The following is a 228027-nucleotide window of genomic DNA, read 5'->3' as shown; positions in this document are numbered from 1 at the left end:
TGCCCCGGGCAGGGGGGCTTGAAAACCACAGAAAGTCACTCCCCGCAGCTCCCGAGGCTGCAGCTCGAGACGGGGGAGCCCATCAGAGGGGGTCTGGTGAGGCCCCTCCCAGGGGCTGCAGTCCGCTCCCTGCTCATTGTGCCCATCGCCCCGGCTGGCAGGGGGTCAGGGGGCTTTCTGGGGTCTCTCGTAGAAGGGTGCTCAGCCCCCCATGACGGCTCACCCTCGTGACCTGGTCACCTCCCCGAGGGCCTCCTCCAAACGGCGTCCCCGGGGGCTTAGGGTCCAACCTAGGAATGTGAGAGGGAACCAGCATCCAGGCCCTAACACCTACGACATGTCTATTTTAAATTTGGCTCCGGCCTGATGTCGCTTGGAGCTTTTGTGAGGCCGCAGGTCCAAGACGCCGGCCTTATGTTCTCTAACAGGTAAACGTAGGCGCACAGGTGCGTGCATGCGCGTACCGAGTACGCGTACACGGGTGTGCCAAGTGTATATGCAAGCACACACACGGGTATTGCGGCAGAGGCTTGTCCGCGAGTCCCCCACGACCCTCTGAGGGGTGCAAGCTGCACGTTGGAACCCGCTTCCTCTCATTCGCATCAGCCCGCAGGGTCCGCGGCAGCAGGCTCCCCACCCCGCCGGCTAGTCCGTACCCTTCCTAGCTCCGGGGCTGCCAAGGGGTCGGCTCACGCCCGCCGCCTCCTGATCCCCATTCCCTCCTGCACACTAGAGCCTGACCTGGCATTTCCACGCAGCACATGCCTTGCTCCCCAAATACTCACCCCCAACTTAGAGACCCTCAAGCCTCCCCCAGGTCCCTCAGCTCTTTCATCCCCTCCTCCTCGGGACATTCTTCTTATAAATATGTTCCTGTGATCACACTCGGTGCCCCCAGTAGATCTGAGCAGGGGGACTGTTCGTGGGGGACCCTCTTCCTAGGGGCCAGGCCCTGTGCTAAGTGTTTCGCACATGATCTCGTTGAGCCCTTGAAGCAACCCTGACAGACACGCACTCTTATCTCCTACTTTACAGAAAAAGGAAGAAGCTTAGACATGGGTCCATGGTTACACGATTGGGAGCAACAAAAGCAGGACTCGAACCCAGATATTGAAGTAACCACTATGTTTTATCCTCTCCAATGTAGGTATTATGCTTCTAGTAAGATGACCAAATACAGCATCCCCATTTTAAAAAATCCATATCCCACGGTTGTCTCATTTAACTTGTGGCCAGCTGAGTCAATGGTGTTGAAGTCAAGTTGCCCATGGGATTGGTAGAGAAATCTTGTTAAGAATTTGGATTCCAAAAAAGAAAAGAAAAGAAAAGAATTTGGATTCCCAGGGGCACCCGGGTGGCTCAGTGGTTGAGCATCTGCCTTCGGCTCAGAGCGTGACCACAGGGTCCTGGGATCGAGTCCCACATCAGGCTCCCTACATGGAGCCTGCTTCTCCCTCTGCCTCTGTCTCTGCCTCTCTCTGTGTCTCTCATGGATAAATAAATAAAATCTTAAAAAAAAAAAAAAAGAATTTGGATTCCCACATCCTATCCCAATCCTAGTAGTTTAGAGGTGGATCCTGGGGATCTATATTCTAAAGCTAAACTGATTTCCAGGCCTCGGAGTTTCTGGTGCAGCAGGTGTGGGGTAGGGCTTGAACATTCATATTTTTTAAAACCTCTTTGGGTGAACCTGCAGCACATCCAGGACCTGGGATGGAGGCCCCGGGGATAACCAAGTCCGGTCTAGACCGGTCTTGAGCCATTGTAGCTCCCAGTTGCACCAGCCACCACTAGATGGCAAGAACCTACACCCCTTGGCCGCCCAATCCAGCTCCACGCGGGAAGGAGCTGAGCAGCCCAGATCATCCAGGGACCCCCACCCAGCAGGCACAGCTTCCATGGGCAGCTTCCCCTTATGGTCTGTGTCCCTCCCTGCACCCCAGAGAGGGTGGCTCTTGATGGAGAAGTGTCTTTTGTCTTTGTTTCCCCCACGGAAGGCGAAAACACCTCTTCAGTGGGACAGACAAAATCTGGAAGCTGGGTTTAGGACAAATCAGAATACCTGTCGAGCCTCTGTGTGATCCCCCCAGCCTGGGAGCCACAGCCCTCACAGGGCCCCGCTTCTCATCCTGAAACGAAAGCATCTGGGCAATGCAGCCCCTCCGGCCCCGACAGATTGGGGATTCTAGAAAAGACGGTGACGTTCCCATTAGAACCTCTGCTGGACTGACCCTGAGCTTGGTGCTTCAGCTGGACTGCATTCACCAGGGGGCGGGGAGGGAGGGTGTCCGCCCCAGGAACAACCCCCACCACCCCCGCCCCACCCCGCAGCGCTGCCTTTGCCCAGAGGTGTCTACTCTTCAGAGGCCCATCCCACTGCCCTCCTGGCTCCTCTTAAGAAGTGGGGCCCCAGTAATTAGTGCTTATACCACGTGGGACATGGGGCCGCTGAGCTACGTATGGACAGCAGTGACCCGTGCCTGACTGTTCCCCAGGGCTCAGCTAAGGGGGTCCAGTTGGGGGCATGGACTGCAGGCTCAATTATGTATGTCAACCACGGGCATTGTCGTTATCGGGACTGCCCCTCCCCACTGCCACCTGACAAATGTGTTTTATCACACACCACCCGTTTGCTGTACTGATATTATTCAAGAAATAATATAGACTTGGAAGACAGAAATGTCCTACAAACCCAAAACATACAGCTTAAGAGGGAGATGTAAATATTTTTCTAACGATACGAACGAAATGATACGAAGTCTCTTAACTCTGGAACCAGTTTTTGTTTTTTCCATCTATAATCTTAGGTAAGTAATATACATGCAAAGTTATTCATATAGTTCAACAATTCTTCATACAAGTTGAACAGATACCTGCTGGCTAGCTTGGAAAACCACCTGGGCTTTAATAACATTGGTGCTAAAAGAAAACAGATTTGAGGGGCGCCTGGGTGGCTCAGATGGTTAAGCATCTGCCTTCGGCTCAGGTCATGATCTCCAGGTTGTGGGATCGAGTCCCACATCAGGCTTCCTGCTCAGTGGGGAGTCTGTGTCTCCCTCTCCCTTTGCCTCTGCCCCTGCTTGTGCTCTCCCTGTCTCTCTCTCTCTCTCTCTCTCTCTCTCAAATGAATAAAAAATCTTGAAAGAAAGCAAGAAAGCAAGCAAGCAAGCAGATTTGATTTCCAGTTTACACACCTATGAAGGCACCTCTGGAATATAACGGGCTGTCCAGTTCTCATAAAGCCTTCTTGAATATTCCACCCAGGAGCATTCAGTGTGCAATGGTCACTGGCGATGCCATTGGATAAATAAGGATGGAATACCTTTCCCTCCCCCAAGCAGCCATCCTGTGGAAGAAGCTCCAGATCTGTAGAACTCCACACCTGAAAGGGGAGAAATAACTCTTAAGTCAATGTAGGGGGCAAGATCTAATTTAAAACCTTCGGGGTGAGGGTGCCTGGGTGGCTCAGCAGTTGAGCGTCTGCCTTTGGCTCAGGGTGAGATCCCGGGGTCCCGGGATTGAGTCCCACATCGAGGTCCCCACAGGGAGCCTGCTTCTCCCTCTGCCTGTGTCTCTGTCTCTCTCTGTGTGTCTCTCATGAATAAATAAATAAAATCTTTTTTTAATGAATTTTAAAAAATAAAACCTTCCAGTGAAGAAAGGCACCACTCATTTCACAGGAAAATGAGACTACCAAAAATTTAAACCGGAGTCCTTCTAAAGGGGCTGGAGCAATTTGAAAAGATTCGTAGATTCATAAAATAGACTTTGGATTAAGTCCCCACTGCTAAGTGGCGGAAGGGTCCTGAGAGATTCATCCCTTCAGCCTTTAGGAGGCCAGCAGGTGCACCCGGACCAGTCAACTCTACCCAAGAGCAGTCTTACCTGTTGACCTCAGGGTACCAAGCTGTGATGGAAAGCAGGGCCCTGGTTCAGGGATCCCCGAGCATAGGAAACACCTGAATGGATGTTTAAAATACGGAGGCTCCTGAAACACACTGAGCTAACTAAATGGCAAAACACAGTAAAAACACCCGGAGTGTCCTTTACACCCAAATATTAGGGCCCCACTCCCAGAGATTAGTATTCGGTTGGTCTGAGGTGGGGCTCATAGTTATTCTCTAAAAGGTGTTCCTAACATGCAGCCACGATGAACCACTGATTTTTTTAACCCAACTCCCTACCCAATATAAGAGTTTCCCAAGACAACTTGACAGGTGCATCTAGCCCAGATGCCAAACATTTCCCCCCACCCTGCGTCCTTCTTGCTGCTGAGACCCGAACAAGTGCCGTGTAAATGCTGCCTGCCTTTTTACTACTATCATTTGCATTTGGTCGCAGCTGCAAGTTCAGGCCACCTGTCCCCGTATCCCCGTGCCAGTTACCCTGGGGTTTGGGAAGAGCATGGGAGCTATAGGCTAAGCCAGTAAGAGTCCTGCTTCATCCCCCTACCTGCCCCCTCCCCTAGTGATTGATTCAACAGTGACCATGTGACCAGTCACACGCCTGACGATCCCATCCTAAGACTCATATTGAAATTGTTGGCCAAGAGAATCACCCACTTTCCCCTTTATGCCTGGAAGGGTGCCAGCCTTAAAGCAGCCGGAACCACCAAGATGAGAGAGAAGCTGCTTGAGAATAAGGCAGCACAGGAAAAAGTAAAACCAAAAGATAGAGACCTTGTCTAGCTGACACCATTTTACTTCACTCAGCTCCAGCCACATGGGAAGCTCTTATAGTCCTGGACTTGGCATATTCCCTTTTCTGCTTAAGTCAATGGGCGTTTTGTTTTGCTTTTTGACTTGCAAATGGCAAAGACATCCTATCACATTACTTAACACCCACGCTTCACCATGGACCATACTCAAGCTGGGCTCCTGCCCCGGAGCCCCTGACCGGTGACTAGGGCATTGTTAGCTGATTACAAGTTTCCCAGATGCCAACTGCCTTCCCGGCTATACTTCTTCTCCATAGCTGTGAACTGCTCACATGCCAGGACACCTCTAGGTCACCTTGGATTAGGGTGACCAACCCTCCCAATCTGCCCAGCACTGAGGGGCCTTCTAGAATGTGGGACTTTGAGGGCTAAGACTAGGAGAGTGCCCCGCAAACCAGAGCAGCTTGGTCACCCTGTTTTGGATCGTGTATGAATTAGAACCAGAAACCGCTGAATGCTGAACACTGGGCTCCAACAGCAGAGACACAGCTGGGGTTGACCCCCCATGGACTGACCTGCTCCAGCAGAGGCCTGGAAACAGGCCCAGGCCTTCCTTCCTTGCTGCCAGCCCTGAGCAGCCAATGCCTGCTGAAGCCTCGAATGGCTGCCTCCAGAGAAGCAAGCAGGGCACAAATAGTCCATGAATGCATCCTCTCCACCGAGGGGAGCCTCACTTCCCCACCAGGTGACCCACTTCTCAGGTGGAAGATTTAAGGCATAAGAAATAACCACATCATGTGTATACGGATTTTAGCACAGTACCTGGTAAACCTTAGATAAAGATGGTAGCTGCCACCCCTGTCCCAAACAAGGGTTGATTGTCTGGTTTATCAATAAGCACTAATTTTACAGGCTTCCTGTATGCTGGCCCTTGGTGTGAGTACTTCAACGAGGCTAACTCATTTCATCTTTACAGTAACCTCCAGAGACACGTAACATCATCCCACTTCTCAGGAGAGAGACCCCCAAAACCGCCTCATGAGACTGAATTATTAGCCATTATTCTGGATTAATAGAAGGCAGCCTCTCCTCCAGCCTGACTGTTGTCTATTCACTGAATAAGCATTTAACTGAGCACGTGCTAGGTGCCAGACACTGTTTTAGGCACAGGGGGCTATTGCATTGAGCCAGTCTCCGCTGTCCTGGAGTTTACATTTTAACGGAAAGGAACACCAATAAAGAAGGAAGTCCGTAGCTGAAACCAGCTCTTGCCTGGCTTTTGCAAAACGGAATTTACTGGAAGCTGCTCTCAGCGCATCGTTGAACTGATGGACCTGTCCCTAATGCAGATCCAGGGGAGGAGCATCCGGTTGGCGAGGCCTGGGTCATATGCCAGCACCGTGACTGCTGGAGGCCAGAGTTCCCAATTACCTCCCTTTCCTCTCCGCCAGACTGGGTGCAGAGAGGAGTAATTCCCCCCAAAAGACATCAGAGGCGTGGGGATACAGGGGGGAGGGACGCCGGGCAGCCGGAGCAAACATCCGTGACCCCAGCCCTTCCAATACTTAAAGACACAGGCTTCCCCCTCCCTCGGAGCTGAGACCCTGTTCCCCAACCTAATCCTGGAACTGGGTGACTTCAGAGCTGGAAGCTGAAGTAACCCAGCCACACGGTGACCAAGCCTCCGCCTCGTGTCGGAGAAGCGGATCGGATGCCTTAGGGTCCGGCCCGAGAAGCAGAACCCACAGATATTCGGGAATTTATACAAGGAGTTTGGCGGGCTGGAGAGGTGAGCCTGAGCTCAGGGGGCGGGGCCACGGAGGGGCGGGGCCACGGAGGGGCGGGGCCCGGGGATGGGAGGAGCCATGGGCGGGGGGCACGAGGGAGGGGCGGGGCTCGGGGAGGGGCGGGGCCTGGGGGAGGGGCTGTCCATGGGGGAGGGGAGGGGCCTAGAGAGGGGCGGGCCCGGGAGGGGCGGGGCCTGGGAGGGGCTGTCCATGGGGGAGGGAGGGGCCCAGGGAGGGGCGGGCCCCAGGGAAGGCAGGCACGGGGAGGGGCGGGGCTTGGGGAGGGGCGGGGCTTGGGGAGGGCGGGGCCCGGGGAGGGGCGGGGCCCGGGGAGGGGCGGGGCCCGGGAGGGGCGGGGCCCGGGGAGGGGCGGGGCCCGGGGAGGGGCGGGGCCCGGGGAGGGGCGGGGCCCGGGGAGGGGCGGGGCCCGGGGAGGGGCGGGGCCCGGGGAGGGGCGGGGCCCGGGGAGGGGCGGGGCCCGGGGAGGGGCGGGGCCCGGGGAGGGGCGGGGCGGGGCCCGGGGAGGGGCGGGGCCCGGGGAGGGGCAGACCAGCACTGAGGCAGGGGCGAGGCCGGGTCTATGGGATCCACAGGTAGGATTCATCCTGCATCAGGGAAACCTCAGTCCTGCTCTCACGGCCTTTCAACTGACTAGCCCTGCCCAGATTATCTGGGATAACCTGCTTCACTTAAAGTCAGTCCTTCCGGACTTTGATCACATCCGCACAATACTTTTGCAGCAACACCCATATTAGCATCTGACCGTGTAACTGAGGGCAGAACCTGGCCACGTTGGTGCATCGGTGTCCCTCATACAGAGGTGACCTCACTGAGCCGCCAAGATTAGGGTCCAAGATCTAATGTCCTGTTCAGTTGGAATTTTAGACAATGAATAATTTTTTAGGAAAAAAATAGGAAAGAGAGCACCAGGAAGGAAGGGCAAGGGGTGGGGGGAGGCAGAAAATACCCTCTCAAAGCCCTTGTGCGTATAAAGACCTGAGCTCTGAAGCAAGCCCGGGAAGGATGGTGGCCTGCAAGGGCCCCCGGCCCCTCTCACTTGCTGACCAGCCATGCATTTGGAGAATATTTATTGAGCATCTATTATGTGCCAAGTAAAAAAGCTACAGCTGACATTCCCATAGCGAGTGTGTGCAGGTTCTAGCTGCATTTATGCTTGCTAATTCATGTAATATGCACAAGACAATGGGGTAGGTATAATTCCTATTTTATAATGAAGCAACCAAGGCAAAAAGATTAAGAAATGGTCCACAGCCCCAGAGCACGTAAATGGTAGGCCTGGGATTTGAACCCCCAGGTAATTTGGCTTCAGAGCACATAATCCTTGATGGCCTGTGTATCGGTCAGGGTTCAAAGCAGCAGAGCCAGTAGGAAATTTTATATGTATCTAAATGGAGGGAGGGAGAGAGGGGGGAGAAAAGGAAAGATGGAAGGAAGAAAGGAAGGAGGGCGGGAGGAATTAGCCTCTAAAAAGCCTTTGTGTATGATGAGTACGTATGTATGTGACGGAAGGCACACACTGTCACCTCCCCATCACCGTGCACTCTATCCTATAGGGCCAGCCCTATTGGGTGTGGGAAGGGATGCTCAAGGTGTGGTACCAGGAGGTGGGGGGCACCCAGACCATCTCAGAGGCTCTGTCAACTTCCTCACAAATCTGTCCCTCGAGGTACTGAGCTTTGTCCTTGGGGAATTGACGGTCAACAGGACCAGCTTGTTCCCTGCCCTTCCAATGCCTGACAGCACGAGAGATGAGGAACCATCAATAAGAAAACAAATAAATAAATCATTGCCGACTGCAGTGTTGCAAAGAAAGCAGAGAGCAGCAGGGGTGACTCACTTCCAGCAGGGAGGGCGGGGAAGGCCTCTCCGAGGAGGTGACATTTGAGCTAAGACTTGAAAGGTGAGGAAGGAGGTGCCACTGAGGGCAGGTTCCAACAGCAAGTTCAAAGGCCCAGAGGAGGCAAAGGCCCTGGGGCCGCAAGGAGAAAGGTCAGTGAAGGCTGCAGCCTATTCAAGGAGCCTACATGAGGCTCGATGGCGCAGGTGCTCGGAGGCCTGCCGAGGGGTCACAGCTTCCGCAACACGCTTCCCGGAGAACAGAGAAATTGGGAGAGCAGGTAAAGGACAGGCAGAGAAGCATCGACGTGGCCTCCCCTGCCCCAGATACACACACACACACACACACACACACACACATCTCCACACTGGCACATTTACTTGGTTGAAGGGTTCGGTCCCAGGTTGGGGGAGGACACAGTGAGGCCTTTCCCTGGCTGAGTCTGGGAACGGGAACCTGAAGGAAGGATCTAGAAGAAGACCTTGTACCTGAAACTCATGGCCCTCTTTGCAAAGTGCATCTGCTCCGCATTGAAGGTGGTCTTGTACTGGGGCCAGGAAGTCCTACTGGTGCTCCTTCTGCACGTTACATCCAGGGCACCATCCCCATCTGCTTGGACAAGCCCCATCAGCTGTCACTGGATTACTACCACCGCCTCCTCCCTGGTCTCCCTGCTTCTGTCCTCGCCCCCCCCCCCCCCCCCCCCCCCCGCTATTCTCCGCATAGCAGCCGGCTCCCCTTCGAAATGTTAAGTCACATCTTATCACTCCTCTGGGGAAACTCTGAAGGCCCTGCCTCTCACCGAGGTTAAAGTCAAAGCCCTAGTCACCTAGATGGCCCCTCTGCCTCTCACCTCTCCAACCTCACTCCCACACCCGTCTTACTTGCTCAGCTTATTCCCGCCAAACAATTCTCAATGTTCCTGGATACCCCAGGATCCTACCTCGAGGCCTTTGTACTTGCTGTTCCCCACCAACCCAGAACACTCTCCCCATCCCACAGCGGCCACCTCACCCCACAGCATCCCTCACCTCCTCCGGGGCTTCTGAATGTCACCTGCTTTGACCACTCTGTTCAACACTCGGACCCTCCCGGTCCCCTAAGCCTCCAGCACTTCCCCTGCCCCTTCCTGCTCCGTCTTACTTAGAGCACGATCTACACCCAACTCCTTGCACTTTATGTACTTATTTGCGAGTGTATGGTCTTCTCCCCTGTGAGAATGCAACGTTGTATGAGGGCAGGAAGCTGGTCTGTTCCTCCCCTGCTGTAGGCCCAGAGACTAAAACAGGACCTGGCACACGGCAGGTGACCCATAGAGGAAATCGACCCTCTGACAGCCACTAGCCATGGACTCTACACTTTGGGAACAAGACTCTACAGACTTGTAGACTCAGAGGACTCTACACTTTGGGAACAAGAGTCCCAGTTCAGCCAGCTAGCACTGGGAAAAACCAATGAATATGATCCACCCTCCCAGTTCACAGAGGAGGCCACTAGGCCTCGTAGTGTCCCTGGTCCTGTCCTTCAAACCAGCAGTGAGGCTTTAAGCAAGTCGCTTCCCTGGGTATCAGTTTTCCCATCTGTAAAATGGGGAACACACACATTCTATCATCTCTGAGCTCCTACTTGGCATCCAAGCCTTTGACAGGCACCATGGGCAAGAGGCAGGGCTTTCTCCCAAGTTGCAGGATATCGCTCCGTGCACTGCCCCCAGAAGGTCAGATGACATTTTTTGAAAGGGGAAATGCTGTTGATGAGTGGCCAATGTACTTTTATATCTTGTTCTGAATGTGGCTGCCGTCGAGCAGTGCCCTCTGGCTCCTTTCCGCCTCTCAGACTCTCACGCCTGCAATCCCCAGGCGGCTGTGCAGGGGGAGGGCAGAGGAGGGGCGGGAAACACATTAGTTCTCCTTTCCCTGATCTTGGAGCGTTTTCAAGCAGAGTGTCTAAAAGGCCTGAAACCACTCCGGGGTGCGTGCCTGGCGGAAACGAGGGCTTCTGTGCACCCCAAGCCAGGCGCAGAAATGTGCACAGCTGCTTTTTTCCTAATAGTCCCATGCTAGGAAGGAACTGGATGAAAACACAAATTGGGGGAGAGTCATACGGTGGAATATTACACATCAGTGAAGAAGAACGGAGGACTGATGTACAAAACCCAGACAGAACGTGGGATGGAAGAAGTCAGCCACAAAAGACTACATCCTGGGTGGTTCTTTTTATTTGAACTTGAAACACAGGCAACACTAGTTGGAGGGGATAAAGGTTAGAATTGAGGACTCTGGGGAGTCTTGGACAGGGAAAGGGGATGAGGTAGCCTTCTTGGGTCCTGGGAACACTCTAGATTTTGGTGCGGGCGCTGACCGCACCGTCTGCACGTTGGTAGAAACCCATTGAGCCGTCCACTTAAGCATTTTGCACTTCGCTAAATGTATATTGTGACTCAATAAGAATAAATAAATATAAATCAGTCGAAGGCTGGAGGGAGCGGGAGGAGGCTTCCTGCACAGGGAGATGCCCTGCTGCCCACCGACAGGGGATTTCCACGGGACTGGGTGGCGGCTCCCACCTCCCCCGGCAGCCCGCAAAGTCATTAACTCAGAGCTCAGCATGTCTGGCCGAGACTTCCGCCTTCTGAGCAGCCGGGTCCCCAGAAGCAGAGAGGACCCGGGGCACAGCTGCTTCTGGTCCCAGGTGCCTGGGCTCCTCCACTGCCCCACTGCCTCCACTCCACTGCTCCTCCTCCCGCCTGCCACCCCTTTCCTGAGAGCCCTCTGAGTGGGCCCCATTTCTCCATCCTTTGCCCTCCTGCCCCAACAGCGTTCCATATAACCCAGGATGGGCTGGACAGGAAACCGCCGCCTGGCACCTTCCTCCAGGCCTCGGCGGCTCGCTGGGTCAGTCCCGCTGCTGGCTCTCCGGCGGCGGCCGAGGCCCTGGAGAGTTCAACTGGCAGGACTATGTCCTTGACACTGCAATCATAGGTCTGCGGAGTGACCCCCGCCTGATGGGCAGCCACCCTGTCACCCTAGCCTCCCTTGGCCTAGAACAGCTTCATTTGTGTTGGGAGTTTCTCTTCAATAGTCAGAGCTTCCTTTTACAGAGCGGCTTATGGCAAGGCAGGCACTGCTTGCTGCGCTTCACAGACATGGACTTGGTTGGGACTCCTACCGACCCCATTTTACAGATGAAGAAGCTGAGGCCCCACGAGGTTAAATGCCTCCCCAAGGAGCTGTAGTCAGTGACTGCAGAGCCAGGATTTGAACCCATGCAGCCCAGCTGCAGGGCCATGTGCCCAAGCCCTGAGCTAAACTTCCTCCTATAGGAACGACTCTAAATACAAGGGCCAGCATTTCGAAGGCGCCCGGTGTTAGCTAGAAAAGCAACGTAGGTCAAAGAAAGGGTTACATTTCTGGCGGGAAAATATCTCAGTCTCAATTAATACACATTTTTTTTTAACATTGAATTACACTGAACTAAAAATAAAACAAAACCCTTCCCTTTTTCTGGCCAAATAGAGGGCCAGTTAGCCCGATGGTGCCGTCCAAACCTGGTCCAGGCGCTGTGCGGGCAGATGCCACCTGGGAGAAAACCCAAGGGCCCGGGGCGGGTCTGTCTTTTCTGGGGGCTGCTCCGGCTCCTTGTTCCCAGGTGCTTGGCTGCAGAGACCCGGAGCAGAGCCCTGGGGGTGCAGGGCCCATGCACCCAAGTGCTTGGAGGGAGCAGGAGCAGCTCTCCCAGTGGCCCCGTGACTGGCAAGCTCGTGGACTGCTAGCCAGGCCCTTGGACCAGAGACAGCCAAGGGACAGCCAAGGGACAGCCAAGGCGGGGAGGAAGGTCTGCAGGGAGCTGAGCAGAAAACCCAGAGTGGCTCTCTAGGCTCTGTCTTATAATTAGATTTTCGGAGAAAAAAGCTTTTTCCACTTTGCAAAGCGGGCTGCTGATTTCCAAAGTGATAGCAGCCAGCATCTCCCCTTTCCCGTAACTAGATTTGCCAACTTTCTGACTCAACCTCTTGTCTGTCCTTCCATTTTTATCACTGTTCTTCTCCAGGGAGTCGTCGATCTGTCTGTCCCGGCCGTCTGGACTCTTGCTGTGGCTAAAGTGACATGCGATGGGGGTGGGGTGGGGGGGAGGTCACTGTACGTCGCCGTGCAGGGATCGGCCACCTGTCAATCACGGCCGCCCTGCCAATCATCTGGGGGTGGGCGGGCCTTAGTGCAAGTTCGACCAATGGCCTTTCAGTTTCCCCCAGGTGAGGGTTCTGAGTACCTGCGCCGGAAGGTGGGACCTGGGAGCTCAGGAAGCCGACAGGTGGAGGTGCGATGAAGCCACACCTTTGGGGGGAGCGGGGCGGCTCCGATGAGCTCCGGGTCCCAGTCCCAGCTGTGCCCCTTCGAGGGCTGTTGACTCAGGACAAACCCTTCATCTCCAGCCTCCTTTCCAAACTGAGGCTGAAATGAGGTAAGGCTCGTAAGGAGCTTAGCCCAGCCCCTGCTTGCAGAGAGATGATGAAGGCTGACATCTGAAATTAGCTGATGTGTTTTGCATTCCCAGTTTTTGTTGCTGCTTCAAGATCCTCTCCACCCCACCCTCCCCCACCCCCCAAAATTGAGGCAGCTGTTATCAAACGTCTCCGGGAGTTAATGACACAGCGAGAAAGACAGAACCAAACAGTCCTGGCTTTGGATCTTGAAAGTCTAGGAAATCACGGGGAAACAGAAAGGACTAGTGTGTATAGACAATAGGATGGGGGGGCAGGGCGGGGAGAGACACAGATGCTGGACTCAAGAAGCTTCCTGCCTCTTGACTGGACAAAGTTCCCAGATCAGGAGGAGGGAGTGTCTGAAAGGAAGCCAGGGAAACAGAGAACGAGGGCCCTGGGCTGTGTCCCATTGTGTCCCTTTCCCATGTGGAGCCAGCAAGGGCCTCAGGACCCGGGGCTGAATGGCCATTGGATTGATGGATGGAGGCAGATGGGTCTGAGACAGCTCCACAATGTTTTTCTGCACCCCAGCAAGGAGCAGGAGAAAAATGCACCCGGGGAACCCAAAAGGAACACAGAAATAGGAAAGAGCGAGGTTGCCAACTCAGACATCCATGTAGGCCAGGCAGGTTTTGCAAATGAGTGAACCAGGCCCGGTGTTAATAGGGAATGGTGGGGACTGTGGCGAGCCCACAGAAGGCATGCCTGGTGTCTAGGGGCAGCCACCATGCAGAAGGGGCCTGCAGATTGCCGCCTGTTGGGATGTGTGCCTGGAGTGATCTCCAGATTTTCTAGATTTTTTTTTTCTTTACAAGATGTGAAAATCATTATTATTTTTTACAAAACAAGAAAATATTATTTTTTTACGAGACATGAAAATCCTCTTTTTCTTTCAACTATCTAATTCTTAGATATTAAGAATTCCAAATATTGGCAACTGATCCTTTAAAAACACCATATGGGTCAAATGAAATGGATCTGTGGACTACATGTGAGTCAGAGGATACCGGGTGGTGACCTGTTGTCCTGCTAGGTTTCCCTCAGGCTCAGCATGGACTTGCCAGGACCAACAGCCCGGCAGCCAGCCTGGGAACAGGGATCGATGGCATCTGCACCAGATGTGCCCTTAGGAAGCTTTGGCATGAAACAAAAGCTTCAGAATTGAGATGCAACCCTTGCAGAAGGGGGCAGGGGGCAGGAAAGCATCTCTGCCACCTGGCTGAATAGGGGCTCCTAAGATAAATAAGGCTGAGTCATGGAAAAATAGGTCCATTTCCTGCCAGCTTGAGTTTGTGGTCTGAGTCTCACACCTCTTCTAGTGACCGGGGGAATTTAACTATTTTTATACTGCACGTGTTTTGGGCAATTCTTTCTGCCCTTTTGTCCCTGTGTATTTATTTCATTCAGGTTCAAATCTTTATTTTGAAATAATAACAGATTCACAGGAAATGGACAAAAAAAAAAAATCACAAGGAGGTCTCGTGGGTCCTTCGCCCAGTCCTTCTCCATGGTAGTTTCTTGCACGACTTCAGTACAACATCGCAGCGGGGAGATTGACGTTGAAATGACGTTGGTACAACTCCCAGAGCTTATTTGGATTCCATGTTCCCTTATATTCATTTGCGTCTCTATCTGTGTGTGTAGGTTCAGGTAACCAGCGCCTCCCTCAGTATCCAGAACTGTTTAGTCCCCACCAGAATGTGTGTGTGTGGGGGGGTGCTCCATGGAAGCCACACCTATGCTGGCACAACCACACCTCCTGGCAATGTTCTTCATCTCTGCAACTTGGTAGTTTCAAGAATACTATGAATGGAATCGTACAGTATGGGACCTTTTGAGATTTGATTTTTTTTTTTTTTTTTTTTTTTTTGGTCAGTATGATTCCCTTGAAAACCATCCAGATTACTGCTATACCTCAAGAGCTCACCTGTTCCTTTGTATTGCTGCCTAGTACTCCACGGTGTGGCTATACCACAGTTTACCCCCTCACCCACTGAAAGGCATTTAAGTTGTTTCCAGTATTTGGCTATCATGAATCCTTTTCTTTTTTTTTTTTAATAAAATTAATTCAGAAAATGCCAGCCAGTGGCATCTGTGTTCTGAGTTTGGACAGGGTACAATATTTTCTGTGATCCCTCAGTTGTGGAAATTTGCACAGACTTTTTCTTTTTTTTTTTGCATAGACTTTTTCATTTGAACTCTACAGAAGCCCTGGGAGGAAGGCAGGGCAGGGCAGAGATTCAGGGGGTCAGTAAGTCAACACATTTTTTTGAGCACTTATTATATACTATGCACTATTCTACATATTGGGGAGATAGTGGTGAAAAAATAGACTAAAACCCCCTTCCTCGTTGATTATCCCCAATACTCATCAGAGAAAGCTGAAGCTCAGAGAGGCTATATAAATAACTTGCTCAAGGCCACACAGGTAGGAAGTGAGACTTGACCCCACATCTTCCAACCTCCAGGCCACTACTTTTCTGGTTAGATTTCGCCACCTATCCTCCACAGATATCAACTCCAGAGCAAAAGCACATGCCGGGGATCCTGTATGCAGTATTTTAAGCAGTGGATCTTAGTTGGGGGTGATTCCCTCCTCCCCCCAGGGACATTTGACAATGTCTGGAGTCAAAGCTTGAGGGAGGCGTTGCTATTGGCATCTAGCAGGGAGAGGTTCAGGGCAGCTGCCAGCAGCCCTACGGTGCACAGGGCAGCCCCCACGACAAAGACTTATTCCGTGCAGATGTCAATAGTGCTAAGGTTGCAAAACTCTGGTCTAAAGAGCCCTAAGAATCACGGACAAAGATAGCGACCACCTAGACAGCACAGTGTAATATTGAACCTCCACCCCCCGCTCCCGGGACAGAATTATTTGCATGGCAGGTATGGTGAAGGCAGCACACCGCTGGTTGGGGGCCGATGCGGGTCCCTATGAAGCAGGCACAACACACCGTCACCTCCACTGCATCAATACTGGGATGAGGGCACAGGGTAGACGCCGGCGCCTGGTGGGCTGCCTGAAAGAGGACGCAGAACGTGCAGGGGACTGGCACCTCTGCCCCATGCTCTCTTCCTCCGTTTCCCTTGAAGAACCTCACTTACCTCCTTTGGGCAGAAATGCACAAGAGAGCAGAGCTGAACAAGCAAGGCCTTTTTAGGAACAGCAGGGAAGTGAGCAGGATGCTCGGTCCGCATCGTGGAGCGTGTGAGAAACGTAACTTCAGTTTTCAGAACTAGGCTCAATTTCTACTTCAAATCCCCGTTCTGCTGGTGGGAGAAACTTAATCACAGCTACTCAGTCTTGCTCTGGGCTACGTCTGTGTTTCTCTTTTTGGTGAAAGGAGCTCACAAAGTGCCAAGACCTGGGCAGGAGCCAGCAGCAATCTGGTCTTCTCTGGCACCTGCTGACACGGCCTCATTTCTATATTCCGGATGGCAGACGCGCCCTTCTCGCCTCCTGGAAGCCCTCTCTTTGCCCAGCTTCTCCCTCTTTTCTTCTCTCAGCTTCTGCTCTCCTCTCGGGCACATGGGAGACACTGGCAGGGCCTGGCAAACTGCGGCAGGGCGGTCTCACTGGCCTCCGCCGGCCACCCCATGTGACCCTCCCCCCCGGAACCACAGTGGGTGATGACAGACATTCTCCTGGGCTCCCCCCAGCCCACACCCACTCTCAGAGTGGGCAAAGGGCCAACGCTTTGGCCACCACTCACCTCTCTGGAGACCCACATCATCCCTCTGCCCGTCTGCGTGGACCCCCAGCCCAGAGACACCTGATCTGACCTGGCTCTGGGCAAATGGTTATCAGATCTTGCTAAGTCCCCAAACCTTTTGTTAATGACACAAACTTTACGCCCAGGGCTCCCACTTTTGAAACTCAAAGCTCAGATTCTTCTAATCCCAAAGTCTTGAATCTTAAAACTCAAAAATGTTATCTCTGCTTTCCTGCTGCATCTGGTTTACCCTGAAATAAGAGCTGCTGGCTGAAAAAACAAAAGGGGAGAGAAAAAAAAAAAAAAGAAACAAGAACAAAACCTTTCATCACTAAGTGTTAGCCCACTCCAGCAGTGTGTTGGAATGGGGGGAAGACACTGTCGGGCTCCTTCTTTGGGCCCTTCTCTGCCAGGGGAAGCTGAATCTCAGTCTCCAGGCTCATCTCCCATCCTCCAAGCCTGGATCAGACGTCCCTAAGAGCACTGCAAGCCGCACTAGCAGGAGAGCCAGGGCAGAGAAGCCTGTGGGTGCATGGACCGCAGGCTGCCCGGGGTCACAGCCAGACACCAACACCTGCCAGCTGGGTGAGCTTCATCAAGTCACTTAACCTCTCTGGGTCTCAGTTTCCTCGTCTGTAAAAGGGGGAAATATAACACCTCATCTTCCTGAGCTTGTGAGGATGATTAATGAGACAGTGCGTGTATACGTGTAAAGTGTGTAGAACAGTGCCCGGCACGTAGTGAGCACTGTAGGAGTGCAGCCTGCTATTGTTGTCACTTACTTATCCTAGAAGTGAATGGGTTTCCCGGAATCCAGAATCCGAATCCCATGCTCACGCCCCCACCCCCTCCTGCCCTGTGCCGGGTGCTGGTGACTACAGTCACTCATCCCGGAGACGATCGGGGCATCTGTGCCCAGCCTCTGGCGCTGCCTTCAGCTGCTTGCAAGAGCTTCAAATGGATCCTCTTAGGATCTTTTCCTTGCAAGAAACAGAAACTCATCAGACTAGTTTAAGTAAAAAAAGGAAACTCGTTGGAAAAACAGGACTGCAGCTCAGCATCAGGAAGGAAGGACGGTGGCCTGCAATCCAGGGAGCTTCCGTCTCGTGCTGTCTGCAGCCGGCTCCCAACCTGGTGGCTTCCCTGCACCTGTGGGGCCCTGCTCTAGGTGCCTGCTGGGTGGGTGCATTGGCTTCTCCTTCCTGCTGGCAGAGCCTCCGTGTGATTCGGGTGTCTGCGCCAACCCCAGTGACCCCAGGTGAATCCTGAGAGTCTACACCAGGCTCGAGGGCCCTTGCTGGTCATAGGTTGCAGAATGAGCATGTGACCCAGTTCTGGCAAGGGAGGTATAAAGGAAGTTTATGGGGAGCTTCTGGGAAAGGTTTCATCACTGATGGAAAAGGGACCACAGAGGAGTGACAGGGCCTGGGGCCTGAGGGTGCGATGAGTAGCAGGGCTGAGCAAGTCAGAGGGCCCACCTGGTCACGAAGCCCTTGTGTCCTGGGCAAGAAGTCTGAACTCGGTGCTGAGGGCCCCCGGGGAACCCTGGCTCAGGTCTGGGTCACACTGCTGACCGTGAGACATGCAGAACGCATTCCAGGGGGATAGCCCGGACACAGGACACCAGGTAGGAAGGAGCTGGGTGAATTGTACTGAAGATGGGACACAGAGGAAGGTTCTAGGGGATGGGGCACCAAGGAATATGGGTGATAAAGAGAAAGAATCTCTGGCTGTCCGTGCTCAGGGGTCTCAAGAACCAGGATCCTAATGCCACGAGGTCCTCACTAGCTCCATTCTGGGCTGATTCATCTACACAGGCCCTGTTACAATGGTAACTGAGGCAGAGACATATTTTTCGAAGCATTTTTCAGAAAGTGGGATGAAAAGGATTTCATTTTTTTTAATTTTATTTTTTTAAGATTTTATTTTATTATTTATTCATGAGAGACAGAGAGAGAGAGAGGCAGAGACACAGGCAGAGGCAGAGACACAGCAGGCTCCACGCAAGGAGGCTGATGTGGGACTTGATCCTGGGACCCCAGGATTATGCCCTGGGCCGAAGGCAGGCGCTAAACTGCTGAGCCACTCAGGGATCCCCAAAGGATTTCATTTTAAACCAATAGTCCAACTACACGATTCCACCTTGCACTGTATGAGCAAGGTCTCTCGGCCACCCAGACCTGACTCAACCCTCCGAGAGGCTGGGCCAGTATGTCACGGTGATACCTGCGTGTAAGACACATCCCTTCCCGGTGACTAATGTGGACCGCTCCAGGTGAAGTACACGTACATGTGTGATTTACTGCTGATTGCACGCAAGAGTCACACAGTGGAGACATTGCTCAGCTCCTCAAGGGTTGAGAAATGAGCCCTCATCACAAGCCACCTGCTCAGAAAGGAGCGGAAGACTGGCAGCCGAGGGCAGACACAGGGGCAGCAGAGGGGGTGCTCCTGGGGGGCGATACACAGGGCTCCTGGCGCCTCCTTCTTGTGTTTTCTTAGCACACGCACTCACTGCTTTTCAATTTCTAAGGGTAACCACAGTTTGGTTTCATCCCTCCCATAATACACGTTATATATATTTTTTCTTCGAGAGAGAGAGAGAGAGTGAGCATGAACAGGAGGAGGAGCAGAGGGAGAGAGAGAGAGGGAGAACTCCAAGCTGACTCCACGCTGAGCATGTGAGCCCGACACGGGGCTCAATCCCACGACCCCACGATCATGACCTGAGCTGAAATCAAGAGTCGGACATTCAACTGACTGAGCCTCCAGGCGCCGCCCCCCCCCCCCCCGCAGCATACTTTCTATGCATAAGCAAATATATGTGTGTCTATATCTTAAAAAACAATAACAACGACAACATTTGTGTGGCCTCATAATGCTCAGTCTCCTGCCTCTCTCAATTCATGATCCAGCTCGGATATTCTTCCCAGGCAGCCCTAGCTCCTCCTTTCTCATGACCACATGGCATTCCGGCCCGAGCCCACGCCTCGGCTCGGCTCCCCTCTGCTGCTGGCAGTCACCCGTGGGAGCTCTATGTGGCGATCTGTCCCTCTAAGCAGGTTCTCAGCCTCACCTCCTGACAGACCGAGGTCAGGTCACCAAGCGGCGACAGTCTAATACTTTAAATTAGCTACTTGCCCGCTCACCGCTCAGCCAGAGGAAATAGAAATGTTCGCCAGCAGAAGGCTCAGAGCAGCATCCTCTCCTCTTAGATTTCAGTGTTTTGGAAACAGACAGGCTGATGCGCCAAGCGACTCGTGTTCCAAGGATCCCAGGCCGTTGGCGGGACACTGGGCCACATCCTGTCTCCCCTGACCCTCATCTTGGTGCCGCAAAGTAGGTATTATTAGCATCACTGTTTTTGCAGAGGATTTTGAACCTGAGGCTCAGAGAGGAGACGTCGTCTATCCAGGGTCACACGGCTCGTAAGCGGCAGGGGGACCCAGAAACGAGAGACAGATCTGATGAAATCCTGCGTTCCTCCTGAGTCCATGGTGCACAGTGTCACCGGCCTCTTGGGTGGACGCTTCGCTGAAAAGGTGGGTGACGTAAACAGCCGCCTGCACAGCTCAGCTTGCCAGACCTGCTGGCTTCCTCTAGTGCCTGTGACAAACTACCACAAGCGCCAGGCCTAGAAGAACACAGATTCATGAGCTCACCATCCTAGAGGTCGGAAGCCCAGACTCGGCCTCAGGAGGCTAGAAGGAAGGCGTCAGCAAGGCCGCGCTCCTGCTGGAGGCCTAGGGGAGAACCCGTCCCAGGCCGATTCCAGCTTCTAGGGGCTGCTCGCCTGGCTCGGCTCAGGGCCCTTCCAGGAACCACATCACTCTGCACTGCTTCCGCACCTCTGCCTCTGTCTTAGAAGAACACCTGAGTCTATACTGGACCCGCCAGGACGATTCAGGATAATCGCCCCACCTCAAGGGGCATCTGCAAAGTCCCTTTTACCATGTCAGGTAACACCTTCCAGGTCCGGGGGATTAGAACACGAACATGGTTCAGCAGCCGTTATCCTGTCTATCCCGGGGGGCTCCTAGCATAGTGGTTAAGAGCAAGCATATACATCAGTTGGAATCCTGGCTCATCTGCTTGTTAGCGGATGGAGGTGTGTAATGTCTCTGAGTCCCAGTTAGCCTGACCCGAAACACTGGAATCATAGAATGTCCCTTCCAAGGCTGTTGAGAAGATCAACAGCAGTTAAATTAAGTCGGGTGCTTCCATGGGACCTAGAGAACCAGGGAAGAATTGAGGGAAAGGGCCATGAAGGGGTATGATGACAAGGAGAAACACGCTTCCCTTGAGTTTCTAGTTTCGTCTGTGGCTCCACTTTGGAGGAGATTTTCTCCAGCCTCTCCCCAGATTAGGCAGGATGAGCCTGCCTGAAAGGAACACTCCGAAGACGAGTTGCTGAGATGGGCCAGACCTGCCCAGTTAGGTTTGTGGTGGAGCAGGGCGGGTCTGGAATTGGACCCTGGCACAGAAATGTCCTGGGGCTCTTTGCCTCCTGCCTGAAATGATCATCCCCAGTCCCGGCCTCTCCAAAGTTGGTCTTGCAGAGTGAAATGAAAGCCAGATTCTGGGTCTTATCGGAGAGCTACATGACTGTTTCTCATCAACCATTTGGAGCCTGGAAGGTTCCCAAATTCATTGTCTAAACGTTGTGAGGGAATACACAGCTCTCCAACGTGAGCTTGTTGTCACAGGTACCTGCCTACACAAACAGTTCTCGCCATTCAATAAACTAATGTTACTATTTGGGGCTTTCATTTGGCCAACACATATTTATCAAGCGCCTGCAGGCGGCGAGGGGAGAGGGCAGGAGAAATGGGCAGGACACAGGGGTCCCTATCCCCAAGGAGAGCGGGAGGCAGACTTGCCTAAAGGATTAGGTCACCGTGCAGAGTGAGACAAAAGTGACTTCTCTTCCTGAAAGACAGGAGAAGCAGGGAACCTTGTCTCAGGGGAGGGAGTGTGTGCAGAGTGACAAGGAATTCTTCCAAAGATGGGAGAGCACGGGCTCCGGAGCTGACCAACTGGGGTCTAACTCCTGATGCTTCCCAGCTGTGTGGCCTTGGGCACATGATGACCTCAATTCCCGAAGCCTCAGCTTTCTCTTCTTTAAAGTGGGTGTGACCCAAAAGCACCACTGGGGTTGTTGTAGGATTAAACGGGCGGGGAAGTGAGCGGCAGCCTGGCGATGGATTCAGGGTAAGGACGTGAGGAATACGCTCTTATTGTTATATTCATGGAGACTCATCACTGTTGCCCTAAATGCTTTCCTCATCCCCCAGATCACAAGTCAGCCCCAGATTTGCCTATTTGTGGACACCAGGGACCTGTTGAGCTGTTACTGTTCAAGTTAAAAAGCAACAGTGGGATGAAATTCCAACACGGGCCGATATAGGTATACGCAGGGTTGGATGCTGTGTACCCTTGAACTTGGCAGTAGGGCAGTGAACTTGATTGCAGTTCCACAGCGACTGCGGGGTCTGATTTCTGCCCTGGACACAGCAGATTCCCAGTAGGAGGCGCCTTCTGTCCTCTGCTGGGTTCTCTGACACCCAGCCAACCGCCTATTGGCCTTCCTCAGGGTTTGAACTTCAAAGGCCTTGACAGTCACAGGAGAAGGGGGCCCCCCACCTGGCTTCTCTTGGAATTCAAAACAATCTAAGATTGGGAGAGGCAGCGGGCTGTCTCCTCGCTCTGTGTTTAGAATCCAGGTTTTTTTTGTTTTTTTTTTTTTTTTGGTCTGGCTGTGATCTCAGGTTTGGGTGCCCGGGAGGTTCCAGGGGGGACCTCCAGGTGGGGGGCAGAGGCAGGGCGGACCTAAGAGGCACCCTCACCAGTGCGGGTTTACTCTCCCCAGAGCCAGGCTTCAGGCAGCAGTTCTGGGGCTCTAAGCAGAGGGGGCCACCGCTTGCAACCTGGTGGTCAGAGTGACCCCCCCCAAACCGTGTTTCATTGGGAAGGTTCTCCGGAAAGCTGGGAACGAAAGCAGCCAGCAGGGGAGATTCTCTGGGCCTAGGGGCCGCGGGCGCGGGCACCCTAATGGGCTCCCCCCGGGGGCCGTGCGACCTGGAACACGCAGGGGGCGCGCAGGGGATGGGAGACGGGGTGGGGGGCCGGGGCCGAGGGCAGGAACTGACTCGCTTTTTAAAAACCTGCTTCCTCCTTTGCTACCTCCACCCATCAGTCACCTCGCAAACCACCAGCCCTGGGCGGTGCAGGCGGGTCCCAGCGCCCCGAACACGCCCAAGGGTGAAGAGCAAGGCGGCGGCCTCCCCAGGAAGCAGGGGGGAGCGGGCGTGGAGAGGCGGGCGCAGCCTGCGCCAGGTGAGCGCCCGGCCAGGTGAAGGCGCGGCAGTGCTGCACCTGCGTACTCGCGCCGGAGTTGGGGGGCGGGGCAGGGGGGTCTCCCCAGGTCTAAACACTTAACTAACCTGGAGTCCCGAGTCGCCGGCCCCGGCCCCCATCCCTGGGGATGTCTGGGCTCCGGGCCCGTCCCCCATCCCTGCTTGGCCGACCCCGAGCGGCGGGGGGCGGGGGCGCTTGGCGCAGCGCCCCCCTCCCCGCACCCCTGCCCCGCGCGGGCGCGAGACCCGGGGCGCCTGGGCTCTGCGGGCCCCGGGGTGGGGGGGTCGGCCGGTGGGCGGCGCCTCCCGGGGCCCGAGGCCGCTCCCGCCGGCGCCGCCCTCCGCCTCCCGCCGTCCCTCCCCCCTGCGCGCCGGCGCTCCGAGGCCGCGCTTCCTGCGTCCCCATCCCCGGCCGGGCGGGCGCTGCGCGCTGTCCGCCGCCGCCTCCCTCGGCCGAGACCCGCGCCCGCACCGCCGGCCCCGGGGCACAGCGCCCCGGAGGAGGCAGCCCGGGGCACGGGGTCGAGGAGCCCCGGTGCCCGCCCGCCCGCCCGTGACCCAGCGGGACCCGCAGCCGCCCCGGTGAGTCTGCGCCGCCGCGCCTTCCGCCCGGGAGGGAGCCGAGGGCCGTCGGGGTCGATGTGTCCGTCCGTCCGTCCGCCCGGGAGCTGCCCGTCCCGCGTGGGCCGCCGGGAGGCCTGCGGACCCGCACCCCTGCAGCCGCGCCCCGCCCCGCCGGTGCGGGACACCCCGCCTCCCCGCAGCGCGCCGACCTCGGCCGGGCAGGCTGCGCGCCTCCGGGGCCCCCTGCTGGCGAGGACAGGTGCCAGCGCGGGGCGGGATTCGAACCCTCGGCCTGGCCCGCGAGGCACCTTCCCAGGAAGTCCCTGGAAACCACCCTGGCCTGGCGCTGCCCCATCGCTGCCCCTTCCCCCCTCCCTAACTCTTTTCTGGAAACCGAGGCTTTGGGGGGGATTTAGGTTCGCGGGGGTGTCCCGGCAGCAAAAAACGGTGAGAAACCGGGCGTGAGCGAAGTGAGGTCAGACTCAGCTTCCTCACTGTGAAATGGGCGTGATGACCTCCCGGGATGAGGCGTGCGGCCTGCAAGTGCCAGGTCTAATGGGAAGGGAAGGGATGGGAATGGGATGGTCACTTAGAGAAAGTTAGCTTCCCCAGCCTGCGGGCGGGGACAGCCCAGCCCCGCCTGGCCCTCCCTGGCCGGCAGCAGCCGTGGGGCACCTGCGCACCCTTGTCGGGCGAGCTTGTGCGGCCCAGGCCAGATCCCTCCTCGCGTCGTGGGTGGTCCAGGCCCCGGAATCCCTGCGGGGCCGTGTGGGCGGGGCCGGGACCAGCCCAGGTGGGAGAGCGCCGGGAGGGGTTACCCTCTAGAGCTGGCTTCTCCAGTAGAAGGAGGAAGGTGGGCTCTGGGACCTGTGAACGGCTCTCACCCCAAGGAGACTTGTCACACAAAGATCTTGACCTCGGTTGATAGAAACAAATGGAATTGGGGAGGATCCCCGTTCCCTCCAGATGCTTCCCTCCGCCGCTTGCCAGAGGTCCTGCCCAGACTAGGAGAAAAGGCCGAAGAGAGGAAGGGGAAGAGGCTGGCGGTGCATCTGTTCCTCGCGATGCTCTGTCCGGTGGTTGGATGATGAAGGCCTCCTGGGCATCAAGCAGGGCCAGGCCTGTCCCTCGCGATGCAGAGCCTCGGGACCTCGAGAGATCCCGGCCTAGTAAATGACAAGTGTCGCTCAGAGGTGGTGATGCAGTCAGGCCCCAGCACCCCAGGCTGGTTGTGTGACCTGCTTCCCTGAGCCTGAGTGACAGCCTCCTAGGTGGGACCTTCGTGCCTAGCACACAGCAAGTGCTCTGTAGGAAGGAGAGAGAAAATACCCCAGGCTGAGGTGTGCCACGAGGTCCTGCTAGGAAAAGAATGTTGGAATAGTCGACAGTGTACTGGAGTCCCTCGGGGAAGGGGGCGAGGGGTGTCTGGGCAGATGGAGCAGCACGAGCAAAGGCCCAGAGGTGCGAAGGCACATGGGGCTTGGTGGGCCTGGGGGAGTGTGCTCAGGCCGTGGCAGATGGGTTTGTGGAAAGGTGGGGAAAGTAAAGGGAATGGAGGGTCTGGAATGAGCTAGACTAGATAGGCAGGGGGCCGGGCATTGCCCGTGGGACTTTTTCACGTGGATGCCTGGGAGCCATTGAACGAACGTGTGTTGACTGAGCACCTTCAGTGGGCCAGGCACCTTCTGGGTGCTCAGGACAGATCACTGAACAAGAACGACAAAGACAGACACAAATTCCATTCACGTTCTTTAAGCAGGGGAGTCATTTGATCCTGTTGATATGTGAGGAAGATAATTCTGGCTGCGTGGAAGTCTGTGGAGAGTCCGGGGAAGGCTGCGGGGAGAGGGGAGGCTGGCCTGCGGGGTGGGGGCGGTGGGGATGAAATGGGGGGCTGGCGTGGAGCCCCGCCCAGGAGCCAGAGATGAACAGGTGGTCTTCACACGTGACCACTGCTCAAGGGCGAGGTTTGTGGATTTGGTGTGAGGCCCAAACTGCCAGCCTGTCTCCTGCCAGAGAGCGCGGATGGGTGCCCGGGACCTTGGCAGGGCCCAAGCCCCTCCAGCCGTGAGGCCTCTCCTGCTCCCTGAGCTCCAGAAGGCACAAGGCCCTCTACGTGAGGGATGGCAAGCTGGAGGCAGAGCCAGCGGCCCACCTCCTGGGCAACCTGCCTCTCAGGGCTCCTGTTTTACTGGGCCTTGGTTCTGGTAAACGTTCTCTCCCTCTCTGGGGCTGGCGGTAAACCCCTCAGGACCCTCGGGCTGGAAGAGGGGCTTTGGCTCTGGGCTTCTCTCCCCCCCACCCCCCCAGTTCCAAAGTAAAGTGAATTCGAGGGACTGAGCAGAGTTTTCTCCCTAAGTGCTGGGGACGTTCCAGAAGCTCAGATGTCTTCTGTTGGGAATGTGGCGGGCGAGGGGTCTTGCATCTGGCTTCCGGCTTCTGGTCATGTCTGTTCTGAAGCTTGGTCAGCTCATTTCTTGCCATTGACAGCTGTAAGGGTGTCTCCCATGTTGGAGGTCTCCCTCTGCTGGGAGGGGGAACCACGCTGTTTCACCAGCCGCAGGAGGACCCCAGAATGTCTTGGGTGGAGGGGACCACTCTCATTTGACCAATAAAACTCAGAGCGGGGAAGGCCATAGAGCAAGTCAGCAGGGACTGCCACCCACCTCCTGAGCACTCCGGGGTCCCCTGCGTCCTCCCAGGAGACCTGGCCTGGACTCCAGCTTAGTACAGGTTTGGTGGTTTCTCAGGCTCTCCTTCTTGCCGGCCACTTCATAGAGTCTTGCCCCTCCCCGGCCTGGACAGGTGGCCTGGCGTTTTGGTTCTCTTCCTCTTGGACTGAGCCCCTGGTACACCGGCTGCCCCTCCTGGGAGCTCTGGGCCCCCAAAGAAACAGGCCGCTTGTTTGGTTTTCCCCGCCTCTGCCCCAAGACACCAGCCAGAGGCAGCCCTCCGAGGGTCCCTGCTGAGCTCTCCCACTAGCTGTGGCCTCAACCTGATTCTTGACTCCTCCCTCCCCTCAGCCCCAACCCTTATCTCGGGAGGCTGGTTGGCCCTGCCTTCTATCCAGTGTTGTTTACTTGGGCTAAGCTGCCAACAGTCTCTTATTCTCTCTTGCCCTAGATTTATCAGACTTAGCAGCCTTTAAACCTGAATGCCGATCCCTTTAGCTCTTAGGCTTCTGAAGCCAGAGGGGACCAGAGCCATCAGAAAGTCTAATCTGCTTATTTTATAAATGGGGAAACTGAGGCCCAGGGAAAGGAAGGCACTGGCCTGAGTTCAGAGGTAGGACTAGACCCCGTTTCCTGATTTCTTTTTTTTTTTTTTATTTTTATTTTTATTTTTTTTTATTGGTGCTCAATTTACTAACATACAGAATAACACCCAGTGCCCGTCACCCATTCACTCCCACCCCCCGCCCTCCTCCCCTTCTACCACCCCTAGTTCGTTTCCCAGAGTTAGCAGTCTTTACGTTCTGTCTCCCTTTCTGATATTTCCCACACATTCCTGTTTCCTGATTTCAAGGATGGTTCTTGAAAATAAACCAAAGCAGTGAAATCAGAGGAGCCTCTTTCTCTCTACTCTCCACACTGGATGTTTTGGAGACATCCACAGTGACGTATCCAGGAGGGGTAAATGCTGAGGGACCTGGAAGACGGGTGCACATTGAGGAGTATATATCTTGGGGCACCTGGGGGGCTCAGTGGTGGAGCGTCTGCCTTTGGCTCAGGCCGTGACCCCGGGGTCCTGGGATTGAGTCCCACATCGGGTTCCCTGCAGGGAGCCTGCTTCTCCCTCTGCATCTGTCTTTGCCTCTCTCTGTGTCTCTCATGAATAAATAAATAAAATCTTTTAAAAAAATGAAAGAAGAAGTATATATCTTGACATTTTCAAGTTCTATCTGCTCAAACTGGCATTAAGGCCAGAGAATAAGCTAGTGATTAACCGACATTATTTGCTGCTCCTCTAAGCATACAGGCATTTAAGGTTGTTTTCTCCCCAAAATTACAAAGGAAGGACACGCTCATCATAGAAAACTTGGATGGAAAACATCACGATATGCTGGCAACCACTGTTGATGGGTGTTTACACAGATTTTTTTTGTTCGCTTGCTTGCTCTGCTACTTCATACCCTGGTTTTTCAGTCCGTCGTCATAACGTGCATTTCCCCGTGTGACAGCACGCCCAGCTCCTACCTGTCAGTCTCACGCACTTCTACCATCCGATGGCTGGAGATGACTCAGGAGGCCAGCTTTCTGTGGCTCTGTCAGAACCCTCCAGCAACCAAAATCCTCGCACGCCATGCAAATTATTCACCTCCGTGGGACTTCAGGGGGCCATTTGTCCGCACTGCCGTGGTGTGGGGAAGGGCATGTTTACAAAATGTAAAGCAAAAATCAATTCTTAGGGAGCCTCTTAGAAACGGAGGAAGTTAGGCATCCAGGTGGCATGGGTGTGATCCAAAGATTACAGAAGGGAAGAAGATGTCTTTGTTTCCTCTCATTTTTTGCTGTGTTGGTTTTAACCCAGCCAAGTGCTCCCACCCCACTGCTACCACCCTTGCCCTGAATCTCCCCAGGGTTCGGCACTGGGGTGGCAAGTGTGGGTTCCTAGGAAAATCAGTACTGTATTGGCTTGCTTGTCTCCAAGCCCTGCCTCTTGGACAGCAAGTGTTTCAGTGGCAGACAATTGAGTTGCCTACTCAGGTGATCCAGGCTGGGTCACCTTTGGGACAGGGTCTCCTGGCAACTCTCAGACTCTAATGGGGTCACAGCTTTGGTAATGCCATATAAATTGTCAATGCTAGAAGTGACCTCAGAGGATCCCTTAGGCCAGTGCCTGCAGACTGTGGGCAGCAACTTAGTGGGTTTGAAAATCAGTTACGTAGTTTTCCACTGGCTTTTAAAAGTGAAATAGAAGAAAGCCGACTAGAAAACAGCGTGTATCTCACGACAGGAGATGCATTCTTCAAGGAAACGTTCATCTCAATTTTCTGGGTGCGGGTATGCACTGAGTCACCAGATAAATATATTTCCATCTGCCTGGTAAGAACCTTGGGTAGCCCTGCTCCTGTCCGTTGGTTTGGTTTTTGTTGTGTTTTTTTTTATTTTTTTATTTTTATTTTTTTTAAAGATTTTATTTATTCATGAGAGACAGAGAGAGAGACAGAGACACAGAGACACAGAGACACAGGCAGAGGGAGAAGCAGGCTCCATGCAGGGAGCCCGACGTGGGACTCGATCCCGGGTCTCCAGGATCACGCCCTGGGCTGAAGGCGGCGCTAAACCGCTGAGCCACCTGGGCTGCCCTGTTGTTTTTTTTAAAATTGGGGTACAGCTAACATGCCATATTATGTGTTTCAAGTATACAACATATGTATCCATTGCAAAATGATCCACACAGCAAATCCAGTTGCCATCTGCCACCTGACAAAGTTAACAAGATGTTACTGACTGTGTTCCCCATGCTATACATTATATCCCCCTGACTTCTTTGTTTGATTACTGGAAGTCTGTCCTTCTTTATCCCCTTCACCCATTTTGCCCCCACCGAGCCCCCTTCCCTCTCTCAACCACCAGTCTGGTCTCTGTATCCATGAGCCTGGAGTTTGTTTTCTTTCTTAGATTCCACATATTTGTGAAATCCTGTGGTGTTTGTCTTTCTCTGCCTGATTTATTTCACTCTGCCTAATACCCTCTAGATCTGTTGCTGCAAATGGTAAGATTTCATTCTTTTTTATGGCTAGGTAGTACTTTTTTGTGTATATAGATATTTATGTCGAGTCTTCTCTATCTGCTCATCCAATGATGTGCACTTGGGTTGTTTCCATGTCGTGGATTTTGTTTGTAGTGTTTTTTGTTTTCTTTGTATCGGTATCCAGTAATGAAATTGCTGGATCATAGGGTAGTTCTATTTTCAGTGTTTTGAGGAACCTCCGTACTTTTTCCCACAGTAGCCATACCAATTTACATTCCCACCCACAGTACGCAAGGGTTCCCTTTCTTCCACATCCTTGCCAGCGCATGTTATTTCTTATCTTTTTGATGACAGCCATTCTGACAGGTGGAGGTGATAGCTCATTGTGGTTCTGATGTGCATTTTCTGAGGCTGAGTGATGTTGAGCATCTTTTCGTGTGCCTGTTGGCCATCTGGATGTCTTCTTTGGAAAAATGTCTACTTAGATCATCTGTTTATTTTTTTAATCAGATCCTTTGTGGGCTTCTTCTGTTGTTGAGCTGTGTGAGTTCTTTATATATTTTGTGTATTAACCCCTTATCAGACATATCATTTGCAAATGTCTTCTCTCATTCTGTAGGTTTTCTTTTCATTTTGTTTTCTTTAGGTTTCTTTAGGTCCCATTCTGTAGGTTTTCTTTGTGGTATGGAAGCTTTTTAGTTTGACATAGTCCTAGTTGTTTATTTTTGCTTTTGTTTTCCTTGCCTTTGGAGTCAGATCCAAAAAAACATCGCTAAGACCAATGTCAGGGAGCTTAGGGCTCCTGTCTTCTATCAGGAGTTTTGTGGCTTCAAGTCCTACATTCGAGTCTTTAATCCATTGTGAGTTAATTTTTGTGTATGGCGTAACGGTCCACTGCTTTTTATATTGGGATCCTGGGAAACTTGGAATTTTTTGGACGGGTCCCAGAAGCAGTCAGACGTTTGCAGGGACAGAGTGGTGGGAGGCAGGGCCAGCTGGAAGGAAGCTCTGTTTACAAGTGTTCCAGATGTCGGGGTGTGAAAGATTCCTTTAAAAAAGTTCTGTGGCTTTAAAAACAAAATGAAACAACAGGCTAGAAACCAGTGCTCATCTAGCCACCTCAATTCTTAGAAAAGAAACAGAGGCCAGAAAACAGAGAGTCAGTAGGGGAAGGTGGGCTCTCCGGCCACACGCTCAAGGACCTCTAAAAGTAGCCCCCTGACAGCTCTCCAGATGAGGTGCCAAAGTCAGTGTCAGAGCTGTTGGCCTGAAGCCCACACTCACCGTGAGCCCACGTCCCCCACAGGCCACATTGTTAATGTACACTAGGAATTCATGTTTATCATAAAACCCATTAACTGTCATGCTAATGGCTCAGTTTATATTGCTACGGTGCACAAAATATTAGTTTGTTCAATGCCAGCATCTAAAACCCATCACAGGATTGGTAAGTCCATTTTGGCATTTCTTCTTTTTTTAATGTCCCCAGAGCTTCACTAATGGAAGCATCCAAGAGGTGATGGGCCCAAGGTCACCCGGCAAATCCTGGCAGATCCAGGGTGAGGACTCACCGTGGTAGGTGAGTTCCTTTCTTAAAGACTGTGGCCTCACAGGATGTACAGTTCTGGTTGTCTCCAGAAGGTTCTGCTGTTTCTTTGACTCAGGGTGTAGAACCAGGTGGCTCTAATTCTTGGTGAATTTTATGTCTTTGCCACTTTGTCCTCTCCATATCTGGTCCGGGAGAGAGAGGAGAGAGAGAGAGAGAGAGAGAGAGAGAGAGAGAAAGAGAATTTACCTACCTTAACCTTGTTCTACATTTTCCCCACGCCTACTGGCTGGGCTTGCAGAGGGATACCTCATTTCATTATGTTTTGTAGAAACTGTGTCTATTACAAATTGAAGATTTGTGGCAACCTAGTGTCCAGCAAGTCTGTTGGTGCCATTTTTCTAACAGTATTTGCTCACTACCGGGTCCCTGTCACATTTTGGTAGTTCTTGCAATATTTCAGATTTTTTCCTTATTACTTTGTATGGTGACCTGTGATCAGTGATCTTGCCGAAAGCTCAGATGATGGTTAGCATTTTTTAGCAATAAAGGACTTCTCAATTAAGGCATGTACATTGTTTTTTTTAGACACAATGCTGTTGTACATTTACTAGACTCCAGTATGTTGTAAACATAACTTTGTATACACTGGGAAACCAAAACATTCATTTGACTTGTTTTATTGCCATATCCACTCTCTTCCAGCGGTCTAGAACTGAACCTGATCTCTGAGGTATGCCCATACTGGCTAGGGTATAGGCATTGTTCATTGACACGTGGTAGAGGAGGATCTGATTTAAAAACATGCTTTCAAAAAAATAATAAATAAAACACGCTTTCAAATATTATGTCTTAATTAACTGCAGTTTGGATGATAGCAATTATGTATCAGAGTTGTCCTTGGGTCATTGGTTTCAAATAGTGACAGGTGCAAATTCTTCTATGGTGGTGGGGGAACATTATCTTTGGCTCATCACAAGCTGTGACTTTTAACTAACGTACCGGTATGTTCTGTGTGCCAGGGTGAGCTAGAGGGCCAGCTCCCGCCCCCCAGATGGGGCTGATCAGCCTGGGGGGCGGGGGTGGGGAGCTGGCTGTAAAGGCACCATCGCAGTTCTGCCGACAGTGATGAGGTAGCCCAGGAGCCAGAAGAGGAAATTTCACCCAGACCTAGAGTGTCAAGGACGGGCTTTCAGAAAGCTGAATCTAAGCTGAAATCTGAAGAGGGGCAGAAGGTCAGCAGCAGAAAAGGGGGCACCTGGAAGAAGCAACAGCCTGAGTAAAGGCCCCAAGATAGAGAAGAGCTTAATTCACATGGGCAGATACTAGATGTGAAGGATGGGATGGGAGAAACCTTTTGTACAATTTCTTCTTAAAAGTCATTTTGGAAGTAAGACTCATTCATTCAGCCAGTATTTATTGAGTTTTTTCTACAGGCCAGGTGTTCTGGGTTTGGGAGACATCAAGGAGACATGGTCCCTGCTCTCGTGGAGCTGACATTTCATTGGGGTGGAGCAAGGAATTAGTAAATTAGGACACAAATAAGTGAAATCAAGAATCTAATAAAGAAGTAAAATCTTTACCACTCCCTCAACTGCCTACAGGATCAAGGCTAAACTAAGACACTCAGCCTTCAAAGTTCTAAAGACTGGAGTCTCCTAAATACTGGACTCCTTAGAGTTCAGGCTCAGTTTCCCCTTCCAGACCCATTGCTTCTGCCCCAGCTCCTCCCCCCAAACAATGGAGGAGTTGTAAAGAACCAGAACCACTGCCCACCTCCACCTGCCTCCTACACCCCCACCCACAGCCATGAACTATGATGGTTTTCTCTTCTATTCCTTCTACTTTTCTGCCTAGACCATTCTCTGTCCTAAACAAAACTCTTTTTTTTTTTAATATGTTATTTATTCATGAGAGACACAGGGAGAGAGAGAGAGAGAGAGAGAGAGAGGCAGAGACACAGGCAGAGGGAGAAGCAGGCTCCATGCAGGGAGCTCGACGTGGAACTCGATCCCGGACTTCCAGGATCACGCCCCGAGCTTAAAGCTGCGCTATACCGCTGAGCCACCCGGGCTGCCCCAAAACTCTTAAAAAAAAACACACACACACACACCCAAACTCTATTTTGGAATAATGTTATAATTTATAGAAAAGTTGCAGAAATCATACAGCTTTCCTATATCCTTCACTCAGCTTACCTTACCTAACATGTACATAACAAAACTGAGGAATTCGAATTACCGCTCACAAAATGGTGGACTTTATTTGGATTTCACCAGGTTATTTTGTTGTTGTTTCTGCTCTGGGATCCATTTCAAGACACCACACTGCATTCAGTTGTCCTGTCTCCTTTGTCTCTCATGGCCTATCACAGTTTCTAGGGGTATTCTTGAATTTTGTGACCTTGAAAGCTTTGAGGAGTACTGGTCAGTATTCTGTAGAATGTCCCTAACTTCAGGTTTGTCTGATGTCTCATAATTAGACTGGGATTTGGGGTTTGGGGAAAGAATACGACAGTGGTGAAGTATCCTTATCATTGCATCATGTTGGGATTTACCTCATATATAGCAACATGACTCAACCTGTGGTGCTGACCTTGGTCATTTGGTTAAAAGTGGTGTCTGTAAGACTTCCCCACTGTAGAATTACTAGAGCCCCTTTTGGGAGGGGGCTTTTAAAGGATGATAGTCAAAAGTAAAATCATAAAATAAATGACTGAAAATGGTTGATAGATTAGGCTCCTAAAATTAAAAAGCTTAAAAAAATTTTAAAAAATTAAATTAAATTAAAAAGCTTCAGTACAGCAGATGATACACTGGAGCAACATTTGCAACAGGGGGTGGACAAGGGGCTGTTTTCTAAACACAGACCGAGTTTTTCCACTTAGTATGAAAAGCCAAAGTCCCTCAAGAAATGGAAAAACAAAAAACAAACAAAAGAAATGGAATAAGGAAAAGATGCTGTTGGCCAAAAAGCATGTAGGGGTGGGGGGAAGAGAAAAAAAAAACCAATCAAGAAATGTAACCATGATACACCAATGTTTTCTAATTAATTGTCTGTATTCAAGAGTCCCCATAATATCAGGATCAACCACTGATTTTATTTTTATTAAGTTTGTATTCAAATTTCGGGTAGTTAACCTAGAGTGTAATAATAGTTTCAGGTGTACAATATAGTGATGCGGACTTCTGTACAACACCCCGTGCTCATCGCAACAGGTGACTGATAGTCTCCTTTATTCCAAGATAGTCCCCAAAGTGTGTTTGGTCTCCCGTGGCACTGATACATTTGAAGAGATGAAGCTGATGTCTTCATTGTTTGCTTTTCACCTCATGGCTGGTTGAGTTTTAAACTTTTATGGCAAGAAATTTTCACATATGCTGTGGTATAGTTGTCATTGCATCACATCAAGAAGCATTGGAGGTCAGAGCTCAAGAAAGAAGATGAAAGAGAAGAAAGAGAAGGAGAAGGCGGGGGAGGCAGAGAAGGAGAAATGTCCTTAGCCAGTAAGCACATGGGGGAAAAAACCCCAACATTCACCCTCATCATATTAAAGAAAATGCTGCTTAATACCATCAGGGTGCCTGGGTGGATCAGTGGTTGAGAGTCTGCCTTTGGCTTATGTCATGATCCTGGGGTCCTGGGATCGAGTTCCGCATTGGGCTCCCCATGGGGAACCTGCTTCTCCCTCTGCTTGTGTCTCTGTCTCTCCCTGTGTCTCTTATGAATGAATAAATAAATAAAATCTTTTTGAAAAACCCAATACCATCATTCATATATGAAATTTTAAATGTTTTAAATGTTTCAAAATTTTAAGTTAAAGAGTGCTCATCTTTCATGAGCTCATGGTGGGGACGAGGACAGTCTGAAATGCATCTCAAAGCTTAAAAAAACACAGCAGTTTCAATACCAAGAGTTTATCCAGAGGAAACACGATTGTGTAAGGGGTTGGTTTCAATACTGTTATTTTTAAAAATAGCAATAAAATTAGAAGCCAACCATGTGTCTGGCCATAAACGACTGGTTAGTTATGTAAATGATGAGTCCTTCACATACCAGAATATTCCTCAACCATTAGAAGTTATGGTTTCAGTGAATTCTGATGATGTGCAAAATTGTTCGTTATATAGCAACATTTTAAAAGTTAGGTCACCAAGCCGTGTTACAGTAAGATCTCATTTTTGTAAGAAAGAAAGAAAGAGAAGAAGAAAAAAGAAAGAAAAGAAGAGGAAAGAAAAGAAAAGAGGAAGGGGAAGGGGAGGAAAGGAAAAGAAAAAAGTATGTTTGCTTACAAAACACAAGAAAGTCTGAACACCATGGATGTTATCAGTAGTCACAGATGGCGAGCTTATCGGTGATTTTCATATCCTTTCTGTTAATCTAGATTTATTAATGTTTGTTTAATAAAGAAGCATTGGTTTTATAATAAGAGGAAAATGTTTTCTTTTTTAAAAAATCCCCTGGGGTTGTAGTGGCTCCCCCAAGGGTGACTGGGAGGTAGGGTATTTGTGAGCTCTGGAGGGCTTGCATAGGTTGGCCCCTGGTCCAGGTGGTCCTTTGATGATTTTAACTTTGAGCATCTGATTCTCCCTTCCCAGGCTGAAAAAGCTGAGAGGTGAACATGGTGAAAACACAGCAGCTCACTGGTCTGCACCTGTGAAAGCCACTTGTTACGGGCTGTGTTTTTGTCCCCACCCAAATTCATTCTCCCAGGGTGATGGTATTAGGAGGCGGGGCCTTGGGAGGAATTTAGCTTAGGTGAGGTCTCGAGGGAGTCTATCATGATGGGATTAGTGCCCTTAGGAGGAGAGGAGAGAGAGAGAGCACCCAGGACACAGCCTGAAGGCCACCTGCCATCCACAGCCAGGAGGCAGGCCCTCACCCTGACCCGAGACTTGCAGCCTCCGGAGCGGGGAGGAGCCTATGTCTGTTGGTAGAGCCGCGCGGTGCGTGGTGCTTGTTACAGCAGCCCGAGCTAAGACGCCACCCTCCCAGCGCTGTGTCATCTATGTCATCATGTCATGTACATCCTTCTAAATTTACAAACGGGAAAACTCACCCTTTCTCATGTATAGTTCTCCAGTGCTGATAAACGCATACAGGTGTGTAACTGCCACCACAATCAAGATATGGGAAAGTTTCATTAGAGATGTCTGGGGGGCTCAGCGGTTGAGCATCTGCCTTTGGCTCAGGGTATGATCCCGGGGTCCCGGGACTGAGTCCCCCATCGGGCTCCCTGCAGGGCGCCTGCTTCTCCCTCTGCCTGTGTCTCTGCCTCTCTCTGTGTGTCTCTCATGAATAAATAAATAAAAATCTTTCTTAAAAAGTTTCATTACACCCCAAATTCCCTGGTGCTGCCCCCCTGGTCCTCGGCAGCCACCGGTGTTGGGCATCCTTAGAGTTTTGCCTTTGCCAGGACGTCACACAAATAGAATCCCACAGTAGGAAGCCTTTGGAGTCCGGCTGCTTTCACCCAGCATCACGCTTTGGGATTGTCCATTGCTCGGATGTAACAAATGTAGATCCATTTGACCCTTCACCTGTTGAAGAATATTTGGATTGTTTCTGGTTTGGGGTGATCGCTGCCATAAACATTCACGCGCAGGTTTTAATATGAACGTAAACGTTTTCCGTCTCTCTTGAGCAGATCCCTTGGAGTGGGACTGCCTGGTGTGTCTGGTGAGCGGATCTTCCTACCAAGTGGCCAAAGTTTCGGGCTGCAGATCCGGGGAGGGGAGCAGGAGACTCTTGCTGAGCACCTGCTGTGTGCACTGACTCTTGCTGAGCACCTGCTGTGTGCACTCCCAGCGCCGGGAGCTTTCCGTGCACAGCCTCAGTGGTGCTCAGCTCAGCCAAGGAAATACCGGGCTCCGGCCGCCCCTTTGCCCACAGAAAAGGCAATTACACGCTCTTCGACCTGATAAATGCCGAGCCACTCTCCTTGAACTTGGACAGGGTTGTGGTGGGAGGCTGTTTATCCTCCTCTGCGTGTCCTCCCTCTACATTCCAGCTTTGTTCTAGCATTTACTGTCTTCATCACCCCCGGCCGGGCTCAGAGCAGACTGGGTTGAGCGCACACCCCTGAACTGCCCAACTCCTCCTGTGTAGGGACCTGGTAGATTATGAATAACCCCCTCCCTCAACTTGGCACTTTAATGTTGGATGTTGGACGCCCAGGAGAAACAGCGTCACGCCACCCCTACCCCTTGGAAAGAGTTTGGCAATGAAAGTATGTTCTGAGAACTGTGGTTTAAAAGAAATGTTTGAACTTGAATCTGAATAAAATGATAGGATTTTCTCCATTTTTTTTTTCCTAGAGAGTTGAAACTATAAAATCTGATTTTGAAATATTTCAAGATAATCTTAGGAACTGTGTGTTCAATTCCACCAGCTAATATTTTTAAATTTATTTTCTCAAAGTTGTGATTAACGTTCACTGACCATAACTAATTCAAATATCAAAATTATAAAGCAGTGAGACTGATTTCTTTTTAAAAGAACACCAGAACTTATATCTTCAGATGGTCACCTTAGGAAGCAATATGTTCATTAAAACTACCTTTGCATTTGTGCTCAAAACTAGGAACATATTTTTATATCATTCTCAGCCTTTGAGAGTAAATCATATGTAACTGGTGAATAAAGCTGGATGATAATCTCTAAAAAAAAAAAAAAAGGGCCCCACTGCTCTGGGAGGAGGTAAGCGGACCTTTTTAGCATTGGTGACCTGTCCCTTCCCCATGTTGCAGGAATGACAGTCGCAGTGGGTTGTGTCTAGGTCTTAACCTAAATAACTTTTTTCTTGACTCTTGATTTAATTAGAAAAAAAATTTTACACATGGTAAAAATTTTTTTTTAATTTCACACACTGTAAAGGGCTCCCCAATGAAAACAGATAAATCTCCCTCTCATCTCAGAAGCCCAGTCTCGTTTCTCAGAGAGAGCCCGGCTCAGGGTTTCTGGCATAGGCTTCCAGACATTTTCTGGGTGTCTAAGATGCTTTTAAATGCTGCTTTTTGATATTCAAGTGTTGTCAGCATCGTTCTGAAATTGTTGGGTACTTTTAAACTAGTAATTGCTCATGTCAGGGTCCTCAGATTGCCTTTGAAGACCCACGAACCCCCTAAAATTTTACGGGAAACTTCCATCTCTGCATTTTTCTGTGGAGGGTCAGTTTTCATTAAGGGCCTGTGTACACACACACACACACACACACACACGAAGAAACACACAAAAAGGCATAGCAGAGGGTATGAGAGAAGCAACCTTTTACTGATTAAAAAGTAGTTAAATGTGTAATTAGCTGGGGAGGGGGGACCAGTTCTGAATTTACGGATCATCAGTCCCTAGTTTTATGGTTGGAAGCCGACGGAGCTGTTGATTGAGTAGTGTTGTCCCGGAGGGACAAGGGGGACAAGGGGACAAGGGGAGCTGCGCCTGGCCGAGCCAGCGGCCGTGAACTTCACCGAGCTCTTCCCTCCGCATTTCACTGACTCATTGCCTGTGGGGAAGTGTGTTGGCAGCTTTAGAACACATGCACGCTCTTGCCCGGGACGGAGTTACCCATTTACCCATTTACTGGGAACTTCTCACAGGAAGGAGGAGAAAAACTTGCTTCCGAAAAGAGGATTTCAGGCAGAAAAACATTTTAAAAGATTTTAGGGAAATTCCTGGGAGCTAGAAGAGCCATAACTGGTCGGTGTCGTAAGTCATGAAGGTTTGGGGGAAATGACCCTTTATGGGGTCAATATTCTTGATGGAGTTGGGGGTGCAGAACCAACAGCCCCCCCCACACCCTTGTTTTGGGGTGGCCCTGGGAGGCAGATCCTGGCTGGCAAGCTGGAGAGGGGGTCTGACCTCACGAGGTATTTCCAATGTCAGTTTAAATGCACACAGCAAAAAAAAAATAAAAAAATAAAAAGATAAATGCACACAGCAGTGTGCCAGGAGCTATTCTAAGCATTTTGAGTATATTAACTCATAATCCATTGATCTTCATAACAGTCTAGTGACATGGGGAAACTGAGGCAGGAGTAGGCTAGCTACTGTGCACACAGCCTCACATCTCAAGGACTCAGGACAGGTCACAACGTAACCTGCTGGGTGGGTTATTCAGGGACCCAGGCTTCGTCCATCTCCAGCACTTGGTTTCCAAGGCCTTGGCGAGCTAATGACACTACCCCCTAGCTGTAGAGACGGGTTTTAAGCCCAGGTAGGCCGGTTCCAGAGTCTGTATTCTTAATCACTACATCATGGTGAGGAATGAGAGCACTGGCTTTTAGCTAGATTGACCTGGTGTGTCACCTCAGAACCAGAAGTAGGGAGATAACAGGGCGTTCTGGAGAACATTGGGGCCTCATTGCCAAGGGATCAAGCTCCTCTGGCTAAGGAGCAAGCTGGGTAAATCTCAGAGACGTTTTTACCTCGTCTTCTGCACATATAAGTAAAAGCCCTTTCCCCCAAAAGTGTGCACCTGAAATAAATGTATGTCAACTGTGTTGATGCCTGACGCTTGGATCTTTCTGCCACAGATGTCATCTGTGCAGAGCTGATTGCCCCATGTTGCCGCTTGTTTTGCTAAATTTCAGCACCCTGGTTACAACGTTTCTCCCGAGTTGAAGTGTCTTCTTATGGAAACAACCCAAATGTCCAACATAAAGACCTGGACAATAGACTATGGTACATCCACCCATGGGAATGCCACATGGCTGTTAAACATGGTGGTGATGGAGACCTTGAGAGACATAGACCGTTCTAATCTAGTAATGCAAAAAAAGCAGATTACAAAGCCAGTCCATTTTTTTTTAATTTTAAAAAAGATACTAAGAGTGTAAAAATGTGAATATTGACCATTTCTAAATTTCCTATAGAGAAACATGTATTAAAGTTACAGATTTAAATTCAAGTGCTGGCCCTCATGACTGCAGTGAGTTGGCCAATTGCTGAACATCCCCTAATGGGAGGAGAGTTTTAGGATTTTATGAGGAGTAAATGAGCTATGTGTAGAAAGTACTTGGCACACAGTAGATGCTCAATACAGTTTTAGATGCTGTTATTGTCCTAATTGCTTTTTAAAAGTCTTCCCCCCCCAAAAAAAAAAAATCTTCCCATTCTGATGAGCCCACTCCATATCCAGATGAACCATTTCCAGTGGCCAGAGGTGGGGGCTTTATGGCAGCGGGCCTGGGGTCGTGGACCTGTGAGCAGGCCAGTGTGCTGGGGAGGTCCGGCCTCCCCCTGGCCTCTGCTGCAGGACAGGGCACTGCCAAGTGTCTGAGACACTGCTTTTAAGTGTCGGCCCAGGGGCGCTCCGGCTGATGTCTGGCTTCTGTCTGCTGCACAGAAATAACGGCAGGGTTCTGGGCATAATGGCATATTGGGAAACATGTGGAGTCTGAGTCAGACTATTTGGATTCCACCTCGATTAAATAGAAATAATTTAATGTCATCTCTGTCGGGTGGGGGTGAGGATGAAGTGGTGCTAAGCTTGCGAAGCCTTAGCACGATGTCTCAGTAAAGGCCAGCGCTCACAGACAGGCCTCAGAAATTCATATAATAAAATTATATCAAGAATACAACATATTTTCCATAGATGTATTTCCAGGACCTTTTCGTCATCCTCGACAGGAAATGGAGGAAGGCTTGTTAAATGCCAACAGGAGAGATCCTTAAACTTCAGCACGTGTCGGAAGCTCCCCCGGAATTTCTCCTTCAGTCGGTCTGGAGGGTTGGGGTCTGACAACTTGCATTTCTAACAGGCTCCCGTGGTGCTAATGCTGTCGGTCCAGGACCACATTCGGAGAACCACTGTCTAAGATTGAAAGGTCTGCAGGAAAGGGCAGATGATGAGCTCATCCAGCCTGAACTCAGGAAGCTGGGCCACTATGACCAATGGAATTTGGGATTTATTATAAGAATTAGATCTTGCCCAGTTATGGGAGGGTGGGGGATACCGGGAGGAGGGGTAGAAGTGAAGGTGAAATGGGACCCAAGAGACCAGGATGTCCAGCCATCAAAGTGAGACCACATAGAAGCCCGTGGGCAGCTATTGCCTGGTGGGTGCCTAGCTAGGTGCCTGGTGGCAGCCTGGGGACACTGTCGGTCAGCAGGACCAGCAGTCAGAGGGAGGAGCTGGACACAGACCAGATAGCAGGATGGGCTCAAACCTGCCTGACCCCCATGGTGCCTGTCCATAACTGCATCTACCTCAAGAGCATGATGGCTGGCTACTTCTTCACTTCCACTTTCCAGATTTCCCACAAACTTCCAGATTTCCCACAAACTCCTAACCTAGAGCTGATAGGAAGGCAGATTCTGGGAAGCAATTCCAGCTTTATCAAGTTGGCACAACATAAGTTATCATAACAGATGAATCAGTCCCTGCCATGGAGCTACCTCCCTGAACTCATGGGTGCTTGGGGAGGGGGAGGCCCTTGGCTGTGGGTTTCCCAGCTCTCCCAGCAGGACCTTCTGGCTGGCACAGATGTGGCCCACCCCATCGATCCTCTGCTCAGAGCATCAATCAGCTGGATTAGAACTGTTAGGAAACTTACAGAAACAGAGGTTCCCAGGCCCCAGCTCAGGCCTCTGATGGGAACCCAGGAATCTAGATTTTTAACTTGCCCTGTAGTTGATTCAGACATCCAGCCAAGTTTGGAACTCCTGACATATGAAGCAGAAAGTACACTCTGGGGCCAGACAGATGTGAGTTAAATTCTGGTTAGTAGCTTTGTGATCGTGGGCAAGTGGCTTATCCTTCCTGATCTGATACTGTTGACTCATCTGTAAAATGGGCATAATGCCTGCCTTCCTCACGGAAGGGCCTGGGGACTGAATGACCTAATGTATCATAAACTTCTGGCGTGCATAACATATGGCACTTAATACAGTTAATAACTGGCATAGACATGTCTGGGGGTATGTCAGATAAGCCCAGAGTCCTCTCTTTCTTCTTAGGAATCTGGGCCTGAACCTGGCCATATTTTTACATATGTTGTTTTCCCACATCATGAAAACCAGACTTGCTTTTCTTGTGTCTCCATTCATACTCCAAGCATTATTTCATATAAAGATCAGTTGCTTGGGGTGCCTGGGTGGCTCAGCAATTAAGCGCGTCTGCCTTCGGCTCAGGGCGTGATCCTGGGGTCCTGAGATTGAGTCCCACATCGGGCTGCCTGCAGGCAGCCTGCTTCTCCATCTACCTATGTCTCTGCTTCTCTGTGTCTCTCATGAATAAATAAATGAAATTTAAAAAATAAATAAAGATCAGTTGCTCAATCTTGAAAAAGAACAAAATTGTAGGTATCAGACTCGCAGATATCAAGATGTACTACCAAACGGTATGGTACTGGCACAAAAATGGGCACATTAGATCAGTGGAACAGAATAGAGAGCTGAGAAATACACCCACACTTTTATTTTCAATTGATGACAAAGGTGGCAAGAATGTACAGTGGGAAAAAGACCATCTCATCAACAAATGGTGTTGAGTAAACTGGATGGCTCCATGCAAAAGAATGAAACTTCTTACGCCATACACAAAAACAAACTCAAAACAGGTTAAGGACCTAAATGTGAGACCTGAAACCCTACAAATCCTAGAAGAGAGCAAAGCAGAAATGTCTGAGAAATTGGCTGTAGCAACATTTTTCTGGATGTGTCCCCTGAGGCAAGGGAAATAAAAGCAAAAACAAACTACTGGAACTACACCAAAAAAAAAAAAAAAAAAAAAAAGCAGCTTCTGGATAGCAAAGAAAACCATCAACAAAAAGACAACAAAAAACAACCTACTGGATGAGAGAAGATATTTGCAAATGGCATATCTGATAAAGGGTTAGTATCCAAAATATATAAAGAACTGATACAACTCAACACCCCCAATAAACCAAACAACCCAATTTAAAAACGGGCAGGAGACATACATGAACAGACATTTATCCAAAAAAGACCAATAGATACATGAAGAGATGCTCAACATCACTCATCGTCAGGGAGATGCAAATCAAAGCCACAATGAGATATCACCTCACACCTGTCAGAGTGGCTAAAATCAAAAACACAAGAAACAACAGATGTTGGCGGGGATGAGGGGGAAAAAAGGAGCCCTCCTGCACTGTTGGTGGGAATGCAAACTGGTGCAGCCACTGTGGAAGACAGTATAGAGTTCCTAAAAAAAAAAAAGAAAGAAAGAAAGAAAGAAAGAAAAAACAAAAACTAAAACAAAAAAACAAAGAAAGGTAGACTTACCATATGATTCAGTAATTCCACTCCTGGTTATTTACCCAAAGAAAATGAAAATGCTAATTCAAAAAGATGTGTGCCCCCCAATGTTTATAGCAGCATGATCACCAATAGCCAAATTATGGAAAGAGCCCAAGTGTCCATCGATGGGTGAATGGATACAGAAGATGTGTCTGTGGGCAATGGAACATTACTCAGCCGTATGAAAGAATGAAATCTTGCCATTTGCAACAACATAGATGGAGCTAGACACTATAATAAGTGAAATTACGTCAGTCAGAGAAAGCCAAATACTATATGACTTCAATTATATGTGGAATTTAAGAAATAAAACAAAGAAAAAAAGAAACAAACAAACAAACAAACAAACAAAACCCAGACTCAACCATAGAGGACAAACTGGTGGTTTGTCCAGAGGGAAATAGGTGAAGGGGATTAAGGGGTGCGCCTGTTGTGATGTGTCCTGAGTGGTGTATACAATTGCTGAATCACTACGTTGTACACCTGAAACTAATATAACACTATGTTAATTATACTTGGATTTTTTTTTTTTTAAAGAGGTTCTTCAACAGCAACAAAAAAGTATCAGTAGCCTATTTCTTCTTTAGGCGCATTTCACAAATTCCACCTTTAACTACCAATGATTCCGTCAAGACCATTCTAACCTCCAGCCCTGTTGCATCCCAAAACGTTTTCTTGCATCTGGAATCTTTGTTGTTTTCTTGGAACATTTCCATCTTTCCGCTCATGCCTGTCATTTTGACACTCAGTGAATTGCTGTGGTCTGCGTGACAGAACCAACCGCTTTTCCAAGAAAGCAAGCTGGAAGATTTCACAATGTCTGCTCCTCCGAGGATGAAAGCAGCCCTCCTGGGCCAGGCTGGTTGATAAAAGGAACTTTGGCTTTGAAGTGTGCTTTTAAAGAAGCTGTTATTCCCAAACCAAGCAAAAGCAGCAATAAGGAAAACAGGGTTTTGCGTTTCAGCTGCTGGAAGGGTGAGAAAGGAAATGATGATTTTTAATGGTCAGAAATCAGGGAAGGCTGGCGGGGGGCCTTTGGAGAATAGCTTTCAACATTCGGCAGAGGTGCCAGGGCACACGGGGCGTCTCGGAGCGAAAGCAGCATTCCACACCTTAGACACACCTCTCTTGGCTTCAGTGACGTGATCTCACTATTTTGCTATCTCAGTCTCAGCTCAGATTTTTCATCCTAGAGACAGATGGAATCATTCATTGTTTGCGGAGTTTTCCCCATCTCCGTAAAGGATCTGTATTAGCTCAGGCTGCTGTAACAAATACCATAGACTGGGTGGCTTAATAACAGAGACTTATTTTCTTACAGCGCTGGGAGGTCCAAGATCAAGGTCTCGCGTGGTCAGGTCCTCACGAGGGCTCTCTTCCTGGCCTGCAGACAGATGCCTTCTTGCTGTCTCATCACATGGCCTCTCCTTGGTTCATGTGTGTGGACAGAGAGAGAGAGAGCAAGCTCTCTCGAGTCTCTTCGTGTAAGGGCACTAATCCCATCGGATCAGGGCCCCGCCTTCATGACCTCTTCTAACCCCGATTACCTCCCAAATGCCCCATCTCCAAATACCATGACATTGGGGGTCAGGGCTTCAACACGTGGATTTAAATTCGGTTCTTTTTTTTTTTTTTTTTTTTTTTTTAATTCGGTTCTTAACAGCGCCCTAGCTTCCTCTTGATTGCTCGGGTTAAAATCAAATCTGTAATAAGTTCATCTCCATTTGTCACCTTTGCCCTGGGCTAGGGCGGTACCGTCCTAACTGGCTCCCTGCTGCCCCCGTGCCTTGCCCGTCTTCCAAGGTTATTCCTGCCTGGGGCCTTTGCACTGACTGCTGTCTCCATCTGAGACTCCTCCCACCTTCCCATCCTGCTGTGCTGCTACCTTGTGGGTCCCAACTGAAATGTTTCCTTCTCTGAGAGGCTTTCCTCAATCACCTTCACCTTTACGCTTACATTCTGTTTCCTTTTCTGAACCATTCTTGGTCCATCCCTTACATTGCATCTCCCAGGCCTTGTGTTGCTCATCACTGTGTTCATTCCTCCACCTGGCGCCCAGTATTGCTCAGTGAACATTAGTTGAGTGAATGAAGTCAGGGAGACTCGTTGAGACACTTGTGATATAGCTCCGTGCCCAGTGTTAGGCAAGTCCCAGGGAGATGTAAAAATGCAGAGGCAGTGATAAGAAGAACACAGGTATTAAGCCCTGCCTGCCTAACTTCAAACATAGTTAGAGAACGTGGCATGAAAATCACCCCCTCCAGACCCCTCCAAATGGCCAGGATCGAGTGGCTCATACAAACAACCGGCATTCGCACAGCTCAAGAGCAGGCGAGCTGTTTCTCACTGGCCCTGGGAGGAGGCTTCAAGAGGAAGGGGCATGGGAGCTGGGTGTGGAAGGTTAGGCCTTCAGGGTCAGCTGGGGGAGGGGAGAAAGCAAAAGCAGGGAGACCGGACAGTGTGCAGGGGACAGAAGGCAGACCCATGTGACTGGAGTTGTGACAGCAGGACTGTTTCCCGTCCTTGGACACGTCCCTCACATCACACTGATCTTTCTCCTGGGAGAAAGCACATTTCTCTCCACCCTGTACCGATGGTGCCTGGTACTGGGTTCTGCACAAAGCAGGTGCTCCAAGAACACTGGTGTAGAGGTAAGCTTGAATGGGGGGGAGGGGGGCGGTCAGGACACTCGGGGAAAAGCTGGACCACATCCCATAGGTGGTGAGGGACTCCCCTGAAGCTTTGGTAGACACTGTGGCCGGAGGGTTGGCATGGCTGGACCGAGCCTTGGGGGCTGAGAAAGCCTTAGAGAAGTGTGTTATAATAATTATCACAATCAACCAGGGCTGAGAAGCAGGAAGGAGGTGGATGGGGTCCAAAGAAAGACTTTGGGAAGGGAGAAGAAATGAATTTGGGACCAACCGAATGTGGAAGGGGACAGGGGTTGCAATCGCAGGTATCTGAGAGGCAGCAGGGCGTGTTAAGGAGAGTCAGGCCGGGTGTGAGGCATCAGGGAGCGGTGGGGATCATGGCAAAGTGGAAGGCAGGCCCCTTCCATGGGACACGGCTCTGACTCAGCACCAGCTGCTTGTAATATGTGAGAATTGGGGCCCGGCTTACCAGATTTTCAAGTTTTATATATGAGATCACCGATGCTCTCGATAATGGCTACCGTTCCACATTACATAATATAAATAACCCTCCACAGTCCAAATAAGATGCTTCTGCAGGGTCGGAGACAACCCTCAGCTGCCAGTTGAGACCTGGAGGGGTGTGTGTGTGTGTGTGTGTGTGTGTGCGCATGCATGCACACGCGCGTGTTGGGGGATGGAGTGAGAAGCAGAGAGAATGCCCAGGGGTGCAGGAGATTTCAAGACCAAGTCACCAGGACAATAGTGAGCCTCGCACTATAATTAGGAAGTAGGAAGGAGAGGGGTGGGTGGAGCGGAGGCTGCCGGGGTGATGTGCATGGTCTTATGACAGAGGACACGGCCTGGCAGGACAGCTCATCCTGGGAAGCTGCTGAACTGCAAGGGCAGTGGGTTTGAGACTGGAGGGAGGGCCCGTGTGCGCTCAACCGGTGACGAGTATGGAAGGGGTCTCCCTGGGGCCCCTGTGCTTCTGTAAGGGGTTTGTCCTGATTTTGGAATTTTTGTTTTTGTGTTTTATCTCCGCCCCCCACCTTAAGATAGCCTGATATGGCCCCCGGCAGGAGGCAAATGTAAGAACTCGGGTGTTAGAGCCGTAGGGACACGGCTTGAGTCCTGGTGCAGCCCCTTGCCGTCAGGGACGTTGGACAAGTCCCTCTGGGCCGCACTTTCCTGGGTCTCTGTCCCTCGTGGATGAGAATGCCCGCCCTGATGGGTTGGGGGGAGGCATCCACAGCCTCTCCCTAGGGCTCGTGTCCCACCCACGATGGTTAAAACCATTGCCTCTGGCTCCCCTCCCTCCTGCATGGCTCCTACCTTCTCTTCTGAAATGAGGGACACAGACGGGCTGAACCCGTGTCCTTCGTGGCTCCACTCACCCATCCTGGGCCTTGGGAATGCCCCCGCGGACGTCCCCTTGAAATCTGAACCCACTTCGGCCGGAGGTGGAAGGCAGAGGAGGAAACTTCCAGCTGCTGCCATCTGTTCTCCCCCAGCCACTTAACGCCACAGCACACCCCAAACAGCCCGAAAGAACCTCCTGTCACCATCGAGGGACTTCCAGCCGTGTGGGAAGGGGGCCTGAACAGCCACGGGCCCCCTCCCTGGTCAGGGATGCCGCGGAGCATCCTGAGGCCTCTGCATGCCTGTTTGGATGTCGTTTTGTCCGACAAGGGTCCTGTGGTCTTGGGGGCTCACAGTCCCTGGCAGGAGAGAGAGCGACACAGGCTACTCGGGAGGTAATAGTTACCCACGAAGTCTGTGACGACATTTGTTAAGTACTTACTATGAGCGAGGCACCGGGCGCACCTGGTTTAAGTGTTTGACGTAAGCCCCCACGGCAATGCGCTACGGCAGGGTTCCAGTATCACGTCCACCTTACAGGCGAGAAAACTGAGACCCAGTGCAGAGAAGGAGCCTGCACGCCACCCCCACTCAGGTGGCAGAGCTGGGCCGCCCTGGCAGCCGGAGACCCCGTTGCTTACCTGCGCGGAGCTCAGCAAGTGGATACGACTGGAGCATCTTGGGGGAGCCACGTGGTAGCTGAGGCAGAAAGAGGTAAACACGGCCCGAGGGAAACAGGCTCCCCGGCCGGACGCCCCAGAGAGCCGTGTCCTCCCTCCCCCGGCCGTTCGGGTTGAGGAACGTGTCTCACTTGTCAGGAAATGCATCCCCAGACCTAAAGTGGAAGCAACGTGAAGTCCGAGCGCCTTCCGCACTAACCGTGTGACGGCCACCCGGCGTGTGTCACATCCCCTACCCACGCGAGCTCGTGACCCCCTCCTGGCAGCTGCGTTAGCGAAGCCAGACGTTTTATGAGACCCATTTTTACGGCTCAACTGCAATAACTTGCTCAAGTTCATCGAGCCGGGAAGTGGTGTAGCTGGGAGTTGAACCTACCCTGGCCCAGTAACACCAGTCTTGCTAAGGTGATAGCGCTTGGCTGAGTTGACCCACAGGCCACGTGAGGCGCGCGTGGCTGCAGCTCCCGGGCAGAGCCAGCAGGCAGTCTTGGTGGAGGAATAAATCCATCTCTGGCCGCCCCGGGCCTCCTTCCACCTGCCCTTGCTTCCACCCCCACCTGTCGCTACATCCTCCAGTCCAGCTGACTTCCTGGGCTCTGCCTTGGTCCACACTCGGGATGCGCCTCGGGACCCGAGGCTTTTGTGAGCATCAGGACATCTCGGGGAGCTTGCTAAAACAGATCCGGGGCCCCACCCCAGATCCTGACTCTGGGAGTCCATAATGGAGCCGCGGAACCTGCTTATTTAGCCAACCCTGCCCTACCTGCCCTGCCTGTGCAAGGTCGGGGATGCGGAAGTCCTCAGCTAGCAGTGGGTCTCACGTTACAGTCCCTCCGCCTCTTGGTCCCCGTCTGCTGCTCAGCCGACCTCGGCCACCTCCTGTTCTAGGCCTCGGCCTATTGAATCCTCACTCCTGTTACTGCTAAGCATCGCCGTTTTACACGTGAGGGGAATGAGGCTCAGAGGACCTGGATTTGATCACCCCTGGCTCTGACCACCTCACTTTACTACCTCTGCTGAGCTGGTATGGGGGGGGGGGTCCCTTGGGGCCCCTGGTGGGGTTTAGAGGAAGGGCTGCAGAGGATGCATTTTCATCAGTGCATTCAATCCAGAGACTATTGGGGAAGGAGCCACAAAACTCCGTCAAAGCCTTGGTACCCAGGGGCGCCTGGGTGGCTCAGTCCGTGAAGGAGCTAACTCTCGATTTCGGCTCAGGTCACCATCTCAGGGTCGTGGGGTCCAGCCCTGTGTGTGTTGGGGGGGTCCCCGCTCAGCGGAGAGTCTGCTTCTCTCCTTCTCCCTCTGCCCCTCCCCACCGTTCGTGCACACTGGTGCACGCTCTCTCTCTCATATAAATAAATAAATCTTAAAAAAAAAAAAAAAAAAGCCTTGGCACCCGGAGTACTCCTCGCACTATCTCTATGGGCTTTTAAGTCCTGGTATGAACAGCTGACATCATTAGTCAGAACAAACCATCCAGATGCAGCTCAGCTTTCAAAGCTAAACGTGAATCAAAATGTGGAATGATGCTCGGTTAGGAAAACGGATTCCTCTGTGATCCGGAGCAGGTCCTGTGAGCTCGGGGGCCTCCCCACCCCACCCCGGACGGAGGCCTGAGGAGAGAGGACCCTAGGGAACCCTAGCCCCCCACCCCCCCAGACTGCTGTAGCACCTGGAGAGAGGGTTAGAATAAATTCTCGTCCCCCTGGCCCGTGGCAACACGTGTAGCCAAAGCCTCTTTGAACCGTGTGCAGGGAATCTGAAGGTCTGCGACTGAAGCCTCTCGGGTGCTCCCCCTCCAGGCCTTCATCCCAGGCTGCTCGCGACCATCACGGTGACGCCCTCGGGAGACACTCCTGCACGCCTGCTGCGACCTTGACCGCAGGACCGAGCTCCAGGCCCATCAACCACCTTTTTGTTTGTTGGTTCTGTGTGATTGATTGATGATTGATTGATTGCCTGCCTCTCGGGAATCACAGCGCGGGTTCTTGTCGCAGACAAAAGTGAAGCCGACGCCCCCCTGCCTACGTGAGACGTCCGCGCAGGGCTGCTTTACAAGTGACACATGTGCAACTGCAGTAGGCTGAAAGCGGCGTGGTGCCACGGCACAGCACAGCGCTTCTGGATTCCGACCCCTCCTCCCTTCTTGGCCGTGTGACCTCAGGGACGCGTCCACCTGCCTCTCTGAGCCTCGGTTTCATCATCTGTACGATGGGTACAGTCGCCCGCCCTCCTTGCAGGGCTGTCGTGGGCCCTTGGCACCGTGCCTGGCATCAGCTAACACGATGATCCGTATGCCAGGCCCCTTCTGAGTTGACTTTCAGATTCTGGGTCCCTCGGTGACTGGCTCTGTGACCTCGGGCAAATTACTTCCCCTCTCTGCGCTTTAGGTTGTTCCATTTGCAAAATTAAGACCCTGCGTTCCTCATTGTACAAGATTGTCCTGAGGGTTAAATGGAGACATGACCTCCAAACTCAGCCCAGCACAGGGCTTGGGACCTGCAAGTGCTCGAGACATGGGAGCGGTTGTGCCAGTGATACGGCAATGGGCACGCACGGCCCTCACTCTCAGGGAGGGCGAGCAGGGCCATAAGTCCCCGCTCCCCAGAGGACTCCAGAGTCGCGGTGCTGGGAGTACCTGGTAGGGCCCTGAGTGACGGGGGACATGGCTGATGCTCCTTGGAGAGCAGATGGGACAGGTCGTAGCAGGGAAGTGCTGGATCTCCCAAGATGAACAGTGACTTACGCGGTGGCCTTGAGGGGGAAAGGTGACCCAGCTGGCCAGAGGACACAGAAATATCGACGGTTCCTTCACTTGGCTGGCCCTGTGTCTTCCCTGGTGGCTTTGTTTCTGGACCCAGGTCTGGAGGTACAATGGTTTATAGCAACTGGCTTTGGGAACTTAGGGACAGACAGACCGGCTTAAACAGATTCCGAATACAAAGATGCCTTTGACCCCAAAAAACACGTGGGGGGGTTAATGATTCCCCAACCAGCAGAAGTCTTTATTTTAGAGAAGTGTTCGCCAGGAAATTCGTTTCCATGTCGAGCCCCGTGCGTGTGTAAAATGCTATTTGAATCGGCATAAGAGGGCGAGATTGTGCAGTGGTGACGGGGGCAGTCATGGGGCCAGATCTCGCCCACCCCCGCTCCGGGTGGCAGCTCTACTCTGCCTGCCGCCGCCTGTAAGACCCTGTGTCATGGGCCCCTCGTTCCTCATCTGTAAAACGGGGGTTATCGTAACCATTACCTATGTCGCCTCGTAGGTTTTGTGAAAAATAAACAAAATAGTCCGGGTCAAAACCCTATCACCACGTAGTGAGGGTGCGATACCTGTGGCCGTTCTGGGCTCCAACAATATTTGCACGATACCTTCTGTGTGTCTGGTTCCGTCGGCCCCGTACCTGACCGTGTAGAGCTTCCCCTGGGGTGTGGGGTCCGGGGACGGGGACGGACAAAACACCGTGTTAAGCAACGAGGTGCTTGTGAGCCGCACGCATCGCCGCGTCCCAAACCAGCAGGTGCTAACACACGTGGTCACACGAGAGGCTACTGTGCGCCAACGTCCGGCGGCGAACATCCCCCCACGGGAGTGACATTTGAGTGACGGGTGAGCAGGAGCCAGTGGCGAGGGGCAGTGTGGTGGGAGCGGGGGCGGGGGGGGTACGGCAGACTGAAGCAGCTCCTCACAGACTCGACGACGATGCTTGTCGCTGTGACAACGCAGGTCCTGATGCAGCAGGTCCCGGGGCAGACCTGAGCCTCTGCTTTTCTGCTAACGGGGCCCGGGGCTGCCGGGGACCCCGCTCTGAGCCACCAGAAGGAGGCTGAGGGGGTCAGGGGGGTGGGGGGCCAGCCGACAGAGCAACAGAGCTCCGGAAGGAGCTTGGATCGTGCGCTCAGGGCAGTAGGAGCCCGGCAGGAGAGCGACGGAACTGAGGGGGCCCAGGCAGGAGGCGCGTGTGCCATCCAGGTGATGGTGGCAGCCGGGGAAGCAGATGTAGGGGTGCTTGGGAGTAGGTGCATGTGACCCCTTTGGGCGAGGGGAACTGACACCACTTGCCAAGGGGCTGAATAGAGAGATCCTTAATGCTCTCCATAAAAATTATTGCGCATGCTTCTTTAAAAAAAAAAAATCCTAAACCAGTAATGACGTAGAGCAGCGGTTCTTGGCTGGGGCATCTCCCCGCTGCTGCCGCCGCCGCCACCACCACCGGGGAACATGTGGCCATGTCTGCAGACATTCGTGTTGCCCCAGCGGGGATTGAGATGCCTCCGGCCTCTAGAGGGTAGGGACCAGAGACGCCGCTAAATACCCTGCGATGCACAGCACAGCCCCCTCGACAAAGAGCGGTCAGCCTGACCTGCAGTGATGCAGGTGGAGAAACCCTGGTGGAGAAATGCAGAAAGTATGTCGCCCCCTTTTGTCACCCCGTCTGCGGGGTGCCCCAATGACCACGTTTCTCTGTGCATATGCGCACATTCCGGTTCCCTTTCCAGTAAACCACCTCGCCAGGCATGGGATGTGCGGCAGTTGCTCCCAACTTGGGAGCAGGGTCGGGAGGAGGGTATCTGGTTCGCTGAATCTGCTCTGCTCTCACCGCACGATGATGGTCGCGGCCCAGCCACAGGAGCCGGGAGGTAGCAAGTGGCCTAAAACCTCTTTGCTCTAAAAGTCGTGAAATTCTTCCTTTTTTCCAAAGGGCTGTCTACAAACTGCCTATCACTGTGATCCGGCAGCCTCTGTGACAGGGCTAACTTCCAGAACCTGAGAATTTCAATGTCGGAAGAAACTTCGGGATCATCTAGTGTCTCAGCCGACCTATTTCTCAGATGGGAAAACCGAGGCCAGAGACTTTTTTTGCAAATGGGGAAATCCTTTTATAATAGTCTCTTCTTAATATTTTGGGATTTTGATCTCAGGTTTTTAATGTAATGTGTGGTGACAGCTTATGTTTCTGATTTTTTTTCCCCTTGGGCGTCTCCGCATGTGCAGTTGGTTACAGTGGCTGATAGAGGAGATGTGATTTAGCCCTGTCGCTCCTCGACGCTGCGTGTAGACTCTACGCTCAGAGCGCTACCGGCCGCCCTCCGGTCCTCACGCTCCCGTCCTGTGGGGGAGACCCCATAGGGCCCCCCGTAAGTGGAGAGAACGATGCCCTGCCGCTGTAGGACCCCAAGCAAGGACCCCGCAGGCCAGAGAGGTCGACTCCGGCAGCAGTGAGGACCCCAGCAGGCCAGGGGCGGCAGGGGAGACGTCTGGCGAGGGACAGGGGGGTGCATCGGTGTGGCTCCCTGGCTGTTTCCCAGACCCCTCAGGCTGGGCAGAAGGGCCTCAACACCAAGCTCAGGGCTTTGGCCTTTGATTCTGTGGCCCTGGGAAGCCACCGAGGGTTTGTTTCTGAGCAGGAGAGTGATGGTAAAAAAAAGGGGGGGGGGCTGTTTCTGGAGGATCAGAGTGGCAGCAGCATGCCGGGTGAGTTGGATAGAAGGGAAAGACCGGGGGCAGGAAGCCAGGTCAGGCGCAGCGAGGGGGAGGGCTGTCCCCTGGTGCAGTGGAAACAGAAGAGGAGGAAGAGATGGGCCTTCGGGATGGCTGGGGCCGATGGGAAGGACGGGGGAGCCCGCAGCCACAGATGAGCCAGGCTTTCCAGTTCAGATGGGGACGGGACTCTACGATGTGGGAAACTGGCACCGGTCCCTCGCCTCTCCCAGCCTCAGTTGTCTGTAGGACGGGGTGAGACCAGCGCTGGTGGTGAGGAGGAAACAAGATTGTGCATGGAAGTGCGTGGAAATCAGCCCGGGCCTGAGGGGAGCGGCAGGCGGGGGCTGGGGGCCAGGAGGTGCTGGGGAGCCATGGAGGGATCTTGACTGAGGGTGACATGATGACATTTGCCTTTTGGAAAGACACCCCACCCCCACCCCACCCCGTCCTCCCTGAAAGCAGCATAGAAAGGACAGGCTGGGAGGCAGGGCCCACCGAGGAGGCCTTCATGGTCCACATCCAGGTGAGGTTGGCCTTTACGGAGTGGGACGTGGGGGCCATCGTGGGCTGTGGACTCTCCCCAGGGGCCCACCTGCTTGCTGGGTCCCCTTTGTGCTTGGCAACCCCTGCCCGATGATGGTCAGGAGGCAGATATTTGCCCTGCAGCCCAGCTCGGGGGTTCTTTGTGCCCGCTGGCCCCTGTGTGCACGGTGCTACGCCAGGCAGGCCCCACGGCAGCTGCCCACGTGGGAGCCCAGCAGCACCGGATTCACCCTCCCGCCCAAAACCTTAGCCCTCACGCCAGCCCCGGATCCGTGCCCCACCGCCAGGGCCTCCCTGTTGGGGACCAGGGGCTCCTTGCTCCTGCTCTCTACTAGCATCTCTTCCTCCTCCTGTGCTCTCACCCAGGGCCCCTCCATCCTGCATCTTGGCTCACTTTTCTCTCCTTTGGGTCGCTTGTGCCTCACTGTCTCCTTGCGCCCCGCGCCCCCACCCTGTGTCATCTCTCCTCCCCCTTCCAGTGCCTTCCTCTCCTCCTCTCTTCCTGCACGTGTCCGTTGGCTAGACGTGCGTTATAACCTTGGCAGTAACGTTTTCAAGGGCAGGCCTGGTGCTTCTTCCTGCCCTGTGACTCCTGCCAACAGCCTAGAGGCACGCCCAGCCCCGTGACTTACGGCAGTGTCTGTGGGGTGGCGTGTGGGAGGGCAGCGGCCCAGGGAGAGATTTGCCGGCTTTCAGCCCGAGGACCGCATCCTTCCTCGGTCACTGCCACGGCCACAGGCCTCTGTTAGTCAGCGGCCCTGAGAGTCATCCTCAAAGCATCCCGACCAAGGAAGGAGATCCAGTAACCTGGCAATCAGGCCTGGACTCCTGACCCTGCATTCCAGAACGCCTACCTGTCCAGGTGCTCGTGGCCAGACGGCGCAGAGAGGACTGTGAGGAGGTGCCCTAGGGGGAGGTGGTGGTCACTGCTCACTTGGTCAGCACCAGGCTTGCCTCAGAAAGGAGACGGTTGGGGGCAACTAGCCAGTTTGGTTTTGCTTTGGGTTTTTTTTTTTGTCATTATTAATTAAAAAATAATAATTTTAAATTAGACAAGAGGGTTTATATTGGTTCATGCAGCTGACACATTGGGAAGTCCAGCTGGATTCTTGAGTTCAAGTGGTGTCTCCTGGCATGGGGCTCGCCGTCCACCTCCGCTCTCATTTCCTCCAGTGCTGGCTCCCTCCTGGGGCAGCCTCTTCCCCGGGAGAACCAGATGGCCACCAGCTGCCACCAGCTATCTCCTGTCCCTTCCAGCAAACCCTGGGGTGGAGGGGATGGTGGGGGGCGGGGAGGTTAGGGACCCAGCAGGGGTTCCCCTCCCAGGCATTTCTGTGGCCAGGCCCCATCCTCTGAGTGATAGGAAGCTCTGATTGGCCAGGCCTGGTGGCGCCCAGATTTAGGGCCAGGAGAAGGGGGCTGGGATGTCGAGCACCAGCCTGGCCACAGGGCACCTGCGTCCTGGTCCAGGGCAGCCTGGCTCTCGGAGCCCAGTGTAGCCCGGCCCCCCAGGCCTCCAGGGACCATCCTTGAGAGTGACATGTGCCACCGGCTCTGGACGACGTGGCACTGTGATGGGCACAGTAGTGCCTCCTTCTGAGGGTCCCTGCAGAGGCATTTGTGATAATAATAGATTACCCTCGGATTCCCTCTTTGGGATTTTCCAATTTTTTTAAAAGATTTTTTATTTATTTCCTTTTTTTTTAAGATTTTATTTATTTATTCATGAGAAACCAGAGAGAGAGAGAGAGAGAGAGAGAGAGAGGCAGAGACACAGGCAGAGGGAGAAGCAGGCTCCATGCAGGGGAACCCAATGCAGGACTCGATCCCAGGACCCTGGGGTCATGCCCTGAGCCAAAGGCAGGTGCCCAACCACTGAGTCACCCAGGCACCCCAGGATTTTCCAGTTTGATACCGGATCTTTGCAAAGAGAGGGCCTATGTGTGGGGCTGGCTGCCTCAGTCCCCCAGCACCTGGACTTCCGCGTGGCGTGCCGTGGGTGCCCAGTTCATGTGTATGGGGGGTGGGGACAGACTGCCAGGAGACAGCTGGCAAGCCAGAGGACAAGAGCCTTGGCCTGCCCCCAGGCCCCACCCTCACCGGGCAGCCTCCTCCATCTGCCTCCAGCTGGTTGGGGGTACTCAGGAAATAGGGGCTATTTTATCACCATCTGTGTCATCATTATTTATCGTCCCTGTTGTAGTTACTCTTGTGACTACATGGCCATTGTTATTGTTCAGCCTGGAAGTTTCTTCTGGTTCAGGGAGCAACCTTGACCCTTGCTGGACCTCACCCCCCACCCGCCCCTTTGCTTCAGTAATTGCATCCGATGCCCAGATGTGTGGTTACCATCCCCTTGGCTGATGGGTGCATCAGGGTCACAGCTCACAGATATTTAATAAAGCCCTACACTGCCTCGGCCCCCTGTAGGGTAGAGACCATCTGGCATAGCTCCTGGCCTGAGGGGACAGGGACACGACTGGGATGCCCACAGATGCACCGCAGACTGGGACACCGCGCTGTGGGGCTTCCAGGGGGATAATCCCAGCCCAGATGCAAACAGCGCTGCTTTGGACGTGTGGTGCCTGGGTGCTCACCGGCCTCAGCCCCCTTCCTTCCTCTGCAGTGGGGACGGCGGAGCAGCCGGAGAGTGTGTTGATGGTTACAAAAATGACGTGCAGAAGTGTCCAGCTCAGTGCCAGGAAGGAATTGCAACCCCCGGGCTGTGCTGCGGCGCCTGAGAGGGGGCAGAGTCCTGGGACGTGTGACTAGCCACCTGAAGCCTCGGGTCACAGGGGCTGAGCCCGGGTGGCCGAGAAGCATGAGGTCAGCACTCAGCCCTGACCCTAGGCTCCCAAGCAGATTACTTAAGACACTGGTGTTTGTCTTTGTCACTGAGCGGCCTGGGACAAACCCCGGTCCCCTCCATCTCGGTGCCAACAGCAAACCCTGGCTGCCGACGGCACACAAAGCAGTGCCTTGTTCACGGAAGCCCCGTGTAGTGACATCTGAAAGACTCATTCTTTTAAAGCCCGGTTTGGGGGAGCAGATGAGAGGCAGGATCTTAGAGGGACTCTAGACTCAGACCATCTGGTTCCCAGCCTCATCCTGCTACTTATTAACATGAGACTTTGGGCAAGTTCCGTAACCTCTCCGGGCCTCAGTGTGCGCATCCGTAACATGGGGGTGATGGTAGCGGCTTCTCCGTGTGAAGATTAAGTGAGATAATCCGGGCTCAGAGTAAGCATTCACTGCATTTAGTTAAGCAGATGTTAGCAGGTAAGTTAGCAGGTAGGAACAGTTACCTGTTCTTATATTGATGTAAAGACACACGCTTTTGAAAACAAAAGGCCCTTTTGTAAGACGCGTCAGGCCCCAGTGCGTGTCTGACGGGCGTTGTCTATATCCAGGGTCACCTGAAGCTCCGAGCGCCATGCGGGTAGATTCCAGGCTGGGGTTTCTTATCCTGGGGGACCGTCCCCGAAAGGCCAGTGACCCCAAGATTGTGCAGGGCTGAGCCCAAGGCCCTTACCGTAGGCCGGATGACAAGTTTATTACGGGATAACGGCACCGCCACCCCCAGACGCCCACCTGATCCCGGAGCCTGTGTGATGATGTCACCTTACGTGATCAAAGGCCTTTGCAGATTCACATTATCCGGGTGGGTGTGTCATGGTCTCAAGAGTCCTTAAAAAGGCGGGGGGCATGAGGGTGTCAGAGAAGGAGGTGTGCTGATGGCCACAGAGCTGGGAATGACGTCCTGGGAGACGGGGGGGGGGGGGGGGGGGGGGGGGGGGCGGTGGCGGGCCGGAAGCTCGGGAGCACAGGCTGCTCTAGAAGCTGAAGAAGAAGACAAGGAAAGAGATGCTCTCCGGAATCCTCCAGGGGGAATGCGGCCCGGCCGACACCTCCTGCCCTCCAGGACTGTGAGAAGATGAATGGGAGTTGCTTTAAGCCACTCAGTGTGGGGTGATTTGTCACAACAGCAACAGGAAACCAACACAACCTTCCTCGGGAGAGGGTGTGCGGTGGTTTTTCAGATTTCCACCTGCGCTGACAGGCAGATGATGAACAGTCGCAGGTGCAGAGCATCCCGCTGGGCATCCCACCTGGGCATCCATCCCGCAGGTGTTAGGACGCCACCTTCCCCCCTCCTTGGTGGCGCCCCCTGCCTCTGCATAGCACATCTGAGATGAAGGCATGTCTTCCCCCAGGCATTTCTTCTCTGGAACAGACTCAGAGAGGCCCCACAGAACAGCGTGTTGCATGGCTCTGGGGGTTTCTAAATCCCGACCAGGTACAGGTGTCCGCGGAGTGTGCCTCCCCCGGTCCTTACTCAGTGCCGCTGGGGCCTGTCTGCATGGGGAATGCGCTGCGGCTCCCTCCGTGGGATCAGTAGAGATACCCCTGCGTGGGCACAAACACCCTAGCAGCTGCTGGGGGCCACAGCCTGGCACCCAACCTGGGTTTATCATTCACACAACCCCAAACAGCCGCAGCTTCCCGGCAGCGCCCTCGGGCTCGCACGCGCGGCTGCAGCTGCCAGACCTGGCGTCCGTCACGTCCCTGGACCCTCAGGAGCAGCAGCTTCCTTACACAGAGGAGGAAGCCGAGGCTCACAGAGGTGAAGTGCATGGCTGTGGGCGTGCGGGGTTAAACCAAGGTCGGACAGACTCTAAAACCCGTGTATTTTCCGCGATAGCGCTACGCCACGCCATTCATTCATCCAGCATTTATGAGGCTCCTCCTGCACGTGCCGGGCCTGCTGCAGGACAGAGGGAAAGCAGCAAGCAACGCAGAGCAAAGCCCCCTGCCCTGGAGCGCTCACATTCCAGGGCAGCGCTGTCCCTTAGAGATAGAATGCACGCCCCGTGTGTCATTTCCAGTGGCCGGTAACCGCGTTATTTTTTTTTAAAGTACAAAGAAACAGGCAGAGATGATCATTGTTATTTAACTCGCTATATCGGAAATATATCATCCCAACACAAAATTGATCAAAAACGCTAACGAGATAGTCTTGGCGGAGGGGTCTTGTACTTTTATAGGACATCTCAGTGCCGACTGGCCACATTTCCTCTTTTTTTAAGATTTTATCTCTTCATTCGTGAGAGACACACAGAGAGAGGCAGAGACACAGGCAGAGGGAGAAGCAGGCTCCCAGTGGGAGCCCGATGCGGGACTCGATCCCAGGACCCTGGGATCACGCCCTGAGCTGAAGGCAGCCGCTCAACCCCTGAGCCCCCCAGGTACCCCCAGACTGGCCACGTCTCAAGAGCTCACCAGCCACATGTGGCCAGCGATGGTCGTAGCGGTCAGAGCAGCTCTGGCACACAGCCGATGCCCATGGAGACAGTGACCTGGGTGCAGCTGGTGTGGTGCCACCCACGGGGCTCAGCAGCCACCAGCCCATCCCTGCTCACGTCCAGCTCGGGCTCATATTGGCCACACGCGGCTCCGCAGCTTCTTGTGGCTGGGTTGTCGTGGAATCGGGACGAGCACTTGTTTGTGGGGTGGTGGGCGGAGGTGCTGGGCCTCAGCTTGGAGGTTGGGTTAATCCAGCCCTTAACTTGTGCCACATCCTCTTCAGTGGCCACATCAGGGCCTCTCTCTCTCGTTTTATTACTGTTGCTATTATTTTATCCCCCTGCCCCCCTTGCCCCAGCTCCACTTTCCTCTCCCAGCACCCATCCCCGCTGCGGGGAGTGCCCTCATTAGCCCTCGTGACGGGCAGGTGCTGGCCCTGGAGCCGGGGTTAGGGTCATGCGCTTGGCCTGAGAGCAGGGAGGTCCCGGCAAAAGAAAATCCAGGCACTGATCCACAAGGAATGGGGACAGCTGTGGCCTCAGGCCATCTCCGGGCACCTGGAACCTCTGGACCCTGTGTTCCCGACCCCCGGCCTCTCTGCCTAAAGAGCCCTTCTCAGCCTCTTTGTCCACACTGTCCTTTCTCCCAGTTCAGGCCCGGGCTCTCGGAGAACCAGCACCGAGTCTCCCGTGCCCCTCATTCCCGCAAAGACTGCTTCTTGGCCAGCGCTGCACCGACAAGCACTTGGTCTGCGCATTCTCTCTTCGGGAAGGTGTAGTTATGGCCATCTTACAGATGCGGAAACTGAGGCTCGGGGGTATCAGGAACAGCTAGTTGAGCAGAGGAGCCACGGCCCGGACGGAAGCCTGCACACAAGGCCCTAGTCCTCCCCGTCCTGATCTGCACGCGGCCTAGTTGCCAAGGCCTGGAACGGGGCATCCTCACCCCACACAGCTACATCTGCCCACGGCCAGCCTCCAGGCTCGGCTCCCACGCTGTAAGCCTCTCGGCCTGACTTTCAGACTTTCCCACCCTTTCCAGTCCTCACCCCTAGTTCTGTGGGGAGAGAAGGGGTCCTCCGCCGACCTCTCCTAATCTCCCCGGAGCCCAGGACAAGCTGTTCCCCTCTTCCTAAAGTTCCCCTCGTGCTTCATACCCAATCACCATAAATTTAGTAGCATGAAATAGCTCATGTGTATTATGTCGCAGTTCTTGTGGGTCAGGAGTGCAGCCAGGTTCCTCTGTGAGGCCAGGTCGGGGTGTAGGCCCGGGATGGCGTCTCCTCTGCAGGGTGGCTGTCAGGGCTTACAGCAAAATTGGTGCCTGCGCTTGTAGGACCAGGGGCCTCGTTTACTGCCGGCCGTCGTTGGGAGCCGACCCCAGGTCCTTACCGAGTGGGTCTCTCTCCAAAGTGTCCACCCGCTTTATTAAACTCTCCAAGCAAGAGAACGTCTCCCTGCAAGGTGGACATCACGGTCGCAGGTGATAGAGTCTCGCACAATAACCTGCATCCCATCACTCTTGCTGTATTTTATCGGCCAGAAGCAAACTACGGGTTCCTCCCACGCTCAAGCGGAGAGGCCACACGAGGGCGCAAACACCAGGAGATAGGGACTGTGGGGTCACTTTGTGAGTCCGCCTGCCGGCTTTCCCTCTAATTCTCCTTCCTTAATGGCAGGATGGGACCGTGGAGTCGGAGAGATCTGCTGTATGGCTTTAGGCAAGACCTCAGTGTCCTCATCTGTAAAAAGTGGGGCAATACCATCTGACTCTTGGCATTCATGGGATGCATTCATGGGATGGTTAAATAAACTCCCTAAGTAGAGCTTTTAGCACTATCCTTGGCAGAGCTGTTAGGCTCATAAATAATAACACATTCCCTGTTACTATTCACCCGGCCTGAGCTGGTTTAGGTGACAAAAAAAGCCCTACGTAACAATAGATTCAATAAAATAAATGTTTGTTTTTCTTCCATGCAGAGTCCGGAGTTCAGCCGGCTAGGGCTGGGAAGATGGCTCAGCAAGCACCAGGGTCCCAGACTCCTTTTCTTTCAACTGCTCTGCCATCTTCTTCATGCTCCATATGGCTGCTGAGCTCCAGCCATCACATCTACACCACAGTGAATAGGAAGAAGGGGAAGAAAGAGAGAGAGAGAGAGAGGCATGTCCCTTCTACTTAAGAACCCTTCCTGAGAGGCACCCGGGTGACTCAGTCAGCTAAGCACCCAACTCCCACTTTCAGCTCAGGTCATGATCTCAGGGTTGTGAGATCAATCCCCACATCAGGCTCTGCACTGGGTGTGGAGCCTGCTTAAGATTCTCTCTCTCTCTCTCTCTCTCCCCCTCTCGGTCTGCCCCTCCTCCTTCTAAAAAAAAAGGAGGGGGACCCTTCCTGCAGGTCCCCTTCCCCAACACACAGTTCTGCTCATGTCCCATTGGGTGGGACACAGTCGCGCAGCACAGCTGGCTGCTCGAGAGGCTGGTAATGTCCTTTATTCTGGGAAGGCCTGGGAAACGGAAGCGTCGGGAGTTTTCTTCCGATGGAGGAAGGGCAGAGTGCGTATGCGGAGCCGCGAGCTAGCAGAACGGAACCACCCCACTGGGACTGTCAGGCTGGTGAGTCAGCATTACCTGCTCCTCCTGCCCTCGCTCCAGCACAGGTGGGAGAAGGAAAGACCAGGTGAGCTGTGCGGGGAGGTGAGCCAAGCCGTCCAGGTGCTGTCTCCCTGCAGCCTGCTGGCCCTGGCACATCCCGAGGAGGCCATCGCCCTTTCTAGCACTTAGCTGGGGCCCGACTGCCATTTACAGGCCCACATGGCCCAAGGAAAGGCAGCCAAGGTGTTGCCCCCCCAGGGCCCTGAGAAATCCTTGTGCGCCCCAGAGGTTTCATCTGGGGGCTCATCTGTGGACGATGGGACCACTTCAGTGTCATGCGGAGGCCGCAAAGGAGGCACAGTGAGCCTTTCTCAGGTCTTCAGAGACTGGGGGGTGGGGGTGGGGGTGAGTATAGAATCCAGATGTCACCCAGGCCTCAACGCGTCCCTCCTCAACCCCATGCGGTGGAGTGGACACTGCCCTAAGTGCCACCGGACAGACGGGCACACCCACCATGCAGGGCTGTGCCCGGCCCTCCGTGCGCTGCTGGCGGGGGGCGTTACAGTAGCACTTTGTTCCCAGCCACTGGGAGTCACACAGAGAGGAGGCTGGGGAGCTCGGGCTGCGGACAGCACCCAGTCCTCCCCTCGGGTCCCAAGTGGAGGAGGTGCTGCCGCCAACAAGCTCCTCCATGGGCTGCCAGTCTGTCTGTCCCTGTGTCCTGCCCGCCCCGCCCTAACCTCCACTCCAGCTTTATGATTAAACATCCCAGCGTCAATTATTTACACTATGTCCTGATGACTATCGGGGTTGCAGGGGGCCCGGTGACTCACGCGGGAAAGTTGGTTTATTAAGGAGGGGAAATAACGCGGAGGGAAACTACCACCTGGCCCCAGAGCCTGAGGTCAGCCTAGGAGGGGCTGGAGGCACCTGGGGTGCCGGGAGGGGGCTTTCTGGGGGGTTGCGGGTGCCAGGAGGGGGATCCCCGTGGGGGTGCGGGTGCCGGGAGGGGGATCCCCGTGGGGGGTGTGGGTGCCAGGAGGGGGTTCCCCGCAGGGGTGCAGGGTGCAGACAGGGGGCCTTCCGCCGGGGTGCGGGGTATGGGCAGGGGTCTCCCCGCAGGGTGCGGGGCGCTGCATGTGGGGTGCTGGAACGCACTAGGTCTGCGCTCAGACATAGCCAGCACGACTCTCTGCTGTGCCGTTCGCTGGGTGACTTCGAGCAGGTGCCTTAACTTCTCTGAACATCTGTTTCCTCATCTGTGAAGTGGGGATGACTCTAGAAACTTTCTCATCAGGGGTCTTGGGCATGTTAACTGTGTTAGTAAATAATACATATTGGGGCGCCTGGGTGGCTTCAGTCCCTGAAGCCTCTGCCTTTGGCTCATGTCATGACCCCAGGGTCCCCGGATGGAGCCCCACGTTGGGCTCCCTGCTCAGCGGGGAGCCTGCTTCTTCCTCTCCCTCTGCCACTCCCCCCAGCTCATGCTCCTTCTCTTGCTCTGCTGTCTCTGTCCCTCTCAAATAAAATCTTTAAAATTAAATAAAATATATTAAATAAATCATAGAAATAAGTCTTTGATATTTACATAAAATAAATAAGATAGACTAAATTATCTAAATACCATTAATAACCGGAATGCCTCGGTGGCTCAGTAATTGAGCATCTGCCTTTGGCTCAGGCCATGACCCTGGGGTCCTGGGATCGAGTCCCACATCGGGCTTCCTGCAGGGAGCCTGCTTCTCCCTCTGCCTGTGTGTGTGTCTCTCTCTCTCTCTCTCATGAATAAATAAAATCTTTTTAAAAAATACCATTAATAGCAATCATAAAAATGCATGAAAGCAGCCAGCACAGTGCCCGGCGCTTGGTTAACGCTCAGGAGACTGTCCACTGTTGTTGCCACGATCCCAGAACATGACAGATGGGAAAGGAATTGGGGGTGTCTTTCAGAGAAGTGACTTTCTGAAAACCAGAAGCAGGAGGAGACGAGGGCTCGAGAAGGCAGGAGCTTCACGCGGAGCCACAGGTAGCCAGGGAAGAGGGGGCAGGGAGAGGAATGGGCAAGCTTGAGCGGATTCCAGGAGGACGCTTGGCAGAAGGTTTGGGAACCACTTCTGTGGAAGCCGCATCACTGTGGCTAAAAAAGAAAATGTCCAGATATGGGCAGGATAACCGCGCTGGGACTGTGTCCTCCCCTCCACAGTCAAGGGCAGCCCCGACGAAGGCCTGGGAGCGGGGAGGGCTCTGTCGGGCCGCAGGGGATCCCCCACTTCCCTGCACACCTCCGGTCGTGGTTAGGAACCCCCCAGGGAACGACCCCAGAACAGCCGTCTGCCTAGCTCTGTGCCGAGGGCTTAGAGCCACCAGGAGAGGGTGAGAATGCACCCCTTTGTTCCAGTCTGACCCCAGCCGACTTGGAACAAGTGCAGGCTTGCCTCCGGAGAAACCTCGGGTTAAAATGTAAACCGGGTGCAGGAGGGCCGGCACCGAGGAAGCGGCGAATTCACCCCGGGATCCATTCTAGCAGGATCAGGGAACCGGCCCGGGGAGGGGAGCTGTCGGGGCGGGCGAGCGGAGGTCCGCGTGCCCGCAGGCCCCGGGGAAGGTGTGCGGCCCGCCTGTGGCTGCTGCGACAAAGGAGCCCCGACGTGGTGGCCGCTTACTCTCTTGCAGTTCCTAAGGCAGGAGCCCGCGGTCAGGTTGTTTGCGGGGCTCGTTCCTTCTGGAGGCTGAGGGGCAAAGTCCCCTCCTCACCCGCCTCTGGGGCCCAGACGGCTGCACCCCGTGGCTCACGGCCCCTCCCCGCCGCCGCAGCCCCTGGCTTCTGCCCTTACAGCTCCTGCTTCCTCCTCTGACCTTTCTTGCCTCCCTCTTCTGAGGACACTTGTAATTAAATTGGACTCACCTGGATAATCCCGGCTAATCTCCCCATCTCAGGATCCTTAACTTAATCACATCTGAAAAGTCCCTTTCGCCCTATCAAGTTAACAGTCACAAATTCCAGGAATTAGGATCTGGATATTGGTGTGTCTGTAGGTGGGGGGGTGGGGTCATTGCTTAGCCTCCCTCACGCCCTCTCTCAAATTCTGAAAAACACGGAGTGATGGCAAACAGCCCCCAGCTGAACCCAATTCCTCTCTGTGCCCAATTTCAAGGGCCTTGAATCAGCCTCTCCCTCGCCCCCCTGCTCGGGGCCAGCTAGCCCATCAGGAGCGTTACTCTGGTCTCGGTGCAGCCCCGCATTGATTTTTCCAGCTCCGCTGGCCCTAGAAACAGCCGGGCAGGCTCCTGCCTCAGGACCTTGGCTCTGCGGTTCCCTGTGCCTGGAAGGTCCTTCGCCCAAATACCCTCGGGGTTCCCTCCCGGGCCTCCTTCAAACCCCTGCTCAAGTATCCCCTTCTCAGTGACTGTGCTCCCTGAGCAGCACACTTAGAGTCCCCACCCCGGTGCTCCCTACCACCCGGCCGGGGGCAGCATCATCACTCCCAGCTCGTCCGCCCCACCCAGCGTTCTATAGTTTTCTCCCAACAGGTGGTTGTCCATTTTGGCCATTCCTCTCTCCCCGGCACTCACAGCAGGCCCCGGCACATGACAGATACTCTGTTAATGTTTCATTGAGTGAATCCCTACATACCCGAACCCCCAAACTTTGAGCCCATAATGCATAACAACCCATGAGGTCATCGGAGTCCAGCTCCCCGAACAGTGGAAGCAGACGGAGGTGAGAGGTGGACTCTAGGCCAGTGTGAAGTAGCTGGGCTGAGACGGGAGCACAGCCGCTGGCCCAGAGCCCACCCTGGGGACCCCACCGTGTGCCAGGAGGAGTCGATACTCACAAACACATCTCAGCTCCCTCATATGAGCTCTCCCCTCTGCCCGCCTCTCCTTGTTGCTGCAAAATGCCTCCTGGGGAGGAAGAACAAATGAATCAGGTCAATGTCCAAATTGACCTTCTGCACAAGGACACAGGCTTTGTGCACAAAGTGCCCAGGTTCACACAAGCCTGGGCAGCAGCCAGCGCACGGACCCGAGCAGCCAAGTTGCATACGCTCCCTGTCCGGGGCTGTGACATCTCACCAGCTTCAGAGCAGGGGTGGGTGGGGAGGGCATAACAGGTGCCACTGCCCTGCCTTGGTGATTTTGGCTGAACGGCTGGTTTCCCCTACTGCCTCGTGGATGAGGGAGGTCTGAACGAGAAGACCCTGCACAGGTGCTCCCACTTACACACTGTGGGTGAGACCTGGGGCAAGTTTCTCAACCTCTCTGGGCCTCGTGTATTCGGTGATACTGTGGACGGAAGTGGGGATAAGAGCACCGCCTTCATGTGATGCTTGGGTGGAATAAATGAGCCAACCCATGCAAGCGCGGAGTGTGAGCCCGGCACACACACTGGTGTCCAGGAAATGCCAGCAGATCTACCTGTTGCCGGCTGCACGCTGGGGCCAGGTGGGGTGGTGGTGCCTCTGCTCAGCCCGGCTTCTCAGCGTGGGAGGCCACTGGTGGCCCATCCCCGGAGCCCGGAGAGGGATCAAGATGTCAGACTCACTTTGAGTTGATGGTGACAGGAGCTCTGGTTGCTGCCCTGCATCTCATATGGGCACCAGACTCTGTCCTGGCAGGGGAACACGCAGTGATGTCATATTTCCCAAGAAATATGGAATGTGGCTGGAGCCCTTGAGACTGGTTCCCCAGTGCCAGCCTCGTAAATCGGGTCACACGCCAGCCACTTGCTTAGAGAAAGACACTGCGTCAGGCACCAGGAGCCTAGATACCTGGCTTGTTAACTCGCCTCCTCTGTTCCTGGCTCCTGGAGTCTTCAGAATGAACTGGACTTCCTTAATGTCACCAACATTTAAATGAATTAGCAAGGAGCCTGGAAATGCCAGGTCTTAGAAAATTTATGGACATCTGCAGGGAAGGGGGAGGCTGCCTTTCTTTTCTCCGCAACAAGTGGTGGGCTCCCGGGAACCGTCCTGTCTCCCAGCTCTGTGCAGTGTCTCAGGATGGACCCGTCCCACAGATCTCCTTCCTCGCCTCCCACCCCCAGACTCCATCCAACGTAGATTTATATACACCTCAAGGCTTTGCAAAGCTGCTGCTTTTTTTCTTTTTTAAGATTTTATTTATTTATTTGAGAGCAAGACAGGGAGCACGAAAGAGAGAGAGAGAACATAAACAGGGGGCTGGGGGGGGAGGAGCTGAGGCAGAGGGAGAAGCAGGCTTCCCACTGAGCAGGGAGCCCAACTCGGGGCTCGATCCCAGGACCCTGGAAGCATGACCTGAGCCAAAGGCAGACGCTTAACCAACTGAGCCCCCAGCCGCCCCAAACTGCTTTATCTTCCTTCCCCCACCTCCTTCAAAGCTAATCTGTTGCTCTTTCTGTAGCCTCCTGTTAAGCCCCATTTTAGCAATACCGCCTGGTGGTTAAACGCATGGGTCTTAGAATCAGACACACCTTATCCCTGCCTTGCACCAGCTGTGGAACTTAGGACATGTTACCTTACCTCTCTGAGCCCCAGAGGCCTTCTCTGTAAAACAGAAATCGTAGCTATCAAGTGATTGTGCATTCACACAACCACGTGAAGGAGCCCAACACAGGGCCTGGCACAGAGTCCGCATCCAATCCAGGAATTGCTGGACTCAAGTTCTCTACAAAGCCATTTTAGGGGGCGCCTAGGTGGCTCAGCGGTTGAGCATCTGCCTTTGGCTCTGGTCGTGAACCTGGGGTTCTGGGATCGAGTCCCCCATCAGGCTTCCCCGCAGGGAGCCTGCTTGTCCCTCTGCCTGTGTCTCTGCCTCTCTCTCTGTGTCTCTCATGAATAAATAAATAAAATCCTTTTTAAAAAGCCATTTGGAAGAAAGGCACACCTGTTCCCCCGGTGCTTTCATGATGACATACCTCCGAGGATAAAGTACGGCGCTCACCGCGGCCTGGCTGCCCTGCCCAGGGAGTGGTGGGGGCGAGGGGAGGAGGTGCACTGCAAAGCCAGCTGGATTTGATGGGGCACCTCGCCTGCTGCTCGGAGCTGTGTCCCCGAGGGCAGGTGGCGTAACCTCTCGAGGCTCACGGGTGGCGGGGCTAATCATTCCTGAGGGGTGGCTGCGGCTGGTGCTTGCCTGACCCTTCCCATAGCGACTGCCCTGCCTAGCAGATTCCTGAGCATCCCTTCTTGTCCTCTACCCCCGTCCACTCTCTCTAGCCCAGCAGCCCTCTTCCCTCCCCTCTGCCTTTATGACTCATTTGCACATTGATCTTCGTTTTTCCTGAATGCTCAGTCCACAAGAACGCGTTCTAAGAGAATGGGAACCTGACACCTTTGACCTTGGTTGGTGGGAAGGTGGCCTGAAACTCCCGGGCAGGACTGGGACGGCAGCAGTGGTGGCACCCAGAGCCTTTCTCCCCCTGCATGGGACCGGAACTTAGTGACCAGAGTGACTGGGGCCTGGGCCCCACTGAGTTCTTCCTTTGTGATGGGCATGTGGCCTGGTTCCCTGGGAATGCAGCTGGGGATCCCTTTTATGGGATGCCCGGTGCCCAATTATGCCTCTTGGCAGGAAGCGGCTGGGGTGCAGGGAGAATGGTCAAGGAGCTCCTTTGTGCTGGGGACCCATCATGCGGCCAGGCACCTCCGACCGCCGAGGTCCCTCCCGGGCCAGGCAGCAGGGCCGGGCTCCCCTGGGACTGCTCCTTCCCTGGGCCGGGTGACGGGCTCGGTGGCCACACGGGGTCCTGGTTCCTAAATCCTCATAGAATTTCTGGGATTCAGCGGGGACGGGGCACGGGAAGCCTTTGCCATCACTTGGGACCCTTTGCTCTGCCTCAGCTCCGACAGCCCCGTTTGGTTGTTTTCTTTCTTTCTTTTGTTCAATTTTATTCAAAGCGTTGTCTCTGTATTAGATCCACAGAGACTCCAAGGCGGGTGCAGGATGGGCGCGCTGGGGTCTCAGCCAGGTGGAGGGCTCTCGTGTCCAGGGCTGTGACCGTCCACCCCCACCCCAGAAATCCCTGCTGGCTCTGGTCAGCCAAGGGTGCAGGTGGGGGGGAGGAGAGCTGCTGCCCAGAAGGGGGCAGTTTGGGGGCTCTCACCCCTGCCGACCTCTGCCTAGGAACGCCAGGGAACCCTGAAGGCTCAGACTCCACCGGAGAATGTTGGTAGAGTCGCCTCTCGGTCACAATCACGTTTAACCTGGGCGCCTCTCCCACCTTGCTGGCAAATGGTTTGCGTTACGGATACTCCGGAAAGTTGCTCCAACCCATCCTCTCTCCCTCGGGGCCAACCGTGGCTAGGAATTTCCCCAACTCGATATGGGACACGGGTCAAACTTTTTACCTTGCCAGATATTCATTCTACCAATAGTCACTAAGCACCTGCTAGGTTCCCTAACAAGAACTTTCATTCAGGAAGTTTAAACTCCAATGGGAGCAAACAGGAAAGCAAAACAAGACTATTACAGATTGTAAGGTAATGTCATCCAGCCATGGGAAGACACCAGGCCTGGGGTGTAAGGATAGCGGGTGAGGGAGGGGCACCCTATATAGAGTGGTTAAGGAAATCCTCATTGAGGGGGCGGCGTTTGAACTGAGAAACAGAAGTAGTAAAGAACTAGCCAGACCAAAGAGACAGATGGAAGAGAGTTTCGGGCATTGGGAACAGCAAGTACAAAGGCCCTGTGGCAGAAAGTGCTTGGTGTGGGGGAGAAACAGAACAGAAGCCACCGAGAGTTGGTGAGCCAAGAGAGAAGGTATGAGAGAGGCAGGAGCCAGGCCAATCTGGTGGGACTGGAGGCCACAGCAAAAGAATTTGGAATTTATGCCAAGAGTGGTGGAAAGATGTTGACGGGTGTTGGAAATTCCTGTTACAAAGTAATTCAGCCAATGAAGACAGTGTCTATAAGATATCTGTGCAGTTTAAGGACTAATGTGTTGAATAAACACCCACATGTCGTTCGGTGTTACCTGGCTGGGAGCTTCGGGTAAATGGAAATGTGCTACGTGTGCTTTTCTGCTCAGCATCACGTTCGTCAGAGTGGGCCGCGCTGGCGCACGTAGCTATGGGGGACCCATGTTCAGGGTACACGTGGCTATGTGGTATGCCCCTGGATAACCCTGTCATGGCTTATCCTTTCTCCTGGTTCTGTATGGCCTTATTGATTTTCTTTTTATTTTATTTTATTTTTCTAATTTTATTTTTATTTTTTATTTGATTTTCTAATGGTGAACCAATCCTACATTCTTGGAATAAACCCAACCAACATGATTGTGATGTATTATGTAGTCATCTTTTTAAATTTACTTTAAATTTATTTATTTACATTCAATTAACATATAGTGTATTCTTAGCTTCAGAGATAGAGTTCGGTGATACATCAGTTGCATAGAACACCGAGTGCTCATCACATCACATGCCCTCTTTCATGCCCGTCCCCCATCCCCCCACCCCCCGTCCCCTCCAGCGACCCTCACTTTGTCTCCTGTGATTAAGAGTCTCTTACGGTTTGTCTCCCTCTCTGATTTCATCTTGTACTCTTTTCCCCTCCCTTCTCCTATGCTCCTCTGTTTTGTTTCTTAAATTCCACGAGTGAGATCGTATGATAATTATCTTTCTCTGATCGATTTACTTCCCTTAGCATAATACCCTCTGGTTCCATCCATGTCATTCCAAATGGTAAGATTTCATTTTTTAATGGCTGAGTCATATTCCATGGTATGTATAAATCACACCTTCTTTATCCATTCATCTCACGACGGACATGTGGGCCCTTTCCATAGTTCGGCTATTGTGGACATTGCTGCTGTGAACACTGGGGTGCAGGTGCCCCTTCAGATCACGACATTTGTATCCTTTGGGGTAAATCCCAGTAGTGCAGTTGCTGGGTTGTAGGGTGGCTCTATTTTTAACTTTTTGAGGAACCTCTACACAGTTGCCAGAGTGGCTGCACCAGCTTGCATTCCCACCCACGGTGCACGAGGCTTCCCCTTTCTCCGCATCCTCGCCACATCTGTTGTTTCCTGACTTGTTCATTTTAGCCCTTCTCACTGGTGTGAGGTGGGATCTCACTGTGGTTTTCGCTCGTATTTTCCTGGTGCCGAGTGATGTGGAGCATTCTTTCATGTGTCTGTTGGCCATTTTTCACGTCTCCTTTGCAGAAAAGTCTGTTCATGTCTTCTTTCCCTATCTTGATTGGACTATTTGTTCTTTGGGTGTTGAGTTTGATAAGTTATTTATAGATTTTGGATTCTAGGCCTTTACCTGATAAGATGTCTGCAAATATCTCCTCCCATTCTGTGGGTTGTTTAATTTTGCTGTTTCCTTCGCTGTGCAAAAGCTTTTTATCTTGATGAAGTCCCAATAGTTCACTTTTGCCTTTATTTCCTTTGCCTTTGGAGGCGTGTCTAGCAAGAAGTTGCTGCTACAAGAAGTGGCAAGAGGTGGCTGCCTGTGTTCTCCTCTAGGATTTTGATGGATCCCTGTCTCACATTGGGATTCCATTTGCTTATATTTTCTTGAGGATTTTTGTTTGTGTGCAGACAGATCAGATTGGCCTGTCATTTTCTTTCTTGCCTTGTCCTTGTTTGGTTTTGGTATCAAGGTTCTACATTCCTCATAAAATGACTTAGGGGAGTGTTTCCTCTCCTTTTAGCCTCCGGAGCACTTGTAGAAGATGGATAAAATCTCAGAAAGATCTGGTGAATGCAGCTATCAGACTGTCATCCTTCTGCGGCCCGACTTTTTTGGTACAGCATCTTGGCTTCTTCGGGCACAACTTCCCTTACATGTGCCCCAACCCCAACCCGATGCCGTCCACCTCCACCAAGAAAAACAGAGAAAACACATTCCTTCCCTATGAGCACCCCAAATTGAAATGCTCACAGCTAACTGAGAAAACTGTGTTTCTGGTTTTTTGCAGAGGGATCCTTAACTCAAGACTGTAACATGAAGAGTTGTTTTCAGGCCTGCCCCGAGTGCCCCCAGGTAACAACAGGTAGGTGCTTCTCCTAACTGGTTAACCACTTTACATGAAAACCCAGGTATAGGATCCCTCACTTATTCCTTGGGCCCGACTGGAACATGAGCCATGACGGGTCCAGCCAGAGGTGAGTCTGGCTGAGCTGGGACCCCAGTCTGCCCGCCAAGGCTGCTCTCTTTTAGGGATGTGTTGGAAAGTATGTGGTCCAAATCCTCTAAGCACAAAATTAGCTTCTTTCCATATTTTTGAAAGGGAAAGAACACCTTACTAAATATAACATGGGTCAACAAGCCAGAAACAAGATAAATAGCCACCAGCTGTAGCTCGGGAGCTGGGTTCCACACGCCTGGTGAACCCACCAGGCTCCTGGTCTCCTCCAGAGGGAGGGCGGAATTGATGGGCAATTTTAAGCGACCATTGGACGCCCAACCCTGCCACGAACCCAAAACACAAAAACTTTTATTTCATTTTTTGATTCTAAAAGCAACACATACATGTTTCTGTGTTTCCAGTTGTTACTCTCCCAGCAAGAGAAAATAAAAATCATTCTAACCGCACCGCACAGAAGACAACTGAAAACACCACGGTATGCATAATTTGAGAGTTTTGAAATTTAATATACACTAAATAGTGTTTCCCAACCTTTTTTCTCCAATGTTGTCCCACAAAGAGTCTTTTTAGATATTGTTTTTATTATGCGCCTACTTCACCCCCCACCCCATGAAATTTTAATGCTGCAGATAGGCTCTGTGTCTGTTTATGTATTGCAGCGGGCCACAAACCATTGTAATATCTAAGACTATTTTACACCACCCCCAAGAACGAATTTTTGCCCCCATTAAAGGTTGTCTCGCCCCTTTGGGAATGCAAGCTTTAAATACTATTAAACAACAGACTTTTCTATAAGAACTTTCTTTTTTTTTTTTTTTTTTATATAAGAACTTTCTATGTGCTTAGTCACATATCATTGTAGGTGCTTTATGCACATTTACACTTATCATAACTCTCCTATGAGGTGAATACTTAGAAAGCTTTTATCTCCATTTTATAGTTGTGGAAGCTGAAGCACAGAGAGGTTAAGTAACTTCCCCAAGGGCACACAGCTGGGAAAATTCAGAGTGAAGATCTGAGCCCAGGGAGCCTGGTTCCAACGTTGATGTTGAACCACCAAGCTATGTTGCCTTGGGCCAATACGTTCTGATTAAAACTAGTTCAAGAAACAGAAATAGAGTAACAGGTACACTTCCCAAGCACTCTCTATTCTCAGAAGCAATCATGCTAAATTTGGAATGTGCCATTTGTCTGAGATTTTTACATACATGTTTGCCAGATGGAAATCTTTTGTCTCTTGTTTATTTTGACATAAGGAGGATCATCCAGTCTTCCTATATATTCACGTATCTAGATCTGTATATAGAATTTTTTTTTAAAAATTAGAATCACACTGAACATACTGGGTTGTTGTTTTTCTTAACCTTGTTTGAATTTAAAATGCATCATTAGCTGGCTTGAAACTATAATTGAACAAGCACAGGTACTGTATTTTATTTAACCAGATACAGATTATTGGCTTTTTAAATACTTTCTAGTTTCTTGCTACTATAAAGCTACAATGAATATCCTTGCCTGGTACATAATTCTTAGAAGTCAGAATTATAGAGCCCAAGGGTATAAGCATTTTTGTAACTTTTGATCCATAAATGCCAAAATTTGCCATCTGGAAAAATTGTTATAGAATTGCTTATCCCAACACCATTACTCACACCGGCTATTATTGCCTGTTTTCAATCACTGACAATTTAACAGGCCCAAATGTCTGAATCCTGACATTTTCATCTGTCAGTGACTCTTACCAGGGGCCTGTTTTACTCATGTGAAGGGTAAGGCAAAGCTTGAGTCCAGAGAGCAAGGTGGAAGGTAAAAGGGGCACCGATCAGTGGTCTAGAAAACTGGCAGCCTAGGGACAAGGCCTACCTGTTGGGCCCCTAGCAGGTGGTCAGTGATGGGCTTTCTCATCCCGTGCTTCCCACACCAGCCTCGAGATGCACCTCTGCACCAGTGAGCCCTTCCCCTCCTCTGGCCTGGTCTCAGATCCATTTGGCAGAACTGTTAAACCCCTTGTCCTTTCCCTTGCTGGCTGTGAGTGATATTTGAGAAACAAATACCCTTGTGTGTATGGTGGGCTTTTCAGCTGACCCAGTGCAACTGTCTGCAGCGGGATGGGACCCCTGGGCAGTGCCCTGCGTGCTTACACATACACGTCCCCACACCAGGATGCACGCATATGTGCATAGGCACAAATGCACCCAGCACAGCACAGTCAGGGTGCAGACCCTATTATATGAAATGGGACCTCTCTCTCACACCGACTTTCCATACGCCCTCCAGCCTGAGTTAGGACACCCACCTACCAAATTCGTTTCTAGACTTTCTTCCCACTCTCTTATTATTCCTTGTAGACTTTTTCCTGCTGGCCTGGAGGCACCACTAACCCTTAATTTGCTCACTGGTGGCCCATCCATTGCCCAACGCTGCTTAGCAGATGCACAGGAAATATTTGTTGAATGAAAAAGAGAAGGAACAGACCTCAAGCCAATGAAGGATATTATCCCAAATATTTTTAGAATATTTTTTTTAACAAAGTGGCCACATTCAGATCGAGCCCGTTGTTTGATGAGAAAATATCTCTGCAGTATTAGATTTCAAGTGGCCTGGTTAGCCGTCCTTCTGGAAAGATCGGAAAGAATGCAGAATTGAAAATAGGACCTTGCCCATCCAAACATCTGTCAGGCTCTACTGTTCTGCAAAGGTCGCTGTCCTGGGAATAATGTATTGAGGAGCAGTCGGCCAGGAAGGGTGCTGCTCGCTGGTCCTCCTGGCCCCTGAAAGTATTCTGAGCTCAACCTTCAGGTGACCTGCTTCTCTGGCCCACTCTCCCGGCCAACAGATGGCCGTGGAATCCCAGGACCGTGGGCTGCTCCCTTTAGCACAAGGTCTCTGAGCTGCTTCATGGGAAGAGTTTCTTGGCCAGCAGCTAAGGTGAGGAATAGCCATGATTTTGCCCCTTTAAGAAAAGCAAAACTCTGTGTAGCTGAAGGGAGGCGAGCCCTATTCTGGTCTATCCTGCATCTGATGCTGCAGATGTGTTTGGAGCCCTGCTATATCCCTGGCACAGGGATGGAGGAGATGTGTCACGGGAAGAGAGAGACTGGCCACAGTCGTCACTGGGGGCCTGTGGGAACCCACAGAAGGGGCGGCTGAGAGTGTGGCTTGGGGTCGGGGGGAGGGACCAGAGAACTGCAGAAGTGCTGGAAGGGCGAGGTGAGAGATGGAGGCCGAGGGGCAGTCACAGGTGTGACTATAGGGGACCGGATTTCCCACCGCGGGAACCGGGGAGCCGCAGAGGGTGGGGAGCAGCCCGCAGGCCATGCGGAGTGGGACGGATCACCGCCGATGCCCGTCGCCCTGGCGATGTGGGCCCCGTCGTCCTTCGCTCTGAGCTGGACTTTACTGCACTTCCCTAAATTCCACAAAATGTTTTCAGGACCCGACCTTTCTGGCCTCCTGCATGGAAAGGTCTGGCTTTTCCTTTTCGGGTGGGGTAGGCGGGTCTGACATCGGGCCACGGGCTCCCGGAGGAGCCGGCGCAGCGTGAGACATCTGGAACGCATCGACGGCGAGGCCCCGCCGAGCCCGTGGCCCGGCCCGCTCCGAAGCTCCACCAGGAGTTAGGGAGACAGCCGCTGTGTTCCTGGAAGCGGCCTGAATCCCCACTGATCTCCCTCTCCTTCCTGCTTTCCTTCCAGAACTCTCGGCCGTAGCTGTCCACGCGGGGCTGCCCCGCATCGGCTCGACGGCGGCCCTCGAGAGCGCGGCTGCTGGGTCTCTAACGTGGCACTAGGGATTTTGTTGTTCTCGTTGCTGCTGCTGCTGCTGCTGCTGCTGCTACTCTCGTTTATTTATTTTCTTTCTCTGAACCGGGCCTTGCCCTGCTCCCAGTGGCATGATGGCCCAGTCGAAGGCCAACGGCTCCCACTATGCGCTCACCGCCATCGGCCTGGGGATGCTGGTTCTCGGAGTCATCATGGCCATGTGGAACCTGGTGCCCGGCTTCAGCGCCTCCGAAAAGCCGACGGCCCAGGGGAACAAGACAGAGATAGGCAGTGGCATTCTCAAGAGCAAGACCTTCTCCGTGGCCTATGTGCTGGTCGGGGCCGGGGTGATGCTCCTGCTGCTCTCCATCTGCCTCAGCATCCGGGACAAGAGGAAGCAGCGGCAAGGCGAGGAGATGGCCCACATCCAGCACCCGCCGGGGGTCGAGCCGCGCACCCCAGAGGAAGACAGGTGAGGCCCGGCTGACTACCCCCTATACATGCTCACACACCTGACCGGGGGGCGGGGGGTGGACACACTCATAGGGTTCACCAACGAGGCTATTTTAGTCTGGGAAACTCTGCCTTTCTAATTCTCCCCCCTCCTAAGACTCTGTAAAGCAGGGTACAAGTTGCCAAGTAACTTCATACTTCTATCTCAGAGTTTCCCAGATAATGTCGTATGAATGGATTAGGGGCGTATCGAGATTTTGACACCTGCAGGGGAGCTGCATGAGGCCCCGGGGCAGCCAGAGCCTCCAGACGGGGCCGCTTGTCCATTCACTCCGGCATGCTGTGCTGCTGTACATGCTTTGTGCTGGAAGGGTTGGGAAGTAGAGTTCTATTTGACCAGAAATGCCAGGAACACATGTAAGAGGCAAACGATAAATTGGGGAACACATGATGAAGGCTGACATCCCTATTATAAAAAGAGCCCCGACGAATGAGTATGACAGGTGAACGCACCAGTAGGGAAATGGACAAAGGATACAAGCAAGCCTCTCATAGATGCTCAGACAATACATGTTCAACCTCATTAGTCACCGAAATGCAAAAAAGGAAGGTGTCATTAGTCTTTGCCTATCTCAGTGGCCAAAACGGACAGCCCCCGGCGTTGGGAGAGCTGTGGGGAACTGGGTCACCGATGGGGGTGTTGACTGACACCACCTTTCTGAAGACCTGTTTCACAGTGAGAGGAGGTATTGAAGATGCGTGTCCCTATCTGTTCTGTTCCTAAGAGTTTACCCTTGGGAGGAAAAATCACACAAGTGCAAAGGGGTTTGTGCCTTGGGCTTATCAGAGCATTGCTTAGAATAGCAAAAATGGAGAAACAGCCTAAATAGCCATCATTCAAGCTACAATCTGGCAGGCCCATCAATGGCTGTGGCACAGCCTTAGTTCTATAGTTGTTAACTTGGGACCACACACACCACGGTGAGAAAGGGAGGTTATAACACAGCATCTCTGGTTCTAAACGCATCAAATATTGCAGCTGTGGGATTAAAGGGAGGTTGGGAAAGGTGTCCAACAGAAGGTTAATAGTGGTTGTCTCCAGGTGGAAGGAGTTGGGGTGGTTTTATTGTTTTTCTGGGCTGTTTAGATTCTCTATGACTTTGTCATCTTTCTAGTAGGAAGGGAGGGGAGTTGTTTTTAGTTTGGAAAAACTAAATCCGTTTTCTGATCATAAAGATCGTGCATGCACAGTCGAGAAAACTTAGGAAATACAGAAAAGAACAAAGAAGGAAAATCAAGTCACCCTTAACTACCCACCCTGGCCATGAGCACACACATGCCCAAGGGCAATGCATGCAGGGTCTGGACCAACCTGGTAGGGGGACGGTGATGTTGGCTATGATCACCCCACAGGGTCAAGTGTAGAGTCCTAGAAAATGGCTAATGGCATGACTCCCTATATGTGTGTAAAGAAACAAAAACAAAAACACCCTGGCTTTCTGGTTTTTTTCTTTCAATGGTCAAATGAGAATAAGCCTGACGATAAGACCTTTGAGCCTTATAGTGAACTTGGAAGACAATATTATAGAATAACTTGAAATACATAAAATTTTATAACGGAAGTTCCTTCTCTACCTGGGGACAAGCATTTTGCCTCAAATCAGCAGCTGTTTCATGCATGTTTATGTGGCCTTTGGCCAACGGACACAGCTGGGCACCAGAACAGCCCATCCGGCATATGGTTAAGTGTGAGCCTGAAAAGCAAAGGGGGTTTAGTACTTCCTTGTATTACAGCTTCCAGATAATCCAGGGTAGTCCCTGTGGTAACTGGTCTCCAGTTCCTGCTCTCCCCCTTCCTAAATACACGACCAAGTCAAATACATAACCTTGATGTATCAGTTTCCCCTTCTGTCAAATGGGTGTAAAAATAGTACCTAACTCATAGCCTTGTTAGGAAGATGAAAGTGGTTGATACGTGTTACTTAGTACTTCCTGAAAGTACTTAGAACAGTACCTGACTCATAGCACACAGTTGAAGTGTTAGCTTTCCTTACTTCTGGGACCCACTGGTTGTTCACAAGGCTGGTGTATGAGGACCCAGTGCTGACACAGGATCCGGAGTTCGTCTCCTTGTGACTTTAAATGCGGCCTGGGCGCATGCTAACGCTCTCCGTGTCGGTGTTGTTGTCTTGCAGCCAGGAGGAGGAGGAGGAGGAGGCCTCCTCCAGGTACTATGTCCCCAGTTACGAGGAAGTGATGAACACAAACTACTCGGAAGCGAGGGAGCGGGACCAGAACCCAAGGATGAGCATCTCTCTCCCCTCCTACGAGTCCTTGACGGGGCTTGACGAGACCAGCCCCACGGGCGCCAGGGCCAGCGCGGACGCCAGCCCGGGGAACCCACCCGACAGACAGAACTCCAAGTTGGCCAAACGCCTGAAGCCGCTGAAAGTTCGAAGGATTAAATCCGAAAAGCTGCACCTCAAAGACTTCAGGATCAACCTCCCCGACAAAAACGTCCCTCCTCCCTCCATCGAGCCTTTGACGCCCCCGCCGCAGTACGATGAGGTCCAGGAGAAGGCTTCCGACGCCCGGCCACCTGACTGACGGGCTTGCAGGTGTGTCCGTCCGGGCGCTCACCCTCCACACCACGGACCCCCAGGAAGCCACTTCAGCTGCAGTTGAGAAGCGGAGGGGCCGGACGTGTACAGATTGACGGGGATGGGGACGGGGGGTGGGGGTCCTCTGACAAGGGACTGACGACGTCCGCCGAGCCACACGTGGCAGGTGCATCAGAAAGAGCTGCCTCCGCGGAGCTGGGGACGTGGACCCCGTGGGGGGCGCAGGGCACCCCCTCCCCCCGCCCTTCTTCCCCAACTCTTGAGTTGTTGGCGACAACACTTCTCTTTCCAATCAGGACAGGACACCTAGCAGCTGGTTTAGGTTGTGATTTTGTTTTGCTTCCACTAGGACTGTTTTGTTTCAAAAAGAGAACAAGACAGGCCTTTTGCTTTCTTCACCGGAGTCCTGAGCCTCGGGATGGAGATGTGACTTGGCTTTCTGGAAAGGATGTGGGGCTGTTTCATGAATGAAGCGAAACAGGAGGCTGATGGACGAGGTGGGGCTCTCTCGGAGCTCCTGAAGCTGTTGGTTCTCCGAGGGCCCAAGGCCCGGGGGTGCATGAGATCAGAGCCTCTACCGGTACGCTTTCCTGGTGACTCCTGCGTAAGGGCGAGAAAGGAAAGCTGTAGGAGATGTTTTATTCCTTCTAAAATGCTGTGCAACTGAGCTTTTTATAATAAAATATTTTATATGTAGTACATTTGGGCACTGAATTCCCATGGATGGCAGCTCTTCATAGGGAGAAACATCACTGATGATAATAATTGCTAATCTGCACAAAACAGATCATATCACCAGGTGCTGTGCTAAGTATTTCACGTACGTTACCCCATTTCATCTGCATCCTGGTATCACTGCCATTCGGTAGGTTAGCCCACAGAGGCTCAGGTTAGGTAAAGTGCCCCATGTCACATCGCTAGTGAGTAGCAGAGCTGGAGTCTGAACCCAGGCCGTCTGGCTCCAGGGCCTGAGTTCTTTCAACGCTCTACTGTGTGACTCAGCGTAAAGGGCTTTTTCCGACTTGGAAGGAGGATCTGTGCTTCCCAAGAGCTGGGGCTGCACCATCAAACTGAATGCTCAAGAGAACATTGTGGCTGTTTAGACAGTAGCTCCTACCTCCCTAAACAACCTCCCAACATCCCCCTCCTGAAACCCGGCCCAGAGGGGCTGTATGCTCATGCAGGCCAGGTCAGCATGTCCTCACGGACAGGGCAAAGTGCCTGCCCTCTGGAGCCCAGGAAAGCAGTTCAGCTAATGAGAATGCCCAGGGGCCTGCTGGCTGCTGAGACGTCTGGGGTCTTGCCCATGGAGTGGGAGTCTGGGAAGATACACCTGAGTCCAAGGCTGCCTTCCCGGTGTTGCTGAGCATGAAGTGGAGCCTGCATGGCTAGGAGTAGAGTAAATTCTGAGGCCCTGAAAGCTTAGTAGGGAAGGGGGAGCAGGTAAGGAGTGAATCACCTCCTTATCTCAGATAGTCAACAGGGTCTAAATTCCAACCTTTCTTTCACTTTACTTATGCAAATCCATCTATGACAAAGGAGCTGCAAGGACCTGCCTGGTGGCTAAGACACCAGAGGCCTGGTCTGGTCCCAGCCCACTACCTGCCAGCCTATGGCTCTCCATGTATCTGTGGGCTGGGCCTGTTCTTTGCTTATTCTTTATGCTTCCTCCTGATGGGAAGACAAACAGAAGGAAAAAGAAAAGGAGACTAGCAGGGCACCTGGGTAGTTCAGTTGGTTAAGCCTCCAACTCTTTTTTTTTTAATTTTTTAAAAATTTATTTATTTATGAGAGACACACAGAGAGAGGCAGAGACACAGGCAGAGGGAGAAGCAGGCTCTGTGCAGGGAGCCGGATGCGGGACTCGATCCCAGAACCCCAGGGTCATGCCCTGAGCCAGAGGCAGATGCTCAATGCTGAGCCACCCAGGCGTCCCTAAGCCTCCAACTCTTGACTTGGGCTCAGGTTATGATCTCAGGGTCGTGAGATCAAGCCCCGGCTAGATAGAGCTGTGTTAGAGCCCTACATTGAGCTCCATGCCCAGTAAGAAATCAGCTGGAGATTCTCTCTCCCTCCCTCTGCCCCTTTTAAATACATATTTAAAAAGGAGAACAGCAAGGTTCCAAATGATAGAAATGTCCCTCAATGTGGGCTGTAGTAGATCATCCTGTGGGGCATCTGCCCAGCCTAGACCTTCCTTGAGGGAGAAAGGTTGGGGGCCTGTAGTGGGCTGGATGGTAACCCCAAATGATAATCAGGACCTAATTCCTATGATCTGAGAATGTTACCTTACAAGGTAAAGGTTTTGCAGGTGTGATTAAGTTAAAGGTTTTGAGATGAGGGTATCCTGGAATATCCAGGTGAACTCTATATGCCACCCACAAGTGCACTTACAAATGAGAGATGGGGGACACCGCACAACATGGGATGAAACATCCTCAGCTCCCAGTGACACTGTTAAACAATCACACAAATGCCAGAACTGGACATCTTCACCTTAGATGAGCAGTTCTCCCCCAGGATTAACTTTGCTGCCCAGGGGCCATTTGGAATGTTACAGTGGCAGTAAGGGGGCTGCTTCGGGCATCTGGTGGGGCCAGGATGCTACTAAACATCCTACAGTGATGTCAACCGCCCAGGTTGACAAATCCTGCCCTAGACATAGGAAGATCCATTCTCTTGGGCAGTGAGGACTCTGAGGGTAGAGCCTGGCCACCCAGAGTCAGCTCCATCAAAAACCAAGAAACACTATCCTTGAAGATCAGCCTGAGTATGATATTTATGATTTTACTTTAAGGGGAAAAAAGAAAAAACTGTCACTTTTACAAAGTGTCCCCAATCCAGAACTGTAAATCTCATTCTCTACAGCATGATATAAATAGGTCTCTCCTCTTTTTCTCCATCCCCAGTCCCTGCTCTGGGCATTAAAACTCTCCACTGAAATTTATTAACTATCATTTAAAGGATGTGGGAAAGAGAATAGTCAGTAGTATTTACAAACCCAAATACATTTTTAAGAAAGTTTAGGATAGTTAAAAGGCTAATGAAGGCTATATTTCAAAATAAAACAACTAGGATATAATTTGAGAAGCAAAAATTACAGCATGATCTTTTCTGGAATGTAATTCTTCTCAAAAAAAAAAAAAAAAAGATGTCAGTAATACAGTATGCTTCTCAGGGATGAGCTGGGCTCAGTACCGTATAAACTTTGAGAGGTGCCTGGAAACTTCAAACCCAAAAATGTTCTCACTATTTATCCTCAAGATGTCTTATTTTAGAAAGCATCTTGGCAGTTGTGTCCAGTCAAGAGAAATTATTAGCATCTACTTTAACAAAACACAAAAGAGGGAAAGATAATGTAACAACGTGGTAGCAACTAGACACACTGTAAGCAGGTGTTTATAAGAGAAAGTGTGTGAAACTTGATATAAGCAAGTGAATAAGTGCACCTGCCTCACCTAAAACTGAAACACTGTGGGACCCCGGGGTGGCTCGGTGGTTGAGCATCTGCCTTTGACTCAGGGCGTGACCCCAGGGTCCTGGGATGGAGTCCCTACTTCTGGATGGAGTCCCTACGTCTCCCTCTGCCTACATCTCTGCCTCTCTCTCGTGTCTCTCATGCATAAATAAATAAAATCTTTAAAAAAAATAAAATACAGTTGAAAAATTGAGCCAGTTAAATAAAAAGCTGCATTTATTGTTTCTGATGAATTAGCTCTCTTTTTAAAAATCGCATTCATGTACTAGTCCACCACCGAGTGGGTTGTTTTAATTCAGTACAAATGCAGCAGAAAAAGAGATATGGGGGAAAAGCCATGAGCCATAACTTTAATGAATTTTAAAGGTAATGCAAGGTTTATTGAAAACATCCAGTTGATCAAAATGGCAAAGAAATGCGACCCCAAAAAAGCTGACTACTATAAGGGATAAAACTTGATTGTGATGTTTATTTTCCAAGGTCAGAGGGAAAAAAAAAATGAATGCGTTAAGTTTTCCCATTGGCCTGAAAGCAATAAAAATTGTCCATTAATCTTCCTTTAGGCCAATAATAGAACAGTCTCAAGGGGCAGAGTAGGAGCCAGAAATAAGACCGGAGGGGAAACGTAGGAGAATGTATCTATGGACATGTTAGGAACAGGCTGTCCTATCATTGTGATTCGTGTATCCTTGAATTCTCAGATGTGTACATTTTTATACATCCTTTCATTGAATAAACATTGGGTTAGAAAGGAATATGCAAGTCAGGGTTTTTTCGACTCTGGCACTATTGACCCTTGGAGCTGGATGACATCGATGTGGGGTGGGGAGCGTGCTGTCCTACGCACCATTGGATGTTTAGCGGCAACCCCGGCCTCTCCCAGCTAGGTGCCAGTAGCCTCTCCCATGTGTGACAATCAAAAAGGTCTCCAGACATTGTCACAAGTCCCCTGGGATGCAAAATATCCCCGACTGAGAACCAGAGCTTGAAGTCTAGTGGGAAGAATGTGGGATGGGAAATTGGAAAAAATGTTATCGCTCAGGTGGTAATTTCCATGTTTGTCAAGTGAAGATGTTGACAGTTGCCTCGGGTGACAAGACTCGGGAGAGCCCAATGAGCAAACTATATGTGGAAATGCTACAAAAAGTAGAGTTTTGGGCAGCCTCGGTGGTGCAGCAGTTTGGCACCGCCTGCAGCCTGGGGTGTGATCCTGGAGACCCGGGATCGAGTCCCGCATCGGGCTCCCTGCAGGGAGCCTGCTTCTCCCTCTGCCTGTGTCTCTGCCTCTCTCTGTGTGTCTATGAATAAATAAATTAAAAAAAAAAGAAAAAGAAAAAGAAAGAAAGAAACCCATTTCCATTTAAAAAAAAAAAGTAGAGTTTTGGGCAGGAAGGCTCTAGAGCTCATCTAGGGATGAGCTTCCTCTTACAGAGAAGGAAAACTAAGACGAAGATGTTTACCTAAAGACTACCCCAATGGGGTACAAACGTGGAGGGCTGTAAATAACGATTGCGTGGTTTCCACGGGGAAAAACAAAGGACACAGAGCCCATTTCAGCAGACCCCTGAGATGGCATAGTGTGACACTCAATCCAAATAATGGCTTCAATGGGCTGGGACACATCTACAACTTTTTAAAAGATTAATACATTGGTTTTGAGAGAGAGAGAGAGAGAGCATGGGGCAGGGGCAGAGAGCGAGAATCTCAAGTAGACTCCGCACTGAGCACAGAGCCCCACGCAGGGCTCAATCCCATGACCCCGAGATCATGACCTGAGCCGAAATCAAAAGTGGGAAGCCCAACTGACTGAGACACCCAGGCACCCCTGCAGATCTTTGAATCAAAGATTCCTAATGAAATTTTTTTAAAAAGTCATCAGTCGCCTTGGCAGTTGCTTCTCACTTTGAATATTGACACATAAAAAGAAAGAACCGATCCTTCGTTCTGCCTTTCCTGAACAAGTCGTATTTTATGATAAATAGTGAAGGAAAACCCTTCTTTCTCAAAGAATTCTAGCTAATAATTACCAAATGAATAGCAATCAGAAAAGTCACAACTTAGCAACCCCAAAGGAAATAGTGGATCTAGAGAATGATATTCAAAAAAAGCTAAAATTGGGGCAGTCCCAGTGGCTCAGTGGTTTAGTGCCTGCCTTCAGCCCGGGGCGTGACCCTGGAGACCAGGGATCGAGTCCCATGTCGGGCTCCCCACAAGGAGCCTGCTTCTCCCTCTGCCTGTGTCTCTCTCTCTGTGTGTCTCTCATGAATAAATAAATAAATAAATAAATAAATAAATAAATAAATAATCTTAAAAAAAAAAAAAACTAAAACTATTAGTTAAAAAGTTGATGAGTCCCAGTGTCCATCAATGAATGAATGGGTAAACAAAATGTGGTACCTACATACAATGGAATATTATTCAGGAATATTATTAAAAAGGAAGACAATTCTGACACCTGCTGCAACCCAGATGGACCTTCAGGGCATGATGCTCAGTGAAATAAACCTGTGTGCTCAGGACATACAGATACTGTATGATTCCACTTATGCGAGGCACTTAGTCAAATTCACAGAAACAGAAAATAGATGGGTGGTTGTCAGGGGAATGGGGAGCTGTGGTTTAATGGGCGTGAAGTGGGGCACCTGAGTGGCTCAGGGGTTGAGCATCTGCCTTCAGCTCAGGGTGTGACCCCAGGGTCCTGGGATCAAGTCCCACATTGGGCTCCCACTGGGAGCCTGCTTCTCCCTCTGCCTGTGTCTCTGCTGCTTCCTCTGTGCCTCTCATGAATAAATAAATAAATATTAAAAAAAAAAAAAGAACAAGTCAATGGAAATCATGAGGAAGCCATCAGCCACATCCAGGATGCGAATATGCTACAGGACAAGGGACTTAGTTTCTCCAATAAATCAGTGGCTGAAAAATGGGGGGGAGGGGGGTGGCGCACAGGTGGGAAGAATGGTTGCCTTTACAGAATAAAAGGGATTTCAGAGACAAAAACCACATGTAATGTGTGGATCTTGTCTGCATCTTGTTCTAACAAACCTACTGTGAAAAAATATCTTTGAGAGAATCAGGGAGATGTGAGCATGGACTGATGTTAGACGATATTCAGAAATTATAAGTATTGTTCAGTGTGACAATGTGTGGGGGTGAGGGGTGGCAGGTACTGTAAAGGGGTGGGATCTTCCTTTCGGTTAGGAAGTATCCGTGGGTGAAATGACACAATCTGCTTTAAATGCTTATGTGGATCCAGAAAAAAAAAATCAAAAAGGAAGAAAAAATGAAATGAAAGAAGATTGGGAAACTATTGAAGTGAGATGATGGGTCCTTGAAGTTCATTGAATTATACCCTTTCTCTACTCTCAGGTATATTTCAAAAGTCCCATGAAATAAATAAATAAATAAATAAATAAATAAATAAATAAACAAACAAACAAACAAACAAAATAAATAAAAACAGGTTTTTAATGTAAGCAGTCTCAAAGGAACATGCGAGCATACAGCACAGGTCAAGTGAGCTACAACCACAGTGTAAATAGATAAATAAACGCCTCTACCAATGTGGGAAGCTAACAGGTGCCAGAAATGGGAGGTTAGGACTAGGACCTTTGCCCAGCGGGCTAGCCAAGGCTCAGGTGCCCAGATGGAACCAGCATCCTCAAAGGTGCTGTACATCCCGGCAAAGGGAGGGCTTGAAAAGTTTTTTTTTTCCTCGGCTGCTAGAAAAGGGAGCCTAGGAGGCAGTCTGTCTGTTTTCAGTGTGGGCCTGGAGGGGAAAAATTAATTACGGCCACAATAATAATAAAGATGCCTGTCACCTGGAAGACCTGTAACCATGTGGGTCTGGGGTGCAAATTGTCCAGCGGGGAAACTCCAAGCGAAGGGAGTCAGTGTAAGTGGTCACAGGTTATCAGCATCCCTGGCATCCCGCTGAACCCAACAAAAAGCTTTCCTAAGAGGAAGGCAGCCTGGGATCAGCGCCCTCAGGAGTCCCACAGGTCACGTTCAGGCACAAATGAGATGAAAATCAAATCGCTATATGTCTGAGAAACAAGTCAGTATGAGCCAGAGCGGGCTGAAGCAGACAAGGGATCGAGACCCCACCACCACGCGCCACCTCCCCCCCACCCCGGGGACTCCAGACACTGAAATTCTCAGATGCAGCTTCTAAAATCACCACATATTAGATCCTTTCTAAAGAGGGATTTACACATGAGCAGGGAATGAGGCTGTCAAAAATGGTAGGCATGTGCCCTCAGGACTTTAAGGGAGCACAAGAATTGCTATGTGACCCCCGTACTTTGGGCACTGCCTTTCTGGTGGGAGCAACAGATTTATTTATAGAATCAAATTACGCTGGGGATGAAAACCAAAGTGCTCCCAGGGGCCAGAGAGGAAATAGGAGTGGTGCGGCGGCCAGGGAAACACAGACCGTATTGCAGGAGGGCAGCCCCTGCTCTGCCCTCACAGGCTGCTGACCCACCTGCGAGAATGCAGCCCGGGTCCCCATTTTCCAAGAAAAGGCATGAATCCAGATTTTAATGTAAATTAAAATGGTCTGGACACGTTGGCCACCATGAAATTTTTGTCACCCGGTACCCGTCTTCTACAAATACTATGGTGTTATGATCCCCCTTGGGGACCACGTCTCAGCCCATCTCTCAGAGGCTGTGTGGACACCATCTCTGGCCACAGGAAGAGGCATGTGCCTCAAGCCCAGCCAGTCAGAGCAGAGCAGCCTATTGGCCTCGATTATCAGCTCAGGAATGGGCCTGTTCCCCAATCAGAGGAAATGAGAAGCAGTGAGGCCTTTGGGGGAACTTGGGGGAAAAGACCCTCACTCTTCCCCATGGGATTCAAGGCTGAGAAGCTGTAAGGGCAAGAGCTATGGCAGCCCTTTTGTGACCATGATACAGAGATTCTATCTAAACTCAGATCCCCGTGGCTAAAAAGCATCACTGAGAGCTGAAGAGAGGCCAGGGACTGATGACATCCCTTGGGCCTGAGCCCACCTGTTCTCTCTAGACTTGTCATTTATGCTAACCAGTGACTTTGCTTTCATGCTGACACCAGGTGGAATTGGTTTCTCCATCACTCCACAGAAAGAGGCCAAACCCTTCAGCAACTACTTAAAAAGTCTTTAACATGCTATGAAGGCCAAACACACATGTCTGAGGGCTGACGTGGGCCTTCGGTTTCCAGTCTCAGCTCCTGGCCTCCCCTCCTACCCGATGGGCCCACGCTATTCCCGGTCTCTTGGCCTCTCTTCCTTTCTTCTGTATAATCTCTCCCTGCTCAACCACCTAGAATCTTTTTTTTCCTGTCACCTAGAATCCTACCCATCTTTCAAGACTAAGCTAAAAAGCCTCCTTTTTTCTTAGAAGAGCCTTTCCCGGGGGCCTCCCCCCAAGTCCCACCCCACAGCAGGAGAACCTCCCTCCCTCCCCTGCCCCACGTCCCTCTGATGCCCCCTTGAGCCCTCAGCCCTTCTGCCCAGGAGTCTGACCACCCAGCAGCATTCCTGTCCCCTGTGCTTCTTGACCGGGATCCAAATTCAGACCCAGATCAGAAGGGATGATCTTTGAGACTTGAATTTCAAAAAACAATCGGTTCTCAGGAGAAGTCAGAAAAACATGGTGAAAGACGAGGACCGAAGTGAGGGATTGGAAAGAAAGAGCGGTTGTTCTGGGGAAAAGAGAGGGTCTATGTTGAGTGCGGTGAGGAAGGAGGAAGAGCTGCCGTATCTGGACTGAACGAAATGATTCAGGGGAAACCTGAGAAGAACCGTCTAGAGGGGCACGAGGTTGATCTGCTCGGGAAGGAAGATAAAGAGCATGTGACGGGAATGACCCGAAGCAGAAAATAGGAGCACTGTTCGCAGGATAAAAGAATGCAGACAGCAGCACGGTGCTGGGAAACCTCCAGAAAACAAGGCCGAGGGTGACACACGATGAGGTCATCCCAAACTGGATAAACCGAGAGGCTTTTTGAAGAGGTGGGGCTCACATCCGCTTCCGCGGGAGGAAACTGAGGCCCCTGGACCTGACACCGGGAGGGTTCTGAGGCCGGGCAGCCGCTAGGCCAGCTGTAGCCCAGGTCGCGTGGGTCTGACATCCTTGCTGCTCCTGGCGCCAAGGACACATCAGGGAAGAAGACAAGGATCCCCGCCGCACCGAGCGTACCTTTCCGTTTATATTCTAGCCCCCAGATCATCAACAGCTACACGCTGTCCTTCCCCACCACCAACTGTGACAACCAGGCCAGGCTGGATCCAGTCGCAGCAGCGCTTAGCCTTTGCTGAGAAGGATCTGGGGAAGGCTCTGGGCCCTCTTCCCAGAAAAATGCACAGGGCTCAGATACGTCAAAGTTTCCTCCCGATTTCAGGAGCTCGTGCCCCCTCTGAGGCCTATTTTGTGAACAACGGTGCCCGAACTCATTCAGTTAATTTAAAAAAAAAAATGTAGGGGCGTCTGGGTGGCTCAGCTGGTCGAGCATCTGACTCTGGGTTTCTCAGGGTCGCGAGATCAAGCCAGATTGTGTGCTCAGCAGGGAGCCTGCTTGAGAGTCTCTCCCTCTCCCTCTGCCTCCCCCCTGCCCCTCCGCTTTCATTCTCTCTCTCTTTCTAAAATAAATAAATAAATAAAATCTTAAAAAAATAAAAGGTTACTGAGTGCCAACTACCTGCCAGGTGCTGCTCCTGGCACCAAGGATGCATCAGGGAAGAAGACAAGGATCCCCGCCGCATGGAGTGTACCTTTCAGTTTATATTGTAGCCCCCAGATCATCAGCAAGTCTGAAGATGTGACCCCGAAATCTGGTGATTCTGACATAGGACCAGATTTAGGACCTCCTGTCCAGAGGAACCCCAGGTCAAGGGCCCTCAGTAAGGAGAGAGGGGAGGATGGTATTGGAAAGCAGGTGCTCTGGCTGGAATGCTCACACACCTACCTGCTCCAGGGTTGTAGATGGTGCCTGCACTTTGGAAAAATGTTTGGAGGGATCGTCTACAGTTGGACGTCTGGGTGCTCCGAGGCCCAGCCATTCAACTCCTCGGTGTATACCCAGGAGGTACTTGCACGTAGGCATACCCCAAAGACATATGCAATGGCCCCCAGTTGTCTCCAGTGTTCACACCTCTGAGTAATCCCCTCCCCTTGAGTGTAGGTGGGACCCGTACCTTATCTCTAACCAGCACAATGCTGCAAAGGGGATGGGATGTGTCATTTCTGTGATCACGTTACAGGAAAGGGTAACTTGCATCTCACCAGGAGCCTCCGTCCATTGACTCCCAGAAGCAGGCCACCTTAGGGAGAGGCCCACACGGCAAACAAAGAGTGGGGAGCTCCCGCTAACAGGCAGCGAGGAGGTGAGGCCCTCAGTCCAACAATCCTCAAGGAACTGAATCTTTCCAACAACCCCATGAGCTTGAAAGTGGATCCTTCCCCATCTAAGTCTCAGAGGAGACTGCTGGCCTTGGCCAACCCCTTGGTGCAGCCCGAGAGAGCCCCTGAGCAAAAATGCCCGCTCAGCAGTGGCAAGATTCCTGACCCACGGACGGAAACTGTGACATAAGGGTGTGTTGTTCTGAGCCACTATGTTTGTCATAATTTGTTATGAACACGAACAGATAACTACTACCCTGGAATGCAGGAGGGCAGTGAGAATGAACGAGCCAGTGACATGACACCACAAGGCTGAAGCCCACAAACATCACGTCGAGTGAAAAAGCCAGGCAGAGACGGGAATCTGTATACTTCCGTTCAAATGAAGCTCAAAATCAAGCAGAACTAATCTACGATATTGGAGATCGGGGTGGTGGGTGGGTAATGAGCAGAAGGGAGCACGGGGAGTCTTCTGGGGGGGTGGCAGTCTGCTCCTGGATCTGGGTTCTGGTTAGGCGAATGCATGCGCTTTGTGGAAATTCTTCAAGTGCCCACTTATGACTGGTGCACTTTTCAATATTTCAAAATGTGTTCTTTTTCGATCAACAGTTTACCAAAAATGTGGCATTCTGGAGTAGGATCCCAGCCTGACCTCTTGCGAGATCTGTAAGCCGGCAAGTCACCTGACTCTTCTGTGCCCCCTTCTGCAAAATGGGTTTGGGCTAAGAGTTGGATGAAACCGTGCATGGCACAGTGGCGGGCACTCAACACGACTAGATACACATCAGCTGGTTTTGCTAACCACGTCCATAAAGGTTCATTGTTACTCGCAAAAAAATAGCAGAGGTCTGTTTGTCCAGATGCCTGAAAGTAGAATTTATGGAGTTGCCCAGCAGGTACCACCCCAGAGAGAGCAGGTGGGTCCTCAGGAATCCCTCCGGGGGACATGAGGGCAGCGAGCCCAGCCCTTCGCCAACATGCACACCTAGAAAGGTCCCAGGGCAGAGGGCAAAAAGGTGGTCAGAGGTCAGGTTTGCTCTGGGTTGGGACTCTGAGTCTTGATGCAAATCAAGCCTCCCCCCAGGGTGTCTGTGACCTTGGGCTGTCCTCCCACACCAGCCAGAAAACAAAACAAACACACCAACCCCAACACTCAGCTGTTGCAAACACTCACACAGCGAGTCCGTGGTGCCGGGGCACGGTTTGCGCTTAACTGACCCTGAACCCTCTCGATCGGGTCCAGACAGGCGGATGGGCAGCAGAAGTGAGGCGCGGACCATACGCGTGTGTCAGAAGGACACACCCGCTGCGGGATCAGCACACCTAGGTTGCAAACAGAACACGCACACTCACTCCCGCGGCAAAGCCCGGGGAGCCAAGGGGCCTTGACTCTGGGGACAGATTCGCAAGAGAAACAGAGGCCACGAACCAGCACAAGAGTCCAGGCGGGAAAACCTCCCAGGCTGCGTGTTTTCTCACGTTCCGTCCAGGGAAGGGGACATGATGGTGGCGCAAGGTCCCCGTTCTTTGATTTGAATGTACCTTTGTGCCCGTGTGTAGGTGTGGGTCAGTAAATAAAACCCCACGTCCCCCAACCGAAGGGCCGGGTTGTTGGTGGCTCGGGAGCCTCCAGGCAGTCTGTGCTCCCCTCTGTCATCCTGCTCGGCAGCTTCCTGCTGGTCGCGCTCCTTTTCCCTCGTGCTCTCCCTTGCTCCTGCTCTCTCTCTCTCTCTCCGACTCTCCCTTACCCCCGTAGAGGCCGTAGAGGCCTGTAGAGGCCAGGCCAGCCTCCCTGCCTTCATTTCCATTTGGAATGCAAAGGCACCAGAAGTACAGGCAGGTCCGGGGACAGGGGGGCCATGGCTGTGGCCTCCCCAGCCAAGGACAGCCCAGGGAAGGTGGCTGACACCGAACGAGGTTCTACAGCTCCTCCCAGTGTCTGGGCCACCAAGGTTGGCAGCAGGCCCCTTGCCCGGCTGGCCCCTTTCTCTCCCTGCTTCGGGCACTGCCAGGCGGGGCCGGGAGGGGCCTTCAGGGCAGACAGGAGCCCGGCCAGGTCAGAGATGACGGGAGCAAGGACCGTCTTGTGGTTGGGTCACCTGTGGTCCCTGGGACGTGCCCCTCTGCAGTCATGCTCACCTACCTTCTAATCAGCCAGATTGTTTCGCTGTACGACCTTGGGCACATTGCTCCATGTTCCTGAGCCCTGTTTTCCTGCCAACATGGGAATGCTTTGTTAGAAACAATGATCGGCAGCAATGGGTTGGTTTGGTATTTGGGGTTTTTTTTTTTTTTTTTTTTTTTTTAGGTCTTCTCTGCAGCAGCCCTGTTCTGGGTGTTTGATCGTGAGATTCAAATGAGGTGACCCCCAGGAAGGACTGAGATAGCGCCCACCCAACGGGCGGAAAACCCACAGATCCCAGCATTCAGGCCCACCGGTGTGAGGCCACCTGGGAGCGGCCGAGCTGGGACTCGACACCCGGCCCTTCAACGCCAGCACTTCCGACACGAGTCACGATGCCATCCGGCCTTGGTAGCCACGCACAGCAGAATAAAACTGATGGATTATAAGCATCACCAAGGAGCCCATATAATCTAGAAACCTCTACTTTCTCCTTCAGGAGCAGTATTTTTAAGACCCCATCATGGCTCAATTGCAAGTTACGACTGTCTCAGTCCAAGCAATCAGCGCAAGTTATTGGGGTGGTTTCTGTTTTTTTAAGTTAAAGTGGATTGCTTGTTACTGTGTTTCAAGGATTTTACACAGCCTTTGAGATAACTGGCATTTTGTGGGGAGGGGAGTCCAGTCAAGATTTAGCAGTCTCTGCTCCCGTTGGACGGAACGTCAGCTTTGTTCTCAGTTTAGTGTTCAGAGGAGTGGGCCACTGGCGACATATGACCTCTCAAAGACTCTCTGAGGCCAGGGGCTGCTCCCACTCAAGGCCAGCCTTGCTTCCATTAGGGTCCGCCTGGCAGGAAGCAAGTTTGCATCCTCCACTCATGTTGAGGACAAGAATTGAACTAGAGACGCGCGTGGAGGTGGAGGTACAGGTGAGGGGGGGTGCTCAGGCCTCCCGAGAGCCCAGCGCCTGGGCAGCTGCCTAGACCAGCCAGTCTCCTGAGATAGGACAGATCAGCTCTGCAGCCCAAGAAGGGGGAAGCCAGGCTGTGGGCGGGTGTCAAGGGCTGCCCCCCACTCACTCGCTCACTCAGGCACTGTTCAAGGGACCGTGATACAGCAGTAACCGAAACAGAAGAAAAAAAAAATCCCTGCCCTCATGGAGCTTAGTTTCATGGAGGGTAGGGCCCGGAGACAGAAATAAAGTGAAATGAATAACGTAGGATGTTAGATGATAAGCGGTCAGACGAGAAGAGGGATAGAGTGTGGAGGTTTTTATTTTGTTTGGCTGTTCTTGTTGCTCTTTCTTGTTTATTGGGCTTGTTTTGTTCTGTTTTGTTTTGCTGTGGGCAGATGGCCGGGGCTTCATTACGTGGAATGGGTTGCCAGCCACCTGCCCCCTCGTTGTTGTTGTTGTTGTTTTTTAAGAACTTTAAGTAGGGCAGTGTTTGAGTAAACATCTAAAGGAGGTGAAGGAGACCCTGGTGGAAGTGCTTTCTAGGGAGAGGGACAGTAAGTGAAAAGGCCCTGAACCAAAAAGGCCCCGGAGTGTTGAGGCTGACGGTCCCTGTTCCTGTGACGCTGTTATCCCTCAGGCCCGGGTTTCCGTGCTCAAACCTCAAACTTCAAGCCTAGGGTGTTTCTGGTTGTGGGGGACTAACCCAGGCGGAAGCTTCTAGGCTGTGTGAGGCCCTGGAAGAGATTTCTAGAGCTAGGCTCTGAGGAAGGTCACTGCATTCAACTTCACAAAACAGGGTTTGGGCCGAGTTTGTAGCAAATGCAGCTTCCTGGGTCAGGCTCCACATCCCAGAATCTGTGACCACGGTCTGTGCCTGGGAGTCTGCATTTCTGGAAGCCTCTCCGGGTGTTTGAGCATCTTCACTCTGGCCATTTCCATGCGTTCTCCCTTAGCTCTTGTTCTAACCCACTAGGGTAGAGGCCTCCATGTTTCATCTTTCTTGAACGTTCTTGAGTCTTTCTGGAGGCACCTTGCCGGCCATTTCCTGCCAGGGACGGAGCATCCCCTGGGGAGGTGGAGTCGGCTGGGCTGCTCGGCTCCCGGGCAGAGGATGAGTGGGGGTGACGGGCCCGGTGGGGCTTGCGGTGCATCCTCCACGCACCCCCCACCCTGCCCTGGGCCCACGTGGGGGTTTCAAGGACAGTGATGATGCAGGTCAACTCTGGGGACTCAGGATAAAAAACAAACGACCGAATGTCAGTTTTGACAAGAACAGAATCGTATTGGGGTTGGCGGCTCGGAAACATCCCTTCCCTGGCGCATGAAAAAAATGCCCTCATTCTTTCAGAAGTGTTCCTTCCCCATCCCTCGCCATCCCCCCTGCCACCCCCAGAAGGGGTGGTTACCCCCACCCCCCACCCCCCCCACCCGCCTTGCTCTATTTTCTCATCTGCAACGGACAGGACCAGGCATTCAGGTGGGGCAGGGGTCCCTAAGCTTCTAGTGTCTAAGCTTCTCCTGGTTCAGCTCCGCGACCCTCGACCCCCGCCCCCCGCCCAGGAGACTGTCCCATCAGCTCGGGCCTCGCTGGAAAACCGCGCGCCGACTATTTCTGCGACCTCTGAGCCTCCGTTTCCCCATCTGTAAAATGGGCCGCCAGATGCTTCAGGGCTCCGTGATCTACGAGGGCGCCCAGCCCCACCCCTCCCCCGCTCTCCCCACGCCCGGACCTGGGTTATCCCACCCCGGCGCCTCCCACTCTCCCCCCCCGCCCCCCACCCCGCGATCCTCCGACCCCCCCAGCTCACCCACCCCCCCTGCTCTCCCCGCCCCCCCCGCTGTCCCCGCCCCTTCCCCCCTCACGCTCTCCCCTCTCACCCCGCCCCTTGCTCACCACCACCCCCAGCTCACCCCGTCCCCCCGCTGTCCCCGCTGTCCCCCTCCCCCCCCCCCGCTGTCCCCGCTGTCCCCGCCCCTTCCCCCCCCCCGCTCTCCCCTCTCACCCCGCCCCTCTGCTCACCCGGTCCCCCCGCCCCGCTCTCCCCGCTCTCCCCGCCCCTCCCCTCCCCCGCTGTCCCCGCCCCTTCCCACCGCCCCGCTCTCCCCGCTCTCCCCGCCCCTCTGCTCACCCGGACTCCCCAACGCTCTCCCCGCTCGCCCCGCCCCCTCCCCGCTCGCCCCGCCCCCTGCCGCGCAGGCCACGCCCCTCGCCGGCCCGCGCCGTCGCCATGGCGACGCGCGTACACAGGCCGGGCGGGCGCGCGGGGGGCCGGCCCGGCTGGAGACTCCGCGGGAGCGCGGCCAGGCGGCCTGGCCCGGGTCGGGGCCGGGCGTCTCCCTCCGACCAGGTGAGCGCGGCTGGCGGGGAGGCGGCGGGCGGACACCCGGGCCCGGACCCCAAGGGCCCTGCGCGGTCAAGAGCTTGGAGGGGAGGCTCGGGACCGGCCCCAGCCGATCCGGGCTCGGGACCCAGGAGCACCCCGAGGAGGTGTCCCAACACCAGCCCGTCCTCCCTAAAATGCAGGCCCCACCCCCGCCTCCAGAGGTAGCCTGCGCGGGACCTTCAGGACCCTCCTTGCACCACGCGTGCGGCTCCTAGGTAGCCAGTGGGGTACAGCTGGGATTAGGAGGGGTGCCCGCTGGTTCCTCTGCTTCAGGGACGACGCCCACGCAGAGGTCAGAGATGCCCTTACCTGACCTTCCCTTCCTAGACGAACTTCTGCAGCTCCCAGGCCCCCCAAGACCGGTAGCCCTGAAAAGACTACCGCTTCCCTAGCCCAATTCCGAGCCGTCCAGGTGGTCGGAGGGTACGCAGGTGATTGAAGGTCTTTTGCTCCTCACTATGCCCGGTGCTTCCGGCCACTGAGAGCGAATTTATAGAGTTTAACACGTTCACATTACTCCCTACAGTGTTTTCAGGCAGGGGAGTGACTGCACAGGGCAAGATTGAGATGGAGAGATATTGTCCAACCCAAAAGCAACAGGTAGAATTTAGGGTTTTCAAAAAGGAACTCATAGGGCAGACACTGAATGGGAAGATTCCTAGCCAGCTGGCTGCGCAGATTTGCTTTGATGTGTCATCTGCATTTTCATTTATTCAGCAGATGTTTGCTGAGCATCTACTATGCGGCAGACACTGCTCCAGGTGCTGCAGACAGAGCAATGGATAAAACTGTCAGGAACTGCAAAGGGGCTGAGCTTTTACCTTGCTCGTAAACTAATAAGTTAGCCTGGCAAACGACACAGGACAAAATCTGTCAATGCCTCTGCTCCATAATGGGCACAGGCATAAGGTACCCAGGACGAATTTATGAGCTTGGCCAAGCTAACTTATTAGTTTGCAAGCAAGGTAAAAGCTCAGGCCCTTTGCAATACAGTTCTGGCTCTCCCGGAACATATATTTCCTTGAACGGGAAACAAACAGCAAACACAACTAAATAAAGGAGCAAGAAAATGTCAGGGAATGAGAAGTATAAGGCAGGAAACACAGCAGGGGAATATATGCCAGGAGTGATGAAGGGCGGCCTTCAGCTAGGGCAGTCGAGGAGATGCCCCAAGGGGGGGCCTCTGAGCAGAGAGAAGGCTCCAGCCTTGGGAACATCTGGGGGTGGAGCTAAAATTCAAATCTGCACGTGATCCAAGTTCTGGGGCTTTAGTGGCATTTCCTGTGGTTTTCCTGAAGAAGAGACCTTTCTCCCAAGTTTGCATTTCAGTTTCATTAGGCTTGAGTGTGTTGCTTCCTAATGTGGTCCTCTGCCATCAAAGTGAATAACTGCAGTGATTTGATGGCCCCAGAGCAGGGTTCTTCTGGACGAGGAAGTGTCCCTTTCTGTGAAGGACACTGAGCTTAGTAAAATGTGTTTCTCATTACAGGTAGGCGTCACTATGTGTGAGGTATCCACTGCTCTCAGTATTTACAAATGTAGAATCATCTGGCTTATTATGATTTCTCTTACCCCTGGGTTGGGTTTTTTCTTCCTTTGAGAGGATGGAATCCTGGTGTCAAGGGCTTCCTGACATGTCCCAAGTGTCAAGAGATAGTGCAACCCCCCCCCACACACGCACCCCACTCTGCCCCACCCAGCAACAGTGGACACGGGGGAGGTTGAGCTGCTGGCCGATTGCACAGTAGTTACATGCAAAGGCTGAGTTGCCTCCCAGACACTTGCTCTTATGTGACCTTAACCTCTCTGAGTCTCAGTTTCCCCATTTGTAACGTGGGACAGGACAAATACCTACCTCACAGGGTTGCGAGGATGAAAAGAGGCAGGGTGTATAGGAGGATAACACAGTGCTTGGCACCTAGGAGGGATTCAATAGTTGATAATGAGGATGTGGATGAAACGTAGAACCAGACCCAGGACCCTCTATGAGCATAACTTGATGGTCTTTGTTTTTTTCCACAGTCCAATGGCTTCACATTTCAGTGACCTTTCAGTTGAAAAGAAAAGTGAGGGACTTTGGTTCTTGGACATGGCATTGAGATAGAGGATGCCACACTGTGTAACTGGACATATCTTAAATCAGAATTCAAGCATTGTGTGAATTATCAACATTTTGGAACCTCCTGAAGTCACTGACATTTTTATACTTGAAACAACAGGGATAGAACTTACTTTGAAATGCATCAAACTATAAAATGAGTGGATGCATGAATAGGCGGATGGGTGTGTGATACAACAAATAGAGCAAAATGTCAATTGTAGGATCTTGGTGGTGGGTAAAAGGAGTTCACCATTCACTTCTTTCAACTTTCCTGCACATTTGACATTTTCATAATAAAATGTGGGGGGGGGGGGAGATGTGCAGGGTCCTAATCGCATGTCCAAACTAGAGTTTTGATACTTTGCCTTTCAAAGTTGACCCTTTCAAAAAAAAAAAAACAAAAACAAAAACAAAAAAAACAAAGTTGACCCTTTCCCCCTAATTATATGGAAAGTGGAGTGATTTGCAAAAAAGTGGCCTTTAAATCCTCAGTGACTGACTCAGCAGCTTCAGCTCTACAGAAGGCTTAGAATTCCTTGGATCTGAGTTCGATAAGCCCAAGATTTGTAATGATAATACTATTAATAATAATAATAATAATAATAGGAAAAACGTGTGGTTAGAACATAGCGGTCATCACCCTAATTGCCTCATACATATGATTGCATTTCATCCTCCTCCGGAGTACAGAGTATTATTAACTCCATCTTACAAGTGAGAAAGCTGAGACATACAGAGAGAAGTAACTGGCTCAAAGTCAGAGGGTCAGGAATATGGAGCAGAATACTTGCCGAGCCGGATACCCAACCTGGTACTAAGCTTCATGGGAGGTAGACAGTGATTATCCGAGGAATTCAGGTTTGTCATTGGGCTGTTCTAGCTCTCGGTGGTTTGTGCTCAGAGTTATGTAAAAAATGTCTTCTGTCCGATGATCAGAACCAAGCTCCTCTTTGCTAGATGTCACTGTTTAAAAAAAATTAGTCTTGGGGCACCTGGGTGGTTCAGTGGTTGAGCATCTGCCTTGGGCCCAGGGCGTGACCCCAGGGTCCTGGGATCGAGTCCTGCATCGGGCCCTCCGCAGGGAGCCTGCTTCTCCCTCTGCCTGTGTCTCTGCCTCTCTCTGTGTCTCTTATGAATAAATAAATAAAATATTTTTAAAAAATAGTCTTAAGGGGCATTTAAGCAAGAGTCAGGTAAGCATCTGACTCTTGATTTTGCCTCAGGTCATGATCTCAGGGTCCTGGGATTGAGTCCCACATCGGGCTCTTTACTCAGCACGGAGTCTGCTTGCTGCTTCTCCCTCTCCCTCTGCCTCTCCCCTACTTGTACGCACCCTCTCTCTCTTGCTCGCTCTGTCTCTCTCAAATAAATAAATAAACTCGTTTAAAAACTAGTCTTAAAAATATGCAGGAATTGTGAACACTGTAAAGTCCATCTATCCACTCCTGCCTCTGCTGATTTCTCCTTTAAACATTGGAGTGTGGGCAGCCCCGGTGGCTTAGCAGTTTAGCACCGCCTTCAGCCCAGGGCATGATCCTGGAGACCTGGGATCAAGTCCCAAGTCATGCTCCCTGCCTGGAGCCTTCTTCTCCCTCTGCCTCTCTCTCTCTCTCTCTTTCATAAATAAATAAATAAAATCTTTAAAAATAAATAAATAAAAATAAACAAACATTGGGGTGTGTTTCATCCATTCTAAAGGTGATGTTGTTGAGTAATCAGAGGATTGCCTTTTCCTAACAAAAGTGTTTTCTGCAAACTTTATATAGGGAAAGCAGAGAGTATGAAAGCCTACCTAAAGAGCGCAGAAGGCTTTTTTGTCCTGAATAAAAGTACTACGGTTGGAAGGCATGAAGACTCAGACCTTGTTTTAGAGGTAAGGACTGTTCCTGCCCACTCCCAGCCCCTTACTCCCCTCACACACCCCTACTGTTCTGCAGACTCCTGTCTCTTTTAAAGCACACCCCCTCTGGCTGACAGCCACATCTTCCCTCCATGTGTGACCAGTAACCACCGACGGAATGTACTGGTTTTCACAGCATGTATGGGGAACATGAGTATGAAGCAGAGTGATGTGCCCTCTGTCCTTTGCTGACCATGTGCACATATGTTCCACCCATTGTCCTCTCCCTCCAGCCAAATAGGGCTGTTTGGAGGGGGTGTGTAGCTGGCACTTTGACCTTCTCCTGCTCTGGGCCTGACAGCGAGGGCCACCTGGAGTATCCAGCTTAAGCCATGGGCTCCCCGCCTCTTCCAGAGCTTTTGGAGACTGTTGTGATGTGTATAACATTTTCAGAATGTCATATAAATAGAATTATACCGTGTGTCCTTTTGAGATTGTTTTCTTTCTCACTCAGCATAATATCCTTGCACTCCATTTTGGAGATTCTCCTGTTCCTTTTTATTGGGGAGTAATATTCCGTGGTGTAGATGTACCATCATTTGTTTGACTATTCACATATTGAGGGACATTTTGATTGTTTCTAATCTGGGGTTGTTACGGATACATCTACTCATGAATGCTTGCGCGCAGATTTTTGTGTGAATGCAAGTTTTTATTTTTCTGGGATAAATGCTCAAGAGTGTGACTGCTGGACTATATGGGAAGTGTATGGTTTCTAAAGTAGCTGCCAGACTGGTGTCCCGGGTGGCTATACCATCTTACATTCCCACCAGCGATGTATGATTTTTCTGCATCTTCACCAGCAACTGGTGTTATCCCTGGTTTTTTATTTTAGCTGTTCTGCTGAATGTTCAGTGATGCCTCACCATGATCTTCATTTGCATTTGATGTTGGACATCTTTGGACATCTTTTCATGTGCTTACTGGCCTTGTGCAAATCCTCTTTGGTGAAATGTCTCTTCATGTCTTTTGCCCATTTTCTAATCACAGTGTTTGGTTCTTTTTTTTAACTATTGAGTTTTGAGAGTTCTTTAAATATTTTAGAGACATGTCCCTTGTCAGATATAAGTTTGAAGATAATTTATCCTTGTCGATAGCTTGTCTTTTCACTCTTAACAGAATATTTCACAGGACAGAAGTTTTAAATTGTGATGATATTTACTTTATCATTTGTTTCTTTCACAAATCATGATTTTTCATGTTCTGTCTAAGAACATGTCACCAAGTCCTTGATACTGAGGATTTCTTGCATATTTTCTTCTAGGTTGTGTGTTTACATCTATGAACCACTTTGAGTTCATTTTTATATATAACATGAGATTTAGATCAAGGTTCTTTTTATTACATGCAGATAATGCAGTTGCTCCAGCACCATTTGTTGAAAAGACTGTTCTTACTCTGTTGAAATGCTTTCAGAACTTTGTCAAAAACCATTTAGTCATACTCGTACGGGAGCTACTTCTGAGTTTCCTGTATGTTTCATAGGTCCATGTGTCTGTCCCTCTACCAAAACAACATAGCTGTAGTTACATAAGTCTTGAATCAGGTAGAGTGGTTCCTCCTATTTTATCCTTCTTTAAAAAAAAAAAAAAAACTTACTTTTTACCTATTTTAGTTCTTTTGCCTTCCCACACAGATTTCAGCGTAAGCCTGTTTATATATACAAAATATCTTCCTGGAATTTTGATAGGGGTTGTGTGTAAGCCTACATATCGGTGCGAGAAGAATTGATATCTTTACTATGTCGTCTTCCAATCCACGAACATGGTATATCTCTCCTTTTACTTAGGGGGTCTTTGATTTCTTTCCTGAATGTTCTGTAGTGTTTAGCATACCAGCCTTGTACATGTTTTGTTAGATATACACTTAAGTATTTATCTTTTTTTAATTATTGTAAACGGCATTATGTTTTTAATTTGGTGTCTACATGTTCATTAGCCGCATATAGAAATAGAATTGTTTTTCATATGCTTAAATGGAATCTTGCAACTGTAACTAAACTTTCTAGAAAGTTTTTTTGTTTTTCTTTTCGCTTTAAAGATTTTATTCACCTGTTTGACAGACAGAGAGAGAGAGGGAGAGGGAGAGCTCAAGCACACAAGCAGGGGAAGGAGCAGAAGGAGAGGGAGAAACAGATTCCCTGCTGGGCAGGGAGCCCAATGAGGGGCTCCATCCCAGAACCCTGGGATCATGACCTGAATCAAAGGCAGATGCTTAACCAACTGCATCACCCAGGTGCCCCTAGAAAGTTTTTATAGATTTATTGAGATTTTACACATAACCAATCATGGCATCCACAAAGAAAAAGTTTTATTTCCCCTTTCAGAAAAGGAGATAATAATATGCTTAATTTCCTTTTTCTTGCTTTAATGCACTGGCTAGAACTTCCAGTATTCTGCTAAATAACAGTATAAATCTTCATATTTGCTTATTCCTAGTTTTCTGAGAGTGTTTGTCATAAATTCTCCAGTTTAAAAATAACTTAATAAACCTCCCCTTGAGATTCTCATCCATGATGTGGTCTCCCTACAAGGACACAGAAAATCTGCTCAGTTGCACAAAGTGGAGGAAAAGAAAAAAGATTGTAGATTCTTCTTTATCACCCAAGGGACAGGTTTCGGTAGTTTTATTTCTGGTCTGGCCAAAGTAGCAACAGAGATCTGTGTTCTGAACCTGAGTATGGTATTAGCAAACTAGTATCATAGGCTTTGGAGATTGACAGACCTGGGATTGAATCTCATTAGGCCACTTACTGGCTGTGTGACTCCAAGCAAATTACTTGTTCTCTCTGAGCTCATTTTCTGTCTATAAGCCACTTACCTCAATGGGTTGTGAGAATTAAATGAGAAATGCACATAAAGCGCCTGGCATGTAGGGCACCTGGGTGGCTCAGTGGTTGAGCATCTGCCTTCGGCTCAGGGCTTGACTCTGGGATCCTGAGATCAAGTCCCATGTCAGGACTCCCCTGCAGGGAGCCTGCTTCTCCCTCTGCCTATGTCTCTGCCTCTCTTTCTGTGTCTCTCATGAATGGATAGGTGGGATTTTTTTTTTTAAAGCCCCTAACATATGACTCTAAGTAAATGACACCATGATCATTAATATGGCCTCATAAACTGGAGATTGAGAAGAAGCCTTAAGATGCACAGGATTAAGATAAGGACCACTGATATTAACAAGTTGTACAGAAAAGGGGACTAATGAGGATAATTTTTATGTAGACAGAAATCGAGTTGCATGCACTGTATAAAAATAATTGACTACCTCCTGCTCCTCAGACTTAGTTTAAGGAGTAAGTCACCACCAGCAGCCATAGTCACATTGATTTATGAAGCAATCAGCTGCATTTCCAGAAGCACAAGCCCATATTGGCTCCCTAGAGAACAGATGACACATGAATTGCCAAATGTTTTGTGAACAGATTTTTGATGGGAGCTTCTATCTTCTCTTTGACAAATCCTCTTCCCCAAGCCTAAATGGATTTGGGAGAGAAAATGTGCTCTAAACAGAGTTGTGGGGGCACAGGTCCATTTTGAAGAATTGAAACCTGCAGGCACATCAACAATTCCTCATTTTATAAAACAAGACAGGGTGAAAATTGCTTCTCTGCTGACTTTCTAGGGCCTTTCTGATGGGAAGAATCACCCTTGATTAGCTGTGGGCCACCCTGAGGAATAATTCAACAGTCAATGTATAGTTTATGTTATTTGTACCATCACAGGTCATTTCATTAAGTAAAGTTCAGAAATACATATTAATAAAAAGTCGTCTTCAAAATTACCCAGAGGTTACATCTAGCAAGTAAAAAGGATGTTTTATTTACCTGAGTAAATCCTAAACAATGGGCAGTCTCATACGTCTAGAGATTTACACTCACTGGCAAGGCTGACATATTATTCTGGTTGTCGATGTCACCATATTCTGACACCATTTACTTTTTTCCAATAATGGAAGGTAATTACATGTTTATTGTTTTTTTAAAAAGATGGGAGAAAGCAAAGTATAAGGAAGAAAATACAAGTCATTTGTAATCATTTGGCTCAGGGAAAAAATCAATATTCATATTTGCAGGGTTTTGCCCTGCAGGCCTCTTTCTATATCCTGTCAGGAGCTTTGGTTCTCTAGCGGCAAAGGAAGCCTGTTTCAGCCAGGCTAGCTTTTACTGTTGTTATCAGTCATTCCTTCCACAAATATTTACCTGGAGCCTCAGTGCCGAGGCAAGCCTGGGGATAAAGCGGATCAGAAAGCTGCTAGGAGAGAGACATGTAAGTCAAAGGATCCCACAAAGACATGTACGGTTCTGTTCATGTAAAGAAAAGGAATATGGAGGATACGGGAGATTTAACTAGACAAGGGGAAAGGGGAATGGCATGTGCAAAGGCCCTGGGGTGGAAGAGCATATTATGAGCCCAAGGTACTGAAAGAAAATTGGTGTGTCCAGAAGTGAGAGTGGAAGGGAGAGAGCTTAAGAGAGGAGTCAGCCTTCCTTCAGCCACCGGATCTGAACAGCATGGGGGAAAAACCTGAGGAATTTTAAGCAAAGGCAGAGACCTGCATTTTGAAACAACCATCCCGGCTGCCACGTGCAGACTCGCAATCAGAATCTCCCCTCTGCCACTTCACCCAGCTCGAAAGCCTCGCCCTCGTTCATTTAAGTCACAAACCTTGTGGATTTTTAATGTGTGTGACTGGATGTGGCTTCTGAACTGTAATTCTTAGAGTTAGATGTGGCCGTTACGTAAACCCGACTGAGAAGGGGGCTCAGTCCTTCCAGAATGAAGACATACGGCAAGCCGGTGGCTGTAGAATTTTCCATATGTGTCAGAGTACTTGTTAGAGCAGGACCCCTGGACATTCTGACCCAGTGGGTTCAGAGCAAGGCCTGGGAATCTTCATACTCTGTATGCTTCCCGGGCTCAGGTGGGGACTGGGGTCCTGTGGAGATGGTTCCAGGACCACGCTTTGAGGACCCTCCCTCTCTCTTCTTGACCACCTGTTTTTCTTCCTTCCTGATGTCATGGGAGCCCCTGTTTGAGGGGCGAGGGGTGCATACTATTTCAATATACTCTGTTTTGAGGGAAAGAGAAGCAAGGGTTCATAGTGGAGAGCTGACCCACCCTAGCCCCTCCTCGAGGACACACGGGGCCGCATTTGAGAGGTTTCCACATCCCTCCAAGACCAAGCCACAGGACAGCCCACGTCAGCACAGCACTGTGGCTGGGAGTGGAGAGATGGAGTAGAAGGACCGAGGACAAAGATGACAGGGGGTGAGATGCCTACAGCTGTGCACCTGGCCTGGGTGCATGGCACCTACCAGTGGCTCCTTTCTGGCTGGAACGGTCCAGCATGTGGCAGCCCCTTCTCAGGTGGGACCTGAGGGTCGTGGAGCAAGATGGATCTAACACACACGCCAGCACCCAGACAGCCAGATGACTCCTGTCCCTCGCCGGGCCCCTGCCAGTTCTGGGCTGCCTCCTAGGACAGAACCATCAGGGCCTCCTCCATCGTAGTCCTGTTTATTTTATTTTTTATTTATTTATTTATGATAGTCACAGAGAGAGAGAGAGAGGCAGAGACATAGGCAGAGGGAGAAGCAGGCTCCATGCACCGGGAGCCCAATGTGGGACTCAATCCCGGGTCTCCAGGATCGCACCCTGGGCCAAAGGCAGGCGCTAAACCCCTGCGCCACCCAGGGATCCCCTGTAGTCCTGTTTAATCATTACAAAACAAGGCTGCTGTGACTGTCCTGTTATGTAATCACTTTCCCAGACGTGTCAAAGGGCACATACACCTGTACCTCTGATGGGCATCTCCAAACCGCCCGCCAGAGGTTAACACGTGTGGCGTCCTGCCAGCACTGGACAACCCGGCCCCAGGGCATGCTGTCCACCCCCTGGATCTTTGCTGAAACCCAGTGCCCGCGTCATTTTGATTTGTGTTTCTCTTAGGAGCGAACCCCTGCATTTTGAGACATGAGGTGACAGGTGGACCTGGCCTGGAGAAGGATTCCTCCCTCTGCTTGGTGACTGTGGGCAAATCCACAAAGACACACAGGCTGGGATCATGGGTGTACAAATATCCCTTCAAGCCCTTGCTTTCCGTTCTTTAGGATGTATACCCCAAAGTGGGCTTGCTGGCCCATATGACAACTTCACCCTTAATTTTTCAAGGAACCTCCCTACCACTTTTTCACACCAGCTGCACCATTGTACATTCCCACAACAGGATGCGAGGGTTCCGCTTTCTCCACATCCCCACCAAGTTGGTTTGTCCTCGGTTTTTTGATAGTGGCCATTCTCATGGATGTGAGGTGAAAGACCATAATCTTTTCAAAAGCACAAATAATACAAAGGGCTAGAGCGTGCATTTCTAGACTACTTAACGCACCTCAGGTACTTTCATGTATATTCTATGTATTATATGTGAGTCTACAAAATTACATCCTCCAAAAAGTAAAAAAAAAACCCTAGGGAGGTAGGAACTGCTATTATCATTATTATCCTCATTTAAAGATGTGGAGGGGATCCCTGGGGGGCTCAGTGGTTGAGGCCCGCTTTCAGCTCAGGGTGTGATCCTGAAGACCCAGAATCGAGTCCCATGTCGGGCTCCCTGCATGGAGCCTGCTTCTCCCTCTGCCTGTGTCTCTGCCTCTCTGTGTGTGTGTCTCTCATGAATAAATAAAATCTTAAAAAAAAAATAAAGACGTGGAAGGCTAAATAGGTTTCCCCAAACCACACAGCCATCGGGAGACGTGGGGCTGAGTTTGATTCAGGACTAGCTCAACGCTTCTCTAGAGCAAGTTTTAGTCCTGGGTGCAAATTTAGCTTTGGGAGCACCTAAAATCTAAATGTCTGAAATTCCTTGTGAGTTCACTGGAATGTTACAGTAGTTCGCGGAGCTAGGGAAATTCCACAGCGTGAAATCCAGACTAAGGATCATGCATGAAACACAGAAAGAATGTTCTTGGGATCCCGGTTCCCGTTCCTGCAGCCAGCTGGGGCGGCGCCATCTAGTGGGGGAATCTGTGTGGGGAGGGAGCGTAGGCCCCGGGAGAGGAGGGCCCAGCAGAAATCCCCTCTGGGGGCCAGGGAGTGAGCCTCAGAGAAGACCAAACTTGAGCTGCCTCTCTAAAAGAGCAGCCTGTGGATTTTCCAGGCAGAGCAAGCAGGAAAGGACACCCCGGGTGTTGAAACAGCACGTGCAAAGGTCCGGAGATGCTTGGTGAATCATTTGGCCCCAAGGAGAAAAGGACAAAGTGGCACGTTGGTGGCAACATGTAAAACTGAAGCCAGGCGGGGGGATCCTTGGGTGGCTTGGCGGTTTGGCGCCTGCGTTTGGCCCAGGGCACGATCCTGGAGTCCTGGGGTCGAGTCCCACGTCAAGAAGGGCGGGTGCAGCGGCCCCGGAACAGGGCAGTCAAGTGCATAACCTTGGCACCAGGTGGCTGGTTCAGAGCCTGGCTCCGCCCTCGTGGGCTGGAGGGTCCCAGGCAGCAGATCTCCAGTGTGGTCTTTGTAATACGTGTCGCGGGGACGGTTGCAGGGACCACGCGTGAGGCCTAATTGCCGTGAAGTGCTCAGATCAGTGCCTGGTGCCGTCAGTCCCGCAGTCAGTGTCGCTCCTGGGTCTGTGTTTTACTTACAACAACACGAGGGGCTTATGTCACGGTTCTGGAGTCAGGGCGGACTCAGCTGCTTTCCCTGCTCCAGGTCACACGAGGCCAAAGTCAAGGTGCCTGGGCTCCTACACAGAGTCTCCAAGGAGAAGCCACCTCTGGGTCAGTTCAGGCGCTTGGTGGAACTTAGCCCATGTGGTTATGGACAGGGGTCGCCTTGCCGGGCTGGCTGTCAGCGGCGGTGGCCCTCAGCCCACGGAGGCCGCCCACATTCGAGCCTAGTGGCCCCTTGTATCTTCAAAGCCAGCAGCATTGGGTCAAGGCCTTTTCACGTTTCAGACCTCTCTGACCCCCTGTCCTGGCTCATCTGTCCAACTCTAGCCAGAGAAGGTTCTCTGCTTTATGGGCTCATGGCAATAGATTAGTCCCACCTGGACAGTCCAGGATAATCTCCCTCTTTTAAGGTCTCGGATTAGTAACCTTTACATCTGCTCCAGCCCTTACGCCATGTAACGGAGCACACTCACAGGATCCAGTTTAGGGCATAGATCTCTTTTGGGGACCATGCTACCCACTGTAGTTAATCCTACCTCTTGCCTGCTCTGTTGCCACGGAGAGGGTGTGGCCTTATGGGGCTCCTTTGAGAGCTTTTTGGAGGATCCCATAAGGGCAACAATGTCAGGAGCTGTGGAGAGAGGTGACGGGAGAGTGGGGAGGATCATATGGGACCGGGGGAGGAGGGTGCAGAATGAGGTGAGTGCATCCGCATCCGGGCCAGGTGGGCAGTGGGAGGCCTAGAGATGAACTGGGGGGTGGAAATAGGGGAGAATCGGGGCTGGTGCAGTGGCCCTGCCTGTGGCCAAGCAAGAAGGAAAGGGAGCTGGCCCTGGCATCCTCGGGGGCCGTAGAACGTGGGGGCAGGCAAGGGAAGACATAGGGAGCCCGAGAGCTGTGACCAGGCTGGGGAGTCAATCAACAGCACACACGGAACATACTGAGGGTCAGCTGGTGTCAGGCACTGTTCTAGGCATTTCCGCCAATCTTCACTCATTTAATCCTTACGATCAACAGCCAGATGAGGCAGGCGCTGTCATTTCCCCCATTTCACCGATGAGGAAGTTGAGGTCACAAGGGTGAGTTAGGGGCTGGGAACTCTGCTCAGGCAGTCTGGTTTTAGGAACCAACCTCTTCTCGAGGCCTTGCTCTTCCCCAGGGCTCTCCCAGGGGAGACCAAGGTAGCTGAGTGTCGCTGGCAGAGGGACGCAGAGACGCTTCCCCTTCCCCTCTCCCCCCAGACTCGCCCTCTTACCAGAGCCCAGCTGTTTCTTCATATCCTTATTCTTTTGAAAACCCCAGTTTTCAAAAAAAAAAAAAAAAGAAAAGAAAGAAAGAAAACCCCAGTTTTCATGATGTCTGTGCTACATCTTTCTTGCAATAAGGGGCAGGGGCTGGGGGACAGGATCGCCACGAACCAAAAGGTGGAAAGAAATAGATTCTCTCTCTCTCTCTCTCTCTCTCTCTCTCTCTCTCTCTCACACACACACACACACACACACACACACACATCATTTAATTTTTAAAATGTTAACCTGCTACTTTGAAAATTCCTCCAAACAGGGGCACCCGGGTGGCTCCGTCGATTAAGCCTCTGCCTTGGGCTCGGGTCATGATCTCAGGGTCCTGGGATCAAGTCCTGCATCGGGGCCCCTGCTCAGTGGACAACCTGCTTCTCCCTCTCCCTCTGCAGCTCCCCCTGCTTATGCTCTCTCTCTCTCTCTCAAATGAATGAATGAATGAAAGAATGATGGAATGAATGAAAATTCCTTCAAATGGTACCTTCTGGCAACCCTGCGAAGCACGGCCTATCAAACCCATTTTTTCATGGGAAACAACGACAGAGAAGCAAGAGACTTTGCCCCAGGCTGCACAGCAGAGAAGTGGTGGAGGTGGGGCTCGGCCTCCAGGCTTTCTAACCCCAGAGCCCACCCCCTTTCTCATAATCCTGAGCATTTCAGCATTTTCGACACGTGCCTAAGTTCTAAGTGATTTTATATGTCTTATTTCATTTATATGTCACAATAACTAATAGGCTGTGGTCTGTATTCACAGAAGAGGAAACTGAGGCTCTAAGAGACTTGCTCACATGCCCATGTTCACCCAGCTTGGAAGTAGGAGAGCTGGATTTGAACCCAGGCCCCCCTCCTCCACGGCCAGTCTATTAAGCACCGTACTGTCCTGCCTCTCGGCCCCTCAACCACAAGGCCATGTGCCTCCCCCGACATCAGTGCCAGCTGCCGCAGAGAGGCTGGGGAGGCCATGGTGACAGTGGCCCTGGGCTGAGGACTCAGGTGGGAAGGAACACTCTCCAGGCAGTTGGACAACAGAGGAAAGGGAGGGGAGGCATTCTGAGGATGGGGTGATGATGAGCACGTTCATGGGTGGGGACATGATACTGGGGGTCACCATGAGACTGAAGACACAGAGAGGAGACCTTCTGGGAGCCGAGGCCAGACCAAGTGGGGTAATGACAAGACCACCCTGAGCCCCTTGGCGGCCAAGAGAAGGGGCCTTGAGAGCTACGTCTGAGAGCTCCTGCCTGCTGGAACCCCAGGTCCTGGCAGGGAGCAGAGGGCCCGTCAGAGTGTGTGTGGAGTGACAGAGGCAGGTCTTGTAAAGCGACTGCTACAGGGGGTGGCCAGGCTTAAACCCCCCAGGATCATATGGTGCCCAGAGCCGCTAAGAGTGAGGGGCTGTCCTCACCCCCTAGACCTGAGGGGTGATGGGGTTACATCTTCTGGAACCCCCGACAGGAGCTGTGGCTTTTGGTGATGGAGGGTTGCACCCAGGCCATGGTGACCCCACAGAGAGGGAGCAGGGGAATAAACACCCCAACCTCTCTCCTCCCTGCTCAGATGTCTGATCCCCTGTTGGCCAACCCCAACCAGAAACTGGAGGCAAGGAGCGCAACAGCCCGTTGATCAGCCTCATGGGCTGGCCTGCTGGGGCAGAGGGCAAGGGGATCAGGGGGCAAGTGGAGGACATCTGGCAGGGGACGGGCCCCTAAATACTTTTAAAAGGTGTTTTGAAAATGCATGGGCTGGGGGCACCTGGGCGTCTCATTCGGTTGAGCATCTTACTCTTGAAGTCAATTCAGGTCATGATCTTAGGATCCTGAGATCAAGACCCCGGTCAGGCTCCATGCTAGGCATGGATGGAGTCTGCTTGAGATTCTCTCCCTCTCCCTCTACCCCTCACCACCCCCCAGCACACATGCATACACACATGCTCTCTCTCTTTAATAAATAGGTAAATAAATAAATAGTAAAATAAGATGTGTGTTCCATAGTCAATTCCACTCCACTCCTCTCTCACTATTAAATCACTGTCTAGTCTGAAAAGCATAAGGGCAAGTCAAGGGTGCAAATATTGGTCCTGACGGTGCCATGTGCCAGCATCTCAATGTTGGCTGAGGCACTTTATCTTAGTCATGTTTTTAAAAATATTTTTATTTATTTATTTATGTGAGCAAATGAGAGAGAGCATATGCTAGTAGGGGGAAGGAGAGGGACAAGCAGACTCTGTGCTGAGTGCAGAGCCTAACGCAGGGCTTGATCCCATGACCCTGACATCAAGACCTGAGCCAAAACCAAGAGTTGGACACTCACCCAACTGAACCACCAACCAACTGAACCCCCATCGTAGCCATTTTTAATATTGTGGTAAAATACACATAACATTTACCATCTGGATCGTTTTTAAGTGTACAGATGAGCGGTGTTAAATGTGTTCACATTGTTGTGTGACCAACCAGAACCTTTTCATCTTGCAAAACTGAAACTCTGTACCCATTAAACCATCAAACTATTCCCAATTTCCCCTCCCCCCAGTCCCTGGCAGCCGCCGTCGTACTTTCTGCTTCTGGGAGCTTGACAGCTCTCGGTACGTCATAGTCGTAGAATCAGGCAGTAGTTGCCTATTGGTGACCGGCTTATGTCACTCAGCGTAAGGTCTTCAAGGTTCGTCCCATGTCACGTGCATCAGAATTCTCTTCCTTTTTAAGGCTGAATAACAGTCCATCGTATGTACTTGGCACGTTTTGCTGACCCACTCATCTGTCAGAGGACACTGGGTTGTTTCCACCCTTAGAGCTACTGCAAGTAATGCTGTGAACATGGGTGTACAACTATCTCTTCAAGCCCGTACCTTCGGTTCCTTTGGATGTATACCCAAGAGTGGGCTTGCTGGATCATATGATAATTTTACTCTTAATTCTTTTTTTTTTTTTTTGAGAAACCGCCATACTATCTTTCACGTTGAGCTGCACCTTTTGACATTCCCGCTAGCGAATAGTGGGATAGCTCAGCAGGACAGAGCTCACACGTTCAGCCCATCTTAGCAGCAGGGCTTCTGTCCCAACAGTAGCTTTTGGCAATTTTCCAAGGAAGCAGAGGGTCTCGTGTTATAGGGCAGTGCCGGGAAGCACTCTCTTGGCCTAACATGTGGCAGGGCCTCACCCCATGTTATAGAGTCATTCAAAACTTCCTATTTATTTTGGTTTCTTAATAATGGCCTGACAGCTACTGAGGAACTGAAAGTAATGAAGCCTGGGAAAAGAAAAACAAAATGTAACGCATAGAATTTCTCTCTTTGATGGATTATCAAGGGCTCATGGAAGACAGAGATCAATGGGAATAATGATAACCACGATGTGCGTGGCATTTGCCAAAGAACTAATGTGCTGTAACGTTGAAACAAATGCTTTCCTTTTTAGAACGGATGGAGGTTTATAGGAAATTGAGCAGATAGTACTTAGAGTTCCCATCTATCCACCCGCCCCATACACACACCGAGCTTCCCCTATTATTCACATCTTGCTTTATTTAACATGGGACGTTTGTTACCACTGATGAGCCAGTGTTGATATATTATTATTATTAACCAGAGTCCGTAGATTACATTAGGGCTCACTCCGTGCATTCATTGGGTTTTGGCAAATGTATAGTAAGCCCCATTACAGGGTCATACAGAACAGTTCCACTGCCTCAGAATGCCTGTACTGCATCTATTCATCCTGTCCCACGTCCACTGGAGACCCCAAAAACCACTGATCTTTTTACTCTTCTTATAGTTTTACCTTTTACAGAATTTTATACAGTTGAAATCATACACTAGGTAGCCTTTCCAGACTGGCGTCTCTCACTAAGCAATGTGCATTTACATGGTTCCTCCGTGTCTTTTTGTGGCTTGATAGCTCATGTCTTTTATCAGACTATTATTTTATTGTACGAATATACCACAATTTGCCTATCCCTTTACCTTTTAAAGGACATCTTGGTTGCTTCCAGTTTGAGGTAATTATGAGTAGTAATACAATAAACATGTATCCAAAATAAATGAGTCTTAAAACCCAACAATAAAAAAACAGACAACCTTGCCTTTGAAAATAGGCAAAAGATAGGACTTGACACCTCACCAGAGAAGATATACACATGGCAAATAAGCCTATGAGAAGATGCTAAACATCATATATCATTAAGGAACTACAAATAAACATGGGCTATCTTGTCGTTTATTTAGATCTTTGATTTCTTTCATCAAGATTTTATAGTTTTCTTCATCTAGACCTTTATATATTTTGTTAGATTTATACCTAAGTTTGTCTGTCTGGTCTTTCTTTTATTTTTTCTTTTCTTTCTTTCTTTTTTTTTTTTTTTCGGTGCTCTTGTATTTTTAATTTCTTTTTTTTAAGATTTTATTTATTTATTCATGAGAGACAGAGAGAGAGAGAGGCAGAGACACAGGCAGAGGGAGAAGCAGCCTCCATGCAAGGATCCCGATGTGGGACTCGATCCCGGGTCTCCAGGATCACGCCCTGGGCTGAAGGCAGTGCTAAACCACTGAGCCACCCGGGCTGCCCCCCTGTTTCTGATCTTAATGGGAAAGTTTCTAGTTCCTCACCATCAAATGTGATGTTAGCTTTAGGGTTTCTGTAAATGTTCTTTATCAGGTTGAGGAAGTTCCCCTCTATTTCTACTTTGCCAGAAGTTTTGTGTTCTTTTTCTAATGATGTATGCATTTTGGATTTTCTCAAATGCTCTTTCTTCATCTAGTGATAGGATCATGTGACATTTCTTCTCCAGCATGTTGAGGTGATAGGTTACATTAACTGATTTTCAAGTGTTGACCCAGCTGTGCATACCTGCATGCTTGCTTGTGGTGCACAATTCGTTGCACACATTTGTTGGATTCGATTTGCTAATATTTTGTCGAGGCTTTTGTATCTGTATCTATGAGAGATGTTGGCCTGAAGTTCTCCCTTCTTCTAATGTCTTTATCTGGTTTTGGTATTAAAGTAATGTTGTCATCACAGAATGAGTTAGGAAGTGATCCTTCTTCTATTTCCTGGAAGAGGTTGTAGAAAGCTGGTATCATTTTTTCCTTAAGCATTTGTTGGAATTCACCAATGAACCCATCTGGGCCTAGTACTTCTGTTTTATAAGATTATTATTTAGAAGATTATTATATTGATTCACATGCTTTATTATATATGGGCCTATTCAGATCACTTATTTCTCCTTGAATGAGTTTTGGTACCTTGTGTCTTTCAAGGAGTTGGTCACTTTCATCTAAGTTATCACACTTGTGGACATAGGATTATTTATAATGTTCCTTTATTATCCTTTTAATGTTTATAGTATCAGTAGCAATGGTCTCTCTTTCATTTCTAATTTTAGTAATTTGTATCCTGTCTCGTTTTTTCCTGGTTAGCCTACTAGAGGCTTGCCAATTTTATTGATCTTTTCAAAGAATCAATTTTTGATTTCAGTGATTTTTCTCTATTATTTTCTTGTCTTTTTATTTCACTCATTTGTGTTCTAATTTTTATTGTGTTTTTTTTTTTTCCTTCTATTTGTGTTAGGCTTATATTGCTCTTCATTCTCTATTTTCCTAAGGTGGAAGCTTAGGTTATTGATGTTAAGTCTTTCTTCTTTCCTAATATATGCATTCTATGGTATAAATTTCCTTCTCAGCACTGCTTTCCTCATCCCACAGACTCTGACAAGTTGTACTTTCATTTGCATTTACTTTCATTTAGATAATTTTTTTCTTTTTCTTGTGACTTCTTCCTTAGACGACATGCTGTTTAGAAGTATGTTATTTAATCTCCAAATACTTTGCAATTTTCAGCTATCTTCTTACTATTGATTTCTAGTTTGATCCCATTGTAAGCTGAGGGCATGCTTTGTAAGATTTCTGTTCTTTTAAATCTGTTATGCTTTGTGGCTCAAAATGTGGTCTGTCGTGGTGAATGTTCCATGTGAGCTTGAACAACATGCATTTTGTTGTTATTTGGTGAAGCGATCTATATGCATCAATTAGATCCAGTTGCTTGATAGTATTGTTCAGTTCAGCTTTACCCAACTAATTTTCTGCCTGCAGAATTGGTCCATTACACAAGGATGTTGGAGACTCTAACTGTCATAATGGATTTGTCTGTTTCTACTCAAACTTCTATCGCTCTCTGCCTCACTTATTCTGATGCTCTATCTTGAAGCACATACAATTAAGGACTGTTATGTTTTCTTGGAGAAGTGGCCCCTTTATCATCACATAATGCCTCCCTTTATCCCTGGTAACACTCCTAGCTCTCAAGTCTGTTCCATCTGAAATTAATATAGTTCCTCCTGCTTGCTTTTTGTCTTTCCATATTTTGAGTGCCCACGTGTATGATAAAAATTTTCAAGGTGGGTAAGAATACAGACATTTGAATCAAGCAAATCTGAGTACATGCCAGGTTAGTGAAGGCTAGTCAAGCTAGGTGACTCTGGGCAAATTTAATCATTCTGTGCCTCAGTTTCCTTATCTACAGAATGGAGAACTAGTCCTTTGGGTTATTGGGTAGATGAAATGGGATAATTCGGTAGAACACTTAGCAAATTTCCTGGTATATAATGTACAGTATAATATAAGCTATATAATATAAGCTGTTATTATATCATTGATACAAACTATTGGTTATCATTGTATTATGGGACTTTACACTTTTCTAAGTGCAACTATGTTTGCATGAACGTCAGATGAGGTAGACTGAGAAGACAAATTTAAAAACTAACTGCAAAGTCTTGGACTGGAGTGGATGTCTAATAACAGCATCCTGGAAAGAAAGACTTCACATGTGCCCTGCTGCCATAGTCCAGAGCCCCGCAGCCGAGCAACGTGGTATTTCCTCCTGGATGCTGAACTTTGCTCACTCTCTGACCAAAGTGGAATCATGGAATGACTCCACCACCCTACCCCACCCCCACTGGCAACTCACAGACACACTGTCCGGGTCCCTTTCTTTATGGAAATGTAGTCACTCCTGGCCTCCTATTAAAAAGCAAGTCATCTCCAATTAGCTAAATTCTTAGAAATAACCAATCTCTATGGGGCTATCTTCATTGTACATCAAGGTTTTGTAAAGGTAGTCATAGAACTGTGTTATGTGGTGTGATCTCAATTTTGTTTGAACTTTTTATAAAGACTTTAAGCATAGACAGAAAACCAGAAAGAAGGGAACCACAGTGTTATCAGTGCTCGCCCCTAGGGTGGTGGGGGCCGAAGTGATTTTAATGTTTTGTTTGTTTTTTTTTTTTTTTTGGTGTTTTTCCCCAGTTCTCATTCTCTGTAACTTTTTTTAAATGTTATTTTTATGTTTTTATTTTTTATTTTTAAAATGAATCAAACAAAAAAATTAATGAATGGTGATCATTAGAAACCTTCCCCCCCCTTAACTATATGTACTTATTCCACGGACGCAGGATTTTCCTTGCAGGAAAGTGGATAGTTGTCACTTGCCAACTGGCCTTCCTGGTTTGTGTTTGGGGACATTCTTGCTTTCTGTCCTGCCATCTGGACCACCAAAAGCATAGCTCCATGGGTCAGAAAAATAAAAAGTGGCTGACTCCCCTAAAGGAGCCAGACATGTGCTCCTCCAGACTCCCCCAAGCTCCTTTGCCTCTGCGCTACGTGGTCCCCCTCCCCACAACCTGGGCACCTGCTCTGGGGCTGGAGTCAGAGAGCACATACCCCAGCCCCACTATGCCATGTAGCCTTAGCCAGGTCACTTAACTTCTCTGACCCTGAGCGTCATCTTTTTTCTTAGGAGAGAGAAGAAGGGTGGAGGGGAGGGGCAGAAGGAGAGAGAGAGAGTCTTAAGCAGGCTCCACACCCAGCCCAGAGTCCGAGCATCATCATTTTTATTTTTTTTTAAGATTTTATTTATTTATTCATGAGAGACACACAAAGAAAGAGGCAGAGGGAGAAGCAGGCTCCATGCAGGAGCCCAGTGTGGGACTCAATCCGGGGACTCCAGGATCACGCCCTGAGCCAAAGCAGGCACCCAACCACTGAGCCACCCAGGTGTCCCCAGGCATCATCATTTTTAAATGAGGGCTGTGGTGACCAGCTGGCCAGGCAAGGCATTTAGCACCTTCTGGTACCCAGTGCTCACTAGTAGACGTTAGGAGCCCTGGTTACAGCGGTCTTCCTTCTGTATTTCAGTCTCCTGACATCGACAACCATCATGCTCTTATCGAATACAATGAGGCCGAGGACAGCTTTGTTCTCCAGGACTTCAATTCCCGAAACGGCACCTTCGTCAACGAGTGCCACATTCAGAATGTGGCCGTGAAGCTGCTACCCGGAGACATCCTGAGATTTGGGTCTACAGGGCTGACCTATGAACTGGTCATCGAAAACCCACCCTCGGTGAGTCCAGGCCCTTGCAGGGTAGGGGGCCAGAGGTGCCGTGTCGTGTCGCCTTCCGTGCACCCGAAGGGTGGTGCTTGTCCACAGCGTGCCACTCGGATTTCAGGCTCCGCACACAAGTGACATGGACTCACTGGACCTTGCAAGGTTCACACCAAAAGTGGATCCTGGTAGGATGGTGTGGGGGGTGGGGGTGGGGTCCTTGCGCCCTCTTCTGGGAACTTCCTGGAACGACATGTAAGAGTTGCGCAGAGGCCGACCAGAACCACAGCATTCTCCTAAAACTGCCAACGTGGTTCGGGGAGGAGGAAAGCAGGTGTGTACTTTTGAAAACTCAGAGACGGATGCTTCATCTTAGGCCGATGAGCACTCTGCAGCTCCCTTGCTGTGTGACCTCAGCCAGGGCTCTTTATGTTTTGGGTGCCAGGCTCCCCAGGGCTGCGTGACATGGAGAGAATATCCACCTGCAAAGCATGAAAGTCAGTGTCCGCCCCGAGCAGACACTCAGCACGTGGCAGCTGTTGTTATGCCCCGATCAGAAATGTCCTTGGATCCTGACCTGAAATATGGCCCCAGTTAGAGCAAAATGTAATACAAAGCTTCCCCATTAAAGCTCAGTGACGAAGGAACATACTGTTCCCCAGAGAGGCAGGATGGGGGCCGGGGCGGGGGGCCGTTAGCCACACAGGTTTTGGTCAGAATCCTAGCTCTACCATTTGAGTGCTTGTGTGTGCCCCTGAGTAAGCCCCTGGACCCCAAGAACCTGAGCAAGCCCCCAGCGCCCCAGAACCTGAGCAAGCCCCCAGGACCCCCAGAACCTGAGCACACCCTGGGCTCCCCAGAACCTGAGCAAGCCCCCGGGCCCCCCAGAACCTGAGCAAGCCCCCAGGCTGCCCCAGAACCTGAGGAAGCCCCTGGACCCCCCAGAACCTGAGCAAACCCCTGGGCCCCCCCCAGAACCTGAGCAAGCCCCCGGGCGCCCAGAACCTGAGCAAGCCCCCAGACCCCCCAGAACCTGAGCAAGACCCTGGACCCCCCAGAACTTGAGCAAGCCCCCAGACCCCCCAGAACCTGAGCAAGACCCTGGACCCCCCAGAACCTGAGCAAGCCCCTGGGCCCCCAGAACCTGAGCAAGACCCTGGGCCCCCAGAACCTGAGCAAGCCCCTGGGCGCCCCAGAACCTGAGCAAGCCCCCAGACCCCCCAGAACCTGAGCAAGACCCTGGACCCCCCCGAACCTGAGCAAGCTCCTGGGCCCCCAGAACCTCCTCTACAAAGTGGGCCCAATGACAGCAGAGGCCTTGCAGGCTCACCTTCAGGTTCTGAAAGAGTCAACTCTAATTGAAGACTAGCCCGGTGCCCACTCACGGTGAGCACATGTTGGTATCCACCTTGTGGGTCCCAGTGAGTTGGCGCATTTATCTGACTCGCGCCCCCAAGAACGATACGTGGACTGAGGCCTCCAAGGCTTAAATTCCTTTCTGGGACAGGCTGAGCATAAATAAAATTTAGAGGATCTAGACAGACTCCTGGGGTTTCGAGCCCACGGGCAGCCGTAAATATGCACCCCGAGAAGATCAGTGATGTCCCTCCAGCTGCGTGGGCCAGGATGCCACATCCATCATGTTTGACTTCGAAGAAGTGGGTGGATTTTTCTGCTCAGCTGTCTTATCCTCCTCAGAAGATGTGTTTGTTCATGGGACGCGCCAGGGTCCTGGGGCAGCTCCTGACCCAAAGGTGTTGACCTGACCCAGAGTCCTCAGCACGGGTTCTAAAGCCTGCCCCTCCCCCCCATACATCATAACCCTGTGGGGAGCAGACCAACAGTGCAGATCCCTGGGCCTCACACAGGCCCGAGGACTCATGGCTTACGATTGCCAGATAAAACACAGGACACCCAGTTAATCTGAATTTCAGATAGGCACCAAATAATTTTTTAGTATAAGCTTATCCCAAATATTGCAAGGAATCACTTATGCTAAAAAACATTATTTGGTATTTGGCTGAAATTCAGAGTTAATTGGTTACCCTATGTCCCATTTATATTTTTTATTTTTTAATCTCTCTATTTACGTTAAATCTGGCGACGCTACACAGCCTCTCTGGGAGTGGGGTCTGCATTGGGGATTCTGATGCACCCCCAACAGAAGGGAACCCTAAATTTAGAATCCCTTGTACAGAGCATTTACAGATTTTTTTCCCCCAAGAACCAAAGAAAATGGAATTTCAAACTCCAAACCTGTAAATCCAAGTTGGTGAAGTTTGAGTCAATGTTTCTCAAACAAGTCTGATTATAAGAATGTTTCTGGAATGTTCAACAAAATTACAGGTTCCCAGGCCCCCACCCTGAGAACTTCTCCTTTTGTGGCTTGCCGGCAGGGGGAAGGGGGACAATGTCTGCGTTTTTTTCATAAGAAGATATTTATGGAAATGGTATTTATAGGGACACGAAAATTGAAACCTAAATATCCATCAAAAGGGGGCATTGTTTAAGAAAATATGAGTTCATTTGTATATGGAAAACTGTGCTTTAAAAAAAAAAAAACAGATTTACGGAGGGCGCCTGGGTGGCTTAGCCCGCTAAGCGTCTGACTCTTGATCTCAGCTCAGGGCTCGTTCTCCGGGTCCCGCGTTCAAGCCTCACATTAGGCTCCAAGCTGGGCGTAGAGCCTACTTTAAAAACAAAAAAGAGGTGGTGGGGGTGGGAAGCAGCTTTACGAAGGTGTGACTGACACACAATGAACTGCACGTGTTTGAAGGATGCAATCTGATGGGCTGTGACATCCGTGGGCCGCCAGGTAACCATCGCACAGTCAAGGCCGCCAACGCGTTCACCACCCGCTCGGCTCCTCGTGAGCGTGGCATCCGTCGGCTCGCCTGCTCTCAGCGAGCTAAGAGCTCAGTTCACTTACATAACGTAAATGAACTTCATTCACAGGAAGCCGACAGTTCAGCCCATTTTTGTACATTTGCAGAGTGAGGCGTCCGTCCCGTTCTGCTTTCAGACTATTTCCATCCATTTCTGTTACCACCCTCCCCACCCCCCAAACAAAACAAAACAAAACAAAAAACCTTAGGGAGGTCCTTAGGTGTCTTTTTGGTTTGTTTTCCATTTTTAATCTGAAAAACTGTGGTCAAATGCTGAAAACTTTGGCCATCTTCGCCGTTTTTAAGTATACGGCTCCGCGGCCTCGCACTCCCGCGGCTCCTGGGCCGTCTCCAGAACTCCCTTCGTCTGCCCGGACTGAAACCCTGAGCCCCGTAGACAGAGACTCGCCCTTCCTTCCGCCCCCCCCACACCATTCGTTCTGTCTCTGTGAATCTGGCCGCTCCGGGCACCTCGTGGAAGGGGAATCTTAGAGCGTCCCTCCCTGCGTGACTGTGTCGCTTCACTCACGCCGCGTAACGTCCCCCACGTGTCACAGTCCCCCCTTCGTCTGAGTAACATTCCGTCGTGTGTATACACCCCACTTTGTCGAGCCATTTTATCCATCGATGGCTCTGCCCGCCTGTTGTCAGTTGTGAACAAGGGTGTCTTGGACCTGGGGGTACAAATACAGAAGGGGGGGCACTTCATTTTTAGAGGTGCTTCTGATGTGAACTAAGTGTAATGGATGGTGATGAAGACCTCGAATCTTGACTAGAGAAGAAGGTGCTTTAAAGGGCGGGGGGGCGGGGGGAGTAGCAGGAGTCACCCACCGAGAGGAAGGACACTGTGCCCAGCAATTTGCCTGCTTTCTCTTATTTAACACTTAGAGCGGCCTGCGAGGTGGGTTCTCTCATGATCCCTGTCTTCCAGACAAGGAATCCAAAACTCAGAGAGGTTAAGTCATCTCCATCTCCCCAGCGTCACACAGCTGGCCAAGCGCCGAAGTAATCTGGATCCCCACCCGCGGGGACCTAGAGGGGACAAAGCCATCTGATCTAACGCTAGCGAGCGCAGTATCACCGACTGGTCTTCAGACACAGCAAAGCACACTTGTTGCGGTCGCTTGAATATACACGAATTTTTAAAAATTCTTATTTCTCCAAGCGTGTGCGTCCCGCTTCATTTCCTAAGTGACCGCAAGCAGCTGCATAAATGATCCCCCGGCCTGTGCCCAGGGCGCTTGTAGCAGCCTGGGCCTCCCCAGGGAGCCACCTTCCCCCCCCCCCCCCCCCCCCTGCGCAGGACTCCCCCTCCCTCCTCCGTCCTCCCAAAAGTGCTCTCTGCTCGGGGCATTCCTAGTTTGGGAGACGTTCATGCAGGGTATCCCCCGAGGCATCCTCTGCAGGGCCTGCGTGAGGGCAGCCCTGTGGCCTGGAAGGAAGGAGGGACGGAGGGAAAGAGGGAAGGAAGGCTGGACGGGAGGAAGGAAGGAAGAGGAGGTGATGAAGGGCATCTCTCGTTAAATACTTTGAGGTCCAGCTTTTCTAAGACATTTGTGGCCATCCTGATTGCTGCGTGCTCTTGCTTATGACTGGTTTTTGGGGTCCCAGGTGAGGGGCACTGTGTCCCCCCTCAACCACCACTGAGGTAGTGTTTTCCAGAAGGATCATCAAGGTGTCAGAAGGCTGGGGCATGACCGGAGCTATTCTCTTCCTGGCTGAAGAGTTCCCAAACGAAAACATTTATTCCAGGCTTGGTGGCGACCATAACCAATCAGAAGGCACGTGACAGCGTCTTCTTGGGGGTGAGGGTGGAGAGTGGCGAGAGCTCAGGCAGCCACACGTGTTAGCAGACGTCGCGGTGGGTGGACTGTGCGTCCCGGTCAGGCCACGGGAGCGCAGTCCAGCCCGCTCTTGCGCTCATGCAGGCTCGCACACTCGTCACCTCGCGCTCGCACCTCGGCTCCCAGGCCTGCAACGTCGGGGCACTAACACGGAGCCACCGTGGCACTCTGTGGGCAGTGCATGTAAACTGCGTGGCCCCGCGTCCGGCCCCCGTGACAGCTCACGGTAACACTCCGCTTCAGAATCAAGCACACGAGCATGTTCACGGCCAGGACGACGCATCGGTGGGTGCTCCTTGGGACTGCAAACCTCCCAAGACGTCCCCTGCCAGCAGGTGGAGTCCTGTGCACAAAGATTACCTGCAGAACGACCTCCAAGATGAAAAAATATCCCCCCAAAAGCCCCTCTTGGTTGACGGGAGGCATTGGCACCTGCCCCCGGGTACGTCCGGGAACACACTTTGTAAATCAAAGCTCCTTCACCGAAGCGGAACCTAGGGCCTCTGTGCGGCACAGGGGTAGGGTCACCATTCACGCCAGGGTGCACATGGACGGCGCCCACCTCCACCCCCAGCCCAGCTGTGTAAGACGTGGGTGCAGGGCCATTGGCGGTGGCCCTGGAGCAGCTGGAGACGGAGTAACAGCCTGTGCCTCAGCACCAGGCCATCGAAGTCCGACCCGGGTGTGCCCACCATGTCGCGGCTTTCGTCTGTGGCTGCCCGTGTAGCACCTTCTGGTCCCCAGACAGGGAGGTGTGGAAGCCTCGGCGCTGGCATCCTGATAGGGCAGCCGGAAAGGCGAGGAGACCCACCTCACCCAAACAGGTGAATCGTGTCCTCCTCTGTTCTGAAATTTGGCAGGTCTGATGGAAATGCCCAGAAGGGAGAAAGGTAAGCCAGGCACCCCAAGGGATGTGCAGAACTGTCTCATGCACAGGTTGGCAGCCCTCGGAAGCAGTTTTCCTCTTCCCCATGCGTGGTCCCAACAGCGGCCACCCAAGACTGGGCTCCGGGCTGACCTCGCCCACCGGGGCCAGCAGGGGTGGGTAGGGGGGCCCCCACGGTGGTAAACGTGACCACCCCTGCCTTCGGCTGCTCGGCCCTGTACCTCGTCCAGCCACCCTCTCCCACATGACCTGGGTACCTCCTACGACATCCCACGTGACGCAGCCCCGCAGCCCTTGCGGGTCCCCGCTGTACCGGGAGGGTGTGCAGAGCCAGGGAGGAAAGCAGGCGCTTGGGGGTCCGCAGGCCCGAGTCCGCACTCCAGCCACGACTCATGGCACCTCCCTCAGCCTTCGTTTCCAGCGTCCACCAGGCGGGTGTGTTACTCACAGGGCGCCCTGCCTCTCCCTTGAGAATCTCTGCACGAGTCATCGGGACCACCCCATCATCGTGTGAGTGGTGCCCAGCGATTTTCCTGGGACTTCCTCCGGCGTATGTTAGGGTTACAGCCAGCGCCAGGGCCGACAGGTCGCTCTCCCAAGTCCCCCGGGCTCCAGGGGCTCTTCCTGCCGGTGGCCCGGGGCGCCGAGCTGCTGCTGCTGCTGCTGCTGCTGCGAGGGCTCGGGCGGGGGCTTCACTGCAGGGCCGTGGAGGCAAGTCCTGCGGGTCCCAGGCCAACCTGCCGTCCCACGTGCTGTTGGGGAAGATTTTTCACGGCAGCCAAAGCGAAAGCCACCAACAGTAGAAGAAAATGCAGTTGCACTTACTGGCTTCCCTATTGGCCTCCCCTAACTTTCTCCCTGGAGGTTGCTGCAGCTCCAGGGCAAACCCAGTCCCGCCCTTCCCCGCTGGGAGTGCCTGCTGGCTCCTGCTGGGTGCGTGGCCCCTCCGAGGAAGGACTCTAAGCTGGAGTGTGCACTCGCTGTTCACGTCCCACGGGCTGGGAAGTGGCCGTTACCACCCGGTTCTTCAGACAAGGCACAAAAGGAACGCACTCGTCAGGGCCCACGGATGGTCAGCCACAAAGAGGGAGCATGTGATGCTCAATCCCACGCCTCTAACCAGAGATTGGCAAACTCCAGCCCGCGGGCCGCATCCAGGCCGTCACCTGTTTTTGTGAATAAAGTTTTATGGGAAACCAGCCGTCCTGTGTCACGTCAATGTCACCCACGTCTGTCGTCCTGCTACAGCGACAGAGCTAGTTGGGTGGAGCCTGCAGCGTGCAAAGCCAGCAATATCTACTGTCTGGCTCTACAGAAAACATTTACCAGCCTCTGTTTATAACCCCCGGCTCCACTGATTCTCCTATTTTACTTTAGTTCCTGAAAGAAAAGCTGAGAATGGAGGTGAGGACAGGGAGAAGGAGCTGGCCCAGCTCAAGCCCTGCTGGGCTCCAGGAACGTGCTGCTTAGTTCCTTTTACCTGGTTAACTGAGGAATCATTAAAAATAGGCAAGCTGAGAAAATAGATTCAAACAGTCTTTTCATCCCATCTTTTTTTCAAAAAGCTGGAAATATGTGGTTCTGAATATGTATATACGTAATATGCATTTGCACACGTCGTAATAGACTCGCATTGAGATTTGGCTGATACAAGTGCTAGGCATTAACGTGTAATACACACCGCAGTTGTATATTATAAATTTCACTGTTTCTTCAATGGGGAAGTTTTCTTTTAAAACTTGGGAACGCTCTTCCCAGTACGAGTTTTGAAAAGATACTTGGGATTTGTAGTCTGAAGTCTGCTGTAGCTAGAAAACTGTATTTGTTCAAAGTTTCTGTGTGTGACGTTTCACTGCGTGTCTTGTGGTTGGTTCCTTGATCTTAGATCACTTCTTCTCTGGGCCACTGCTTTACCTTTACAAGTTTAAAGATAAATGAATGTGGTGCATGTTTACACTCTGGTGGGTTGTGTTTGAGTATATCGTAACCTGTATAACACCCTTCATTCTGACTATGCACTGATGCTTGTGCTAAAGTCTCAATAAACTTATTTTCCAGGAAACTTTATTGTTTGCAAGTGTCAGACACCCAACTCAAACTAGCCTAAGGCAGGGGTCGGCCGGGGTGGGGGGAGGTGGCGGGGAGCTCTTGTCACTGAAAAGACCAAAAGCACCAGCTTCAGGCCCAGCTGGATCCAGGTGCCTGAACAATGGTCAGGAATCTGTCTCTTTCATCTCTGTTAGCTTCACAATCTCAGGCAGTCCCTTTGCCCCCCTTATACTGAGGTGGCCACCAGCAGCCCCAGCACCCTCTAAACTTAGTAGCTCCAAGAAAAGAAGAAATTTCTTAATTAGCTTGACTTGGATCATGTGCCTATCCTTGAACCAATCACTGAGGCCAAAGACATGGAATGCCCTGATTGCCTGGCCTGGGTCATGGTCTCTCCCCTGGAGCAGAAGAGATCAGCCCCACCAGAATTATGTGGAAAGGGAAAGGCTCTCCTCCACAAAGACTAAGGTACACACAGAAGATGGAGAATGGATGAGGGCTAGGCAAAACAGAGAGACCCCACATGTCCATGACATTAGGAGGCATTCGCACTGCCTAAACTGAACTAATAGGATTTGAGAGTAGGAATTTGGGGAAGAAAATGAGAAATAATCCACTTTTCCATTGGAAAATCCCAAACCGATGCCCAAGGAAGCAGAGTAGCCCTGGCGAATGCGTGTGATGAGAAGCTCACGGTCCATCCTGGGGAAGGGTGGCATTTCCATCCTCATGGCACCTCGGCATAGATTCCATTCTTGAGAAGATGTGGCTTTGCCTGTACCCAGGCTCGAGGGACCAGTGACCAAAGGACCAAAGGAACTCTTTAGAAAAAAACTCTTGCTGGTCAAGCTCCTGTGGGACCCGCTGACGTGGTGAGGCACCCTGAGGTCAGGTGTTTCTTGTCGAAGGAGATGTTCTGAGGCCAGAGAAGTGGAGAGTGTGGGCAACCCATGGCCCCAGGCAGGGTGTCCTCAGCAAAAACTCACACAAGAGGACTGTGGAGGTCTGTGTTGTTGTCAGATGTCTATCTCCAGGCCACCCAGATGACATCGGAGGGCAGGGCGGGGACGCAGAGGGAAGAGCTCCAGTGAAGCCTTCACATCCTGGGGAAATGACCCCACCCGGGGAACCAAGGGACCAAGCTCGGCTGCCTCTGGCTTCCTCCGGCAGGTGACACCCTTTGTGATCAAGCTGGAACCACATTGCTGCTTCTCTTTTCTCAACTTCATGGGTGATCATTCATTCTTTCATCCCTTCAGTCTCTCAATCTGGCAAGAATGAACTGGAGGAGACCTCATCTAGGGGTAGAAAAGGCTTATTTGCAAAAATCTAGGTCTTTTCTCCTTAGACTCTCTTTCCCGTTTTACGGACTGACCAGGAAGCTAGTTAGAACTCGAAAGGAAAGACCGTAAGCTAGAAGACTTGCAGACAGTGGGGAAATTCGATGGGCCGCGTCTCCAACTTAACCCGGCTGGTAAAAATCCAAATGAAGGACCCTTCTGAGCAGCTCAAACAGACCCACCTCTTGAAGCTCCAGAAATTGTATATAACGTGTCAGGTCCCTGTTCCAAATGTATAATCCTGATTTCTCACATTGAACATCTTGGACACGATTGAGCCTTTTCTGGGGGACTTAAAGTTATTACCCCCCTTGGAATTATTGCAACGACCCCAGGAGCTGCAGAGGGAGAGAAGGCTGTGGGCCCCGGGGCCAGATAGTGCCTCCTGCTGGCTGTCGGCGCTAACACCTGTGCTGCCTAGGCTAACCGTCGGTGGTCGGTGGCGCCTTCCACCTCCACCCCTTCCAGTCATTACAGGTGTGCGGCCCTCAACTTTACTTAGGAAACTTCTGGGGCGGGATCCCTGGGTGGCGCAGCGGTTTGGCGCCTGCCTTTGGCCCAAGGTGCGATCCTGGAGACCCGGGATTGAATCCCACGTCGGGCTCCCGGTGCATGGAGCCTGCTTCTCCCTCTGCCTGTGTCTCTGCGCCTCTCTCTCTCTCTGTGACTATCATAAATAAATAAAAATTAAAAAAAAAAAAAAAAGAAACTTCTGGGGCTGGAAGCCGTCCCAGAGAACTCTCCCGTGAGTATGCTGCATCAGTAGTTGCATAAGGATTTTGTACCATTTTTTTCCTGGTAACCCGAAGTCTTTTTTTTTCCCCTCCCTTTAAGTAAATAACACTTTCATTTTTTAATAACTTCTAAATTTATATAAAGGTTATTTAAAAAAAGCAGTGATAGCACAGAGAGTTCTTGTATACCCCTTCCTCCATTGTCCCCATTTTTACATTACCATCATACGGTTTTCCAAATCATGAGATTATTAACTGAACTTCAGGCTCCTGGACCCAACACGGGGCACCGCGCTGGCTTTCGTCACTGTGTCTTCCTAACCTCCTCTGGTCTGTGACAGCCTCTCGGTCTGGCTTTCATGACCCCGATAGTCTTGTGGAGTCCTGAGCAGGTGTCATTCTTCAGGATTCCTGGTTGTATTGTATTATGTTGTGTTCATATCCGATTTGTCCGATCCTTTTCTCGGAGTAGACTGGGGTTATGGTTTTCAGAAAACATGCCACAAAGGTTCAGTGTCCTTGTCACATATCAGGGGGTACTCATCGTTCACATGACATCCCCGGGGGATGTTAACTTCTTCGCTTGGCTAAGCTGGTATTTGCCAGGTTTCTTCACTATAAAATTACTACTTTCCCCCTTCCGTACTTTATTCTTTGGGAGCGGGTCATAAGTGTAACCCACCCCCAAAGGACAGGAGAGGAAGGAGCGGAGAATGAGAAGTTAGCTCCACCTCCTGGAAGGGGCCTATCTACACACGTGAAATTCTTCTGTAAGGAAGATTGTCCTTCCCTGTTTATGTATTTCCTGAAGCATGTATTTATATCAGTATGAACTCATGTATATTCAGTGTGTACTTTGGTTGATGACCCGGTACTACATCATCTGTCTTGTTGCTCAAATAACTCCAGCCGTGGCCACTGGGCGCTCTTTTGGGTTGGTTGCTGTGTCCTTTGACATGTCCCCACCCGTGGCTTTTGAGGACCTCCTTACTTTCCACAATTATAAGACGTGCCAGGCTTGTCATGCATTTTCCCAGCCCGAACCCCCAGAATCAGCCAAAGGCCTTTTGACTTGTGCTCCATCTGCCAGTTTTTCCACAAAGTTCAGCCAGCGAACGCCCACAGCGCGTACCAGGCACTGCCGGCTGTGGCCAGCACCCCGCTGGTAAATGTTTACCAAGCAGCTCTCTGAAAAAAAGTTAAGTAAGCATAGAAAGAACGTGTAACACATTCTCTACAAATAATAATAAAAAATACACTACTCTTTGTTGTACGTTCCGTATAGCCCGTCGACTCTCACAGCACGCTTTCACTGACTTTGCCTGAATGCTGACACCCATAGCCAACGTACCTTCGCGACTGATGGATGAGTGAGTGAGTCCCCAACCTGAACGTGGGCGGATATCTTTGCCTTGATGAGCAAGACAAAAGTGAAAGGAGAACGATGTATGCTGGAACTTCACGTGTTTATCCATGACCTCTTTGCTGTACCAGATAACAGTTTTCAACCACTTCCTCAGTTTTACGCGCTACTCGTAATGGCTCTAGACACAACATGCTTTCATATAACTTACATTGTTATATACATACATTTTCTCCAGAACCTTCCTAAGTGTAGATGAGCAGGGAGAAAAAAAAAAAAAAGTCAAGCTTTGATTGACAGTGTTTCCTGGTTTCTGTGGTGTAAATATTCCCACCACGGCCAATGTCAAGCGACCAGTGAGACATCACTGAATACAGGGGTGCGGAGACGAGCGGTAGCACACACACAAGTAGAGTTAAAGAACCTCGAGAGCATGAATAATAATAAAATATAGTAAGATAATTGGGAAGGGTGAGATTTAACTATCTGTTAACCTTTGTTTCTAATATCATTTAATTGGATGTTTATGTAATTTAATTTTTATGAATGGCTGTGTTTATTCACTGGTTCGAGAAATTGCTGGGTGCTTAGTAACTGGCTCTCATGAGCCGGTAGTGGCTGGCCCCAGTGTTATCCGCTGGTACAGGGGACATGCCCTGGCCCTGCCCGCGTGGAGGCTGGGGTCCTCCGAGCCGCGTCCAGCATGTGGCACGTACCATAGGATAACACTTCCCTAGAAGAGTTGTCGGTGTTCCTAGAAAATCCTGTTTCCAAGCAGCCCATGCAACTTGTGGTTGTTCACCTCATTTCTTTCTTATTTTCTTTTTTGTGACTCAGAAAATCTCCTATTCCCGATCACTTAAGACCCTTTGGTGAGTTCGGAAAGCGGGTACACACACCCCCATGACTTCAAGTAGCCTCGAAGCTCTGAGAGCACAGGTGTCAGAGTCAAACAGCATCACTGCTTCCTGGCTTTGGGGCCTTGGGCAAGTCACTCAACCTCTCTGAGCTTCAGTTTCTTGATTCACAACCCCGGGAGGTATACATGTATCCCCATCTCCGGCATTATTCTGGCTATCGGATGAGAACACGTGTGTTAAGGGCACAGCACAGTCTCTGGCATGTGTGCGCCTTCTTGACCTGGTGGCTCAGAGCAGTTGAAGCGTCAGCAGTTCAGACGGCAGAGCACGCAGCAGGCTCTCCAAGGGCAAGGTCTACCCCACTCTCCCCCCAGCTCCCAGGCTTCCCGGCAGACTGTGTGCGTCCCGTGGGTGCCTTATATGCTACCCTTGATCCCTATACCTTGATACCCTATACCTTGATCATTTTAGAGTGTCCCATTCAACCTGCACCCTTTACAGGGCTACAGGCGCATATTGGAAAGATAACACAAAGAACGGATAGATAATTTTTAAAAAATGGATTATGTTTTCTTGAGTAAATCATTGACAGGTGTTTGTTCAAAGCTCATATAAATCCAGCAGTGGGTGTGTCGTGATTAATCCAGGTGGTTGACAACCTGCTATTTGAAAGATGGCGTAGATGAAATCGGGAGCATAACACATGCTCCCCCCAAAACAAAACAAAACAAAACAAAAAACACACGACATGCCATATGGTCAGAGAATAGGGAGGAAAGAAAGGAAAAAAAAGAAAAGAGGAAAGGCATTAGCATGTATTTTTAAACTAAAATTCCTAAAAACAGACTTGTTGATAACTGACCTTGACCCCAAGCTCTGTGTACATTCTAACAGGAGCACAGCCCAGAACGTGCTTCTAATGTGAGTCTTTTTCTTGTGTTTGCTTTACCCCTGCCTGTTTCCTTATAGTTACTGGCAGCAATTTCTGAGAAAACTTTGACCTTGCTTATTATAGAGCAAGCATGCCAACCAGAGAACATCAACTTTAACCTTCCAACCAGAGCCACCCTCACTCTGCAAGCTTGAGAAAGAAAGCAAAAAGCTTCATAGTTTTATTTTTGAACCCGAAAAGCCAGTTGGGAGTCTTTGCTGCATTTACGTGTCTCTGGCTCCTTCCCCTTTAGGGACCTCATCATTAGGGCTCCGTGCTGCTCTAGCTGGCCTCATGGGGCACCTCCCAAGCCAGGGCTCAAGGCCAGCTTCCCAGCCGGCACCACCGTGTTCGCAGCAGCATGGCCACGGTAGCCAGAGTGGAAACAACCCAAGAGCCCACTGACACTGAACAGATAAAATGTGGGGTATACAAGAAGGTGGGTTATACTGCCACCTGCTACAGCGCGGGCGGACCTTAAGGACAAGATGCTCAGTGAAATAAGCCTGTCACCAAAAGACAAAGTCTATATGATTCCACTCACCCCAGGTACCTAGATAGTCTGATTCATAGGGCCGGAAAGTGGAATAGGGCGGGGGCGGTGCCAGAGGCTAGGGGAGGGGGAAGAGGATATTGTCGTTTAATAGGGACAGAGTTTCAGTTTTGCAAGATGGAAACCTTCTGAAGATCCAGCAACGGGGTTGCCTGGGTGGCTCAGTGGTTGAGCGTCTGCCTTTGGCTCAGGTTGTGATCCTGGAGTCCTGGGATCGAGTCCCGCATCGGGCTCCCCATAGGGAGCCTGCTTCTCCCTCTGCTTGTGTCTCTGCCCACCCCCTCTCTTTGTGTGTGTCTCTCATGAATAAATAAATAAAATCTTAAAAAACAAAAAAAAAAGTCCAGCAATGTGAGTGTCCTTCACACTCCTGAACCATACACTTAAAAACGGTTACAGTGGCGAATTTTATGTCGTGTAGGATTTACCACAATAAAAACAGCAACCGCTTCCATCTCCCCATGCCTGGGCCCTGCTCCCTCAGGTGGGCTACCTTCCCAGGTCCCGCAGGTGTCTCCAGATCCTGGTGTCCAGCCACGGCTCCCTGGGGCCCCTTGGCTCTCAGTGGGTCCCACCACTGAGCCAATCACTGGGGCCAGGGAGTGGGATTGGCTGAGTGCTCTCTCAGCCCGGAGCCTGATTTCTCTGAGCACTGATCTCACTGACTCCAAGTATTCGGAGGGCACGCTCAGGATTCTCGACTTGCTGGAGCTAAAAGCTCAGTTCAGGAGCCTGAGCAAGCGGAGAACCTTCCTCTTGAACAAAATCCGTCTGAAGCTATAGGGAGCTCTGTGAGCCGGTGCTCATATTTCGGAAGCGCCCGCCTCTTACTTTGTGTCTCTGAGCTCTTATTCTTCCGTCTGTAGGAGAAATGTGAGCCCAGGGAGGAGTAGACGTGTGCCCTGCAGAGGGGACAAATATTTGAACTTAGTGGGTTTTTTTCTGCCAACAGAGGGGGAGGGAGGAGAGAGACACACAGACAGACAAACAGGGGTCATCAGACCTCGATCTCAGCTCCCGACCCACCACTACCTGAGCCTGGGTAAATTCCTTACCCTCACCAAGCCTTGTTTATGAAGTAAGAATCAGGAGGCCTCCTGCTCGGCGAGAGGAATGGAGGAAGGATCAGGAAAGAGCAATAAATGACCGCCGGCCCTGATGTCTTGGTCTAACCACTAGACACAGGGGGAAGCCAGGTGTCAGCACCTCTCGGCACATGCTTGTCCGCGGTTAGATGGACTTGGGTGTGCTTCCCACTGACGGCAGCTGCAGGACGTCTCCACGGGTCAGATGACGAAACATCCCCCTGGCATCTCCCAAGAATCAGATGTGATAGGTGTTGAAGATCAAAGGTCAACACGCCCGCCGGGACCCCTGCCCAATCCCAGAGCTCTTGGCTTCGGAGGACAGAAGGCGTAGAAGGACCTAAGGGATGGGCAGTGTGGGGGGAAGGAAAGCGAGCTGAGGGCCCTAGAGCTGGGCCTGAATCTCAGTGATTTGTTCATTCGTTCTTTGAACCAGTATTCAAGGGCCTGCTCTGAATGTGCCGGCGCACTCGTTCTAGGTGCTGAGGCTACGGGGGGAGCAAGATAGACAACAGGCCCTATTCTCTTAGAGGTGACATTTGTCCAGCTCAGAGGCTCCCTGGCAGTCAGCGATCTTGGAAAGTCACGAGGTCTTGCTCAGCCCCAGTCTTTTGACAGAGCATCCGGTGTACCGAATAGGGCCATGCAGGTGACTCTCTTGGCGGCATGCCTGGCACGAAGGCGGCGCCCAATTAATGGTGGTGCAGTAGTGTGCAATGCGGCCCACGGTGGGAACCACCATCCCAAACTGGGGGAGAGTCTGGGAGGGCTTCCTGGGGGAAGAGACTTATAAGCCGAGCCCTACGGTGACAATTATAGGGCTGAGACAAGGGTGGAGACCACTCTCAGCTGACCGGAACCTCCTCTGACCCTCTTGTCTGCCCCTATAGGTCTCCTTCCCATGGATGAGTGGCCCAGTACCTTGGCCAAGACCACAGCCACCTCGGGCCATGCAGCAGCCGAAACAGTCACCCTCTCCACCACAGATGCCCTTCCACTCGAGCATCCGGCCAGCACCAGCGCAGAGGAGCTGGTCCCAGGGGTTTCCCAGACCCGCCATGGTCCCGCCTGCCTCCCACAAGCGGCCTGTGAGTGCCGGCGGGAAGATGTTCTCCTTCGTGGTGGACAGCACTCACAGGCCGCCCATCATCAAGCAAGGTATTCACACACGCTTCCGCTGGTGGCTTTGGGAATGGGTTTAGAGCCACAGCATGAGTCTTGGTTTTTGCTTATTTGCTCCAATTCTAAAAGTAGAACGGAGTCAATTGTGAGAAAATCAGAGATGGGGCGTCGGGATGGTTCAGTCAGGAGTGTCTGACTCTTGACCTGAGCTCAGGTCTTGATCTCAGGGTGGTGAGTTCAAACCCCATGTTGAGACAAAAGCCCAATGTGGAGCCTACCCAAAAAATTAAAAATTGGGGGATGGAGCACCTGGGTGGGTGAGTTGGTTGGTCTTTGGCTCAGGTCATGATCTCAGAGTCCTGGGATTGAGCTCTACATCCGGCCCCCTGCTCACCAGGGATTCTGCTTCTCCCCCGCCCCCCACCATTCCCTACCCCCACCCCTGCTTGTGATCTCTGGCTCCCTGTCAAATAAATTAATTAATTAAAAAAAAATTTTTAATGGGGATAAACAGAAAGCAAGAAAATAGTTAATATCATTTGTCACCCTCATCACCCAATAACCTCTGTTGACTTTTTGGGGCCTATCCCTCTAGACTTTGTGCTCTGACATATGCACACATCAGCAGCCCTGTGGCGAGGGTGTGGGTGTGGGTGTGTGTCGGTGTGTGCGTGTGGGCTCACATAGGAATGTGTAGCAGGATGCAGACTTACAACTTTGACTCAGATGTTTAGAAACATTGGCAACTGAAATCCCCCTTGGCCACAACAGCCTCCGGAGTTTTTTAAATATTTTATTGCCATTTTACAGGTGAGAGGAGGCTGAGGCTTATCGAGGAATATTACCTCCCGATGTGACATATTCAATCTAGTCCAATCTCACATTTTTCAGTCAAATTTAAGGCTGATTACCTCAATCACTGTCACCGTCACTCACAGCCTGGTCACTCTGGGGGCCAGCCTTCATGGTTTCCCTCCCTCACCCTCTTCCATGGGGGAGGTGGGGGAGCTTCCTGCCTGTCGCTGTCCTCTTGGCCTCAGCAGCAGGCTTGACTTGATCCCTGGCATGATTGCAGCTTCCTCCAAACCTGTGATGTGAAGATCCCATTCTCTGTCCTCTGCACCCCAGCCCCAGGCCCCGCATCCCCCTCTGTGTCTCCACATCCTCCCCTGGTCTCACTCAAGACCATTCACCTGGTCACCTCCCTCAGCTATTCAAATAATAGTTGTTGTCATGAAATAAGCAAACGGAGGAGTAGGTGCAATGCAGTTACATCGTCTTCTTCTTCTTCTTCATCCAAAAAAAAAAAAAAAAAAAACCTTATGTGCCATCAACACCAAATGAAACTACTCAGCCATTTCCCCCCCTACCTTCTATAAATATGAAATCTTCAAACACAAAGCAAAGTAAAAACAATCTCCCACCTAACTCCACCATTAACACTTTGCTGTACTCTTTGTATCTGTCTATCCATCCTTCTATTCATTCATTAATCCATCTTATTTTTTGGTGCATTTGAAAATAAACTGCACACATGTAGTCTTGCCCCTTAATATGTTAGTTTATATACCATTAACCAGAGTCCAACAGTTTTTGTCTTTTGGGTTTTTTTTTTTTTTTTCAGTTTTTGTCTTTTTGATGTAAAACTAACATGCAATGTATATGTTATCAATCACTGCATGACAAACTCTCCCAAAACTTAGTGGCCTAAAGCAAAACAAAAACAAAAACCCCAAACATGAATTATCTGGTATAGTTTCTGCAGGTCAGGAATTTGGGAGCTGCTTAGCAGGGTGGTGGTGGTTCAGGGTCTCTTATAAGGTTGCAGATGAGCTGTCGGCCGGGGCTGCAGTCATCTGAAGGCTTGACCAGGGCTGGAGAATCTGCTTCCAAGATGGCACCCTCAATGGCCATTGGCAAGAGGCCCCAGGTCCTCATCATGTGAACCCATCCAGAGAGCTGCTGGAGTATCCTCAGTGGAGAGCAGTTGGCAAGTGATCCAAGAGAGCAAGATGGAAACTACAGCATCTCTTAGGACCAAACCTCAGAAGCCACTCTGTCATTTCTGCAAGATCCTATTGGTGACACAGGTCAGCTCTATCCAGTGTGGGGAAGACTTCCCATGGGCCTGAACGTTAGGAGGCAAAAATTATTGGCAGCCCTATCTTGGAGCCTGGCTACTACAATGTGCCCTCTGGTCCTCAGTGATTCACACACACACACCCCCACCTCACTTGTCTAATTCCTTCCCCCTCTCCCGAGTTCTTACAAAGTCTCACCCCATCCCAGCATCAGCCTAAATTCCAGGATCTCATCATATAAATCAAGTCCAGGTACCGATGGGGCTCACTGGGGCTAGTTCCTTAAGTTCAGCTTCTCAAGTCCCATTTCCAGCAGTCTGAAGATCTGTGCACTAAAGAGACGGGTTGTCTGTCTTTCACACACCCAACGTACACTGGCGGGCCAGGCATAGCATACTGCGGTGGACACGCCTTCTGTTCAAAAAGGAAAAACAAACACACAGGAGTCCTTTCAGTCCTTCAGCAGTTCTGAAATCCAGCCAGGAAAATGTTTCAAGGTCCCTGATTAGGACTTAGGCCTATTCTTGCCCCAAAATGACCCTCTGTGGCTCTTGCCTTTGCCCTCTGGCTCCTTGATCAGCCCTGTGGGTCCTCCTATCTTTTCCATGAAAGGTATCACACGTTTGCAACTGCCTGGTTTTATAGTCAGCTACCTGCCTATAGACATGAGAACTTCCGTTTCTGTGCGTCTCTGCCTCCAGCAGTCCACATTGGTCATGTTCCTTATTGAGGTTCACCCTAGCAGGCAAAAGCCATGCCCACATATTCCTTTGACACAGGCCCTCCTCCGCCCGGGGCTTCTGCCAAGAGTGGGAGGGATAGCACTCCGTAGAAGCCCTGGGCCCAAATCATTCTCCGAGACACCAGCTCCGATGGTTCTGCATTCTCGACAAAGGATATTAAAGGTTTTACACTCAGCTTCGTCTTCAGAGCATGTTTTCCTGAGAGTGGTCTGATTTGATCTTTGCCCAGAACCTGTGTCTTAGGTTTCATTTGCCACGTGGCAAGGCAGAGAATCTTCCAGCCCAGTCGAGTCCCAGCTTCTTATGGTTCAACTTCCCTCTGTTGGCAGCTCCCCCCCCCACGGTTCACAGGAAGTGCCAGGCTCCGTCACCCAGTTCATTGGGAACATTTTCTACTTCCCCCATCACCACAGGCAATGTGTTGCAAAACTTCCTGCCACCGCATGTCGGGGATCCTTATAAGAAGAGAGAGATCAGGGATGCCCACACGTGGAGGAAAGGCCGTGTGAAGACACAGAAAGAAAGTAGCTAGCTACAAGAAGAGAAGCCTTGGGAGAAACCAACCCCGATGGCATCTTGACCTTGGACTTCTAGCCTCCGGACTGTAAGAAATACAATTCCATTGCTTAAGCTGCACAGTCTGTGGCATTTTGTTATGACAGCTGAGCTGACCATTGCAAAGCCCGCCCACTGTTGGAGAGGACAATCCACGGGTGTGAATACCAGGAGATAATAACCCTTGGTGCCATCGTGGAGGCTGGCCGCCACACAGAGGCACCCAGTCCAAATCCTAAAGACACAATTAAGGTGCACACATGCTGTACACACATGCTCCGGAGAATTAGCTGATAAGTTTCAGGAGAGCCAGGCGGTTGTTAAAGCACGGAAGCGACTTCTCTCCCATTTGGCAATTAGGTGCAGCTTGAAACTTCCTAAAGCACCTCTGTCCCCACCACCTCGCCCCATGCCCTCCCACTGCCCCAGCCATCCCATCCCTCCCTTAGAATTCTCCCCACGGGGATCTCCAAATGATCCAGCAACTAGAGGGTTTGTTTTGAACTGAGGCAAGCCAGTTCGGTCATACATGGCCCTTGGGTTCTCATTGAAAGGTAACAGGAGCCAGTAAAGATGTTTGGGGTGGGCGGGGGAGACTGCTCCAGCCCCTCTCTGCCCGAGTGTAAGGAAAGCAAGTCTCAGATAAATGCTGCCTCCAGTAGCAAAGGGGTCCCAAACCTCACTCAGCCTGTTCTGTAGGTTTGATCAAGTCCAGGCTCTCTGTCCTTTAAGGGCTTCAGCCATCACCTGATAGAAAAGGCTCAGTCAAGACAGCCAGGACAAGGTCACAGAGGCATCTAGAGTTATCTAAACCAAGCCTGAAAAAAAATTAAATTAAAAAAACTAAAAAATTTAAAAATTAAATTAAAATTAAAAAAAATAATAATAAACCAAGCCTGAACCCGAGTCCCTCCTGGGGAGCATGAGGGAAGGGCTGCCCAGTGCTTCAGCTCACCTGCAGGCAGTCTCTTCCTCCATTTGGCCACTGGGAGCCTGTTCATAGAGCATGCACAGTAATGGGCCACCCTTTTTTACCAACAAAAACTCATTTCTGGCCTTCAGCTTGCTAATTTGGAAAGTGTCAAGTGTCATAGCTGCCTCTGGACTGCACCTGTCCAATGTAATGCTGCCCGGCCACCCCAGGCAGGGGGACTCCTGATTAGGGCGACTGACTTCCCCTGGGCTGAAAGGTAAACAACTTGCTATATATAGCATCAAACAGACTCCGCCGAATGTTGAAAAAATAAGCCACAGGCCTTGCGACAGACATGAATGTGCCACAGGGGCTTCCAGGAGTCGGCTGGATGTTATAGTCAAAAGCCTGTGCCATAGAATTATTGTTTTTTTGTTTTGTTTCGTTTTTGGGGATCCCACTTCTCCTGAATTCCTTTCAAAAAAAAAATCCAGTTATAGATATTGGCAGGAAATGAGACATCAAGTAAAGAGGGAGGAGCACAAGATGGAAAATGTTCTAGGCCCGTGCTTTCTGGTGCAGTAGCCACCAGCCACACGCAGACTGAGCTAACGTAGCTAATGTGACAGAGGAAATAAATGTTTAATTTACATTAATTTGGGATCCCTGGGTGGCGCAGCGGTTTGGCGCCTGCCTTTGGCCCAGGGCGCGATCCTGGAGACCCGGGATCGAGTCCCACGTCGGGCTCCCGGTGCATGGAGCCTGCTTCTCCCTCTGCCTGTGTCTCTACCTTTCTCTCTCTCGCTGTGTACCTATCATAAATAAATAAATAATTAAAAAAAATAATAATAATTTACATTAATTTAAATTTCAAGACCGATACCTGATTCAGTTATTGGAAGGCTTGGAGCATGCCTGGAACATCTTGAGTATGCAAATCTACTTCTTCAACTGCACGTTTTTTTGCGAAACCCAAATACAGATCAAGTCTTCCCATTGAAAATTTAGTAGCTTCCAAATCGAGAGGCACCGTAAGTGTAAGATGAACCCTGAGTTTCAAAGACTTGGTGCCCAGAAGAAAAAGAATGTAAAATATCTTGATCTTTTTGGTCTTGATGATGCGTGGAAATTATCATTTTTTAACGTACCAGGTTAAATAGAATATATTTCAAAATCAGTTCCACCTTTTTTTTTTTTACCTTTTTAATGTGCCCAGTACTAAATTTAAAGTTTAAATTGTCTTATGTAGCTCTCATTATTTTTCTATCAGACTGCACTGCTCAGTGACCCTCCCGGGGAAGGCCTTCTGCTGCCCCTTATTCCACCCAGCTCTTGCCCCCTCCCGTCACCGTCACCCTTAGCAGGCAGCTGCCTTCCAGAATTCCTGGGGAGGAAGCAGGAAGGAATTCCACAGAGAGAGGGAGTCGCCCGGGCCCAGGGCCCACTCGCTCCCCACGCAGGATGCTGACCCAATGTGGAAGACACATTCTCAGGAGTGGTGTGAGCACACCTGCTGTCTGAGCTGTGAGGCCAGCACCCCCAGCAGGCCCTCTTCCCTAAGCCCTGCCCATCCACAGCCCCGTAGGCCTCCATCAGAGACAGGAAGCCAACTGTGTAGGTGGGTAGGAGGGGAGCTTTCTTTTCTGGACTATTTCTAGGGGGACCAGATGGTATTGCATGGACTGTGCACCGTGGAGTGTCTCCCTTCCTGTTGATTGCCAAGGACTAGGTTAGGGACTCACTTGATGGAGTTTTAGCAGCTGCCTGATGAAACTGGTAAAGGGACCAAGTGTCCTGCTTTGCCAGGCAATGCGGGGCTTCCTGAGATGGGGACTCTCAGTACCAAAGCCAGGAAGAACCCAGGCAAACCGGAATCAGGCATGTTCCTTCTTGCTGCAGGGTCTCAGGCCACGTTCCTCCAATGGGACTGGAGACTGTCCAATGTCTCCCACTGGTCCCGCCCACCGCCCACTCTGGGCAGTCACTGTCCCTTCCACCTAGAATGCTGTTTCCTCCCCTCTACACTTCATGAAGTCACTTGCCTTTCAGTGCATGGCTTGAGTGTCTCTCCCTCAGGCATTAGCCGGGGAGAGGGTGTGACCCCAGGTCCAGCCACACCAGGAGGTGTACCCCAGACGGTTCTGGTGCCGACACAGGGAGGATGGATGAGAGCCCAGGCCCCTTTCCTTCCACACGCCCGGGGCCACTCATCCAACATGCAAGGCCACGCGTTCACCAGGCACCACGGGCCTTTGACTATGTCCACTTGTGCTTCTGGAGTCGACAAACACATCCAAGACCTGGGGGAGAAAATCATTGGCTCTGAAATCCATAAAGAAAAATGCGGAATCAAAGTGAATAAGTGATGGAATAAATGTCCACAAATGTGACAGTGTGTACTTCATTAATTGTTAATGGTAACATTCATTAATGTTTCATCACCTTTGAAAACAATTGGTTCAATTTCTCACTTCACAAGAAGACAAGAATGTGCGGTGTATGCCCAGAAATCCATCAATGGGAAATTTCAAACGTGCCGCTTAGAGCCAAATGATCTCAAAAGCAGGAATATAGAAATCTTCTCAAAAGTTTCTACACCAAAAAAAAAAAAAGGTTTCTACAACAAAACAAACAAACTTATTTAGTGTTAATGTGAGTGAATCATGGTATGTTTGATGGAAAAAAAAAAACAGACAGGAAAACCTAAATGTCTACCAAGTGGATCCAAGTTAAATATGTTTGGCACATTTGGACATGGACTGCGGTGCCTGGCTGGCTCGGTCCATGGAGCATGCAACTCTTGATCTCAGGGTCATGAGTTCCAGCCCCACGTTGAGTGTAGAGATTACTTAAAAATAAAAAAAATAAATCAAATAAATTAAATAAATAAATAAATAATAAAATAAAATCTTGGGGCACCTGCGTGGCTCAGGCAGTTAAACATCTGCCTTCGGCTGAGGTCATAATCCCGGGGTCCTGGGATCGAGCCCTGTGTTGGACTCCCTGCTCAGCAAGGACATGCCTGCTTCTCCCTCTCCACCATCCCCAAGCTGGTGCTCACTCTCTCACTCTCTCTCTCCCTCTCTCTCTCTCTCAAATAAATAAAATCTTTTAAAAAAATCTTTTTTTAAAAAAGAACATAATGAAGGGAATTAAAAGGCACAAACTTCTAGTTCTTAAAAAAAAAAGCATAGCTGCAAATACGGACATTGGAGGATGTTTTTGATATGTTGTCAAGTGAAAAAGCAAGCTGGAGAAAAATCTCTGCAATAGAAATCCATTTTTGGCTTTTTCTTTAAGGATATAATTGCAATAAAAATCGCTAACATTTAGTACTTAATGTAGTCCTCGGGGGCGGGAAGCTTCTTCTGGAAAGAGAGGCTTTTTCTGTAAATATTTTAGGCTCTGCGGCTATACTGTCTCTGTCACAGCTACGCAGCCCTGCTTTTGTAGCTGGAAAGCAGCCACCGACAGTATGTCCATGAATGACTGTGGCTGTGTTTCAATAAAAGTTTATTTAAAACACAGCTGGGAGGCCAGCTTTGTCCCTGGTGCCATAGTTTGCCGACCCCTGCTCTACACCGTTACTGCATTTCATCCTGAGTGCCCTTGATAACAGTGCCCCATATAACATGTAAGTTAGGTAACTAAGGCTTAGAGAATAAGTGACCTGCCCAAGGTGACCAGCTCTTGCACGGTGTAGCAAAAAAGCCTAGCAAGGGACCCGCCAAAGCGAATCGGCGCGGTTACCCCTGAAAAGGGGAGGGACAGTCCCTTCCCTTTCTGATACTTCAGTGATGCCTTCTTCATCGCTTTGCAATGAATGTAGACACCGCCTTGCAGTGTTTCACAGCAGCAGGGAAAGAGTCTGAAAGTAGTCTAAAAATATCCTTCCCGACCTCGGGGACACTCACAATGTCCTGTGTGCTCTCTGTTGATCCCGTGCGTTAGTGTGGACCGATGCTGTGGAGCTGTCGGAACAGTCAGTGGTCGAAGGAATTTCCAGGGCAGGACTTTCCAGGGACATTTACGTGGACCGGGACCCAGCCCAGCAGGATAAGGTGAGGGGTCTCGGGAAGGACAGAGCTATAGCAGCAGAAGAGCCTGCGGAGGGATTGCCTCTTGTCCTCTGGGCTCTAGAAGTGCCTTTTTCACTATGTCCAAGAAACCACCTTTTAGTCCCGGGACATTCAACCAAAAGTTTGGTAACTGCTCATTTTATCCCAAATCACAACATCTACAAGCACGAAGCATTGAGCACCTACCACGGGCTGGACTGTGTCCTGTGCCCTTAACGTTCAATTTGCTCATTAATCTTCACCAGCTCCAAAATAGGTGTTATCCCCCTCACTTTACAGATGAGGGAGCCGAAGCTCAGAGGGGTTCAGTAACCTGCCCAGCGTTGCACCCTGGGAGGGCAGCGCTGGGATTCAAACCTCGGGCTGGTTAACTTGGAGGCGGGTGCTCCTGACACCCACACGGTGACCTTGAGTGGTGGGACAGTGGTGGGGAAAACCCGTTTCCTGGCAGGAAGAAGTGAGCACTGACGTGGAAGACTGAGCCAGGACAGAGGCTCCCTGAAGAACCAGAGAGGTTTAGGATGAAGCGAGAGTGCGAGCCAGAGCAGGTGAAGCCCAGCCATGCTGGGAAGGGTCCAGGGTGATGTCTCCTTCCAGAGACACAACCTGAAATTAGCCTAAGAGAAGCAGTCCTGCGATGTCATACCTCCTTCAAGACCAGGACCTGAGCCCTGTGGCGATTCTCTGCATTTGTGAGGAGCAGAACCACTTGGGGTCCTGGAGAGCCGTGGGCATCGGTGACTGCAGGTGGCAGGTGTGCCAGGAGCAGACCTTGGAGAGGTGTTGCTGTGGGGCGAGCAGCCAGGCTCGGATGCTGTTACCAGTTCTCTACGGCTGCGTGCAAGCCGCCCCAACACTTAGTGGCTGAAAATGGCAATTTATTGGGTGCCCGGCTGGCTCAGTCCGTAGGGCCTGCGACTCTTGATCTCAGGGTCAAGAGCTCAAGCTCCACATTGGGCATGGAGCCTACTAAAAAAACAAACAAACAAACAACCCAGCAACTTATTACTTCCCAGAATTGACAAGTTGACCTGGAAGCTTCTTCTGCTGGTGTCCCCTGGCTTCACTCATGCAACTGTCATCAGCCAGTGGCATGGCCCAGCCGGTGGTCTCGGATGGCTCATTCCCATGTCTGGGACCTCAGCCGGCGTGCCTGGAGTGATGGGTCCCTCTCTGCACTCGGTTTACCATCCGGGGCTTCTTCACCGGCCCGGGCCTCCGGGAGGGCCAGAACAGAAGCTGTAGGGCCTTCTAAGCACTTGTCTGGAGATTGTTCTTCAGCACTTCTGACCTCTCCTATTGGTCAGAGCAAGACACAGGACCAGCCCTGATTTAGGGGCTGGGGACGTAGATTCCACTGCTTGATGGTAGAAGCTGCAAAGCATCTGTGGTCGTTTCTCCATCCACCCCAGTTTTAAAACTGCGGAAATAGAATCGCAGCCACATTTATAATCTTTTCTATTTAGAAACCATTTATGCCCTGACTTTCCAGGATTCCTTCAAATGCAGGTGGCAATAAGCACATTAGCTTAAGGGAGGAAAAAAAAAAAGGCATTTTTTGGGGTCATCTTTTTAAAAATGTTTAAAGCCCGCTAGTTTCAGGCACGGCTCGATACAGGAGCTTGAGTGAGCATTTCAGCGTGCTCTCTCCTCCCCATCTCTTCCCTCTGTTTCCCTCCAAGTTTGGCTTTTTGCAAGACACTGGCTTCATGGGAAAGGACAAACTCAGGCAAACCAGCCCATAAATTTAAAGTTTGGGATCCACAAGGAGGCAAGATCCTCTCCGTCTGTAATGGATGCATGAAATCTCTGAGAAAACCCTGGTTGTCCAGCTTGGGTCACGGACACATGAGGAGGTGGGATGGGAAGGAGCAGGGCACGTGACCAAACGGTCTTATCAAGACCCCATGGGAGGGAGAGCACTCTCCCCAGGAAGAGCCTGGGGTCTTCACAAAAGGCAGCAACCACGACTGTACACCACACCTTACGGGCTTCTCTATACTCCAGGGCCCAGCACAGGGCCTGGCACATAGTAGCTGCTCAGTAAATGTTTATCGCATAAACATCTATTCACATATTGCACAGTGAATCAGCACCTGGCTGCCGCAATCGGATGAAACAGGCACAGCAGCCCATGAGCGTGGGATCTGTTTGATGCTAACCCTTGAAATTTTGCCACAAGCTTTTGTAGGGATTCAAAGAAAAACCCTTGGCGGCAACTGGCAATGCCAGAGAAGCTTCCTCGTGATGGAAACCCTGCCCTTGGGTCGGGGAACTGGGAGGTCATGAGGCCAATTAGCCAGCTCCCCAGGAAATGAGTTGGCCTACAAATTACTCACTTACCTCCTTCCAACCAATGGAAAATTGCTGGAAGAGCAGGGACTATTATAAAAGCAGAAATTCTGTAGCTGCATTTGAAAATACATCTGGGGACTTGTTTTTCAGTTTTTCTGACATTTTATTGATGACTTCTGGTGAGAAGATTGGGGTTTTTTTTCTCTTTTGGGGGGGGGGGGAAGCCTAACAAATTCTTGGGCTGCAGAGCTCTTTCTTTTGGAGACATGGAGAAGTGGGTTAATTATGCCTGTGGGTAAAGTCGGCCGGCAATTTTTTTTTCCAACCCAAAGTTTACATGAGCCCACGCAAATAAATCACCGTTCCTGTCCCATTCGCTTTGCAGACTCAGTTACCTGGAGTAAATTTTTACGTGAATAACGCAAAGAGGCAGGAAACACCAGAAGGGAGGAAATGAAAATACATATTTCAGAATGTATTAAATTTTTTAAGTTGAATAATAGTCCTCATTATATGCAGGATGTGGTCAAATAGAGAGTATTGTCCTAACTACCTTTCCTGGGTCCCCACCGTGCTAGGCTGAATATTATAAACAAAAACATTATAAATAAACTCCCCAGCAACAAAAGTTCCCAGGTCGGGTGGTGGTTCTCAACATGAAAGTATAATTTTACAGGAAAGGAAATTTTCAGCCTGTGAGGTATAAACATCTATTATAGGAGCCTGTATACAGTATATCATTTTCACCAAACTCTTGTCTCTGTGAGGTTTTCCAAGTGGCAGAGACAACCTTGAAAGCCCCCTTCCTCCCCCCCGCCCCACCCCCCGTCCCCTTCCCAAAAGAATTACACCGTGTTTTCCTTATATTTTTTTTTTTAAATGGGCTGGGTCTTGCCCGCGGACCCACACCTTAGTGAACTCCCCGTCTGGCCTCCACCCAGGATGAAATCATTCTGCTCCTGGGGAAAGAAATCAGCCGTCTCTCGGATTTTGAACTCGAATCCAAATACAAAGATGCCGTGATAGCAAACCTGCAGAATGAAGTGGCCAGCCTGAATCAGAGGCTGTCGGAGGCAACCACGTCCAGGCAAAAGTTCCAGGTTCTGGATGAAGACATCGATGACAAGCAGAGTGAGATCCAGAGCCTGAAAAACCAGGTAGGACTCGGAGACAAGTTGGCAGAGGCCTTAGGGTCACAACACAGGGTGACAGCTCCTGGGTAGAGCCAGGGGAGTGTGGAAGGGAGCCCCCCAGGTAGATGGGAAAGTGGCGGCCCTGGTAGTGTGGTGGGTATGAGCTCAAATCCCAGGAACTGGGGGCATGGCCGGCTCCTACCCTACTAGTAGAACCACGGTAACTTCTGTTAAGCCCCGACAATGTGCAGGCACTGGGGCCGGTGCTGTAGGTTCATTGGCTCGCTTAAACCGCACGGTCCTCTGACACATGCCATTCCACAGACAAGGAGACTGAGGCAGGCTCAGAGCCCCCTGGGAACTTGTTCAGGTCACATAGCAAGTTAGAGGGGGCAGCGCACGGTAAACACGGGTCTGCCCCTTGCAGACCCTATGCTCTCACCCTACCTCCTGTCCCTACCCAACTCCCTTGCTTCAGCGACACTGTCTCTCACATCCACCCCAGCCGGGCTCCAGCAAGAGCTCTGGGTGGTCAGCTGGAGAGAGGGAGCGGAATCCCCCATCATCTAACCCCACCCTGAAGGCAGTTGCTGGTTCACTTTACGGAGCTTCGTCAAACAAAAATTCCCCACCTAGAATTTCTGCATTATCCTTGAGACTAGTTAAAACTAGCTGTTGATCTGCTACATAAATCATATGTCAACAAAGTTGGTTTGAAAAAACATCAAACTGGCCACTGATGAATCGTGGCCTCGGTGTGTAATGTTGCCTAAGGCTGTGGTCATGCTTGGGGCCTCTGTTCTCTCCTTCCCTGTTCGCTGCCTTCCCACCCCAACCCCAACCAACTCAAGGTGCGTGGCCTCAATCCTAGAAACGGTGCCCCCAGGAAGGGACTTAGGTTGCTCGAGATGAACCTAGGAGATTCTACTGGGAGATCATAAGCTCCATGACAGCAGGGAGTGGGCCCAGCTACCTTCTAGAACGCTGATAGGACCGTGTCTGTTTGTCCATTCATTCAAGTAAGATTTGTGGGGTGCCTCTCCTGTCCCATGCCCTCTTCTGGGCTCTTCTCCTTTCTGGAAGCTTGTCTCTTTGCCCAGTCCCTCTGGTGTCATGCAAATGAAAGCCCGAAGCCGAGAAACCCTCTTCACTTGGCAGAGAATGAGGCAGGTATGATCTTTGCCTTCCCTCGGTTATGTTCATAACAGGCACGAGACAGACTTAATAAGTGAATCTCATATTCACACAAACAGATGACTCTCCGTTGGATGTGTTCTGGGAAAACCAATGAAAGTAGTAGATCCCATAGGAAGGACGACTTGACAGCTACCTTGACAGGAAGCTGACTCCTTGATGAGCGTCTTGTTCTTGATCGGAGCCCACTTTTGCCAATGGACAGAGTGACATCTCTTTGGGTTACCCTCCCATCTCAGAACTCTCCTGAGTACAAGTGGTGTGTCTTGCCCAGGTGTGCGGACACAGGTGAACAATTCCCACATCATCTTTTTTTTCTTTTAGTCAAATACATGTGACATATGCTGTGTGATCCTCACTTATCTTTGAACGTCAGTAGGTCATGATTTGAGTCTTGCTGAAAGTGGCTGGTGATATCTGGGGCAGGAGGGTGGGGATGTTCACAAAGAAAGGGTCTAGAAATAATCACACCGATTCATCATACTGTCGCCTCCCCCCAGTTGATCGTCACTTGTAACTGAAAGAGACTGTTTTGTTACAAGGCGCATCGGAACTGGAGGCCACAGTGGGTCTGAACCCAAATCAAGTTGTATCAGCTCACACGGTCGTATCCTAAATACTGTACCGCCTGCAGAACATTCAGCCACAGGTGTGAGCCCTGTGGCAGGTTGATTCATTGATCTGATTACTTTGTAGGCTCTTCCCCTGTCCCCCTGAAAGGGTGCGTGCCAGGACCTGCTCCCAGGGGTCTTCCGTCCGCTACAGCATCTCTGGGAAACGCCTGCCTCTGCGTGTTCTTGAAGGCCTGTGCTAATGAGCAGCCCAGTTATTCTCTCGAAGCCGTCCCCGTCACGCTGTCCACTTTCTTGCCATTCGGCGCCCATCTATTACACAGGACAGCAGACCTCGACCTTCTTGGGATGTATGCCCATTACAGACGGTGTGGAGCCTTTCTTTCCCACCCCGACCCCAACCAACTCAAGGTGCGGGGCCTCAATCCCAGAAACGGTGCCCCCAGGAAGGGACTTAGGTTGCTCGAGATGAACCTAGGAGATTCTATTCCTAGAATCCATTTCTTCAGAAAGAAACAAAGAGGTTTGAAGACCATTTGGAGTTTTCTTGTATTCGGAAATCCTAAAACCCCAAAGCATAGATTGAATTCTCTTCTATCTGTCAGAAGCAGAAGCACAGGCATCTTTGGGCAGGTGGGCATACGCTTTGCCGTCCTTTCTGGGAGCTCGTCGCCTCGTGCTGTGGCTCTGGTGTCGTGTAAATAAAGGCACAAAGCTGAGAAGAGCTAGAAACGCCCTTCAAAGCTACTCCCAGTACCTTTTAGGGGAAAGTTGCATGTCTCCCACAGAGAACAGTAAGAGGTGAAAGAAAAGTTTTGGCTCGAAGTTTCAAAAAGCACAAACATGCAAAAGTAGAGCCTCGGGGAGGGTGGAGGACAGAGTCATCTATGTCCCCACCACCTTCTGGCACATGCCCTCTTCCCAGCGTCTCAGATCCCCCAGGGAGAGAGGAAGTGTCACGGCCCCAGTTGTCACAGAACCTGAACAATGATGGTGCGTGAAATGAGCCAGGGAACTTGTGACACCTTGATCCTTCTGTTAATTCTACCAGAGTAAGAACGACGAGGGCTTCAGGGACAGAAACCGGGACCGAGGACTGTGGGCGCCATCTGGTGGCAAAGGCCTCTGCGCCCTCGGCCGCCTGACCTGAGCGCCCTACCTCCCCCCCATTTTTCGTGCCACACCTGCTGCAGGATAAGAGGGTGGACAGGGACCCCCATAGCCCCGCCTAATTGCAGTCACGCGGGTGTGTAAATGAGCCTCGACAAGGCTCCCAAATGCACCCAAAAATCTTACCCGGCTACCTTCTTCCCCAGAACGGGCTGGAGGAGCTGCGGCCGGGCCCACCTGGGTGCTGAGCTCGGAGGACAGTCACGGCTACCGCCTGGGTGCCGAGCGCCAGGCACAATCCGGGCGCCTGTATACACACTAACTCATTAAAACGCCTCTGAACCAGCCCATCCGATGGGGACTCCTGCCACCCCACTTCCGGAATGGAACAGTGAGCCAGCATCTGGCCTCACGTGTTCGTCAGCCTGTAAGTGGCAGGAACAGAGTTTGAAGGCCAGAGTCGGGCTCCTGAGCCCCTGCTGCGCCGTACAGCCTGAGGCCTGTATCCTGGCCCTAGAGCCACCTGGCAGGGAGCAAGGAGCCACCTCTGCAGCCATGTGATCCTGAGCAAGTGACCCACCTCTGTGAGACTCGGTGTGCTGCTTGCAAAATGGGGGCATGAGCGGGACCCTCGGCCTCCTGCGACACTGTCAGTTGCCATCAGGGTAGCATCTGTGAAAGGGCTTTGTGAGCCTGGGGTGTCCTGTGAGATGGAGGCTGCTGTTGTTCGCATTCGAGGCCATTAATTCTACACCCGGCTTAGCCTCTCATGAGCTCTGCTCTGCAGCCCTCGGCGCTCCATGACCCGGAATCGACAGCTGGTCTATTCCTGGCCGAGAGTCCAGGGCGGGTAAGAAGGCACCGTAGGGATCAGCTGTCCCCGGTGCCAGCTGACCCGAGCCACTCCGCGGGCACAAAGATAAGACATGCTTTGATTACATGTGACATGGCGGTCTCTGAAGGAACCTGCCCTCTCCTGTCCCTTCTGCTGGTTAGAAGTAAAAAGCTCGGTTTCCCCAGCACCCCACCAAAGATCCATCCAAAGCTGCTGTGCAACCGCGGAGGGGTACCCGCGGATCCTGCGCACCCGGGCAAGCGCCCTCTGACTGCGTGTCGCCTCCTCCCACAGATCAGTGCCCTACAGCAAGGCTACAGCCAGGTGCTGTGCCAGACCCTGTCTGAGAGGAACTCGGAAATCACATCCCTGAAGAACGAGGGTGAGAACCTCAGGAGGGACCATGCCGTCACCTCAGGTGAGCTCTCTCTGATGGGGGGCCTGAGAGCTGCCCCCTTCCCCCTCCTTCCCTGGCCGCAGCAGACATCACCAGTCCACCGCTGCCCGGCTGCACGCTGATCCGAGGTGCGGCCTCAGCGATCTTCTCAGCGGCCTGTGTCCCCGAGTTCAAGTACAACCAGCTCCTCGGGCAGGGCCTGACACCCGTGTGCGTGAAGGTTATCACTCAGCTATGTCTGGCGAGCGCCCCAGGGAGGACACGGGACGCCGTGGGGCTTGGGCGCTTCCACGGGCCAGCTTGCCTTCAAGCTAGAATGTGGGCAGAGTGGGGTCACTGCATTAGGGGCCTAGTATACTCAGGCCCAAGTGAAAATATTTCCTAAGTGGCCAGCAGAGGCTGCACCCTACAGACCTCAGGGTGGGAGCCCACACGCCCTCCGGAGACCAGCTGTTTCTCACCCTGGATCCTTTCATTCATCCTATGTGTTTATTGAGCGCCCACTGGGTATCAGGCCCCGTTCCGGGGGCTGGGGACAGAGAGCCTGAGCACAGTGCTCCTGTACTCCCAGGGTTCGCGTCTGTGAGCGGGTGACAGGCACTAAAAGTAAACCTACAGTGAATAAGCAAGCCCGTTTCGGAGAAAACTGGCCCAGTGTGGGAGCGAGGTGCTTGAGGGGCAGAAATGAAGTGAGCATATAGCTTGGTGGGTGGGCGAGGACAGGCCTTTGAAGAGGTGGAAAGGGGAGAGCAGTCAGGACACCAAAGGGAACGGTGTTCCCAGCAGAGGGATCACAAGTGCAAAGGGCCTGAGGCTGGGGCCAGGTGGCCGTGCAGGAGGGCTGGAGTGGGGTGCGCATGGGGTGGGGCAGGTAAGGTCAGAGAGGGAGGCAGGGGGTAGATCACTGGGAGGGAGGTCTGGGTTTGATTCTAAGGGTAATGGGAAGCCGCTGGGGATTTTAAGCAGGAATGCCTCGAGACTGGAGGAGGGTGGGGCCGTTAACGGAGGGAGTGAAGCGCGCCGGGGCGCGGGCAGCGAGCCTGGACTGGGCCTGTTGCTCTGAGTGCCCGGGACGCAGCAGGAAAGCCGAGCAGAGCGCTGAGCCACGGGGGAGTCGCCGTGGGTCTCTGCGCATCGGGCGGCCTGACCCCCGGCTTCTCCTCCGCCTGGCTCCGCACCCGCCAGGCCTGTCTATGCTCTGTCCTCAGACACCACCCTCTCCACTCGGGGAGTAGACGACCCTGGGCTGGGGGAACACGGGGTGGGCTGGACCCGCTCAAGGTGTGGTCCCCAGACCGGTGGCACCAGCAAGCCCCGGGCCCTCGTGAGAACTGCAGAGTCCCGGGCCCCAGCCCAGAATGTCCTGCACCGCAGCCGCACTTTGGCGGGATCCCGGGGGCTCGTATACACACAGTCGAGCTTGAGAAGCTCAGGGCCGGGTTGTGCTGCGGGAGCGGCCCTGGGTCTCCGTGGCTTCCGACACGCGGGCTGGTGTCTTGCCTCCACCTGGTGTCCGTCGGGGGTGAGCAGGGGATTTGCTCAGTGTAGCCACTCAGAGACCAGGCTGACAGGCCATCGTGACGCCCACTGACCTCCACGCCACAGGTCGGTCCAGTCCCGCCTCACAAAGCTCGAAGGCAAGTCCCAGAGGGATCCACCCGTTGCAAAGTAGCCTAACCGAGTCCTGTGACAGAGCTCTGGATCCCATTCATTTCACATCCTTTTTTGACTGGCAGCTACCCATCAGATGGGGCATAATGTTCTTCCAAGAAAAGAACCACCTGAGACAACCCAATCGCACAGCCTTTCCGCACCCTTCTTCCCGCTTGTCCTCAATACGAGAATCCAATAATGTGTTAGTGACCGACTGCTACGTAACCGGTTATCCCAGAATCTAATGGGTAAAACAACAGCCACTATTTATCTCATCCAGCTTCTGGAGCTCAGGAATGTGGGGGTGACTTGGTTCTCAGGGTCTCCCGTGAGGCGCAGTCAGCACATTGGCTGGGCCGTGAGCTGGCCCCCTCCGCTCCCCACGGTGTGGGCCTCCCCTCGGCCGCTTGAGTGTCCTCACAACATGGCGGTCGGCCTCGCCCAGCGTGTGAGCCAACGGAGACCGCGGGGAAAGCCGCTATGTCTCCCACGACCCCCTGGGAAGTCGCAGTCCGTCTTTCCCACAATATCATCCTGGCTACCCACGTCAGCCCTGCTCCTGGCGCTGGGGCCATTTTAGAAGCTGGCTACCATAAAATAATAATAATAATAATAATAATAATAATAATAATAATAATAATAGGTGCCCTGTAACAAACGCTGTGGGTCAGCCACTCTCGTGTGTTCTTTATATGTCTTTAACCCTTATAACTCCTCGGGGAGACACAGTAAGATACTGATAAGGAAAATAACGTGTCCAGGAACACCAGGCTACTAAGAGGTGGTGAGCGTGAATCCAACCGCCCCGCTGACAGCCTCCTTCTGCCACAAGCCTTTTTATGGCCTCTGGTGAAAACTCCTGGGCCTTCCCCGTACTGGGCCTCGGTTTCCCAGCCCCATGGCGTGACCTCTCCTGCCAAGCCTGAGCCCACAGGGGCCCCCCTAAGGCTCTTCTTCCCCCGGCAACACTCTTGTTCCCACGGCTGACTTCTTGTTCTCGCCGCCGTCTTAAGCAAATGCTGGTCAGTGCATTTCAGCGTCACCCCTGTCCCGGCTCTGGGAGCCTAGACACAAGCTCCTCCGGTGCAGGTGAGCACCAGGGGCGGCCCGGGCTTGGAAGGGGCTCGGCCACAAGTTGGCTGACAGCTGTGGTGCGGTCATCCTTCCTGCCCCTTTGACCTCTGTGAGTCTTTATATATATATAAAGATTATTAAATATCTATGTAAAATTTATGTGTTTGTTTATTTATTTATTTATTCATTCATTCATTCATTCGTTCATTCCCCCAGGGATGGTGTCATCTCTGCAAAAAGAAGTGTTCACAAGGGATGAGGAAATTCAACAGCTCAAACAGGATGTGAACCAACTAAAAAGTGAGAACAAAGAAAAGGATCACCAGCTTGAAGCCCTCAGTTCCAGAGTGAGTGTTGGGTCACCGTCATCATACTGTAGCTGTCCCCAGAAAGCAAGCAGAGCAGGGTCCCATGACTCATCTCTCATACCCTGGGCCCTGGCTTTAAATGTCACTCCCATCTCTCCCACCACCGTGAGATGAGGCCGGTGCCCCAGGGCGTAAGGAGGGCACAGGAGGACAGCCGCTGGGTGGCCCAGAACACGAAAGGCCCAGCGGGAGAGACCAGCGGCAGGGGCCAGGTTCTCTGCAAGTTAAAGAGCTTTTTTATTTTTTTTAAAGATTTATTTATTTATTTATGAGAGAGAGAGAGAGAGAGAGAGAGAGGCAGAGACACAAGAGGAGGGAGAAGCAGGCTCCATGCCGGGAGCCTGACGAGGGACTCGATCCCAGGACTCCAGGATCCCGCCCTGGGCCAAAGGCAGGCACTAAACCACTGAGCCACCCAGGGATCCCCTTAAAGAGCTTTTTAAATGTAACTTTGAGGGGCACCTGGTGGCTCAATCGGTTAAGCGTCTGCCTTCGGCCCAGGTCATGATCCCTGGAGTCCTGGGATCGAATCCCACATCGGGCCCTGCTCAGCAGGGAGCCTGCTTCCTCCTCTGCCCCTCTCCCTGTGCGTGCTCGCTCTCTCTCTTGTGCTCTCTCTCAAATAAATAAATAAAACCTTGAAAATATAACCATATATGACTTTGACGCTGCGAATGATGCCTTCCATCCTGACTTTAGAATCCCGATCCCGCAGAATAAGGTTTCTCTCAGCATGTGTGTGCTCTCTTGCAATGAATCCAGCTGAAACCGAAGAGCCGTCACCCCAGGCGGCAGCTCGGGGACACACGGTGCCTGACTGACCCGGTGCTCTGTCTGCGGGGATGTCAGGGGGTGAGAGCTCCAAGTCCTAAAGAAAAGGCCCAAGAAGTACCAGTCCGGTGCTTAGCACGGTACCCAGTTTGGAACTCAGAAAACGCAGAGCGTGACCTTCGGGGTCAGACAGGCCAGGATCCAAGCCCAGGCTTTCTTGTCTCATGACTTACTTGCCTCCGTGTCGCCTCTGCCAGGCGGGGACAAGAAAGTGATGTTCCGAGAAGTGGGAGGCTGATTTCAGTGGCCCTCTCCCGCCCCTGCCCCCACCAGCCGCCAGGCGACCAGTCCCTACCATCACTTCTACCCGCAGACTGACTTCCTACATGCAGGGCACCTGCTTTGTGTGGGGGGCGTGAGTGTGCCTGTGAGTGTGTGTGTGTGTGTGCCGGCAAGGGGGGCAGCTTGCAGGGCTGGTGCCAATTGGGAGAAATATGGAAAAACAACCCCGACTTGACCATTCTGCTCACTGAAGTACGTGTGGATTCTTTCTCCCCCCACTTCCCCTTCCTTGTTGACCTTGGAGTGAGGCGTTTCTCCTCCCTAACCGGTGCAGCTCTTGTGAGCATTTGGATGCCTGGCTTTCCTTTTTTTTCTAATCCCCTTTGTCATGTGTGATAATTTTAGGAAAATAAAAGATGATATTGAGAAGCAAAATTGAAGAGATAAGGAAGAAAACGCTACCCCTAGAAACCCACATTCATATTTTAATGTGTATTTTTCCAGTCTTGGAAAAAAATAAATACAAATTTTAACATTTATACTATACTCTTTTTTAATCTTTTTTTTTTTTAATTTTTATTTATTTATGATAGTCACAGAGAGAGAGAGAGGCAGAGACACAGGCAGAGGAAGAAGCAGGCTCCATGCACGGGGAGCCCGATGTGGGATTCGATCCCGGGTCTCCAGGATCGCGCCCTGGGCCAAAGGCAGGCGCCAAACCGCTGCGCCACCCAGGGATCCCTATACTATACTCTTTTTTAATTTTAAATATGTACTATTTTCCCATGTTAATAAATAAAAGCTCTTATCATCGGTCCTAAAAGCTACAGAATATTTGTCTGGAAGTACACAATGTAATTAAGTGATCTGTTGTTGGACACGGTTGTTTCTTTTTCTTTCTTTTCCTCTTGTTGCTAATACTGCCTAGAACATCCCTGACCCTACAGTTTTGCTGATTTCTCTAGTCAGCGTCCTTAAGAGACAATACTACAGTGGGGATTTCTGGGTCAAAAGAAGGCCCATCTTTATGTTCTCAATGTGTGTTGCCAAACTGCCCTCCTGAAAGGCTGTTCCATTTACCTTCCCTCCGCCAAGCAGCTGTGTTGGGAGATGCACCTTGCAGAAAGCACGAGAGCGCCTCCCTGTATTCCTGGCAGCTCTCTTGGCTGGTCCCAGAGGCAAACACACCCATCCCGCCACCCTAAGGATCCAGACTCCGCAAAGCTGGGTCTGTCCTGTGGTGTGGACTGCTGGCTCCTGAAGAAGCATTTACACACATTATCCCCGGAACTCACGAGAGGGGTGACTGACTACCACCTGCTGCAGGGCCCCGGGCGTCCCTCAGACGCAAATGGCCTCACCTCTGGAAATTTGGGGAAGTGATTGGATTAAGCAATAGGAAATGCTCAAATGCGGGGACTTAGGGACCCACAGACAACCCCACGTGGCCTTCTTGTGTTGTCTCTCCATAGTGCTCCGCGCTGAAAGAAGAGTTAAGAAAGGAAGATGCTCAGAAGGAACGCCAGGAAGCCCAAGGGAAAGAGTTAAAACTCTGCAAAATTGTGAGTTGAGCCTATTCACTGCTCCGTATCCCCAGAAAGGCTAGACTTTGACCTTCAGGGAGCTTAGTGGGGTCGGAGAGGGGTTCCATGGCCCATTAGATAGCACAAGCTGTAGGGCTTTAATGATTGTTTATTAACCTTGTCTCCTAATTCTTTGAAATGCTGCTTATAGCCTCAAAGAAGAAATGGCTGAAAATACCATAGAAAACACACCCTCCCAGGATTCTCTGGGCAGTGCACACCGTCCCTGTGGGGCTGGACGGGAGACATGGGGTCCCTGCCCCCCAGACCTGTGGTGTCCAAACTTTCATGTTACATCGTCAGAGTTTATCTTACACGTGGGCACTGTTATTAACACAAAATTTCAATTTCCTGAAGCATTTTTGTTGAAATACATCAATTTTACACCAACTCATAAAAACAAACAAAAAAAAATCATTTGCCTTATATAGGCGATGACTTTGGAAATAATGAAACAATGGTGAAAACACTTGCACTAGAATGAAAACATTCAGGGACGCCTGGCTTGAGCATCTGCCTTCAACTCAAGGTGTGATCCCAGGGTCCCAGGATCGAGTCCCACATCGGGCTTCCCACAGGGAGCCTCCTTCTCCCTCCACCAACGTCTCTGCCTCTCTCTGTGTCTCTCATGAATAAATAAATAAAATATTAAAAAATAAAATAAAATGAAATGAAAACGTTCATTCCCTGTGCCAGTCGAGTCCTCTTCCACGGCACCAGGCACACGTCCCCATTCATTAGGAAGTACAGCACCTTGGACACGAGGAAGAGACGTCCTGTTCTCTGTGCCAGGAACATTGCTATTCTCTGCCTCAAAATGGGAAAAAAGAAAAATTTCATTATTCTGTCCTTCCAGACTATGTCCATTGTGGCATCCAAGCAGCCCTGATTCAGATTGATCTCAAAAATACACCCTAGGAGAAGAGCTTCTAATGAGTTGATGGATATCTTGTACTGTTTAATCCAGGGTCCATGCTGATTTTCAAAAGAAACTAATCATTTCCCTTTACCCAATTTCCCAACCATCAATTGAAAAAACATCTACTTTGCCCCACAGATGTAGAATTTTCCCCCAAGGGAAGCAATTAAGCTAATACCAGACTAGGTTTCTGCCTTAATGAACCCAATGAAATGAACTACAGAGGCTCAGGATATTTCAGCCCAGAAGGCAACTCCCACTTCCCATCAGGGAAGTTGACTTCCTGTTCTTGAAACTCTTTCAGCAAATCCAAGACATGGAGAAAGAAATGAAGAAGCTCAGGGAGGAGCTGAAAAAGAGTTGTACTGAACAGAACATGATCTCTAAGACACTGCGAGAAAAGAGCAAGGTAAGACAAGGACAGTGTGGCCCAGTGACCGCTCTGGGCCAAGCCTTCTGCACGTATCATCTCCATTAATCTCCCAATGACTCCGCGTGGTCAATACCGGTATTAACCCCACTTTATGGTTGAGAAACTGAGGCTCACAGAGGTAAACGATGTTAGCCAAGTTCACGCAGATAAAGTAGCTGTACTTCTCAGAACTTGGACCCACGTCTATCTGACTCCATGCTCCTGTGTGTAACCACAAGTCTAGACTGACTTCAACTCTTATTTGTAAAATTTATCCAGAAGAGAACTGATCCATTAAATCAAGTTTGCTAATGGTGTTGCTCAAACTTAAACGCTCTTATGGATATTTTTGGCTATGTGGCCTAGCAGTCATTGAAGAGGCATATTTTTTAAAATCTCATGATTGTGGATTTGAGTATTGCTACTTTTAGTATTGACAACTTTTGCTTTGTATATTTTGAGGCCGTGTTACTAAGTGCCTATAAATTTAGAATTTTAATACTTCTCATTGGAGAAAAAAAACCTTTGATCATCATAAAATGTCCCTCTTCATCTCTAATAGATTTTTCCCCTTAACGTCTACTTTGTCATTAATGCAACTTTGGCAGCGGGATGCCTGGGTGACTCAGCTGGCGTCTAACTCTTGATTTTGGCTCAGGTCATGATCTCAGGGTCCTGGGATCAAGCCCCACATCAGGCTCTGTGCTCAGTGCAGAATCTACTTGACCTTCTCCCTCTCTTTCTGCTTCTCTCTCTCTCTCTCTCAAATAAATAAAATGTCATTATATACACCTAGAAGCCCTACTGCTTTTCTTTTGAGAAAAAAATACTGATATTTTCATAGCATGTCTTGTTCCTACTCTTTCTGTCAGTCTTTTAAGTTTTAGGCACATCTCTCTTCTAACTAGCATATCATCTTTATAAAATCTACTTTAACAGTCTTTGTCTCTTGGTCCATTTACATATAATGTGGTTGCTGGTTTGTCGGGATTTAAATCTACCTTCCTGCTCGGTGTACAAACTGTGTGATGCTCCCTTTTCTTCCTTTCATGCCCTCTTTTGAGTTAGTGGTTTTTGTTTCCATCTTCTCTATTAGCTTGGAAATGCCTTCCTCCTTTACTACTCTCTTAGTAATAGCAAGACAACAGCATTCAGCCTTGACTTACCAAATCCAATAGTAATTGAGTTTCTCATTCTTTAACTCTTCTTCTCATGGTCAACCTAATGGCTATAATCTGCATTCTTGACTTACCAAGATCCAACATTAGTTGATAATTATGCCCTTCTCCTTGGTAAGGAAATGACTGTGGAACACTAACTTCACTCACCGCCTCCAGATTTGTGTGCCACTGTTGTCATTTTCTAAATGATATTTTATTTTATTTATTTTATTTTTAAGTAGGCTTCATGCCCAGTGTGGAGCCCAATACAAGACCCGAACTCATGACCCTCAGGTCGGGGTCAGAACCAAGATCAAGAGTCAGACACTTAACCAACTGAACCACCCATGTGCCCCATCAACTATTCCCTATTTGTAAACCCCAGAAGACCTAATCACTATTTCTCTATAGTCAATATTCATGTCCATACGTACCTTTCTTGCTTTCTTTTCTGCATCTCTGATCATCCATTTGGGATCATTGTTCTTCCATCCAAATAACACCTTTTAGTGTTTTCCTTCAGCATGGCTATGCTGATGACAAATTCTCTCAGATTTGGGCACACGCATCTTTGGAAATGAATATTTAACCTTCATTCTTAAAACACATTTCGACTGAGTGTTGAATTCTGCGTTGATGTTGACATTCTTCTAGCGCATTACAGGTAACATCAGGTCCGTCATTCCATTGACTCTTGGACGCTGTTGTTTCTGCTTAGACGTCATTTACAAGCCTAACTGTTTGCCTTTGAGTAATCTATTTTCCCTGGCCACTCTGAAGATTTTGTTTTCTCTTGATTTTTAGCAGATTCATTATGATTTATTTCAGTGTGGACTCATTTTTATTCACCTGCTTGGCGTTCGTATGGGCTTCTTGCATCCTTGGCTGGGTGTTTGGCATTAGTGTGGCACTCGGGTGACCTACCACACAGGCAGCAGGTTGCTGATGAAGGCTTTTGAACAGAGAACTGGTATGATGACTTGTGATCAATGGTTACGGTGAAGATAATAGCTAAAATTTCCCATGTACTAGGGCACTATGCCAAGCATTTCATCTCTTTCACCGATCTATGCTCTCCGTTTTACAGATGAGGGAATCAAGGCTCCTAGTCACTAGTAAGGTAACCAGCCCACAGCCACACTGTCAGTAGGTAACGAAGCAAAGACTGGAAGCCAGGTTTGTGTGGCTCCCGTCACTGTGGCGCAGCCACGAGCCACATGCAACTCTTCACACTGAAATTAACCAAGATTGGGTAAAAACTCCAAACTGAGTTCCCCAGTCACACCAGCCACATTGCCAGTGCTTGACAGCCCGAGGTGTCTGGTGGCTACTAGTCAGCACAGACAGGGAGCATTTCTGTCAATGCGGAAAGTCGTGTCGGACCCAGCTGCTCCACAGCCTGGCAACTCTCACAGCATGAAGAATGTGCTGGGAGGAAGTAAACCAGAGGAAGGAGCCACTTACATAGGCCAGAGGCCCTCGGTGCCTGGCAGGGGTGCTCACCAGGGTAGGGATGGAGACGTGGACTGGATGTGACAGGGGCCCGAGCCACAGGCTTGGAGATGGCTTGGCATGAGAGATGGAGCAGGGCGGCAGCGAAGGATGACCCCAAGGGCTGGGGCAGGGAAGGTGGGGCAGATGCTTAGGTGGGGAGCCCCGCTAAAGGCAGAGTCCAGGCTGGACTTGGCCTTCCCGGCATATGAGGGAGTCTGCTGAAATAGAAGTCAGGGCGTGTTTAGACGTGAGGGGATGTTTGCGGAGGAAGCTGAGGCCCAGGGAGCGTAGATGGCTTTGCCAACGGCCCAGTGCTACCCAGAGGCTCCCGGGCTGCCCCACGCTGCTCCGAAGAAAGCTCCGGGGCTCTTCTGGGTCTTTTATTACTTCTGTGACCGCCCCCCTTCAGCCCCCTAAGAAACAGCTCACAAAGTCGTTGCAGCACAAAATCCTCACGCTTATCTAGGGGAGTTTGCTTCCTCTCCGGAGAACCCCAGAGCCCTGGGCTCCGCAGGTGCTTCCAAAACGGCGGGGTCCCCAAGGGAGCAGCTGGGCTGCGGGGCCCGTGGCGGCCGGCAGAGGGCGGCGTCCAGCCCGGCAAGCTCGCCCGCCTCGCCCTCTCCCGCCCCGGGACAATGACCCGGCCAGTCGCCCCGCTTCCCACGGGCTGCGATTCCTGAAAGACTTTGCTTGGCAAGCCCCCAGGCGCGGCTTCCGCTGGCGAGCGGGCTGGAAGCGGTGATGCCAAACGGGCACGATGATAAGGCCAAGTAATAGCATCTACCAGGTACCCGGCGTGGGCCAGTTCCCCGCGGCGCTAGAGCACGGCGCCCGCTGCACATTCCCGGCCCGTTTGCAGCCCGATGTGTGCACAGAGCTTTCCAGAGGTGCCGGCCCCGCTCGAAACACTGAATCCCCGCACTCACCCTGGGAGGCGCACTAGGATCACCATCCCCGCTTGGCAGAGGAGGACCCGTCCCTGGTCATGTGGCTTGCTGGGGACCCGCAGGGGTCCTTTCCATCCCACCCCAGGGCGACTCCTGCGAGCCCGCCTCCACCCTGCACTCGCTCACCCATGACCCCTGCCCCCGCCCCAGGACCCCCATGGCCCTCAGACCTCCTCCAGGAAGCTCCCCAGAGGGCATTATGATCACATTAGCAGCCAGCACATGCTTTCATCGTCCTTTCAGGTTGAAGAGAAGCTTCAGGAAGATTCCAGAAAGAAATTGCTCCAGCTACAAGAAATGGGAAACAGAGAGACCCTCATTAAAGTCAATTTGGAAAGGGCAGTAGGTCAGGTAGGCGAGCTTCAGAGCCCCCCTCGGTGGCCCATGCTCCCCTAGGTTTTCTGCTCCCCAGCTGGTGGGGATGAGTCAGGAGGATGGTGGCCATGGTTGGATTCCCCCTGGGACCCCAGCCGAGAAGCCGCGTGTGGCTCCTACACCCCGGGAAGCTGCCCGCACCAACAGCCCGACCCCACTCCACGCAGTGAACCCACCGTGTGGTTCCCTCTTGGGAAGAGTCTGAGCCTCTTGACCCCATGATGTTTCTGGGACTTTCTCCCTCACACTTTTTTGTCCTGACATTTACCATGATCTTGCATCCCCTGTCTGCCAGCAGATGTCACAGTCAGTGTCCTTAAGGAAAGAAAGTAAGGGGAAACCAGAATGTCAAAGTGCTCGCTAGATGGGGAAGAGTCTGGGCAGGCCGGTGGGCAGGCTCCGACAGGCTGGCCTGGGCACGCCACTGCCCTAACGCTCTGGCCCCAGATGGCCCAGTGGCCCTTCCTCTGGTGTGCGGCACGGATGTCAGGGCCAGGACATGCCAACAAGACTTCGCCAAAGGCCGAGGGAAAGCCAACTGGACGCCGGGGTGGAGGCCCCGACCCTCCAGGATATGGCTCCAGGGCAGCCTGCCTTGGACTTCTCCTGGGGGGCCCCCTCCTGGCAGCCACGTCTCCAGGGGGCCCAAGAACATTCTCTGTGTATATATGTCTGTGCTTCTGCTCTCCTGGGAAGGGGGGCCCACCAGGTTGCTCACTGGATTCTCAGAAAGGTCTGTGCACCCGGACCAGCCCGTCCCCTTTCTGTGCCCTGCAGCCCCCAACACACCCTTGATTGAAGGCATGATCTGTGTCACTTGCCCAAGTCCCAACATCCAGGTTACAGTGGAGTTTAGGAGAGAAGCCTCCCGGGAGGACCCCCCCCCGCAAGACACTGAGATTCCTCCGGGTATGGACCCAAGAGACAGAGGGTGGGCCCCATCTCTGCTACTTCCCCATCCCAGCCCCTTATTTCCAGGGCCCTGCTCCCTGCCTGAGACTCCGCCCCTCGCCAGGCAAGTGGCTCCAGGACTGAGCCATGAGCCAGGAGGACTGTCCCCTCCCCCGCCAGCAGTGCTGTGGGAGGCCTCCGGGGGGATGTGGGGCCGTCATTCACAGGGCATTCTCTGCATGACCTCTTCCTGGGCTTGTTGGGACCCCTCCCCTTGGCCATGGATCCAGAAGATGGCCTGGAGTGCCTCAGCCCCCCCACCCCTGCCCCTGTCTGCTTTGAGCAGGCTGATTGCTGGGGTGTCCTTAGGAGCTCACCATTCCACTCTTGGGTTCCCAGAACTCCACCGTAGCGAGTAAACCCTGCATGTCAGGACCCTTTGACTTTTTATTTTATTTTATTTATTCATAAGAGACAGAGAGAGAGAGAGCAAGAGAGGCAGAGACACAGGCAGAGGGAGAAGCAGGCTCCATGCAGGGAGCCTGATGTGGGACTCGATCCCGGGTCTCCAGGATCACACCCTGGGCTGAAGGTGACACTAAACTGCTGAGCCACCAGGGCTGCCCAGACTCTTTGACTTTTGAGTTGATTTGGTGGCACCTATGATCCCTTCGGGGCTCTGTTTTATTTTATTTTATTTTATTTTATTTTATTTTATTTTTTTTTTTTATTTTTTTTATTTTTATTTTTTGTTTTTGTTTTGTTTTGTTTTGTTTTTTGTTTTTGTATGTTCAGGGCTCTGTTTCAGAGTCCATGACCATGTTTTGTCAGTAAACCAAAAACCCAGGCCACGTTGGTAAATTGTCAGAGCAAGCTGGGCTTCCCGGCCCATCCCTGCTGCGGGCACTGGGCACCTTAGAGCTGTGCCTCCGTGTGCCCTGGCCTAATCCAACCGTGCCATCTCGTCGGCTGTAATCTGAAAACACTGGCACCAAGCAGGCACCCAGGAAAAGCTGGCTGAACCAAAGCGGGGCGCCCGGGGCTGGCAGATGCCCGCATATGAGCATCGATGAATATGTACTGAGCACCTCCTCTGCCCGGCTCTGAACCAGGCTCTGGGGACCCAAAGGCCCCCAACACAGCGTTCAGGACACGTATGGTCGGAGGCCCAGGCTGGCAGACGGGAGCACGCTGTCCTCTCGCCAGACACCCAAGCTGATGACACCATTTACTTGGGCTGACAGCCTCAATATTTATCTCACAGTCTGGGGCCGACTTCCCAATTATGGAAGAGCGCTCCCGGCCCCAGACTTCCCACTGGATAATTGGCAGCCAGTGGCTCGTCTGAGGGCGCGAGCGGCGTGCGTGCCGACCACGGGTGCCCGTCGGGTTCGGCGGGCAGACCTGAAAGGTAATTAGAACCTGCTGTTGTGTGCTCGGCTGCCGGGCCCTTCCAGGAAGAGCTCAAGACACCCGCAAGCCGTACTGACCATTGGAGGCCGCGGCCCCCTGCCTCCTGGCCCCTGGCACTGCCGGCCACCCCAGCCCCGGCTGCCCCCACTCACTGTCGCCTTCCCTTTTTTTTTTTTTTTTTTTTTTTTTTTTGTCGCCTTCCCTTTGTGTGTAGCTGGAGCATTTCAGAAGTCAAGTCATCAAGGCCACCTACGGACGAGTGAAGCCGTTCCTGGACAAGCCCGTCACCGATCAACAGGTTTTTCTTGCTTCCTCCCTTCCTCCCTCGGGGACCTGGGCCTCCAGACACTGGGAGCATATGCGCCTGTGTTTTGTTGGTGGTACATATTTTTCACACTGTTGCTACACCATAAAGATTTGTTTTGATTTTATGGGATTTCCTGGCTTTTAAAGTAAAAGCCAGTTAAATTCCCTTGAAATGTTTCTGTGAAAATCAAATTAAACCACTCAGGCCTATTTCTGGTCGCCAGACACACACATTTACCCCCTCGCTGGCACCTTAGAAGTAGGGGGGAGTGGGGCCGCCTGTCCCCAGACGCTGCGTTCTCACTTCTTCCTTCTGAAGAGAAGAGATGGTGATGGGGGTGGACTCCCGGCCATAATGATCGCCTTGTCGTTCTGATTTTCTTTCTAACCCTCTGTTCCACGCATGTGTAAGAAAACACACCATGGGCTGCTCTTGTCAGCTGTGGACACTGACCTTCTTTCTACCTATGAGTCCACAGCATCAGGCTCCGCGTGACAAATCACGGTGCAGGAGAATCTAGAGCAAACTCATGACAACATTACAGACCTTTGGCTCTGAAAAGCCATCTCAGACCCTGGGAGACCTGTCCCGGGGACAGGACCGATGTCCTCCTCCAGAGCCGTCACCAAGACACGTCAGGGCCTCCCCGTTCACCTGCAGAACCTGGGAGCTTGAACTCGCGCTCCTGGTCCCTTCCCAGAGCCACCCTGGTGTGCAAATCTCTCTTTCCTTTTTCTCACCAGCTAATAGAGAAGATCACCCAGGTCACTGAGGACAACATCAACTTTCAGCAGAAAAGATGGACCCTGCAGAAGGAGACTCAGCTCAGCAATTCTAAACAGGAGGAAATCACAGAGAACATCGAGAAGCTGAAGACATCTCTAGACAACTGCCAGGTGCCCTCTTCCTCGGCTTTTCACAAATCTCATTCTTGTGCTGCTTGTTTGGGAAATTTCCCCAGCGTTTGTGGAGCAGGTTGGGCAGAAATGCTCTGCTCCTTTTTCATCCTTTTCTCCTGGAGAAATCTGTTTGGGAGCAGAAAACAAAGAGCCTCAAAAAATGCCTCCCAGGTGAACTTGGTGCGGCCACGGAAAAGATGCATGATGCACCCCTGCTACTGACCTGGGGAGGCCCCGGGCCCCAGCAAAAAACAAATCAATAATAAATAAGTCCCCCGTTATTTTCAGAGGAACATCCCTGCTCTTTATTTGCATTATTTTCTGGCCCAGCAGTGGAAAGGCTATTGTTTTGAGCTCTTTGGGGTTTTTGTTTTTTTGGGTGTGTTTTTGTTTTTGTTTTTTTGTTGTTGTTAGGGGTTTTTTTTGCCTCTTTTGCTTCTGACTCCGGAGGAGACGGACCCAGAAGTCTGCCTGAACCCCACGGCTCCCACACCAGTATGGAGCCTCCCCAAGCAGGCAGCTGCTTCTGCTTTCTCTAGAAATAAGCAGCTACTATTTGGGGAGCTTGTGCAAACGCTGGCTTGTCAGCACTCTTTCAAATCAGGAAACCCCGCTTTCTGACCAGCTGATGTGTTGATCTCAACAGGAATTTTGATGAACAGAAGTAGCCAGATTTGGTTCTCCTTTCAGCCAATTGTCCTTGGCAGTTTGGCTTTGGAATTGCAGATACCTAAAAGTGGGGTCTCTTCGACCACCAAAGGCTGCATTAGAGTGCCAAAAAAGCAAAAGCTGCCAAAACGGGGAGCGGGGGGGGGGGGGGGAGGAGGTAAATGAAACTGAGCCGTCCGAGTGCGGCCAACATGCGGCGCTGCCTGTCTCATGGCCAAGTCAAGAGCGCTGCTGCTTCTGGGCCCAGCGTCTGGGCTCCTCATGATCTCGTGTCTTTCCAGGCCTGCATGAAAAAGTCTTGCGGTAGCAAGGACCTGAAGAAGGAGGTGGACCTGCTTCAGAACCTTCAGGTGAGCCCACCTGTTTCAGGGCTCCAGAAGGTGGCGCTGGACATCCTGCACCTGTCGCTGTCCTGGCTGGAGGAAACGGAGCGTCTCCTCCGGGACGTGGGCATCCAGCTCTCCAGCTCTGACACAGGTTAATGGCACTTTTTTCTCACGTAGTTGCATGACTCTAAAATGTCGCGTTGAATCTTATCACGATGGGACATCTGTTGAGGAAGGCTTCTTAGCTATATGGCCAAGTGGCCCTTCTCCAGACTTTGAGAAGTGATTTTTTCCTTGGGGGAGGAAAAAAAAAAAGTGAGACATGATTACTGAAGGAAAATGAGACGTGACACAAGCAAAAGGAAATTAAGTCGGGATTATGCTAAATCCTATCTCTCAGAAGCGACTACCATTATGTATCTATTAGACTGTTTTTAGAGCAGTTTTAGGTTCATAGAAAAACTGAGAGGAAAGTACTGTACAGAGACTTCCCGTGTGCCCCCTGCCCCCCATATGCCCAATCCCCCCCCATTATCAGCGCCCCCCACCAGAGTGGTACGTGTGTTACAGTTGGTGAATCTACAGGGATGCATCATTCCCAGAGACCATGCTTCACATCGGGGCTCACTCTCGGCGTTGTACACTCTGTGGGTTTGGACAAAGGTGTCACGACCTGGATCCACCATTATAGTATCACACAGGATAGTTTCATTGCCCTAAAAATCCTCTGCTTGCTATCTATTCATCCCTCCCCCAACCTCCAGCTCCCCCAGCCGCTGACCTCTCTACTGCCTCTATGGTTTTGCCTCTTCTAGAACGTCATGCAGCTGGAATCCTACAACTCTCCAGATTGGCTTCTTTCACTTAGTAATATGCATTTAAGTTCCCTCTCATGTCTTTTCATGACTTGATAACTCACTTCTTTTTAGCACTGACTAGTTGTCTGGACGGACCATAGTTTATCTATCCATCCACCTGGTGAAAGGACATCCTGGTAGCTTCCAAGTTTTGGCAATTATGAGTAAAGCCATCATCACCATCTGTGTGCAGATTTTTCTGTGGATATAAGTTTTCAACTCCTTTGGGTAAATACCAGGGAGTAGGATTGCTAGAGCATGTAGTAAGGGCATGCATGGTTTTAAAAGAAACCACCAAACTGTCCTCCAAAGAGCCTGCACCATTTTGCATTCCCACCAGCAATGTGTGAGGGTTCCTCTTGCTCCACATCCTTTGCCAGCAGGTGATGTTGTCACTACTGTTTATTTCGGGCATAACTTCCACAGCATTTTCCCATGGAAATAGATGTATGATTCTTACTCTCTCTCTGCCTCAGTTTCCTTACCTGTAAAATGAGGATAATAAGGAGTACCTACCCCTTAAGGTTGTCGGGAGGATTAAAATGCATTGGTATATGTGAAGTACTTAGAATAGTATCTGGCACAGAATAGGCACTACTTATACATTTAATTTTTTTAAATTTTTTTGTCACGGGCGTTTAAGTTGTTTCCAGTTTCCCATACTTAGAGATAATGCTGAAATGAATGGTACAGAACATATACCAATTCATCTTATATTTATCACCTTAGAGGTGGAGGGAGTTAAACCACTTTCATTCAACAGATTTATTGCATGCCTACTAGATCAGCTCTGTGCAGGGTAGAGATGTAGCGAGGTCAGAAACAGGTGGAATTCAGGTGGAGGGTGTATGGGTGTCTTGCTTAGCCTCTTGCTTTTATCATGATATTTGTCATGATAAAATATTGAGGGGGAAATAGGCACTATTGCTGCCCTCATAGACCTTGTGGTCTTAGGGAGGGGAGGGTGGGCATTAATTGGAAAATCACTCACACCTAAAACATTAAAGGTGACAAGTGCTACAAAGGAGAAGTGCAGGACTCTAATCTGGTTAGGGAGGGCAGGGCATCGTCAGGATACACAGGAGTTATTTGTCAGAGGAGAGGGGAGGAGAGGGGAGGGGAGAGAATTCTGGGTGAAGAGAGCTGTGTACCAAGATGGGAGCATAAGAACACAAGGCACTGAAAAAAATAGGGGTGGGAGGTGGGACAGGGCTGGCAGGAAAGGTCAGCAGGGGATGTGCCATGTGGGCTTGTAGGGCTCTGATAAGAAGCTCTGCTTTATCCTAAGCGCATTGAGAACCCAATGAAAGATTTTAAGCAGGGAACTGATGGACAGGTTTGCTTTAGGAGATAATCCTCTTGACTGTGAGTGGAAAATATACTGGAAAATGGCCATCATGGAGCACCAGGGAACCAGCTAGGAGGCTGTCACAAGAGATGATAGTGGCTCCAGGGCAAGGGTAGGATACAGAGGGAGAGAAGTTTCTCAGGCATTTAAGAGGTAAATCAACAGGCCTCAGTGGTGGAATTGGATACGATTGGAAGGGAAGTGACATAGAGAAAGGGTTCTAGAGACCTCCAGGTTTCTGGCTTGTGTAAAAGAACAGACAATTCTTCCTCACTAAAATCCAGAGTAAGGAACGTTGCATGAAGACCAGGTTTGAAGGAAGTGCTTGTGAGACATTCAAGATGAGGTGCCAAGGATGCAGCCGCCACCTTGTATGTCTAGTCTGGGAAACAGATGTTAATGGTGTATCTCTAGAACCCAGAAAAGCATATGCCACATAGTGGGTGCTTAATAACTGTGGGTGGATGAGTGGATGAATGGATGGATGGACAGATTGATAGGTAGATGGATGAATGGTTGGATGGGAGATAAATGGAGGATGGATGGGTGGATGAGTGGATGGATTGATAGGTAGATGGATGAATCATTGGATGGGAGATGAGTGGGGGATGGATGGGTGGATGGATGGATGGATAAAGCCATAGGTGTGAATGGTATCAGTAAAAAAGTATATGAGGAAGAGAGCTGAGGGCCACACCTTCAGGAACTCTGACATTTTGAAGATTATTGCTATGCCTTGCCAAGTCACCCTTCATAGAGGCCGCATGATTTTGACATTCTTAGAGCAATAAATGAGAATAAAGGAGTGATTTTCAACTCTGATGATTCAACATCCCCAGCCATGATGTCTCCAAAGTAGTCCCAAAGGTGGTATAAAGTTCTTTGAAAAGAAGGCAAAAGCAAAAAACACGATTAACTTCTATAATGCCTGCCCCTCACATTATAGCACAGAGAAGAGGATAGTTGGTCTTCTCCTGACCACCCAATGGCTCCCCAGTCCCAGTGGTACTGTTGTAATCTTGGCAGTCCTGAGCAAACATGAAATCAGGTAAAACATGGATCACAGTACTAACTGTTCTTCAAGAAGTAAGGAACTAGCATCTCTATCCTAATAATAGTGGGGCCAAGTTATGTGTGTGCCATCCCCTCCCCATGACCAAGACCATTTTAGTGCTTGTAGCTTATGTCCATAAATCTAGACATATACTTTATTATAAAGCGATGTGGATTAATTATAGAGTTGAGTGTCAGGACAGCAATTCCAGAAAATCATTTCAGGCAACATTTCTCAAACCTGCCATCTCAAGTGCACAGCCCCTTCTACACCAACATGTGCTATGGATCTAGAAAAATGGGGTAGAGAATGCAGTGTTCCCAAAACACATTTCTCCTTTTTTGCTGTCCTGGCTCACATCTAACATCTTTTGGAATAATGCTCTACAGAACACCTGTGGGGGAAACACAGACTGTATTCTGTGATTACAACTACTTGGTTCTGAGAAGTTAGAGAAAAAGCATGGAGAGTTATAACAGAAAGGTCAATGAGTAGGGTTCATCCTTCATTCATCTGGCAGAGGTTGACAGTAAAGGCATTTTCTCTTCCAGTACAAGCGGTATTATGGCAAGGTCCCAAAAGACTAAAAGAAAGGAATGAGTTGAACAATTCCCTGTATTCTCTGTGTTAGGTACTACAGTACCTCATTCCTAGCACAGAACCGTCCACACACAGCCATGGTAATGGTAGTGAGGATGGTGAAGATGGTGAGGATGATGAGGATGATGAGGATGGTGGGAGTGAGAATAAGTGAGGATGATGATGGTGATATGACTATGATGGTGATGGTGGTGGTGGTGGTGGTGGTGGTGGTGGTGATGGTGTGATGATGATTATGATGTTGGTGAGAATTGTGGTGATGAAGATGATGATGGGGATGAGGATGGGGATGGTGAGGATGATGATGATGGTAGTAAGAGGATAATGGTGATGAGTATGACAGTCATGGTGATGATCACATGGTGATGGTGGTAATGGTGAGGGGGATGATGATGGTGACGCTAATGGCGACGATGGTGGTTGTCATTCATTGCTGAGCATTTCTATTCTAGATGCTATTCCAAGCATTTCCATACATTATCGCACTTCATCCTCACAACAACTCTGTGAGGCAGGTACAATTATCCTCATTTTAGAAATGAAGAAACTGGCTCAAAAACTACTTTTGTGAGTACTCCAGCATGACAAGGAGATGCAAAGTACTTCATATCACTGAGGCCAGCAGGGGGGTCCCCAGTCATTCAGCGCCAACCACAAACACTCCTAAAGGCCTTCTGTGTTCCCAGTTCATGAGAGAAGGTTAGGAACCATAGTTTACTTAGCTCCTCCTGGGAACTTATCACTGTGTTAGATGTTTTATGTGCGTTGTATTCTTTTATCCTCCCATATCGGAATAAACGAGGTACTATTATTTTCTTTCTTTTTCAGGTAAGGAAACTGAGTCTCAATGCATTAAGAAACTTGCTCAAGGTCATACAACTGGTACCTGGTAAGGTCAGGAGTCAAATGAGTCATTGTGATCCTAATGCCTGTGGTTTTTCTGGGACCCCACACTCTTTCTGAAGATCCAGAGAGGTACCAGGTATGTGCCCAACTCCTAAAGGACATACTCTGTCATCAACTTAGCAGAGAGAGAGCTAAGAGCACTCACTCCCCAAGGTGAGCCGCCTCTCCCATGCACACCATGAGCCATGCCCAAGGAAGGCCCATGTGCGTCACACAGCAGAATGCTTCTGAGCGTGGGCTTTGGAGACCAGCTGCCAGAGTTTGAATCTCAACTGTGCACTTACTAGTTGTAGGAGCAGGTTACTTGACCTCTCTGTGCCCCTGTTTACCTGTTCATAAAATGGGGCTAAGATCCCACAGGGATGTTGTGAGGATTAAACACTAAGATGCATGCACCGATCATGGAGCCGGGGCCACCGTAAGCCTCAACAAATGGGAGCTGCCATCATCACCAGCCCGAAGTACTTGTTGACCTAATTTGACCTAAATGTGGGTCAGATAGGTACACGCACGGGCAGTGCAGCTTGATTTATTTACACCAAGGTAACTTGACCCGCAGCCTCTGCCCCTTTCTCATTTGGCAGCAAACAGGATTTTCTCAGCCACAAGCACTCAGTTGGGTTGAACCCAAAGGAGCCCTTCGCAGGCCTCCTTCCTAGATTCGTGACAATGGGCCAAGTGTCCCAACAGCCACATGGTACAGCTGGGATTCAGTTCAGATCCCTCTGCCCTCCAAGCCCCTGCTCTTAACTACCATCACCACCTGCCTTTCCCATCACTGTCCTAAGAGGTAAAGCACACCTAACAAGCTAGGTTTGTAAATCCTGAAATAAACCCTCCGGGGAATGCAGGTCAAGTAATGTAAGGGGAACTATTTGAAGCATTGTTGGCTAGCATCCTAAGGGACCCAGAAGGTTGATGTTGCCACTAAAGACCTGAGTGGTGAAAGATTTGCTGTGTGGTCCAGCTGGGAAGATGTGAAAAGTCTAAAGAGGGACCTTCAAAGTTATTCCCCACTCCTCCTGCCTGGCTTCTCGGCTTCTTTTGATAAAGGAAAGAAAGGACTCTACTTTTTTTTCTTGCAAAGTCAGTTGTTTGTGTCTATTTCTGCAAGACTTTGTTACAAATAAAAGGCTTCCCTGCATGCACAGAAAATCACTCTTTCTCAGATATCCAAAAGATGCAGCATTTTGAAATGAAAAAAGGAAGTTGTGATACAATACGCATAGTTGCTCCCATTTCGAAGAATCGGTATCCAACCGAAAGAAAAATCTGAAGAAAAAGACATGCAAGTGTGGGGAGCGTTATCCAGTGTGGTGGGATCGCGTAGGACCTTTGCTTTCACTTGGTGGCTCATCAGCTATTTGCTGCAGCCCTACTGTGTGCCGGCCAGGGAGCGAGAGCAGTGAACACCGCCCGTGTCACGGATGTCTGTAATGTTTGGGTTTGTGTAAGAGACACATATAACTTTTGTAACCAGAAATATAATGAAGAATTGCTTCTTCTTCTCGAGAAGAGAGAAATCCCACTATGATTACGGCTCCTGGTGGAACCCAGACAGGTGACCACACACCCCCTCTTCCCCTTCAACATCCTTTTTTTTTTTTTTTAAGATTTATTTATTTATTTATTCAGAGAGAGAGAGAGAGAGGCAGAGACACAGGCAGAGGGAGAAGCAGGCTCCATGCAGGGAGCCCGACGTGGGACTCCATCCCAGGTCTCCAGGATCACGCCCCGGGCTGCAGGCGATGCTAAACCGCTGCACCACCAGGGCTGCCCACCTTCAACATCCTTGAGTCCTTCCTCTCCCTAATCCTCTCTGCATCCTACTCATGCTTTGATCCTTCCCCTCAGGTTCCTGGGTCACATGTTGCATCCCACTCTAACCACCCAAATCCCTGTGCTCCTATAGCTCATGCCAACATCACCCAGGATGTTGGGTGGGAGTCTCCCCCGACCCCTGCCATCTCGATGTTCTCACAGAGCACCTCCCCTGATACACCCTTCACATTTGCCACCCCAGCCTTTACTCACAAGCCTCCAGTCACTCGAAACAGAATGACAGACCCGGGGCTGGATTCTGACCCTACCACTTGCCAGTTCTGCAGCTCGAACCTTGCTGAGTTTCTGTGGCCTCACCTACTGATGCAAACACATTTCCTTGCTGGGTTGTTTATAAGGATTAGAAACTATCACGTGTAAACCTCCTGGCACGGTGCCTGGCACACAGCAGGTACTTAATACTTGATAGCTATTATTATAATATTACTGTTCTATTCTTGCATGCTGGAAATTCGCAGAAAGCTGCACTGCCAGGGATCAAGGCCCCAGGCATGAACATATTCAGCTCTCTTCCTTTCTCTGCCTCCCTACCATCTTTCCTCCCTCCAAATCCCCCTCCAAATCCCCAGTCTTCTCACTGCTTTCTCCAGATGCAGCTCTTCCCTCCCTGTGTGTCCCCTTCCCTGTCCCTCCTGGGGGGAACCTGTGCACAGAGTCCAGAAGAACGACTTCCCCCTCTGGCCTCCACAGCCTTTCCCTCCCTCTTATTCCTCCCCTTCCCATCAAACACGCGTCTCAGGATGGCGGTTCTTCCCTGGAACCTGCTGCTGCTTTAGCTCTCTTTCTCCTCCGGACACTCCTGTCCCACCGATGACCTTGAGGAAGCGTTAGACCCTCTGTCTTCATTGCAAACTTCCTGCTGTGGCGCTGCCTCCTTGCTTTGCCCCCGCATGCATCTGACCCAGGCCTCCTGCCCTGGCGGGCCCGCCATCCCGTCCCCAGCCCGTGTTCTCTCACCCAACGCCCTCGGATCTCTTCCTGGAAACACCCTCACCCCTTGGCTCTCCTGCGTCCTGGCACACCGGCCTGGCTCCTGACCCTCTCCATTCGTTTTCAGCAGCCCCTTTCACTATTCCTGCCCCTGCGAGAAGGTTTCCTCCAGGGCAGCCCTCCGTCCTCCCCTCTCTCCTGTCTCCTTTCTCATGAAGAAAGTCTCCATCCGGGCAATCCAACAGCCACTCCCAGGGCAGCAATGGCCAAGGGGACATCCCCACATGCTGTGCTGCTGGGAACGGTGGTACAGATTTGGTGCCACCTAAGGCAGCAGGTGGCACCGTGGCCAGGACCACGTCCACCAGGAAGAAGGCTGCTGTCTCCTAATCTCACGAAGACCTGGGTGGGCCGGGCTGTTCCTGCTCCCTGCCGACCACCCTTCCTTCGAGTCCTCCCAGTACCTCAAAGCTTGGCAGCTCCTCCCTTCTCGCCAGCCCCCACACCACCCAACCTGTCTCCTCTGTCTGACGGTGGGGCCACCATCCTACCCTGAAAAACAGCTTTTTCTCCCTCTTCTTTTTATCCCCATTTCTCCCACCCTGGTATAGAACATGGGCACTGAAGACCCGGACGTCCGTGGGCTCTCAGCCCCTAACTTGGAAGAAGGGATTTGGCCCACACCTGCCAATGTCTGGAGATACTTTGGTCTCCACACCCCACGGTGTGCAGGATGGCCGCCCCAGCAAGGAATTGCCTAGCACAGCCCGTCAGTACAGCTGCAGTTAGGAAACCCTGCTAGTTCCTCCCAGCTATTTGTCTAGGAGGAAGAAAAGAAAAGAGAAAGAAGAGAAGAGAAGAGGAGAAGAGAAAAAAGAAAAGGCAAAACACAAAACAGTCTGCATCAAGCCAGTCCAGTGCTCCATCAGCCACTGAAGTCGCAGTGACCCAGATGCTGGAGTCACACTGACTTGACCCCCAGGCCTGGCTCGGCTGATTGCCAGGCTCACTGGGCTGCCATGTGTCTCAGGGCCCAGCTGCCTCACCTGTCAAACGGGGCGGTGAGCAGGTGATACGGGGGGCGATGCCTTGATTGCCTGGCAGAGAGCCGGGCACGCAGCACATGCTCAGTGTACTTCAGGGATGTTTCCATCAAGTTTACGCTCTTTTTAGGCTACTGTTCCAGCCCTGCCATGAACTGACCCACCTCCCGCCCCCTGCCTCCCATCACCTGTGCAGCCAGTGAAGCACGGCACCCTGGCCGGATATGCGCTGCCCCCCAGCTCCCTTCCTGCCCCCACCCCTGTGTTCGCTCCCTGGGGCTGCTGCAACAAGTACCACAAGCGCAGAGCCTCAACACTACACATTTATTGTCCCACAGGTCCTGGAAGCCAAAAGCCTGAAATCAGCTTCCCTGCACTCAAGTCAGGGTGTCAATGGGACTGAGTCCCCCTGAAGGCTCCAGGGAAGGCTTGATTTCTTAGCCTTTCCAGTCCCTAGAAAGGAATTCCTCACATTCCCTGGCTTGTGGCCCCTTCCTCCATCTGCAGAGCCAGCAGCACAGCATCTTCCAGCCTCTGCTGCTCTCACATCCCCTGTCCTCCATCTTCCTGTGTGATTGTACTGAGTCCCCCCAATATCCCAGGATGATCCCCCCATTGCAAGATCCTTAACTTGATGAAGGATCACCTTAACCAGCAAAGTTCCTTCTGCCCCGTAAGGTGACATTCACAGGCTGCAGAGACTAGGACCTGGATATCTTTGGGGGCCAACCTGTAGCCTGCTGGGCCGCATCTTCCATTCAGAAATGCCCTGCCCTCCGACTCTGAGCTCTACGTACCCAGCAGTGCCCCACACCTGGTGACTCCTCGGCCAAGTAGCCTCCTGTGATCGCTCCAGGCACATGATCGCTCCTCCTCTGAGATTCTCACACCTCCACACCCCATCAGCCGTCACTTAGACGCCACATGAGCCACTGCGTGTTTCCTGCCAGGCAGTTAGACCCTGTCTCTCGGACTGAACCTTGAGGAATGGCTTTGTAGCATCCCCTCGCCTCCCCCCTCCCCCAAAGCACTCAGCTCATGGCTTTGCACACAGTGGACATTGAGTCAAGAGAGGGTGCTCTGTGGATGGGTTTTATTTTCCATCTTCAAAAAGAAACTAGATTGAGGCTGACTAACCATTTTAAAAACACACATTGGATGGCAGCTCATGTCTTCTTGATGGAGGGCGGGGGGCAGTGTTGCCCGCGTCCACCTGTGATCGAGCTCTGTTACGACGTGGTTCAGAAAGCAAAGGAGGCGAATTGAATTGAGACTTACCTTCTTCTTGCTTCTCTTTTCAAGGACTGTCCTTGTATCTGGAATATCTCCTGGTATATTATAAAAAAATTACAAGCCAAACCCAGGAACTTCAGGTAATATTTTCAGTCTGAAAGTTATTTCAGCTCCTCGTTGGCATTTATATAGCACTGTGCATTTTAGCCCTGGTCTTTCCCTGTTAACTAGTCAGTCCACATTCTCCCATGACGTGACGTGATATCTCCATTTGACACAAAAGGACTCAGATACGGTGGCTAAGATCTCCCAGGAGGGCAAGGGCAAAGACAGGATGCTTGCTTCCTTCTGTCAAAATTATCAGAAAATGTAAATGCCATCAGATCTGGAAAACCGTACTTATTAAAAACACAGTGGAAGCAGCACAGCTAGCCGCATGCAGGAAGCACAATGACCAAAAAGTCACAAATGTCCACATCGTACAGGCAAGTGATCCTTAGGAAATGCACCACTCTGGTAGCTGGTGCCATAACAATGCTTTGTAATAAACACCTACAAAACTTTAGCGGCATTCCACAATTATTATTCGCTGGGGTCAGCTGCTAGGTGGGTACGCCAACCTGGACAGGCTTGCCCAAGTGTCTGGGTGTTGGCTGGCCCTTGATTGGTCTGGGTTGGCCTCTGCTGGAGCAGCTCTACTCTGCTCCACCTGTCTCTCATCCTCCTACAGGCCAGCCTGGGCATGTTCCCATGGTGATGCAGAGATGTAAAAGAAAGCAGTGCAATCATGGAATGCTTTTTCAATTCTCTGCTGTGTTATGTCCCTTAACATCCCACTGGCCAGAGTAGATCACGTGGCTGAGGTCAGTGTCAGGGCAGCATATGGCTGGGCCCTGCCAAGTACATGGCCAAAGACATGGATAGAGAAAGGGTGAGGTATTGGGACCAAAGGGCCAGATGGCAAATATTTTAGGCTTCCAGGTCATACAGCCTCTGTCACACCTACTTAGCGCTGCTGCTGTGGAGTAAAAACAGCCATTGACAATACATGAATGAATGAGCATGATGGGAGTAGCTCTGTTCCAACAGAACTTTATTTATAAAAATTGGCAGTGAACCAGATTCAGCCTGTAGACAGTACCTTGTCGACCCCTCATCTAGTCCATGCTCCTTATTTCACAGATATGGACATCAAACCTCAGAGGCTAGGTGACCGTTCCAAGGTCACACAGCTAGCTGATGAAAGAATCAAGACAAAAGCTCAGGCCTTCTGACCCTAGCTCGTCGCTTTTTCTCTTCCACTCAGCAAATAATAACTCATAATTCTAGCTGCCATTTACTGAGCACCTGCTATGTGCTAAGCGCTGTGCCAAAAGCTTTCCGTCACGACCTCACTTAATCCTTACTCTGAGAGGCAGACACTGTTATTACTCTCATTTTCTAAATGAAGGAGCATCTAGAAAGAAGTAGAGCTGAAATTCTATCTAGATCGAGAGTCCGAGTTCTTAACCACTCTGCTGTTTCACTACCAGCAACTAGGCTAAGCATAGCTTTTCCGTGTTTTTAAGAAAGTTTTGGGCAAACCCTTGGCTGTCCACCTAAAGGTAAAGAACAATGTAAAAAGAGAAATGTTGAAATGACTCCTTAATTCGTCCTGTCCCCCTCATCAGCTTCAGTTCTCCTTCCTCTGGTTTCAGATCAAGATCCACAGCTCTCAGGAAACCCAGCAGTCTTTTATGCAAGAGAAGTTGCAGGAGCATCTGGCAGAGAAGGAGAAGCTGAATGAGGATAGGCTGCAGCAAGAGGAGAAGCTGAAAGCCAAAATCAAGAAGCTGATGGAAGAGAAGGCGGTAAGGCCGTCCCTGTCATTTTCTTTACTCCTGGAAACTGATGGAATGGCCTTTGCTGAGGGCATGTACTTGGGGGGAGAAATCTGAGTGACTCCTTGTTCGATGCTATGGAAGTAAATTAATTAAATAGGTGAATGATGCTGGAGGATTAAGGCGAAGCTTGAATTCTAAAACTTATAGTGAAATCAACTTGAAACGTCAAGGTTATTGAAATTCCTGGAACTGGTATCTTATAGCTTAGATGCCACAGTCGATTTCCCAAGTTTGAGTCATTACTCAGTCCTGGTTTGCAACCCACAGACTATCTCTAAGTGCATGAAAGACCAACTTCACAGCATTTCCATCTTCCACTCTTTATTCATATCATAGGGAAAAAATGGCCAAGATTGCTACTTATTTTCCTAAACACCAAGCCAATTAGAAGATTCTCTTTCTGAAATAATAAAGTAAATCTTTTTTTTTTTTTTTTTTAGAGAGAGATTATGATTGGGGAAGGGAGAGGGCCAGAGGGAGAGGCTGACTTCCCACTGTGCAGGGAGCCCGATGCAGGGCTCGGTCTCAGGACCCTGGGATCATGACCTGCGCTGAAGGCAGACACTTAACCCACTGAGCCACCCAGGCATTCGGTGGGGGGTCCCAGGTTGAAATCAGTCTGCCTTAAACCCTAAGACACCATCACCCCCAGCCTTTCTAAAAATACATGTGTCAAAACTCACTAATTAACTCCTTCTCATGAATCCTGACTCATGTGAGGACTACTTGAATAGTAAGAAATTCTAGGTTCTTTTATCAAGCTAATCCTTTTCTATTATGAACCGTTGACAACATGTACTTGACTTGTGCACACACTAATGGTTTAGATCAGGCTCAGCAAACTTTTTCCATAAAGAGCCACATAGTATGTATCTTCAGTTTTGTGAGCCGCATTGCTCTCCTGTGACTGCTCAGCTCGGCTGTGTGGTGCAAAGGCAGTCAGTCATACACAATCTGCAAATAGTGAGCAAGGAAGCGTTCCAATAAAACTTTACAAAATGCAGAGAGCAAAAAAAAAAAAAATTTAAAAAAAAAATGCAGAGAGCAGGCCAGGTTTGGCTGATAGGCCAGAGTTTGCCAACCCCTGGTTTAGAAAGCAGACTCTGGAGTCAAATGGACCAGGGTTCGAATCTCTGCTTGTGTGATTTGCTGGTAAATTTGGCCGATTCCTTAATCCCCCTAAGTCCCTCTAAGTGCTCTATGAAGTGGAGATCACAGAAGAAATGACTGACCCTTATTAATGAATGGTGATCACATGCCAAGTGGCTCATGTCCAGCCTCCCGTCTGCCCCTCACATTCTCCCAGGGCAGGAAGCACTATTACTATCCTCATTGTACAGAGAGGGAGACTGAGGCTTCTTTCCCAAAGTCGTGCACCCAGAAAGGACCAACCTGGGGCTCTGAGCTGAGCCTGCCCACTCCAGATCCCTTGCTCCTAGCTGCCCACAGTCTCCCCCTGGGGTTGTTGGAGCAAAGAGCTAGCCCGTGCAGTGGCTGGCATGGAGTCCAGATTCCTGCCATGGCAACTATACCTATTAAACAACAGTCATTGACTTTCAGGCTTTGGAGGAAAGCATCACTGAAGAGAAAAACAGAGCAAAAGAAGCATTAGAAGAAGAACAGAAGAGAATCCAAGAGCTGGAGAATCGCTTAGCCTGCCAAAAGAAGGTAAGCAGCTGGGGGAGACAGAGTCAGCCTGAGCCCAAATCAAGGTCACTCACCCAGGAAGGACCCACCTGGGCTCTGGGCTGAGCCTGTCCGCTCTGGATCCTTGTTCCTAGCTGCCGGCGGCCTCCCCCGTGGGGCTGTGGCGAGCAGCAAAGAGCTGCCCGTGCAGTTCCTGGCACAGAGTCCAGATTCCTGCCATGGCAACTAGGTCTATTAAAACACTGGCCATTGGGTTGCAGGTCTGGGAGGAAAGCTTTACTCAAGAGAAAAACAGAGTGAAGGAAGCATTAGAAGAAGAACAGACCAGAGTCCAAGAGCTGGAGAATCGCTTAACCTGCCAGAAGGAGGTATGCCGCTGGGGGAGACAGTCGGCTCGAGCCCAAATGCAGCTCGAGGGCCATGTGGAAGTGAGTTCTGAACCACGGATGATGGGGGTAGAGCTCGGCAGAGCGTTCCTATGGCGATCTGTCCTTGGGAGGGTTCGGCTACTCTGGGGAGCCGCGGGGCCCAAGGGGAGAGCCCTTGAGCTGTAGCCTCGCCAGCCAGTTGGAGAAATCATAAACCGCAAAAATACCGACGTAGATAGGACTCGAGAGATGAGTTGGGGCTGGCGACACGCTGGCGACACGAGCACGGTGATTGTGTCCCAAAGCATAGACGTGGAGGAGGCACAAAGTCCTGGGGCTTCGGGGCTGTGTCAGTCTTCCAACAACATCCTAGAATAATCCAGCCTCCAGCTCCACCATCGAAGAATTTTCTACAGGCCCAGTGGTGATGCCTTGGCCTGGCAGGAAATCCTTCTCTGAGGTTGAGCTCAATCAAACTCTTCCTCCCAGAGAGCATCAATCCTCCGCCAACCTCCCAGGCTCCTGCCAAGACCTGTCCACATCCTCATCCACATAATAACCTTTTAGATGCTTGAAAACAGAGACACCTGCTCCTCTCTAGGCCCGAATGCCCCTGTTTCCCCTTATAGGCCTCCCAGGACAGGAGTTGGGCCTCGGTCCCCTCCTCCGACCCGCTCCGTGCTCCAGAAGGCACAGGCTGGCAGCTCCCTGGCTGAAAGGGGCCTGTGGACATGTTATGTTTGGTCCCAGAGTGTTTTGTTTTGAATTCATAACATTTACTTAAAAATCCAGATTTCCATCCTCTTCTGAAAAGTCAGAAAATCTGGCCCCGTTTCCACTTGGCAGAAGCGGACGGGAGCTCCACCCAGCAGCAGTGATGTCCCACAGTCCCCGCCGCTCGCTGTTGCGTTAAACGCAGCCCACGTCATTGCTGGTACCCGTGTGGCCCCTGTAGGTGCCCGAGCTTGCAACCCCCGCTCTGTTTTGTTCCTGAAGCGCAGGAGCCAGAACCAGACCCGGTTCTCTGGCCACAGCGGCCCAGGGCAGGACTCTTCTCCCCTGTTGAAGATTTTTGTGCTCGTGCAGACGCTCCCAGAGCCGCTCTGGGGAGAACTCTGTGACGCTGTGGGCGCAGGTTTGCCTTGGGGTCAGCCTGGGCTCTCGGGGTCTCTCACGAACTGCGCTCCTGAGCTCTTCCAGGACTTGCAGCCACATGAGACACAGGTTCAAGTCCTGGCTGGACGACATGGGGGCCTCAGCAGATCGCCCAGGACCTCCCTCCTTTCGGGGTGGCTGTGAGGGCCGGCGGTCACATGCCACAAAGCGTTTGACCTGGAATTGTCACTCAGGAAGTGTAGCTACTAGAATGATCACAGGCACTTCCTTCCCCATCAACCCCGCCAGCCCCATCCTCCCTCCTCGGCCGGCCACCGCTGCGGGAGCGACAAGGAGGCGGCAGGGCCGAGCCCGTGCTATCTGCTCGGATCCAAGGAGGGAAGATGTTTGTGTGCCCGGTCTCACTCGGGGTCACCTGTGCAGCTGCGCTGGGCGGCCCGTGTAAACAGTGCGACTGGGGGCTGGCCCTGAGTTATCTCTGCAGGGATGGTGACAAGGAACAGAGGCTCCCAAGGGTTCACTGGGGCCAAATGCCACCAAGAGGTCAACCACTCAGCTCCAGGGCCCTGAGAAGGCCCTTGAATTTAGAGACTTCGAGGTCACGGGGGACTTCAAGGGAGATTTAAGGAAGGCGTGCTGGGGTCAGCCTCACTGTGGGGAGAAGCTGTGGCCAGGTCACCCCAAGCCTAGGAAAACACCAGCCGACCCCTCCTGGTGGAAAGTCTCTGTGCTGTCTGGATGGGGAAATCTGAGCAGACTTTCACCAGCCTCAGACGGTTCCTTGACTTTTCCTTCTCCTAGGCCCTCTGCCACATAATCAGATGAGCCTTTAAGGACAGCAGACTGCTAGGTCATAATGCGGGGTTCGAGGTAACGTGAAAGGTCGACTCCCACTCCCTGCTTGGGAACATGGGGGCAAAGCAGGGCCCGTGTGTGGGGAGTCACAGAAGGACCACCCTCCTCTGAGCGCCCCTCTCGGCTGCAAAGGGGCTGCCCAGAGGAAAGTCCAGAGTGTAGACGCGACATCAGATGCAGCGGAGCCAGCCTGGCGTCCCTGGAAAGTGCCCGCAAGTCTCTTTCACGAATTACAGGAAACCCCCCCAAACCCCACCTCAGATGTTCAAACTCCGCGTGCCAACTCCCGTGGTGACATCGCTCACCTGCTTTCTTTAGGGCTGCTATCAGAACGGCTGAGTGTTGGGAACTTTTTTTTTTTTTTTTTTTTTTTATGACTTTTCACTGCAAAACAGACAGCATTTCGGCCGGGCTAATCTGAGCAGATCCCTAACCACTGGCTGTAATGGAAACCGTGTTCCACGTTCCAGACGTCTTCCGGGCGAGCTGGTGCTTAAAACTCAACCTGTTTGGAAGCTGACGTGCCCTTTCTTGCAGAGACTAGAAACAGGGGCCTCTTGGGCAACTCCTACCCCTTGTGATTTGTGTTAACCACTTACTCCCTAAATAAAACTCCTCGAGCACGAGCACCTAACCACACTTCCCCCCCACAGACACCCTCTCAGAGCTCCGCTTGTGAGGTTCACCCCCACCCCTTCTAGAAATTGGAATGTTGTGGCTCATTAATTCAATCCTCATCTTGAAACCTGATTCTCCTTAAGAGATTAAGTTTAATAATAGGATATCCATTATTAATGAGATTCTTCTTATCAGAGAAGGCTGCCTGGCACTGTGATAAGAGCTCAGATTCCAAAATAAGACAGACCTGGTTCCCTCACTTGCTCCCTACCCCGGGCCTCTGGATGCAGGTGGCGTGCCATCCTCCGCACGGGGCTCAAATCCTCACCTCACCACCGACACGCTGCACGACCCTTGGGCACGACCCTTGGGCATGACCCTTGAGCCACTCTCTGTTCTTCCTTTTCCTGGTCGGCAAAATGAGGTCCCTGACGCCCCCACCAGAGTTGCCTTGCTGGGGTTCGCCGTGTGGGACGTGCTGGCCGTGGGCCCCGGCCCACCCAATTAGTAGTAGGGTCGTCCTGGGCCGCTCCCCCAGCCCTCCAGCCCCCGAAATGCACAGGCAACCACAAAGACTGGCCGTTGGTTTTCAGGTTTTGGAGACCAGCATGGCCCAGGAGAAAAGGAAGGCAAAGGAAGCTTTAGAGACAGAAAAGAGAAAAGTGCAAGATCTGGAGAACCACTTGACCCAACAGAAGGAGGTACGAGGAGCAGGGCGCCGAGTGGGCCGGGCACCCAACCCCTGCGGGCGGAGCTCCGAAGCCAGACCTGAGGCCGGTCCTGTGCCCCGAGGGAGAGTAGGGCAGGCCAGGGGGCGGGTGCTGGCTGGGCCCCACTGGCGGTGCAGCCAGGGCACGTCGAGCCTCAGCCGCCGCCTCTGTAAAACGGGAGTGCCGGCAGTCCCAGCCTCGCAGGATGAGGTGACCGGACGTAGACGGCGTACCTGAGCCGCACGGTGCACGTCCCTGGCCCTCCGCGGAGGCCTCGTCTGCCCGGCCCCCGAGGGCAGGGGCACGCGCTCCAGGAGAGAACCCTTGGAGGGTGTCTGGGTCAGTCCCCCAGCCAGCATCTCCGCCCCCTCCTCGGAAGGTATCTCCGACACAACCCGGCATGGGCGCCCTAGAAAAACACCTGCTCCCAGCCCTGTCTCCTGGTTTCATCGACTTGTGGTAGAGACACAAACAGTGGTGGAGTGACCGGTACGTGACACGCTCGCAGGCCAGTCACACCAACAAGTGCCAGAGGTCCGGACTGGATGAGAAGTAGTGCACCCATGGTCTGGGCAGGCCCGAGTACCGCGCCCGGGGAGAGCTGGAGACACCCGCATCCAGCCACCTCCGCCAGCCCGGGGACTGGGCCCACCGGCCACACCGGCCTGGAGCCGCCCTGAAAGGCAGGCCTCCAGGCTAAGAGGAGGGATGTCACTCATGTGAACCCAAACACCCCAACCGCCCCCCGTCCCAGAAGCCAAAGAAGGAAAAAAAAAAAGCCAAAGAAGGGTTCAGGAGCTGGAGGCCAAGGAGAGGTGCCCTCAGTGACCGATAGCGGCAGCTCCGTGAGCTGGGCTCCAGGGACACAGGGACATAGACACGTGCTGGCCCTCATGGAACTTCCAGAAACAGTCACGACCCCATGAATTGTTTAATTCTGTCTCATGCATCCATCCACAAATATTTCCCAAGCACCTGACATGGGCCAGGCCCTGCTAGGTGTTGGGGACCCCACAGGGCACCAGAGCCGTGTCCTCCCAGAGCTTCCCCTCGAGGGTGGAGGGACAGACACCACCAAACAGGTCACATGATAGCTGCAGAGCCACAAGCCTGGGGAGAGGGACTGATATCAAGTAGGTGGGCTAGAGAGTGGTCACAGGCAGGGAGGGCTTCTCTGAGGAGGTGACGTTTGAGTGAGACCTGGAGCGGAGGAGGAACACGAAGGCAACATCTGGGGGGAGAGGGAGCCACTGGGTAAAGTGGCCCAGCTGCAAAGGACAGGGACCTCCCTCAGCCAGGGCAGCAGGAGCAGGTGTGAGGAAGGAAGCAAAGCTGGAACAAGGTGGAAGCCAAACGAGGGGTCGGGGGAAGAAAGCCAGAGGGAGACTCAGAGGGGGCAAAGCAGGAAAGCCTGGTAGGCTAGAAGTGTCGATTCTGGTTCAAATCCCACCTCTGCCCCAACATGCTGTTTGACCCTGGCCAACGCCTTCCCTCTCTGTTCCCCCATCCGTAATGTGGGTGTAGTGACAGCGCCCCTCTAGAGGTGTGTGGTGAGGAGTCAGTGTATTCTTTATGAATCACCCGCCCAGGTGAGGTCAGCGTCCAGGTGGGGGGGATGGGGTGTGTACAGGGTGGGGGTGGTGGGGCAGGCGCGGGGGAGGCCGACAGTCAAGCAAGGCCCCTGGCAGTGGGACTGCGTCGGCCTGTGCAGGGAGTGAGGTCAAACTGTCGTCAGCAGCTGTGCCCAGAGCGTCCCCTGCATATGCGCCAAGGGTGGAAGCGCGGGTGCCCGCGTGGTATGTGGACTTGGAGCCACGACCCTACAGGCAGGTGTTGGCCTCTGCGTGGGGTGGGGTTTTAATCAGGAGGACACACAGGTCAAGGTCGGGAAGCCAAGGGGCCGCACGGTTAGGGCAGGGCTCTGGCGTCCCGGTGGCATGACCTCCGCACCTATTTGGGTTCTTACCGCCTCCGTCCCGGCCTCCGCGGCCTCCCCTGCAAGACGCGCCTCGCTGGGCAGCGCTCTCTGGGCCTTGCCCGTCAGCTGCGCCGACGCACTCCGCGCACGCAGCCGAGCACCCGTGTTGCAAGCGTTTCAAGAGGAGTCAGCGTCACCCTTGTTTTCAGCTGGGACACGAGGCCCGCAGCGGGGGGCTGGCAGCCTCTACGACTGGCGGGCGGGGACAGGACAGTCTCCGCGGGCTTGGCAGCGGGCAAATGCCAAGCTCGTGCAGGGAGCTGAGTCAGAGCCCAGGTGGGGCGGGAGGCCTGCGCGGAGCGGGGCAGGTGGACGGCGGCCGCGGACACCGCGCTCAGCAGGCAGCGCCGGTGGAGAGACCGTCTTTTTCCGCAGGGCCGCGCATCCCCAAGGCCCCGTCCTGCCCCGAGCACCGCATTCCCTGTCACAATTTCCAGTCATTTTTCCTTTTGCCAAATAATGTATGTTCGTGCAAAAAAAAAAAAAAAATGTCAAAGATACAGACCAGGGAAAAGAGGAAAATGTAAATTGCCATAATCCCAAACCCCCAAAATAACCGATATTTACATTCCAGTACAGATCTCTCCAGGCCCTCGTCTATGCATAGATGCATATATTTTAATTTTTTTCTGTGTGAGCTTTATGTTTGTATGGGAGCATAACTGCAAGGATTCCAAGCCGCAAGTTGAGTTTTCCAACCTCCCCGCACTGTGTACCTCCTGGGGCCTGTGTACGTGAGGCTGGTCCTCCGTGCCCACCTCCGGGTCACCGGAGCTGTGGCCTACATGTTCTCAGGGTCACGCTGTCCTGGACATCAATTTTTGGACCCAAGCCTTTGAAGGCTGGGGAGAGATTGAAGCCACAGGCATCAAGTCTGCTGGGACAGGAGGCATCCCCCCCAGCCCCCGACTTTGCCTCCCCTGCCCCACCTCCCAAGAAGCCAGGTACTTCCCTGCGGAGCGCCCACACCGGTGCAACACCTGCCAGCTTAATTAGTGGCCCCGGGCCAAACGCGGTGGCCTGAACACTCACCAGCCCATCCCTTCCCGAACATAGCCCTGAAATCCTGAACGATGAATAACCCTCTTTTATGCGGTGACTAACCAGACCTGCCCCCGAGGCCCTCACCGTGGCCAGCATGCCAAGACTCCCACCCCCGCCTCCCCGCGTCCTGCTCCCTGAGCCCTCGCTCCCAAACCCTGACTCACCCGTCTTGGGGGTTACTCATCCTGGCTACCCCCCCACCCCCCGTGCCACTTCCCTGCCTCTCTGGCGGACACTCCCTCCAACCTGTTGTCACTGACTTCCAGATTTCAGAGAGCAGCATCGCCTATGAGAGACTCAAAGCAAAGGAAGCCATAGAGAAGGAAAAGAAAAAGGTGCAGGATCTGGAGAACCGCATAACCAAGCAGAAAGAGGTAAGAGTCTCAGAGAGGAGCAGACAAGGAGGCGCCCGGCATGGTTAAGAGCAGGGCTCAGGAGGCAGGCGGTCTGGATTCGAATCCCACCTCTGCCGCTTTCTGGCTGTGCGACACGAGGCAAGTTCCTTACCATCTCTGTGGCTACGTTTCTCTGCTTAGGGCATCCAGGTGATGCCAGTAGATCAGCCCCATTGAGTTGTGAGGCTTGATTGCTAACAAGCTCGTAAAACATGTAGGAAAGTGTCCAGCACTTAATAATAATAACAATAATAATAATAATAAATAAAAGCATCCAACACACAGAGCATTCACTGTTGTTCTTTTGTTATTATTATTATTAATATTATGAGCTCACAGCTGGGAACTGGAGGCAGAACAGAGCCCTGCACTGTCCCCCTCCTCTTCCTACATCCTTGAACACTGTGTGGCCTCAGCTGTCTGGAATCAAAGTGGTGACGTCAGGAGACAGATGCCTGAATTTCCCATCACCTTGACGCAGCATCTCCACCAGAGCTTGTCACCGTGGGCATCATGACCCTCCCAGTCAATCTGCGTTTACGGTTATTCCTGGGAGGAGCAGACCCAGTAGGAGCACCAGTTGTTGGGTCCTCCTCACTGTAGGACCGAATTCACTCCTCCTGGGTCCCAACAGTACAAGGGACACGCACACACACACACACAGTGGCTGATCCCGAAAAAGTCAAGGCCAGGGATTAAACACACGAGCTGACAATAGGGGTGAAATTGGAAGGCAGGTGACTACAGGTCAAGGGACTCTGAAGACCATATGGGACTAAAAAGGTCTTTGCCTCTATTCACATCAATCTGAGATCATTTTCTTTGGAGAATGATCTCCAAACATTAGCTTGCACAGAATCACTTGGGGGGTGGGGGAGGGGGCTAGGGAGGCTGTTTTTAAACGCCCATTTCCCAGACCTTGCCCCCAGAGATTCGGATTCATTGTCTATGGGGTGGACTCAGCAATTTGCATTTTTAACAAGCAGCCCAAGTGATGCTGGTTCCCTTGGAATAGCACTGCCGTGGAGGGGTGAGTGGCAGGAACCCACACCTGGGTTACGTATCCGGCCCAGGCACCGCTGAGAGAGACCTCCGCCGACTGGAGGGCACCCAGAGAAGCCAGACCAGAGTTGGGGGGCATGGGGGTGACGCAGGACCCGTCAGCCGCGGGCTGGGGCACCGAGGGAGGGTGGGCAGGCGCTGTGGGCCGACGGAGCCCAAGGGATCCATCTGTTCACACGCGGCCTTGCATCCCCAAACGATTCACCACAGATCTTCCATCAAATATCTCAGTTGGGGGTAGAAGGAAAGGAGAAATGCACATTTTTAAAGTTGATCAGTCAGGGGGCGCCTGGGAGGCTCCGTGGTTGAGCTTCTGCCTTCGGCTCAGGGCATGATCCCGGGGTCCTGGGATCGAATCCCACATCAGGCTCCCCAAGGGAGCCTGCTTCTCCCTCTGCCTCTCACTCTGGGTCTCTCATGAATAAATAAATAAATATATTTTTTAAAAAATAATAAATAAACTAGATCAGTCAGGATATCAAATGAATCAAGAATGAGACTAATGCCTAAAAAACGTCCGTCCGTGAAATCAAAGAGCCGTCGGTGTTGAGCAGTTACAGTGAAAGCGCGGGCTCGGGCGGCTGTACGAGTCTCTGGGTGAACGTGAACCCACCGCCCCCGGACACCGGGCCACTCTCGGTGCACAACCCGGAGAGGATGTCTCCTGAGGACCATCATACAGAGGCCCCTGCTGCGCGTCCGACAATATCTTCAACAGCCTCAGGGAAAAACAACAGTGACATCAGAGGGTGAGGTCTTCAGGGCAGACAGGTGGCCTCATACCAGACGAGGAGAAACGGGGCCCCACCCCAGGGACTCCCCACTTACCATCAAAGACCAAGGAAGTGCAAGGTCAAAGAACCGCCCAGACCTAGGGCTGCTCATTCCCACACTGTGTGACTCACACCAAAGATGTGGGCGCAGTCAGCTGTCCTCCTGTCCTTGAGTAAAAGCGGCTCAGCCGCTGGCAAGGGGCGAAGATGCCAGGCGGTGCGCTCTGCCCTTGGGCAGCTTCGTGGTCCATCGAAGAGAGCACGTACTTGCCTGCCGTGGACTGTCCGGGACGGCTGGGGTGTTCGGCCGTGAGCTGCGGGCGACAGGCTGCCGGGGGGATGCCTGCCAGGATGCCCAGCGAGCACGTCCTCCGGCCAGGGCTGCACATGGCCTGCCTGGGATCTCCCAGCGGTCACGGTGGCGTGAAGGCCCCGAATAGAGTCAGGTGGCGTTCCGCGGGGGCACGCAGACGACGAAGCACCCCCCAGCCAGGCTTACAGGAACCGCACGACGAAAATGGGTTTTTCTTGTTGCTTTTAGATGTTTCCTTTCGCAATTATAAAAGGAGCAACTATTTACAGAAAATCACTCAGAAGAAAATAAAAAAAAGAAAAAAGAAAAGAAAAGGAAAGAAAGAAAAGAAAAGGAAAAGGAAAAGAGAAAAGAAAAGAAAAGACACTGCCCGTGATTTCCACTGAGCAGAGTCACCACTAGCGACATTTTGACCTGATTCCTTCCGGACCACCTCCCCGTGATGGTTATCCCAGATGCCGGCAAACATCCATTTGCCCCGTCACGCTGCGCACACTGGCCTGGACGCTGTATTTTAACTCCATACGTTCCTGAAATGTCTCTATGGCATTCAACAGTCTTCCACGACCAGCCCTGGACGGTGACCGGGGTTTGCGCTGTGGTGCATGGACCCCAATTCATTGACCCGTCCCCTGTGGTTGGGCCCCAGGGCTGGTTCTCACTTTCACTAGGAAAATACAAACAAACCACTTGGCCGAACAGCCCTGTGCAGCATCGGTCCTTGTGCGTGGGCCTGGTTAGGTCCTTGCGATAGATTCCCAAAAATGGAATTGCTGGGGCACAGGATGTAAATATTTTTAGCCTCTTAATACACGTTCCCAGATGACCCTCCAAAAAGGTCGTACCGGTTTACACCGCCACCAGCAGAGTCCGAGAAGACCCGGCGCCGCACCTCGTGTGCTACTGCCTCACATCGGACGAAATCCTGTTTGTGAAAAGCCTGCAGACGGTCTGATCCCAGCTACATGACATTCTGGAAAGGGCAGAACTATGGAGACGGCCAGGGACGGGCGTCGGGGGAGGGCAGGGCTGACTAGATGGAGCCCGGAGGACTTTTTAGGGCCGAGAAACTACCCTGTGCGATACTGTAATGGTGGAGACGTGGCCCCAGACATCTGTTCAGACCCATAGAGTGTACGGCATCCGGGGGACCCCAGCGTAAAGCACGGACGTCTGGTCACTGTGATTGTCAGGACAGGTTCATCAGTTGCAACAACGGTACCATCTGGTGCGGGATGTTGACGATGGGGGGCTCCTGCGGTGTGGGGCCAGAGGGCATCGAAGAGAGCTCTGTGGTGTCCTCTCAGCTTCGCTGCAAGCCCAGAACTGATCGGTCAGGGGCGCCTGGGCGGCTCAGTCCATTAAGCATCTCGACCCTCAGGTCATGACCTCAGGGTCCTGAGGTCAAGGCTGCCCTCTGCACCCCACACACACTCATGTGCTCGCTCGCTCGCTCTCTCAAATAATCTTTTTTAAAAAGAATGAAGTCAAGTAAATAAAGCTGGTGAAGCCCCCACCCCAGGACCTGTCACGAAGCTCACATCCCATGTGGTCTGAGTCGGGGCTCACGGAGGAGGGCAGGATTTCGCGAGTCCAGGACTGGAAGAGCGGGTCCCGGGAGGAGGGAGGAGGAGGTGTGCACGGACGGGCGGACGGACGGATGGCCATGCGGGCGGGAGCAGAGGGGAGAGGGGAGGCCATGGCTCCGAGGCCAGGGAGGGGTGCGGGGCGGGGGGGCAAGGCCCATCCCGTGGCCAAGGGGTGAAGGAGCTCGGCGTGTTTATCCTGGAAAATAGATTTAGAGAGAGACATGACAACCCTCCTCAAATACTTAAAGGGCTGTCTCATAAAAGAGAAATAAAACGTACTCGGTGCGCTCCAGGTGACAGCTGAGCTCGGGGACCAGAGATTGCTAAGGAGGCAGTCTCAGCGGGAGAGGAAAGAGAGCTCTATAACCATGGAACCTTCCAGAGAAAGCGTGGACTTTGGGCTGAGAGGGGAGACCACAGCAGAGTAGAGGTCACCTCCTCTCTGAAAACGAGGGACGCGGGGGTGGAGGGGGGCGGCTAGGGCAAATATTCATCCCCCAATTTCTGTTAACTTGATGTTTATGGTGTGTCCAGGAAATAGACTTAAAAGGGCAAAGAGAAGACATTTTGAATAAGAAATTAAATGACGCGCTGGCCATGGTCCAAGAGACTCAGAAAACCAAGACGGCCGAGAGCCTCAGAGCAGAGAGCCTCGCCATGAAGTTAAACGAAACGTTAGCCGAACTGGAAACCGCCAAGACGAAAATGGTGAGTTGATGCCTCCCGGGGACGGGAGACTCCTTCCCTCGATGAAGGATCCCAACGCGGGGAGAACGCCTGATGTAGACCAGGGCCTGACAGCCTGGGCGCCGCTGAAGCTCCGGGCCGGATACCCTTTTTCTTGTGTGAGGCCCCCCCCCACCCCGGGCCCTACCTGCTAGACGCCAGTAGCGTCCTCCCTGCAGACGTGTCGACCCAAAATGTCTTCAGGCTTCGCCAAACATCCTTTGAGGAGCGAAATCGCCCTCTATCAAGAAGCACTGGTGTAGGATGAAAAGTGAGCAGAGGCCACGATGCCCTGTCTGCAGGCGTCCTGATGTGTCGTGATACAGGGTCCTCACAGGGTCCTCACAGGGTCAGGCTGAAGGACCAAGCAGCCCCAGACCTTAGTGATCAATGGCTGTGCCACAGACTTTCAGATAATGTTTTCAGCTTTTAACTCGGCATTCAAGGCCCCCCGCCATCAGAGCTCAGTATGGCACTCATTTGTCATTCGTACATTCCAGCAACAGGTCTGTGGGAAGGAAGTAGTGAGGATTCACGTGGCCGAAGCGCACAAATTGAGTTTGAGAGGGGCTTGGGCTGGAGAGGCCAGCTCAGGCTTGGTGCACGGTGGCCGGCGCCGTAGCCCGGAGTCATAGGGACCTGCAGACTCAGGCTGGCACGGGAGCGGGGCCAAAGAGTGGCTGCAGGGACAGACACGGGAGAAAGGGCAGGACTCGATAACCGTGGATGAGACGCGAGTGCCAAGGACAGGGAGGTGCTGGGCTTCCAGGCAGGGCACCCAGGGCGACGACGGCCTGGTGCTGGGGGCTGGGGGTGCAGATTGGCAGAAACAGGGAGGTCACAGTGGCTCTTGGGGGGGGGCGGCCTTGTGGGGAAGGCAAGGAGTTTGGCTGAGGCGAGGGCAGGGTACCCAAGTTCACAAGCGCCCCAAACTTCGGGGGGGCCCGTAGATTTGGAGGAGAAAGCAAGACAAGACGTGCCCGTTTTGAAGGGCCGTGATGGTGCACGCGCGTGAGCTTCTAGATCGGGGGCTGCGGCCCCGTGTGGGCCGGGAGTAGGGAGCAGGACTCCGACATCGTTAGCAGAGCCCTGGAAGGGCCGGTCAAACAGGTGGGGAGCCCCAAGAGGAGCCTCAGGGGGCACAGGCCGGCCGCGGGGAAGCATCCAACTCCCCTTGTGGTGATGATCGGTCATTTTTGCCTTTAAGAAATACAGATTTGGGGCAGCCGGCTGGCCCGGTCAGGTAGGCGTCCGATTCTTGATCTCAGGATCGTGAGTTCAAGCCCCACATGGAGTCTCCATGCTGGGTATGGGGCCTACTTTAAAAAATAAAAAAAATTAAAAAAAAATTTTTTAAAAAGGAATACAAATTCATTCTTTTTCATATGGAATTGTTCATTCATTACTTCAACAAGTATTTATGGAGCATTGAGGTCTAGATGCTGTGTCAGGGATCTAGGCACGGGTGACGTGGATGCGTCGGGAAAGAGGCCAAGGTAAGTTTGTGCCCTCCTGGAGCTTACATTTGAGTGGGAAAGGGAGATAAAGAAACGAGATCATTCCGCTGGTCTTAAGCACATCGTGGAAAAGTAAAGAGGAGGATGGATTAGAAAGTCTCAGGCTGCTCCTTCAGACAGGCAGTCGGGAAGGGCTTCCCTGAGGAGGCGACCTTAGTTAGTGTCGAGGCCTGAAACATAGGAAGGAGTCAGCCATGCAAGGAGCTGGGGGAAGAGAGTACCGTGCAGAGGGAACGGCACGTGCAAAGGCCCTGAGGTGGGGCCGCGTTCTGCGCCTGTGGGTGCAAAGGGGTCATAGGGCTACTGTTGTGCTTGGCGTCACACCCAGCTCCCAGGGTCACGCGCATTCCTTCCGTTTCCCCAGCTCGTCATGGAGGAGCGCATACAGCTGCAACAGCAGGCCGTGAAGGCCCTCCGTGAGGAACAGGACTCGCAGAAACACGGATTTGAGACAGAAATCAGGGAATACAAGGAGCAAATCAAACAGCACTCCCAGACGATCGTGAGCCTCGAGGAAAGACTCCAAAAAGTGACTGAGCACCATAAAAAAATAGAAGGAGAGATTGCAACCTTGAAGGACAGTGACCCAGGTCTGTGCAAAGGGAAACCGAGGAAATCCGGGCATTCGGGGCAGGCCTCGACCATCCGTGGGTCCCCCTAGGCCGAGGGGTCAGAGAAGGCTGCACCTGGCTTGAAAGCTCCTTTTTCCCGGGAGGCACCGTCTTCTTCCCGGCACACGACACAGTTAGAGACGCTCGTGGCCCGGGTCAGACAGAGGTAACGACAGGCAGACAGGTCGTCCTTTGCGCGGAGCCAGCAGAGACACAGGGCTGCGGGGGCATCAGAGCCGCGGCCACCGAGCGTCTTCCCCACGTGAAACCCTCCCGCGCGTGGGGCCTTTTAAAGGCCTCTCTGCGCCCTCGGTAATTTGCGACTTTGTCTGATGGACTCCCATAAGCTCCTCTCCAAAGAAACCCAGAAGAACTCAGGGTTGTGCGCACTTACTGGCCCTTGATGGCCAAGGCGACGCAATGCCTTGCAAAGATGCTGAGCTCTCGGGGGAGAGTTCTGGAAGCTGCGGCCTCGGGCCAGGGCTCAAGCGGGTCGCTGCGGACATCTGGAATGGGTTAAGCCCTGGTGCTGGGGGCCGTCCTGCGCACTGCAGGCGTTGAGCAGCACCCCGGCCTCCACCCACGGCGTGCCAGCAGCACCCCCGCCCCAGCGTCGCCACCAGAAACCCGAGGTTGCCGGATGTCCCCTGGGGTGGGGCAACCTCGCCCCTGATTGAGAACCAGGTCCTGCTCTCAAGCCAGCAGACGAGCTGTCGGGGCTCCCTTCGTGCTTTCATTCACCCAACAGCCTTCATGGAGCATCTATTAGGCTCCAAGCCTGTTCTCGGCACTAGGGATTCAGTAGCCCCAGGAGGGTCCCTGCAGGTCACCAAGTGGTGGCCCTGACGGGTGGCCCAGGAGGAACAGGGCACCGTGGCACGGGCGTGGGGCGTGAGGCGTGGGGCGTGGAGTGTGGAGCAGGACTCAGTGTCCCAACCCAGGTCCAGGTCAGAGGGAGATGGGACCTGAAGGATGACTCCTGCCTTGTCACCTCACATTTAGCTCAGAACCTGCCAGAAGGCAGACATTCCATTGTATCTGGCGAATGAGTAAATGGGTGGAAAGGATGAGGATGGAAACCAGAAGGCAGTGGGCTGAGGAGTAAGTGGGAGGTGAGGACAGGACAGGAGGCGTCTGGGAGGAGGTATGGCCCCGTGGTTAGGGCTCCACCTCTCACCAGCGTAGTTGAGCGGCCACTGGCAGGGTCTGTCCCTTCTGTGCCCGTTTGCTCACCTGTAAACGGACTTCACGATCCCTGCCTCATTCCAGAGAAGCCGGAAAGATTTCATGAGCTCACACGTGGGGGTCCCAGCCTGAGCCACAGAACACGTGGTGGGGCTCACGAGATGGAGAGAGGGCGACAGGGGGAGGGAGGGTGGCCACGTTGGCACAGACTCAGGTGCCCAGGGGAAGGAGAGGACCGTAATGACGCTCACGTGTCCCTCTGATTCAGCCCAGGAGGTGACGCAGCGAGAACCCCCAGCAGTGCCTCCGATGGAGACCAGCGTCAAAGACGAAGTGTGTGACACCTTGATGTGAGTACCCGAAGGGTGTGTGCACACCGGGCCAGAGACACCCCCACCCACCCCTTCTGGCCACGTCGTCAGAACTTACGAAAAAGGAGTCGAGTCCGGGGTCTTCTCACTGTCCTTCGAATTGCTTGATCCTCCAGCAGGTCAGGATGGTGTCATGGAAAGATCTGGGTGGATCCGCGTTCAGATCCCAACTCACCCCTTCTGGTTGCGTGGCCCTGGGCAAGTCCTGTCCCCTCGCCGCAACTTAGCTGAATCGCTTGTGAAATAGGCAGGTGCTTGTCGTGCCTCAGCCTCAGACCAAACCCGACTGGGAGCCTCTGTCCTGGCTCCGTGTATTTTCTTGCATTGAAGTGAATTTTTTTGTTTTGAGAATTTTTAACGAGCGCGCTTCCCTGCCGTGCGGGGTCTGGTGTCCGGCGGACCGGCCCTGACAGAGGGTCGCTTTGCCCCTCCACCCGACCCCTTGCAGGCCCTGGGGACACCACAGAGTGACTTGGCCTGGCTTTGTGAATTTCAGAGGGGACCTGCTGACCGCCCAGAAGGAAATCCTGTCTCAGCAGGAGGTCATCGTGAAGCTAAGGAAAAACCTCACGGAAGCCCACAACCGGATGTCCGATCTGAGAGGTTTGTACGATGGCCCGTGTCTCCTGACTTCCTGACCCGCTTCAAGAAAGGAAAAAACAGGCTTCAGAGTTGGAAAGCTTAGCATTAAAAATGCCGCTGACCTGCTTTTCTGAGCTGTCACAGCATTTGTACCTCGGCCAGCAAGACAGATGCCTTATCAGGGGGCCTCCGGGAGCATTCTCAGGAGCATTCTCAGAGGGCTTCAGCCCTCTGCCTCGAAATGCAGCTTTCCTTTTGGGAAAAAAAAAAAATCCCCTTTGACCTCAGAGGAGTTGTCTCTGGAGGCAGAGCCTGGGAGGGAGGGCACAAACCCCAGCACCCCCCAGCTCTGGGACCTAGAGCTAGGTGATGTCTCTGTGCCTCAACGCACCTGTTTCCTGGAGCTGGCTGGCCATCAGGGGCCCCCGGGGACAAAAGAGCTCGGACAGGTCTAGCTGAATATTCCTACTTTTCTTTTTCCCTCCCCGCTTCACCCCGTCCCTTTGCTCCTAATAGCCACCGTCTCCTTCTTGGCCCCAGCCTCCATCGAGCCAAAGGGCACAGGCAGGCAGGAGTCGGGAGACAGAACTGGGTTTGGGGAAGCAGAGGGAGGGTGAGGAGCACTCCTCTAGTCTTGGCCCCAACCTAAACCCTGTGCACCCCCAAACCTTCAGTGGTGTTTGCTCCCCCTATGGCTGTGCTATCAATGCCCCCAAGGCACTTATGGCTGAATTTTTCAGAGTGATCGTCTCCACACTAAGGTATGAGAAAGTGTAGCAGAGAGGCTACGGGTCCAGTCCTAGACTCGCGAGACGCTGGACCCAGTTCTGGAACCGCTATTTATTTTAGTCACATGAGTTTTGGCAAGTGCCTCTCCCTCTCTGAGCCTGTTCCTGCACCTGTGAAGTGGGGGTGGCACCAGCAACTCACTCGTAGGGTTGCTCTGAAAATTCTGTGAAAATTGAAGCAATGCAGGTGTCTCAGTTTGGGTTTTCCCAGAGGCTGACCCTGAGACCCGAACTCTGCGGCAGGCCGTGTGTTCGAGAGGTGATCCCGGGAACCAGCCCGGTGCAGGTGGATGAGAGGCAGGAAGGGGACCAAGGCAGATAAAGCTGGGCTGTCACTCAAAGCTGGAGCTGAATTCTGCAGGGGCGTGGGGGCAGCTCCAGGGAGCAGGGTACAGCCCAGCCCCGGGTCCCCACCCGACGGGGAGAGAGTCGGGCTGTGTCTTCCAGTCTCACCTGTCGCAGATGGGGGCTCTTGCCCCCAGGAGGTGCAACAGCAGAGCAAACCCCTTAGAACAAACACCCTTAGGCAAACAGGTGCAGAGGCCGGCAGCTGAAGGTCAGCCAGGGAGCCCCGAAATGCCACAGGTGCAGAGGTACGGCCCTGACAGCTTCTGAAATGCTGGGCTGAGGCAGAGCTTTGCCGTCGTTTGCCAAGACGCAGGCAGACCCCCTCGCCATTACTCAGGCCCCCCCCCCCCCGAGAATTCCTGGAGGGTGGACCCGCCTCATGGTTCTTGTAGGCCTGGCAGGTCTGCAGGGGCCCTGCAGAGACCTGAGGCTGGAGACCCCTCACCAGCTTTCCTGTCCCTCCCAGGGGAGCTTAGTGAAAAGCAGAAGATGGAACTGGAGCGGAACACGGCACTGGTCCAGCAACAAAGTGGCGAGCTGCGAGCTCTCAAGGAAAAGATGGCACATCTGACCGGCCTGGTGGAGAGGAAGGACAGGGAGCTGGAGCTCCTCAAGGAGGCGCTCAGGTGTGCGGGACGGTCCCCGTGGTATAGGGAGCCCAGACCCACCCACGTGCCCAGAGGGCCTCCACAGGGAGGTCACCCAGCAAATGCTGAAGGGATGTAGGATGGATGGATGGATGGATGGATGGATGGATGGATGGATGGATAGGTGGATGGGCAGGTGGGCGGGTGGATGGATAGATGGACGGACAGATGGATGGGTGAATGGATGGATGGACAGATAGATGGACAGTGGATGGATCGATGGATGGATGGATGGATGGATGGATGGATGGATGGATGGATAGGTGGGTGGATGGATGGATGGATGGATGGATGGATGGATGGATGGATAGGTGGATGGGCAGGTGGGTGGATGGATAGATGGATGGATGGATGGATGGATGGATGGATGAATAGGTGGGTGGATGGATGGATGGATGGATGGATGGATGGATGGATGGATGGATAGATGGATGGGCAGGTGGGTGGATGGATGAATGGATGGATGGATGGATGGATGGATGGATGGATGGATGGATGGGAAGGTGGGCGGGTGGATGGGTGGATGGATGGACAGATGGATGGGTGAATGGATGGATGGACAGATAGATAGACAGTGGATGGATCGATGGATGGATGGATGGATAGGTCGGTGGATGGATGGATGGATGGATGGATAGATGGATGGATGGACAGTGGATGGATGGATGAACAGATGGATGGACGGATGGATGGATGAATGAATCAATGGATGGATGGATAGGTAGATGGACAAATGGACAGATGGATGGATGGATGGATGGACAGACGGATGGATCAATGGATAAGTGAGTGAATGAATGGATGGATGGATAGACGGATGGACAGATGGATGGATGGATCGATGATGGATCGATGGATGAGTGAATGGATGGATGGATGGATGGATGGACGGATGGATGACATGTGTTTCATTACTTCACAACCTCATCACTTAAAGCAGGGTTTTGCTTAGTTCTGTGCTTCTCAAACATTCCTGCCCAGTATTCCAGATAACAGGTCTCAGCTTAAATGCCACTTCCTCCAGGAAGCCCTCTGTCTCTTACTGTCACCAAACATAGCCAAGGGCTCCTACTCTGCCCAGGGTCTCCAGGCCCTGCACTCCGCCCAACCTAACTTCTCACACAGCCAGGCTGCTATTGCCTGTTTAATTGTCTGCCTTCCCCAGAAGGATCCCCACATAGACCTTGCCTGCTGTTGACTCCCCAGCATTCACAGTGCCTGGCACATAAGGAACTTTATAAATATTGATTGAACAAATGTATACACTGGGGTAGCCGAAGTCAGCTTAAAATAAATGTAAAATTTCATTGTCATTCCACGGATTAGTCTGGAAAATGCATGCAAGTTTGCAGTTTCATCCATAACTTATCCTTATTTTGACCTAAGAGTAATCTTTTCTCCAAGAAAGGTTGAGTAAAATCCACATCGTGCGAGACCCTGTAGCCTCATATGCCTCATGGCTCGTGGCCAAGGCAGATTCCCACAGTGGTTGGAGACGCAGGCTGCCTGGGTGCAAGGCCAGCCGCCTTCCCTTACAAGCCTCGTGACCACGGGCCAACAGCTGTGAGCCTCTTCGCTCGTCTGTAACATGGAGCAAGGACGGTCCCCAACTCATGGGGCCTTTATGAGAAACAGAGGGGTTAGCACGTACAAAGGGTTAAAACGGCAGACACGCAGCAAAGGCCCCAGTAAATGCCACAACAGGTTCTCCCACAGACCCCGTGGGGGGAACAAGGGGGACAGATGCCTACTGCCCGGGCCACCATTTCTCAAATCCCCTGAAACTGAAGTCTCTAGAAACCTGCAGGCAGGAGACTCGAAGCCAGAAGGTTGCAACCCGGTTCCTTTTTCTGTTCCGCCAGTGGCTACAAAGGTCACTCAGGGTTCCTAGAACCTCGCGCTGCCAGCCATCGTGCTGTCCAGTGACTCATCTTCTCTGCCCTAGGGCCTCCCAAGAGAAACACAGAGTCCAGCTCTACAGGGAGAAGGAACAAAAGCCCAGGAACAAGACCCAGATGTGCGACATCTCGGTACAGATCGAACCGGTCCACACTGACACTTTCTTGAGCAGCCAAGAGGTGAGTGCCACCCAGTCCTGGGCACTCGGGGGCGGGGGGGACATGCTTAAGAAAGAGCCCAAGGGTGTCTGTCTCTGCTTCTGAAAATATTTTCATTCCAAGTCCCAACAATATGACTTGCTCACACGGAACGTGCAGACTAAGAAGTGCTAGTCCCGGCCATCCTCCCGCGGTCCCTGGAGGTCACGGCTGCTGGCCGCGGTCGGCACGTGCGCCACCAGCCCTCAGCCTCACAGAGACTGCCCGACCCTCAGGCGCGACCCTGCAGTGTTCGAAGGTCAGCCGGGCTGCCCGGGTTCCGTCCCTGAGTGGGACTCCTGCACTCGGAAACGCTGACCCCGGGGAGGTTATCGTGTGCCGGCCCCCTTGCCTGGAAAGTAGGGGTGATGACAGCCACCGCCTTGGGGGGGCTGTAGAGAAATAAATTTGATTTATGCACACACAGACACACCCAACCTATAGATACGTGTTGACTTAATAGGTCTCTTTGCAAAATAATGGTACGGAGCCACATGTGTGCTGCACTGTGGTTTTCTCCCGCTGAGCACTACGTAAAGGCCTCTTTCCTAATAAGTGTATAATGACCTATTTTGCTCTTTTAATTGGGTGCGTAGAATTCACTGCACCCCTTTTATCCGCCCTGTCCCCCACTGATGGACATTTAGGTTGTGTCCACTTTCCCACGTTGCTATAGTTAGTGTCCTTGGAGGTGTGTCCGTAGGACAGATCCCAGATGTGACCATGCTGGGTGCAGGGGGCATCCTAAATCGGGCTTGACAGGGCCGGACCGTGTTCCCACTCATGCTCCAGGGCTGTCCCTCCGCAGCTTCCTTTGCAGCCCTGGAAGCCCGAGCCGTGCAGCCCACGGGGCGCACGTCTTTGGGTGAGGACCACCTTCGCCACGCCGCCCCCGAGGTGCCACCCACACTCACGAAGACTGACTGTGGGCTGCGGCGGCCCCTTGAGGCCTCGGGTTTCCTGGAGTCCGGGGACATCCTCTTCTTTGCTTCATGAAACGAGAGAACAGGGCATTTCAGTAACGGGCTTTGGATTTTCACTTGGCAACGGGGCCAAATGTGTCAGCTTGCCTTCCTGCTTTCTCCAAGATGCCATTCCCCTGCCAAACAGCAGTGAGCCGGGCCGCACACAGCTTGGATGAAAGGCCCGGCGGCCCAGCCAGCTGGCCTTGGCACAGTGCTGTCCCCAGTGCCGTCAGAGAAGCCAGAGGGGCCCGGGCGGTCCCACGCCCTGAGCCCGGGGTTAGGGGGGGCAGGGAGCACTTCTCCCTCCTGTCGCAGACCTGATGGGATCCCGAGCTCTTTAGTGCACGACCCCGCCCTCATTCATGCATTGGTTCAACAACTATTGAGTGCCCGCTGTATGCCAGGCCCAGTGCTGGGCGCAGAGGCGGGCACACGGGGCTCCCGTTCACATCAGACCCCCCTGCGACCCCGCACAAGTTTGCTAGAACGGATCATTGCCTGGACGCTGAGATTAGTAGTTCCTCTGATGAGGCAGGATTCGCTGAAGAGGATCGGGGAGGGATTAGCTGCAAGATAAAAGGAAAGAAGTATTTGTTCTTTTTCCGAATGGCTTTCTAAACGCAGGCTACTTCCTGCTTGCTGAGCCAGAGTGGGTCAGAGGGCTTAAGAGTTGTATGAGAAAGAATCTCCATCTTTAAATAAACAAATTCCCAGAAGAGCCATGAGTAAGGGTTACATCGGGCTCAGGCATGAATAAAGGCTGTCACCGAGCCTCGAGCCTCGCTGCTGTGGCTGCCCCACCCCCAGGTCAGTAGCCCCTCCCCTCCCCTCCACACCCCTGCACATGTGCCCTTACACACACATACACACATATACAGGACATGCCAGGGCAAACATACATCCCCAAAGACAGCAAGGCCAGTGTTGAAGCCACCTGGGAAGAGTGGACCAGCCATGCAGCATATAAGCAGGCTAAAGGCGGTGTCACGGTCAAATGAGGTCCTACTCAGTGCAGCCAGGGGTGGAGTGCCCCCTTCTTTTTCCTGCTGAGCCCTGGTCCCAGCCAGGAAGCTGAGACAAGCTCCTTCCTGCTCCTGTTTCTGACCTCAGTTCATTCAGGCTCCATAATTATTGACCATCTACTAAGCTCGGGCACAGTGCTGGGCCCTGGGAACACCACAGTCTCCAATGGAGACGGGACTAGGCTCTCACAGAGCCCGTGGGGTGCATGGAGTCCGTTACTGGGCTTCAGGGGCACCCTGAACCTCCAGAACCTGTATGCAAATTTTTTATTTTTTTTTTAAGATTTTATTTATTTGTTTGAGAGAGAAAGAGAGAGAGAACAAGCAGGGCGAGGGGCAGAGGGAGAGGGAGAAGCGGGCTCCCCACTGAGCCAGGAACCTGACTCGGGGCTCGATCCCAGGACCCCAAGATTATGACCTGAGCAGAAGGAAGACACTTAACCAATTGACAACCCAGGCCCCCCCCCGTATGCAAATTTTTTAAAGATTTATTTGTTTGAGAGAGAGGGCACACGTGCACAAGCGGGGGGGGGGGGGGCGTGCAGAAGGAGAGGAAGAGAGAGGACCCTCATGTAGACTCCCTACCGCGTGCAGATCCCAGCACAGGGCAGGATCCCTGGGACCATAACCTGAGCTGAAACCGAGAGTCGGACACTCAACCAACTGAGCCACCCAGGTTCTCCTGTGTGCAAATTTGTGTGTGTCTGGGAAGTTCTTTGAAAGGTATAACTTGCACTCTTCAAAATCTGAAAGGTGGACCAGACCCTTAAAAGAGGGAGCAGGCCTCCCCTTGGCCATGCCCTTCATAAGCCCTACTCAAGCGCTGTGCCCAGTGGCTGCCATACTGGATAGCACAGATATAGAGCATTTGCCTCATCCCAGAGAGGCCTGTGGGTCAGTAGAGCCTCCAGAAGTCTCAGAGGAAGCTTTTCCTTTCTCCAGACCAACGCGAGCCAGTCTATCAAACTCCCCCTAGCAAATATCGAACAGCCATCCTTATTACCAGTCAGGAAGAAAGTACCATGCCATGTGTTCTCATCTAAAAATGCCCCTCCTGGAGCAGAATCGGAATTTGATGTGATTATTCCGAGACGAGACCCAAATGACAACAAATGGAAACCCAAGCTTAGACGAATATTAGAAGAAAATATAAAACACGGGGAGGGAACATAGAGGGGGTTTTCATTTATAGATATGCTAAGTAGGTAAGAGAGCTGGAAATCTTCCTAGATGTGACTTTCTATTTGAAATGAAGAATTTAAATTTCCTTCTGTGCTAAAGCCCCCTACAGTAGCTTCCGAGGTACTAAGTGACAGGGCCTCTGCCAGTCATGAATTGTACATGTTTCTTGGAACATAAGAGTCTGACCCCTAATAAAGCCGCCTTCCGCACCGTTCTGGCCCTAGGAGCAATCCTTCAGTGATCTGGGGGCCAAGTGCAAAGGGTCCCGACACGAGGAAATCATTCAGCGTCAGAGAAAGGCCTTGTCTGAACTGCGTGCGCGAATTAAGGAGCTGGAGAAGGCCTGCTCATCAAGTAAGTCCCCTCCCTGCTGGTCTCCCACTCCCCGCTGAGATCCCTGAGCCCCAGACTCTAGAGGTCACTCCGGGCACTGACAGTCGGCCAGGACCACCCGCTTCTAGCCCATCACTTCATAACCAAAGGACGTTGTAATACAAGGAAAGACGGCAGGCATGGTCTCAGAGTCGAGGGCAAGTCTTCATCTTAAATAAATGGGATTTCATGAAAAACTCACTACATTGTCCTTTTTCTTATTTCGCTGTGGCCCGAACTTTGTCCCGGACTAATACTGCAAGAATCAGCCCCAGGGGAACCTCCTAGAATACTCTGTTTAGAGGGGATAGCGTTCTCAAGACACCGCACCTGCTGCTGGCAGGAATTCAGAAGCCGGGGTTCAAGTTCCATCCTGGTTCCTGTGGCTGAAAGTTCACCGTCCATGCCTCGACATTGGCTCCTGCGAGGCCGCAGCCTCCTCCTAGCTGTGTGTGACCTTGGTCAAGCCATTTACCTGTCTAGACCCATTTCTCACCTGCCAAGGGAGGGCGGAGATTAACACTGGCCTGCAGTAAAGGACCAGTAAACAGCAGCTGTGATTTCTTTTTTAAGGGTTTATTTATTTGAGGAGCCGGGGGTGGGGCTCGGACGGGAAAGAGAGGCAGAGGGAGAGGGAGAAGCGGACTCGCCGCTGAGCGGGGAGCCCAACTCGGGGCTCGATCCCAGGACCTGAGATCATGACCTGAGCTGAAGTCAGGTGCTTAACCCACCGAGCCACCCGGGGACCCCAGCAGCCGTGATTATTACGTGCAATAACTCCTTCCTGACCCTTTCTTTTGACTCTCAATTGTTTATTTTATAGATCATAAGGACCACCTGAGTGAATCACTTCTAGACTTACAGACTGTCAGAATGGACAAAAATGTCCAGAAATTATTGGACGCAAAACCTGATGATTTGCCGACTTTCTCAAGAATAGAGATCGGAGCGGTAACCAAAGAAAATTTATCTCTGCGGTGACACGTGGAGAGGGTGGGCGTGAGGGCGGACACTAGCCGCGTGCCCTGGCACGGCCACGCGTGTCTGTGGTTTGGAGCCAGGCCTCCCTGGTAGGCCGGCGTCTGTGCCACCTGCTTGGTGCTTTGCCGTACCGGTAGCCCCGTGTCTGAACAGCTTCCTTTCCACCTGCGCCCAGAGTGTTAAATCACAGCACGGACGCTGGACCAGGAGCGATCTCTGGTGGGCCCTCCTTTTCACAGGATGTGTTATATTCCACAGAAAATATTCAACAGGCTAATTTTTAAAGTTATGCCATGAGTTTGCCTGAAGTTTGCTTTTCACGGCCAACTGGAAAGCACAAACACCTAAAGGGTAGCAGGTGGGTTGATGAAGAGGACACAAGTTCTAGAGTCAGAGGGACCACCAGCCTGCAAGCTGTGTGACCTCGGGCGGGCTCTTAGAGCCTTTCTGGGAGGCTTTATCCCAGCTACAAAACGGTGAAAACCTAGAGGCCGCAGTGGGAAGGGCTGACCCCCGCGTCTCGCTCAGAGCACACACTTCATAAATGATAGCTGTTCTGATTGTTTAATAGTATTTAAATGGTGTCACTCAAGAAAACCTTCTTCTCTTAAGGGAAATAGTTTTATTTGCTAGGATTTTCAAAAGGGATTTGGCTGTTATGTTGGAGGTGCCCTGGGCCCTAAATGGATGCTCGATGGGCGCCTGATTGATGCCTGACGGTGCACCGCCCAGGTCAGCGTCAATCGCGGGGCCTGTGGGCCCGGCCTGCTGCCACAGCCGCATCTAAACCACGCATAGGCTTTTAGAAGACATTCCAAAGTCATCCCATCTGTACCGACATTCTCCTGCCCAGTTTTTCTAGACATTTGCTAGGGATGCGAGTCTTCGGGAATACGCTGGCTTTCCCATTCTCCAAGGTCGGAAGCGGAAGGGACAGTCCCCAGGTGGGGAGCTCAGCTGGCTCTCACAGCCTGACCTCCAAGAGTCACCTTCCCCCCAGCGCTGACCCTCTGCCCCCACCACCACCACAGAGCAGGAAAGCCCCCAACCCTCTCAGAAGACCTCGATCCTCCAAGGTTGGCAATAATGCAAATTAAAAAGAAGAGGGAGAGCAGCAGGGAGGCTCGCTGACATCTATTAAGTGCTTGCTGTGTGCCAGGCACGGAGCTAAGCTATCATTTATCATTCAGCCAGTTCTCATTCGACCCTCACAGTGGCCTGGTGACAGAGTTACTATTATATGATCCCTGTTCTGCAGATAAGAAAAGTTAAGACTTCATGCAGTCAAGAACCTCACCCAATGTCACGGCGTAATGACCGATGGAACCAGGACTGGGTCCCTGGCCGCCCGTCCCTAGCTCCCTGCTAATCTGCAGAGAAGGGCGTGGGCACCGTGTGATTGGACCTTGTAGGCCAGACTCTGCCTTAGATGACCCTCCATCAGGAAAAGAAGGGGAACCTGGAGCGGGGTGCAGAGGACACCACCTAGGGCTAGAGACCCAGAGGGGTCCTTCGGGCTCTGTCCTTCTCAAATCCCCTCCTTCACACTCACGGCTCTAGATGTAGAGACAAATCGCACATGCTTATCTCTCAGAGTGACTTTCTGAGCCTTTACAGTTTTGTAGTTGGGTTTTTCTAGTCTCAGAGGTTTACAGCATGGTGCCAGCAAATGCTGCGGCTGGCAAGCACTTAAAACCCAGTTTGCTTTTTAGGGAGATTTATTACAGTTATTTGTGGTCCTTCGGACTCCCTGATCCGTCAGGTGGCTTTTCTGTACAATCAGCAGGGACTTTGAGCCGCCAGCTGGCAGAGAGGGTGTCAGTGAGGGCACAACTGTGAACACCACTGGGCCTTGTTTCTGGAGTGGGTCTGAAGTGACGCTCGCCCAGCAGCTTCCAGCACAAGGAGAGGGTCTGGCCAAATGTGGTGAGGGAAGGTGTAGGTTCTGTTGCCTATAAATGAGATTCCTTTAATAAAAGGAGGAAGGCTATTTCCTCTGCCCACTCTGTGGCACTTTACCAGGTGCCATGCTGGGCACAAGAAATGGAACCGTGAGCAAAAGCAATACGACCTCTGTTTTTATGAAGCTTGTCATCTAGACTGGGGTTTCTCGACCCGAGCACTACTGATATTTTGAGCCAGGGGATTCTTTGTTTGGGACGCCATCCTACATACTGTGGGATGTTTAGCAGCATCCCTGTCCTCTAGTTGCCCCATAGTACTCCCCACCTCCACTTGCAACGACCAATACTGTGTCCAGGCATTGCAAAAAAAAAAAGGTCCTGGGGCACGCAGGGGAGGGTGGACGAGATCACCCTCGACTGAGAACCGCTGGTCCAGAGGGAAGATAGAGAACAAGGCAAACGATGTGCCATTTCAAAGGGAGTCACATTCAGAAGGGTAGGAGCGCAGTTCCCAGAAAGCAGTTGACAGGGGCATCAGACTGGCTGGACAGGAACTGAAATGAAAACCGACTCTCCCAAGTCATTCTTCGGTACCCACAGCGCTTTATCTCCAGGATATAGAAATGCACAACGGCGTGCCAAGAGCGTTTTTGCCTCTTTTTTATTTCAGCCTCTGAATGGCCTCGCCAACTCAGCCATCCCGGCCACCGAAAAGTCCAGGAAAATGGATGTGGTTGAGGCTTTAGATCTCAGTGAAAAGCTGGTATGTACATACAGCATCGTCCCCTCCCGTCCAAACCTGGGTCCCCCACCGTCATCGTTAACCACCGGAGAGTTTAACTAAACATCAGCCTCACACACGTGCTCGGTTGTTATAATAGCTCCTCCGCAAGACCCATCTACTCGCCCAGCATGGGTGAGACATTACACAGGCCAGTTCCTTGAAACACGAGGTAGTTAGAATGAATGTTTATGTCTGTTGTCACTTTTCCTCCTGGTTCTCAAAAAGGCGTAGCATAAAGGGATGTGGAGTAAATGAAAGTATCACGAAAAGCCCAGTTGCACTCGCTCCCAAGTGTGTGTGTGTTCTCTGCAATTGCAAAAAATGAACAAAATGGAGTGAGTGAGGTGTTTGCTTCCTCAAAGCAGCCACCGGCAGTCTCGGGCCAGGCCTCTTATCTGCCAAACGCTCTCCTTGTAGTACATGGACATGAGCAAGACGCTCGGGAGTCTGATGAACATCAAGGATATGTCGGGTCACATATCCATGAAATACCTGTCCCCAAAAGAGAGAGACAGAGTCAACGAGCTCCGACAAAGGGACCTCGATCTGGTGTTCGATAAGATCACCCAACTCAAGAACCGGCTGGAGAGAAAAGAGGAGCTTTTGAGAGGATACGAGAAAGACATAGAACAGCTCAGGTACCGTCGGGGACCCCATGGAAAGGGCCAGGCGTCCGTGCTCAGGGCAGCAGCAGACGCAGGTCCCCGACAGGCAGAGGCCTTGGGGGAGGGGGTGGGGGGGTGATTACTGGGGCCTGATGGGGGCGGTGGGGGGGGGGTCTGTCTATGGGAAAGCAGCGGCTGAGGTGCTCAGTGTTCACTCTGTCCTGTGTCCATGAGCAAACTGCACCTCGCGTGGATTCTGACTTGGGGTTCACAGTATGTACCTTTCTGAGCCCCACCCGGTTTCAGGGGCTGCAGTTCCCCTACACCCACCCTGGGAAACGGAGGAGGAACCTGGGGGCATCCCCTCCAGCTACACTTAGGCACCGGAGGAGCCCTTTACTCTGCCTCATTCGCCCCAAATCTGCTCGCAATGAAGCCACTAAGCCGCAGACGGAAGTATTCTAAGCTTCTCCCTGGTTGGGACCACTGATGGCGAATGAGAAAGAGGAGGGGGAAAGAGACTGTGCCTCTCCCCTCCGCCCAGGCAGAGCAAAGTATCCGTGCAGATGTACCAGTCGCAGGTGGCAAAGCTGGAGGACAACATCTACAAAGAGGCGGAAGAGAAGGCTCTGCTGAAGGAGGCTTTGGAGCGCATGGAGCACCAGCTGCAGCAGGAGAAGAGGATCAACAGGGCCATTCGGCAGCAGAAGGTGAGGGGTCCTTGCTTGCAGCAGAACCTCGGGGGCTGCAGCCCCTGGGCTCCCTTTAGAAACGGCAAAGTGAGGGCCCAGGGGGTCCAGGCAGCATAGAACACACTCACTGATGCAAAGGAAGATGCCAGACACACCGAGGCGGATTTCTTAACCTCTCCGAAGCTCATAATCTAGCTCATCTGTATCATTTTAAATCGTGGCTCGTGTTTGTATTTTTACCGTCCCTCCAGGTGGTAGGGATACACAGACGGATAAGCAACCTGTGCATAAAGATTTGGAATCACTATTCTGAGTGCTCAGAACATAGGTGACATCCAGTAAACATTGATGGACGGATGGATTGCTGGATGGACCGATTCTCAGGCAGATGGATAGATGGATGGGTGAGGATAGATGAGTGGATGTCCTTGGCCATATCCTTTAGGCCAGAACAGTCAGAACAGAGCTGACTTCCAGCTGATTTAATGATTCGAAGTCTCTGTCTAAAGGGCGCTCAGGCTGTGTCACCCAGAGGCAGGCACTCAGCCAGCCCAGGGCATGCCGGGAGCGGAAGCGCTTTCCAAGTGATGACACCTGTACTGGGTTTCGAAGGAGAGTTGGAGTGGGTCCACCAGAGGCGTGGGCGGGTGCGCGCTGCAGGCTGTGGGCACCCCCGGGAAAGGCAGGAGGAGAAGTGATGTGGCTCCGGCAGGAGCCTGGTGTAGCGCTGCCTTGAGAAACCAAGGTTCCAGACTCGGACTCAGGCTGGTGATGCAGCCAAAGCCCCCTCCTCCCCTCACCCCGTTATTTCCTATGACACACAGCGCAGAAGCCAGTGAGGGTCACGTCCCCCCCACACTAACTAACGTGTGGCCTTGTGCAAATCCATTCCCCGCCGTGAACCTTGTCTCCTCGCCCGCAAACAGCAGCCGAGGGCCCCGGCCCTGCAGGTTGTTGGGACGATTGCACGCAGGCAGGAACCCTCCCTAGCCAAGCTCACACAGTGTGGACTCACAGGCCACATGGTTTCAGAAGGTTGGGGACACTTGTGCTGCCTCTGAAGCATGTGGCCCAGGGCCTGGCCCCGGCGGGTACACGCTGCTGTCTCAGAGCCCTCAGAGGCGCAGCAGACAGCGGGCACACGGGGGCGGCACCCAGACAAGCGCTGGGGGGCCCGCCAGCGGACCTGCACCTGTCCCCCCACCCCGACCCCGGGGGCAGAGGGGCTCTGTTGTCTCCTCTGCGGTTCACACCCACAGCCGCTCGCTCCCACGTTCACTTCCAAACCAGACTCCCCCTCGTTCTTAACCCTCGCCTAAGGTTGAGCGGGTTCAAGACTGAGATTAGACACACGAGGGGAGTTACCATCAGCACCATCTCAGGACCACCTACAGGCCCCCGGCTTTGCAGCCCCGACCAGCGTTACTGGTGCCTTGGTAGCTAGGCCTGGTGGGTGTGATGACCCCCACTTCACAAATGAGGAAATTGAGCCTTGGGAAGTTAAGAGACTCGCCCAAGTTCACACAGTAGCTGGCGAGGGGAGCCTAGACCTGGCCCCAGACCTCTGACCCTAGTTTCTGTGCTCTCTCCTGGGCTCTCCCCACTCTTCTTATAATTGTTCGTTTTCCTGACTCAGGGCTGTGTATTTGTGCATGCGTACACATGTGCACGTGCATTTAAGTGTGAATGTGCTATATGTGTGTTTGTGCATGTATATCTGTGCGTTTGCATGTGTGTGTTTTCATGTGCGTGTCTGTGTGTTGCCTGCATCAGCTCTAAGGAGGCCAAGCCAGAGAAGGCTCTAGAAGGGTGCCCTCCTCCCTAACCTGCTCAGATAAGTTCCTTGCAGGAGCCTGCCCTCCATCCTGCAAACCTTCCAGACTCCCTGGCTTGTAGAAATGAAGGCAGCCTCTCCTGCTCTGAGGGAGCCCCAGATGCACGGTTTCTAGCATCCACAGCCCTGAATTAAACATCACAAGCCCAGGCCAAGGACAATTTCCTTTCACACCATGCAAAGTCGGGGAGAGCCGGGCCAGTGACAGAGCTCTGACTTTTCCTTTGATGTGCCCTTTGGAGAGCTCACCCCTCCCTAAGGTGCCCCCACCCCCAGGACTTGGCAGGCTAGCCCCTAAAGCCGAAACACCAGACCACAGAATGGGACAGGCAAAGGGCCCAAAAAAGGCCATTGTCATGTGCTGGCTAAAAATGTAAGAGAACCTGAGGATTTACATAATCAGGCTTTACATGCATTATTCATGAGCTGCCTCATTCATACACAATGCAGGGGCCATGCCAGCCTGTTGGGCACTAGACATCCTTCTGTGGAGAAGGATCTAAAATGGCCAAGTTGAACCTCCCCGTCTGTGTCCCCAGAAGAGCTGGAACTGGGAACGTTCAAATTCAGGGAATTCACAGTTTAGGGAAAGATTATGAAAAGTACAGCCACAATCACAGCAGTGCTGATGGCCTTATTTACTGAGCGCTTCCCGAGTGGCAGGCACCTGCTCCACACCGCATGTGCTTCGTCCGTCCCATCAACCCTGCAAGGAATGCTGGCGCCTGTCCATCCATTCAGAGAGGCTGACAGAGGGCAGCGTCACCTGGCTGCCCAGCAGCAGAAACGGGACCACCCACCCCCACCCCAGCCCGGGCCTGCTGCCCTCCCCAACTCAAGTTCACGTCTTCACTCACACCTGTTGCTCTTGGCACCTCCCTTTCTGGGAGGCAGCCCCCCACCTCACCCCCACTCACCATCACTCCAGGGCCTGGGTTTGCTATTAATAAGGTTTGTTATTAATATGTTGTCAGAAATCCCTGTTTGCCAGGAGATAAAAACTCATAAATTTTTAAAGTTAAAAAAAAAAAACATAAATTCTAAAAAATTTTTAAATAAAAATAAATAAATAAAACTTAAAAACCATAAATTCTAAAGGCAACTTGTATTCACCTGTCTTGGCCTCAGTTCCTTCCAAGGACTATATTCATTATTTAAATGGAAGCTCGAGGAAAAAAAAAAAAAGAAAAAGAAATGGAAGCTTGAGGAAAATAGAATTCCTTTTGGTTTTAACTTTTATGCCTAATATTTTCACAAGGACCCTTAACGTTTCCAGTCTCGTGTATAAAATTTCACCCGTTCATAGAGAAGGAGTGGTTGAACCACTAGTTAATGAAATTATTCCCCTTGAGCTTCAGAACCAGAACTCTCCTCAAAAAAAGGGGGGAGGGAAAAAAAGGGGGGGAGGAGGGGTTTAAAAGTAAGATGTAGTTTTTAGTTTGATGTCTGAACATCTCTTCACCAAGCAGAACTTTCTGGAATCCTACTTCCACGCTCATACCTTTGGCTGTGAAAATGAGACTTGATATAAAATGCAGAGAAAACCTCAGGGCTGGGCATTCACAGAGAACCTTGCGGTCATCAGCTCTGGAGTCTGGGATGCCCTGGGTCTGGCGCGCTCCCACGCTCTCCACGTGACACGGTGACAATGACAGGGGCCCAGGCTACGCTCAGTCTCATCCACGCTAGATAAGGCAGCTGTGTCCCTCAGAGTTGAGGGGCTGCCTCTGGAGCCCAGCAAATAGGGTTTAAGCCCCACCTCTGGCCCTGAGTGACCCTAAGAGGCCCAGGCCCTGTGTCTCAGGGTCCTCCCCGAAAACAACCAAAAATGATAACAGCGGGCCCCGGGAGGGCTAAATGACCTAATGCCCGCAGTGCCCAGTGCAGAGCATGCATGGCCACCGCAGGGGAGAGAGAGGACAACTGCATCTCTTCCAGAGAGCTTCCTGCCAGCTGACACAGGCCGCCAACCCGAGCTGCCTTCCCGCGCCTGCGGCCCGCAGCTCTTTGTGCAGCTCTCCTTTGTGGCTGGCGAGTGCAGCTAGGGCCGCGGCCAAGAGCAGCTCAGATACTGTCTGTGAATGGGTTAAGGCTGGGATTTTCTTTCTTTTTTTGCAGGGGGGGGGGGAATTTTCAATAGGAAATTTTTAAATGCACAGAAGTTGCCGTTTGGGAAGCACGCAGCCCCCGGCCCCCCTTCCTGGACCTTTATTTAGCGTTTCAAGTGGGAGAAAGGCTCAAGAGCCTGGGCTGGCTGCTGGGGAAGCCCCTTAGTTCTCCTGCCAACCAAACCTCGGCCAGGGACGTGGCCACCAGGTTGCCAGGTGGGGTGGAGTCAGCCCAGCTGGATCTTCCCTGGGCTTAATTAGCTCAGGTCCCTCATCTTTAAGATGAGAGTAAAGGCAGCACCTAACCCAGTGCGTTCGCTTCGGGGAGGGCACGGGCACAAGACCCTGAGCACGCAGGACCCCTGGATCCGAGCTCCTACACCGACATCGATGTCATCACTATCTCATTTAAATCACGATTTTCCAAAATTTTCTTGGGCCCCAGCATTCTCGAGATCGAGGTTTCTTCAGTGCCACTGGCGTGATTCTGACCAAGGAGTAGAAATCAGTAGATGGTGTGTGGGATGAGACCGGGTGGGTAGGCGTGGGGCGGCGCCCTCTGCCCCACACAAGGAGGAGAAGGTAAAAGTGGTTGGGCCGGGGCAGCAGGTGAATAGGAGAGAAGGCCATCCCCACCCTTCATCTTCTGCCCACGGATCCAGTGAGCCCCAGGGTCTCCTAGAAACCTCGGAGGGGTGTCCCAGGACGGAACGGGACAGGACACACTAAACGCTCTCTTGCACACCTGCTGTTTTCACTCAGGAACGTTTAGAGGATCACGAACAGAGAAATTCAAAAGAATCAACACCTTGCAACTGTTCCTTCAAAGAAAAAGAGAGGCAGGTATGGAGAGGTTTCCTGGTGTCACAGCCAGACACGAAGTAGATACAGTTGTTTTTTTTGTTTTTTTTGTTTTTTTGTTTTTTATGAGTGAAGCCGGTGTGCTGCCAGCACACCGTGTGCCTGCCAGCTTGTGCTGGTCTGGGAGCATCCACGCACCTCCATGCACCTCGCTGCACCTCCACGCGCCTCCACGCACCTCCACGCACCTCCCCTCCCCGCCCCCGCCCCTCCCTTGCCTGTCATCTGAGCAAATGACCTAAGTGACAGGCCAGGGTCCCGGGCACTGTCTGGAGGTAAGGCGCTCGGAAGCGCCCTGCAGTTTGGGCTGAGCAACCACCCTAGGCATGAAGTGATCTACGGACTTGGAGACGGTTCATGAGAAAAGAAGAAGAGAGGGGTGGGGACCCCCACGAGCCCCTGCCCTAAGAGTGCAATAAGTGGGTGGGCACAAAGTGGAGCCAGGAGTGAGGAGGAAGGTGCCAGCTCTCCCTACCTGCCAATGGGGAGCCGCGCTTGACAGGGCTTTCTGGCAGCCGGTGGCATCTGGAAAACCCAGAGGTCACAGTGTCCACGAGCTACCGATGGATGCAACACTCGGAAGTGTTCTTAAAGACTGTGCAGGATTTCCCCCTAGAGAGGACACTGCGTGGTATAATGAACAACATCCCTAAGAAGAGCAGCGCAGTGTTGGCTGGGCCGTGTCTGAGGACGGGTCTGGAGACAGACTATTGTCATTACAGCCCAGGGAGTTGAGGAAAGTTCAGTAAAAGCAGGGGCGCAGGGGCCAGGATCTGCCCTTTGGTGCTCAGCTGCTGTCCACTGATTGGATTTAATCCAAGGAAGAGGTTTTGGGGCAGGGCTCAAACTGGGGTTCCCTGGAGCCCTTGGATGCCATGGAAGGGTGTGACTCTCAACATCCCCACCCCACCCCACCCCCAGGCACGTACACACACACCTTGTTCCTCCCAGCAAAGTTCTCCTTTATCTGTTTTACAGGCCAAATTCCTCACGGGATTTTGCTTCAAGCATTCTGCTGGGGGGCGGGGGGGGGGGGGGGGTAAAAAAATAAAAGGAAGGCAGGTTGCTGGTTTAAAAACTGCTGCTTTACAATTATCTGGGAATTTGGTTGGTGACTGTCTTCTAAGCTTAACTCCTCTCAACTGGGCCCAAGGCCTTCTCCATGAAAAACACCCGGAGGACAGCTCAGTTGATACAGGCCCCAAGCCCTCTTCGACCAGTTGCTCTAAGGGCAAGGTGGCACCCTTTAGTGGGAAGGGAAGAGACTCACAAGTACTCGTCCCCTATCCAAAAGATGGCCCTGCTCGCTTCCTCCGGGAGTTTTGCGAATACCCAGTAGAGTTGCCAGATTAAGGGCAAGGAAGACAAAACAGGATGCCCGGTTAAACTTGAATTTCAGATAAACCACAAATAGCTATTTAGTGTAAGTATGTCCCAAATATTGCACGAGACATACCTATACCAAAAAATTATTTCTTTCCACTCTGAAAATCAAATTTAATGGGACATCCCATCTTTCACCTGGCAACCCCACCAACAGACATTTACTGAGCACCAACTGGAAGCCAAGGGGGCAGGCTCTGAAGCAGATGACACAAAACGGCAGTCCACGGAAGCGTTTCATTTTGCTCATGGGTTTTCCTTTCTTTGGGGGCGGGGGAGGGGTTAAGTAATTCCCAAATAGGGCATTTTCACAAAATACTCAGGATTTCCGGCTCTGGGCATCCTGAGGGGCGGTTCTAGCCCCTTGGTACCACAGCTACCATCTTCCAGGCCCCCTAGAAAGGCACTGGGCTTGTGGGTTTGCCGCCTTCCCCACCCAGCTCGCTCCGCCTACTTCTTCCACTTCCTCAGCCCCTATAGGCGCCTGACTGGTGCCTCCAGCAGATGCTGAGGACCGTCCGAGGCACACCCCCTTCCCAACACCCCTGCTCCATCCCAGCCTGCTCTCACTGGTGTGTCCCCAGCATCTAGGAGATCCCAGAGGTGCAGGGTCTCGAGCAGACCAGGGTCAGCAGCAGCCGTCAAACCCCAGGGGAAGGGCCAGCTCCGGATTTGCCATGAGGCTGGCTCCCGAGCAGGTGCTTCCTGCAGTCCCGGACAGGGAGGTTAGCCACTGTGGCTCCCATCATGTCCGGGGCTGCTGGGATGCCTCGGTAGAAACCCACGTCTTCAGCTTCTTCATCGGTGTGGGAGGGTCCACTTCCACCGAAGGCTGATTTGTCCTCCAGAAGACTGCGATATTCCTCCAAGGGCCCTCGAGGGGCTTGACAGGGCTCTCCTCCTCTCAGATTCCTCTGGAATCCAGAACAGAGATCCCCCAAGGAGCCCAGCAGGCCACTGTAGCAGTGCCTGAGAGCCATGCCCCCTCCTGCAGACGCACCTGCTCAGCCCCCATCCCTAGGACAGCCCAGCATTTCATCCAAATGGGTAACATCTGCAAGTTGAGGGAAAAAAAAAAAAAAAAAAAAAAACACTTCTCTTTGATGTAAAAGGGAAATAAGGGCAAAAGCTAAATTTTGTCCATATTCTTTCTGTATTCAAGAGACGAATGTTTGTAGAGACGGTGAAGAAAAAGATGCAGAATTCAAGTTTCCAGGTGAGCTAGAAGGAGAAAGAAAACAGTAGGACGTCAGCAGGAAACCCAGGTTGACAATAATACCCCATCCGTGACGTACTGAGCATTTAGTATGTGCCAGGCACAGAGCTACGCACTCGACAGGCATTATGTCTCGTTCGATCTTCGTAACACTGGGGGTACGTATTGTTCTCATATCTCCGTTATCGGATGAGGTGTCTGAAGTGCAGAGACTTTAAAGTTATTGGTCCAGAGCCACACAGCTCAATAAGGGAGCTGTAACTCACTGAGACCTGGACGCCCAGGTGAGCACTGCGGCCCCTCCTTTAGGGAATCAGCCTCCGGATCATAAATCAACCTGATACGTACCGGGTGACTTTCCTCATGTATTTCAAGGAAGCATCCTCTAGAACACTCTTTTTTTCCTTTAAGAGTTGAGAATCAAGACTCTGAAATTTTAAACATGTTGAAACGCTGCCATTCACAGTTCAGCCCTGCAACTGGAATGGACCCACGCACATTCCCACGCTGCAGGAAGTAGAGGTGAGCTCCCAGGAAGCTTGAAAGCTGAACACGCTGCGGTGGAATAAGACACAGGAGCCACATTCGAGGTTTATTAAAAAGGCCACAGTAATTCTGAGACAACAGAATTGTCATTAGTAAAAACCAAAGAGATTCTAGCCAAGGGACACGTTGGGAGAATAGAAGCCTCTTCTCAACCAACACCCTTCTGAGTCTGGAAGGTGGTTACTACCCAGCGCGGGATGTGAAGAGGGTAGAGTGTCCTGAGGGCTCCCCTGAGCTCTGAGACCTGCCGAGCCGAGTGGGAGCAGGTGGGGGGTTTGTCACTCACGCACCCATATGTAGGGCGGAGCCAGCAGAGGGCAGGAACCGCCCTGCAGGGGGCTTTCAGCTGAGGACCACCTGGGGCTGGAAGATGACAGAGGAGACGCCAGCTGGGCCCTAGACGTTTTGGGCACACTGCTTCTCGGAGCTGCACGGCTCCCCCGAGCTCGGCCGCCCGTGGGCAGAACAGGATGTGGCAGACGGTGAGCTTGCCATGCCCCCAGCCCGAGCCTAGGGCTTGGGTGTCTAGGATCTCCTTGGCACAGAAAGGTCTCCTCCACAGTCCTTACAAAGTGCAGCATGGGCATCCCCTCGCTCTACAGCGTGCCTTGAGTCCTTGGAGGGGGGCAGTCACCAAGGCCACCTTGAGAAAAACGGGACACGGAAAATCTGCTTTTGCACCCTTGCCCACTCATAAAAGAGCCTCCACCTCCCTTTCGGAGGGCCTCTGGGTTTCTGTTTCCTGTCCTTCCTTGTGCGGTTCGGTGACTGTGTATTGATTGCCATTGCAGCTAAGAGGCATCTGTAGTTGTTGGGGGTTGTAGGCTAAAGAGGAAAATCTTCTGGTTAACAAGTATTTATTGACTACCTGGCCTAGGCCACGTGCCACTCTGGGGGTGGGGTGGGGGTGGGGGACACAAGAGTGAACAGAAAGATAGTGTCCCAGGAGTCCCAGGACTATTTACTGAGACCCTGCGACAAGGCAGGTACTGTCCAGGGTGCTGGGGTTCAATCAGGAATCCTCAGCAGGGGGCACGATCACCCCTGAGAGGGCAAATTATTTTTTAGGCGTAGGAAGCATGCACATATATGTATACACAGGGCTATCATATAAAGATTTCAGGGGCGGGGGGGGGGGGAGCAACTAGGAGACTCCTGAGAGTCATGAGAAGGGTGAACAGCACAGGGCTCAATCCCAGGAGACACGCACAAACTCCCCTGCCTTGCCAGCTTCCGTTCTTGGGCTTTTTGCTTTTTTGCTTTTTCCCTTCCTGTAAATACAGTACTGATTAAATAGTTACCTTGCACACCCTGTTTTGGGAACAAAGGTCAGATGCCCGAGTTCAGGAGCGTATTTCACAAGGCCTCACTCACAAAGGCCAGGAGAGGCCTCCCCAAGAGGAGCAGCTGAAACAGAGCGCCGAGGCCCGGTGGGAGCGAAGGGGTCTTTCTAGATGTTTGCAGTGGCCCGAAGCAGCCACCACTCGTGTGTCCTGAGTTCATTTCCACCTGGGCGGCTCCCTTTCAAGGCCCAGCTTCTATTCCCGCCCTTTCATTCCAAGGGTGAGGCCTGTGGTTCCCTGACGGGCAAGCCTCAGGCAAGGTGCTCACCTGCGGTCCTTGCTCAGTCCCTGCTCGGTCACTGCTTAGTCACTGCTTGGAGGGGGGGGCTGCACGACTCCCCGGCCCTCCCCGCCAAGTGCCTCAGCGTCCTCCTCTTCCCCGCTCACCCTCCTGCCCTCTGCTACCCCACAACCCTGTCACTCCAAAGCGGAGCAAAGCTTGCTTGCTCTGGGGCGCTTCCCACCCCAAGCTCCTGGCGGACCCGGGGGCTGAGGATGCTGGCACTGGGCACCCTTTATTTGTAACAAATTCCCTGACTCCAACTCTAAACAGCCGACTTCACATGGGGTCAGGGCACTGGTATTTGGGAACCATCCACAACCAGCAATTTTATGGAAAATCAAACAGAAAAGGATATAAAGGAAAGGTGGATTGGGAGAGGTTTTTTGACATTTGCTGTCTGGTTTTTTGTTGTTTGTTGTTGTTGTTGTTGTTTTGGGTTTTTGTTTTTGTTTTTGTTTTTTTTCATTTTCCCTGGGCATTCGGACCAAGATTTACTCTGTAGGCTCATGTAGAGAGGGAGCTAGTCCTTCTCACCCTGAAATGATTTTGGATGCAGTCTCAAAGCGCACTCAAGGCCCCCTGTCAGCCCCGGGCATGGGCCTCAGGAGGTGATTTTTATACTGCCTGGGTGAAAAGAGCTCAAGAGATGGTCCTAGCAGTCTCTTCCTTTAAAATCCACCCAGGGGATCCCTGGGTGGCGCAGCGGTTTGGCGCCTGCCTTTGGCCCAGGGCGCGATCCTGGAGACCCGGGATCGAATCCCACATCGGGCTCCCGGTGCATGGAGCCTGCTTCTCCCTCTGCCTGTGTCTCTGCCTCTCTCTCTCTGTGACTATCATAAATAAATAAAAATTAAAAAAAAAAAAAGATTCTTTAAAAAAAATAAATAAATAAAATAAATAAAAATAAAAATAAAATCCACCCAGAATCTTCTCTCGGCCCCTGAAGAAGTCAGGATATATATTCTAATCCCTCCTGGACAGATGAGGAAACTGAGAGCCCTGTAGTAAGTGGCCGAGCCCTCTCCACCCACCCCACCCCACCCCACCCCCGCCCCAGGGATATGCGACCTTCCAGTTGGAGTCAAATCCTTGCCAGAATAGAGCCGGAATTTGGAGCCTGTTGGAAAGAAGCTGCAAGTTATGATCCCACGTACAGCAAGTACAGAAGTGTGTGAGAGGGAGATTCTTGGCTGCAACTAATGGAAACCTGCTCAGAAACAGGCATGGGGGGCTCTTATAGGGGGTACAGGCGTGCACGTCTGTCATGAAAACAGGGCTGAAAGAGGGTCCGGCCTCAAAAGAGAACTGGTAGGCCCCAGGGCCCAGGCGTCATCTCCCTGACACACACGCGTGCTCACACACTATTCCTTCCCTCTGTCTCCCTGCACCTGCTCCTCTCTTCTTTCTCCAGTTATACGACTGGAAGAGATGACCTCACTCTGGTTTAAGGGATCAGCCCAAGGGCTCAGTCGGATAAGCATCTGCCTTCAGCTCAGGTCATGATCTCAGGGTCCTGGAATTGAGCCCCAAGTCAAGCTCCCTGCTGAGCAGGGAGCCTGCTTCTCCCTCCCCCGCCCCCCACCACCACCACTTGGGCTATCTCTGTGTGTGTGTCAAATAAATAAATAAAATCTTTTAAAAAATGATAAATAAATAAAATTAAGGACCGGCCCGGGAAGTGAGTAGCATCTCAGAGCCCGTAACCCCAAATCCTGGGCGTGATCATCTAAAAAAGCACAGCCCGTGCCAAGTACCCAATCAACTGTGACCAGGGATAGCGTTACACACGGGGAGGCCAGATTAGGAGGGGCAGCGCTCAGAAAAGGCCAACATCAGAGACTTAAGACACATGCCGTCCTGTAAGAGCTTTCCAGGAGAAAGGAACTCCATCACAATAAATGTGCCCATCATAAGAAACTCCTAGTTCCAAAAGCACAAAAATGTAAAAAGGGAAAATGTTATTTGTGTATCTGGAAGGGTGTTCACCAAAACAGTCATAATGCTTACCTTTGGGTAGTATGATAATTGTGGATCATTTTAGCTGCTTTCTACGCATCTCTCTCTCTCCCTCCCTCCTCCTCCCTCTCTATAATTATATACATATATATAATTTTTTGCAGAAAAAAATTTATTTTGAGTAAAAAAAAAATCATTTGAGCGGAATATTTTGGGATCTTGCCACAATTACAGAGTTTGTGCATTTGTTTCTCTTGCTCATTGAAGGTTGGAGCCAGAAAAGCCACCCCAAAGATGGACCAAGAAAGGGAGACGCTGAAGAGAGACACATCCAGCAAATCCAGCCAGAGCCTTCTGTTTTCTAAGCCTGGCGACAAGAACTAGAAATGTCATCCCGTCGGGCCTTGTGTGATCCTCCGTGAGTCATGTGTGTGACTCTTCTGTGTCAAATACTAAGACACTTGTATAGGACTTTAAAGGTTGTTACCCTAGTAGGTTGCTTCCTAGACTGGTGTTTGCACCGTGTTGTATTTTGGAGCATGCAGGAGTCGGGGTTCTTTCGAAAAATACTTAGGAACGTACACATCCTCAGGCATAGGAAGAATGTGAGTTTGAAGCCCAGACTCCCAAGTCTGGTAGATACAATGATGTGACTCCATACCTGAGTTGTGAGGCACCCACACATCCACCCCCACAGCTGGCAAGACGCAAGACATGGACTAGGGGCCACAGGACAGAATGGCAACCTTGGCTGGCCGTGGTCGAGCACATTTATATCTAAGTTTATTATAATAAATTTAACATGCCGAGTCGTCTTATCGCTTCCGTGACACTGATATTTATGTGGCACTCTGCAGTTTTCAAAATGCTCACCTAATCCTCACCCAAACCCTGGGAGGTAAACTGTATAACTGTATAATGATCCCCATTTTGATCCCCAAAAAGACAAGGCCCAGAGAGGTTAAACTGCCTTGTCTAAAATCGTGCAGCTAGTAAATCCAAAAGTTGGGCCTGGAACCCGGTTTCTGACTCCCATCCCATCCTGCCCATTCTGCTGCCCCAGGGGGTCAAATGCCAGTCCCAGAGGACAGACCCAAGTACCCACATGCTGCCCAGGTGGACATACCCCTTTATCACGGGGTATGTAGAGACCCTCCTTCTTCTTGCTCCCATGTCCTCTCTCCATCCACCTGTCCCCCCGCTGCCTTTCTGGTGTGGCGAGGACAGCCGAACACAATGGGAGGAAGAGCCAGCCGTCGTGAATATCATCTTTTTTATTTCTAAAAAGCCACAATAAAAATATTTTGCTATTTTAAAACCAAACAGATTCTTTATACTGATTAAGACTAGAAGGAAAAAAAAAAAAAAGACTATAAGGAAACAGGAAAAGTTCTTTGCATGATATTCCGCTGAGGGTACCTCTTACAGAGGGCCAGGATCTAAAGTCGGAAAAGTGAGCCATTACCTGACCTTAAAAATACTTTTGAAAACCCTGGAAATTTTCCATAAAGAACATGGTGTTACCTCCACTGTAGCATAGCCCCAAAGTCCAAAACAGCAAGTTTTTCTCCAGCTCCAGAAAAGATCACTTAGGCAGCCATTCGAGGAACTGGCTCACGCTTGGAAAAAGATGTTTCTTGTTGGTCGAACATGTGTATTTGCATTTGCAGAAGCCAAATACAATACCTGTATGACTCCACTGTATTTTCTGTCTTCTAAGGGCATGTCAACTTTTATCCTACCAACATTACAACCCGTGATGGCCATGTCTCTTCTCCACTCCTCCTACTATGTATAGATCATTTATTTGGAGGGGGTCTCCTCAGCCTCGCCCCCTTCCCCCTCCACCGGTCAGGTTTGCCCCAACTCCTATGTTGTCTTGGGCACATCCGATTGGCTGAGCAGTACACCCAACCCAAACCAGGCCAATCAGCTTCCTCTCCTAACTCAAGCCCGACTAATAGTGTCTTTGGCCTTGGCGTCTGAAAGCTGGCCCCTGGGATGCCATCCAGGTCGTTCGTGGCGCTGGAGCTGAGAGTCTTGATGCAGCTCCAGGGCTGAGGTGGCCATTTCCCCCACGTGCGCTCGGAGAAACAAAAGCCAGTCTTCAGAAAAGGGGGGGGGGGTGTAGATACACAGGAAAGATGGGAGACCAGGACTCCCAGACCTATGGTGCAGTGGCCACTACAAGCCCCTTAGTCATCACCTTCCTCTGCTGTATGGGCTGAAGCCTAAACGCCTTGATTGCCTGGCCTCCCCTGCAGCTAGACTTGGCCACGTTGTTCAGTTTGGGCCAATGATGTGTAAGTGAAGGCCCTTGGTAGGGCTGACCTGTAACAGAAGACAAGTGTTGGAGCACCTGGATGGCTCAGTCCATCAAGCGCTGGACTCTTGGTTTCAGCCTCAGGTCATAATCTCAGGGTCCTGAGTTCAGGCTCCATGCTCAGCAGAGTCCACTTGAGATTCTCTCCCACTCTCTTTCCTTCCCCCAGCTCCCCGCCCACCCCCCAGCTCACACACTCTCTCAAATGAACAAATAAAATCAAGAAGAAGAAGGAGGAAGAGGAGGAGGAGGAGGAGGAGGAGGAGGAGGAGGAGGAGGGGGAGGAAAGTCTTCACTAGAAGAAAGCATTTTGCCAAGGATGATGGGGCTCAGGACAAAGGCCTGGCAGGTGCCTGGCAGCGTCCCTGAGCTCTGAACTGCCTCCCTCTGTACCTCTTACCATGTAAAATCCCTGTTGAAGGTACTGTAGCCAGGTATACCTACCTGTTTGTGCTATGGAACAAAGCACCTAAAACTTAGTGATGGAAATAGTTATTATTTCTCATGACTTCATGGGTCAAGCCATGATTCCATGACCCTCGTACCAGTCTGGGCTGGCTTGGCTGGGGCTGGATGGCTTAGGGTGGCCTCAGTTACATGCCCAGTCATTGGTAGGCAAGTTGGGTCAAGGCGGTGGTTCTCAACCAGGGGCAGCCATGCCTCCCAGGTGACCTTTGGCAATGTCTGGCCACAGTGTTGGTTGTCACAACTTGGGGGGTGAGGCAAGGGTCTCCAATCCCCTGGTTGGTAGAGGCCAAAGATGCTAGAGTGCACAGAACAGGCTCCCCACAACAAAACTTATGGGATCCAAAATGTCAGTAATACCAAAAATGAGAAATTCTGGTCTAGAGAGGCTCAGGTGGGACAGTTTGTCTCGGCAAGGCACGGCCTCCCATCACCAAGCAAGCTGGACCAGGCTCTTTCAGGGGTGGTGGGCATGGGTTCCTAGGAGCAGCAGAAGAGAATAAGCCCCAAAAAGCACAAATACTTCCTGAATCTCTCTGCCTTGTGTTTGTTAATATCCCGTCAAACAAAGCGAGTCACGTGGCCAGAGTCATTTTGGGAAGAACTCCAAATTTTTACAATCTACCCACGGTCAGCTTTCTGTTATTTGAAGCAGAAGGCATTCCAAGTGACACGGATTGATTACTTTGACTCCTGGAGACTTTCTGATTCCTGGTTCCTTTCTTTGGGAGAGCCGGTTTCAGTGCCCACCCTTGGGTTCCACTAGGACCCTTTGTATCACTCAAGATTCCTCAGTTGCAAACAACAGAAACCTCCCGTGGCTCGCTTCAGCAGAAAGGGAGTTTATTGAAAGGAAACAGAAAACATAAAGAATCAAAGGATAAGCCAAGCTGAAGAGCCAGGACAGTCAGGAACTGGCTTTTCTCCCCCAGAGATGCCCCCCTTTTTTGCTTCCACTAGTTTGACTTCCTATTATTTGCAACCAAAAGGGCCTTTATTAAGACACTGCCTCCACTAGTAGCTCTGAGAAGCTGCCAGCAACCCTTCCCTGGGTTGGGGTCAAGGTACAAGAAGGTACCCGCAGTCCCCAAAGCCTCCCGATCTTCTGATGCCCCGAGAAGCGAAGACAAACAAGTGCCTTCCACCCTTGCCAACGGTAGCCTGTTTGGATTCTCGGATTCGTGACTTTGCAGATAAGATGCCCTTCTCTCGCAGCTTGGCGGAGCCGCCCGTGCCTGCTGCTGTGAAAACCAGAGTCATGAGTGTCTGCAGAAAAAAATAGCTTCCAGATCTGCGTTCCAAAGTGTGCTCCTGGTAAGCTGGAGTGGTTTCCAATTTTTCCGGGTCTTAGGAACGAGAGCACTACACTAGTGATGAGATAACGCTGAGAGGAACCCCCCAACCCTGCTACTGCTAGTGCACTCCTCTCCGCGCAGAGGCCCCCCCTGAAGCAGGTGGGGTGCCGGGGGAAGGCAGACTTGGCCTCGTTTCCATCAGGACGTGCCGCCTGCATCCGTGTGCTCGGCCTCCCGTTATCCGGGCCCAATCCGTGACCCTCTGTGCCCGCTTTTGTCTCTAAACGTTTTGTGTCCTCAGGAACCCGTGGGCCTGGGCCTGCGGCCCGTGGTGGGAAGCACTCGCGGGCCCTCTGTCCCGAGTCTCCTCTCCTCTGTAGCATGTTGCTTTCTTTCCTAAAACCCTAAGACGCTGGAGGCAGTAATCTTATCTTCCAGCTGACTCTGGTCTGATCGTCATAGAAATCAGAGGTGCCCTTTGACCGATAAATCACTTATTTTTCAGTAAGTTGGCACGTAATGTTACACCAGTATCAGGTGTACAACAGGGTGATGGGACAAGTCCATACATTATGCTGTGTTTGCTGGAAGCGCAGCTGCCATCTGTCCCCGTACATCACTATCACAAAACCACCGACTGTACTCCCATGACGTATTCAGTCCCTAACTGGAAGCCTGGGAATGCCACGTCCCCTCCCCCACCTTATAGGTCTGATTCTGCTTTTTGTCTGTCTGTTCATTTGTATGGTTTTGGATTTCGCTTGTGAGTGAAACTGTATGGTTTTTCTCTGTCTTGGTCTGACTTATTTCACTTAGCTTAACACCCTCTAGGTCTATCATCTTGTGTCAAATGCCACGATCTCATCCTTTTGGTGGCTGCCTAATATTCCGTTGTGTATTTATTTATGCCACACCTTCCTTATCCACTCATCTCCGGTGGACACTTAGGTTGTTTCTCTGTCTTGGCTATCGTAAATAACCCTGCAGGGAACACACGGGTACTAATATTTTTTTAAATTAGTGTTTTTGTTTTCTTTGGGTAAATATTCAGCAGTGGAATTTTTGGGTAATGCGATGTTTCTATTTTTAAGTGTTTGTGGAACCTCCACCCTGTTTTCCACAGTGGCTGCAGCGGTTCGCATTCCCACCCACAGCGTACCAAGGTTCCTTTTCCTCCTCACCAATACTTGTCATTTCTTGTCTTTTCGATTTTAGCCATTCTAACAGGTGTCAAGTGATGTCTCATCTGGGTTTTGATTTACATCTCCCCGAGGATGAGTGATGTTGAGCATCTTTTCATGTGTCTGCTGGCCAGATGTCTTCTTTGGAAAAATGTCTATTCAGGTCCTCTGCATTTTTTAATCGGATAGTTTGTTTATTTATTTATTTATTTATCTATTTATTTATTGGTGTTGAGTTGCATAAGTTCTTTTTTTTTTAATTTTTTTTTTTTTTATTTATGATAGTCACACAGAGAGAGAGAGAGAGAGGCAGAGACATAGGCAGAGGGAGAAGCAGGCTCCATGCCGGGAGCCTGACGTGGGATTCGATCCTGGGTCTCCAGGATCGCGCCCTGGTCCAAAGGCAGGCGCTAAACCGCTGCGCCACCCAGGGATCCCATGCATAAGTTCTTTATGTATTTTGAATACTAACCCTTTAAAGGTGTGTCATTTGTGAATATCTTCTCCCATTCAGGTAGGTAACCTTTTTGTTTGGTTGATTGTTTCCTTCACTGTGCGGAAGCTCTTTCTTTTTACGTAGTCCCATAATTTACTTTTGCCTTTGTGTCCTTGCCTCGGGAGATGTATCTAGAAAGATGTTGCTATGGCAGATGTCAGAGAAATTACTGCCTGTGCTCTCTTCTAGGATTTTTATGGTTTCGGGTCTCACATTTAGCTCTTTAATCCACTTTGAGTTTATTTTTTGCGTAGAGTGTTAAAAGGTGGTCTAGTTTCTTTCTTTTGCATGTAGCTGTCCAGTTTCTCTAACACCATTTGTTGAAAAGACTGTCTTTTTCCCACTGGACAGTCTTGCCTCCTTTGTCATAGATTAATTGACCCTAAAATCATGGGTTTATTTCTGGGCCCTCTATTCTGGTCTTTTGATCTGTTTTCCTACCATACTGTTTTGATTACTACAGCTTTGTGATGTAGTGTGAAATCTGGGATTGTGTTACCTCCAGCCTTGTTTTTCTCTCTCAATATTGCCTTGGCTTTTCAGGATCTTTTGAAAATTTTCCATGACATTTTAGTATTATTCTAGTTTTGCGAAAAATGCCATTGGCGTTATGATAGGCATTGCATTGAATCTGTAGATCGTTTGGGGTAACATGGACATTTTGACAAAATTTGTTCTTCCAGTCTGAGCATGGAATATCTCTCCATTTGTTTGTGTCATCTTCATTTTCCTTCTTCAATGTTTTATAATTTTCAGAATATAGGTCTTTCACTTCTTTGGTTAAGTATATTCCGGGACATTTTATTATTTTTGGTGTGATTATAAGCGGTGTTGTTTTCTTGATTTCTCTGACCGAAAAATCATTTTTATAGTTAGAAAACCGGTCTTCATTCATTCAGGCAACAAATACAGGGCACCTACTATGTGCCAGGGACTAAGGTTACTGTGCTAGACCTCATGGCCTTGACTCTTGCTCCCCTTTCATGCTCTGATCTGCTGCTCTCCTGGAAAGGAACTGGAATCATTAATTCACTGGATAGGTTGCGTGGGACAGTTCACCTTTGATGCTCATCACATCCTCTTTTGGGGTTTTCTATGGGACTACTGCTGGGCATTCTATAGAGAGAGCTGCATGCAGCAGAGTTTCTTTGTTCCTCTCAACAGCTAAAGTTTAATAGCTAATAATAGCAAACTTTTTATGGTGTCCTTGCCAACCATCACACGCTCAGTGTGCCAAGCACAGTCCAGACGTTACCCTGCTTAGTCCTCACTACGTGTATCACTCCTGCTTCACCTGTGAAAACGATGAGTAGGTAAGGAACTTGCCCAAGAGCAAGAGTGTCGGAACTCAGACTTCTTACTCTTAACTGCTCTAACACTTCACTTTCCTCAGGGAAGTCCAGAAGCCAGCTGGTTATTTATGACTCAATGAGCATAGGATTGGCAAACCTTTTCTGTAAAGGGCCAGACAGTAAAAACCGTTTCCTTGCAAAGGGCCATTCACTTCAGGGACCATGGGATCTCTGTCACCACCAGTCAACTCTGCCATTGCAGCATGACATCTGAACAAATGAACATGGCTGTGTCCTAATAAAACTTTATAGAAATAGCAGCTGGGTGGCTCAGTCGGTTAAACGTCGACTCTTGATTTGGGCTCAGGTCATGATCTCAGGGCCAGGAGATCAAGCCCCGTGTAGAGCTCTATGATCAACAAGGAGTCGGCTTCTCCCTCTCTCTCTACCCCTCCCATTCACACCCTCTCTCTCTCTCCCTCTCTCAAATAAATAGATAAATAAATAAATAAATAAATAAATAAATAAATAAATAAATAAAATCTTGTTTTTAAAAAGTCAGTGGGCCATATTTGCCAATCCCTGTGTGAAACTCTCACCCAGACTAGATTATTAGTATCTGCAAGACCTCTGCCTGCTGCAGGACTCCCAGGAAGTCAGACTGTCATCACCTCCATCACTGAGAGCATGTTGAGCTCTTACTATGCACCACACCCTGCACCAAGTACTTTCCATAAATTTTCTCATTTAATCCTCTCAAGTGCTCTGGGAGGAGATAGTTATTGCCATTTTATAGACAATGCAAGTGAAGATAGAAAGGTAAAGTCACTTGCCCAAGGTCACGCCCCTGGAATTTTTACACCCGGCTCCTAACCACGAAACCGCACCACCTCTCACCATTGGAACCCTGCGTCTGAACGGAAAGGAGTTTTGCCAGTGAGTCCGGAAGGTCTGCTGCCTCCGGCTGGACCAAACTTAAAAGAAGCACATCTTCAGGACACACCCTTTCCTCAGGGCATCTGGGTTTACTAGCCCCCTCCTGAAAGAGTCACCTGCCTCCTTTAATACCTTAGGTCAGGTGTCCCTGACCTAGGTACTCTGTTCTCTCCTTCCATTGACGTTGCCTACGTCTGCACCGTGCTAATTTTACAATTTCCCTTTCAAGTTTCCCCTGTCACATGCAGTGTTTATCTGTCCCTTCCACTGTGCCTCTTCCACCTTGTCTGCTGAGCAGAGAACTGCTAAATGACCTCTGAGCCACATTGATGCCCAAGGACCAGCAGGTTACTGGGCCCAAACCCTATCTGATGCCGCTGACGCTGTCCTCAGAGGAGTAGGGGACAGACACTTGAGAGGCTTGTTTTTTAAGAGCTCCTGTTAACTTTCATGTTGAGTCATGTGGGTGCAAAGAAGTGTCATTTTAGCAGCTTCTTTTTCTTGGCAGTGACCTTGAGACTGAAAAATGGGCCACCGGATGCTCTAGAGGGGACACTGAGAAAACACCCAGTCCCTCCCGAGCCCTCGGGCAGAGCAGATCATGCAGCCATTCAACAATGATTTCTCCAGCAGTACCTTGGACCAGGCACCATGCTGGGCACTGACCCAGACAGAGACAGGCCCCTTCCTCCAGGAAGTCGTCTCAGGGGTGGGGAGGAGGGGGAAAGGGTGTCAGATATTTTTTTACAAGCTTTACTGTGGGTTGTAATAACTGCTGAGTCCCAGCACTTGTAGTAAGTGCTACAGTCCAGCTATACCAGTTGTTACCTCTCTATCCCCTCAGCGTGGGGCGCAGCAATTCCCACTCTTCAAACTGGCGAGTCCTGCTCCTCCCACCCCTCCACCCTTTGCCCACGACCAGGAGAATTCCAGGACCAGAGCCTGGTGCCCCAAACGCTTGATAAATACGTCTTGATTGCCTGGATGTAGATTCACCGCGCTCTCAGGGAGTAGGACGGAAGTTGAAATCAGCTGCCCATCTTACTACCATCTCTGGGAGGGGGCCAGGAAGGCTCTACACATGCAGCATTGCAGGGGCTGAAGCCACAAGGTACACACACACACACACACACACAAGCACACACACATTTTAAGAGTTTAAAATAGGGCTAACACTGAGGCCTGTCAGGTTTTAAACTTGGACACTGAACTGCCTGAGATTTCACAGAAGCAGAAAACCTGCTCAGCTTTTTTTTCCCAGCCTGCCCAGTTGGGCATATGCAACTAATCTGAAAGACGATCTTGGTCTTCAAGTAGATTGATCGATCCTGGTCTTCAAGTAGATTGATGGCATCCAAAACACACACACACACACACACACACACACACACACACAAAGAGAGAGCCCTACAGATAGACAGTTTGGGTCCTAATGACCTGCAAATGGGTCTACCTGCAGCTGGTGCCCGACACCCATGTCCTGCTCAGAAGCCCTAGGAGCACCTGCTTCAAACAGTTCCTCCTCCCCCTGTCCCCCGTGTGCAGCTTCCAGACTTTGTAGGAGGCGAGAAAGCCCTTGAGACCAACCAGGCTGTGACCCCATTCCCTGCCCTCGCTCCTCCAAATCACTCAAATGAGTATTTGGGCCATCTCTGAACCTTGACCTCTGTTATCTTTTTCAATCCATCAGGGGTTTCCTGGTGCCTTCGGAGCGTTTGTGATGATTAATTAGTGAGCTGGTATTTATAAAGTGCTAAGTGAGTGCTGCAGTTTACAGCCAACTTTATCTCTGCCGGCCTCCCTAATCCCTCCCCAGCATCTCAGGCTTCAGGGACCACCCAGTTCTGCGAGGCTCTGGAATGCCCCTCAATATCCACTCCGCGCTGCCCCCAAAACCCAAGAGCTCCTCCCCAGCCCTCCCCATTTCTACTCCATCTTCTTCCAAGTGCTGTTGTTTCTCTTAATATCACTTTGCCCCTCCCCGAAAGACAGTTACACAAGTCGATGTGGGAGGAAGAAGAGAAACATAAGTCAATGGTGACTCAGTCTGCCTAGCTCCCTTGCCGCTGGAATATTGTCAGAATTGGCTCTGGCTCACTCTGCCTCTGTAAAAATCCTCTGCGGAGGGTGTGATTTTTCCTGAAGATCATTCTTTCCACATGACCAAATGCTGTCATGTGTAACCAGTCCAGATCGTTTCTTTCTGCCCAAATCCATGCTTGGGGCACAGCACTCCCAGGTCGTTCAGAAATGATTCCCCCTATCGAACAGGCAACTGTTCCTGGAAGGTCCCTGGGCTGTCCCTGCTTCTCCTGCTCCACTACTTCATTTCTGAAGAAATGTCTTTCCTCAAGCCCAGTGGTCTCAGGAGGAAAGAGGTCGAATGGAGCCCCCCTCGCCACACTGCATGCATCTCAGGTGTGAGCAGATCACCGGCTGTGTCTACAGGTGGGGCCCAGAGAGGAGACAGAGAACTGAGCATCATGAGCTCTCACCCTGCCTAAAACTTTGAGAACCTGTGGCAAAATCACCCCCAAGAGGTGTTAAAAGGGCTCACCCATGTGGGCAGCACTTCCTGAGCTCTGCATGAGTATGACAGCAGCAAGGTCTGGGCGATCCGTTCCCCTTTTACAAGACACAATAGCTAATGAACAAGAATTCCTCAGCTGCGTCGTGGGGCCTGCCCAGCCTCCCGAGGGTTGTGCCCGCTTGTACGAGCCAAACGGGTAAGTAACTGGGGAGTCTGATACACATGGCCCACCTGAGTAACACAAACCAAAACCTATCTGGTTTTCACACACATGTGAAGTTGTTTTTTAAGAAGGCAAACTCCCACATAATCTCATTACTATTAAAAGTTTGCTCCCACATCAAGGAGATGCAAAAACATATCACAATGAAGGCAGCCCTGTTTCACGGAGACACATTATGAATCATAGATCGGGGCAGGTGGAGGTTCACCAGAGCTTTCAAAGTAATCAGCGACTTGTGAGGAAGGCTAAGAATCTGGTACCCCGGAGCCTCGGCACACAGAATCTTTTTTTTTTTTTTAGTTTTATTTATTTATTTGAGAGAGAGAGAGCACACAAGCAGGGGGAGGCGCAGGGAGGGGGGACAAGAGGACTCTGCACCGAGCATGAAGCCCGATGTAGGGCTCCACCCCAGCATCCTGAGATCATGGCCTGAGCCAAAATCAAGAGTGGGGCGCTTAACCCACTGAGCCACCCAGGCGCCCCTGCAGACAGGATTTTTTAAGGTTTCAATCTACACCCCATCCCTAGTCTTTTGCATTCAATAAAAAACAGACTATTTTACTTCCACTGGGTCCTTCAAACCCGCACATGGGTGATATTGAAAACTGCCTTTTGCAAGAAGCTGAAGCAAACTGCCCAAGACCGGCAGAAACGTAACTCTGAGCCTTAAAAGAAAACAACAGAAACACATCACTTAAGCTGGGCGTCTTTATTAGACTCAAAAACACTCTAAAAAAAAAAAAAAAGTCAATGAAAACATCCTATTTTCTGAACCCTAAAGCATTTCTCTCAATTTTGTTCTCTTCACATACCTTTTGAATTAATTCAGCAATATTCTCCAACTACGGCAAAGGGACAGATGCCAAGGAGGGGTCCCGTCTTATGCAAATCAGCCCTTAGCTGCCTGCTGCCTTTACCTTCTCAAGTGCTCTCCGCCTGCAGACCATGGGTCGTTAAGCCCCTGCATCCATCTTTTCTCTGCAAACTGGTGAGAGCGGTTTCTGCACAGGGATC

General features: G+C 51.5%; 2 protein-coding genes and 2 long non-coding RNA genes across 19 annotated transcripts; 2 read left to right on the top strand and 2 right to left on the bottom strand.

Annotated features, from left to right (window-relative positions):
* Positions 1 to 23409: 23409 nt before the first annotated feature.
* On the top strand, positions 23410 to 79131 carry TMEM51 (transmembrane protein 51). 7 transcript variants are annotated; one of them, XM_038531933.1, is made up of 5 exons: positions 45421 to 45570; positions 71427 to 71501; positions 71999 to 72072; positions 75293 to 75830; positions 78007 to 79131. In XM_038531933.1, the coding sequence occupies exons 4-5, from the start codon at positions 75490 to 75492 to the stop codon at positions 78416 to 78418; spliced, it is 753 nt and encodes a 250-aa protein (XP_038387861.1). In that variant the 5' UTR covers positions 45421 to 45570; positions 71427 to 71501; positions 71999 to 72072; positions 75293 to 75489; the 3' UTR covers positions 78419 to 79131. The 7 variants fall into 7 exon arrangements, with proteins under 7 accessions (XP_038387858.1, XP_038387859.1, XP_038387861.1 ...); XM_038531934.1 differs by lacking the exon at positions 45421 to 45570 and adding an exon at positions 62364 to 62421; XM_038531930.1 differs by lacking the exons at positions 45421 to 45570; positions 71999 to 72072 and adding an exon at positions 23410 to 23433.
* On the bottom strand, positions 78747 to 94541 carry LOC102153950. Of its 2 annotated transcripts, XR_005356152.1 has the most exons (4): positions 94499 to 94541; positions 91436 to 91506; positions 90467 to 90615; positions 78747 to 79032 (listed from the first exon to the last, which is right to left on the bottom strand). It is a non-coding gene; the product is annotated as an uncharacterized LOC102153950 (long non-coding RNA). The 2 variants fall into 2 exon arrangements; XR_005356151.1 differs by lacking the exon at positions 90467 to 90615 and having other exon boundaries at positions 94499 to 94533.
* An 83-nt stretch (positions 94542 to 94624) lies between these two features.
* On the top strand, positions 94625 to 217086 carry FHAD1 (forkhead associated phosphopeptide binding domain 1). 7 transcript variants are annotated; one of them, XM_038531923.1, is made up of 34 exons: positions 94625 to 94717; positions 98621 to 98727; positions 115910 to 116116; positions 131519 to 131786; positions 139994 to 140103; positions 143358 to 143573; positions 147555 to 147678; positions 150601 to 150731; positions 153278 to 153367; positions 154612 to 154716; positions 158564 to 158671; positions 161214 to 161297; positions 162050 to 162202; positions 163156 to 163351; positions 173083 to 173153; positions 174711 to 174863; positions 176457 to 176564; positions 176804 to 176911; positions 180094 to 180201; positions 183499 to 183606; positions 187899 to 188072; positions 189972 to 190197; positions 191672 to 191753; positions 192271 to 192377; positions 193959 to 194118; positions 196085 to 196217; positions 199629 to 199758; positions 200600 to 200727; positions 203332 to 203424; positions 203863 to 204083; positions 204595 to 204760; positions 209447 to 209527; positions 212091 to 212144; positions 216540 to 217086. In XM_038531923.1, exons 2-34 carry the CDS (start codon positions 98635 to 98637, stop codon positions 216654 to 216656), a joined length of 4413 nt encoding a protein of 1470 aa, XP_038387851.1. In that variant the 5' UTR covers positions 94625 to 94717; positions 98621 to 98634; the 3' UTR covers positions 216657 to 217086. The 7 variants fall into 7 exon arrangements, with proteins under 7 accessions (XP_038387851.1, XP_038387848.1, XP_038387852.1 ...); XM_038531920.1 differs by having other exon boundaries at positions 176804 to 176971; XM_038531924.1 differs by lacking the exon at positions 158564 to 158671 and having other exon boundaries at positions 176804 to 176971.
* Positions 130447 to 135011, bottom strand: LOC111093971. 3 transcript variants are annotated; one of them, XR_005356150.1, is made up of 4 exons: positions 134020 to 135011; positions 132944 to 133040; positions 132662 to 132837; positions 130447 to 130968 (listed from the first exon to the last, which is right to left on the bottom strand). It is a non-coding gene; the product is annotated as an uncharacterized LOC111093971 (long non-coding RNA). The 3 variants fall into 3 exon arrangements; XR_005356148.1 differs by lacking the exon at positions 130447 to 130968 and having other exon boundaries at positions 132330 to 132837; positions 134020 to 135009; XR_005356149.1 differs by lacking the exon at positions 130447 to 130968 and having other exon boundaries at positions 132331 to 132837; positions 134030 to 135005.
* Positions 217087 to 228027: the final 10941 nt, after the last annotated feature.

Source organism: Canis lupus, chromosome 2 (genome assembly GCF_011100685.1).
Source record: "Canis lupus familiaris isolate Mischka breed German Shepherd chromosome 2, alternate assembly UU_Cfam_GSD_1.0, whole genome shotgun sequence".
Classification (NCBI taxonomy): Eukaryota; Metazoa; Chordata; class Mammalia; order Carnivora; family Canidae; genus Canis; species Canis lupus.
Note: the sequence above shows the minus strand (reverse complement) of the source record. Positions and strands in the feature narration are given on the sequence as shown.

Coding starts and splice junctions, on each gene's coding strand:
- TMEM51 (XM_038531930.1), top strand. CDS start 75,490: ATGATGGCCCAGTCGAAGGCCAACGGCTCCCACTATGCGCTCACCGCC. Junction 75,831..78,006: donor CGCACCCCAGAGGAAGACAG/GTGAGGCCCGGC, acceptor GTTGTCTTGCAG/CCAGGAGGAGGAGGAGGAGG.
- FHAD1 (XM_038531920.1), top strand. CDS start 98,635: ATGAAAGCCTACCTAAAGAGCGCAGAAGGCTTTTTTGTCCTGAATAAA. Junction 188,073..189,971: donor AAACCGCCAAGACGAAAATG/GTGAGTTGATGC, acceptor CCGTTTCCCCAG/CTCGTCATGGAGGAGCGCAT. Junction 204,761..209,446: donor GGGCCATTCGGCAGCAGAAG/GTGAGGGGTCCT, acceptor GTTTTCACTCAG/GAACGTTTAGAGGATCACGA.